Source organism: Ctenopharyngodon idella, chromosome 15, assembly GCF_019924925.1.
Source record: "Ctenopharyngodon idella isolate HZGC_01 chromosome 15, HZGC01, whole genome shotgun sequence".
NCBI classification, from domain to species: domain Eukaryota; kingdom Metazoa; phylum Chordata; class Actinopteri; order Cypriniformes; family Xenocyprididae; genus Ctenopharyngodon; species Ctenopharyngodon idella.
Genome location: NC_067234.1, coordinates 2,891,691 through 3,135,483, shown reverse-complemented (window position 1 = coordinate 3,135,483; position 243,793 = coordinate 2,891,691). Strand labels below are relative to the sequence as shown.

General features: G+C 37.6%; 13 protein-coding genes and 2 long non-coding RNA genes across 31 annotated transcripts in view; 5 read left to right on the top strand and 10 right to left on the bottom strand.

Moving 5' to 3' along the window:
* Positions 1-1,338: 1,338 nt before the first annotated feature.
* On the bottom strand, positions 1,339-13,015 carry lin37 (lin-37 DREAM MuvB core complex component). The gene is made up of 10 exons (XM_051863446.1): positions 12,932-13,015; positions 12,414-12,485; positions 12,249-12,315; positions 10,295-10,345; positions 10,123-10,152; positions 9,779-9,864; positions 6,967-7,124; positions 3,361-3,492; positions 1,737-1,810; positions 1,339-1,628 (listed from the first exon to the last, which is right to left on the bottom strand). The coding sequence occupies exons 2-10, from the start codon at positions 12,445-12,447 to the stop codon at positions 1,550-1,552; spliced, it is 711 nt and encodes a 236-aa protein (XP_051719406.1). The 5' UTR covers positions 12,448-12,485; positions 12,932-13,015; the 3' UTR covers positions 1,339-1,549.
* A 30-nt stretch (positions 13,016-13,045) lies between these two features.
* proser3 (proline and serine rich 3) lies at positions 13,046-31,419 on the top strand. 4 transcript variants are annotated; one of them, XM_051863434.1, is made up of 14 exons: positions 13,112-13,180; positions 13,430-13,521; positions 13,608-13,719; positions 16,251-16,546; positions 22,165-22,319; positions 22,466-22,581; positions 23,894-23,979; positions 25,014-25,147; positions 25,738-25,943; positions 26,787-27,259; positions 27,360-27,546; positions 28,332-28,506; positions 29,331-29,412; positions 31,247-31,419. In XM_051863434.1, exons 2-14 carry the CDS (start codon positions 13,502-13,504, stop codon positions 31,275-31,277), a joined length of 2,073 nt encoding a protein of 690 aa, XP_051719394.1. In that variant the 5' UTR covers positions 13,112-13,180; positions 13,430-13,501; the 3' UTR covers positions 31,278-31,419. The 4 variants fall into 4 exon arrangements, with proteins under 4 accessions (XP_051719396.1, XP_051719394.1, XP_051719397.1 ...); XM_051863437.1 differs by having other exon boundaries at positions 13,118-13,180; positions 13,649-13,719; XM_051863435.1 differs by having other exon boundaries at positions 13,143-13,180; positions 13,491-13,521.
* LOC127495959 (C3a anaphylatoxin chemotactic receptor-like) lies at positions 16,553-22,157 on the bottom strand. Its single transcript, XM_051863445.1, has one exon. The coding sequence runs from the start codon at positions 20,537-20,539 to the stop codon at positions 19,637-19,639; it is 903 nt and encodes a 300-aa protein (XP_051719405.1). The 5' UTR covers positions 20,540-22,157; the 3' UTR covers positions 16,553-19,636.
* hspb6 (heat shock protein, alpha-crystallin-related, b6) lies at positions 31,420-33,174 on the bottom strand. The gene is made up of 3 exons (XM_051863450.1): positions 32,862-33,174; positions 32,265-32,387; positions 31,420-32,096 (listed from the first exon to the last, which is right to left on the bottom strand). The coding sequence occupies exons 1-3, from the start codon at positions 33,018-33,020 to the stop codon at positions 31,929-31,931; spliced, it is 450 nt and encodes a 149-aa protein (XP_051719410.1). The 5' UTR covers positions 33,021-33,174; the 3' UTR covers positions 31,420-31,928.
* A 2,393-nt stretch (positions 33,175-35,567) lies between these two features.
* psenen (presenilin enhancer, gamma-secretase subunit) lies at positions 35,568-40,087 on the bottom strand. Of its 2 annotated transcripts, none has more exons than XM_051863448.1 (4): positions 39,799-40,087; positions 39,412-39,509; positions 39,218-39,322; positions 35,568-36,291 (listed from the first exon to the last, which is right to left on the bottom strand). In XM_051863448.1, exons 2-4 carry the CDS (start codon positions 39,470-39,472, stop codon positions 36,152-36,154), a joined length of 306 nt encoding a protein of 101 aa, XP_051719408.1. In that variant the 5' UTR covers positions 39,473-39,509; positions 39,799-40,087; the 3' UTR covers positions 35,568-36,151. The 2 variants fall into 2 exon arrangements, with proteins under 2 accessions (XP_051719408.1, XP_051719407.1); XM_051863447.1 differs by having other exon boundaries at positions 39,920-40,087.
* An 894-nt stretch (positions 40,088-40,981) lies between these two features.
* kmt2bb (lysine (K)-specific methyltransferase 2Bb) lies at positions 40,982-91,049 on the top strand. 3 transcript variants are annotated; one of them, XM_051863433.1, is made up of 37 exons: positions 40,982-41,420; positions 45,237-45,315; positions 45,649-48,945; positions 49,275-49,474; positions 51,007-51,111; positions 51,510-51,666; positions 53,781-53,991; positions 58,759-58,823; positions 58,925-59,179; positions 59,341-59,447; positions 59,548-59,658; positions 64,262-64,375; positions 64,620-64,769; positions 66,905-66,997; positions 67,376-67,493; positions 69,296-69,409; positions 70,186-70,391; positions 71,441-71,542; positions 74,554-74,664; positions 75,119-75,195; positions 75,295-75,473; positions 75,614-75,717; positions 76,204-76,341; positions 76,543-76,701; positions 76,861-76,978; positions 77,095-77,173; positions 77,288-77,448; positions 77,533-77,703; positions 77,810-80,846; positions 80,943-81,035; positions 81,333-81,442; positions 81,571-81,708; positions 81,850-82,102; positions 82,612-82,719; positions 83,779-83,862; positions 84,464-84,593; positions 88,204-91,049. In XM_051863433.1, the coding sequence occupies exons 1-37, from the start codon at positions 41,112-41,114 to the stop codon at positions 88,477-88,479; spliced, it is 11,319 nt and encodes a 3,772-aa protein (XP_051719393.1). In that variant the 5' UTR covers positions 40,982-41,111; the 3' UTR covers positions 88,480-91,049. The 3 variants fall into 3 exon arrangements, with proteins under 3 accessions (XP_051719393.1, XP_051719391.1, XP_051719392.1); XM_051863431.1 differs by having other exon boundaries at positions 40,983-41,420; positions 75,295-75,509; XM_051863432.1 differs by having other exon boundaries at positions 40,984-41,420; positions 64,620-64,766; positions 75,295-75,509.
* Positions 89,790-100,855, bottom strand: igflr1 (IGF-like family receptor 1). 2 transcript variants are annotated; one of them, XM_051863443.1, is made up of 7 exons: positions 100,625-100,855; positions 100,039-100,225; positions 99,662-99,719; positions 98,801-98,963; positions 98,051-98,146; positions 93,068-93,220; positions 89,790-92,749 (listed from the first exon to the last, which is right to left on the bottom strand). In XM_051863443.1, exons 1-7 carry the CDS (start codon positions 100,713-100,715, stop codon positions 92,427-92,429), a joined length of 1,071 nt encoding a protein of 356 aa, XP_051719403.1. In that variant the 5' UTR covers positions 100,716-100,855; the 3' UTR covers positions 89,790-92,426. The 2 variants fall into 2 exon arrangements, with proteins under 2 accessions (XP_051719403.1, XP_051719404.1); XM_051863444.1 differs by lacking the exon at positions 98,801-98,963 and having other exon boundaries at positions 100,625-100,648.
* Positions 100,856-101,058: 203 nt separating this feature from the next.
* Positions 101,059-107,411, top strand: LOC127495957 (G protein-activated inward rectifier potassium channel 3-like). Of its 4 annotated transcripts, none has more exons than XM_051863438.1 (4): positions 101,059-101,206; positions 102,267-102,484; positions 104,170-105,385; positions 106,237-107,411. In XM_051863438.1, exons 2-4 carry the CDS (start codon positions 102,320-102,322, stop codon positions 106,584-106,586), a joined length of 1,731 nt encoding a protein of 576 aa, XP_051719398.1. In that variant the 5' UTR covers positions 101,059-101,206; positions 102,267-102,319; the 3' UTR covers positions 106,587-107,411. The 4 variants fall into 4 exon arrangements, with proteins under 4 accessions (XP_051719398.1, XP_051719401.1, XP_051719402.1 ...); XM_051863441.1 differs by having other exon boundaries at positions 102,267-102,546; XM_051863442.1 differs by lacking the exon at positions 106,237-107,411 and having other exon boundaries at positions 104,170-106,118.
* A 2,868-nt stretch (positions 107,412-110,279) lies between these two features.
* zbtb32 (zinc finger and BTB domain containing 32) lies at positions 110,280-129,742 on the bottom strand. 3 transcript variants are annotated; one of them, XM_051863541.1, is made up of 6 exons: positions 129,579-129,742; positions 124,472-125,482; positions 120,969-121,015; positions 120,808-120,864; positions 111,353-111,526; positions 110,280-110,908 (listed from the first exon to the last, which is right to left on the bottom strand). In XM_051863541.1, the coding sequence occupies exons 2-6, from the start codon at positions 125,407-125,409 to the stop codon at positions 110,679-110,681; spliced, it is 1,446 nt and encodes a 481-aa protein (XP_051719501.1). In that variant the 5' UTR covers positions 125,410-125,482; positions 129,579-129,742; the 3' UTR covers positions 110,280-110,678. The 3 variants fall into 3 exon arrangements, with proteins under 3 accessions (XP_051719501.1, XP_051719502.1, XP_051719503.1); XM_051863542.1 differs by lacking the exon at positions 129,579-129,742 and adding an exon at positions 129,027-129,294; XM_051863543.1 differs by lacking the exon at positions 120,808-120,864 and having other exon boundaries at positions 120,915-121,015.
* A 63,797-nt stretch (positions 129,743-193,539) lies between these two features.
* zgc:171592 (uncharacterized protein LOC100003031 homolog) lies at positions 193,540-240,657 on the bottom strand. Of its 4 annotated transcripts, none has more exons than XM_051862290.1 (7): positions 238,286-240,657; positions 208,467-208,846; positions 196,815-196,894; positions 196,629-196,710; positions 195,913-196,093; positions 195,703-195,833; positions 193,540-195,607 (listed from the first exon to the last, which is right to left on the bottom strand). In XM_051862290.1, exons 2-7 carry the CDS (start codon positions 208,650-208,652, stop codon positions 195,446-195,448), a joined length of 822 nt encoding a protein of 273 aa, XP_051718250.1. In that variant the 5' UTR covers positions 208,653-208,846; positions 238,286-240,657; the 3' UTR covers positions 193,540-195,445. The 4 variants fall into 4 exon arrangements, with proteins under 4 accessions (XP_051718250.1, XP_051718251.1, XP_051718252.1 ...); XM_051862291.1 differs by lacking the exon at positions 238,286-240,657 and adding an exon at positions 216,338-216,478; XM_051862292.1 differs by lacking the exons at positions 208,467-208,846; positions 238,286-240,657 and adding exons at positions 196,978-197,078; positions 197,202-197,298 and having other exon boundaries at positions 193,541-195,607.
* Positions 203,193-214,498, top strand: LOC127495446 (uncharacterized). Its single transcript, XR_007925127.1, has 3 exons — positions 203,193-203,407; positions 213,629-213,843; positions 214,350-214,498. It is a non-coding gene; the product is annotated as an uncharacterized LOC127495446 (long non-coding RNA).
* Positions 214,338-216,227, bottom strand: LOC127495438 (chymotrypsin-like protease CTRL-1). Of its 2 annotated transcripts, XM_051862288.1 has the most exons (7): positions 216,168-216,227; positions 215,944-216,044; positions 215,772-215,851; positions 215,589-215,670; positions 214,840-215,020; positions 214,629-214,759; positions 214,372-214,533 (listed from the first exon to the last, which is right to left on the bottom strand). In XM_051862288.1, the coding sequence occupies exons 1-7, from the start codon at positions 216,211-216,213 to the stop codon at positions 214,372-214,374; spliced, it is 783 nt and encodes a 260-aa protein (XP_051718248.1). In that variant the 5' UTR covers positions 216,214-216,227. The 2 variants fall into 2 exon arrangements, with proteins under 2 accessions (XP_051718247.1, XP_051718248.1); XM_051862287.1 differs by lacking the exon at positions 216,168-216,227 and having other exon boundaries at positions 214,338-214,533; positions 215,944-216,132.
* Positions 214,944-243,793, top strand: part of LOC127495445 (uncharacterized) — a 69,933-nt gene continuing 41,083 nt past the window's right edge. Inside the window, exons 1-2 of the long non-coding RNA XR_007925126.1 lie at positions 214,944-215,083; positions 215,464-216,402. This is a non-coding gene — a long non-coding RNA (uncharacterized LOC127495445). The remainder of the gene's footprint in view (positions 215,084-215,463; positions 216,403-243,793) is intronic.
* Positions 225,029-243,793, bottom strand: part of LOC127495441 (chymotrypsin-like protease CTRL-1) — a 19,911-nt gene continuing 1,146 nt past the window's right edge. The window contains exons 2-8 of the mRNA XM_051862297.1: positions 227,114-228,577; positions 226,890-226,990; positions 226,718-226,797; positions 226,535-226,616; positions 225,786-225,966; positions 225,577-225,707; positions 225,029-225,485 (exon numbers count right to left, since the gene is read on the bottom strand). Of these exons, the coding sequence (XP_051718257.1) occupies positions 225,324-225,485; positions 225,577-225,707; positions 225,786-225,966; positions 226,535-226,616; positions 226,718-226,797; positions 226,890-226,990; positions 227,114-227,159 (783 nt within the window). The 5' untranslated portion in view covers positions 227,160-228,577 and the 3' untranslated portion in view covers positions 225,029-225,323. The remainder of the gene's footprint in view (positions 225,486-225,576; positions 225,708-225,785; positions 225,967-226,534; positions 226,617-226,717; positions 226,798-226,889; positions 226,991-227,113; positions 228,578-243,793) is intronic.
* LOC127495442 (chymotrypsin-like protease CTRL-1) lies at positions 235,309-238,273 on the bottom strand. The gene is made up of 7 exons (XM_051862298.1): positions 238,116-238,273; positions 237,890-237,990; positions 237,718-237,797; positions 237,535-237,616; positions 236,786-236,966; positions 236,577-236,707; positions 235,309-236,485 (listed from the first exon to the last, which is right to left on the bottom strand). The coding sequence occupies exons 1-7, from the start codon at positions 238,159-238,161 to the stop codon at positions 236,324-236,326; spliced, it is 783 nt and encodes a 260-aa protein (XP_051718258.1). The 5' UTR covers positions 238,162-238,273; the 3' UTR covers positions 235,309-236,323.

Sequence of the window (243,793 nt, the reverse complement as noted above, 5' to 3'; positions counted from 1 at the left end):
CTGGCTGACAGTGTTCCCCAACTGTTTTTTCAAAGATTGTTTTTTCCTGCAGGACAATGCTCCAATCCGCAGCCAGGCCAATAAAGGAGTGGATGGAGGATCATCAGAACAAGACACTGTCATGGCCAGCACAATCTCCAGACCTGAACCCCACTGTGATCAAGACGGTCACCAGCCATCAAACAAAAGCCAAACTGCTTGAATTTTTGTTCCAGGAGTGGCATAAAGTCACCCAACAGTGACTTTATGCCGCAGACTGGCAGAAAGCATGAAAGCTGATTGAAAATCAGGGTTATTCCACCAAATATTGATTTCTGAACTGTTCCCAAGTTAAAACATTAGTATTGAGTTGTTTAAAAAAAAAAAGATTATCATCTTGTTTTCTTTGCATTATTCGAGGTCTGAAAACATGGAACCTATTTCGTTATTTTGACAAGTTGTCATTTTCTGCAAATAACCTGTTTTATTAACAAAGTTCGGATAATTACACACATTGGCATAATTACATAATTAGCACATTCAGATAAATAACCTAATTAACAAGGTGGAGCATATTTAGTTAATCAACTCAGTTAGCATCAGGAGGTATATATACAGCAGACTTACTTCTGTTCTATGGCAGTTTTCCAGCATCCTTCCACAAACCCATCTCCTAACTTCTAACTAAATCTATCCCAGCCTGGGATGGGGAGTACTCTGGGTTTGGGCCAAATTCCGAGCTCGGAGCCCTCCCCCTGAACAGCACGCCAAATATGCATAAACTTTACTTTCTTATCCCCCTTCCTAATTATTGTATCTGTATGTATAGCTATTGCAGTACAAGACAAATGACTCAAAAAGACAAAAAAAACATCTCGGGCATATTTTTGGGTCACAGCTGTGGTCCTGTGGTATGTTGGCTTCCGTCGTATGTTTTTTTACTTTTATATAGTATGTGCAGCTGAAAATATGTGGCTTGAAAGTGTTTCAGGGGTATTTATAATAACTGCAACAATAGTTGAACACATGATTATGTTGAACAGCTGTCTAAAACCCATATATATGTTCATGTATGAGGAATACAAGCAAAAGCTTAAACGGTCTCTGCTGCTGGAGCTTGAGACAGCATTTACTGAAGGGCATCTGAACTTCAGGGTCAAAAAGCAGACAAAATGCACCACCGCATCCACACCTAACAGATGCCAGGAGGACACAAGACTGAGAAAATCACACTCACAATTTGCTTTGCAACATACTCAATATACGCCACTTCTCTGTACCTTTAGCTGTCTTGTTCACTTTATTCTGAATAAAAGCATGTAAATGAATTAATTCAATTTATTCAATAAATGCATCAAATTAAATTTCAGAAATGTATTTTTATTCAAAATCCATGTTTGTTTTTTTGTATTTAAAGAAAAAAAAATTACAAAATCATTTACACATTTTTAAGTTGAGCTCTCAATTCAACATTTTGTTTACAACTCTCTGTTTCAAGGCTTCATGCCTGGACATTTTTGTCTAATTACTTAAACAGATTTTCTGCAGATGTTCTAGGCATGCATGTGAACTAACGTTCATACATTTCCTTAAGGATTTTTATGCTCTCGCTGTATCTCAGCTGGTTCTTACTGGAGGCCTCCTTCCACCTAAAACAGATGCAAAACAAATGATACAGAACATTTGCATGAATTAATTTGTAAATACCCTACCATCCCCCATAAAAGAAGAGGAAGTGAATGAATGATAAGTTTTACTTCTGTCTAATTTTCTTCCAGCGTTTGATGTGACTGAAGATAAGAGGTGAGGTGCCTGCTGCAGTGTCTACAGACTGAAAAAGAAAAAGAAGATCTTGCAAATACCAAAAATCACAAATGGATATGGCCACATGAAGCACACAATTTAGCAATATTTGAGTATTGCAAACTTTAAAGAGGACCTGTTACGCCCTTTTACAAACTCTTGATTTTGTTATTGGGGTCTACTAGGATAGGTTTTCATGCTTGAATGTTCAAAAAACATATTTTTCACAAAAATGACATTGTTGCAGCACCTCTCTTCCCAGTCTGTCAGTAACGCTCTGTTTAGTTCCTGTGTCTATGAAGCCCCTCATTCTTGAAAGCACAGTGTGGTCTGATAGGTCAGCTGGATCTGTGTGTTGTGATTGGTCAACCGCTTCAAGTGGGTTTCAAAAATGTCACACCCCTTACCATAACCAGATTTGGGGTGGAAAAAACAGTGGCTGTGTCCGAAATCGCCCCCTATACCCTTAAATAGGGCACTATTTGTAGTTGTGTTCGAAACCATAGTGGACGATGTTGAGTGCACTCATTCAATCCCACAATGCACCGCAATAATGAGTGTACAACCGATGCACGCTCGGCGGCTAGAGAAATACCAATAATGCACTGTGAGAGGCGCGCGCTGAATGAATTCCCGCATCTCGCCAGGAGATGGCGCCCGCAGCTGAATCAATCATCCATTCATTTTCCAAACCGCATTGGTCCAGCATTATCATACAGGTATAAATTCCTATTTAATTAATCATTAAATCGTTTAAAAGGTTTGAACATGCTAGTCCAACATAAATATTCATTACTACCGGAGCTGCCAGTTTGCTACATTTCAAAAGATTATTAAACAGCAGCACAAACTATGCAGAATCGGCAGCCCTTCCGATGCACTCAGTGTCCGAATTCACGCACTCGTTTCATTCACTCCTTCAAGTGGACTATATTAGTGGAGTAATGTAGGGAATAGTGAATGAGGGTATAGGGGGCGATTTCGAACACAGCAAGTGTCTCTTGAACATGGTGACAACACACTACTAACGTAACTTAACTAGGGCTGCGTTTCCCAAAAGCATCGTGAGCCTAAGTTGATCGTAGAACCATCGCCACCAATGGAGCTACGATCAACTTAGGCTTACGATGCTTTTGGGAAATGCTACCCAGGCCTCACACCATTTATTTTGCATATGCCTTGGGTGGGAATTATTTAAATGAGGAATACTGTGATGTGTACAAAACTCAAGACTACAATTGAGGTGTTTCAGAATATAGAGAATAACTCCCTTTGGAGAGACTTGGTGCTTTATAACTGCAAACCTTTTTCATGCTCAAACAGCAACATTATACACTAAAGAAAGTTGAAAATGTAAAAAAAAGCATAATAGGTCCTCTTTAAATGACAATACCAGTCAATTCTGTATGCAAACAGGTTTACTTATATTCCTGACAAAGATTGGTTAAGAGTTAAGCAGAAGCATTTGACAGCAACTTTATCTTCTGTCATTTAGCAGTTGCTGTCACAAAAGGATCTTCAAAGAAAGATAAGCGTTTCTTGTACACCATGTACAGCACAACAGTTTCCATAGCCCACCTGGCTCTCTGCAGGCTTCTCTACAGGTGGAATTCTGAGATTAACAGGTTCACCAACTGAACCTACTGGACAGGAAACAGGCGGAGGAAGCCTGTACACATTCTGCCCTTTGCCATTCAGCATGTCAGTCATCTGAAAGAATAAGAATCAAAGAGCAGTTTCCCTCAATTGTGAAGCTTGTTGTGGCATAAATTACTTAATTTTTTAAACAAGTGAAGCCAAGGACAATCCTTACTGGTGAAAGAAGCATTCCAGTGAAATTCAAAGGAAAAATATGAATTTCTCTCCAGTGGGTAATTGAATTCAGAAGGGAACGTTTAGACGGATGTTGCAGCATTATTAATAACAACAACAATTTAGCTTTGATGATAACTTTACGGTTAAAAGGTTACTGGACTGTTATATAAGATATTATGCTTGCAGTGGGCCAAGACATGCCTTTTTAATTCTTCTTGCTCCAAGGACAAACTTCAACTAGAGAAGAATGAGGTGAACCAACCGCACTTTTTAATGAAAAAAAAACGAGCCATGTTAAAATACACTTGGCTCATGGGAATTCTGTTGCAAGGAAGTCCATTGCCAGAATTATACAAAGTTTATTTACCAGGAAGGAAAAATAGTTCCCAAGTCAAAAAGATGACTTAGACAACATTAAACTTTTTAAACACACATTTTTAGTGCATAATTTATCTAAGTTCTCTAACAAAAATATAAGCTTTGATTTAATGACTTCCACTGTACATTGCTGTAGTTTGTTTGCTATTTTCAGTGGCAAATAGCAATGTGAGAGAGAGTTTAGCTTGTATTTAACCTGAAACACAACCATCTTTGAAAACCAACACTAGATTTCCAAATGCAGTTATAGACTGAAATGTGTTATTCAGAGAAGTTAAAGGGTTAGTTCACCCAAAAATGACAATAATGTCATTTATTACTCACCCTCATGCCGTTCCACACCTGTAAGACCTTCATTCATCTTCGGAACACAAATTAAGATATTTTTGTTGAAATCCGATGGCTCAGTGAGGCCTATATAGTCAGCAATGACATTTCCTCTCTCAAGATCCATTAATGTACTAAAAACATATTTAAATCAGCTCATGTGAGTACAGTGGTTCAATATTAATATTATAAAGCAACGAGCAGGATTGGGCAAAAATACATCAAAATGTATTTTAAAATAAAATACCAAAAACCTTAATTTTAAGTGTATCAAAATAAACTATAAAATACAGCAGCCACACCATGTATCAAAATAAACTACTGTATTTTTGTATTTTAAAAATACTAAAAAATACTTTTACAAGGGAGCATGAAATTTCTTCACAAACCTTCCATCAATTGGCCTCTCTCATCTATCCCTTCACCATTACACTGACTCAGCTGAATAAGTAAACAATGTTTGATAGCAACAGCTTTTCTCTGCCCTAGTCATGCAATAAATCTGAAATATGAAACCAGTTAAAGGCACAATATGTAGGATTTTTGGATTATAATTATATATTCTGTTGACTTGTGTACTTACATTATCCCAAATGTTTCCAAGAATGTTTAATTCCAGGAGGAATAAGCAATTATTGCTGTGTGTCACCTATCAATGACATCATTACCCTCGATTTCCGGTTTTATTTTGTAGAAACCATGGAAACATCAAAGACGCCTTAGTATATTATGTGTTTTATTAGACAGGTGAGCAACTGTTTGGATACATTCATCGACAGAAAACGAATCATTGTTATGTAGCTCAACACTGTAAGTCTTTTTGTTTGAATCTTGTTTTCTTGATTTACCGCGAGTACCATGTTTTACCATGCCTAATATCGATCTAGTTTACTGCAGCGTACATTAAGTGTCTCATAGTAGCCGCTGAGCAAATGCACAGAGTAGCACTATTACAACTTTAAACACACAAATATGTCTAACATGATAAAACAGTGCTGCTTTACCCCACATACGAATGACCGAAAGAAGCGGAAGCAGCGACTGTGGCATAATAAAAGTTCCGCTGCTGTCGAGACATGTGTCACGCTCGTCTCTCATTAGCAATCGCTCCAGCAGCCTCGTTACGCTCTCACAGCACTCGGCCATGCTCTGCTTCATACTACAGTAACGTTAATAATCTCATCCATGAACATGATTTCTGCCTGAGTCCTGCCCTAGTTCTTTTCCACTGGCTGTAGATGTGAAGACAACACCTTCCATTAATTCCGCGAAATCAAGGTGTCATCAAGCTACGCCTTTGTTTTGAATAAGCGACTTCTAGCAGCAAAAATTTACATATTGTGCCTTTAACAGATCAAATATTCACAAATCCCTGTGATCTCCCAGATGAAAGGTTAAAGTAACCAACAGTTTAATGTCTGCGAATGACTCATAATTGTATTCTAATTTAGTTACTTGGTGTTTGGTAACGAAGGGCCTACTTTGCATCAGCAACACTGACTCAATGACAGACAAGTCATTCATAAGAAGACGACTGATGACACCTGTATTCATGGCAACTAGTTTCTAATTAATCATTTGATTGTTAATCATAAATATAGGGGGCTGCTGCTCAGTATAATAGTTTTCAAGAACATTATGTAAACTGGTAAACTATTTAGCCTATGCTACCAAAATGAACACCAAAACTTAACATGAACTGTTAAAAATTATAGCAATTCTTGCTAAAAATTGATGGAAAGCTGGCAGCCTGCACATTTCTTACCTTTACCACCTTCTTCCATATGGATCAATTTTCTGTTCTGATCTCAAAAAGTCTGGGCAAACTACTGAGTAAGCACCAATCAGAGGCCGCAATTTTATGATGTCATTATGTAGACTTCTTACAAAGTATTTTACAGTATTTTAAAAATACAAAACACTAAAGTATTTTGATACAAAATACAAAGCCATTTTCATCAACCCTATCAAATACAAATTACAAAATACTATTTTGTATTTGAAATACAAAATACTATTTTGTATTTGAAATACATGTATCATAAATACTGCCCATCCCTGGTGACGAGAATATTTTTGGTGCGTTAAAAAAACAAAATAACGACTTATATAGTGATGGCCGATTTCAAAACACTGCTTCCTGAAGCTTCGGAGCGTTATGAATCAGAGTGTCGAATCAGCGGTTCGGAGCGTGTGTCAAACCGCCAAACTGCTGAAATCACGTGACTTTGGCGCTCCGAACCGCTGATTCGACACGCTGATTCATAATGCTCCGAAGCTTCAGGAAGCAGTGTTTTGAAATCGGCCATCACTATATAAGTCGTTATTTTGTTTATTTGGCGCACCAAAAATATTCTTGTCGCTTTATAATATTAATATTGAACCACTGTACTCACATGAACTGATTTAAATATGTTTTTAGTACATTAATGGATCTTGAGAGAGGAAATGTCATTGCTGGCTATGCAGGCCTCACTGAGCCATCGGATTTCAACAAAAATTTCTTAATTTGTGTTCCGAAGATGAATGAAGGACTTACGATTGTGGAACGGCATGAGGGTGAGTAATAAATGACAGAATTTTCATTTTTTGGTGAACTAACCCTCTAATGATCTGAACAGGATGAGTATTTAAAATCATTGTGAAGTGAATGCTGTGTGTGACCTCATCCTCCCCGGAGCTGTGAGGGGGGCTGGGCGCAGTTCTCTCTCGCATAGAGGGGTTGTTTCTCATCCACGCCCGACAAATGGGATAGAGTGGTGTGGTGGTGCTGAACTGAGCCAAGTCCACACTGCGGTCAAATAACTTTATAATATACGCATCTGATGGAAAAGATGAGATGTGAGGCACGTAAGAAAACAGGAAATGGCTCTTATGAGACGAAGACTAAAAAAAAACTCAAATTCCATTTAATTCATTAAAGATAAAAACTCACTCAAGCCACCACAGAATCTTCACTGATGTGAAAACCCAACAGCGTTTCTCAAAAATGCTAAAAAGTGTTACTTGTAAAATACAAAATTGCCAATAAACATTTATGTCGTACACTTAAAATTTACCTGAATTAATCTTATACATCACCATTTGCGCTTTCCCTTGTTTGGTTATTTTCTCTCTCTCTCTCTCTCTCTATATTATATATATATATACACACACACACACACACATTACTATAATATTAAAGGTTCAGAGCCCAAACTATTAGCCTAAGTTCAGTTGCTATTTATTTTTAGATATAATCAACACTCAAATAACAAATTGTATGCAAACTTGTAAACTGCACATAAGGCAGTTTTTGCATTAACTTCTAAATCTAAATTAAAAAACTATGTTTATTTTCGTTGTTGAAATATGTTGAAATTTACACATTTTCATGACAGATTTATTTAAACATACATTAAATAATTAAGACATCACTAACAAGTTAACTAAAATATAGTGAGTATATAGGCTAATATAGTGCATATATTTAGTGAAAGAGTTTATTTCTCTGGCGAACTAACAAGCTGTGGACTCGCCTGAGGTAAATGCTATGTGACAGTGTTTACAAGCTGTTTTATTGATGTCTTTGCAAAGTTTGAACACTGATTGAGCGATTACACAAGATATTATATGTTTCAGTAAGTTGTACTGTATCTTTCAACATACCTTCAGATGTTCATTCATGTTTATTCTGTAACTAGTATTAAAGAGGAAGAGATGATAGCGTTCACTCGCGATCATATATCAAATATAATTAGAATAAATGTAAGTATAATAAAAAAATATAAGTATTCTTTAAAAAATAAGTTGAAATAATGCAAATTGATGACTTTAACAAACGCATAGCCATAGACTATCGATTAACAGCCTCAGATAGTTACAGTAGGTTTACTGTTTTCACTAAAAATATATTTCCCTGTGGAGAAAATGAAATACTATGAAAATAGTTTCAGTTATGACTTTTTTCACTTGATTTAGTCTAGTTAGTTTTGTCTCAAATATAATGTGATTTTCGGTGATCGAGATCTGGCAGCAGCAGCACATTTTTCCTCTTGGGTGAGCAATCCACTCACAGCTTTCCCTGTGCATGAAATCCCCCATATGCCAGCAAACCAATGAGAACGTGGAACAATGATGACAATACATTACAACAGAGTGAAGACGCAAAAGCTGCTGTAGATCCGCTTATCCGGAAGCCTCCGTAACTGGCAGAATTAAAGAAAATTATCGTCGTTTGGCAAATAAATAAATTGCGGACAGTTACACACGCATTACCAGCATTTTATCATCTAGGCCAGGGCTATTCAACTGGTGGCCCATTTGTTCCGGCCCTTCAAGTATCTTAGTGTGAAAAAGACATCTCTAGAATAAATTTAGTTAAGTTGGACAACGGGCCCTACAGTTATGAAGTGACGCACGTCTGTTCCATACAGCACAAGCTACATTCTCAGCGCAGAGCATGAGTCACGTGACGTTAGGCGAGTGGCGCGAGCAGCCTCTCCTGTGAGACGCGATGAGAGAGAGCAAGCGCAAATCCTGGCAGCGGCAGGTCACAGCGCCACTTCCGGTGGCATCCCCATGCCACGGATTTCTCTGGCAACTGCCCGAGTTCGCGACAGCTGCCACGGTCTCGGTTTCGCTGTTTCTGCTGTTTGCTTGGTAAAAACTACACTGTTTTCAGTGGCGTGCGGTTGTGTTTTAAAATAATGAGGCAAAGTTCCCATAGGTGTATTATTATTATTATTATACATTGTTTATGTATCAGCTGCCAGAGTTCGTGCCAGGAGTCACAGGCAGCTGCCACGATCGTTTGTCGCCGCATCTGCTGTAAACTACAATGTTTTTTGTTTTTTAAATAAAAGATTTGATGATGCATATTATATACCAGCAAGCAGATGCGACCAGAATATGAACCCAATAAGCTAAATTGCATAAGCATTTTCCCATAAAGAACATACACACACAAAATGCAACAAAATGCAACAAAATGTTGTTATTTTGAAATACAACATGAGCATGTTTAAATGCAGGAAAAAAGTCTACTTGGGTGTCTTATGGTGCAAAAATACAACATATGGGCTCCTATATTGCTGTTGTGTCATCACTCATATTGCAAGCCGTATCTCTCTGGCCCCTCATTTGGGATGCTTTTCATGAACTGGCCCCCATGACAAACTAGTTGAATAGCCCTGATGTAGGCTTTATGGTATGCCTCAAACTTATAGTAATTTATAATGTTAATGTTAATCAGTGAGTCCACAAATCGCTTGGGTATGCAGAGCATTCGCACCTTATATGGACTGCACACCACCGATATACACACAATTTTAAAATAAAGATAAGTGAGTAGCTGCCTACCACAACAGCTAGTAGATAAGGCAAAATTACTTGCCAGTGTGAAAACAAAATACTCTAGTTCGGCTGTTGCTGGGTGTTAATTTCCCAAAATTGAGAGCAGTAGATAAAGCGTAGATGCTTGTGATCTAGCTCTTACTTTGTTTGTGCTGATTGGTTTCTGCCAGACCATCATCCATTTCTTTACGCTTCTTCCTTCTGTGTTGTGGGAATCGTGATGATGGCCTGTGAAAGGCAAAAAGAGGCTCTTACAGTAACCACTACCAAACCATTAAGGAATAAACATTTGCTATTTTGTACATATTACTATCGTAAATATTTATAAAGCACCCTCAAAGGCTGAAAAGCTTTAAGAGATCTTAAAACAATATTTGATCTTAAAGGGGCAACAGTGTCTGTTTGGTCAAAAATACCATTCCTCTGATTAAAAAGAAAAAAACAAATTTTTTAACCATAAAATAAAGGTCAGAAGATTTTCCTTGCCTTTTCCCTGCAGAAGAAGGTGACAAATCCCTGTAAAAGAGAAAGGAAAGAAGAAAAAGAAAAGAAAAAGAAAAAAAAAGGGGAGGGGGGGGGGAGCATTTCATGTTCATTACATATGATTGTCGGGAAAAGACAGTGTTTTCTGCAGTAACGTAAAAATCCATGTGCATACTTGCTCAATGAGTCTGCCACCATTTTACCAGAATCCTCTTCATTCTGCTCCCTGTGCAGGAAAGGGAGGAAAGGGAGGATTGTACAGATGCTAGTTTTGATTACTCAGACACAATTTCTTATTCCTGATTATTTATCGGAATACTTTGCAAGGTTCTCAGAGAACACATTAAAGCATTACTGCTGGTGGTCACTAAACATTTTAAGAGTATTTCCGGAAATGTAATTACAGCAGTAAATGATCTCAGACCATCAGGGTCAGTAATTATTCATACAGCTGAAATATAAATGGATTGTAACAAAGAAATTAATCAATAGAATACTAAATATTTTTCCAAGTTCAGTGGAAACAAAACCTCTGAGACACCACAAATGGTCATATGTTCAGAGAATCCACACTACCTAATCACTTCCAGTCGCATTTAGAAGATTAGAGCTGGGTGCTTACATTTTGTGATGATATAAAGAGTCAAGCAGTATGACCAGTCACAGGTGAAGCATGATCTCCTAACAAGGCCATATATTAAGGTCTGGATAGATTAGACAGTAAAAAAATAAACAACCAGTTCTCGTAATCAGCTTGTTGGATTCAGGAGAAATGAGCAGGAATAAAGATCTGAGAGACTTTGACATGGGCCAAATTGTTATGGCAAGTGACTGGGTTAGAGTTTCTCTAAAACTGCAAGGCATGCGCGTTGGCATCTGACTTGGGTACCAAGTCGGTACTTAAATTTTTAAAATGTGACGATACCAGCATTTCTCCCTAGCATTTTGAGCACTGTTGAGCAGTTTCTTAGGGTGCTTTCACACTGGGCTCGTTCGCCGCGGTAGAGCCCGGGCGTGATTGTTCCCCGTGCCCCCTGCATTGTTGGTCTGGTTTCACACTTAACTTGATTTTATCGAACCCTGGTGCATTTGCGTTCATCTTACGTCAACACAGATGTGCACGGTGCATGATAGAAAACAGAATGCGGGTCAATAAATTGTGTTTTTATTAATTTGGTGCTATTACGTGCAGCAGAGTAAACGACACTTGTGTTTATTGTATGTGTGCCACATGTAGACGTTTTCCGCTGCTTGCAAGCAGCCTATTTTGAGGAGAAAGTTGATTGCCATTCATCTGCCGCTCTGATTGCATTCGCAAAGCGCGAATACACTGCAGGCTCACTCCTGCTTGAATCCAAGGTAAATCATCAACACATCATCTCTTATATTGTTTTATTTAAGTAAATACATTATAATCGGTGAAAACGCATGCGCAGGTTACTTTACTTCCTGAACAAGTGCACAACCGAGTCCATGTTGCTTTCATATTCACGTGAACCGCGGCACAGTTCGAGTGCAACCGAACTCAGACCACCTCCTTCAAGTAGTCTTGGATTCGGTACCCCGGTGCGCACTCAGTTTCGCATGACAGCTTTCACATTAGCGATTTTTTATGCAAACCGTGCCCTGTTTCGAACCAAACTGCCAGTGTGAAAGCACTCTTAAACACCTCTGATAGACATCTTTGACGCTCTTCACCGAGGGCTTAGGGCAGCCATTTTGAATATAAAAGTTTAGGCACTTACGATACTCACTAACACTAACTGATGTAGGCTATATCATACATCAATCATGCACTTATCAGACAAATTACTTTACAGTACAATATTATGATGTCGCACCTAGTTAGTGGTTAAGACACAGTTACTGTTAAAGGAAGTGCAGTTTCAGCACAGTCAGAACAAACTATGCAGCTGTTCCATTGCTCAAATACAATGCAATCACTAATGGACATAACAGATAATGTTGTGGGAGTACATTGTGTAATATGTTAAATATATGTTACTAAACATTCTGGATAATTGACAATCTATAAAAGTGGACTCATCACTAATGCACTTTAATTGCCTGAGGTCCATTTGCAGCTTCGTTGTTACAGTCTAGCTTTTAAGGCACATTAATGCACTAACCTCTCACTGTCGTTCCTCTCAACCAGACCTTGCAATACAGCATCAAGGCGGTTTCGAGCCCCAGCATCTGAAAAGAACCATTTTTACCACATAAAATCACTTTTTCAAGGACTCTTCACACACTAAAACAGAAATGTAACAAGAAGCTCTCGTTTGCATCCTCACCTGTTTTTTCAGTCTTGATTTTACAGTGAAGCATTGTGCCCTCAGAGTGACAACAGGGATTTTTTTTTTAACCTGTAAAATCATTCAGAGGAGGAGGATTAGTGATTTGCTACTTGTGACTAATATAATGAAATGGGTTAAATAAAATTGTAATGAAATTAATATAAAATTAAGTGGATGTGCTGCAATTTGATATATTTTGAGGGTATATTATATATATATCCTAATTCTAATGTGTGTGTTACAAATTTTCGGTAAATCAAAAGAATTGTTTGAAAAAGGGAAATCACAGTGGTCATGAATAACATGTAAAAACAAGCATAGTATTATTTTGCTAATCAGCTACAATGATATAAACAGCTGTCGTTAGCTAGCTAGGAAAGCACTTAAATCCCTGATTAACGGCATTTAATCAATTCACCGACTTCACAAAGGCATTAACAAAAACATAATACTGTAAATAATATAATTTGGGAACGTAGAAGTACTTTATAAACACAAAACAACACGTTATTCACCTTTCAATCCTTAGCTGAGAGACATGAGCCGCTTCTGTCACAATCCGGCTTTCCTCTTCCGCGCGCAATGAGATTCCTGGCTCGTCATTGGCTGTATGAGATAAGAGTGCATCGCTCTTATTGGTTCAAATGGCTGTCGATCACAAAATACTAAACTTGGTTGGTTGGTCAACTGTCTTCGACAACAATGTAAACAATAGTTTTCTGACTACATATCCCAGGATTCAACACGGTCACACAATTCGAAAAGTAAGCGGAGATACTTTCTTGAGTAATATCAAACCATACAACATATTTGCAATGAGTTTGTGTTTATATTCTGATATGTATTGTTTTTAAGATTATAAATAGCGTATATCTTACTAAATACGGTGCTAAATGACCGTTTAATCCCCTAGTAACGTACTCACGCGACGGTTAAGATACAGTTGACGCTCGTGCAACATAAACACTGTAATTCGGATCATGATGTAGTTTCACCAAACTGTCTTTATTTAGATATTCATGGATCCTACAGTATGATGAAACTCCACTTGCGTTATTTGTTTTTATTGAGCAGAACGGGTTTGCATGAAAACTATGAGATCAAGGTGGGTTGGATGTCAAATGCGGTCAGACTATCAGATTAATCTGGATTATATCAGGTTGATGTAAAACACTTTGTCACTTCTCTTAGCGGTGGAGCTGTTTTCACAAGACAGAATCCATTTCCTCCAGATCCTCCTTTGTCTAGGAGCCACTACAGCCCATCTAGATCCAGAAAAATCCCAAAGCAACAAAGAAGGCTGGTGAGAGAAGTGTATACATTACATTGGATACAGTTTCAATGCTTGTAGATTACAATTGACAAACACATGTGGAATAGCATACTACCATCTGTATAATGTACACAGCATGTGCATTTTGAACTTTAAACAATTCATTTTAAAATACAAAAATGACAATATGGATGAGTATGCTTGAAACATTCACCACTGCATAGTGAATTGTGTTTCACATACTATGTTTTAAATAGTAGGCATTAGGCAGTATGCACTATATACTGTCCACTGTTCAGTACGTAGAAAACTAGATTTCTATTCAAAAGTGTCCTCACCTGAACTGCATTTAAGTCAACATGAAACAGAAGATGCGATAGTCTTTTCTTCCCTATAGACCTTATTCTCAGCAACGCCATCTTTGATTTCTAATGAGAATTAAAGTGAGACTGTGACCTACATCTCTTCAGTGGGTTGTACTGTTATTTAATGTGTTTTTGGATTGTTCTGAGGATGAAACAGTGCAAAATATCTTTCCAAGGAATTTCAGTAGACAAAAACTCCAGACAACATGAGCTGTGGAAAATTAAGTGATCTAGAAGCTTTATACAGCTTTTTACAGTGAGTACCATTGAAAATGTGGTATTCTATCTCTCACAGCCTCGCTTTCATACCTGTCATGGCTTTTGATGTATATCCGAGTGCGACGGCTTCTCATACAAAAAAAAAAATAATAATGTTTTGTCCATTGGGAATTGGTTAGATGATTGGTGGATCTCATGTGAGTGACATGTTGTCCCGCCCTCACACCAGTAAACACATCATCAGCGAAGAGAAGAGATGTTGCTGCAAGAGGGAGGGGAAGTTTTTTTTATATATATATATATATATATATATATATATATAGGTGCATCTCAATAAATTAGAATATCATGAAAATTATTTTTTTCTGCAATTTAATTAAAAAAGTAAAACTTAAATATATTCTAGATTTATTAGGCATAAAGTAAAATATCTCCAGACTTTCTTGTTTTAATTTTGATGATTACAGCTTGCTGCTCATCAAAATCAAAAAATCAGTATCTCAAATTATTAGAATATTTAATTTTAAGTTCTATTAAATTACCATTCTCAGGGTATAAATACTGGGTTTAGGTCAGTAATCCCAGCAGCAGTCATGGGGAAGTCTGCTGACTTGACAGTTGTCCAGAAGACGATCATCAAGACCCTCTACAATGAGGGTAAGCCACAGAGGGTCATTGCTGAAAGAGCTGGCTGTTCGCAGAGTGCTGTGCCAAAGCATATTCATGGAAAGTTGACTGGAAGGAAAAAGTGTGGTAGGAAAAGGTGTACAAGTGAAAGGAATGACCGCAGGCTTGAGAAGATTGTCAGGCGAAGCCGATTTAAGAACTTAGGAGAGCTTCAAAAGGAGTGGATTGAAGCTGGAGTCAGTGCATCAAGAGCCACCGCACACAGACGTCTTCAGGAAATGGGCTACAACTGTCACATTCCACGTACCAAGCCACTTCAGAACCAAAGACAACGTCAGAATCGTCTTACCTGGGCTAAGGAGAAAAAGAACTGGACTGTTGCTCAGTGGTCCAAAGTCCTCTTTTCAGATGAAAGTAAATTTTGCATTTCATTTGGAAATCAAGGTCCCAGAGTCTGGAGGAAGAGTGGAGAGGCACAGAAACCATGTTGCTTGAAGTCCAGTGTGAAGTTTCCACAGTCAGTGATGATTTGGGCTGCCATGTCATCTGCTGGTGTTGGTCCACTGTGTTTTCTGAAGTCCACAGTCAATGCAGCCATCTACCAGGAAATTTTAGAGCACTTCATGCTTCCTTCTGCTGACAAGCTTTATGGAGATGCTGATTTAATTTTCCAGCAGGATTTGGCACCTGCCCACACTGCCAAAGGTACCAAAAGCTGGTTCAGTGACCATGGTGTTACTGTGCTTGATTGGCCAGCAAACTCGCCTGACCTGAACCCCATAGAGAATCTATGGGGTATTGTCAAGAGGAAGATGAGAGACACCAGACCCAACAATGCAGATGACCTGAAGGCCGCTATCAAAGCAACCTGGGCTTCCATTACACCTGAGCAGTGCCACAGGCTGATTGCCTCCATGCCATGCCGCATTGCTGCAGTAATTCATGCAAAAGGAGGCCCAACCAAGTATTGAGTGTATAGAAATGAACATACTTTTCAGAAGCCTGACATTTCTGTTTAAAATATCCTTTTTTTTTTTTTTTTTTTAATCTTATGAAGTATTCTAATATAGTGAATTGGTGGGTTTTTGTTAAATGTGAGCCAAAATCATCACAATTAAAAGAACCAAAGACTTAAAGTACTTCAGTGTGTGTGCAGTTTAATACATGAGTTCCACAATTTGAGTTGAATTACTGAAATAAATGAACTTTTCCACGACATTCTAATTTATTGAGATGCACCTGTGTGTGTGTGTGTGTGTGTGTGTGCATATATATATATTGCCAATATTCAATAGCTTTAACTTACAAAAGCACATGGCGATGTTGTCTTTTTTGCATTGCACATTGCAGGCCTTGAGTCCTGTCCGGTTTGCTGAGCCACCCAGTCCTCCAGATCCTCCTACTCAGACATCGCCATTGAGGACGGAAGACCAGGATATTCATGAAAAATCACGTAGTGTCCTGCTCTGCCCTCCTTTGTCTACTGAACGCCAGCTGAGCTTCTCAGAGTCTTGGCCTTCTACTGATCTGAGCTGCTCCGCAGACAACACCAACGGTTCTCCTTGCTCTGAAGCTCAGATGCAAGCCATGAGAAACATGGTTTCACCAGTGACAACGGGGGCAAAGGAACCCTCAGTTCTTGCAAAGTAAGAGAAATCTCTATTGGCAATATTACATTTGATTATAAATAAACCTTTGATTTGAAGCAAAATAATATTCGAAAATTGGAAAACAAAACTGTATATATTCTTTTATGAGGCTGATCTGAACTACTAATCCCAGGAAGCAACAATAGTGTACAACTAACGACTAAAATTGATTGGAGTATGAAATACTATATATTTATTGCCAAAATTTCCAATATACACACCCGTTCAAAAGTTTGGGGTCAGTAAGAATTTTTTTTCTTTTTTTTTTTTTTTTTTTTTTTTTTACCAGAAATTGTTTTATTTAGCAGGGATACATTAAACTTGAAAGTGACATTAAAGACATTTATAGTGAAAAAATGTATCGAGCGTTCCAAAAAAATATGAAGCAGCACAACAGATTTCAACATTAATAATAATCATAAATGTTTCTTGAGCAGCAAATCAGCATATTAGAATGATTTCTGAAGGATCATGTGACACTGAAGACTGGAGTAATGATGCTGAAAATTCAGCTTTGACATCATAGGAATAAATTGCAATTTAAAATTAAAATATATTACAATAGAAAACAGCTATTTTTGTAATAAATAAATTGTAATAATATTACTGATTTTACTGTATTTTTGATTAAATAAATGCAGCCTTGGTGAGCATAAGAGACTTCTTTCAAAAACATTTTAAAAATCTTGGTCATGTTAAGTCTGTTTAAACATTATTAAAAAACAGTTTCTCTATCAAGAAAATGAACATGTTTTTTACATCTGGAACTGGACTTTGTTGTCAAAAACAAGGTAATTTCACACACCATTTTCTATGCAGTAAACCATTAAAGGAAAGCTGGTGTTGTAGAGTAACATTGCCACATGTGGTGACTGTGAGTCTGGTGACACATTAATTCTCAGATGAGCAGGTCTGGGGAATTTAAAGGTGGACTCAGTATTATTTCAAATACACTGTTTGGAAGTTAGTCGGGCCGATACCAACAACAAACATGTAACCAATCAGCATTAGGGGGTGTACAACGGTCGAGGAGAGAGACCTGAACTTGAGCAAAAGGGAGATTTGAAAATCGAGAACGAGAGATGGGACACAATACAAAAGAGCTAAAAAGAATATCACTGAAAGTTTATGACTGGGCAACCGCTTTAGGACCCGCGCTTATATTAGAAAAGCTTTCCAGCGCTGGAGAGAGCTAAGCAGGAAGGCCTGAAAACAGACGCGGAGGCTGCTTTGATCCCGCTTCTCATTTGAGTAACATTGGGTTTTGATTGCCTGGAGCTGCTGTGCTGTTGACGACTAACAACGAACACTTTTTTTTTTAGTTTTTTATTGTAAAATCTAAAATATCTAAATAGCATTGACCCTTTTCACATTTCTGGGTTTCTCAGAAGTGGAAGTCGTCATATTTGGGTAAACTTCTATAGTGATGAATGAGAGACTTCATTAAATATATTTGTGTTCCCATTTGCTCAAATAGCAAAAGAAAAATGCCACAAGTGTTTTCACAACTTTCAAAAAAAGGGAAAAAAAATATAGAGAAACTGATATCAGAAGAGAAATATGTCGATTTTACCATCACTTCCACAGCCATTGTATTAGAAATATTCTCACTGCAGTATTAGCTATTTAACTATTTTTTTGTAATTTGATGCAAAGGTAATATAATACAAAGTATAGTGTTATACATATACATAATAATAAAAAAAAGAAAATATAAAAAACTTATGATGCTGGTGATGTCATCACAGTCTGTGAAAAGGGTCCATTGTCACAAATTGGTTGCAATGAGGAGAAAAGGATCTACATGCAGCAGTCTATATTTTATTAACAAAAGAAACACAGAATAACAAACTTGAACAAAGTGAAGCAGAACTGACAATGAACTGAAAGAAACAGGGCTTAAATAGACAGAACAAACCAATCAAAGAATCATGAAACACCATGTGACCACTTAATCAAACAGTTTGTAACCTATAAAGACTAACAGAAACTGAGAAACAAGAAAACTGAGGCACAGAACTGAAACATAATACAATCCCATCCAAATTGCTGTTTTTTAAATTGCTGCCCCTATTATGCCTTTTTTAAGGTTCCTAATATTGTTTTGGGAGTCTCCTACAACAGGTCTACATGCATGCAAGGTCAAAAAACACTTTTGTCATAATATACATTTAATTTCACCTGAGTTTTCAATGTTTTGTAAAAGATTTGTTAGAAGCAGTTAAAAGAATCAGTCACTCTAAACCCCTCCTTTCCGTGAGTCTACACTGCTCTGATTGGTCAGATGGCCCAATCCTTTGTAATTGGTCTACTGCGCGCCCATTGCTATAACTGAATGACAGCTATCAATTCGCAAGACATTGTATACAATGTATGGACAGAAAAGATAGCATCGATCAACCAGAAACTGATTCGCAATCACGACTGGAGTAGGACGTTTCTCTATAGTAATGCCAAGTTTACATTACAGGATTTTAAGCCTGATTTGAAAGTTAACGAGCTCGCCGACAGGTCGGGCTGTGATCAGGGGAAAATCACAGCGTGACCGGCGCTCGCCAATCTTAATGTGTGAACATCAAAGAGGCTCACTGACGCGTCGCCGACACCTCACTGACGCCAGACAAATATCTAGCATGCTAAATATCAAGACCAAGCGTTTTGTGAATCCTGCGTTAAACTCCCCAAGGTTTGAGAATCAGTTGTCAGTAAAATGACAGCAACACAACAAAAGATTGTACTGCTGTGGTATTGTTGAAAAAAATAATTTTTTGCCTGTGCACGCAATAAGTGGGCGGACAATATGTTAATGTTTCGTTGTGACGTCATGGGATTCGTTTTACAAATGACTCGTTTAATTGACTCAGAGTCGAATCTTACTTTTGAGAGACAGTAACGGTGCACTTTCAGATTTAAAACTTTGCAGGATGTTTTCATTCACTTAGAGCTATGTTACACACTACATGAAAGGTAATTTTCAAAAATCCATAATAGGGGCACTTTTAAAAGCATTGATACGGACTACAGTGGCTGATGTGATAGTGAGAATCACATAGTTATGGTAGTCACAATCATGTAGAGACTGTTTTTCTACATATCTAACAATTCAAAGGTGTTTTTCTTGTTCTGCTCGTCCTTTTGTATCTGCCTTCCTCTAAAGATCAGATGTTCTTCAGAAAACGCTGTCTCCAGCACCAGCAGCAGAGACTGTTTCAGCTTCTTCTTACACTCATCACACATGAACACAGAGAGAATGGGGTTCAGACAGCTGTTTAGAAAAACCAGATCGGCACTGAATATTAATACTTTTTTATCATTGGCACTCCAGTTTTCCATTTCTGAATTTCCAATCATTGTTGCACAAACAGAGTATGGAAAGCAACATATGAAAAAAGTCAGGATGATAGCGATAATGACCCGGTGCGACCTGTGCTGCTTCCTCATTTTGAGGCGTTTGATTCGCACTCCAACAGCAATGTGTGAAGATGCAATGATCAGGAACGGGATGAGAAAACCCAATAAAAATACATATGTGCCCAGAAATTTAGCAGGAAACACATTCACAGTGAAGAAAGGGATACAATAGCCAATGGATGAAACCCACACAATCATGCAGATGATCCTGGCTCTCAGTACAGTTCGGTTATTTTGAGACCAAACAACCATCCTTGTGCACAGACATCGGTCCAGACTGATGACCACAAGAAAAAAAATGATAGCAAACTGGTTTAGTGTTGTCGTCATGTAGAAAATGTACATTATGTTTGAAAAGTAGCCAATAAAAGTTATTATTAATATTAATATTATTATTGATAATATGAAAATGAAGTCTGCAATCGCCAAGTTGAGAAACCAAATAGAGTTGACTGTCGTCTTCATTCTACAGCCAGTCAGAAATATGACAAGCCCATTTCCAATGAAACCAACTATGAAGGTGGCAGCGAAAATGCATATTAAAAAGATCCTAAATCCTAAGGATCCCATAGGATGCATAGTGGTATAATCTGTTGCGCCTCCGGTAAAGTTTTCAGGTCCAAAACTTGTGGCATCTACTCAAAGAAAAGAGAGAGAAAACAGGTGAGGGCTGCTTTTGGGTCTGTTTTGGATGTATCATCTTAACCTTGTGGTGTTTCATGGGCTACATAATTTTTCCCTGCAGTTTCACACACCAAAATCCCATTTTTCTAAAATTTTGGATATAAAAACCTAAAATATAACTTTTTTTGTTTGTCAGTTTTTCCATAAACTGACAGAAGGATATAAACCATTATATATAAACTACAGGACTTCACATCATTTCTGCTGTTTGATTTCATCTTTGAAGAAATATTTTGTCTTGGCAAAACATTTTTGGCAACTTTTGGCATTGTCCTCACGCTTTATGTGGCCATTACTGTGGCAATCAGTCATTAATGTGGAAATCAGTCACTTCATCACTTGATTTTTAGTGAGAAGATATAACAAATTGTAAAAAATTAGTGAATTGTGAATCAAAGCAATGAGGTCACAAAATTGGCTAACTGATTGAGTTTTGAAAACATGCTAAATATTGAAAAATGCACTTAGCAGTACTAAACTCAAGACTTTTTAAAGGAATAGTTCACCATAAAATGAAAATTTAGTCATTATTTACTCACCCTGGTGTTGTTCTAATGCTGTATGCCCTTTTTCTGATCACAAATGGAGAATTAAAAAAATAATAATAATAATTTATCTTGTGCTCGTCCATATAATGGCAGTAAATAGCGACCAGGATCAAGCTTTTTTAAAAAAGCTTGACTTCAATTCCATTTTAGGGTGGACTATCCCTTTAATGTTCTTACAGTGTAATCATGGAAAAAGACCAATCCACACTGCACTGACAGAAACAGACCAACGGCGACAGTCACCAAATTACAGCACGTCACTTATCAAACATTCTAATACCGATTCAATCTGCAAAAACAAGCTCCGACAGACGCCAACAGACTCTGACAGGGGTAAGACACTGAACCCGACAAAGTGTCTGTTGACGTCTGTTGGTGTTGTGTGAATTGGTCTTTAGATGCAATATAGAATGCAAACATATTTAATAAAGAAGACCAAATGAAATTCAGTATAACATTACAATGCTGTCATAGCAGTTATAGATTAGATTTTTAAATATATTTTGTACATTTACTACACTCTGAGAGGTGTTTAAAAAACATGTCATATAATACACATATTCAGTTCTTACCCATTTTTGAGCTGCTAATGCACTGGGAAAAGCCGAGTCTTGACCTTGTTATGTCTTCTCAGTGTTGCTGACAGATTGTTGGTTTTATACCAGACAGCAAACCCTGCAATACATCCATAGATTGATTTGCCGTTACTGATAAGGACCATCAACAGACTTGATGAAATGATTACAGATGTATATTTCATCACATGGGTAATGGGCATGTACCTACAGCAAAACCTTTCCTGCCACAGAATGTTCCTGTAGCTCAAACATAGAGCATGGTGCTAGAATTCAATTTGAATGCATGAATTGATAAAAATGTATATACCTTAATGCAGCCTTTATGTTTACAATGAAATAATGTATTGTTGCTTGTTCATTATATGACATACTTCTTTCAATTAAATCCTTAAAGGTATATTGAACGCTTCCGTTTTGGAAAGCCACAGAGTCGAGAGGAAAGACAGCTTCAGGCAACTGAGGGAAGAGATGATCAGCCGTTCTGGTGGATGTCCACATCCCCACCATCCACTTCAACACCAACGCTAACATCAGAGAATCATATCAGAGGTGTGTGGATCCAGTTAATTAATTCATGAATGTACTACTTTTAATAATACATCTGTCATTTTTAGTTTGGGTTGATAATATAAAGTATTTCAGACCACACATCACACTTTTCCTTTGTACTTAGTGTGTGTATATCCTGTGTTTAGATCCACTTGATCTCCTAAACGATGACCCTGCCAGCTCCCAGAGCCCAGTCTCAAAGTCACTGCGTGATGAAACCACACTGTCTCCAGCTAGACACATGCTTGACCTCAGTATGCTGGTACGTTTTGCATAAATTTGACCAACTGATTTGCTTGAAAGAGCTGAAGTCATTTTGGCCATATGTTAAAGAGAATGCCAAATAATTTTCAGTTAGTTATATTGATTGTATTTATGTAGGTCTTATATATGATGCAGTTGCAGTTGAATTGTGTTTATGAAGTAAATGAGAAGAATGCTAGATATTTTGTCTCATGTTGCCAGATGTTATGCAGTGTGGTGGAGGATTGTTGCCATCTAGTGGTGGTAGCTGGAAAATCTCCCTCCATGAGGATTCTTTATTTAGACCAGGAGTATATGTGTATAATTTAGTTTTTTTTCCTTCTTATTTTTGAAAGAAATTAATATTTATATTCAGCAAGGATGCATTAAATTGATCAAAAGTGACAGTAAAGACATTTATAATGCTACAAAAGATTTTTATTTCAAATAAATGCTGTTCTTTTGAACAGTTATTTTAAGTAATGATATTTCATACTGTTTTTACTGTATTTTTAATCAAATAAATACAGCCTTGGTGAGCATAAGAGACTTCTTTCAAACACATTAAAAATTCTACCGACCCCAAATATTTAAACGGAACTTTGTGTGTGTGTGTACACAGAATAGGATTGTAATGGTTTGTTGAACTTCCTGTCTTTCATGTTGCATTAATGTAAACGGCTCTAGAATGCCTCAGCATTAAAGGAAGAAGAACTCACTTAGACATAATCAAACCACTTAATATAAAGCAGTGTCTGTTAAGCATCAAACATTATGTATTTATAAATTCCCCACAACAGAGAGTTGTTATGCAACCCTTGGCCCAGATTCCCTGTTTTGAGTTGCAGGACATCACTCATGGTCTTGTCCTCAGCATGCCTGATGGAAAATATCCCAGGCTGTCCCTAAATGTCAGTACCTGGTCATAAAGCACTGACATATAGTGACTGTTATTACTGGTGACAGTATTAGAATTGTTGATAATCTCATGGATTTCCACCACAAATTTCTTTCAAGACATTATCTTAATCCTTCTGGAATGATCTGATTTACGTTTTAAAAAATATTAAAATAGGAAGTTATTTTAAAGTGTAATATTTCACAATATTAAATAATGTTTTACTGTATTTTGGATCAAATAAATGCAGCCTTGGTGAGCATAAGAAACCTCTTTTAAAAATATTACTGATTCCAAACTTTTGAATGGTGGTGTGTGTGTGTGTGTATATATATATATATATATAATATTGTAATATATAATAATATTATAATTTTAATATATTTTAAAATGTAATTTATTCCTGTAATCTCCACTACAAATTTTCTACCAGTCATTATCTGAATCATCGCACTGTGACCAAGAAGAACCCGAAATACTGCAGCTACAGGAGCGGGCCAACTGTTTACTGCAGAGGAGGTGGGCCCCTTACCACACATATTGTAAACACACACTCACTCAAGAGGGGAAATATCATTTCACAAGTGATAAATAACCACCAACATGTTCAGTTTCCTGCCTGAGTGTCAGAACTGAATGTTCAAGTGTAAAAGTATATACAGGAGTTTCACAATCAAGTGAGTTTTATTACCTATATTCAGCGAGCACACATTAAATTGATCAAAAGTCAATTCAAGTCACCTTTATTTATGTAGTGCTTTATACAATACAGATTCTTTCAAAGCAGATTTACAGTGGTAAACAGGAAAATAATGATTCAGTGATGCAAACAGAGTTTAATTCTGCTGTAAAGCAGCTCTGAAAAGCAAAAATAGAGTCGTCATTTAGCTGAGATCTGTTCAGTGTTGTTTTAGTTCTGTTCAATAACTGTGTAAAGTGACAATTAAGACATTTATAATGTTACAAAAGATTTCTATTTCAAATAAATGCTGCTCTTTTGAACTTTCTATGCATCAAAGAATCAGTCATATATCAGTCATGGGTGCCGATCCCGTGGGTCGAGCGCCTACGGAAAAACACGAGATATTCTCCATTAAATTTATCCAATCAAAAAATCGATTGAGATTTGAGAACCTCTCTGATTGGTGGATCTGACATCAGGTCCTGGCAGGTCATAAATACACACAATTCTACCATTATATTTAGTACTACAACAAAAGAACCTGACACAAAAGCTTGTGCTTTCTGTGTTTTGCACAATGGAAAATTGCATTTTACATAAACAATTTACATGGAAGGTAGGCATCTTAAATAATGAATAAACATAACTTGCTGCCTATGATATCAGTGTTTTTAGTAACAGGATGGTCTTTCATGTTGCTTTATTAAAAAGTTAAAACTCTGAAGTCTTAATACTACAAATAATTTTATTCACTCCATATCATGGTTAAATTCCTGATTCTGATTGTTGTTGCATTATTCCTCCTTGGGATTTCACTTCATAGTTATTAGCTTTGAATAGTTTATATGACATTTAATCCATGTGTTTTCAGCCAGCGTTCCCTCAGCAGTGGCTCTGTGCCTATCAGCTCTGAGGGCCTGGGCTGCTCTGATTTCTCCTCTCCCACAAGCACTGATGAGCCAGTCCGAAGACCAGTCGTGTCCACCTTAATGGGCTCAACCAATAGTAAGTGTAACACATAAAAAAACATCAACACGTTTAGTGTATGTTATGTAACATGCCACATCCTATTTATCTTTTTCAGAACATTTGTGTGTTGCTGATTTCAAAAACACATTCTTATCAGATTAAAATGCACTTCTTACCGCAAATGCAGTAAAGAGAAGAAGTGGTTTTGTAAACATGCTCAATTAAAGGGATAGTTCACCCAAAAAAAAATGAAAATTCTGTCATCATTTACTTACCCTCAAGTTATTCCAAACGATATTTGGAAGAAAGTTTGTAACCAGGATGCTTTGGGGCACTATTGACTTCCATAGTAGGAAAAAAATATTATGGAAGTCAGTGGTGCCCCAGAACTATTCAGTTTCCCCTAATCTTCAAAATATCTTCCATTATGTTCATCAGAAGAAAGAAACGTATACAACTCGAGGGTGAGTAAATAATGACAGAATTTTCATTTTTGGGTGAACCATCCCTTTAACTAAAAACAAACAGAAAAAGGGTATAATTGCCATTTTGGCCTGCTAGGTATTTATATTAGTGTAATAAAAGTGCATTAGAGCTTTTTGTTTGTTTGTTTCTGTCTCTTTAAGGGGTTTCAGAGCCCAGTTTGTGTGAGGGAATGTTTTTACCACCAGCAGTGGGTTCTGAGGGGTCAGGTGTCCGTCGCGAAGATGACATCCTGTTTCAGTGGCGTCTGAGGAGGAAGATGGAACAGGCTAGACGATGGGGTCAGGAGGCCCCTTCCCACAATTCTGTTCTCCATATACCTCTATCACACACTGTAGTAACAAACCAGGTGAACCAGTGCCTCAATGCACATTAGAGTTACTTCTTGTGTATGTGTAATATGTAATACTGTATGTACCCAAAAGTCAAATGTTTAAGAACATTTTTCGATATTGCAGTTCTTTGCCAGGTATAATATAATATAATATAATATAATATAATATAATATAATATAATAATTATTGTATAATATAATATAATATAATATATCGTTCAAAAGTTTTGGTTCCAATTTTATATATATATATATATATATATATATATATATGTTTTTATGCTCACCAAGGCTGCATTTATTTGAACAAAAATACAGTAAAAACAGAAATGTGAAATATTACTACAATATAAAGTACATTTTAAAATGTATTTAATCTTTTGTAAAATTATAAATGCTTTTTTGTCACTTTTGATTAATTGAATGAGTCCATGCTGAATAAAAGTATTAACTTCTTAAAAAAATCTTTTGAATATAATATAATATATATAAAAGTGGCATTTTAACATTAATATTTTTGGGAAATATTTGTGTATGAATTGATACATTAATTTATACTGAAAATATTTTTAAACATTTTCTTAAATTACATCCACCAGATAAATTTGTGCCATAGTAACATTTCATTTGATGCACTGCCTTGACGTCAACAATAAAACATGGAAATTGTTTTGAAGTTTGATGACTTATTTTGCTGTCATAAATGCATGATCATATATGGTTAGTTGCATTGTATAAATTGCATTTAACATTGTTTTTCCTTCTAAATTGGACCCACCAGTTTTAGATTTTCACATTTACTTTATGCAGATCTGAAAACTTTTTTAACGAATACATTTTTCTTCTGATTCCTTTCAGAAGGCACAACATAGCACTTTAAACAGCACGCCTCATCAGAGAGCAAATCTCTCATTCACTCCGGTCACCTTCGCTAGCCTCGATCCTCCAGTCCCTGAGTCTTCTCTCCCTATTTCAAGCCCCAGCATCTCCAGACTCCAGCCTGATGTCACCTGGGAGCAACCAGACCCCGATATCCAACCCAAACCCCTTCCCCAGTGCTCCAGGAAGACTGTCAAAAAGAATCTGGAAACCTCTTCTGTCCAACCACAACATCACAAGCAAATCAGAACACAAGTCAGCATCCCAGAAACCACAGAAAAGCACAGCAGAAAGCAGACATCCTCTTCTCCATCTCCACAGACTTCTGATAGCACAGAGGACCGGTGGCCGGCCCTTCGTGAGAAGGAAGTCACCGCAGTTAAAAGACAGACTGAAAACGAGAGACGTGAGAAGAAGATTGCACCTTCAAGCCGAAAGAAGAAATCTGAAAGGTACTTTAGATGTTTTACATAATTGTCCTAAACAGACCCAGTAATTATAATATTAATGTTTAATATTAAACTTGTGCAAATGATTTTCTTGCATTTCTAGACATGAAGGCGAGCGAGGCAGCATTCCAATAAGGGTCAGAAATTCTAGGGGTCATAAAGGAGTCAATTGTAAACCGGAGCCGAGTGTAAAAAGCAGGTGGCAGGAAGAGGGTCAAAGTTCAACACGAGGAGGACGGTCTGGAAATCGAGCACCACCACCTTCACCTATACACAATGCTCTGGGACAGGTTTGTGTGTTTGTTTTTTGATGCATTACAAGTTTTTGAAGATGTTGAGACATGACCTTTTAGTTTGTAAGTGAGTGAGTAAATGCAAAAGGGTTAAATGTTCATTTTGAATTAAAGGGATAGTTCACCCAAAAATGAAAATTATCTCATGATTTACTCACCCTCAAGCCATCCTAGGTGTATATGACTTTCAAATGAACACAATCAGAGTTATATTAAATAATATTCTCACTCTTCCAAGCTTTATAATGGTAGTGAAAAGGAAGTGAGATTTTAAAGCCCAAAAAAGTGAATCCATCCATTATAAATATAATCCATACGGCTCCAGGGGGTTAATAAAGGCCTTCTGAAGCGAAGCGATGGGTTTTGTAAGAAAAATATCCATATTTAAAACTTTATTAACTATAATAACTAGCATTAGGCAGACAGCCATACTCATCGATTTGCGGCGGAAGAGTCGACGCATAACGCAATGACGATTGCGAAAGCACAGAGGATAGAGCAAATCAAAACACCGGTCACGAATTAGAAGTCTAAAATGAGAATTTTAATGTCAGAGGATTTCGATATAAGAGAAGAGGAGCTTGAGTTTGTTGCCCAGCCCTATTTGTGTGAATCATGAGAGGCGTCTAAGCTTACGCTACTCCTACATGCTGTGTCATAAATTGCATCAGAGGTTACGTTTTCGCCATAAATGGATGCTTTCTGGCATAACTGTACATTATCTCTTATTTTCTTGTGAAACAGACTAGCAAATTGTAAAACACTGTCCTTGACATTGACAGGTTGTTTCTGAGGTGCTTTTTGCCGAGACAGATTCCCCAACCCAGAGCAAAACTCCAAGTTCTTCAGATTCCCCAGCATATACCCCACCTCCACCCCCACAATCCCCTATTGCCTCTTGTTCTGGTGCGCAGCAACCTTTGGAGGTCATAGATCAACTCATGCAGGATGCAGAAGGTAGGATGACCTCATGCACTAGCTGTAAAACTGTATGACAACGTGTATCTAACAGGTCAAATAAGGGTCGAGTGTTTTAGCCTGAACCTGTTATAAATAGCATGACTGACCCTTCAGAGTGTGCCTAAAACAAGAGAATGCAGTGTGGATTGAACTCATACGAATGGTAGTACATTGTATATATGTCAGAAAATGACAAAATTTTGCAATTTACAAGGTCTTTTTTCAAATTGTTTAATGTTTTATTTTAAATATGTAAAAAAAAAAATCACTTATTTTACTATAAAACAACCAATTCATATACACTACTATAGATATTTAAATAAGTTTTTTTATGCTCACCAAGGCTGCATTTATTAAAACAAACAAACAAAAAAACAGTAATATTGTAAAATATTATTACAATTTAAAATATCTGTTTTCTATTTTAATATATTTTATAATTTAATTAATTCCTGTGATAGCTAAGCTGAATTAGCATCATCACTCCAGTCTGCAGTGTTGATTTGATGCTCAAGAAACATTTCTTTCTATTATCACTGTTGAAAACAGTTTCTGCTGCTTTATATTTATTATTTATTATATTTACTTATATATGTGGAATGGTGTGATGGTGTGATGGTTTTTTCAGTATTCTTTGATGGATAAAAAGTTTAAAAGAACAGCATTTATTTGTAACAATGTAACAGTCTTTACTGTCTTTTTTTAATCAATTTATGACCAGAAACTTTTGAACGGTAGTGTATATAAATAAAGAAACAAGTTTTTTTTTTGTTTTTTTTTCACTCTTCCCTTATTCTGATATTACATATTTTACATAACAGACTCAGATGGGCATGAGTTTGAAGACGATCCTTTGTTGCAAGTCCTCAGACAGCAGAGGAAATGGGTGAAGGAAAAACTAAGGTGAGAATATCTACGCTTTATCTGTTAGACACAGTGTTGGGGGTAAAGCATTACAAGTAATGCGAGTTACGTAAACAGATTACTTTTTCAAGTAACTAGTAAAGTAATGCATTACTTTTACATTTACAACAAAAGTTTAGTTTTTTAAATAAGTAAGGCAAGTTACTTCATTTTCCCTTGTACTGACTGACAGCTCTCCATATGTTAAATTACACAAATATGTATTTAATCTCACTTTATTAACCAATGTCTTTGTTGCTGACCTTCAATGAACTATTCAACCAAACTAATAAGCAAAAATGAATTTAGGTACACATTTGTGTTTCTTTTACTTTCTTTTCTTCGGTATTCTTCTGCAATTCATAATGGCAGCACAGCTGAAAGGTTTGTTTGAGCTGCGCCCTCTACTGTACAGGCGTGAATTTGCATTTCCTTCAGCCTGAGGCTTATTCATTTCACTTTTGGTGCTCTATCCAGTGTTGCCAAGTCTGTGGTTTTCCCGCAGAATTGGGCTACTTTAACAGTGTTGCCGCGGGTTGTTTTTCATGTCCGCGGGTTGAAGCGGCCCCAACGTGATATTCAGCCCCTGGAATGCTAATTTACCAGGGCAACCCCACCAAAAAATGTGGATTTTATCCCATGGGATGTGATTTTTACCAGGGGACCCCTCCCCTGAAATGCGATTGGGCTAGTTTTGAGTAGCAATTGGGTGGGTTTTGTTGTGAAAACCTGGCAATCCTGGCCCTATCATACACCCGGCGCAATGCAGTGCCAGGTGCAATGCAAGTGTTTTTCGCTAGTTTCAGCCCGGCGCAGTTATCATTTTCACGTCCTGCAGCACGTTGTTTAAATAGCAAATGCATTTGCACCCATTTGTGCACCCATGGGTGTGCTGGTCTGAAAACAAGGTGTGTTCAGGCGCATTGTTGGCGCGTTGCTATTTTGAGGCAGCTGAAATAGACTGCCATTGACCAACTGAAACCTGGTGTAAAGTCAATGGCGCAATATTTTTTTTTGTTATTTAAAGAGGGTGTTATTAATATGCGCCTATAGACAGGTGCACAACGCGTGTGCACTCTCCTTATTACACACACAGGGATGCGCAGCAGCACACAAACATGCCAAATATTAAAAATAAAAGATTACAATGTAAAAGATTATTATTGTGTGCATAAAGATAAAAATGCTTTGGTCGAATCCAGCTTGTCCCATAGATGGTCTGCTTGCGCGCTTAAACCTTGCGTATGAGCAGATCCGTTTCCTCGCTAGAGAAGCGTTCAGTTTTTCTGCTTGCAAATTCCGCCATGTAAATAGAGAATCCACCATGGAGCGAGCGCAACTGGCTGTTAAAGGGAATGGGAGATGAGACTCTGATTGGTTTATTGCACAAAACACACCCATTACTCATTAAGAGAATAGGGACAACCCTTTTAGACCATGCGCCGGGAGCGCCAACCATTTTTCCCGTCGTTAAACTAGCAAAAGAGGATTCGCCCTAAGTGCACTTGTGCTGTGCGCTTTAGACCATGTGCTTAGATCGTTAAAATAGGGCCCTTGGTGTGAAAGGGCCATTACATTTGCCAAAAAATAGATCTTTTTTTTTTTTTAATTAAAAAAACAAACAAGCAAGCCCAGCCCAGCTGAGAAAAAGTAACGCAAAAGTAATGTAACGCATTACTTTCCATACCTAAGAAATGCAACTAGCTACTGTTTTAGAGAATAGTGCGATTATTGTAATGCATTACTTTTAAGAGTAACTTTCCCCAACACTGGTTAGGACACAAATCTGCATTAGTGAATTTCTGACTTGATCAATTTTTGTTTTATTTTCCAGTGAGGTTGACATGAGGCTCCAGCAGCTCTGAGGCACACGTTTAATATGTCAAAGATGCAACATATGTCAAACACATTATCATGGTTATTTTTGCTACTATTTATTCATGCTGTTTTATGGTATGGATTCAAACATATTTGAATGTATTTCTAAATAAAGACCTTTGCAAATAATCAAGCGTATTACATTATATTTATTGATATTCAAACTGTACATCACACAAATATTAGATGAACGAAATTATAACATAATTATTTCAATTTTAAAAATATGTACAATCCCAACATAGCCTATCAACATTAACTGTAATTAATCTGTGCAATTTTGTGAGAGAGGGAGTGTGATGCAACACAAGGTAATGGGTTTGTATGTTTGACTGTGTGTGAGCTTTGGATCAGGGATCCTGTTAACGTTCGGACACTTGCAGGCTGTGTGCTAAACCGACAGCAAGTGCACAGAAAATGAGATACAGTCTTCTTTTTGGCTTGGAATCAAATATTCAGTGTTGTTGATTTGAGTAGTCCACTGCCACAAGGGGGAGTGAGAGGAGTCTGTTTTGGTCTTTACTATTGCTTTATGTGAGAAACTGAAAAGATGAGCGCTTTAAGTGCCTTGCATTAACATGTTAAGAGAGCAAAGAATCCAAACATGAGTGTGGAGGAAACTGTGTGTGTGTGGTCCGTCATGGTTCGGTGTGATTTAACAGTCTGGAATTGTCTCCTTGTGTCAGAGGTGCTGAGATTACTAGCATTCCTTCCGGTGACATGGCTGATTCCAGTGCCATGATGTCCACTCCATTTGGGATCCGGTATCGCCGGTTAAACTGACGTGTCACCAGTCCTGAACCATCCTAGGATTGAACGAACACATATATCATCTTTCATGCTCTTAAAAGTCATGTCTCAAATGTCCTGTACAAAGTGTTTTATTGCTGGGGTAACATCTGATAATCCCTTATGCATGTTAATACGTCAGTGTTATAAAGAAAGAAAAAAAAACAAGTTGCTGGGTAACTTACCTTTTTTTGTTCATGTTTTCCCTCAACCACAACATAATCTCCAACCACTTTAACCAGCAGCTCCTCGGGACTGAAGTGTTTCACATCAACTTGCACAGTAAATCCATTGTGATCACAGGTAACCTGAAGAGAAAGTGAAATTAATTAATTGCTAGTACATTTTTAACATCGCAGAGAAAATTTATTTATTTTTCATCCAAATTTTGGAATTTCTTGTAACATAACATACTTATTTTTATAGACTTTATAGCTTTATATTATTACCACTTCTCCTTCTGTTACTAATTATTTACATTCTTAAAATAAATTATATAAACAGTTAATTTATAGCCTAATTATTTACTTTAAATGCTTATAGAGAGAGCAATTTGTCAACAAGTATATCTGTCAACATAATGTTTGTAGTTTTGTAAATTTATATGAATTTATCTACAGTTACTGTAAAACGCATTTTAATGTATTCATTTTCATTATTAAATAAAATATTAATTTGTGTTTTTATGACAGTTGTGGGTGGCTATAACAAGTCACCACAGATTTAACTATTGCAGAAACGGTAACCGTGGTGAATTTTTATAAGAAACAGGATTACTCTACCTGTGCTGCTCCGGTGTGTTCGGAAACCGGGATTAATAGTTCAGTCGGGGTCCATGTGCAAGGTCCAATCGTCCCGTTCAAACGGGGGAACAACGGCGGGAGAACCCTGTCCCATGGGATACCGCTCACCGGGATAGAAGGAGGCAAGTCGAAGTCCATTCTTTCTAGATGAATGTGGAAAAACAACCACCAAATTGACTAATAATGCTTCAGAAAATTCAGAGTGTATGACTGCTTGGTTATTATAATGAGAGTCTATCTTGTTGCGCAACTCTGGAAAAAGAAAGTAGGAAAACTGTTGCCCCTCATGTTAGAAGGGGGTTTATATAGTCTTAAACACCGCCCCTTCACATGAGCTCTTCCTCTAAACAAATGCCATAAATAAGTGAATTGATGGTGCTGTCAGAGATCTGAGATACCTAATCATGGAGCACGATGCCAAATATGTTTTAAAGCTGCATTTGTTATGCAATGCCAATGACAGGAGTGGGATTTAACCCCTCTCCTTATTCCTATAATGAAAGCACACTGATATCCACCTTATGTAATGATTCGATGGGGAACACGATGGTCTTCATTCAAATGGTTCCCGTCTCTGTCATCACATAAGCTTTTTTATATTAAGCAAAGAGAGACATTCAAAAACTAAATGTGCGACTATTCAATGTCAAATGGTCGTTATGCGTAATGGTGAGGTGTCCATCTATAAATAAAAGAGTACAAACCGCACAGTCATATTTATCCACATGACACAGCACGTGAGGGTCAAAAAGTAAAAAGAGGGGTCTTAAAATTAGGCCTATGTATTATTTTTTTTCCATATTAGTATATATATAGCGCCTACATTTCAGCATAGTTTTCAATCACTTTCAGTAAACACACACACACAAAAAAACGGCGGTTGCTCGAGCTGCTCGATCGATAAAAGATAAGTATTGTCATTATTTTTCACTTTATTGCACATTTATATTTTTAAAGTACATCACAGAAATTGTATTTTTATATTAATGTTTGTGAGGGGCGCCAATTACAATTCGGTCGTGCGGAGACAAATTCGTGACAGAAATTATTTTAAAACGTCGAAAATCAAACAACAAAACACTGCTGTAGATAACACACATTTGTCTAATTATACTTTTGATCAAAAATAACCTTGTGAAAACGGTTTCACCATCGCTTGTTGTTTGTCTACTCGGTGTAGGTAGTTAGGCCTAGTCATTTTCTCCTTAGCTCCCGCACAAGCTTCTGTCAAGAAATTAAACCTGAAATTATAATGTAAATAATGTTACTTTTATTCAAGCAATATTGAAGTAATTTAACTTGAGGCTTTATTCCAGAACCTGAAATTGTAGTTTTCTGCAACACTGAACGGGCACACCCACCCGCTGCCAGTCATGGCATTTTCTATCTTAGTGTTAATGAGAAATGTGGTTGGCAGGGATTCCTAAGAAATGCATGATGCCATATCACTATCAGTTTGTTTATCAAGTAACACATTTAATGGAATTACATAATACAAAACCTAAAACGTAAACACATCTATTAAAAAATTCCTGAGCTAATGATGGAAAGAGATTTGGTCCTGCTGGTGCATTATGGAAGATGTCTTTCAGTAAGAAAGCAGCAAAATCTACACATTTTGACATGTCTGTTCAAAGGTTTTAAATCAGTTAAATGCCCTGTCAAGGAATGGATTCATAAATGTCACACTAAACACATTGTCCTACTGTTGACCTCCAACAACAGAATAATTCACAACTCATTTCTAAGGACATTACTACACATGGATCTTCATCAAATGTCTAATGACCACACGTGGCTTATGACAGGTACTTTCTAGCCTTTGGATTTAACATGACCAATGTACTGGCAGGAGTGCAAGTCATTGGGGTTGAGGATAACATGTCCTTCTGCTGTTGCCATCCGCTGGTAACAGAAGCAGAACTTTCTGTTCGTGCATAGGCTATAGGTGACTAAAAACAGCACCCATGAAGATCCACGAGGGGCTTAGTGTTCGCTCAAAAGTTGGATCGAATTTCATAATAGGCGCCTGTAAGGGGTTACACATGAGACAGAGGCTTCATGCGTCAATATTACGGAGTCTGGTATGCAGTGGGTTTAAAATGATTGCAAGCTGTGTTGATTAGTAAGCAAGAGAACAAGGGAAATCGTTCATCATGTGGATTTTGCTAGAACCCTCTGGGCCATTTAATGCTTTCGTTTTCCACTCACAAGCTCTAAAAATGGCAAATGTGGTTGATAAATATACATGGATTTTTACTTTTAGCTTAAAATATATCCATTTGTATGTTGTAGCTCTTGTGAAGATTTCTTACCATGTGACAAATTTTTTATTTAGTTTCTCAATTTATGAGGTAGCCTACTGAAAAACACATGTACAATTATAATACAATTACAAAAATACTGTTTAAAGTAGTTTTAGATTAAGTTATCATGTCACACACCAGAACATATACAAGGTAAAAGGCTACAAGGTAAATTTGAACTCATTTTGACTTATTTTAACTTGTTTAAAAAAAATAAATAAATAAAAAAACTCCCTTTTCTAGAACACCACTATAAAAAAACTTAAAAAAAAAAAACTTACAAGCTTGAAAAACATATATAATATTTATATTTAAATAGCTGTTATATATTTTCAGATATTTCTGTATTTCATTCACGATAAACACAGTGACACTGCAGGACATTCTCATATTTTATTTCAAATTGTGCAAAACACAGTTTTAATTTATGGACAAAATATGTGGTTCTTACAGTCCATACAAATGATTAGAATATAGCTGAAAAACAAACAAAACAAATGGCCTTTTTCTTTGAGAACAATACAATTACATGTCAAATCAACTGCCAAAATACAGTTCAAAGACTTTATTTTGGATGTATCTGCCTGGTCCAGAGATTATTTTTGTCATACATTCTTTTCAATGTATCGACAGAGGTCAGAGGTGATAATATAAATGTGTTCTCAAATATAACAAAATAAACATCTCAGCTAAAACCAAAAAAAAAAAAAAGAAGGAACAGGTAATAATAGTAGTAGTAGTGCTGGAAATGAACTCTTGCGCTTTAGCATGGTGCATCTGTGTCGGTATTATCTCACTCAATCAACAAACGATTTCATCAGTTCACAAAATACCACAACTCCCAGACAGATCCAGTTTATCTTCTATGCGACGACAGTGGTCAAATTAGCCAAGGAGCATCATGTCGATGGGAGGAGAAAAACAGAATAAAAAACAGAGGTATTGTAAAGCAGTGCCGTCTCATCAGGCTGTGCCGAGTGGAATGGTGAAGGAGAGGTAATCTCCCACCTCACCCCACTGGGCTCTGAAATGCTGGAATATGGTGATCCATGTCGTCAGCACGGCCACCCACAATAAGAGCCCCAGAGCAGACTTCTTTACATCTGTCGAGGGCAGAAAAAGTGGTATACGTTACATCCTAGATGTCAAACACTGAAACGCTTATACACCAGTCACATCAACGACAGCACAGTGAGCTTTGAACTCTATTAGTCATGGATAATTGTTTTTAACCTTATAAAACCTACTATATCATATCTGATATGCCTCTAAATTATGAACTGCTGAAAAAAATACAAAGGCCCGGTTTCACAGACAGGGCTTAGCCTAAGCCAAGATTAGGCAATAGTTCAATTAGGATATTTAAGTAGCTTTTATAAACATACTCTAGAAAAAAAAAACATTACTGGTGTGCATCTTGAGACAAAACAATGGCAGTGACATATTTTAAGATATGTCAGTACAAGTTGCTTTCACTTAAAATAGTTCATTTTAGTCTAGGACTAGCTTAAGCCTTGTCTGTGAAACCGGGGGACAATCTTCTACATGCTTTCTGGCCTGATTGCCGTGATTGACAATTAATACTTTTTTTAGCGCATAAAAGGCCTCTTAATATAATTCTAAAAACCTTCAGGTTGTGGTTCACATGTCTTTTTGCTATTAAATCTTTAACAATTATATTAAAAGTAAACATTTATATTGTAATATTTCAAGATGAACACTGGACTGAAGCAACTTAAGTTTACTTGAATATCCATATATCATCTTCAAATAACATACAGGTTTTTGAGGAGCGTTTATTTGTATATTTCTTAGAGATGCACCGATGTATTGGCCAACAATTGGTATCGGCCGATAAAGGCTATTATTATCACTTTCGACCATTGGCCGATTGTTTAAAAACAGCCGATGATCATGGCCGATTAAATCCTGTCAATCAAATGGGTGCGAAAAATGTGTTCAGACTGCAACTCATACTGTGTGTGAAGAAAATTTCTCGTGTTGAATTTAGTTAACGCGACAATAACGTTTAACTGTTTAAAAAAATAGCAACGTTAAAACAGGCTCTATTTGACCCAATGAATCACCCGTAGTTCAAGCCAGGGTTGCCAGGTCTACTTTTTTTTTTTTTTTTTTTGCTACATCAAACATTTGTAGTGCCTCCCATCCAATGATCACAAAGAGCTTTGTGCTTTGTTGCTTATGATAAGAAAAAGTCTCGGTTTTCAAATATTGTCCATTTTATCATGAAATTCAAACAATAAATGGCGTTTTGACGCTCTTAAATGCGACGTGACAGATTGCTGCAGAGCCTCAGTGGCAGGGTGGAGCGCGAGTCTTTTCTTCCACATTAAATACTATGTATATCTCAAAAAAAAAAAAAAAAAAATATATATATATATATATATATATATATGCATGAACATCAAAAGGTATGTTGAAAGATACAGTACAACTTACTGAAATGTATCATGTCTCATGTAATCACTTAATCTTTGTTTCAACCGCAGAAAGACTTCAATATAAGTTTGTGAACAGTTTGTCACATTTACCTCAGGAATGTTTTCCAGTGTTCACAGTGTATATTATATATATATTTTATTTACTGTTACTTATGTTTGAATAAATTTGCCATGAAGATTTGCTTATGAAAACTACATTGTGCAACTGAGTTTTATACAAACATGTCAGTTTTTATTTTAGTATAATTATTATATAACTGAAAATAAATTAATATAAGACCTCTGATGTTAATTGTAACCTCTAATATTATAGTGTACCAAATGAGAGGGTTCCCTGCATATTTTTTGCCACATTATTTTGAGAGCATTATTATTTTTTTCCTTAAGAAAAATCAAACTAATCGGTATCAGCATTGGCCAATATCATTCTGAATAATCGGCTATCGGTAGAGAAATTTAGTATCGGTGCTTCTCAGTAGTTGTTGTATTGCATTACAATATGTTTTGCACTTCACAATAAAAACTCAAGAGCTTTGATCATAAAACTAAGCATTTAAATATCATCTTACTGAGACATTATTGGGAGATATAGAGTGACAACTATATTTATATGCATTTTATGCAAGTAGTCTGCTATACTGTTATAAAGATCTCATTGATTTACATTACAAGCCATCAGAATCTTACTTTTTGGTCATATAAATATCAACAACTGCATCAAATTGCATATTTTTGCTCAGTTTGGACCTCTGAGGTATTTTTTCCCTCCTATATATCATGCTATATGAGCCATAAAAGCCTAATTTATCAAATATGATAAACACATATGCAAACCCTTTTTAGGTTTGTTTTTATATTTTGCTAAAGGTTCAATAAACGGTTCCATATAAAAATATGCACAAATATTTGCACAGTATTTAATAAAAGCCATTAGGCAAATCACCTATCCACTTGTGTAATACACTGCAAACTGTCCATTAAGGCCAACTCAGCTGGCTTTAAAAATAATGTTTTAATTAAATATTGTGTTATTTACATTTATGCATTTGGCAAATGCTTTTATCCGATTTCCAAGCAACTTGCATTACATTTTATCAGTTAATACGTTCACTATATAGTCGTTCTATAAAAGTAACAATGCTCCCCATAATGCAAAACAATATTCACAATAAATACAACACAACCTTATTGCTTAAATATAGCATTACATTTAATACAAGCGATTGATAAACACAAGTAACTCCTGGACCCAAAATATGCCCTTAAAAGTATCACGATCTTGCATATAAACACACTTGAGTTTACACAAACCCGGCTCAAGAATTCCAGCGAGGGAACAGCATTCATCGCCCTGTTTTTTCTCTGCAATGTGAATATCCTTTTTGCAGATCAGACTCCCTCCTGACTTATACTGACTTAACATCTGAATTTAGATTTTTTTAAAGAGACATTTTAAAACAGGTTGTGGGAAGAGTTGTAAGGAAGAATATCACCCGCAACAGTGTGGTAAAACACAGAGTCTTGTGAAAAAGTGTGACTCATGACATGTATTCTGTCACATACTCACAGGATTTGATCTGTGGTTGTTCTGTATACGCAGGTTTTAAAAAGGCCTCTTTGAAAAACCACATCACATTAACCAGCCAGAGAAAGGGGAGGAATGCGAAACCACCTGAGGAAAAAATTAGCTCATTGAAAACAACAACACTTGTACACAAAACATATCGAAACGTGTCATGATATCTCATTGTCACAACATACCTAGATAGTATCTTCTGCAGAGACTAAGCTTCTCCTCATTGGGAATACGTTCAAGATTCATGGTAGAGTCGGTATTTGTTGTTGTGGTGATGGGTTTTCTGTGAAGAAAAGAGTTCGTTGATAAATCCAGCCACAGATATTCAAGTGAACTGATCAATATCCTGAAACATTGCTGCCATCTGCCTACTCAAGACAGTACTGCCATAACACAGTGATTCACATGATTGCTACAGCTACAGGGAAATTGAGATTACTGTGAAACATCATGCATTAAAGCATCGTCACAGCTTTGTCATATAATCAAATCTTCTAATCAAGAATACAATAAGGACACTGCTTGGAAAACAGTCAAAATAATCACAGCAATAAGATGAAAATCCATCTAACCTACAACTCAGTCAAAACAGCATTACTGGACTGCGAGCAAACAATAACCGATTGTATACGCCAGACTGTCTTCTCTAAATCCTTAAACTGATAGTTTGTTTTAGTAAAGTTAGGTGGATACCTTAACAGCCGCGCTCAGATGAGAAAACGAAGGGTTTAACACAACAAAGGCGCGGGGGGAACAACTTTTATGGTTCCGCTTCCTGATGAAAACTATGACGTGACGTCACTCCACGGCGTTGCATGATGGGTATTGGAGTTGTCTATAACATGCGTGAGGAGCGTGACTGGAATTCATCATGGGTTGTACAGTATTTAACCCTTTGGTCTAATAGCGTAATTGGAGAATGTAACAAAAAAAAAAAAAAAAAAATGTCTAGGTCGCATTTCACCCCAAATTCAAAAGACAAAAAAAAATGACAAAAATAAAAAATAATAATAATGACCAAATAAAAAAATAGGCTACGACAATCCAATCCGCATAAATTAAAGTCAGAAAAGCAATGTAAAGCAATGTAAGCAATGTACTAATGTAAATAATGATGTAAATAAATACCTACTAATAATAATCTTAATCAATACTATATTTAAATATATACTAAATTTAAATATAAGGCTATTTTAGTTATTTTTGCACTACAATAATGCAACTGTACATGAGCAGTGTGCTTATTGTAAAATCCATACTTTTTTTTATTTTACTGGATGTATGGATAGATGTAGGCTATGTATTAGATAAAATGTATGGAATGTATGGAAAATGATTTTAACCTTAATGAATGCTTTTTTGTTCATTTTGTCTATTCAAATATTTTAAATCACTGAAATGTTATAACAAATAAACGGAATCAACTATAACTATATTATTTGCCACACTAAAAACAACGTCTGACCAATAGAAACATAAATATTCCAAATAAGTCCACAATTTTATTTGATTTAAATAATTATTAATTATTAAATAAGAAATAATAATTATAAATATATTATGTAGTTTAATAAAAAATGAATTGATAAATAGAGGTTTGTATGTATCAAACTTACATCTATTTTTGTATTATAAATTTTGACATTATAAAAAAAAATTTATAATACAAATATATATATATTTTAATAAAAACAACGATATATTCAATGTATATATAATGTATATTCAATATTTGTCTTGACAGTTCTGTCCAGATGTTGTGGAAGTACGCTTCATTCCCAGCCTACACGTCCCATAGTGCACCGCGCGTCCACCCCCCCTCCCATCAGCGCTTTCCCTCTTCTCGCAGCCTGAGTTTCTGTCTATCGGTGTTGTTGTTGATGCAATGATGGCGGCAGCGGGATGCGGATCAGCAACCGCGGCTGCCGTTGTGGGCGCAGGCGGTATGGGCGCGGCGCGGGGTCGCTTCCCCGGTCGGCCTTGGTCGTCACGGAGCCGTTTGCGTTCGGAGAAGCGATGGCAGCTCGGCCGCTCTGGGACAGATCTAGACGAGATCTCCTCCAACGGAGGCCCGAGGCCCACCTGCCTGGTGCTCGCGCTGAACGAGGACCAGTCTCACTTGCGCCTTCTCGGGCTTGAGGCGAGCTACAAGAGCCTGGGAGAGGCTGGATACAGCTCGAGTGGAAGCGAGGAGGTGAGTGCATGGTTCAATATGTCGTTTTTCACTGTAGTATTCAAATGCTCCAGTGTGCGCTTGCCTTTACGTGACCGTGTTTCATAGGAAGGAAGAATACAAGTAGCGCGAGCGCATTGACTGTCGTATAGCGTTACATTAAAACATGGAGGGGGAGGGGGGCAATTACTGTAGCATTGTAGCTCACAGCAGAATGAGGGTCAGAGATCATGCAGTTTGATTTTTTTATTTATTTATTTAATTTCATACAGCTTTAGGTGTTGCATATAAACACCACTCTATGCGTTTGCTGATCCTCTTTGCACATGCATATGGTCTTTTTTTTCTTCTATGCATGCACCAGTTGCAACACCCAGTTTGCTGGACTTGATTCTTGTGACAGATTGCTGATAAGAGTTCATTCAGTGCTGGATCACCTGCAGTGAAGAACAATGTTACTTTGATGCTTAGAAGGTCATTCCACTACAGTCAATAAATATATAGGTGGAAACAGTGACTTTATCAATGCAAAGCTGACACAAACTTTTACTTACGCTTTGTGGGATTTGTCTCAACACATCAGACACAATTCAATGAATTTATTTTATTTCTTATTTCATTTGCAATTTATTTTTAAATTATGGTGCATATTAGTCTGTCCTTAGTCAGTGTTTCCATATTCCCATGTGTATTCGCAACAAATGGTGTAAATGCACATTTTGATATTTAAAAAATGTAGATTTTAGTTATAATATTTGTAGATAATTATATTTGTAGATTTTAGGCATAATGTACAGTCAAACCTAAAATTATTCAGGCACTAGATATATATTTTTTTTTACTAGTGGGTGTAGGACACTATAGTTCATTTATGTAAGTGAGGATAGCAAAATAAAGTAAACTGTGACATATTATACCAAAAAATTCTTCATACAGTGGACTACCAGTAAAATTGATAAAAATTTGGGACCAAAAATTATTCAGACACTTTGACCTGACCAAGTTTTGCTTAAGTGTTATCTGAAATAATTAAGATTAATTTTTTCTGACACAGTTTAACTCTGAGATCATATTTTATTAGCATTTTTTTAAACTATAGCGAACTATAAACGAAGCAATGAATGAAATGTTCAAGGTGTCTGAATAAATTTTGGTTTGACTGTATAGGGAGACTGGAAAAGCGTAGCGCCAGATCACAGTCTAAAGGAATACTCGTACACAAAACTTCTGGTGGTGCGTAGATCCAAAAATAACTCCAAGATCAAAAAGCATAAAAGATCCACACACAAGAATTGGGCCAAAAAAGCTCAAAAATATTTATTGTCCAGAGGCCTAATATATGTAAATTTTAGTTATAATATTTGTAGATAAGTGTATTTGTAGATTTTAGGCTTAATATTTTATTAAAAAGACTTCCCTGGTTACGGTATATCTAAAGTATATTGTGTTACCTTTAGTACCAGCATAACCTTAATATTCTATAAATTCTCATAGTGACGTCACCGTCTTGTTCCGATGTGAACTTTATCACACATTCATATATATATTTAGTTAGGTGTGTCAGTAGGTGACGATCTTAAATGTGACTATGGTTTTGCACGGTAGACAACTGATTATTAAAAACTGGACATTTGTAGCAATGTAGGTGTTTTTTTTTTTTTTTTTTTCTGTAGCGTCATGACCTTGTGCACGAGGCTACTAAATGATAAAATTGACAAACCTGTTATGTTTTTAAAGGAATACAGCTATATCATATTAACATAAATGTTGAAAATTTAGCGTGAACTTTTTAAAAATGTTTGTGTGATCTAGTCATGGTTATAGAGAATGTAGTAACTGTTTTAGTTTATCCATTTAATTTGACTGATGTATTTGATGTGGACCGATTGCTCACCATGTGACACTCGTGCTTGTCAGTTTTATGTACGGGGTTTCCATGATAATGGGAAACCTGGACTTATTATGAATTGTAAAACTGATTTGTACACCTGTTAAAGTCATGGAAATGTGTGTCCTAAGTCCTTATCCAGTAATCTTGAGCTGTGTGAAAAAGCATATGAATTCATTGGTCAAAAGGCGTGGGAACCCTGTATGCAGCTTTTTCTTCCTGGTGCACTTGTTTCACCTATGTGTCATGTATCATTGGCATGGAAATGTGCTATGGTTACTTGTGTTGTGTTCTCTGAGCAGAAACATGCAACTGAAAAAAATAAATAAATAAATAAAATGGTCAAAAAGGTCAAAGTTTTGTGGACTTTGAAGGCTTGAAGACGCGCTGACACTTGCCTCATATAAAAATAGATACAGGGCCATTGTCTGTGTATTAGCTTCTGTGAAGTTTACAGTTTCGGTTTTCGGTTAACAGCTTCTGTAAACTTGAAGCTATGTGTGCAAATTTTACAAGTTTGCAGGGTCATGTCTGCCAACATGCTGTCTGTTGTAACATTGTGTATAGAATGTGATATTAGTCAGAATTTGATCATGCATGTAAACTTATAAAAACATTTTGTTAAAATAATGTTAAAATAAGAGATTATGTATAAGTGAACAGTATTTTACCTGAGGGCTTTTTCTTAATACTAAATAATTAATCAGTTATTTTCAAGTTCACTAGGGTGGTTAACAGCGGAGTTGTTCCAGTTGCGTTGTTTCACACAACAGAATAGTGGAGTTGTTTCAGTTCAGTTCTTTCTTTGTTTTTGAGCATGAACAGTGTTCTGTGAAGTGTGAAACAAGAAAGTTATGTCTTCTACAGTTCAGTGTTTTAATGCTTGTAAGGCCTAATTCTAATAAGGCCTTAAATCTTTGTCAAACACAGAAATTGTATTACTTTGTTGTAGTTTTTTTGTTTATAATTCAGTACATTATTGACCAGATAAATCTTAAACAAGACATTAACCTATCATATGATGCTCATTTATGCAAAAAAGTGTCACAAAACTTTTATGAATAATATATTAAAAAAAAATGTATAAGTGTGCAGTGGTCTCTTAAAAATATGTACTAGGCTACCTGTTTTAAAGCCTCGGCAACATTTTGAAAAATATGCAAATCTATACATTTGAATGTCTTGTTTTTTTTTCTTTTTTGTTTAGTTTAGTGGTGTTTTTTTTTAATTTTTTTTTTATTTATTTTTTTTACTGATATTTTCATATATATGAAAATATCACTAAAAAGTTTGGGGTCTGTAAGTTTTTTTTTTTTTTTTTTTTTTTTTTTTTTAATGTTTTTGAAAGAAGTCTCTTATGCTCACCAAAGCTGCATATTTGATCAAAAATACAGTAAAACAATATAACAACAAATTTTACAATTTAAAATAACAATTTTCTATTTTAATATATTTTAAAATGTACTTTATTCTTGTAATGGCAAACCTGAATATTCATCAGCCATTATTTCAGTCTGCAGTGTCCACATGATCCTTCAGAAATAATTTTTAAATAGAAGAAGACAGCTCAAGAAACATTTTTTTAAATTATTATTATCAGTGTTGAACACAGCTGGTTATGTGCAACTTAATATTTTTATGGAAACCATGATACACTTTTTCAGGATTCTTCGATGAATAGAAAGAACAGCATTTATACGTGTCTTTACTGTCAAGTTTGATCAATTTAATGCACCCTTGCTGAATCAAAGAATTAGTTTCTTTTAAAAAATCCCAAACATCTTACTGACCCCAAACTTTAGAACTGTAGTTCATTTATGTAATGTGCACTATATTACAGTAAATGATGATGTAAACCAAAGACAACAAACAAGTAAAAAGTACACTTGAAACAAGTTACACGTTAAATTCAAATGTGTTAAAGTTTGCTTCTATTTTTTGACTTTCAGGGAGTTGAATTCAAAGGGTTTGAAGCTCAAAACGAAAATGTCAGCGCCCCGGTTCGGGCTGGACGAAATCCATGTAAACGTAAGTGTGGATTCAAATGCTAATAATTCAGAAAATCTCCAAAATCTGCGTTTGTATAGCTTTTACCTTAAAATTATCCCATATGTTTTAAGTAAAAAAAAAAAAAAAGTAATTTTTCATCTTGTACAACAGAGCGTCACTTCAAGGACTCCAGAACAAACAGTGTTGGCATAGCTCATTCAAAAGATACATGTCATTATTTCAGTCTCCACTTGATAGTCACTGGAGCTTGTGACTTACATGTTTGAATCACTTGACTGTAATTTACCACTGTGGAATGAATATAATTACATTTTAGTTGAACTTAATTCCATCTTGAATGGTCTGTTTCAGGTGATCGTGCTTCAGCAAAGTCGTCAAGGAGGATACGTCAAAGGCTGGCTCTTCCAGTCTCTCCTTTAGTGGAAAGCACAGGTTCAAAAGATCCTCAAAATGATTCAGGTTCTGTTCAGCAACTACACAGTCAAGAGTCTCTAAAGGACACGTCAGTAGATGATGATGGTGGTGGTGGTGGTGGTGGTGACAGAGGATCAGAGAAGCCCACCAGGAGAAAAAGGGGGTCAACAAAACAGGAGACCCAACCAACTCCAAGGATCACAATCAAGTTGGTGGCCAAAAAGACAGTGGTTACAGCCCAACGTAAATCTGGTAAAAAACAGAAGGAAATCAAATCTGAAGTTACAGAGAGTCAGTGTGCCCAAATCTCAAATGCTCATGTGAAATTAAAGACAAAGGTACCAACCAGTGAATGCAGTGCTGGTGAGGCAAAGCAGGAGGTTTGTACTAGAAGGCGAGGAAGATCTGCTGACAAGAAATTAGAATCCACTCCACAAACAGATCCTAAAAATGAGACCAATGACCAAAAACTGAAGCTAAGGAAATCAACCCGAAGATCTCAAAATCCACCTCCCAGTGAAAGTAAGGAGCCAAAATCCGATGATAAGTCAGCACAAGAGGCATCTGAGGTAAATAAGCTTGTGATTAGGAGACAACACAGAAGGTCATCAAATGTTCCACAGGAATCTGGAAACCAGACTTTAGCAGAGTCGCTGTTGGAGGTCTCAACAATTGATGAATCCAGGTCACCTTCAAAGAAGAAAAAAAAGAAAAAGAAGAAGAAAAATCGTAAAGAATCTGAAAGGAATCAGGAGCCTCATTCACCATCAGCAAAAGATCTTGGCCACTCAGCTGATGATCCTCAGAAACTTGCTTTTGACAATGATTTTGTCGGAATTCCAGGTTTGAAACTGACCAGAATACGAAACCCCAAAGCCCGGTCTCGCAAGAAACGCTGCAAGTTTGTGTGGACTCTTACACTGGTGAAAAGCAAAAGCAAAGATTCCCGCATCCAAGAGAATCCAAGCAAAACCCAAGAAAGCAAAACTTCCCAAGTCCAAGATGACCTCAACAAAATGCAAGAAATCAAACCCCAAGATTCTCAAGCCCAAGAGAGTCCAAGCAAAGCAGACGAAAGCCCCAGCACAGAGGCAGAGCCTCCTTCTAAATGTGATGAGAAAGTAGATGTTTCTACAGAAGCAGAATCCACATCCACTCCTTCTAATACCTTGGAAGCTAGCTCTTCGCAGGAGTCACAAAACATAGAGAACACTGCTAGTGATGTATTTCCCAAAAGCCCAGAGAACCCAGTGGCCATTGAGAAGGGTGAAGAGACCTTAGAAAAGGAAAACGAGGAGGTTCTTGAAAAGTCAGAGTCAATTGCAACTGAAGCACACCCAGATGAGGCCACTCAGACGGACCCTGAAGATCTCATCAGTAACGATACCGTTCCACCACTTCAAATCAAAGTTGTCTCCTCACCAGGTAAAAACAGCAGTCTAAAGCAGTCCTTTTTAATTCAGCAAGTTACAACTTCACCTGAAACAAATGAACCTGCAAAAGTCGAAGACCATCAGCATTCAGAAAAGAGTGAGAACATGTTGGAAATTACTGCTACCACTCCTGACTCCAAAGTAAGGAACAAGCTATGTCAAAACACTGCTCGGAAGAAACGTACAAGACGCAATCACTGGACAATTTACAGACGAAAGTGCAGGCGAAAGAGCAAATTGAGTGCATCTCAAGAAAACCCTGATTCTGAAATTGCAACTGAAACCGAATCTCAGGTGGAGGAATCGCCAGTATCTCCAGAAGCAGTGCCAGCACCTGTAGAATCCAAACCAAAAAAGCATTTAAGTGAAGTTAAGCAGAAAAAAGGTAAAAGGTCCATTCCACCGGCTACAGAACCATTACCTGAAGCAGCCGAATCTCAGGTCATCGAACAAACTGTTGAATCACCTCCAACCAGTCCTCATCTTGGGACAGAACTCCAGCCAGAGATAAAACTTGAGACAGCATCAATCGAACCTGAAGAGGTTCTAGTTTTAGAGCCTTCCGTGAGAGATCACCCACAGGTACCACGTCCCTCACACAGGCAAATAAAACGGGTCAAACGTAGAAGAAAGTCTTTGATTGGACGGCGAATAAGAAATCCAAAATTGCAAAAGAAGAAGTTGGTTGAGGTTAGTGACGACTGCCCACAGATGACAGGGTCTGAAATAGGAGAGTCTAAACTAGTTGGTATATTCTCAACAAAGTACAAGAGGAAACAGATTTCGAGTCTTCAGTCATTAGAGGGTAGACGGAAAAAAGCTAAGCTCTTGTCCAAGCAGGTTGAGAACACCAGCGGAGATCAACTTTCCGATCAGGCAGAAAAGGATTCTGTGAATGTGAAAATGGACCAAGATCAAGACATCCAACGCAGCAAAACGAAATTCGTGAAAACCATCAGACATTTCATAATGCCAGTTGTTAGTGCCCGATCCTCTCGGGTTATCAAAACGCCAAAGAGGTTCATGGATGATCTTGGTATGTCAGATCTTCCTCGCAAGAACTCCCAAAAGAAGCTTGGTCTGCAAACAAAATCAAAGAAACCTGATCCCAATGAAAGCGGTGAACCTGGATCCCTTCAGTCTCAGGATGAAGATGAAGTGAGTGAAACTGATCTTGATTTGTCTTCCACTTGGGAATCAAAACCTAAATCACCTGATGATGCTGAGATCTTCAGTGAGGAGAAGCAGCCTGGGAAAAGGCGATCGCTACTCAGAGATCCGGGTTTCAAATGGGGAGTGCTCGAGCCGGCCAGTGACGATGTGTATACCTTTGATGAAGATCTTGACAAGGAGTTGGAGACCTTGCTATCTGCCAAAGATTTTACAGTGGACCCGTTTATTGATCCCGTCCAAAAGAAGAAAAAATCCACAAAATTCAAAGCGCAGACATCAAAATTTAGGTTATACAAAAAGCTTAAACTCAAACAGAGCCTCTCAAGGCGTAAAAAGACCCCAAAGGACAAAGTAGGCAAAGTTGAATCACCCCCTGCCAAGACACAGAAGAAGGAGTTGGAAGAAGGAGCCAGTCTAATAAAGTCTCTCAGAGACATGAAGAAGGAAAAAGCAAAACTCAAGATTGAGGATCTCAACACCCCTGGGGTTGTTCGCAAAGTCTCCATCTGTGTCCGAGCTCTGAGTGCCAAGTTGCTGGCGCAACACCAGGCAAAAGACATCCAAGAGGATGACCTGCCAGATGAGTTTTCCATTCATACAGACATCTCTCTTCCCAATAAATGCAAAGGTAGGCAAAGATTTTATTTATCTAACACTTTAATTATTAATAAATGTTGACTGCTTTAAAGTACGCTTGAAATCAGAATGGATTCTTGTAATACATGTTCCTGGTCCCGTTATAAATAAATCATCAGTTCTCATTTTCCAAAGAATTTGTCATTCTGAAATGTTCCTATTAGTCAACAGTTGAATTAACGCAGTTTGTGTAATAGCGTTTTCTACAACCATTGAGTAATTTATGTCAAATAATACCATTTCATGTTAACTTCATGGTTTGTTAAAAAGTATTACTAGTATTACTACTATTGCGTGTCCAACCATTTTTTTTATTCTCAGATTTTGATAAGATGCATCTCACAGAATCAGAAGAACTAGTTTCTGAGGACACTCAGAAACATGCCGTTGACACTGAGGAGAAAACTACCACCCAGCGCCCTCGCCTTACAGGAGCCAACAAGCGCATGTTCAACCTCCTCAAGAAAGCCAAGGTTCAGCTCATCAAAATAGATCAGCAGAAACAGCTGAAATCATCTGGGGTAAGTCCATTTATCTGTTTATTGTATTTATCCTGTAATTAATTGCAAAGATATTGACCTGAAATGTTTGTATGATTGATAAATTTATACAAAAATATTTTGGTGTGATCTGGCTTTGTTTGAGAAAAATAGTATTAACATTGAATTACAACTCAAAGTAATCAGTAATTGTTTTTTGATAATGATGATACTGGTGACTTCAAAATTTGGTAGATTTTGAATTTACTCATTATATATGGAAAATTCTTTATCCACACATGTAAATGGGGAGGAAAAAACCTAATTGTACTAATTTTAAAATAGTAATAGGTCACTACTTGTATACATAAAAAAAAAAAAGAAGAAGAAATAACAAAGCAAAAAAAAAAATAAATAAATATATATATATATTACATACACACTACCAGTCAAAAGTTTGGAAACATTACTATATTTAATGTTTTTGAACGAAGTCTCTTATGCTCATTAAGGCTGCATTTATTTAATAATAAATACAGAAAAAACAGTAATATTGTGAAATATTATTACAATTTAAAATTATGGTTTTCTATTTTAATATACTTTTAAAATATAATTTATTTCTGTGATGCAAAGCTGAATTGTCAGCATCATTACTCCAGTCTTCAGTGTCACATGATCCTTCAGAAATCATTGTAATATGTTGATTTATTATCAGTGTTGGAAACAGTTGTGCTGCTTAATATTATTTTATAACCTGTGATAGGATTCTTCGATGAATAAAAAGTTAAAAAATATCAGCATTTATTTAAAATAGAAATCTTTTGTAACAATATACACTACAGTTCAAAAGTTTGGGGTCAGTAATTTTTTTTCTTTCTTTTTTTTGAAAGAAATTAATACTTTTATTCAGCACGGATGTGTTAAATTGATAAAAAGTGACAGTAAAGATTTATATTGTTAGAAAAGATTCATATTTTGAATAAATGCTGTTCTTTTTAACCTTTTATTCATCAATGAATCCTGAAAAAAGTATCACAGGTTCCAAAAAAATATTAAGCAACACAACTGTTTTCAACATTGATAATAACTGAGTATCAAATCAGCATATTAGAATGATTTCTGAAGGATCATGTGACACTGAAGACTGGAGTAGTGATGCATTAAAAATAGTAATTTTTCCAAACTTTTGACTGGTAGTGTGTGTGTGTATGTATGTGTGTGTGTGTATATATATATATATATATATATATATATATATATATATATAATATATATATATATTTTAAAGCCTTAAATCAATTCTTTGAATTATTTGTAACTTTTGTGCTTTTGTACTTCATGTTTATAGACAACAATTTCTTGCTACTTTCTCTTCTTTTCGTTTTTTTTTTCTTTTTTATATTTGTTTATCATAACATTTGTTTTAATGTAATTAATTTAACAGGGTTAGTACCTAGTTATTACCCAGTTATTGTAATTACTGCAATAAGTATATTGTATGTACTTTGGGAACAGGACTGTAAAATAAAGTGATATCAATGTTGTTTTAATCTTTTTTCACACTTTGGTAGCTTTTGCCAGAGGGTAGAATTACTGCAACAAAGAGACAGAGACGAAAACCGAAAGAACGGCTTGAAAATGCCTGTCCCAACAAGACTGATGCTTCTCCAGAGCAGGTATCAGGTTTTTCCTTTCTTTTTCTTTTTTTTTTTTTTATAAAACAAGATCAAAAAAGAATTCTACTGAATAAACAGTTGTTGTTGTTTTTTCTTTAGAATTTCATTAAATGTGATAGAATCTATTTTATTCTTATTTTATCTCATTATACTTTGGTATTGTTACTAAAAATATGATAGAAATTCCATCAGCAATTCTGTTCATGTTCTTTTAAGATTTTACTAGGTCTGTAGGTGACTAGGTTATCACATGTGACTAGGTTATCACAAAGTAAATATGTGCCCACGCTAATTGTAATCGACATCAATTTGGCAAATATGATGCCAGTCAAATCAGTATGATAGAACAGAATTTGTTCAGCACATTTGTTTTTATACATTACAAATCTCTCCATAAGGAACCTGCCAGAGGGGGGCCTCGCATTAAACACGTATGCAGAGCTGCAGCTGTGGTTTTGGGTCAGCCTCGTGCCATGGTCCCCGACGACATCCCTCGACTTAGTGCGCTGCCCCTGCACGAGAGATCGGACATATCCCCTTCACCTGCAGAAAAAGGTACCATCACTTACTCTGCAAACTGCAAAGATTAAGAATAAACCCTAGAACCCTAGAGAGGATCCCATAATATACCTCAGTTAGTGAAAGTTTTGCTAGTAAAATCATTATTTTAGAATTTTCTACCAGTAGGGCTGCATGATAATGGTTAAACTGATAATCACGATTATTTTGCTCAAAATTATAATCACGATTATTCTATCAAAAAGGATAATGTAGTAATGGCCATTTTGCACGTTCTTTACCAACCTACACTTCACCCAAAAGACCTGTAGGTGGCAAACCAACTTCATTTAAGCAACTATGATAACTTCGTTAGATGGTAAATCAATACAAAACACATGGTTTTGGTGAGCGCTTTGTAATCTGTATTCACATTAGATCTTTAAAGCAACACAATTCGTTTGCAAATGAGACAAACCACAGATCCAGATTGCCCTGCAAATTCGTAAAGCAAAGAACAATGCTCTTTGATATATATATATAAAAAAAACTGGCTAGGGACATTCTAAAATGCTTAATGTACTAAGACAGTGATATTAACAGACCAAACTCAGCAAACATAAACCATACTAGCCTATGTATAGAAAAGCAGTTGAGCCAAAATTTGAATGCAACGCATTTAATTTCATGTTAAGCGCTTTCCTCCCATAGAAAACCGTTATAAAGAAAAAGCTTAATGTCGCTTAATGTACTAAGACAGTGATATTAAAAGACCAAACTCAGTAAACATCATACTAATAAACCATACTATGTACATCAAAGCAGATGAGCCCAGAATATGAACGCAATGCGTTTAATTACACGTTAAGTGTTTTCCTCCCATATAAAACCGTTATAAAGAAAAAGCTTAACGTCGCTTAATGTAGCCTAGCTACTAAGTGACATTAAAAGATCAAATTCTGCACAAACTAATTTTTCTGTATAGTATACTTTATTAGTATAGTGTTTACTAAGTTTGGTCTTTTAATGTCACTGTACATTAAGCCACATTAAGCGTTTTCTTTATGGGAGGAAAATGCTTAATTTTACAAGTTGCGTTCATATTCTAGGCTCATCTGCTTTACTGTACATAGTATGGTTTAATCAGTATGGTGTTCACTAAGTTTGGTTTGTTAATAACACAGTCTTAGTAAATTAAGCCACGTTAAGCTTTTTCACATTAAGCGTTTTAGAACGTCCCAGTGGCGATATCATTTTCAACTGATTAACGTTATTAAAACTGGTAACCTTTAGGAACTTCAAAAGATAAAACGGCGAAACTCCTAATATTTTCAATAATTCCAAATTATGTTAGTTTTCCTGATTGAATTGTCACATAAGTTGCAAAAGTGCATTTGTTCTGCAAACAGTAAAATGGAGATCCATGTTGCATTTGTTGAAATTCATCGCTGAAGGTTTGATCATGGCAGATTTAGTCACACAAATAGTACAAGTGGCTTGTGAAGAAACAAAGACTGGCTGTATGACACTTTCATTAAAGCAGAATTTTGCTGTGGAGATGCTAAACTCCAATGCACATGTTTGTTTTCAGATCATCACCGCTTCTTCTGCATTTAGAGGGAGCACGTGCACAGAGTTGCCAGATTGCACAGATTAAGTAAAACACCAGTATATCTTTTTAAGGGAAAAGCCCTATTTGGGATTTAAGCTCTTCGCATCTGGCAACCACAAGCATGACTGTTAGTGGAGGCTTGTTATCAATGCAAGATAACTCAAATCCCAAAGAAAAAAATGTTTTCAGGATAAATAACAAGCGGGCCAATATCGTGACGAATATTTGTAATCAATCGAGAGAAGCAGATATCGTTATCGCGATTAAAATACGATTAATCGTGCAGCCCTATCTACCAGTGTTTTTTACAATATTGATAGTTTGATGCTTGATAATGTGCTGTTTATATATTCAAAGCATATCTTATGTGATTTATGAAACATTTCTTAAACATTTCTGATCTGTTCCAAAGCCTAGTGAGCTACTAGACAGCATTGTATTTGCCTTATAAAGTTAGACAGCATGGCAGTTCACTAGCGCTGTTTTGATAACAGTTTCTGATATCTTTTGTTAATTATGTATCAAGGCTGTATTTTGACATTTTGTGTCTCTGTTGTAGGAGTCGAGTCTCACTCTGACCCTGAAAGCCCTGTATTACAAGAACACAGGACACCAAAGTTTCGCCGTGGTAGATCTCATTTTTTTGGGAACCGGTCCCGACGGTGTGGGGAGTGTAAAGGTTGCCTGCATGAGGAGGACTGTGGCAGGTGCATCAACTGCTTGGACAAACCCAAGTTTGGTGGCCCCAACACAAAACGCCAGTGCTGTGTGTAAGTATGCTAGTTCATGTTATTTTACCCAGACTACTTGACATTCAGTTCATAGTATAGTACTTTAAGGCACTGTAGTTCATTGGAGAAAACAGCTTTTTTTCCCCTCACTTCTCATTTTACATTAAAGGATTAGTTCACTTTCAAATCAAAATTACCCCAAGATTTACTCACCTTCAAGCCGTCTTAGGTGTATATGACTTTATTCTTTCTGATGAACACAGTCTGAGAAATATTAATAAATATCCTGACGCATCCAAGCTTTATAATGGCAGTGAGCGAGGATCAACAAGTATGAGCTGAAGAAAGTTTCTCCATCCACATCCATCCATCATAAACATATTCCACATGGCTGTGAGGGGTTAATAGAGGCCTTCTGAAGCGAAGCTATGGTTTGTGTAAAAAAAAATCCATATTTAACAAGTTATGAATTAAATTAACTAGCTTCCACCAGACCACCTTCCATATTCAACGTACGAAGAAAGTGTAAAACTTGCAGTTCAAAAAACTTACGCTACGTCCTACGCCTTCCCTATTCAGCTTAAGGAAAAAGCTTAACTGACATGACACCAGTTCTGTTTTTTTATATAAGTTGAACACAGAAGGCGTTCTGGCGGAAGCTAGATATTTTACTTCATAACTTGTTACATATGGATATTTGGATATGGATATGAAAGTGAACTAATCCTTTAAAAGTACTGTATGCAGACCTGCCAACATGTACGCATTTTGCGTAGTGGGTACGCATTTTGACCTCAAAGTACGCTGGTACTATTTGTCACTCTATACTACGCATAAACCTGGCTCTGTGCACGCGAAGTACTCAAATCAAGCAAAAGAAAGAGTTTGGCCAATCATAGTGCTGGGTTCATTTCCCCAAATAGCAAGAGGGGATGACTGACAAATGCGTACGGCCTATCATTAAAAAGAGAGCAAATCGACAGCAACACAAAATTCCGCTCGATCTCCCTCCTTACGCTCCCACCGTCTGATAGTGACTGAATTCTCAAGCGAGGACAGTACAGTAGTCACGGTACTTCTAACTTAAGGTAAAGGGGTATAAAATGCTCAAGTAATGTTAAACAACAAATCTAAATAAAATTGAAATTGCTATATGGCTTAGTGATTATGATAGTGCTGTGATTTGTGAAGCACGAGTCTGTAGAAACAGGCGTTTATTTATTTATTATCAGTGTTCAGAAACGTAGCCTACATGTGTTGCGTTATTGTGTTAATACTAACTAAAGTACCTAATTATGTTACATAGGCTACTTATTTTGTATGAAAAGTAGCACATTAGTTACTTATGCATTTTGAGCAGGTGTAGTGAAATTTTTGAATTGGGTCAAATTAAAAACTTTAACAGCCAAAATTAGATTTACAAAGATAGGTGTCACGTCACGTCACGTCACACTGGTACTCAATTTTTTTCCAAGGTTGGCAGGTCTGCTGTATGTAATTTTTTTTGGCTGTACTAAAGCATAAAAATACTATAATATGTTTATTTATATATGTATATATGTTTATGTATATTTAGGAAAGATTCTAAGTTCACATACTTGTTTCTCTGAAAAACAATGCTACAGCTAGTTTAAAATGTGCTTTCTGTGTCTGAATGACTGTTTGTTTTGGTAAGTGTTATCCCGCCCACTGCCAATTCACCCAATGTTATTTCTACACCCCGGGTTGCCATTTGGTGGAAAAAACTGTGTATTGCTGCCATGGAAGCCAGTAAACGAACTTGTCAGAGATTGCAGATTCTACCTGACCTAAAAAGCCATCTAAAAAACTGACCAAATTTAATATGATTAGAGGCATATTAAAATGCATATCCATTAGCTGATCAACTTACAGTTTAAGGCTGGTCACCTTCCAACTTGTCAGTTGCACTCGTTCCTGTAGTGTGTCCTCAATCTGGCAACCTGTGGGAGAACCAGGTCACCATGATTTTGCCAAGTAAGACATGTTCCTGGATTAACATCTTTGTTGATCCTGGAACAACATTCCAATCAACCAATCAGATTTGAGGGACAAGTTTACCGTTTATGTCAAGTTTAGGCTTGCAACCAGGGTTAGGTGCTTCTACATCAATGTTATTCAGTTATGGGTAGGATTAGGTTTAGGGGTAGGAATAGGGTGAAGACTAAATTTTCAAACTGGAATGTTGTTCCAGGATCAACAAAATATGTTAATCCAGGAACATGTCTTACTTGGCAAAATCACGGTGACTGGGAGAACAAACACTCTTTTGAATGTATTTTGAATTTGGACTGCAGTACCCATTTCAAACACTAGCTGTCAATATTACATACTTCATCTTTAAAGTAGGACCCTTTAAATTTTGTAACAATTAATATTTATATATATATATAAAAAAAAAACAAATTACAGTTTTAAAAGTAAAAATAATTACCTTTTACAACAATCAGTTTTATTTCAGAATTTATTATATAATATTATAGTATAAATATTTACAATGAGCTTTATATATATACAGGTGCTGGTCATATAATTAGAATATATATAATTAGAATACATTTATTTCACTAATTCCATTCAAAAAGTGAAACTTGTATATTATATTCATTCATTACACACAGACTGATATATTTCAAATGTTTATTTCTTTTAATTTTGATGATTATAACTGACAACTAAGGAAAATCCCAAATTCAGTATCTCAGAAAATTAGAATATTACTTAAGACCAATACAAAGAAAGGATTTTTAGAAATCTTGGCCAACTGAAAAGTATGAACATGAAAAGTATGAGCATGTACAGCACTCAATACTTAGTTGGGGCTCCTTTTTCCTGAACTACTGCAGCAATGCGGCGTGGCGTGGAGTCGATCAGTCTGTGGCACTGCTCAGGTGTTATAAGAGCCCAGGTTGCTCTGATAGTGGCCTTCAGCTCTTCTGCATTGTTGGGTCTGGCATATCGCATCTTCCTCTTCACAATACCCCATAGATTTTCTATGGGGTTAAGGTCAGGCGAGTTTGCTGGCCAATTAAGAACAGGGATACCATGGTCCTTAAACCAGGTACTGGTAGCTTTGGCACTGTGTGTAGGTGTCAAGTCCTGTTGGAAAATGAAATCTGCATCTCCATAAAGTTGGTCAGCAGCAGGAAGCATGAAGTGCTCTAAAACTTCCTGGTATACGGCTGCGTTGACCTTGGACCTCAGAAAACACAGTGGACCAACACCAGCAGATGACATGGCACCCCAAACCATCACTGACTGTGGAAACTTTACACTGGACCTCAAGCAACGTGGATTGTGTGCCTCTCCTCTCTTCCTCCAGACTCTGGGACCCTGATTTCCAAAGGAAATGCAAAATTTACTTTCATCAGAGAACATAACTTTGGACCACTCAGCAGCAGTCCAGTCCTTTTTGTCTTTAGCCCAGGCGAGACGCTTCTGACGCTGTCTGTTGTTCAAGAGTGGCTTGACACAATGAATGCGACAGCTGAAACCCATGTCTTGCATACGTCTGTGCGTAGTGGTTCTTGAAGCACTGACTCCAGCTGCAGTCCACTCTTTGTGAATCTCCCCCACATTTTTGAATGGGTTTTGTTTCACAATCCTCTCCAGGGTGCGGTTATCCCTATTGCTTGTACACTTTTTTTTACCACATCTTTTCCTTCCCTTCGCCTCTCTATTAATGTGCTTGGACACAGAGCTCTGTGAACAGCCAGCCTCTTTTGCAATGACCTTTTGTGTCTTGCCCTCCTTGTGCAAGGTGTCAGTAGTCGTCTTTTGGACAACTGTCAAGTCAGCAGTCTTCCCCATGATTGTGTAGCCTACAGAACTAGACTGAGAGACCATTTAAAGGCCTTTGCAGGTGTTTTGAGTTAATTAGCTGATTAGAGTGTGGCACCAGGTGTCTTCAACATTGAACCTTTTCACAATATTCTAATTTTCTGAGATACTGAATTTGGGATTTTCCTTAGTTGTCAGTTATAATCATCAAAATTAAAAGAAATAAACATTTGAAATATATCAGTCTGTGTGTAATAAATGAATATAATATGTAAGTTTCACTTTTTGAATGGAATTAGTGAAATAAATCAACTTTTTGATGATATTCTAATTATATGACCAGCACCTGTATGTGTATGTGTATATATATATATATATATATATATATATATATATATATATATATATAATTTAGTTTTCATTTTAGTTGAAAATGTGCTTTTTTTTATGTCTGTTTAGCTTTAACTTATTTTCATTTCAGTTTTAGTACATAAAGTTCATTTACTATTCAAGGCAACATTTATCATTTTCATTTAGGTTGCTTTGGCAAGGTTTAAGTTTTTCATCTAATATTTATATTTTATTTTATTTTAGCTTAATTTCAATTCACAAAAAACTCTTTGTAATAGTTTTAGTTTTAGTTTAAATATAACAACATTGTCAACAACCTCCATGCATACAGGTGAAAATGTGTTCAAAGGAAATACCAAATTACTTGACAAAAAAATGCAGTTATTAATCGTTGCAGTAATCAAGGTGTTTAAAAATTAAACCATTCTAATTAATGCACAAAATACATTTCCATTAAGTGTTCCATTTTGTTAGTTTTTGACCTGTACAAAATGTTATGCCCCTGTTTTAATTAAATTTTCTGCAACAATTTTCTTGCTTTTGTCTGATTCAAGGTCCTCATATTTTTCGAACTTGGAATCAACGCAGTCCTGTCCAAATTAAATCACTCTTTCTTATTATTATTATTATTATTATTATTTTATTTATTTTTTTAAGATACAAGAGATGTGATCAGGTTGAAGAAAGGAAGGCCTTGAGGCTAAGTGGCAAGCTTCAAAAGGGTAAGAACATGTTTTAGAGTGAAAGCCAGCATACAAAATGAAGTGCTTTGTGTATTTTCTCTGTATGCCTGTTATAAATGTCTGGTAAAAATCATTTTCAGGGCATGGCAAGAAGCGGCGCCCCTCAATAAGTGCGGGTTACTCAAGTAATGAGGAATGTGAGGGCGGCGATGGAATCAGCCGGATGTTTCCACCCTCTCTAGGCGACAGTCCATCTGTGCGGAAACAGCCGCGGCGACACGTAAAACCACGTTCCTACTGCGACCTGTTGGATTATGACTCCGATTTTGACTGGATAGGAGCTTCAAATTCCACCTCCCCAGCCCGCAGGAGAACTCCTGGTCCTCGCAACTCAGGTTAGATCTTAGTAATCAGGAATCTACAAAAGATTTTATTCATAACTGGTTCCGTTTATTTGAAAAATGGAACTGAATCCAGAATCTCATTTGTTTCACAATTATTTACTTGCATTATTACTCTGAAAGTCACAGTTCTGTTTGTATGAAATGCACCACAGATTATGTGTCATTTGACGACTTCATTGGTGACACTTTTGACGAGGGAGTGCGCCATCGTCGACCTGGCTTCCACAAGGTTCCTCCCATCAAACGGAAAGTTGAGAAGGTATTCATATTGTTGATATCGGTGAACTCTCTCAAAGGGTCCTGTCCTCATTCAGCCAAAATGTCATCAAAAGCAACTTCCATTGTTCCTTTGTTTGCAGAGCCCTCAGGAACAGACGCCGCCCAGCGTCCTTGCAGCCCTCGCCAATGGTTTCGCAGAGAGGGAACAGGAGCCTGCAGAACCCACACATAAGATCCGTGTTGATTTTAAGGTAGATATCTATCCACCTTATTCCTGATGAGCCTACTGTGTTTTGAATTGTGGGTGGCACTTCCAGTTTGGGGAACTTCCAATTCAAAAAGACTGAAACGAATCATTTCAAATCATAAGGTTGACCTACAAATAAAGCTTATCCATCAGTTTGACTGAACGAGCTGTCAATTTTCCTTCGTTTTATTTTCAGACATCATGATTTGTATTTTAATGTGACATTTTAACAAGAATATCTATGGCAAGAGCTCTTTTTAGTCACTGCATTCTTTTCCTCATGATTACTTTAATTTTTCCATTTGCATTCTGCTATAATAATATGAAAAAGGACAACATATACTGCACATTTGTGGTCTGCTCTCCCGATTTGATTTACCATGTATCCCATTAATAATTCACTGGAATGCACAAAGAATCACAATGCACAAAGAATCACAATGCTGAAGTTAATGAACATTTTTGATTAAGGCAACGTATGTTACATAATACAGATATATATTACTACAGTCATATTTAACCCGTCTGTTATTGCTGTGGAAAGAATCGCGCTTTTGAGGTTATTCATGGTCTGTTGAAAGTACCTTGTTGATGCTTTTACACTTTTAAATGTACTTTTAATGTTCGATGGTTGAAGGGTGAGTAGAATAATGTCATCTCATTGTACCCAGTTTAAAAAAAAAAAAAAAAACTGTTACGTTATTAAAGGGTTAGTTCATAGAGCGAGGCTTTCACTGATTGTTTACAGCTTAAAGGGTGAAAATTATATCATTAATTACTCCCCCTAATGTCGTTCAACACCTGTAAGACCTTCGTTCATCTTCAGAACACAAATTAAAATATTTTTGATGAAATATGTTGGTTCAGTGTGGCCTCTATTGCCAGCGAGATAATTAACACTTTTAGATGCCCAAAAAAGCTACTAAATACATATTTAAAACAGTTCATGTGACTACAGTGGTTCAACCTTAATATTATAAAGTGACAAGAATACTTTTATGTGCGCCAAAAAAACCCAAAATAACGACTTCAACAATATTTAGTGATGGGCGATTTCAAAACACTGCTTTGAAGCTTTACGAATCTTTTGTTTCGAATCAGTGGTTCGGAGCGCCAAAGTCATGTGATTTCTGTAAACAAGGTTTTGTTACGTCATAAGTGTTTCGAAATTTCAATAGTTCACGTGACTTTGGCAGTTTGATACGCGCTCCGAACCACTGATTCGAAACAAAAGATTCGTAAAGCTTCGAAGCTTCATGAAACAGTGTTTTGAAATCGCTCATCACTAGATATTGTTGAATAAGGTCGTTATTTTGTTTTTGTTTTTTTTGGCGCACAAAAAGTATTCTCGTTGCTTTATAATATTATGGTTGAACCACTGTAGTCACATGAACTGTTTTAAATATGTCTGTAGTAGCTTTCTGGGCATCTGAAAGTGTTAATTATCTTGCTGGCAATGCAGGCCTCACTGAGCCATCGGATTTCATCAAAAATATCTTAATTTGTGTTCTGAAGATGAATGAAGGACTTATGGGTATAGAACGACATGAGGGTGAGTAATTAAAAGGGATGCACCGATACCATTGTTTAAGGACCGAGTACGGATCATTTTTTTTCTGGTAGTCGCCGATACTGATGCCTATACATTTATTTATTTATTTATTTATTTATTTATTTATTTGGTGATGTTGCAGTTTTTTTTTATCTTTTGTTGTTTTATTAACATTAATGACAAATATTTAATTAGGCTACAGTCCCTTTAAGACCGAATCCATGGATACTAACACACATCCTGTTTTCACCCAAATGTTTACGTCCACTTAAGCCATAACCGACTGTATTTACGTGAGATACTCCACACGATGGACATTTTGACAACTATGTGTGCATTTGACCATTCAGGCGCAAGGAGAACTGATTGCGCGCTGTCTGAGAGAACTGGGATCGCGCACAAGAAAGAGAGAGCGCGCACGCGAGAGAGGGCGCTTCTGGTCTGTGTCATTCAGTGCGATTCCGCCTATCCCGCCTTCACTAATCAATAACGAATTGTGATTGAAAGCATGCAGTTCGCAATGTGTGGGTTGTCATCATTAATTTTGAAGTATTTCCACACCTCTGAGGCTGACATTGTTTCTGCTGCTGCTACCGGTGTCTCTGTGCACGGAAAATTCTGTCAGTAACATCACGTGAGGTATCGGTCTTTGGTATCGGGGGTATTTTTTGGAGTACGAGTACAAGTACATGAGCTTGGTATTGGGCCCGATACTGATACTGGTATCGGTATCGGTGCATCCCTAGTAATTAATGACAGAATTTTCATTTTTGGGTGAACTAACCCTTTAAGGCACAATATGTACAATTTTTGGATTAAAATATCCAAAAACCACTAGAACAGTGCAGTGCTTCCCACACATAGACTTTACTTGGGCGGCTGCCCAAGTATATTTGGAGACACATTTTTGCTTTTATTATTTTTATCATCTTATACTTTTTTTTTTATCCGCCCGAGTTAATGAAACCATCCGCGATCGATTAACTAGTGAAAAATCTCCCCTCGCCCTACGTGTTTCTTACCTGCTGGTTCTGTGTGCGGCTGTGCGCGAGAACTGTTTACTCCCTCTGACATTCCCACGTGCGCTGCAGAGACGCGGTGGATATTTCACAAAGGCTCGTGCAACAGTGTTTCAGACTGCTTCAAAGTGATTCCCAATCAATGAATAGCGCACCATTATGCCAAGCGATTGCTAATATACTCGAGTTTTATGAATTATGACAGTGTCTACTGTATGACTTTTATATAATATGTTTTAGAGACGGTCTCTCATCTGAAGAATCAGCCCGCAATAGTGTAAACATTTCAAAATAAGAGTCCCGGTGTATTTCGAGATTGTTTATAATTAAAAGTCACACTCTAAGTTTTTTCTTCTTCTGGGCATTATTGGTATTTTGGTTACACAATAAATTGTATATATTTTGATATCCATTTAATTCATAGTAAACTGTTGTATTCTCTTGCTGGGATGCTCCCCCACAGGAAGAAAAGCCTAAGAACATTATTTGACACATCATTCAATAATATTAGTATTTAATTAAATGTAATAGTATCCTATGTAATTAAAATGAATTTCAATAAATAAAATTATTGTTAAAAATCACAAATTATTTGTTTGTCACATGTAGTAGACCATTTTTGTGCCATGGGTAATAGGAGGATTTTTCACCTGGTTACCACCGCAAGTATATTTCAAACCTGTGGGAAGCACTGCAGCGTTATATATTTTGTTGACTTGTGTACTCACATTATCCCAAATGTTTCCAAGAATGTTTAAATCCAGAGAAATAAGCAATTTTAATCAGGACACAGACTGTGTCTGTGTGCTTTCAGCCACACCCTGCTTCATACTATAGTAATGTTAATAAATCTTAAATACATTAGCTCATCCATGAATATGATTTCTGCCCAAGTCTCATCGGATTCTTTTCCACCGGCTGTAGACGTAGACGGATTCCGATTCCGGTTCTGCTTATCGAATCCGGTTCTTATCGATTCTCGATTTCGATTCCAATATTTTTTTTTATAGAGAGAAAAAAGAGCAAATACTTCAAGAATAATGTTTTTACCTTTTATTCTTGCCACATTTAGGCTATAACCAGTAGGCTGTAACTGTTTTTGTACCTGAGTGTGAGACGCTGCTATTGCTAAGCTGTATCTGGTGCTTTAGGACTCGCGGCTGGGTTAGAGTTCACAGTTTGTTATTTCAAACGTAGGCGCATTATTTCAAATGTTTCCAGGTGCGCCTATATTCTTTTCAGAATGCCTCAAGCGCACCGCAGGTCATGTGACAAGAACCAACCGATCAGCTTCGGCCTTTCCGTAACAACATCAAAAGCTCAGCCGGGTTTTATTTCACATCTCCATAAATATATCTAGTAAAGCTAATGCAAGGGCTAGAAATCAATTAATCCTTTGCTGATACTTCCTCGTCATCTTGCAGAGCGCAATTCATGGTTGCATAGCAACGACAGACGCCACAGGAGCGAAAGCGTTTTGGAAAGGAGGAGAAAGTGGCGCGGCCGCGCTTTCCGACATGTGAACGTTCCCAAACACGGTGCATTTCCTTCAGATTAATGCCGTGTTGAAGCAAAAGTCAGTGCCGATTGTAATGAACTGCGTGATGAGATAAGGTCCTTGTCGCAGGTCCTAGCAGATAGATACAACTGTAAAATGCTCACTCCTGTTCACCGTGCAAGAATGACTGAAAAAAAAAAGTCAGGAATCGATAAAACAGAATCGAAATGCACGCATAGTATCGAATACCCGGTTCTTTGAAATTTGGAACTGGTTCTAAAATGGAACCGGTTCTCGATACCCAAACCTACATGGGGGTAGGAATAAGGTGGATATTACCTTTACAAAACCTGAGTATAAAAATCAAGTGCTGTTTTATTTGTAATCTACACAGATGTTCTGATGTCAGTACTGCAGTATTTTGCCACATGATGGCAGCACCTGATTCTGTTATGTAAGAATCAGGGCATGATCAAAGCATGCAGCAGAACTATGTGGTGCTAAAATGTAACTTAGACTTCTCTGTTTCTCTCCACAGGAGGACTGTAGTGTGCAGAGTGTGTGGGCGACCGGAGGTCTGAGCATCCTCTCATCTGTGCCCCTCGTGCCCCAGTACGTCTGCCTGCTGTGCGCCAGTAAAGGCCAACATGAGGTAAGTCCTGACTGATCTTCATTTCAGCAAAACATTAACAATGTTTGTTTTAAACTTTTAAACTACTCACATTTTTGTTTATCTTACCACATTGTTAAATGTTTGAATACTTGAAACTGATGAAACATGAAAAACATCTTTAGTTGGAAAAACCAAGTGAGGTTCACTGGTATTGTGAAAACCTGGAAAGAAAATCCTATGTATTTATTTTTTTTTGTCATCATGACAACCTTATGTTGTGCAGATGCTGTACTGTCAAGTCTGCTGTGAGCCTTTCCATCGCTTCTGCTTGGACCCTTCAGAGCGTCCACTGGAGGAGAACAAGGAGAACTGGTGCTGTCGTCGCTGCAAGTTCTGCCGCGTTTGTGGCTGCAAGAATAAAGAATCCAAGGTAGTTTGTGACGCTCCGAAACATGATCTTGACACAAGAGGACGATAATATTGTTTTTGTTCTAAGCGCGCACTGCAGCTTTGTCTTGTCACTTTAAAGGATTAGTTCGCTTTCAAATGAAAATTACCCCAAGCCTTACTCACCCTCAAGCCATCCTAGGTGTATATGACTTTCTTCTTTCAGATGAACACAATCGGAGAAATATTAATAATTATCCTGACACATCCGAGCTTTATAATTGCAGTAAGCATTAGTATTACAATGAGTATGAGCTGAAGAAAGTGTCTCCATCCACATCAATCCTTCATAAACATACTCCACATGGCTCCGGGGGGTTAATAAAGGCCTTCTAAAGCGAATCGATGTGTTTGTGTAAAAAAAAAAAAAAAAAAAAAAAAACCCATATTTAACGAGTTATGAAGTAAAATATCTAGATTCCACCAGACCACCTTCCGTTTTCAAGTTACGAAGAAAGTGTAAACTGGCATTGCGTCACTTTTTCCGTAAGTTGAATAGGGAAGGCGCAGGAAGTAGTGTAAGCGTTTTGAAATATGGATATTTTTTTTTACACAAACGCATTGCTTTGCGTTGCCCCGCTTTTGCTTTGCGTTGTGGTGCAAACTCTTATATATTTAGAACTATATCTTTATCGTTATAGTTATTACCCTAGGTGTGAACAGACCTTAACCCTAATTTAAAGGTCATAACTCAAGAATAAGAATCTGAAAGTATCTTAACTGAGTTTCTTCTGGGGTGTAGAGCAGATTTGTTGTGAACATTTTGTGACATACACTACTGTTCAAAAGTCTGGGGTTGATAATTTTTTTTATTTGGTTTTGAAAGTCTCCTATGCTCACCAAGGCTGCATTTATTTGATCAAAAATACAGTAAAAGCAGTAATATTGTGAAATATTATTACAATTTAAAAGAACTGTTGCAGCTATTACTTCAGTCTTTAGTGTGTCACATGATCCTTCAGAAATCTTAATATGATGATTTGATGCTTAAGAAACATTTCTTGTTATTATCAATGTTGAAAACAGTGCTGCTTAATATTTTTGTGCAGATTGTGACACTTTTTCAGGATTGTTTGATGAATAGAAAGTTAAAAAGAACAGCATTTATATTTTTATAACCTTATAAATGTCTTTATATGTGATTACGATTACGGATGCCAAGGTTCAAAGGCACGAATCACGATTACAAAAAAAATCTACTTGCGTTGTTCTGCGTGCTTAAGAGGTGTGTTTAGAGCATGTTACGTGTGAGAGGCGAATCACGGCTACTTTCGGGTGCGCACCTGCGAACCGTACCCGAGTCCGCTTAAAAAGGGTGGTCTGGGGTGCGGTTCAAGTGAACTCCGGTACAGTTCGCTTCTGATATGAACGCAAACGTACCAAATTGTGGAAGTGAACCACTATTAATGCCATATTATTTGATAAAATTGTGTGTGTTTCACTCACTTTCCCGATGAGCGTGATTGACGTGCTGCCAGCAGAGAGCTGTAGTGTAGATGTCATTTCCGCTCGCCTTCAGCGTTCTACATTCGCAGCAGATAGACGCAAGTGCCGTTATGAACAAAACCAACGGTTCAAAAACAAAAATATAAAAATGAGGAGAGCAACATTATTCATTTTTGGTCCAGGCAATCGAACCAAGTGTGAAAGCACCCTTAGAGTGTAAAAGTGTAGAGTGTAAAAGGTCTAACCCAGCACAAAAGGAACTACCGGTGACGTAAGTATACGCAAATTGGTCGAACTCACGCGAAACACCAGCGCCCGCCATTTTTAAAAAGCTGTGTACTCATCCTATATATTTACTCCACGAACTAACTCTACAAACATGGAAAATAGTGATAGATGGACTTCTCAACCTTATGCTAAGGAGAAAATTGAAAAATAAAAATTCAGGAAGAGAGTTTTCAGCTTGTTTTTTTTTTGTTTGTTTTTTATATAAAATATGGCATGCAGATGCTTCAAACAATGGTATAATGCATCATTCCTGAATAAATAATCATTTCTTTCGGGGAAAAAAAAAATTTTGAGTCCAAAATTTTGAACAGTAGTGTACACATGTCTTGTTGCATTAGTCATTTTGGATGGAAACAGATTTGATGTCTCTGGTCAATGTTTTTGCAGCCTCTGCTAGAGTGTGAAAGATGTCAAAATTGTTATCATCCTGCCTGTCTGGGTCCCAACTACCCCAAACCCAACAAACGTAAGAAGCCTTGGGTAAGTTGTCCACAGAGGGACTTTCCTCGACGTGCAAGACCTACAGGTTTCAGTATGCTTTGAAGTCTTCCATGACATTGCTTTTTCATCAGAATGTCAGACCAAGCCACAAAAAAATGTGTAGCATAACATAGAACTTCCGTTAGGATCAGCTAAATTAACAAATGCAAGACTTTGAAGTACACATTCATGTTTATATTGTATAATTCAGTTCACCCACAAATGATCATTCTGTCATCATGTAGATTATTTATATAAAATATTTATAATGGTGTGTGTGTGTGTAATGACAGATCTTTTCATTTTTGATCAAACTTTCCCATTACAGTTTCAGGATGATGTTTGAGTTTATGGAGGAAATGTTGATTGTTTTTTTAGGTGTGTATGACATGCATCCGGTGCAAGAGTTGTGGTGTGACGCCAGGAAAGAGCTGGGACACTGAGTGGAATCATGATAAGGGTCTGTGTCCTGACTGCACTAGGCTGTTTGATCAAGGTGAGATTTGTAGGGTCTGAACAAAAATGCAATTTCAGCTATTCCAGGATCTTTTGGCTTCTGTTAGATTTGTCATCACCCATCCAGTCAGATTAGCTCAAACTACAAAGTAATGCACTATGTATAAATACAAGCTCTTGAGTATTTTTTGTTCTTGGCGTAACATGCTGACATCATTTGGCATTTGCCTATGCTCTGCAGCTGTTTCAACAGCTAAGTTTCCTGAATTTAGTTTTTGTCATTTGTATTTTCTTGTTTTTCATATGCTGGTTTAAAATGTTGAAATTTTAGAATGTGACAGGGTTTGTCAACAGTTTGTCAATAGTGAAGTTAGTTGTATATATGCAGTCAAACCAAACATTATTCAGACATTTTTGATATTTTTTATATATTTTTACTGGTGGGTGCAGGATACTATAGTTCGTTTATGTAAGTGAGGATAGCAAAATAAAGTAAACTGTCACACATTATACCCAAAAATTCGTCATACAGTGGACTACCAGTAAAATTTATAAAAATTTGGAACCAAAAATTATTCAGACACTTTGACCTGACCATGTTTTGCTTAAACGGTTAGTTCACCCAAAAATGAAAATTATTACTCACCCTCATGCCGTTCCACACCCGTAAGACCTTTGTTAATCTCCGGAACACAAATTAAGATATTTTTGTTGAAATCCAATGGCTCAGTGAGGACTGCATAGCCAGCAATGACATTTCCTCTCTCTAGATCCATTACTGTACTAAAAACATATTTAAATCAGTTCATGTGAGTACAGTGGTTCAATATTAATATTATAAAGCGACTAGAATATTTTTGGTGCGTTAAAAAAACTAAATAACGACTTGTATAGTGATGGCCAATTTCAAAACACTGCTTTCTGAAGCTTCGGAGCGTTATGAATCAGCGTGTCGAATCAGCGGTTCGGGGCGCCAAAGTCACGTGATTTCAGCAGTTTGGTGGTTTGACATGCGATCCGAATCATAAAACTTTTTGCCACACCTGCCAATGGCCGGTGACTTCAGGACATTTACGGCCATAAATATTTTTCACCTGTCATGACACTGTTTTTGCAAAAACAGGCAATTCATTAATATCATAATAAAGTTACAAAATAATTTTATTAATAATCATTAATAAAGTTACAAGAGTCAAGAGCAGTTAGTGATTTTCTCTGTCCTTTGTTGTTTGATTAACATTAATGACACAGATAGCAGCAGGTTTATTAGGCTGCTGCACGGAAATGATGCACGGATCCAATATACTGATACTTTACACACTTGTACGTTGTTTCTTGACTGTTTACATTCATTTAAGTCATAACCTACTGTGTTTACTAGGATACGCCAAGACGTTTTCAGAAAACATCCCACACTGCGCGAGCAACGAATTGAGTTCCCTTTCGCGTCTTTATGTGGTTGAATATTTAAATTGGCAAGGCTCAAACTTTCGTGACGATGCAGTGCCATTCGAGTGCCATTCACGTTTATTCACATTCATGTTCTCACAACACTGCGTTATGATAAAAATGTTACCGGCCAACTGTCGATTGACTCTTTCATGTACTTGTCAACACCAATTTTTATTCGCATTTGGCACTTGACGAGTGTTAATTTTAGGCCCTGGCTGTAAAGATAATCTGAACTGGGTGGCATGATCTCATGAAACGTATTTACAAACGGACTTTAATTTTTTCTTTTTTTTTTTTTCGCCACACTGACCTTTTAATATTTATTCTTAATGTGAAAAACATCACGTGGGACAAACCCATCTGCACAAAGTTAATTTTCTGTGTGTGTAGGTAACTACTGCACCATGTGCTTCAAGTGTTATGAAGATAATGACTACGATAGCCAGATGATGCAGTGTTCCACATGTAACCACTGGGTCCATGCTAAATGTGAAGGTCTGACAGGTGAGTGACCTCTTCAGACCTACCTTCTGCTAAAGGCTGGGCAGAGTGGGATGGTCAGATGGATTATTTTATTTTATGTATATCTTTTTTACATTTTATTTTAGTTATTTATTAATATTATTTCATGTAATCTTATTTTATCTAATTTTATTTGATCTTAATTTGTTTTATTTTATCTGTCTAATGTAATACATTTTAACATGCAATCCAAATTTATCATTATCTCTTTATTTATTTATTTATTTATTTATATTTCAATGATACCTTTAGCCAAATTCACAAAACAGAAAGCTCCGGATACCATCGGTTTTTAAATGTGTTTTGTGCTTATTTATTGTGCATTATAGGATAATTGATCATTTTTGTTTGTGGCTGGAATGAAAACATTCCTTTGTATTCACAGAGAAATTACCTTCTTTTCCTTCCACCATTTCAGTCATTGAACTGTTGTGTTCACAGGCTAAGCATAAAAATTTACCATCCTCTCATTTCTCAATGTTTACAAGAGAAATACATCGGAAATTTCACATTTGTCATGCTATGATAAGCAGACTCTTGCATTATTACTCAAACCTGTATGTTTAGCAATCATTACCATTTGTTTTTATTGAATGATGCAATTTCTTTAGAGAGTTGCTGAGAAAAAATATAGTCACAGATGGCTCTGTCAATATTATTCAGAAATGTTGAGATATTTTTTTTGTTCTGAGAAAGCTGAATCAGCGATTGGAAATCTGCTTGCATCTGTGGCTGACTCTTCAATTTTTTTCTCACAGATGACTTGTATGAAATCTTGTCGAGTCTACCTGAGAGTGTGGTGTACTCCTGTCAGCCGTGCTTACAAGAGCTGCCTGATGGAGAGGATGTTAATGGAGCGGGGTGGAGGGAACTGCTCGACCAGGAGCTGAGGACTGGCTTAGAGAGGGTGCTGTCTTGCCTGCTGAGCTCCACCCTCACCAAGCACCTGGTCACCTGCAAGGAGGTGGGCATCCGATCTCTCCTAAACCTAGTGTGCTGTACTTTTAAAGCTGCAGCATCCGGATACTGTTGTTTGTTCAAAAAGCAACTTGATTCTCTCTACAACCTCATCTTTAATACTCACAGGACTGTGGGTGATCTTTTTAGTGGTCCTAAAATCCACAATAATTTCTTTGGTCTTTTTAATGTTTAAGACCAGGTTGTTGATGTCACACCACGCTGTCAGGTTCTGAACCTCCTCCCTATATGCAACTTCATTATTGTTTGATATAAGCCCAATGACAGTCGTATCATCTGCAAATTTAACTAGAATGTTCGATTCGTGTTTGGGGTTTTTATCATGTTGGAATACTGCCCTGTGGCCCAGTCTCCAAAGCGAGGGGATCATTTGGTCGACCATAGCGAGGCCTCACTACTTTACATTGTAGGAAAGTGTAATTTCTTCAGTGTTGTCACATGAAAAGATAAAATAAAATATTTACAAAATGTGAGGGGTGTACTCACTTCTGTGGGATACTGTATATGGTTTTGTCAAAGCATCTGTAAATCGAATTTAAATTAAAAACCATGAAGTGGCGTAATGCTCCTATTAAATTGCAAAGGGGCATGATTTAATTATAGTCTGTTTTGCTTGTGTCATCAGACAGAGAGATCTCCAGTTTTGGGAAAGCACTGGGAGCCAGTTGTGCATTATTTTCACATAACGTTTTTGTGGACAGATAATTACAGCGTTTCATTAGATTTTTACGAAACCTATCTGTTTTTACAGAAACTGATGCATTTCAGAACTAAACAAAAGTTTAGTTACAACTAAAGTTTTAGATGCTTTCACTTTGCATTTAACATTCCAGCCCTGCCTTATAAAGCCCAATGAAGAGGAAATGTCAGTATATTGTTGTACTTTGTACGTCAACTTTCAAATGTTTATTATACAAAGAGTTTACTCAAGGGAAAATTTAGAGGAAATGAGCAGGATACATATAAAAAGGAACATTAATCATTGCTTGATTATTTAACGATTCCAAGTGCTTTGTCTTCTTTCTTTTTTTTCAGTGTGCTGCACTGGGTTCCCCGAACACTGGAGTTGAAGATTTGCCTGTTTGCGACTTCCGTGCTATTGGAAAGAAGTTTGATGATGGCCTGTACACATCCTTGGTCAGTTTCTTGAAAATGTGCTTGTTTTAGGTCTGAGATCAACAAGGGGAAAACACTGTTTGCTTTCTGAGACCCAAAACCAAATGGGGATTGTAAGATTCTCTCTTACTCTGCTCTACACTGTAGTGATTTTCCCAAATAATTAGTCCACATTGTATTTGTATTGTATTGTATTGTATTGTATTGTATTTATTTATTTATTTATAGAGCACTTTCCAGGCTACTCTGTAGCTCTAAAGTGCTGTACATTGTAAGCAAATTCAATGATTAAAATACAATAAATCAAACAACACAACAAAACACATCATCATCAATAATAGTCATCATCAATAATAAATACTCCTGTGTGAAGTTAAAACGCCAGAGAAAGCAGATGTAATTTTAAACGGCTCTTGAAGATACCTAGTGTAGGGGAAGATCTAACCTCGAAGGGAAGCTTATTCCATAGTCTTGGACCAGTGACAGCAAAAGTGTGGTCTCCCTTAGATTTAAGACGTACTCTTGGGATCACTAACAAAAGTTTATTTGAGGATCTCAATAGGGCTGGGTGATATGACGATATTATCGTATATATCAACGATGTCTTGCAAGTATCACGATGACGATATTAAAAGTCAGTTACAGACGATAATCGCTAATATCGAGAAAAAAAAAAATATTTAACATAGTCCCGTAGTTACCATTCACATATTTATTCACATAGCATAAATGAAATATTTTGTAGCCTATAGTAGCTAGCTAATTAATTAGGAATAAAAAATCTATTCTGGAATCACATTTACTTAAGGCCAGGAATCGAATAGGCCTAGGCTACTCTTTATAAAAGTAACATTTTGATTTTGCTTATTAACAATGTATTTTTATTTTTAAAACATTTAAGCATTCCCGTAAACACAGTTTTGTCACGCATGTGTGTGTAACAGACTATATTGGATTTGTGTATTGACATCAACCTCCTATACCCGCGGCGCTAATAATGTACATTTCTGTTTAAACCGCCAAGATTGTTAAATTAGAATTAAAAGGCTAAATTAAATTAGAATGGATAGCCTAAATGTCTATGACTCGTTAAAAATAACCACATTTGTTTTCCAGTGGTTTCGTTTTTCACGCGCAAACAACAGAAAAGGAGGATTCACATCTGCAGCGCAAAATAAACTCATATAGCCTAAATAAAATGAATAAATACTCAAAATATATTCACTTAAACAATTAACAGATTAACAAAACGAAAGAAAAAAAACTGAAGCCATATGCTGTTTTAATTTATTTTTTTGCGACTCTCTCCACGCAAACACGTTCAAAAGGAAACTAAGACGGAAGAAAGTGGTAGGCTACCTGTTTTCTTTATTTTACAAAAACAAAATGTTTTGTTTTTGTTGTGAGTGTACACAGATATGATTAAACTCTTTACAGTTTATGTATGACCAAAAATGAGTAGCCTATTTTAAGTTGTTTTCACTGGTGGAAGGAAGCAGTTCAAGTGATCACGCCGGCGCCTCGCGCGCACACGTCAATAGCACTGCTTGACATCGCAGCCTGTTCATTATCAAAATAAATGAAAAATAAAATTCACAAACAACATTTGTAATTACTTATTTTCCAAATAAATAATGATTTTTTTTATTACTATTATTTTGTTATAAGAGGCCTGTAAGGACACATTGGAGCTTTAAAACATTTTTTGGTCGTTTTTGGTCATGCAGAACGAATCAAATTGTTTTTAATCGCTTTTAGACAAATAACAAATACATGATAGCTACAAGTTTAAAAAACAATGCGAAGCATTTAAAATTAAATAAATTAAATGTGTGTCCAAAAATGAAAGAGAAACATCGGACCATGAGAAAAAATAGGCAAGACACATTTGACATCAACATGCATCATTCTTACAATCACCACCAGAATGTCCATCTTCACAATGAACTCCGTTAAACTCTGATCAGTTCAACAGTTCTCTTCACGAAACGAAATTCATTTCAAACACTTGATCAGTGTGGAAATGATTAACATAACAACAAAGCTAATGTTTTATAAACTAATAAAAGAAAAACAAACCTTTAACCTTTAATTAAATTAAGTTTATGCCTACTGATTTGCAGGCTATTGTCAGATAAAGTGCAACCAAACTGATGTGTGTTTACAGTGCTTGTCGGCTATGTTGTCTCCGACGGGGGCGGGGCGGATGGGGCGGGGCTCGGGTAGGCGATATTATCGGATATCGCGATATTTTTTAAGGCGATTATCGATAAAATATTTTTTACATATCGCCCAGCCCTAGATCTCAACATTAAATTTGATTAATGCGGCCTAATGAGCTCCACCAAATACATTCCTGCCTCCTACTGTCGGTAATTTTAAAAGTATCTGTCCTTTTTTACTAATTCAATATTGTAATTATTTTTAAAACATTAAACTTGTAGCATTATTTATGCAATTGTGATATCTTCTTTGTTTGTTATATAATAATTCATTAAATTATTACTTATGATTGTTTGGTTCATTTTTATTTTAGAAATATAATATAAATATACATTATAACATAATTCAGGATATAAAAAAAAAAGAACCAAAAAAAGAACGAAGTACGACTGAATACCGTCAATAATATATAGTATATTATAACAAAATTAAAACAAACTATACGTTTTTAAAGACTTTTGGAATATATTACTTTAGGCTGTGAATCTATGATCCTATAGTCTTTTATTCCCGTCATAATGAAATTTGAAATGTTTTGAAAAAGTCCTGGAAAAACACCTCCGAAAAAGAGTGGGAACCCTGTAGATGTACATGCAATTTTAAGACGACAACATTTAAAAAACAAACAAATAAATAAATGTTCATTCCTTTCTCTTGCCTGTTAATTGCTAGTATCTCTGTTGGCACACGTTAGCTAGTCGACCTCAAACTTAATCCTCAAATTACCAGGATCGTTTTGGGTTTTGGTTTCAGAATGAACAGGCTATCGAAAAGAAATATTAAATTTAATTTGTGGTTTTCTTAAGCAGAAGTCCTTCCATGAGGATGTGGTGAAGGTAATTCACAGTAACTTGGAAGAAGAGGAAATTTTACAAGAGGACCAAAGACCCACTGCCCTCGCCCGCTCGTACTATCTCACGGTCAGATTCTTGTTATTTATTTTTAATATGACACCAAAGTTATTTTCACCCAACCAGTCAGAATAGCTAAGGTCATTTGTTGACTAATGATGGACTGTTTAAATATTACTCATTTATTTATAATCAAGATTTGACTGCAAGGATATGACTGTTAGTTTTGCTTTCAAGAAGATAAAACTATCTTTTTACATTTTAAGTTTGTGTACTTTTTTTATTTTATTTATTTATTTATTTATTTTTATAACTTTTGGCAGTTTGTCAAGTGGCTTTATATTTGTACGCATGTATATCATTGCATGAATATTTTTCATTATGACATTATTTTAAAACAATGAGACAAAAAAGTAGCATGCTATTCTAAATATCAGCCTAGAAATATAAGATGCTTATTTTTTGTGGTTCTTCATCTTGTCTTTATATTTAAATGTATTTATATAATTTCAATCCTTTTCAGCTCTTAGAGGAAGTTTATGGTTGGTTCAACAGTCAGGACCCCAAAGTATGGGATCCACGCTCTAAACATCTACCAGCGTATGTGTCATCAAATTTATTCCAGTCTCATTCTTTCCAAAAACATCATTGTATCTTTTGATAATCGCACATGCCGTTAATTGCATTCCTGTGCCGCAGTGGGATGCTTTCACATGCTGTAATGCCGCCAAATTATGAACATGTTTATGCTCAATGGCGTGAGAGAGATGGCTGTAGCAAGGCTTTGGACGGCATCCCAAAGACAACTGGAAGACATGTGGATGTTAAAATGGGAGAAGAGGAGGATCTGTCCACACCTTTGGCCCATAACCCTAAAGGTCAGGACATAAGGGCATTACGAATGAGTATGAAAGGTAAATAAACACAGTATAAAATGACAATTGCAACCATTGTTTCTGAACATATGGAAAGCTGTGCTAAAATCATCCTAACTTGGGATTTTGATGCTTTCTCCAAGGGAAAAAGGGTCGACCAGCTAAAACTGAGTTGGACACAGGTTGGTCAAAAGACGACGAGAGACAGTGCGCTCTGTGCCAAAAATTTGGTGATGCAAAGGCCAGTGTAAGTACTTTTAAGACAGTCATTCACAGTAAACTCGCCACGGTGTTCTACCTCATAATAGCTTGTTACTACAATATGGTCTTAATATGGATTTTAGGGATGGTACCATGGTAATACCATGTTTTTTTAAGACACAAAGCATGGGAATATTACAGTGTTCTTTGTAGTACCATGAAGTACCATGTAATTACTATGGTATATGCATATAGTCATATACCATAGTAATTATTTCATTATCATTATAGCTATCAATATGGTATGCATACACGGCATAAATGTAAGTATCATGGCATTACCATCTGAGATCCTGACCATGGTACTGTCGCAGTACTTTTTGTACGGGTGCTTACTAAGTTTTTAAGTAAATTTTCAGATGCCATGTCATAAAATTACAGTATACAAGTCTTACTCTGATCTGTGAAAGATATTATTAGTGTCACCAAAATTGAAGTTGCAACCCTTTGTATTATACATTTCTCTTCCCAGGATGCAGGGAGGTTGCTCTATCTTGGGCAAAATGAATGGGCTCATGTGAACTGTACCATGTGGTCTGCAGAGGTGTTCGAGGAGGATAATGGCTCACTTCTGCATGTTCACAGTGCTGTAGCACGAGGTCGTCTAATGGTATGTTATTAATCTCATATGATTCTAGTTCAACAGATCCATTGGTGACACTTTACACTGCCTTGAATTAATAATTAGCAAACATGCCGCTTAATGGATTGTTACTGGATAGAAATTTAGTATGTTAGTATTTAAACACGAACCGTTTACTTGCATGTGTTTGTATGTGGCTTTGCTAATGTTCCAACTTTCCTTCCACAGCGCTGTGAAAGGTGTAACCGAACAGGGGCAACGGTAGGTTGCTGCCTTACTTCGTGCCAGAGCAACTACCACTTCATGTGTGCCCGCTTTCGCAACTGTGTCTTCCAGGATGATAAAAGAGTCTTCTGTTACAAGCACCGTGACCTCATAAGTGGAAAAGTAAGCTTTCGGTTGAATTGCATTTAATTTAGCTACATAGCTGCTTATTTAGCTGTGGAATGTTAGTTACTTAAAATTTAGTCAAATTAGAGGCCTTATTTGTGCAGCTGAGGTAAGAGAATTTTTTTTTTTTTTTTTTTTTTTCCTGTTCTTTGACAGATCATCACTGGTCAAGGGTTTGAAGTACTTCGGAGAGTTTATGTGGATTTTGAAGGGATAAGTCTTCGCAGAAAGTTTTTGACTGGATTAGAGCCGGAGTCAATTCATTTAATGATAGGTTGGTGTTTTTATCCTTGAAGGTGACATAAATAAAATTCTGTAATGAGTAAATATAATGCATAATTATACAAGGAGGTTTGTACAATGTTTTAAACATCATTTTTCAACTGTTAGGTTCTTTGCTAGTAGAAAAGCTTGGAAAGCTGAGTGAATTATCTGCCTGTCATGGAAAACTTTTCCCTGTGGGTTATGAGTAAGTAGATTTCGATTTCTTGAATAGTTTGCTTCTGACATAATGCCAAGTCTGGTGAATACATTTCCTCTTGCTTGCACATCAACAGAGTTTTTGTTTCTTCTACTATTTAAGATGCTCTCGCTGGTATTGGAGTACTGTAAACCCCCTTCGTCGCTGCAAATACACATTTCGTGTTACGGAGGTCCGGCCACCTGTTCAGGAAAAACCAGTGGAAGAGTCGCCCGATCAGGGAGAAAATTGCACAATTGCCCACAGTCCATGCCCGCAGTCAGGTAAGAATTATATAATGTTGGTTCCTGCAAAGTGATGTCTTGTATGTTTTTGATTATTGAAACTTCAATATATATTTCCATTAGAATCTGAAGCCCTCGAAGTGGATTTGTCCTCAACAAATCTTTCCAGTGAAACAAATTCCACCTCGGGATCTGTCTTTGCCAAACCAGACCTTGGTGCCCGCCCCAAAATCCCTTCATACCCACAGAACAGAAGACCTGCCGGAGGACTATCCAGACCTCTGCCTTCTCCCGGTAATCAAAATCAATTTAACAAAGTAGCGTTGCACACTTCAATTGTCTTCACAATATCCATATGAAGCATTTTGATCATTGATTATTTTCTTATTTTTTTAACCAGGAGCTGCCCCATCCAAACCTCACCACATCTTGACTATCAGTGATTTGGATGACACTCGAAGGCCACGACGGCATAGCCCACACACCCAGAATAGCGGGACCCGCAGTCACATGACCTCCCCTACTCTTGGATCCCATGCAGGCCCAATTGCATCTAGAGCAGGTGGTTCCCACCACCCTAAAACCTCCCAGCCTACCTCCCCAGTTTTCCCCCTTGGTGCTACTGAAAACCTGCTGACCTCTTCCTCAGCTCGTCCTGTCGGTCGAAGTGCTTCCTCAGTCCGGGGTTCTGGAATATTGACACCCCATTCTACCTCAGGACTATTTTCACAGTCCACAAGGCAAGGTGGCATGGGCAGCACCCCTTGCACCAACCGATCCCTCACATCTCCCACCCTTTTCTCCACAAGACCACGACCTTTTGATTTTAACCAGATAGACTCTGCAGAACTTCCACACAAATTTATAGCCTCACCACAGGAGCATCCAGCAGAAAATGGTGCCTTGCCATCAGGAGACCCTTTGGGTACACAAAAAGGTAATCATCTAGACAGTGAGAGAGATTTCCCTTACACATCCTTCCACTTAGAGGCAGACCTGACTGTAGCGCCTGAGCTGAGAACTGAGCTTGAAATTGAAGAAACAGTGCTGAACGAAGGCGTAGCTATGAACTGCAGTGCACAAATTGTAGTTGAAGGTGAAGACAACCAGGAGGACTTCTGGGAGACAAATGAAGAGAAGTCTAAAATGTCTACACCGAGATTGTCTTGTAGGGAAGACTGGGGTAATAGTTCTTCGGATGAGGACATGGAGAACTACTTCAACTTCACTCGCACAGTGGTTACTTGCAAGGCTCAAAGGGATGCCTCTCAGACACCTACATCTCCATCTTTGAGACATATTTCCCAACTTGATGGTGTGGATGATGGGGCAGAGAGTGATACAAGTTTGGCTAATAATGAAAACCAGGGTGTGAAGTTGTCAAATCAAGCCCAAAAGTCACACAAATCACTCAACATTGTACCTCATGAACAGACAGCAAGTAATGGACTGTGTTTGACTTTTTCAAGTCCTGTATCTGATATTTCATCAATTAGTTGTCGGTTAGAACCAGGGTCCAACTCAGAATCTGTTGCTGATCAAGATTCCTTTGGTCTAACGCAAACATTGCAGTCATTGCAATCTGGGGTGGTTTTAAACCCGCAAGTCCCTATGACTAATTTTGTTGCTACAAAGTCTTTAAACCCTGCATTTTCTACATATAGTAATGATTTCCAATCCCCTCATTTAATTGTTGAGCCAGAGATGCCTTTAATTCTCGAGAGGTGTGGTCCTCTATCACCCAATGCACATTTTACAGAGCTGGTCCCAGTCCAGGATTCTCCAGGCGACCCACAAGAATCTAAAGAATTGTACTTGGATCCTAGTAGTGGCCACTTTGTGTCCTCTATGGATGACTCTACAGTTTATCCAAACAACCACTTGCAAGAAGGTTCTCCTGACCTAAGCCACGTTAATGGAATTCAAACTCCACTGCAACAAAATCCTGTTCCTTTCACAGAGTTGCCCAAATCTGCATCCACTTCTGAACTTTTATCCTCTGATTCCTCTGTGCAAGTTCCTTTTGCAGCATTCCCAAATCAGGCAACTTCTGCAAATGTTTCCTTGTACCCTGTCCAAACTCCTGAGGGTAAGACGGTCTTGCCGCCCATGGAGAGTTTCAGAACCAAATTACACCCACCTGTTGAACCAAGGCATCCTGCCCCTTCAGTTCCTGGAGGGGCAATGCCATGTGTACCCACAAATGTACCACAGAAACCTGAGTCGATGCTGTCTGTGCCGTCAGCCACTGGTGTACCCCTCGGGACTTATGGGCCAGTTTCGGGTACAGTGTCTGTCCCGTTGCATCCCACTTACCCACAGCCTATCTGCTCTACAGCAGTTGGTGTAGTCTCCTCATCCTCTTCCATAACTTCCCAACCTACAGCTCAGTGCCAAGCAATGCCTACTGCCATTCAGACAGCCACTGCTCCAGGTGTCATCAATGGGTACAACACCATGCCTATGCAAAGAGAAACCGCTCCAGGACGAACAATTTCCATCAATTTTTCAACCCCCAGATCAACAATTGAACCCCAACAACAGTTGGTTACTCAAGCATTACCAGGTCATGCTATTCTTACTGTAAAGGAAGTTGGTGGACCTAATGTAGATCCAACACCCCATGTTTTACTTGTTAATCGTCTTGGTCAAATTTTTGTCAAAAACCCAGAAAGCAACACCTTCCAGCTGCCGACTCCACATTCCCCTTCATTCAACTGCGTTACCCAAATCGCCAGCCTCTTGCAAAGCAATGCCTTGTCTGCAACACTTGCAGCAGCTGGGAACTTGCCCACAGTTGCGGGTGCCACCGTTCCAACCCAAGTCCACCAAATTGTGACCCCATTGGTACAGACCTCCAATACCATTACCCAGCTACTTACCACCAGTAGTAACGGAGCAGCTTCACTACCACCAGATGTTAAGAAACCACGTAGGACTGCCAAAGCTTCTGGAGATGGAGTGAAAAAAACACGGACTAAGAAGGAGTCTTCCACGCCTAGAAGGACAAAGTCTGCTAGCACACCTGGCCCCTCTAGCAAACAACCTATGAGTCAAGTAACAACCTCCTCAGATACATCTAATCAAGCAGACAGTGCCCAAGCTATCATCAACCAAGCCATGGCTGGCTATTATGATCCCAACAAAACTGTTTCCCATATTCTTACTCCCTCATCACCTCGTAACACTACCGTTGTTGGGCGAACTCCAAAAACAAGTTCAGTTGTTTTGCCTGAAGGTCTCCTTGTTGAACCAGAGACAAAGGCTTCCCCACCAGCCACACCAGAAGCAGCACCTCGACCAAAGCAGGTTCGAATGAAAAGAGTGTCCTCTCTATCTGACCGTATTGCCACCAAGAAATCAAAATCAGACTTTCTGGACCTGGGCCGCCCTAGTGGATTGGAAGAACCACGCAAGTCAAACTCGGTATCAGCCAGGTAAATGGAATCAGTAAGAATTTACTTAAGTTTAAAGATATTTTCTGTCATTTCAAACTCTGCATGGAATATTCATTTGTCTTTTTTCCTCTGCAGGTATGGAGTTCGCATAAAAACCCCAACTGTCAAGGGAATTCTAGACTTGGACAAGCTGAATGAAGAGCGAAGTAGTGACTCTGAGAGTGCAAGGTGAGCCACTGAATGGAAATTTTTGCTTTTCAAACACTAAATCCATTGCATACATACATGACATCACACCACACCGCATGTCTGTTTAAAATTCTAAAGTAAGAATACTGAATACTTTCATAGTAATAACACATACCACAGTATTTTTAATGTGGTCCGTTTGTTCCACCGTTTCCACTAATGTATGTCATTTGATTGAGTGCTAACGTTAAATGATTGCAATGGAAAGAACATGTCAGACACTCACATGGCCTGACTAATCCACTATAATGTGACCTATGATTGATTTTATTTTAGGCCTGGACCCTGGGATCGCCTTTCATTGCCTCGAGGTGGAGACAGCAACAAGCCAGCAACTTGGGATCCTCCTAACCGTAGTGCACTATCTGACTGGAACAAATACTCAGGTATATTTTAATTTAAGTTAAATGTAATTTTTTTTTTTTTTTTTTTTTTTTTTAATTCAGTTTTGCTCACTTTAAGGTCTTTCAATGGATCAAAGAATGAGATGTTAAAAGATATTCTTTCTTTTTAGGGATGCTGTCCTGTTCAGATGACGAGATGCCTCCCTCAGACGGTGAAGAGCACATTCCTCCCAGCCGAGACCATCCCCACCTACGCTTTGAGATCGCTAGTGATGACGGCTTCAGTGTAGAAGCAGACAGCATTGAGGGTAGGAGGTCATGTCTTAGCCTGTGGTTGGAAAAAAAAATGTAAATGTGCATGTAAATGTATTTTTTTTTTTTTTTTTTATGTATTTCTGAACCAAAAAATTACTAACTTCACATTTCTTTTCTCCCAAAATTATCAACAGTGGCTTGGACCACTGTTATCGAGGGGGTCCAGGAAGCCCGTGCTGTTGCTGGACTGAGGCAGCTCACTTTTTCAGGATTGAGCGGGGCTCGTATGATGGGAATGCTACATGATGCCGTAGTCTACCTGGTGGAACAGCTCCAGGGGGCCAAATGCTGCCAACGCCACACCTTCCGCTTCCACAAGCAGGCCAGTCAGGAGGAAGATCTGCCCGTTAACCCAAGTGGCTGTGCCCGCTCTGAAGTCTACCTAAGGTCAATTCACTGGTTTAACTGTTTATTTATGAAGTGGTAGTAACATAGTAATTAATAATTAATTATTTTAAAAAAAAAATTGATTATTATTATAATTTTACAAGGCAACAAACAATTTACCAACTTCTAAAGCCACTTTTATCAATTTATTTGAAGCGACTTTTATAGACTTTTTTAGAATCCAGTTACTGGGATGAACGTCGTGCCTTAAATAAGGAACTTAAGTGTGAGTCGCTATAGGGGGACTGTCCCTATATCATTAGCTTTTATATAAGAAGGCGTTTGCTAAATGACTAATAACTAGCAACAAGGGAGGAGTAGGTGTTTTACGTTGGGCTTCTTGGTTACCATACCACAGTAGGGAAGGGGTATAGACATAGATTTGTCTTGGAGAGTAAGAAGTGATGTTATCTAGAAGTATAAGTTCTGTGACGTACATTTGCGTGCCTAAAAAAAGGGATCTTTTTTGAGTGAAACTGCTCACACCTACTCTTATTCCTGTTTCACAGGAAGTCTACCTTTGACATGTTTAACTTCCTGGCGTCACAGCACAGACAGCTTCCTGACACCGACCTGTACGATGAGGAAGAAGATGAAGTTCTTCTTAAATCCACCAGGTCAGAATTTGTTAGAATTTTACTGAATGAAAGTTTTGTTTCTCTGATATGACGCACAAGAGTTATGAGAAAATCCTGATAGAGGTTCACAATATAACATCAATATGTTTTCAGAACTACGGCACTATATGCATGATGTAGCACTTTGCTGATTTACTTTCAAATAGTATTTTTATAAAACATTTTTTTTTTTTTTAGTGCCCCTATTATGCTATTTTAATGGTTCCTAATTGTGTTTTGTCATAGACACTTTAATTTTCTCATAATATACATTTGCAGCATCACCTCATTTCTCACAGTGTCTGAAGCGAGTTCGCTAAAGGATCCAGTATCTCTTAACCCCTCCTTTCTGAGAGCCTGCTCTGCTCTGATTGGTCAGATGGGCCAGTCTGTTGTGATTGGTCGACCACTTATAGCATGTGTCGAAAACGAAAACACCCATTACCATATCTGAATTTCGGCTCCAGAGGCTTCCTCGGCACTTGTATACAAAGTAATACAAATACATAGTGGATTTGCTTTTTACAGTGCCGAAAACAGCGTCTTCTCGACATGTCGACAACACGAACCAAACTCTTCCAGGCTTCAGCTACAGTTAGTGTTTGAGGGTTTGAGTAGATGTTGTTCACGGGCAGCCAGTGAAGACCATATGCAAATTTGCTACAACCATACGTACATTCATGCAGAAAAGAATTGAATTTCTAACAACTCGTTTCAGGCAGTTTGGTTCTTTCTTTTGGGAGACAATAATGACATTTATCATGCACTTTATCTTTGAAACTTTGCACACCAAATGTAACATCCGAAAAAGCATCAAAAGTATTATAATGGGGTTACCGTGAGCACTAAAGTTCAAATGCTTTTTGCTTTTTTTTTCTTTTTTTTTTTTTTGTCATGACAATGTGCCCTTTATATTCCTTTCCCCTTTTTTATTTTTATTTTTCGCTGATGGTATTTCCTCTTTCTTGGATAATTCTGCCAGTATTGTCCTTTTGGGATGATATATTATGAAACTGTGGCTTGGTTCACGTGACGAATAAAATCAATTGCTCTTTACAGACGTGCAACAAGTTTGGAGCTTCCTATGGCGATGCGCTTTAGACATTTGGAGAGGACATCCAAGGAAGCGGTTGGTGTCTACAGGTGGGTTAACGGTTTTAACCCTCAATTGAGGAACTGAGTCATAGTTTCTGTTCTTCTCCAAATTTGAGCAGCATCAGTAGAAAAGATTAACATGTCTTTACATTTTGCAGAAGTCAAAATTGCATTAGCATACCATATATGATGAGATGATTTAACCAGTCACAAGAAGGAAATGTTTAGCTAATGTTTCCAGGTGATCTCCCAATAATGAACCTGTGGGAAAAAAAAAAAAAAAAAAACCCTGATGGCGTGGCAATATATAAATATGCTATTAATTTTAAGAAATACACACCATAGGATCTGCTGGAAATATGTCCTTTTTATCCCTGTAATGATGTACTGAGGTCTGGAGTTCAGATGTGGCTTACAATATAAATGGGGAATGTGTTTTTGCCACAGAAATTTTCTTATAATCTTTGGAATCATTCTGCAACCCTTTGCCTTAGTCTTTTTTTGCTCTGTTGTATTTGTAAAAATTGAATGTGAATGAACTTTTGGCATCTAAAGTTTAAAATATTTTTCTTCCCAGTTCCTTGGTTGTGTTGCCAGTATTTTTATTCAAAACAGTTCACATTTCCTGTAACCGTAATTGTCATCATAGGTCTGCGATTCACGGAAGAGGGCTTTTCTGCAAGCGGAACATCGAAGCAGGGGAGATGGTCATTGAGTATTCAGGCATTGTTATTCGTTCTGTTCTGACGGACAAGCGTGAGAAGTATTACGATGGCAAGGTAAGTTAAAAGGTGGCAAGGTACCCACTGATAGGGCTGTGCCAGTATTTACTTGAATATGACACGAGTGAAGCACAAAGCTTTGTTTACAAAAGAAATAATAGGTTAGCAATTAAATGTGACATCGCAGCCGTGGAAACATTTTGGTTCATGCCGAATGAGAGAGGTAGGTGAGTCCATAAATTTAAGCTTTGTATTCTGTTTTGCGAATCGCGATCTGGTCACCCGATTAGCATAGAATTTAACAATATTCCATTAGTTACTCCACTGAACATGGAATCTCTGTTTCTTTTCCCAAATCTTCACTCACGCAGGGGATTATAAACGTTTCTTCCTTTCGTTCGCTTTTAGGCCTACTATAGGCTATTCGCAATCTTTACTGTGGTAAAGTAGAAAAAACACCGTAGGACAGAAACCTTTTTGCTTGCACATCAGTTTCTATTTAACACAGTTTGTGCTTGTTATTAGACTTGATAAGGCGCGTCAAGTTTATTTGTATAGCGCTTTTTACACACGCTGGTAATTTTTACTTTTGCTTTCCTTGGAAGCGCTAAATCAAATATAGCCTGAATGTGTGAAGATAAAACTCGCTCTTCAGACCTTTTACAACAAGTGTCAGTTCCTTGTAACATCAGGAGATAACATGAAGATATTATTAAAGCGAAATGGTCTCTTTCCTGCTCGTGTCCCACATCCCTCTCAAAGAGCAGAGCAGTAGGCTATATGACGCATCTTTGTGGGTTTTTTTTTTTTTTTTTTTTTTTTAAATAATATTTAACTTTCTTATTATTTAGATTACCATTATTTACCAATATTTATTTATAGTTTTACAGGCTGTAGTGTGTCGTTTCATTGAAGGAATAGCTAAAATAAACACGCACGTCTGTTACAAAATGGACGTTTGAGCATTTTTTTTATTATTTTTTTTTATATTTCAAAATTTAATTCATTGAGGTATATATACACACAAACATACACACACGCTCCAAATATTTATATGTATGATTACCATATTTAATGTTTTTAAAATAGGCTATATAAAATAGTAAAATAGTTCCAACAGATTTTGCTGTGGTACCGAAATTGGTACAGAGAACCGTAAAATTTGTATGGTATTGGTACGGACTACTAGAATTTTGGTACCGTGACAACACTAGCCACTATTGTAATCGTTAGTTTTATTATTATTATTTTTCCTCAATGGGAGTCTATGGCAGCCCTATCAACGGAACATGAGAAAATGATGAAATTTGGCACATTTGTAGAGATGCTCATGAAATGTCATTGAACCAAATTTGGAGTCTCTATGACCAACTCTATAGTGCCACCACCAGTTCAAAATTTCACTATTCTAAAGGTTATAACTTTTGAACCATTTGATCTAGAAAAATGAAACTTAGTACATCTGATTCGTCTCTTCATGCTGATTCCATGCAACATCTTACATTAAGTCTCAGCCCATTACAGTAACAGCCATTTTGAAAAGTACAGTATGCAGTTTTATCGCTACTCCTCCTTCAAAATTTGTCCAATTTTGTCCAAACTTTGATCAGATGATCTTTGGACTGAGCCACACAGAAATGACTAACAGAATTTTTTTTTTTCTATGGGTAAAAAAAAAAGTTATGATGTCATGAAGTTAACGAGGTTGACCCAAAATTGGTTTAGAGGCTGTATCTTGGCCAAACTTTGAGCAATCGAAACCAAAATTGGTGCGCTTCATCGGAACCATGATCTGAGGTAACACACCAAATTTGGGAACAGTGCCACCTACAGTTCATGAGATCTGGAAAATTCTATTTTGGCTAATGACTTTTGAACACTTTGTTAGAAAATCATGATCTTATTGTCTATGGATTCCTTGGATCATGCTGATTCCGACTATACTGATTTTGTCAATATCGGATGAGCCACGTGTCCGCCATTTTGAATTTTGTCATAAATTGCAATAACTTTTAAACAATTTGACACATCTTCACAAAAATTGGTACGTATCATCATCAGAATATCCTGAAGGGACCTGAGAAGGTTAAACACAGCACCACCTAGTGTTCCGCAGATATAACGATTTTTTCAAAACGCTTATAACTTTTGAAAACATTATCCAAAATGTGTATGCTTTATGTCATTTTATTCCCTGGCTTATGCCGATTCTGACGATGTGTCATTTGTCATTTTCTTTAAAATGTACCTGTCCGCCATATTGAAGTAAATGGAAAAAAAGTTTTTTCGCTACTACTCCTACAAATTTTGTTCAATTCTGTCCAAAATCAGCTCATGTGATCTTTGGGCCGAGCTGCACAGAAATGACTGAATGTATTTTTGATATTCGCTACCGTTCCCGAGATATTTGTCTCTGAATGTGACCTTGCCTCTGTTTGTTGTCTTATGCTAGTTAGCTTAGCATTCTAATTGGTTGTTTTGTAAAAAGTTCTTCTGTTCCAGATATTGAGTGTTTCCTAGAATGATCTAAACTAAAATTAATAAATATAACATGTGGTGCATTTTTTTATAAAAAACATCTTCATTGTGAGATCATTCTCACATGAACTACTGAAGTTTGGCAGGTGTGTGTAAGTGTCTGGCCAGTGGTGCAATGAGTTGACTGTCAGTCACCAGATCCATAGACTGTGGATTCGAGTCCCATGTGGGGCGACTTTTAAATTGTTTGTAATGTGTCATTTCAATTCCTTTATTATCCCAATAAGTATTGTACTAGTCTTTCTTCTTCTGATTAAAATTAAACCTAAACTTTTTTTTTAATTTATTTTTTTTTTTATACACGATTCCACAATTGTTTGATTAACATTATTGAATCAGGCAGCCTGTATATTAAGACCTACTACCACACGGCTCTAATTCTAACATAATGTTACACATCAGATGTTTTTCCCCAACTGTTAACCAAACGTTCACTTAAGACATAACAGATAATGTCTGCGTGAATACTCACCAAGACCGATATTTTGAGATACTGTAATTCATATGTGTATATCAGGATCGTGCGCTGTCTGAGGCGTCTTTGTGCAAGCGCTTCGGATGCGTCAGTCAGCGTGAGGAAGATCGTTTTGTTTACATCAGCATAAGTTTGAAAATCACATTTCATTGGTTCAGACTCGTGCCATCGAGAATTCACTATGAATATTAACAAAGTTGAAATGCTGCGTTTTACAACGATACCAAACTTTTGCTGAGGGGAAGCGCCAGTTGTCGAGAAGCGAGCAAAGAAAAACTGCACTTTTCATGGACAAAGGAAAGGTACTCCTCTCAAAAAACGTACAAATAAAGATACTTTTAGATGTTTAATTGCTATTTGGATCATTGGGATCGCTAGACGAGTGCTTAATGAACTCTTTTTTGTGTGATCCTCAATTTCAACCAAAATTGACATTTTTCACTTGTTTTGCCTGTAGCTCGAAATTAGCCCATGTGCATTCCAACTCATTTTGCCAGCACAGGTCACAATTTTATTTGTTTATGTCTTATATTTATATTGTTTATTTTTATTTATCATTACATAAATACATCTTTTGGGTTCACCCTGTACTAGATTTGTGTCAGAGTCTTACACAGAATATCTTACCCAACTCTTTCCTCCTCTTCTTACCAGGGCATTGGATGCTATATGTTCCGCATTGACGACTTTGACGTTGTAGATGCCACGATGCACGGAAATGCAGCGCGGTTCATCAACCACTCCTGTGAACCAAACTGCTACTCTCGAGTCATCAACGTTGAGGGTCAGAAACACATAGTCATTTTCGCCTTGCGCAAGATCTACCGTGGAGAAGAGCTGACCTACGACTACAAGTTCCCCATTGAAGATGCCAGCAACAAGCTCGGCTGCAACTGTGGTGCCAAGCGCTGTCGACGCTTCTTAAACTGAGGATGAGTGATGGAAAATTTGCTGTGGCAATGGAGCTAGACGGGTAAAAACACTGGGCCGAGGCTTGATAGGTAAAGGGTGTCCAAGGAGAGGGTTTCAAAGCTTAACAGAGTCACCTCTTCAATTTGAAAGTCCTTTATTTAAAAGGGCCTTTAACTTTTAAACAGCTGTTGTGGAGCCATTGTCCTTGAATCATAATTTCTGCTGACCCATAGACCATTCAGTCTAGTAAAGCAGATGACGCATGATTTGATGATGTGTGGAAACATTATGGCCTTTCAAGAACATTGTGCTGTATTCTTTGTGGTTCACTAAATGTTTTATCAGGTTTTGAAAATAATCCCGGTCTCAGTCATAGCAGTTTTTTTTTTTTTTTTTTTTTTAACCAGCTCATAAGCAGCAAAAAAAAAAAAAAAAAAAAAAAAGCGGCACAAAAGAGTCGTATATTTTGCAGCAAAATTGTGACTACTTTTAAATTATTCCTGTAGGTGTTTTATGCTTTTTAAAAGCTGAATAGAAATGGCCGCTGCCAAGATTTCAGGGCGTTCTGTTCCTGTAACTGAGCTTTTAAATCTCAAACATCATCCCTTTTTCTTTATCTTTGAGCCAAACCTAAAGTGCTGGATTCTCAAGATCTGAACAGAATCGTCTCTGTGCTTGAGAAAGATTTCAGTGCGGACCACGTAGTTTGTGAAAGCTTAGCAGCAGTGAAGATACTCTGTAAAAACATGCACATTTCCAATGAAATTATGTGAACGTATTAATTCAGATCTGCATCTGTCGATTTTATTTTAACTGAGAAAGACTCGCACTGCTCAGGACAACATTGTAAACCCCTCAGTATAACACATGGATCCACTCCTTGCGCATGGCAGACGATAACAGACACGTTCTGTTGCGTTTCACTGATACGTTGTTGAAGTGTCTAGTGGTCTTCTCATCCGTGACAGATTTTTCGCTTGAAAACCCCTATAATCTTTTCAAAGGCTTTTATTTTTAACATTTTCTTTTTGGTAATTTATTTTTCATTGCATTTTTATAGGCATCTCTAAACACTTTGTTTTTGGTCTAAAACTGTATAGGTGGTTTTTAAACTTGATGATCTCCATGGTGCTAAGTTAAACATAAGTCCTAAAGGGGAAACTACATGCTTCCTGTTTCATGTCTCATTAGAAAACCGATGCAAGCTGTAATTGCCGCAACCGGTACTAAAATAACGAAACCAGACATGCTTTCTAACAATATGCCCACATGTCTATGGTGTGTTCAAATCCCATTCCTAATACTCAGAGCATTTTTTTTTTAGCATGTTTGTGCTTTTTTTTTTTTTTTTTATACCTCTTGAGAGCCTTGTGTCGAAACAAAATCATGCCTGGAGAACATAGAAGTATATTGGTGTTTCTTTTCATCGTGTAGTAGAGGACACTACTTAAGCTAATCGTGACTAACCGCATCCTCATTGCGTCACAGCTTTTAAAGGTGTGATGACATCGTGGATTTTTCCTGCAATAAAATCATTTTTTGCCACAATTGCACATACAATTGGAGCTCTACATTTACTTGCTTAAAGTGTCCTATAGATGTAGGACCGATGTATACTGTTGACTTACAGAATCTATATATATTTATAGAAGAGTTATTGAAAGTTTTTCAGCAGATGGTGGCACTCGGCACCTTAATTTTCCCTGAAAGATTTGGAGTTGTTTATCATCTTCATGTAGGTAAAATCAAGCTGGTGCCATCGTTCATCGTATAAAAGATTGTTCGGACTGTAGGAGCGTTCTATTTATTCCTGTTTGTCTTTATGGCAGTTTATACCCATAGGTCTGTGCTTTTTGTATGTGACCAAGGTCTTATCAGAGTTTTCTTCAGGGTTTTCTTTTTGTTCTTTTAAACCTTTTCTCCATTTTCTTTCCTTTTTTAACTTGAACATTGAGGATGAGTTCTTGCAACGTGGCCTTTTATACAAGGTGATGTTTTGAGCCAGCTGTTTGTTTTATGTGTCTGCTTTTATTTGGCTTCCTCAAAGGAGCAGTTCTCTTCTCCTAAATCATGTTATCGTCTCCTTCTTTTTCTTCGTTTCGTGCGTTTTGTGTGAGGTGGACATCTCCATCAAGAACCTGAAATTTAGTGGATCTCAGATTTTAATCAAACCACCCCAGACTTGCAAGGATTCTACCTCAAGCTGTTCAGACAACGTCAAGTAATACTAATGCAAAACTAGATTTGCTTGGTCTGTTCTGTCATGCAGAGTTGGCTTGTGTGCAATGAAGGATGCAAAGCACTAGTCAGGACCTCCTGTGATGATGTGTATCCCAGAGCTTTTTGGGAAAAGAAAAATCTGTCTGTGTTGGTTATTTTAAAAAACAACAACAACAACGTTGTGTTGAAAGACTTAAAAATTAAAAAATGAATAAAAAAAATAAAAAAAGTCTTTGCTACCTTGTACAAACGACCCCTAAGTTTGTAAATAGTTGTATACATATTTCTAAACCTGTTTAATTTTTCTATGCACTTTTTTTTTATTTATAATGTTTTTGCTTAATAAAGATGTAAAATGTTTGAACAAAGTTCAAGATTTATTGTGGTCTTTACAAAAGCATCAATTGTGCACCACTAATAACTAAATATATTGCTTGTGGCCAAATCCTGTCAAGAAATGAACAATGTCAAAACTTGAAATATTTGTTTGCCAACAATTCGATCACATTCACTATATCTATAATGCTTTTTAAAGGACTCTATTTTAGGAATTGGAATAGTAATTTAATAAAAAGCCAAAATGTGAAATATTAATTGGCATGATAAATTGGAGTGAAACGGAGATTTCTAGAGTGAATATTTCGGAAACTAGAAGGGGATAGGGAGGGGGAGGGGTGGGGGATTTCCTTTCTTGTTTGATTGTAAAAGCTTCCATATGAACCCTTGGTTACACATCTGTTACTCATTATACTATGTACGTCATTTTCAGTCAAAACTACTGTTCACATACAATGCATCACGTACAAACATTGTATGTCTTTGAATACTGGAGTTAAATGTGCAAAAAATATAACAATCTATATACACTGGAGAGAAAAAAAACTTTTTCACATTTTAAGTAAATTTTACTGCTACTGCTTGGTACAACGTAACTGTTATTATCAAGTAAAATCTACTTACTGTTGAACTTAACATTCATAAAGGAATTAAGTAAATATTTATTAGTGAAATTAAATTAGTAAATTTAACAAAATTAACTTTTTACTCAAATAATATAACATTGAATTAAACCATGCTTTTGAGGTATATGCTTTAAATATGCTGATTATTATGCTATCAGAGACTTCAATACTTGCGGTAACATTCGATAGATTATTTTTGAGCATGAATGTGTCATTGTGAGTAGAAAACGAACTCCAGATCTCACAAAATCGCAAGTTACTAAACCTAACAAAAGCAGTGATAAAACAATGTAAATACAGCTGGAAAACAGCAAAAAAAAAATTAACCTTATTAATTATTCATGACAACTATGACAATTATGCTGGGAACACCAGCATAAGAAAAGTTAAGTAGGTTTTATATCATTGATATTTAAGCTTTAATTTCTCCCATCTTGAATTGAGTACTAATATATAGCATTTAATTTGTTTTCTTGCCTGAACTAACTTTTTCATGTAGAAATTACATTAGTTTTTTCTGTAGTATTTTACTTCACCACAGAATCATTATCAGTAAAACTGTTTTATGATTTCATCAAAGTGTGAAATAATTACAAATTGCACTGAGAGTGTGTTAAAGGTGGGGTAAGCCATTTCAAACCACTGCGCACTGACGACCGATGGAGAATGTGGTGTTTAGCGTCATTGTTAGAGGTGTACTTGGCCAGCAGTGTTTTTGAAATATAGCTTATCCCACCTTTAAACAATACAATACTGTTTTGTTTTCTTAAAATACCACATTAATTATTCTTCAACACCAGCAGGGAGCTTTGCCAAAATCTCCACGGCATCGTTGCGACCGATAGTTGTTAACAGCTCAGCGAGGTGTCCGACGGTCCAGTCTGGGTTCTTGGTGACGACACCCTCCAAAACAGCGACAAGGGGACTTTTGTGATCCTTCATGGAATATGCATAATTGATCCAGGCAAAGGAAAAAGAGCACTGAGCAGCAAGGTGACGTGTATTCTTAGCGCCAGAGATGTCCGGGTCTAATACCAGCACGAGATCCTCAAGAACATCCAGGTTGTTCAGCACGGTTTTCAAAGGCTTACCCTGGACCTCAGGAGCTATGAATAGAAATAAAATTAGGGGTTACACTTTATTTTGATAGTTCACTTTAGACATTCTACTAACTACTTTGCAACTACATGTCAACTAACCCATTAATTTACTGTACCATTGTTAGGTTAGAGTTAGGGTTAGTAGAATAAGTTGAAATGTATTTGCAAAGTTACTATTTATATTAGTAGAATGTGAACTAATCGAAAGAGAGTTACCAAATGAGGTGTTTATGGAAAATCACCTGTGTATTTACTGTGTAAACACCTGAAAGGAGTGGTTTCATCTAGGGTCAAATCAAAGTTAGTTTGTTTTCATATACCCACCTAACAGATACGATCCAGATCCTGATCCAGTCATATGATCATTATTGTCGCTTTCTTTGATTATGTTGTATGAGACTGAGGTCGGTTCATATCTGTCAATTCCCTTTTTGGACAGGCTTTCCTGATCAGCTCCATTACAACATTTTTGAAATTCTGTTAAACATGAGAAATTCTTGTTATTTCCTTCCTTTAATCTTGTGAAACACATTATTTCAAAGTAGCACTCAAGACTTTGCACTCTTAGAAGATGAGGTTCTATAATATATATATATAATCTGTCAGGCGCTTCATATGTAGAAACTTTTAGGGGTTCCCATTATGGGATCATTTTATGGATTTAGTTGTAGTTCATTTGTTTTAATTCACTTTTAATTTGAATTACATTTTATGAATTAAACAGCTTATATACATACTTTATAAGTAAAAAACGAAGTAACCCTTAAACATGAAAGTATTATAATGTATCTTTATATAGAACTTTTTTGGGTTCTTTAAAGGGTTAGTTCAGCCAAAAATGGGAATTCTGTCGTTAATTACTCACCCTCATGTCGTTCCAAACCCACAAGACTTTCAGAACAAAAATTAAGATCTTTTTGATGAAATCTGAGAGCTTTTGGGACACCTGCCTTTACGTGCACATGAACTTTAACCCTTTAACTGATTTCTCAACCGTACGGTAGACCTTACTTTGAGTGTGAAAAAAATCAGTCAAAAGAAGAAGAGACAAAAATCTTCCACAGCTCTATTGTCCCACCCCACTGTTTGCTTTTGTCATGGAGGGATGGGACTTTTCAATTTTCAGGTGACAGCATCAGTTCGCACACTTCAGTTGGTCACACGAAAGAATGAAGTTGCTGATCGGTCATCAAATAATAGGGTCAAACAGGGTATCAGTTAAGGAGGGAATCAAACCACAATGTTGTAGTTAGTAGAGTAGAGTCTAAACCAGTGGTTCTCAACCACATTCCTGGAGGCCCACCAACACTGCACATTTTGCATGTCTCCTTTGTCTGACACACCCATTTTAGATCTTTGAGTCACTACTAATGAGCTGATAACCCTAATCAGGTGTGTTTAATTAAGGAGACACGCAAAATGTGCATTGCAATGCCAAAAATGGCAGATATAGCATGTCTGGATTGCATTCATATAGAACAGGGGTGGGCAAACTCGGTGCTGGAGGGCCACTGTCCTGCAGAGTTTAGCGCCAACCCTAATCAAATACACCTGAACCAGCTAATCAATGCCTTCAGGATTACTAGAAAACTACAAACAGGTGAGTTTTTATCAGGGTTGAAGTTAAACTATGCAGGGTATAAAGGACATATACTTTTTTTATATTAGTGGCGAACTAAATTCTTCTTCAAATGTAGTACTTTGACAGTGATTTTGCAAGTTTTTAGAGAAAACTGATGAAGAAGAAGACTATTATGGCAACAGCAATAGTGTCCATTTTGCAAATATTGGTAATTCATTTCACAATGTGTGAAATCAAGCAAATGTAGCTAGTATTTGCATTCGTTTCACACCGCAAGCTTCAGCAGAACATAAGAGAGTGCTTATAAAGTAACACATGTATAAAAGCACTCTGAAATGGTTGGTTGTACCTGTCAGCCAAACCAAAAAATTAGAAAAACTCTGATTTGAACATTCAGGAGCTCAAGTAAAATGACTAAAAAAAAATGTATGGACGATAAATAGACTTAGATATTTTACAAAACTTGCAGTATTCCTGTTGTGAAAAATGCTTTAAATTGCCATAATACCTGAATTTACTGAAATTTGCTGAATTTATTGAAATGGTTATGAATTAAAATCACTGAAAATGGCCTGGATATTATATTGACCACCACAACACAATATGTAATGTATTATTTATTTCTAAACCCCTTTTTTTTTTTCTTTTTTTTTTAAATAAACTTAATTTCATGTGGACCCTGATAATTACGGAAGGTATCTAAGACATACTAACACTGTTACAGTTATGTTTATTATTCAGAAAAGCCCATAAAATAGTACCGCAAATGTAAAAAAAAATGTAAAAAAGATTTACCATAAACTGACATCTCAATCGTACGGTAGAGTTTTATATCTTTTAGATAAAAACATAAATTTTGACAAAAAACAGCTTGAGGTCATTTTTTATATGTTCAATAATAAGAATTTTAAGAAAAATAATTTTTTCATTGGCTCCATCTAGGGGTGAAAGTTAAAGGGTTAATGACATCCCATTCTTAATCCATAGGGTTTATTATGGAGTTGACCCACCCTTTGCAGCTATAACAGCCTCAACTCTTCTAGGAAGGCTTTCCACAAGGTTTAGGAATGTGTTTATGGGAATTTTTGACCACATTTGTGAGGTCAGGCAGTGATGTTGGCTAGAAGGCCTGGCTCACAGTTTCTGGTCTAATTCATCCCAAAGGCGTCTATTGGGTTGAGGTCAGGCCTCCACACCAAACTCGCTCATTCCTGTCTTTATAGACTTTGCTTTGTGCACTGGTGCACAGTCATGTTGGAACAGGAAGGGGCCATCCCCAAACTGTTCCCACAAAGTTAGAAGCATGAAATTGTCCAAAATGTCTTGGTATGCTGAAGCATTAAGAGTTCCTTTCACTGGAACTAAGGGGCCAAGCCCAACCCCTGAAAAACAACCTCACACTATAACACTTGGCAAGTACCGTTCTCCTGGCAACCGCCAAACCCAGACTCATCCATCGGATTGCCAGACAGAGAAGCATGATTCGTCACTCCAGAGAACACGTCTCCATGAGGCTCTCTACGCACTGTTCTTGAGCTAATCTGAAGGCCACATGAAGTCTGGCGGTCTGTAGCTATTGACTCTGCAGGAAGTTGGCAACTTCTGCGCACTGTGCATCTCAGCATGCTCTGACCCCCCTCTGTGATTTTACGTGGCCTACCACTTCGTGGCTGAGTTGCTGTTGTTCCCAATTGCTTCCACTTTGTTACGATACCACTAACAGTTGACCGTGGAATATTTAATAGTGAGGAAATTTCACGAATGGACTTAGGTTGCCACATGTGCAATATCACGGTACCACGCTTGAATTCCCTGAGCTCCTGAGAGCGACCCATTCTTTCACAAATGTTTGTAGAAGCAGTCTGCATGCCTAGGTGCTTGATTTTATACACCTGTGGCCATGGAAGTGATTGGAACACCTGAATTCAATGATTTGGAGGGGTGTCCCAATACTTTTGGCAATTAATGCTGCGTTCACGGCACCTTGTATTTACCGGAATCTTGAGATGATAACAAGTGACGTTATATTCGGAGATGTTCAAGTCCTTGGACCGGGAATAATGCGTTTCTATGGCACCACTATCAACGCCTAAATGAATCTACAGAGGTCAGGTGGTATAGCGGCCATGTGGTACACCTTGACTCGTGCGAGAACCAATGAGGTTCATTCTTGTGTGTTACGGAGCATGTTTGAGCTTCCGGAAGAGGTTTGTTCTCATGCGTCAAGCAGGTTCGGTTGAGCTTCTGTTTATGTTCACTGATCAATGTTTATATGTAAATAAAAGCCTAAATTCAATCTGTTCATTATATAAAGTGATCAAGTCTCTTCAGACTAAATCACTCAATTCATATGGATTAGTTTTCTGCCCTACAAAGGCAAAAGACCTTAACTCGCTAGAATGTGGGAACTGAGAAAAAATTATTTTAAAGATTTTTTTTTTTTTTTTTTTTATAGGTAGGACACTTTAAATCTGGCAATTTGATGTTTTAGTAATGAAAATTACTAAGTTTCAAAGCCATCTCAACCATCATTTTCCTTCGAGAGCAATGGGCCATTTGTTTTACCTACAGTTTTATTCCGGTATTGTTTGTGTAAGAAGTGCTTCAGTGACGTATGACACAGGCTGCACCGTAGTTTAAACGCAGCAAATTATAACGGACAGTAAAACAAAGGCAGGATACCATACTTCCAGGCCACACAGTAACTTTTAAACAATGGCTAAACAATAGCAGAGTACCCTAACTCAATTTGAGCGTTCCAAAACAAAGGCAAAGAGCGATAACTGGTGTTACAGTGTTCTGCCTTGGTTTCTGCTGAACTTTTGGAAGTTACTCTTAGTAACAACCCATTATTAATTTCTTGAAAAAAAAAAAACAATGGAATTGACTCAAGATACTTATCCACATGATAAAGGAGGTCTTGAATGTCCCAAAAATATCAATAACTCATTTTCGACCAAAATTAAGTTACTGCCGTTTGCCTATATAGGGCACTTTTACGATCTCTTTATGAACTTTTTGAAGCATCAAAGTGGTAGTTGTGTAGCTGTCAATGGAGAAAGCTCTCAGATTTCATCAAAAAGATTTGTGTTCTGAAGATGAATGAAGGTCTTACGGGTTTAGAACTACATGAGGGTGAGTAATTAATGACTGAATTTTCATTTTTGGATGAACTAACCCTTTAAAATTGAGTCAATAGCATTCTATTGAACCCTATTGAACCTTCTTTTTTCCTAAAACTGAAGTGTGTAATTGCTGTACTACCACTGCAATCACCAATAGGTTTATTCCCACCAATAGGGATTGTTGTTTCATACAAGTTTCCAAAACACTCGCCCATTATACATAATTATGTAAAAAAAAAAAAAACAGTCATGCCCAAAACAAACAAAACAGAGTGAATGTTTTGAGAGAACACAGGTCTTACAGGAAGCAGTTTATGAATGGCTTACTTGTATTTGGCTCTGTATGTCAGCATCTAAAACTACACACTTTTCAGCTTTGAAGGGGGGATTTAAAGTTGAGTTTTAACATCATATTACGTAGATCATTTACTTGTTTATTTATTTTCTTGTTCTTTGAATACTGATTTCGCATTTAGCAATGCGTTGGAAGTCTTAATGTTGCTAATTTAAATTTATCTTTGATCAGCCTCAGCCAGACGTAACAGGAAACACTGATTTTCATTTCAGGATATCATCCAAATGTTTATTCCAGCGACTGACCTTCATTCAAATTTTTAGTCGTCCTCCTCCTCTTGATAACCAAGAACAGACATAGCAGAGTGAGAGTGGATAAAATCCCTAAAAATACATAGATCCCTGCAAAGATTGCACAAGAAAAAACAAACAAACATCAAATTTGCTTTTGTTTAACATTGAATCCATCATATTCTATTTTTCTTTCTCTCATGGTGTGTGTTTGTATTGAAAAGGCTACATGTAAACTAGACACAGATACAGATCAACACCAAGCACTGAATACTGATATACTGTAAATATGTACTCTATAGTTCAAAAGTTTGGGTTCAGTAAGTATTCATTTTTTTAAGAAATTAAAACTTTAATTCAGCAAGCATGCATTGAAGTGACCAAAAGTGACAGCAAAGAATTGTACATTGTTACAAAAAAGTTCTATTTCAAATAAATGCTGTTCTTTAGAACTTTCTATTCATTAAATAATCCTGGGAAAAAAAAAAAACATGTATCAGGGTTTCCACAAAAAGATCAAGCAACTGTTTTCAACACTCATAAGAAATGTTTCTTGAGTTCCAAATCATTGTTAGAATTTCTCAAAGGTCATGTGACACTGAAGACTACAGTGAAAATAATAATAATAATAATAATTCTGTATTTTTGATCACATAAATGCAGTCTCGATGAGTATTTTTCTTTCAAAAACATTTTTAAAAAAATCTCACAAACTGTAGTATGATAAACTGTTGTAGAAATAAAGACAGAAATGCAAAACATTACCTGTCAAATCTATGGCAGAAGGGTTTTGAGTGGGGGTTTGAGAGGGGTTTTGAGAGGGTTTTTGAGAGGGGGTTTGAGGCAAACTTTGATGGGGTGTTGGAGAGGTAGGCCTACTTAAGCTGCCAACAGAGGTAGTTATTAAGGAAGTACTACTCATCACAGTCTAAAAAAAGAAAAACAATTTACACTATGAAAATGGCATGTATCAGGCTTTAATTTTAGCTCATTTAGGCCCCGTCCTCACGGAAACGCGTTTCTGTGTATACGGACAAATTTTGTATCGGATAGGCGTTTTCAGAAGGTGCAGAAGGTTTTCAGAAGGTTTCAGATAAATCTGAAAACGGCGCCCTTTGCGTTTTGGTGTGTACAGCCAATCCGTATATTTTGTGAAACGATTATGTCATCACCCCACGTGTCGACACTAGTCAGACACCGCTAACAGCACAAAACAGCAACAACAATAACACATTCTAGATGCTTGTGTTCGTGCTGCAGAAGCTACTGAGCCAAAATAAAGTGTTATTTCTAAGCTTTACTAAAGTTTGTATACAGCGTGCAAGTTTTATGCGCATGCTCCAAGTCTTATTCCCTGTTTTAAGTGTATATCTGTGGCAGAATTACAGCGCCACATACTGGTCTGGCATGTATACTACATCGTTTTGAGTCGTTTCAGTGGTTTCGTGTGTACGCAGATATTTCTTGAGACGAGGGAAAAAAAAAAAAAAAAAGATCGGATAGGGAAAGATCTGGCTTCGTGTGGACGGGGCCTTAATATCTCTCTGCTTCAGATGAGAAAGCACTGTTGGACAAAGGGAGAGCTAACTCGAAGAAAAGTTAATATAACAATCTTAAATAGCCTACTGTTATTACTGTGGTCGGCAACGGCTGAGGGATGCATTTTCCATTGAAAACCTGTTCACTGCAAAAAAGATCAGGAACATATAGGCTATGTCAATAATTATAGGAATAAAAGAGACACGCAGAATTAAAGCTCACTTTTATACTGTATATTAATGATGTTTGGTATACACAGGCTACTTAATGGGTAATCAAAACGATACCGTAGCACTTGCTTTCGATTTTCAATACTTTAATTAGCAATAGTCTTCTCCGTAAGATAAATTAAGTCTATCTTAGTGTAGGTAAAAACAACAACAAAACAATAGGCTACAGACAAAACTAGCAGTAGGAACATAATAAAAAATAAAAAAACATTAAAAAATCTAAGCAAAATGTACCTTTGTTTACAGCAGATGGTGTCAAATTCGGTGCTGCATGCTATAAACTGTGTCGTCATGCAAGGGTGACAGTTTTGGCACTTAATGTGATGTCCGTCGTTAAATGTTCCATCCCTGCAAGCTCTGTGAGATAAGCCGACTTGGTGTTGCTCGTCGGACCACCCGCAGTTTTCAGTAAATTCGTAACCTGCCGTCAAAACAGAACTATGAGTAAAATGTATTATTATTTTTCAAACAAGTATGCTTCAGTGGTTTTCCAAAGTTTAAAACGATTATAATTGGGCGCATTTTCGTCGGTCACTACTTTTACAGACGACGAGTTATCTTTATGAACGTAACATAGCGATCAGTTTTGTAGATAGTAGGCTATACCACTTTATTAGCCTATACATTTGTAGGCTATAGCACAAATATATCATAAAAAAACTCGAATATTTTATTTGAAAGTCTTTTAGATAATTGACTAATGACTAGAAAATATTTGCTTTGAGCGATATTAACAATCTGCGCCACGAAAATTAGAAAATTATTCATTCTCATCCTGTTTACATGTAAATAGCCTAATGGACTAAGAGACGAAACTTACCTGCTTGGATGTTATATTTAGTCTTACATGGCTGACATTGATGCAGAGCAGAATTCCAGAATTTCCCATCTGTACACTTTTTTGAAGTCATTTACGCTGATAGTGTGTAGTGATAGTGTACGTTTCCTTTACGTGGTGTCTGCACTAGACTATTCTGAGTGACTGTTTAACGATAACCAGCTGTGAGTTGAAAGGGAGGAGTTGAGTGGGTTGTGTGAACTTACAAAGCAATGGAAAAAGCACCTCCTTGTCTAAAAATGTCTTATATTTATACATTCATACATTTTCTCTTAACATATTAACATCAAATGCTTTTGCTTTTATTTTCATATTTTCATCTTGTTTTTCAGTTTAATCTGATAGAGAGCTAATCATGTTCATGATATGGATTCCAAGGGCGATATGACATTACTGATCTGTCCTTTCTGCTGTAGGCCTAGTCTGTTGAGACACCTGGATTAAGATAAGCTGATCACGATTAACTTTGATGTCCACAGTCGAGACATCCAGGATGTTCAGTTCTTGCTTGTGAGACCAGCTGCCCAATGTCCAGTGCTGTTGCTGGAATAACACTAGACTTAGGTAAGAAAAAAAACTTCTTTCTTTATGTATTTTTATTTGATAAGAAAAAAACAGTTAGCCTACATAAAATTCTCTATTTTATTTTAGCCGTGTTCTAACCAAACTTGCGATGCAATAAGATTATAGCGACAGGCAGTTTGTCTGTCCACACGAGACGCGACAAAATCAATGAAAAACCACAGCCAACCAGAAGAGCGTGAGGCGGCCTCTTTTGGGAAGCGCACAGCAGTCACAATAAAATGGATCAGTACATAATAAAATATATAAATATTACACAGGTTAAGCATTAAAGTACATCCTGAGTGACTGAAACGATCTTTGTCATACAATACACTTGTTTGTTCACAATGAGTTGACGGTTTGAACGTTCTTGTGCCCATTTATTTATTTTCACGATCTGAGGTGAATTATCCATCGTTACATTACTTTCAGATACCTTTTATCGTGTATCGCGGCGTCGCGTTAGGGCACGGTGTTGCATTTTATTTTTCAGAACAAGACATTTGTTCAAACTATATTTTTTTTGCTTTTTTTGATGCCAATGAGCACAACATATGTTTTTGATTGATCACAGTGCAAAAAAAGTATTGCTTTGTCTTGCTTTTTAAATCTTAAATCAAGATAGGCTACACTTGTCTTGATTTAGCCACGGCAGCATTTATCAGTCCAGTAACCCCCAAAACTACTAAAAAAATGCAAGCAATGACAAGTTAAACCTTTGGTATGCCTTTGTCATCTGGGTAAAGGTTATTGGAGGCTCATGTAAACATATTAATGTCTGTTTCCTGATAGGAAATGATAAGATCCTGCTGAGCAAGCAGATAAAGAAGCTTAGAGCCGTCTGACTGCTTCCTATAAGCCCATCCTTCTTTGTTCACGTCCAGTGCATATATTTTCCTTTATAAATCATTTGACAAACATTTATTTAAAAAAAATATATATATTGTAAAATGGAAGTGTTTCTCTAGCAATTAATTGCACTTAAGCAGTGAAATTGTACGTACATTAATATTATTTCATACAATAGAGAAACATATGACAATCTCTTCTTTTTGGCTAGGTTTTGGAGCCAGATTCACCTCCATAGCATAAAGCAGTGCCATATTCAGAATCATGCTGAGTGGACAGGACAGAAGCGCTCCTGTCACAGATGGCAGAGGGACCTCAGGTGATGCCAGGACCAGACCAGCAACAATCAACAATCTGAAGCCCAAATCCAGCCTTGTTGTGTTGAGCAAACCTGGAGATGGAATACGCAACCAGATGTACATTTCCACAGTGGGTCAACACACCCTCATGATGAAACAGTCAGCTGTCATCGTTTACTCATTCGTAAAGAGGTAGTTCACATCAAAATGAAAATTCTGTCATCATTTACTCACTCTCACGTCGTTCCAAACCTGTATGACGTCCTTCTGTGGAAAGAAAGAACTAAGATATTTCTCAGTAAAAATGTCTCTTTTTTCATAAAATAAAAGTCAATGGGGTCCAATTTTGTTTTCAAACTATTTGCCTTTGTGAAAAATATAGAAAGGAAGATTATTATTATTATTATTATTACTATTATTTATTATTAGAATTTTCATTTTTGAGTGAACTATCCCTTTAAGTCATTCAAAATCTTTTTTCAGTCTTTTGTGGAGCACTAAGTGAAACATAGGCTCTGTTTAAACCTGGTATTAAGATGCGTTTTGGTCGATCGGATCACAAGTAAACGAGGGAAACACATACCACATGGTATTTTACTCCGTCTCTTTTGTCCACTTTTCAACCACTTCTGTCCTGAATTCTTCAAAGGGAGGTTCTATGGGCGGGTTCAATTTACATATGAACTCGCCCGGAGACGATGTAAAAACATACAGAGAGCAGCAGCTTTCGTTTCCACTCTGATAGCCACAAAACCATGCCAAACATTGTGAGTGCGTGTTAAATATCAGGAATGGTGAAAGAACATTGTGCTTGGTACGTTTTTTCAGCTTCAGATCAAACTTGGATCTTCAGCTGACAAAGCTTAAATCACATCCGGCTAGCGCACTTTCCATGATGTTTACGCATTAAAGAGATAGTTCACCCAAAAATGAAAATTCTGTCATTAATTACTCACACTCATGTTGTTCCAAATCCACAAGATCTTCGTTCATCTTTGGAAAACAAATTAAGATATTTTTGATGTAATCTGAGAGGTATATGACTCGTCCATAGACACCAGGTTCTACATCAGAATACTGGCTCAGTATTGGCCGAGGCTGTGTTCATGAGCAGCACGACGCATGTGTGTGATGCTGACGCACGAGCCGGCCAATAATGAGTCGGTGTTCTGTTTTTAGTACCTTTCTGGACCTTGAAAGTGGTGGTTAAATTGCAAAAATATCTTAATTTGTGTTCTGAAGATGAACAAGGATCTTATCGGTGTGGAACGACATGTGGGTGAGTAATCAATGACATCATTTTCATTTTTGGGTGAACTGAAGTCCATAGATGGAGAGTAAAATATATGAGATGACTGCAGAGATGGACTCTACATTGTGAGATGGACATAGCTACTCTCATTATTTTCAGAGAAAAGGACAAGAACGTTGTAGTCAAGTGTAATATTGCAATCTATGTGCAGCACTGGGGAACTTTCTAGAAATAGCACTTGAAAAAACACCTGGACTGGCGCCACGCTAAGACTAAGATAACCGAGAGAGCTTCAGGTCGGAGAGCCTGTAATGCGTTGCTCCCAACACTAACAATCGGCCATGAGATCCAAGAGAATAAATAGCCTTTGGTGTCAATGAACACATCATGGTTAAAGCCTCTTCATGCTTTGCATCATTCAAACTTTGTATAATATTAAAAAAAAAAAAAAAAAAAAGATTTCTGAGGCTTGACCGAATCCTCCAAAACTCCAGTGCAATGATAAAAGTTGCTACAGATTTTCCACTAAAAATGTTTGTTATCATCTCCATGTTCTTTTCCAGATACTCCCACAGAGCAATAATCAACCGTATTCAACGGGTGGAAATCCCCTTCCTTTGCCAGACATCATGCCAAGCCAGGCTTCCAAACCGTGTGTGTCCATGCGCCGCCACAAGAGCACCACAGATTTGCCATACAGCCCACAGCGTGGGTACGTCCGCGCCCAGAGAACCTCTATCTGCGCCCCCACCGAGGCTGAGCTGGAGATGATGAGGCGTTGCTCCTTGCGTGAGGCGAACGTTCGTCCATGCTGCCGCCATGCTCTTAGCGTTCCCAACATGGCAAGCCAATGCACTAGCCCTCTGTGCAGCACCCCATCCCGCAGTGCCCTCGGCACTCCTGTACGGGATGTGGAGTGCAGTTCTAAAGCACGCAACAAGCTAATCGAGAACGAGAGCGCGCAGACTCCTACTTACCCCCCGGAGCTTCGCGAGCAGTGCCGCTACGTCTCCAAAGATGGGAAGTGTCGTGTAGACTTGGCATACATGGCTGAGAGAGAACGATTCCTGGCTGACATCTTCACTTCATTTGTGGACCTTCAGTATCGATGGTTTCTCTTTGTGTTCATGATGTGCTATGCAGTCACCTGGTTTATATTTGCAGGGCTTTATTCGCTAAATGCATTCCTGCGTGGAGATCTTGAAGTTCCTGCTGACACTGATGTGTGCTACCCCAACGTAGATGGATTTGTGTCAGCGCTGCTCTTCTCTGTGGAAACACAGAGGACTATTGGTTATGGCGCGCGCACGGTCTCGCCACGCTGCTACGAAGGTGTGTTTTTGGTCATGGCGCAGTGCATTGTGGGATCCATGATCGATGCCCTCATGGTGGGCTGCATGTTCGTCAAAATTTCACGCCCCAAGAAACGAGCCGAAACGCTTCTTTTCAGTCGGACTTGTGTTGTGGCCAACCGTGATGACCGTCTCTGCCTTATGTTCCGACTCGGCGACCTGCGTGAGAGCCACATGGTGGATGCCAAAGTGCGAGCTAAACTCATCAAGTCTCGGCAGACGTCGGAGGGAGAATTCCTACCGCTGGAGCAGTCTGAGATCGACCTGGGCTACGAGAGCGGCTCTGACCGCCTGTTCCTGGTGGAGCCACAGGTCATTCAACACACTATCGATTCCAGCAGTCCTTTCTGGGAACTTGGGCCGGAGCAGCTACGGAAGCAACAGTTTGAGATTATTGTCATCTTGGAGGGCATTGTGGAAGCCACAGGTGTCTTTACAAACAGAAGTTGAGAAGTGGGGAGTTTGAAACCAAGCAAAGTATTAAAGTGCTATAGTATAGGAACAACAAATTAAATGTTACAAAAATGAAACATTGCCAATTGCCACATTTGTGAATCTTACAGAAACCTGGAAAGAACATATTTGGGTAGTGGTAAAGTAGTACATATTTGTTGTACTATAAATAGTAGTCTGTGTTTTAGTATTTATTTACTATTAGAGTATGTATTACCATTTTAAATTAACATTTTTTTTTATTATTATTTCTCAGTTTTCATTTATTAGTTTTTAAAAAATATTTCTTTATAACTTTAATTTATTTTTATTTCAGTTTTAGTTTTATTAATTTTAGTACTTCAACTTCAACTTATTTCAGTTTATTTCTAATTTTCAATTGTTTTTTACGCGTTGTCATCTAATCTTGATATTTTATTTCAGCTTTATTTCAGTCGTTTTAGTCAACAATATGGTGAATTCAGGTTGATTGGGACACATTTTCCAAGTCATCCCAATGGAAAAAAGTGTCCCAATCAACCTGAATTCCCCACTGGTTACAGCAAATGAGAATTACCATTAAATAGATAAAGGTAATGAGAATTTGGCTGGATGGATGTGAGATTAATTATTATGTTATGTTACAATTTAATGATTTCAAATAAATAAATTATGAGATTCTCAAACATATATTCTTACACAAATAAAAACGAATCTACTGAAGTGGAGACTCAGCTCCAGTGGTGTGATTTATTACGGTATAGTGCCATCTTGTGGTTAAACTTAACGTTATTATAATAAGACCTAATGCTTTCTCAGATCGTTTGACAACTTTTTTCTTGACAGGAATGATGTGCCAAGCAAAGACGTCCTACATCGAGACTGAGATCGAATGGGGAGCCCGCTTTGAGCCGTGCATGACATTGGAGAAGGGGGCGTTCCGAGTCGACCTGAGACGGTTCCACAGTACATATCCGGTGCCTCTTCCGCCGTGCAGCGCGCAAGATGCGCACCACCTACAGACTTTGCAAGTGGGACTAGAACTCCAGGAATCTCTCAAAGAGAGTGTTAACTGGAAATTGGGTGGGGACGATCAAGAAGACGACACCGTGAAACCAACAGGAGCATGTATTTTCCCTATCCACAACATCCAGGAGGAGCGAGTGTCAGAAGTCAACGAATGCGATTCTTTGTAGTTGTTATGAGTGCGATAGTAACGCTCCACTTTAGGTGCGTTCACGCCATGTCGAAATTACCGTAATTACCAAATTCTGAACAGTATAAAGTGTTGACGTCCTCTTGGAACTCGCAATTACAATTTGTATTCTCCGAATTTTCCGAGAGAGCTCCAAAACGTTACCATTAAGTTATGAAAACGTTATTTCGGAATGTACTCACAACGTTTTTCTTGGTTATGAAAACCTGAGCCTATTATAATTCCCAAGTATTATGGAAATGTTACTTTTGAATGTTTTCTGAACCATCTGAAAAAGTTGTAGGCTTAAGTAACGTTTAAAATCATTAGACAAACGTCTAACTAAAATGTTTCAGAAAAAGGTTCCATTAATGAATCATGATGTACATATTTTGTGCTAATGATTTGATGTTTTAAAAGACCAGATAACTTTGAAAGAAAATTTGTTCATAATTTTGAGAGAACTTTGACAGAATATTAGCCAAAGTTCTAAGAATTCTAATGGATTCTTCTGAAGCTAAAAAAATCACTAATGATGAAGGAGTCTGTGCCATTATACACGATTTTCGTGAAACTCTAGAACTAGGACTAGAAACTCTGCCCACAATCTGCAGACTGTAATAATTGGTAACAATCCTTCTCATGACTACAGTGACCTAAATTAAGTTTCTAAATTATACATTTATAAAAAAGAATAAATATGATAATAGTGTGGAGGAGACCAATAGTTTCCACAAAGAAGTATGCAATATTTTTCTAGAAATTCTTGTCTATGCTGTTTTAAACAAAATAAATAAATGTATTTTACACACACACACACACAAAACATTGTTCCAGTACATTTTATAACACTCGAAAAATATTTCCATATTGTTGGGGAAACGTTTGGTTATTTTTTGATGTACAGAGTTGCAGTAAGATATGATAATCATCAAGGTGGCATTCTAATGGTAAAGGATATTGTCGCCAACAAAGAGGTCACATTCCACCCGCCGTTGCCACCACACAGCAATGTTTTGCCAGTTGAGAGACTAACTTTTCTCTGTGCAACATTGACCTGCTTGACAGCCCCTGCTGGTTGATGCCGCAACTACACCATTAAGCATCTTTCACCATTAATGGCCATTAAAAATTTCTGCTCTTACGGCAGTTTTATTGATAATTTACAACAAATAAGCTTTTTACTTTAAAACCTGTCATAATTGTTCCAAATGAGAACTTTTTTATTTGAATTCCAGCAAGGATAGAAATATTTGTGTTAGTTCATCTTTACAATAATTGTTATAAGTGCAGAAAACAAAAACTATTCATTTATTTCAATCATGACAACTCTCGGAATAGATATAAACAGAATTTATTGATAAGAATGGAATGTACATTTTGTTTACTTGTTGAATGTACAAGTTTACTATTGGTGGACTAGATCTGCTACACTGCTGCTGGCATGAGTTAAAGAGTTCACCCAAAAATGAAAATTATGTCATTTATTACTTCGCATTACTCATGTCGTTTCACACCTGTAAGACCTTCATTCATCTTCAGAACACAAATTAAGATATTTTTCTTGAAATCCAATGGCTCAGTGAGGCCTCTATTGCCAGCAAGATAATTAACACTTTCAGATGCCCAGAAAGCTACTAAAGACATATTTAAAACAGCTCATGTGACTACAGTGGTTCAACCTTAATATTAGGGTACAACAGGGCTAAAGGCACACCTTAAGAAAAAGATGCTTTTCATTACTCCCAAAGAGTATGATTGCAGAAAAAAAAATATAGGTTTGTATTGAACATTTATGGAGTAACAGATTTTGTGTGAAAATAAATCATAAAAGTGGTTTGTTTAAAAATCTTATAAATGTATAAGGTGGCGAGGGGGGCCTTTTACCCCACACACGGGGTAAAAGGCACACAATATTGTGACAAATATTTTAGCTAAAATATGTTTTTAATAATGTTAATATTTGTTCAAAGCAATCACTTTATCAAAGTTTGTACTATTTTCTATTTATTTTGATAAATAAAAATTAATTTTTGTTCAATGAATATGCTGTCATTAAAATATGCTAATATAGAAATATATTTTAAAAATATATAAACAAAATCATTTTAAAAAAATAGCAAAGATTCTGAAAGCATCGAATGAGATCCCATAATAATTTAATATAGATTTACAGTAGTAACAATACATGATATTTTATTATATGATATGATTAATATAATATTTTTTAAATATAATTGTTTCATTATAAATATGGTGACTATCTCTAAGGTGGATATCCAGTTTGATATATATTTACCATCTGAATTTATCCATGTCATGTCAACAAATGGAAAAGTCAGCTAACTATTTATTATCATGTTAATTATGGTGCCTTTTACCCCAAATACCATACTTTTACATATTCTTACGTTACTGAAAAACTGTTGCTTTAATTACCTTGAACAAAACTGAAAATCATTAAGAAGACCTTTGTCTCAAAATATATTCAGTAATTGTAGCAATTCTTATTTGCTACCTAAATCTACAATATTTTAAAACACATAAAATATTAAAGTAGTGCAGAATCAACGTTGCACTGTTGCCCACGATCGCATCAAGGATCAGACAAATTTCTACATGCATCTTGAAAATTGGATGTTTTAGAAAGTGCTGTGGCAAGTTTTTGTGCCATCTAGAGGTTTAGAGGAAAATAAAATCAAAGGAGCCTTTTACCCCGTGGAGCCTTTAGCCCCGTTGTACCCTATAAAGCGACAAGAATACTTTTCGTGCACCAAAAAAACAAAAATAACGACTTTCAACAATATCTAGTGATGGCTGATTTTAAAACACTGCTTCGAAGCTTTACGAATCTTTTGTTTCGAATCAGTGGTTCAGAGCGCCAAAGTCATGTGATTTCAGTAAACAAGGCTTTGTTACGTCATAAGTGTTTCGAAATTTCAATAGTTCACGTGACTGGCAGTTTGATACGCGATCCGAACCACTGATTCAAAACAAAAGATTCGTAAAGCTCCGAAGCAGTGTTTTGAAATCGGCCATCACTAGATATTGTTGAAAAGTCGTTATTTTGTTTTTTTGGTGCACAAAAAGTATTCTCGTTGCTTCATAACATTAAGGTTGAACCACTGTAGTCACATGAACTGTTTTAAATACGTTTTTAGTAGCTTTCTGGGCATTTGAAAGTGTTAATTATCTTGCTGGCAATGGAGGCCTCACTGAGCCATCGGATTTTATGAAAAATATCTTAATTTGTGTTCTGAAGATGAACGAAGGTCTTACGGGTGTAGAACGACATGAGGGTGAGTAATTAATGACAGAATTTTAATTTTTTGGGTGAACTAACCCTTTAAGGATTCTACCGAAACATGCACATAAATACAGTGAATAGAATGTGAGCTGCTGCGAGGAAAGTAGAGAGAATCCCTTAGCAGATTTAGACAAGTGGTGCTGGGGAAGGAGGAGGGCTAGGAAAAGTCCCATGGCACACTGCACTGAGTTGAGCTGGTTCATAACGGAAATAAAAACCCAAAGTGGTTGGCTTTAAGAGATCCAATCAGCTGCTCAGAAAAGTTTATTCAGAATATAGGCCTACTGTCTACTCTTCATATGCTTCCATGTAGGTTATTTTGCATACTTCCAGACATGGAAGCATTAAAAAAAAAAAAAAAAAAACCACAAACTCAACAAATTCTTTCTGTTTTAATCATAATGCTTTTATTAAAAGATTGTATACAGTGTGTAACTAGATCACATAGTGAGTGCTTACATAAATGTTCAGATTTCACCAGCTCAATAAATAAACATGTATTTTGTATGCTATTGTGATACTTCACAGCGAAAATAAGCATTGGCAAATTACACTCTACTTTATCTTAATTGGTGGGTGCAATGTTCACCTAACTAGAAGTCTTCAAAGAAAACATCCATCATTGGCATAAATGTCCCTTTTATGTAAATTAAATATATATTATAATATTTGTAAAATGACTTTAAAATAGATTCATAAAAGTAATAAAAATAACAAAACTGCATTTAAATGTTCCATATCTACACATTTTATCCCCCTGGACTCAAATGTCCAGTATTTGCATGGTCAAGTGTGGCAGATGTACAGGTATGTGCTGTTCAGGCTCCAGTCCGGAGGGAAGTCCTGCGTGGGGTGATTCTTCAGGTGTTTCTGCATGGCTGCCAGGCTGCTACAAAACTCCAGACACAGGGTGCACTGGTAAGGTGTGGCGCCGCCATGAGTGCGCAGGTGCTTGATCATAGCCGAATAGTCACGAGAACGTTGGCCGCACAGCCGACACTCAAAAGGTTTTTCACCTGGAGGAGAGACGAGGAGAGAGAACTGAGCTGAAGGTTTCATTTTAACATGATGTTCAAAAATCCCTAACCTGAAATCAATTAAATATAAACTGTTATTGTTAATTAAAACTAAAAGTATTAAAATGAAAATGAAGACAGAAAATATAAAAATAAAACCCAAAAGCTATCATCTCGATGCTACTAAAATAACACTAATTCAGATTACAGATCTAATCTTGATACAGTGAAACACAATGTTCGATTTCTCAGAAAGTGAAATCTTTATCTAAATGAGGTTTGCCCAATCCTGCTTCTATAGTGCCACCTCCCATCAGTGAACAGCTCCAGCCCTAATTAAACACACCTGAACCAGCCAGTCTTCAAGTGTTTAGGATCACTAGAAACCTCCAGGCTGGAGCTCAAACTCTGCAGCTCTGCTCATGGGTATAGGGTTGGATGTACCTGTGTGGACCCGGAGATGTGTGTCCAGCTGGTGTTTAAGGCTGAACCTCTTGCTACACTGTTTGCACTGGTAAGGTTTCTCTCCCCCGACGCCCCTCCTGAGTGAGCGCAGAGATCGCCTGTCCCGTCCACCTCGGCCACAGAACTTACACCTGAACGCCATATCCCCTGAACCTGCCAACGGGTGATGACAGAACAACAGTAAGTGAATAACTGGTGAACAAGAGAACTAAAAAAAAATAGAACACTTCTCTGTAATCAGTGACAATCTTTTTAAATGCAGTTTCATTTCAGAAGAAAACCACAGGCAAAGAGGTTTGAACAGTCATATATGGCTCAGTTTACATATAATCTTCAAAGTCCATTTACCATTTTTTTTTTTTTTTTAGCACTTAATCAAAACCTACGCTACCATTCAAAAGTCTGGGGTCGGTAAGATGTTTTTAAATGTTTTTGAGTGAAGTCTCTTCTGCTCGCCATGGCTGCATTTATATGATAAAAATAAGGTAAAAACAGTAATATTATGAAATATTATTACAATATATTCCTGTGATGACAGCTGAATTTTCAGCATCATTCAGTCTTAAGTGTCACATGATCCTTCAGAAATCATTCTAATATGCTGATTTGCTGCTCGAGAAAGTTCAAAAGAACAGCATTTGTTTGAAAAAGAAATCTTTTGTAACATTATAAATGTCTTTACTGTTGCTTTTGAACAATTTAAGCCACCCATCCTGAATAAAAGTATTAATTTCTTTCAAAACAAACAAACAAAAATCGGTTACACTTTATTTTAAAGTGTCAGTATTACAGTGTAATTTATGTATTTATAATTAACTTCATGTACTTACTATAGGTTTAGGGTTAGGGTTTGGTTTAGGGTTAGTAACATGTAATTATGCATAATTTATAGTTATTACTAAAGTAACTACATGTAACATGTGTAACAAAGACAATGTAAAATAAAGTGTTACCCAAAAATCTTACTGACCCCAAACTTGAATGGTAGTGCAAGTTCTTTAGTTCAAAGATATGCTTGTTGTCTATGCATGTTCTTATAGGACAGAAATGGCGACCTATTGACTAAACCTCTCAACACATCATGATCACTGAGGCAAAAACAGTTTCAGACGCGAAAGCAGGGTTAATTTTGGTCTGAAGGTGGTCAGCTCTTTGGCCCCTCATATCTGCTCAAATGTGTTTAAATTTGTCCAAGTGTTGTCTAATGCGCTGCTTGCGATGATTGTTCCATCCTGTTAAAAACACCAGTTAACCACGTGTGAAAGTGAAAGAAGACTTAATAATAAAAAATAATGGTAACACATTTAAATAAGGCTCCATTCGTTAAAATTACACTACATTAGTTAAAATGAACAAACAATGAAAAAGCAATTGATAATCTCAACATGTACTAATGCATTATTAAAATCAAAAGTTGTATCTGTTAATATTATTTAATGGATCTGAGGAGCTAATATGAACTACCGTAACAATGAATAATTGTATATTTTATTAACTAACGTTAACAAATTTTAATAAACACTGTAATAATGTATTTGTCATTGTTAATGTATTAACAAACATTAACAAATGGGACCTTATTGTAAAGTGTTACCAAAATAATTTAGCTGGTTTATTACAGAAAACAACTATTTATAATAATAAAAAATATATACTAATAGATTGCATTTTCTATTTTAATATAAACATGACCATTTAGACATTTCTTAGTAGGCTATTTGGTTGGTCCCTCTGATGTTGCATGAACGTTTGCAGGTTGAGCATCTTGTGTGTTTCAGTGAACGCAAGGAAATCTGACTTTACATATAACTTGAGAAGAAGACCACAGCTTTATCAGCGTTGTTAAGAAACTATAGTGATTCTGAACATGCGGTCAATCTCATTTCAAGCCAACTTGAGATGTCTGCACGATGTTTGAAAGAAACTGATTAAATGGTTTGCAGCTGGCCAGAGAAATATGCTGCACAACTTTCTTAGAAGAATAACGTACGGCCTTTCAGGGCTTCTGTACATTTCAGAAGTATTTCTTAATCATTTTCATCTCGAAATTCTGTTTAAAATGCATTTTGTTTAAGAAGCCTGCGAATGTTCAAGCAGCTCGAGATCTGTTTAGTTTAAATGCTGTGATGACAATGTCATGTATTAAATTAGAAGATGCAAAATATATGTGTTTTCATTGGTACTACTATCAGACTTTGGTTTTTATTATAAATGTTTTAGGTGCATTTTTGTTTTCTGTTCTCTAATGTTTAAATGAAGGGAGGAAAAAACGATGAGGACCTCACTATATATAATTGCTGTTCCTAATATCCTTACACGGTTAAACAAAATAGAAATCAATGGTATTAACTGTATGAATGATGATTGAGAGAAATATCTTGACATTGTAATGTCTGATTTGAGGAGACTAGTTGAAAATACACAAACACACACACAAAACATGACACGTTTTCTAAAAAATGGCTTAAGGAATCTTCATCGGAAAAAAAATCAAAACATGAATTTAAATTCTGATAAATAACCAGTTCTGTTCAAATAAGAATCCAATTTTATGTTTATTTTATATCAAGAATAAAAAGAGCAAGATTAAAAGTGATTTATGGTCAAAAATAAAGTCACATCTGAGCTTTGGTAGTGCGCAGCCGAGGGGCCCAATTTTAGATAAACACATCCTGTGGCAACTTGGTGTGCGGCCTAGTTTATTGCTCTCCCTGTCCACACACACACACACACTCATATATACATACACACACCACATCCTCCTCTGTACAGCTCAAAGTGTGAAAAAAAGCATGGTTAACACTTTCTGTCTTTATATTCACGAAGAATGTGTTTGTGATAATCATATGGACACTTGCAAGGTTGTGTAAGCTTATAGTTCAAAACATGCTGAAAAAAAATCAAACACAAGAGTCATGTGGGAAACAAAAGCAAACATACATGCACATGACAGACATTGTATTCACACATATAAACACCCACGCATTCCCACATACCCCAGGATGCAGCACAGTAACATAAAACTGCTGCAGAAACTTGTGCCTTTACAGCACAAGTTTGCTGTTTGAATAGGTGACATCATATGACAATTCTTAGAACTGACAGCTAAAATTATTGGATGTATTTTAATAAAAACAAATCCCATCTGGACAATTTGAAAACTGTGCAGCTGGTACCCTAAAATGACTTTAAAATGATTTGAGTTGGTGTAACCTAATGTTGTCAAGTTGAATGAGTCATATTTTTAGGTTATGTGACACATAATTTAATGGAAGTTCTTATAAAAATCTTAAAATCTTATATTTCAGAATTTAATATTGACATGCCTTTTCTTCTAAAACTACTTTAAACTACAATAATTAATAATTATTAGACAAGCAATTGCTAATAAATAAGAGACTACATTAGAATGTGATAAAAAAAATAAAAAAAAACAGGACAATTTTACAAGGTGTGGAAAAGCTGCATTACCTAAATATCCACTTCACCTTTTAATTCATAGAAATATACATTTATATATTATAAACAAAAACTACCCACATGTTGGTGATATACTAAATACAGTCGAAATTACATAGTTTACAATTACATAGTTTCTAGTTTCTCATATAAAAATGTGTTACTATCATTCTCACCCCAAAAAGCTCCGACGTGCACACATGCTCGCACACATAAAAAGCGCTCTAACCCCAATTTGGATGAAAAAAGAACAAGTCAACACTTCTCTTTGGTACTGTATATAAACCACCATGGAGCACAGAGCCAACCAACCACAGGACTGTGCTGATGCACCACGATTCAGAAGCCACAGTTTTCTCTCGCACACAGCTTTACACCCCAGTTTAGCGGGTAAGGGGTCATTTGGTTCTGTTTTTGTACAATGAGAACTCTATGTGAACTAGGACAAAGCACAGCCACTATTTTGACTACACAGTGACTCCTAAAAAGTATTTGGATGCTTTAGTCACTTACAATGCATGAATGTCATTGCATTAGTTGCCAAGCTGCATCTGAAAACAAATGATGCAAGAGTGTTTCTCAGAACTCACTTTACTTTCAACTTTACTTTCAAATAACATTTAACTGGTGTCAATGCGATTTTTTTTTTTCAACAGATGTATGAAGTAATTTCCCTCCAAGTTCACACATTTGTCCTAGCAGATTAACCACAGGAGTAGCTCATTGCATTAATGTCTGATAAGTAGAAAAAATTTGACTTAATTCTGTATACTTTATCAAGTTGAAAAACTGTATACATAAATGCATTATAAAAGTGTATTAATTGCAGTGTTGGGAAAAGTCACTTTTAAAAGTAATGTTACAATATTGAGTTACTCCCTAAAAAAGTAACTGTGTTACTTTTTATTGAAAGTAATGCATTACATTACTTTTGCTTTATTTTTTTCTCACCTGGGCTGGGCCAAAAGAATAGAACACAGTTGAAGAAAGTCAAACTCTCTTTAGCAATTCAAAAATATATATGCATATTGAATAATATAAAAAAAGAAACAAATGTGATGTTTAACTAAAGTAATTTTTGCTTATTAGTATGGCTGAACTGGATCATCAAAGGTGAGCAGCAAAGATGTTGGTTAAAGGGTAAGTTCACCCAAAAATTAAAATTCTGACATTAATTACTCACCCTCATGTCGTTCCACACCTGTAAGACCTTCGTTCATCTTTGGAACACAAATTAAGATATTTTTATGAAATCTGATAGGCTTTTTTATCCTCCATTGAAAGCAATGAAATTACCACATTCAGTGTCCATAAAAGCGGTAAAAACATCGTTAAAATAGTCCACGTGACTACAGTGGTCCAACCTTAATGTTATGAAGCGACGAGGATACTTTTTGTGCGCAAAAACAAAACAAAAATAATGACTTTATTCAGCAATTTTTCCTCTTCCCTGTCAGCCTGTAAAGCAGTTGGCGCAGTGCTGCGTTTCCGCATTTACGTCCAAACGGCGGCTCATTATTGGCCGGCTCATGCGTCAGCATCACGCGCATGCGTCGTGCTGCTCACGTGAACAGCGTCGGCCAATTCCGAGCCGGCGTTTGGACGTAGAACCTGGAAGCTGCAATAAAAATAGCGTAGCAGAGGAGAGACAGGGAGAGATGAATTTGTTGAATAAAGTTGTTATTTTTGTTTTGTTTTGCACAAGTATTCGCATCGCTTCGTAACATTAAAGTTAAACCACTGCAGTCACATGGACTATGTTAATGATGTCTTTAGTACTTTTCTGGGCCTTGAAAGTGGTTATGATGTAGCTGTCTATAGGGAGATCAGAAAACTCTCAGATTTCATCAAAAAATATCTTAATTTGTGTTCTGAAGATGGTCTTTCGGGTTTGGAATGACATGAGGGTGAGTACTTTTTGGGTGAAAAAATGTATAAAGTTTTAATAAAGTGAGATTAAATACATAAAGTATATTTGTAATTTTGGTGTAATTTAATATTTAATTATTGCAGGTTTACATAATATTCTGAATTTGCATTTCACTGTTTTTATTCATTTTGATGAATACTGAACCTGTTTTTGTGCAAGTGAAATATTTATATTATATGTTACATTTATATTATCTTTATATTTGACAAAAAAAAAAAAAAAAGAATTTGTGACTTATTTACTTAAATAAATAGAGCTGATGGGTAACAAGTTACTTTTCAGATTAATCAGATTACTTTTTATCAAGTAACTAGTAAAGTAACACATTACTTTTAAATTTACAGCTAAATATCTGATTTACTTCTCCAAATAAGTAACACAAGTTACTTTGTTTTCCCATTGACTGACAGCTCTCCTGTCCTCATGTTGAGAGAGATCAGGAGTAAGTGCAGAGGCGTCATGTGTGAACTAGACTAAATATGAGCAGGCATTTACTCATCTCACAAAAACACATTCAGTATTCCTCAAAATGAATAACAGTCAAATGCAAACTCAGAACATTATGCAAACCTGAAATGTCAAATAACACAACTATACTTTATGTATTTAATCTCACTTCATTAACCAATGTCTTTGCTGCTGACCTTCGATGATCCAATTCAACCATACTAATAAGCAAAAATGACTTTAGATAAACATTTAGATCACATTTGTTTCACTTTTTTTTATTGCTTAAGTAAGAGAGCTAAAATTTCTTCTCCTGTGTCCTATTCTTCTGTAGTCCAGAATGGCAGCACAGCTGAAAGGTCTGTTTGAGCTGCGCCCTCTACTGTAAAGGCATGAATTTACATTTCCTTCAGGCTGAGAATTATTTAACTTTTGTTGGAAAAGGGTCTTCACATTTGCCAAAATGTATGTTTTATTATTAAAAACAAACAAGCAAGCTCAGCCCAGATGAGAAAAAGTAATGTAATGCACTATTTTCTATAAAAAAGTAACTAAGCAAAGCAATTAGTGACTTTTTTATGGAGTAATGCAATATTGTAGTGCATTACTTTCAAAAGTTACCTTCCCCAACATTGCACATAAAACATTTGCGAATAAAGCATTGTTTCCATCCCATTTGTTCAATAGAACAAAATCGTCACTTCCTGGGAAATTGGCACAATGTACTGTAGCTGTAATGTAAATGGAAGTTGCCGTAATTGGGCAAACCATTGTGGCTCTTTTTAACTACATCATAAATTACTTGCATCTCAGAGCTCAGATGAAATGCAATAAAAGCCGTTGTGTTATCTTGCGTTCGGATGCCTGGTGTTTGGGAATGCTATCGTGTGAGACACTCCTGGGAGGCCACTATACCAAATCATTCTGATGACAGACTTTGGCTTAGGCATTTCAGAATGATCAAGCCAACATTTGAGACGCTGCAATGAAAATGGTCCGCTGGTTAGTCCAGTTATCCAATCACATCCACTGTTAAGGCAAAGTCTCATGAGTTTTTTTGTTGCGCATCGAGGGATTTATTCGGTAAATCCATCATAGTTTACGCACACGTCTTCTTATTGGATTAAAAATTAATTTACCGCAAACGCATACGTTTTTATGTGCACCTTGGTGTTTTTTATAAAGGCCCGCTGAAGTGTCTTGGAATGCGCAGCATTGTTCAATTTACTCACGTAATTTCAACTGAAACAGGAAGACAGGGCAATATATCGAACAGCCCCGCCCATTTTTTAAAATAGCCAATAGCGTTTCGTTTATATCACAGCTCGGCCAAAGCCGTTAAACTCAGTAAAACTTCTGTTTCCTTTTAATATCTAACCGTTTATCCTCCTAATCTCCTCTATATCACTTTAAAATATAGCATTCTGTGCAGAATTTAAATGGGTCCGATACCTTTCGTGGTCTGAGCCGACTTGCGGATGATCCGCTCTGTGCTCTCGTGTCCCTGGGCCAGAGCAGACTGTGCTTGTGCTGCGGCGGTTCACGTTATACTAACGTGAAAACGGACTTCATTCGCGTCAATGGAAAGCATATTTACATTGTCTGAATCGTTCCCTATCCCCTATATAGTGCACTATGTGCACTTTACCATGTAGAAACTAGTAAATGTGTGAACAAATGACCGATTTCAGCCGCAGCTTCAGTGTCTGTTGATAGTATAGGAGGGGGCGGGACTTCAGATTCTAGAGAGCATTTGATTGGACAGAAGATTTGATGAGAAGCTGAAGTGCGATGTGATGTCATGAAAATCCATGATCCATTTTAGCGGAAGTGAGAGACTAAGTTTTGAATGCGTATATCTCCTAAATGCGAATTTTGTCATTGTTTTGGAACACACCAGTTTATTTATAACATTAAGGCTAACATTTTCATTCTAAAAGCTAAAAAACTTAAATTTTGATTTCAGGGGGACTTTAAATGCGATATTCCATAAAAATGGGTTGATGGAAACATAGCTATTGTCCTTTGCCTGTAATTTCTTTTTGAATTCCTGTGCTCGGGATGTTTCTGGGCTGCAACCTTTGGACATGCAGCAAGTGTGTCGCCCTAACCAATCACAATGCTATCTGCAACTCAATTCAGATTATTATGCATTGTTATTACGTTTTTATGATGACACGTAATTATTATTAGCAAGCTAGACTGAAGATGGCTAGACTGAAGATGTTACAGCCTAGTGTAACTGTTCTTTCATATACACAAAAATGCTATTTATGCATGATAAAACACAATATTTGCAAAATAGCTCATCACTGATCTTCCCACAGGTAGTATCAGGTCAGGGGAGAGGGCTTGCGCTTCTGCCAGTGTTCCTCCTATGAGGAGGGGTCAAATTTAAATGTTGTGTTCACAAACAGATCGATTTCTAATCGCTCAGAACTGTGATTAGAGAGCAAATGGCTCTGTATGCTTTCGAATCACTCTTGAGGTGCTTGGATGTCATACACCACTTGGTCTGCACAGTCGAACCCACCTATTAGCAAACCACAACCATCCAATCAATTCCCCATGGACAAAATCAAGTCCCACCCTACATTTTTCTTGTTCAAAAAGTTATTTCACTTGGATATACAGCACAATAGGGAAAAATAGACTATCACAACTTCTGTTTCATGCTGATTTTATGTGCCCAAATAATTTCTAAGGCCACTGTATGTGATCTACAAAGTCACTGTAGCATTTTAACTCATTTGTAAAGCTAGATGCTAGCATTTATTTACATTTTTGCATCTGGGAGACACTTTTGTCCAAAAAAGTGACTTACATCACGTTTTATAAGTCACGCATTCCCTGGAAGTTGAACCTATGACTTTGGCTGTGCTGTTTGAGATATAGAAATGATATATGATATATTTCATAGTATGCTTTATGCCAAAGAGGTTCTAATGTTTTAAATTATTGTATAATACTTGTTTTACAATCATATTGTATAATACCTGTTAAACAGGTTATTTCAATTTTTGTCTAGTGAAAAGGTATGATCTGTTTAATTCATAAAGTTTAAAACTAAAATAATACATTAAAACTAAACCAATAAAATAATCCCATGATGGAAACCTTTTATAAAAAGCTTCTATATATGAAGCACCTGACAGAACCCTTTAAGGTTCTATTTAGAACATTTCCTTCTAAGAGTGAATAAACCTTGCATTCACTACAAATATGAATATTGTTGGCCTTGTGATGAATTGCTTTCGTTCCTCTATCGTAGTCGCTTTGGATAAAAGCATCTGCTAAATGCATAAATGTACACGTAAATGTAAAATAAAATTAAATAAACATTTTATGCGAAATTCTGGCTGAAAGATTTTACAGGAATCAAGTGACTGAATTTTGCATTTCAAAAGATGCTTTTTTTCCACCGTCTACTATCCTTTCTTTTACTGCTGTCAGAGGAAGGGAGGCAACGGCCACCATCTCTACTTTAGATTGCTTTTAGCTCTTTGAGAGATACACAACATTTACATCCTGTTGCGGGCATCCATTCCTCTGAACTACGTAAAATGTCAATGCATCCAAGGCAAAATCTGCAACTTACTGCCACCCAGTTGGTGTTTCTGCAAGCTTCTGCACGAGCATATGCCTTCTTTATTCTCTGCAGATAAGAGTGTATAAAATTATTTTAGATTCATTTGTGCATATTACCTGAGGTTGATGACCCAGTGGTTGGCCTCCAGGGGTTTTCCAGGGCCGGCTTACCGCAGTGTCTGCAGCATATCTCCCTGTCCTCTTGAACCTTTGGCTTCCTGTGGAAAATGTTGTCATGTTAATGCTTATTCAAATATGTCCACATTTTCCATGCATAACTAATATAGACTTTAGCTTTTAGGACTTTATTCATCATCAACAAATAACTTCAAACTGAGTCACTGCATTTTCCGCTGGTGTTTTTTGAACCACTTGTCGATCTGGTCAGCTAACACCTGCCGATTCAGTTGCACTTCTACAGCTATTTCCACACACTGTGGTGTTTTGGCAAGACCACGGCTAATTCTGACCAGCAGGTAAAGGTCAGTGAGAAACCCACACGCTTTCAAGGTGTTACCCTCTGGTTTAGTATGCTATCACATGTGTGACATAGGAGAAAATGCACTACCAGTTAAAAGTGTTAAAAGACGTGACTAAATTTGTTCCTCATGATCTTAAAAACCTTTTGATCTAAATGCTTAATGCTTAAATATTTGAAAGTAGTTCCTTAGATAAATATAAATATGCCCAGACTTTCTTTACTACTTCTTTATTTTGCTAAAACTAACTTTTTAATGTACTACATCGTGAAGGAAAAGTGTCAGCTTACATGTGTACTCCTTTAACACTTTATGCACCTGATGAAGTGTAAATATAATAAGAAATAAGTAGGTGTAAAGAATACGAAGAGGAAATTTATGAACAAAACTTGATATACAGCGCAGGCGTTCTGTAGCCCCACACATGTAGACAGAAGATGGCAAAATGCCATTCAAACACATTTCAAACCTGTATTATCAAGCGATTAAGAAGATCAATTACATTACCTCCTGTCTAAAACACACAAAGATTTTGTGCTCAGGTAGCAGGAAACAAAGCAAGCCGACAATGGTTTCCTCTGCTAGAGTAAAGCAACCTGCAGCACATCTACAGTGCGATGAAAAGATCATCCAATGTTATATCCAATTCAAATATTGAGAGCCCAAATAATAATAATATGCTCTCCAAAATACATGAAGTGACTCTATTACCTTATATATCAAGGCCGTCAGAAATTTATATTATTCTAGATGTTTAATCATGAAACTTGATTAACTGAGTGGGTGGTTTGTACTGTTTCTCTGTATGTGCATGCATAGAGAAAGAAAGAAAGAAAGAAAGAAAGAAAGAAAGAAAGAAAGAAAGAAAAAAGAAAGAAAGAGTTTCAATTTTACACTCACAATGAGCAAAACAGGCATAAAGATCTCTGTCTGAATGGGGCACCTGTTTGTGTGTGTGGCAAATTAGGGACTGGAACAGACTTTGGCTAAAAATGAGCCTGAAATAGAACATCCTGCTCTGAGGGTGGAGATAGCCGACTTTCATATTTGCTGTTTGTAAAGTCGGGGACAACTGGGGGGCTCCCCTCAATTTCAGCCTTGATAGTAAGTATTGTTTTCCAAAACACTCCACCGACATATCCAGTATTTAGTGCACATGGTTCTGTGCTTTTAAACTGGCTCAAACACTTAAAATAGAGAATGACAGATCTTTACGACCACAAGCGCACCTATATACATCATATAATTCAAATTAGGGATAAAGGCAATCATAAAAATATTTTTCTTCGTACTCTTAAAATGTTTCATTATAATAATATATCTCAATTGCCTTTATTGAACTGTAATTCCACTGCCACTAAACCACAGGCTGTTATTAGTTCCCCTCATTTTAATGGAGCCTGTAGACAATTTCATGTAGGTGGAACAGGGGGCTGGTTGGGGAAAATGTGTCTGTTGGAAAGTACAGATACACTACCCGTGAAAAGTTTGACATGCTTGATTGAATTAGTTTCTCAACTTCAAAATGTTTTGATCGAAAGAAATGTTAGAATAGAATACTATTGTAGATATATACAATGCAAATAAATATAATATTTTTGAACAAAAACTATTTTTGATGATGGATGAGCAGATGTTGAAGGAAAAAGCAGTCAACAAGTGAACTCAGTATGGTTTAAAAAGCATTTCAGGATATTTTGAGTTGAATCAAAATATTTTATAAACATAATTTTGAATTTTATATTTAAAAATCAGGATAAAAGTACATTTTAAGCAATCGTGATCATCTTCAATGACTGTGACCAGTTCCAAAATTAGTATAGTATTGCTTAGTAGCAAAAAGTTTTACAGTGCCGTAGTTACATGTTACTACAATGTACTTACTATAGTAATAACAGTAAATTATGCATAATTACAAGTAACTAACTCTAAACCAAACCCTAACCCTAACGGTAACTCTATAGTAAGTACACATAGTTAATTAATAGTACTAAGTACTTATTTGAGTAACTACGGCACTGTACAATAAAGTGTAACCAACCATTCCTTTTTTTGAAGTTAAAGTAAAGCAAGGTCAGATTTTGTGGTGTTTGCTTTGGTTATGACTGTAAATGTGTTGATGCTTTGGTGAAAAATATGTTTACCAGGCTAATGGTGTTCCGCTGAAGTTAGCTGACTATAATGTGGCTTCCTGCTGAAAATATCGTTATATAAAAAAAAAAAAAAAAAAGGAGAGAACTTTGATGCCATGCTGAACCATGCTGAAAATACCTAGATGTCTTATAACCCTGGACTTCTCTTTGAAAAAAACTATGGACACTGGACTACTGAAGGTCAAAATTTAAAATATATATAGTTTCTTAATGTTTAAATGTTAGTGAATGTTTAATGTTCAGATATAAAGACAACCCAAAATGATTTGAATACTTAAATGAGAAAGGTCACCCAAAAATGAATTTTCTTTTATTTACTCGCCTTCATGTCATTACAAAACTGTATAACTTTCTTCTACGGAATATATTTGGAAGGATGTTGGTATCCAAACGGTTTCTATTGTACGGACAAATAAATATGATCAAAATATATATGAGATGTTCCACGGGGGGGAAAAAAGAAAGTCATACAGGTTTACAATGACATGAGAGTGAGTAAATGATGACAGAAGTTTCATTTTTGGGTGAACTTTCCCTTTAAGCCACCCATTAAACGTATGAATATCATTGTATTAGATAGCAAGCATCTTAATGTGAACAATATATAGTGATTTACCATTTAAAACCAAAAGGTTTTGCAAAATGTTTTGCTTGAAAAGTGTGTACATTGATATTTATTGATAATTAAGTTCAAATGATAAGTTCAAATAGTAATATATATATATATATATATATATATATATATATATATATATATATATTTAAACCATCACTGATTAATTTAAAATATGCTAAACAAACTCAGTTTATTTATTGGCTTTTAGTTATTTATCTATTTATTCTTTGATTTATTGATTCATCAATTGTATATATATATATATTTTATATATATATATATATATATATATATATATATATATTTTATATATATATATATATATATATCATTAATAGTCCAAATCAAGCCATTTTTTTAAATCTGGTTGGTTGGATATTTTATCAAATCAATAACATTTTTAAGCGTCAACTACGTGTTTCTTACCTCTCTTGAATTTCTGACACGGACTCTGTTAAAGCTGTACTGATAGAGGCGTTCTTTCCTTTTAGACCCGAAACGAAGGGACTGTCTTGAGTCAGCGGAGGAGAGTGCATGAGCGGGTGATAGGGGTGAAGCAACCCCGTGTAACCCATAAGTGAGGAGGAGACCTGTGGCTGGAGGGAGCGGTGCAGGATGGGGTACATGGGTGTGGGGTACGGGTACGCTCGGAGGGAGTGGATGGTCATAATTTCTCTACAGTTTAACACCATGCTACGAGACGGGCTGACCGGGGGCCAACAGAAGCGAGGGGATGGAGATGGGGTGCTGGGGGAGATGATGGATTCTCTGGAGAAGATGGGAGGCTGAGGAGACACGGGAGAACAGCTTTTCTTTTGTGGATCATGGACCGACCTCTTGTGGTGTTTATCGGTGGAAGAACGTTCTTCTTCTAAAGAATAATTGAGGTTGTCTTTATCCGTAGGGTGGCTTCTTTTGGACAACAACTCAGTGTGCTTGTATGTTTTGTCATCTTGGATTGACTTTACCTCTTTTGTGTCCGTCTTAGTAGGGGAATCTGGACTACTAAGTTGTGCTTGACACTGTTCCACCAAAGACTCCACTTCCAGGTACTCAGCACCCCTCAGCAGCTCTTCCAGGTCATCTTTGGGCACCTCCACCGATTCGCTGTACACATAGTCTAAGATTTGCTTGAGGGTGTGGGGAGAGATGCTATCTATAGCGCAGCAGTACCCTGGACCTGGACCGTGCTGGTTTGTTAACTGACGCTTGAGTCGCTTGCTCGCCAGCGCTAGGATCAGAGCGTGGGCTTTAAATGAAAGGCCCTCCACGGTGAGAAGCGTGTCACAAAGAGTCCCTGCCTGGCGGAGCTGCTCTGTCTGATGCAGAAACGGCACGTGGTGAGGGTTATGAATGCGGATCATCTTCAAAGAGTGAAAGGTGAGGCTGAAGTGAGATGATCGGGTTTGATGTCGTGCTGTGAAATCTCATGTCAGCCTTTGGAAGGGGGAAAAAAACAGAGGTTAAGTTTGTCAAGGGAAACTTGTTTAGATTTGTCAAGGAATCTTAGTCGATGTGAAAGAGAATGGAAAGTGAGAAAAAGTTCTCAGATAAAAATCTTAAAATATTCTCTCATTAAAAATATCAGAAATCAGTGGACTATATAAATTATTACATAATTGTTATTACATAATGCTAATGTTATAAAACTACATATCACAAATAATAATAATTTAAAAATGCTGAAGAAATATTAAAAAAAATAGATTGTTTATTGATAATTAAGTACAACTGATCATGAGTGCAATTAATAAATGAAAAATATAAAAAAAATAGATTTTTTATTGATACTTAGGTACAATTAATCATGAGTGCAATTAATAAATGAAAAAATATTTAAAAAATTAGATTGTTTATTGATAATTAAGTACAACTGATCGTGAGTGAGATTAATAAATGAAAAAAATATTTTAAAAATTAGATTGTTTATTATTAATGAAGTACAACTGATCATGAGCACAATTAATAAATGATTTTTTAAAATTAGATTGTTTATTGATAATTAAGTTCAACTGATCATGAGTGCAATTAATAAATGAAAAAATATTTAAAAAATTAGATTAAGTACAACTGATCATGAGTGCAATTAATAAATGATTTTTTAAAATTAGATTGTTTATTGATAATTAAGTACAACTGATCGTGAGTGCGATTAATAAATGAAAAAATATTTTAAAAATTAGATTGTTTATTATTAATGAAGTACAACTGATCATGAGCACAATTAATAAATGATTTTTTTAAAATTAGATTGTTTATTGATAATTAAGTACAACTGATCATGAGTGCAACTGATAATGAGTATTTATTTTTTATTTTTTAGACCCATCTCTCTCTCTCTTATACAAACTCAATTTATTTACTGGCTTTCAGTAATTTATATATTTATTTATTGACTTGTCAGGTTGACCCGGTTATTATATATTCATTCATCAGTTTATTTATGTATCCGGCTTTAATATGTATTGTTTGGATATGTGAAAAAATAGATCATTAATAGTCCAAATCAAGCCCAAAAAGACCACCAATTAGGTTTAAAAAAAAATAAAAATCTAGTTTGCTAAAATCAAATTAACTGTTTTGTCGCCTATTCTTGTCCATTCATTTGTGGGCACATGGTAGAGTATACAAATCATATCAATCTTTCGACATTCAACTGTCATGTAGAGGACAAGAAGATAGTTTAGTCCTAACCAGTATCATTGCCATTTTACAAGCGCCAAAGGATTAAAAGGTTAAAATGTTTTCATACAAAAAAGAAAGCACATGGTTTTTAGACAGATGAACATACCGAAAGAAAGAGTGAAACATAGATAAGCCAGAAGAGGAAAATAAAACTTAATTTCAGAGACTGTGAAAGACATATTCAGGAGAATCAAGTTTTTTTTTTTCCTGAACTCATCAGCGTCACAACACCTCTAATCTACTTTCAGCCATCAGTCAGACAAACTAATTCACAAAATGAAACTCTAGAAATGTTTAATCATTTCTATCTCACAATACATTCACCCATGAACTAGAATTGCATTGTCTGGGTATGGCACAGAGCGGAGGCGGACATGTCTGGTCATGTAAAGCGCAAGGGCCTTTCGAATTTTGCATCACCTTTGAAATTCTGTTATGAAGCTTTGCGATGAAGCCACAGACCTCTTCAGAATGTGAAACTCTGACTAATGCCGGTACGCTGAGACTCGTAAGAGTTCAAGTTTGTTTGATCAACAACAACAGTATCAAAGCCATACAGTAGGTCGGTTTAGATACGCATCTACTGTAGTAGCAGTGTGATGTGGTGTCTGGTGGAGCGTTTGATTACAGTAGGCCTACATCGCAGCTGTGTGCTAATTCCTCACAATTGCGCAGAAAGTGATGCGGACATGGTGAAAAAGATTTCAAAACTCAATCCTGTAGTGCATGCAAAGAAAGACACTGCAAATAACATGACATTCTGGAATAAAATGGACAGTTTTGGATATTATCATTGAGACGTACAAGGTTCGAGATGCAAGTATCTCAATCGGCGATATTCACATGACCGCTTGTCTGTTTTTGTCATCGATCTCACAATTGCGCACAATAGAAAGTCAAAGATTATCGAATACCCGCAAAAACTTGCTGATACGATCACTCCCCCTCAGAGCAGACGCAACGGTGACGGATTGTGTGGAACATATTGTACTGAGATGACGATGCTCAATGCTCTAATTACTAGAATTGATGCTAAACTGGCTAAAAGTGAGACACACCACACACACTCTGCAAAGCATGAAAAAACAACCGAAAAAACTCAACATTAATATTGTAAAACATTTACCAAACAGGTGTTTGCAGATACTACTTTTTCATAACTGTCCAAATTAACTGATGGGAGTTTACGTGCTCAAAATACGCAGCTTACAAAGCTCATTAACAAAAACGAGGTGTTCTTGAACAAAGTTCGCCTACTTAAAGGGATAGTTCACCCAAAAAATGAAAATTGTCATCATTTACTTAACTTTCACGTCGTTCCAAACCTGTATGACTTATTTCCTTCGGCAAAACACAAAAGACGATCGTTAAAGAACATTGGTGTCCAAACACACTGAATTTTCAAATCACAGAGACATTTTTCAAAAGTCATACAAAGGTGTGAGTAAATGACTACAGACATTTCGTTTTTGGATGAACGGTACGTTTAACGGAGAATACGTTTGGCTAAAAAACAGAAATGACTTCTTTTGTGATCCTTTATTTGTAGCATTAGCTTGTGTGTGTACCATTTGTGTGAGTCATATATTATGCTACAATATTAATAGTCTAGTGTGTTGTAATATAAGTGAGTCATATTACTGTAAAGCTACACTACACGGCGTACAGTATCTCAGTTAGTGTTTAGACATGCAAAAATGAATATGAAATTGCCAAAACTACCAGTCTTGCTTAAAGCTTTTGCTTTTCATAAATCACTAAAACAGTTTTAATCCAAGCTGATTTGGCAAAAAAATTATATAGGTATGTACTGTACTGTATGTATAGCATATGGAATAAATTTTAAATCTAAAATAGTCAACAAAAAAAAAAAAAAAAAAAATTAACTGTTTCATGCATTACCGCATTTACGATCGTGATCACTCTAGCAGCTACCAAGAAACCGGCCACAGGTTTAGACGGTTGTTGCTATGTTTATGACTATAAAACAATTAGCAACGCTAAATGAAATGCATATGGAAACACCAAGAACTTATTGTGCTTTTGTTAAATTATTTCTAAGACCAATTTGCTTTACATTTTATGCTCAGCTATAGTACACTAAACAAAGAGTGTCACAGCAAAAGATACCTCAGCAGTTCCTATTCTTTCTTCGCCCACTTCTAAAGCCTCAGCGCAGTTGAATTCTCATTTGAGCGTGAGAATAAGAAGAATGAAACTGAGGAAAATTCTGCGTAATTGCGATTGCAATTTTGCCTTAAATGACTGCAAATTCTGCAATGAGCAATTGACTTACCTGCCGTACAGGCCTGTGAATGTCTGAATGTGACACGCAAATTACACTCTGTCCCATCACTAAACCGAACCCTTCCCTTCAATGTACGAAACTACAGTACATCAGATGTCTCAACTATTGTCCAACAACAGACATTAGCCCAGACCACAACAAACTATGAGCGCTATCAACGTAAAAGTCAGCCACCAGTGAAGAAGGCACCTATTGAATGTACAACAGACACTCAAATGCGGGTGATAACTGCAAAAGTGCATCGGTCAGACCAACATAAAGAGACACAGCGAGAGAAAGAGGCCCATGAGTAACAGGGGAAAACCTGTCTGCAGTGACACATCCTCTCCGGGCCTGCAGTCAGAAAAGACCTCAACACACAATCAGACACTTGCACGGATGCTTTTGTAATCAAAAGATGTTTTTCCAGATATAGAAAGCACAGCACTTGGTGATGGGGGAGGGGAAGACGTAGAGAGACAGCAGGCAAGATGAAACACAGCTACACTAGATGATGGAAAAGAAGAAGAGCCTGACTCACAGAAACTTTCAAAGACGTACCTATGCGCACAAGGTGGAGGCTGCGTCCTGCCGTGAGCAAGTCAACAGAGACACATTAACAAGCATTGCGACCTCAACCAGAGATGTCATCGACCAGTGGAAGCCTACATGTGGGTGAGATATAGCAAGGCCACCTCTAAACTCTAGCCAGCCCCTCCCCTTACACCTCAGACATCTGTGATTGGTCTTTAGCCTGTTTTTTCTTCCTTTCTTTCACCATTTTTTTTTCTAGAAATCAAGTGCATCTGTGCTGTTGACTTATTTGTCCATCAAAACCTTTCCTGTTAGCTGCAGAAATATGACCTGGTCAAGCTCAGAAAGTTAATTAATTTTAATATTTCAAGGGAAATAAAAACATTTTGATAAGTTTTCATGTTTGATAAGTTTTCATGTCAATAGCACCCAGAAATATCTGCTCAAACCTGTTCACTTAATAGTGATACTGTCATAGAACAAAGCTAATATGATTTCCATATTTCTAAATTGTGAGCTTAATATTTTATCTGATACATTAATACATATATGATGGGGACGTGAAACTGTACTGAAACTGATACCTAACTCACTGTAAAAATAAATAAATAAAAAGTTGCAGATAAAACAAAGATTATTGAAGTATGTTTTACAAGAAAATACCATTTCAGTCTTTCTACTTCAAAATTTAAGATTTTATATTAATATTATTCATGTAATTATTTATTGAATAATTAAGAATTTTCTAGCAGTTTCTGAGTGAAAATTGTTTCAAAGCAAGTTCTATTCTATTTTTTTCGCAGTCTAATGAGACTGGACTAGATTAATAAGCGTAATAAAAGTGAATAGAACTGAATAGTGCAAACGTTATTTACTTACTAATTACTAACTGGTTTGTCTTAATTTCACACACTTTTTGTGGCTTAGTTTTTTGGTGCAACTGCCCACTCTTTCCCATGTTCCATACCATAATCACAAAATATCATGTTATGGAAAACAGCCACTTTAACACGAAAGGAAAGGTGAGATGCAGAGGTAGCTGTCACTCTGGCCACAAGTGAAACTCACAAAAAAACTATTGAAGATTTACCTCTACTATCGTTTCAGCCCTCTGAACATGCATCAGTGCACACATGCATCTTCCAGTACCCACAATGATGATATAATCATATTTTTCAAAATAAATGCCATAGGTTCAAAAGCAACTCAACCCACAAGATAAGAACAATTCCATGGAGAAAAAAAAAAAGTGAAGGTGTGCAAATTAAGTGAAATCATCTTATCAGTCACTGCAGTGGAGGCTGCAGATCTTTATCAACTTATGTGCAATACTTCAAATTATACCGGAAACTACAATTAAAATGTGGTATTTCCTTCCTTACATAGTCGTGGAGCTTCTCTGTCTTTCCGATGGTGTTATGGGGCCCCCGGAGGTCACTGTCAGAATTATAATCTCTGTAGAACCTGAAAGTGCCAATACATAATTAATCGATTATATAAATAAATAAAACCACAACCACAATTGTTTATGTTTGAGTCATCATTGAATGATAATCTTTCTGTCTGACTTTTCTCTCAAAAATAATTTGCAGTCACGTTTTTAAAAAGTCGGTCACGTCACCAATTGTATGTGGGGTCAATGCTAAGCGTGTCCTAGGGCACGTTCAACCTCAAACCGGTGCGCAATGTTTTGCTACGGTTTCTGAGTTGAACGACATGTTTCCTGGAAACGGTGTGCAATGGGGTTTGAGATATGTTTTCTCTTGTTTGGTGGGTGTGTCGAAAATCTCAGCCCAATCAGCATCAACATGTATATAAACCACGCGGTATTAAAGGAACACTCCACTTTTTTTGAAAATAGGCATTTTCAAAATTTCACATTTTCCAACTCCCCTACAGTTAAACAGTTGAGTTTTACCGTTTTCGAATCCATTCAGCCGATCTCCGGGTCTGGCGGTACCACTTTTAGCATAGCTTAGCATAGTTCATTGAATCTGATTAGACCGTTAGCATCTCGTTAAAAAATGACCAAAGAGTTTCAATATTTTTCCTATTTAAAACTTGACTCTTCTGTAGTTACATCGTGTACTAAGACCGAAGGAAAATTAAAAGTTGCGATTTTCTAGGCCGATATGACTAGGAACTATACTGTCATTCCGGCGTAATAATCAAGGAACTTTGCTGCCGTACCATGGGTGCAGCAGGCGCAATGATATTACACAGCGTCTGTGACCCCCTGCTTGCACAGGGAGCGTGCCTTGCAACCATGGAGACATTTGTGAGAGACGCTGCGTAATATCATTGCGCCTGCTGAAGCCATGGTACGGCAGCAAAGTTCCTTGATTATTACGCCGGAATGACAGTAAAAGGTTTTAAATAGGAAAAATATTGAAACTCTTAGGTCATTTTTAACGAGATGCTAACGGTCTAATCAGATTCAATGAACTATGCTAAGCTATGCTAAAAGTGGTACCGGCAGATCCGGAGATCGGCTGAATGGATTCGAAAACGGTAAAACTCAACTGTTTAACTCTAGGGGAGCTGGAAAATGAGCCTATTTTTAAAAAAAGTGGAGTGTTCCTTTAAAGAGACAGCTCGCTCAATGGGTCCAAGTACAGTCGTTTACAAATGTGTTCTCTTTTATTCTGGATGGCAAGGGCAGTGACTGTAACATTGAGCGTATTTTGCAGTATTAAACACATATTTATACCAACTTCATCAGGCTCCGAAAATTCTTCAAAAAGAACACAAAGAATGGCCTTCTCAGCTGCCATAGTTGCAACTCTTGTGTCATCAGAACAGGGTGTTCAACACACCACCGTTTATGCTTAAAAAACGTTTCGCAACGTTTTGTCAGGGCTGAACGCAGCCCATGCGTGCTATTTTGAAAGAACGGCAACCGCGAATGAAATGTAAGAAAAAAAGGCTTGTTGTTTGAGATACATTGACTCTGCGCAGACCAAACGGCGTATGCCATCAAAGTACCGCGAGAGCGATTGGAGAGCATACGACTCGCTCTCGCGGTACTTCGATGTCATACGCCGATTGGTCTGCGCAACGCCGATGCATCTTGAACAAGCCTAAAGACTCTCGCTGACGCTGAATAATAACTTAGTTTCTTAAAAATTGCCATATGGCCGCAGAAGACGTGAATATTTAACTCACACGTCATACGGACTTCTTTTATGTTTTATTTTTTCTGAGGCTTGTATTAAGGTGACACAGTAAGTCAGAATTTTCATTTTTTTTTTTGTGAACTATCCCTTTAGAACAGTGGTTCTCAAACTGGAGTAGCCTATGTGAGGTGACTAGAGGGGGTACACAAACAAAATGCAAAGTTTTGTCATTAATTTAATTCTACCCAACCTTAAAATAGTGATGGGTGATTTTTGATGTCTTATTACCCTCGACTGAAATTCTGAAATTTTGTTCAATGAATGTCTGTTTTTACTAAATTTTGGGGAAGATTTGATTGATCTATGTGTGCTTGTTTAGCATCCCCTTAGCACCTGTGTTCAAAATTTTCTGGCGACACCCCTGCTGTCAGTACATCACAAGTTAAAGAACACATAAGTCATAAGGACAACATTGGCAACATGATGGCGTAGCAGGTGGCACATAGTACCTGCATACCTAATGCAGTGCTTAAACATAAGGCCCTCGTTTAAATTCAGTACATACTTTGAAAACAAAGGAATTGACAGTCCTGATCACTCTTTCAGTGTTTGATTGCTTGAAGGACACCAAGGACAACTATAATGATAAAGTTTTAATAATTGTTCTAATTTTGTGAGAAAAGGGAAGTCCACATCACATAATGATACAGAATAAAAATATTTTTGGGATCACTTCCAGAACAAATGTGTTTTTGTTTTTTTCTTCTGATGAACAATAAAAACATTGACAGCCAGTCAGGAACCACTGACTTTTAAGAGCTTGTGGATTGCTGCAGTGCGTTTGCAATGCTATTGTCCATTGGGGTACGGATGCTAATATTGTTACTGTATATAGTTATAGTTTACTTCTTGGTATTGTTCTTGATGTGAATGGGGAATTTATTCTTCTCCCACTCATTGTACACCAATAACAGCGCCTTCGTACTGATTGTTCACAGCTGCATTGGTGCAGAGGAGGTTTTAAAGCTCTTGTTGTAGATATGCTTTTTGGGTTCACTGTATAGGCTATTCAATTCTGAGCAAATGGACATTAGATTCGCTCAGTTATGTTAATAATGAACATATACTGAAATGAAGATTTGACAGCCCACTTTCAGTTTATATCTGGTTTCTCTCGGGTTACTCTCAGGTTCTGGAAACACTTACTTGATGAAACCACAACTGAGAGAAGTAGCTTGTATGCCAACAACAGGTTTATAACTTTTCACAAACAATTTATACTTTTAAAAGGCTAGGTTTTCTGAGTGAAATAACTGTAATTTTTAAGTGCTAGATGCCAACAGTTTGGGGTGTACTGTATGTGTTGGGGGCTGTGCTGGTAGCTCGTTTAGCAGTTGCAGATTTAATGGTCCAGTAATTTCCAGACTGACTCCCCCCACCCTTTGAAAGAAATGTCAAGTTTTGCATACTGTATGCAACGGTTCTCACAGCCACATGAACATGGTGATGCACAATGAAACTACAATGACTGAAACCCCTCAGGGAACCTAAATCACCTCTAAGACACCCTCTACTCCTCTCCTTCTCTGATGTGTTTTTGAAAGAAGGGTATCCCCACCGCTAAGGTTACTTATTTTAGATGTGTTTGCACTGGGGGTCTGCCTCTGTCTCTGTCTCTCGGAATATTAGATTTATTCATCATGCTCAATTTGTGTTAATTTACAATGAACTGTTCGAGGTGAAACAATTGAAAATCCATCATCATTTACTAGCTAGCATTAAAGACCCTTTTGTCACTGCTTGTGAAGCAACACTTTGCTGGTATAATTCCTATTGAAACAGGAATTTGAAAAAAAAATACATTTACCCCTGGTTTCACAGACGAAGCTTAAGCATAGTCCTAGACTAAAATGAATGTTTGAGCTGTTTTAACTGAAAGCTACTTGCACTGGCATATCTTAAAATATGTCAGTGCCATTGTTTTGACTCAAGATGAACACCACTAATGTTTTTAAGGCAAGTTTATAAAAGCTACTTAAATGTCCTAATTAAACTAAGGCCTAATCCTGGCTTAATATAAGCCCTGTCTGTGAAACCAGGCCATAGAAAGTCCCCTTCCATCGGTTGTGGCTAGAAGGGATAAAGCTACGGCCGGAAGTGACGCAAAGTATCCGTCCGTCCATCCATCCATCCATCCATCCATCCATCCATCCATCCATCAACCGCTACTTGCTATAACTAGTTGGTGACAGCAGACAGGGTCAATGTTGGTCTGGTTAGTCCCTGCTGGTGGATGCTGTAACTACACCATTCTGGGACAATATCAAAGTCCCTTTCAAGGAAAGTATGTTCACTCGGTGGCCATATTTGCAACGCCTCCGGGCAGGTATTTCGGGTATCTAAGACCAAGTCCTGTCTATTTGAATGGGGGTATCCTGAAATCTCAAAAACTGCTTGGCAAACTCGAAATTAAATAACATATTTCAAATCAGCAACAACATCTGACATGAACTGCCCCTTAAATGTTGTTTCTTATGCTCATATAGTGTTAAAAAAGCTTATTTTTCAGGCTAGATGAGCCAATGCGTATGTGCAGTCCTAAGCGCGAGTGTCAGGTTTCTATGACTTAATCAATCAACGATTGGCTCTTTTACTTAAAAGGTGGGACGTATTCTGCCATATTGCGCGTTGCAGTTTTTCCCATTCATAATAGGAGTTAACAGTCTTTGTGTGTCTATAGTCTTTGACAATATTTATCCATTGATGGTAGAGCTGCACAAGTTTTTTTTTTTTTAGTTTAAAATAGAGATCACCATTCTCTGTCAATTCTGAATAGACAATTGAACAAAATCACATGTAATTTACTACAGATTCTGACAAAATGCAAATTGCTGCAGTCTATTTAAAATATTTAATTAATATGAATATTTTTTTTTTAAATCGGTTTGAATGAATGATTCAATGACTCACTCATAATGACTTCACTTGTTTCATTACTAGATGAATTGGCGTTTTTGAACGAATCTCTTGAATGAATGATTCAATGACTGATGCATTTTTTAATTCACTTGTCGCCACCTGCTGGTGTAATGATGTAATTGATGAATTCGTTATTTTAAGTGGCAAGTTACTTGCAAAAGGTGATTTACTCTATTAAGATCGATACTGTAGACATCAGTGATTATATTCGAACTATAAACATGTATCCCATTAGTTCTGTGATATTTTGAATTATTGTAATATTGATACTGTGTGGTTGAAAAAACTTGTTTGTGAAGTTGTTTTATACCTATACATGTCAGCTGCTCTCTCTGGATCTGCGGCAGCGCCGACACAGATTTATATGTTTGTTAAAATCGTACTTGTCAAAGGTTTAATAGACATCTTTTAACAATTGGTCGTGCAGCTCTACTGTGTATTCTAACTTTTTTTTTGTCAAACAACATTTAAATTGCAAATATATTTCCTTATTTTATAGTAGAAGATTGGCAAGTGAGCTTTCCCTGAGTGCTTTTAAAAGTGTGACATTTTATATTTTTCCCAGTCTGCTTTCTTTGACAGAATAGGTACAGGTAGCCTCAAAGCTGAAAGATGGACTAAAAGCCACAAATCTCTAATAGGTCAATAAAGATGTCAGTTGAGATTATTTTAAGGAAAATGTCCTTTTAACAGGAAATGAGGCCAACTAATGTCATTCACTATCTATGCTGTGCCCACAAAGATGATGTAATGGAAGCTTTAACCAGTACAGTTACTACAAAAATATGACAAAGAGGGCACAAATATATTTCATAGGTTTTTGATTTTGCACTTGATGTAAAATCATACATTAATTATTATTATTATTTATTTATTATTTTTTTGCAAAGAGGATTCATTTTTTAAAATGTATATAAAAGGTAAACTTTTTTTTTTTTTTTTTTTGGCATGTTTGTTTTTAAGTAAATGTTTTTGAAAGAATTACCCAACAGATATATGATTACACCAGTTAAAGAGGTTTATGCATTTCCGTGCATACTAAATGACCTAGTTAACTTACCTGAGGTAATGAGGAAAAACTGCATGAGGGTGGTCTGATTAATGCAGTGGAACACTTCAACCTACTATATGTATATTGGGCTGGCTGAGTAGCCTAATTTAGATCCAAAATTGAGTTAAAATGACAAAATATTAAAACTAAATTTTCTAAAGAAAATATGAATGATAATTGCTTGTGCAAAGCTCTTTGGTATGCAGTTGGAAAGGTATTCTGGGTTATTTTAGTTTGTTGCTATGTGGTTGCCATAAAAAGCCCAACCACTAAGTCATATGTTAATCTTGTTCCTAGGTATGGTTCCTCTTTTAATGTTCAGTAAATTTTATGATAAGATCTGATCACTTATAAATGTAATAGCAACCTACACAATTTGAGGTATCATTGTTTGTACAGTAGGGTTGTTAATAAATAATGACAACGTGTTTGTAACTTTAAGCATGACAAATTTAAACATGGTGATACACAACCAGAAAAACTAACTGTTCTGAGACTAGCCTTACCAAAACCACTGCCAGCACATAACTTGATTAGCAAACGTTTATGGTTTAAACAAGAGGGTAGTGTGCGTTTAAATGTCATTGTATTTACAATCAGAGAGCAGACACCACCTATTAAAGTAAGTTAAGGGGTTTGACATTAATATCAAAAGCCACAGTTTACAGATCTCACAAGGGCATCAACATATGTATTGATGCCTACACACATATTGATACCTACACACTTGTGATTTTGACCACGACCCCGTATGCAGCTGAGTCACTTTGAAATAGACTGCATCATCTGTGAACGTGTATGTGTGATTACATTTGTGGTTTAGTGTGTGTGCATGCAAAATTAAAGTGAGAACAAACAGGCAAAGTGAGCAAAGTCCTCTAGAGATAGGGTTAGCAGTTGTCTAAACAATGAAAAATGAATTAAATGTACAATGTATATTTAAACCCAGAGTGGTCCAGTAAGGTTCCTATTTTTAGTTTACTTAATACTTGATATTAAAAATGTCAGCAAGATGATTGCTAATGAAGGCTAATAAATGACAAGAGCTCACCATGACTTAAGGAAACTGCGCAGACATCATGCACATCCGTATTATTTGCTGAGCTACTTGTGCACAAGTCAAGCGAACATTTGAATTAGTTTTTTTATTTTTTATTTTAATGTATATCTGCAAATATAAATATTGAGTGAACCTAAAAAAGATGTTTAATCTCTAAAATGATTCTCAAAGCTCATAGCTGATTAACCAGGTGCATAACTCATTGCATCTGTACTTTTCTCACAGATATTAACTTACTCTCCAGAGAAAAGCCTTTTTACTTTTGGTGTTTTCCTTTTTTTCTTTTGTAGAACCTTTTAGTCTGACACTTAACTCCTGGTTTTGAGCTCCTTGCTTCCTGACTTGTTTGTTTCTGCCTGGATGCTTTGAAAGGATTGAAATGGTTACTAGTATTTGGTATTGCTTATATCTTTTTTTTTCCTTTTTCTAAATAAATGAAAGGATGATAGATTCAAGTTTTGACAAATCTCCAAGCTAATCCATTCATTAGCGGTGCTTGCTAAGGCTTAAATAGTTTTTCTTTACCTGGTCAACAAAACTGAAATCCCTTAGACATATTAATGGTCAACATGAAATTAAAATTCACTGTCTATTTTGCAAATGCATGTTATAGGCCTTAATGTGAATGATCATCAATGTACAAACCCGATTCCAAAAAAGTTGGGACACTGTACAAATTGTGAATAAAAAAGGAATGCAATGATGTGGAAGTTTCAAATTTCAATATTTTATTCAGAATACAACATAGATGACATATCAAAGGTTTAAACTGAGAAAATGTTTCATTTTAAGGGAAAAATAAGTTGATTTTAAATGTCATGGCATCAACACATCTCAAAAAAGTTGGGACAAGGCCATGTTTACCACTGTGTGGCATCCCCTCTTCTTTTTATAACAGTCTGCAAACGTCTGGGGACTGAGGAGACAAGTTGCTCAAGTTTAGGAATAGGAATGTTGTCCCATTCTTGTCTAATACAGGCTTCTAGTTGCTCAACTGTCTTAGGTCTTCTTTGTCGCATCTTTCTCTTTATGATGCGCCAAATGTTTTCTATGGGTGAAAGATCTGGACTGCAGGCTGGCCATTTCAGTACCCGGATCCTTCTTCTACGCAGCCATGATGATGTTGTAATTGATGCAGTATGTGGTCTGGCATTGTCATGTTGGAAAATGCAAGATCTTCCCTGAAAGAGACGACGTCTGGATGGGAGCATATGTTGTTCTAGAATTTGGATATACCTTTCAGCATTGATGGTGCCTTTCCAGATGTGTAAGCTGCCCATGCCACACGCACTCATGCAACCCCATACCATCAGAGATGCAAGCTTCTGAACTGAGCGCTGATAACAACTTGGGTTGTCCTTGTCCTCTTTAGTCCGGATGACATGGCATCCCAGTTTTCCAAAAAGAACTTCAAATTTTGATTCGTCTGACCACAGAACAGTTTTCCACTTTGCCACAGTCCATTTTAAATGAGCCTTGGCCCAGAGAAAACGCCTGCACTTCTGGATCATGTTTAGATATGGCTTCTTTTTTGACCTATAGAGTTTTAGCCGGCAACGGCGAATGGCACGGTGGATTGTGTTCACCGACAATGTTTTCTGGAAGTATTCCTGAGCCCATGTTGTGATTTCCATTACAGTAGCATTCCTGTATGTGATGCAGTGCCGTCTAAGGGCCCGAAGATCACGGGCATCCAGTATGGTTTTCCGGCCCTGACCCTTATGCACAGAGATTGTTCCAGATTCTCTGAATCTTTGGATGATATTATGCACTGTAGATGATTATTACTTCAAACTCTCTCTATTTTTCTCTGAGAAACTCCTTTCTGATATTGCTCCACTATTTTTCGCCACAGCATTGGGGGAATTGGTGATCCTCTGCCCATCTTGACTTCTGAGAGACACTGCCACTCTGAGAGGCTCTTTTTATACCCAATCATGTTGCCAATTGACCTAATAAGTTGCAAATTGGTCCTCCAGCTGGTCCTTATATGTACATTTAACTTTTCCGGCCTCTTATTGCTACCTGTCCCAACTTTTTTGGAATGTGTAGCTCTCATGAAATCCAAAATGAGCCAATATTTGGCATGACATTTCAAAATGTCTCATTTTCAACATTTGATATGTTATCTGTATTCTATTGTGAATAAAATATAAGTTTATGAGATTTGTAAAATATTGCATTCCTTTTTTATTCACAATTTGTACAGTGTCCCAACTTTTTTGGAATCGGGTTTGTAGGTTTCGTTTTCTAAAATTTGCTTTGACCTTGTAATTTGTAATATCTCAATTTTGTGGTGAAACATCAGACTTTCTCTCTGGTGACATACATTCAAGTAAGTAAAATACCTAAAATATTTTTTTATATGATTAGTAATATTTCTAGATCATGCAGATATTAAGGTAGTATTGAATGCTTTACTCATATTAGATTTTGAGCTTGTAATGTCAATTTTACAACATTGGGTGAAAGGGGAAGCAAAATTTGCCTACATGGATAAATTTTACTCATGTGAAAAAAATACTAATAGAAACATAATGTTTTCTTTTCTAGGCTTTACTTGTTTGCCCAAGGGTTTGAAGGGGAATGCTGGTGCGTTTTGGCTGCCGCTCCTTTCTCCCGCTTTGTTTGTTTGTTTTAATTATCAATGCTACTGTGTGACAATGGTTTTGGAGCATTTGAAGTTTGAAGAATCTTTCGTTTTATTTTATTGCGATGTGGGATTATGTTTCACCTGTTGGTTTACTGTTCCTAATTCTGAGTGTCTGCTGCTGGAACCAACTCTCCCGTTGCCCTGCTCAGTACTTAAACTAATGTGAGGCTGCTACTAGTGTGGATTCCTCCTGTATACGGCTCTTATGCTGCGTTCCAGGCAGTTTTCTGAGTCCGTAAGTCAGGACTTCAAACCACGACTCATGACTTTGTAGCGTTCCAGGCAAGTCGACGACAAACTGCCTGAGTGTAAACAAACCAGCATGGCGGACCGTACGGGGCTTATGCTCATTTACAATCATTTCTATCGCCAAAGGTGCTTACTCCTTGCTTATTTGAGGGAAACAGAGGAGGAAAAATGGTGCACAAGGCAAGAGAAGCTGTTGTTGTTTCGCGGGCTATGTGACATCAGAGCGTGGAACTGGGAGTACATCGATCTAGTACAAGTTCACGGGTGGGAAGTCACGGGTTTGACTGCCGTTCCAGTGCACTTTCACGGGTAGAAGGTTGGAAAAACACGGGTGGAACGTGGCATAAGGTACACGGCTTGCCAACTGTTGAAATTAAAACGGAACTATTATTTGGCACATGATACCTATGCTAACTGTGGAGATGTTGGTATACTCTGGCGTAAGCGCTACTTACATCGCTCCTCAAGGCGCAGTTTTATATATTCGTCATCTGATGTTGTTTCCTATCCTGCATTTCTTCGTAATGCTCGGTCTGTCAACAACAAAGCTGTGACTTTATCTGACATAATTTTGGAAGAAAAACTCAACCTTTTAAGTTTAGTCGAAACATGGCACAAACAATCAGACGGTCTTCTTTTTAGCGAACTACTCCTGCTGGCTACGGATTATTTGATTATTTGATCCCGCGATCCACTGTAGAGGTGGTGGCATTATTGTATTGTACAACCAGCAATACAATCTTAAGGCCTGTACACACCGGGATGAATATCGCGCGCGATTATCGACGTTTAACGCCTCGTGACTAAACAAAGGGCGCCAATGTGTGTGTGCACACTGATGTGAAAAACGTCAGGCGTAAAAGCGTCATTTTTTAAAAAACGCCTCAGGTTTGTTTTTTTTTGGTTTGACGCGCCACGTTAAAAACTGGCCGACCAACTGCCTGGAGCTGTTGAAGTTACAGTAAAACGCGACTTGGTGGCGCCCAAGCACAAAACGGACTTGCCGAGCACACACTGGCTACGTTTACATGCACCAATTTTCGTCAATCTGAATGAATTGAATCCGATTGCAGATCTGTTTACATGTACTGTAAACATTGTAATCTGATTCAAATATCCGTTTATATGTGTTTCATATACATTCCGATCAAAACTTTTGCGCATGCGCTCTGCGTGTGTGACGTCATATCAATCACACTTGCGGTAACCCGGGTTGCGTGAAAAGACGATGATCTATCGACGATAGCCAGAGATATTGTCAAAAGCATCAAATCTTGGCAATATTAAGAGGATTTGGTATTTCCAATTAATGTAGGCCTGTTACATTCTTCTAGTCTATTATTATAACTATTAGGTTCGGCTTCTTTTATTATTAAATTAATATTATACGGTGCTGTGAGGATAATAAAAGATTAGGCTATTAGCTATCTTTGAAAATGTTTTAAACATTTTTTTTAGGTCTATTATACAATGAATTATAGGCCTATAATTAAAATTATTAAGAGTGTAGGCTTTAATATTTCCTAACTCCGCAGTCATCAATGAAAATTAAGCGCAGCTTTACTTCAAGCACAGACTTTAAGAAAACAACCTGTTTAACACAAAATACTATTATTCTCATTTGTTTCACTAGCCTACACGGCCACAAGAGAAATAACGGAATAAATTAAGAGAGTTATATGCGTTATCAGCATATTATGTTAAAATTCGTCTCTGAGAGAATATGCTCCGTTAATGCAGCGTCAGACAGCTCCGTCACTTTTTACTTTCAATTTCTGTAGGCTATTGAATACTGACCGAGGTTGAGACTTTTTCACCGGCATAACTCTTGCGCAAAGTTTGCACGTTGCTTCTTGTGTGATATCCATTGGCTCCCCTTCTTGTTTTAAAACGGAAAGATTTCCATATTATGACGAAGGGATACAACGCCACTGCCTGTTGGCATACATCTTTACAACTAAAGACGTGAACGTGAACTTGCGCACTGCGTAATGCGTGTCAACATTGCACTGCGCATGTGCCCCAGAGACCTTTGAATACGATTGAGAATGTAGTCGGATTCAAGCGTTTACATGGTAATTTTTTGCTGTTGGATCAGATTAGAAAAGGAATAAACCACCCCTTCCAATCCGATCGAAATTTCATTCGGATCGAGCTCAATCGAATCGATTAAGGTGTTTACATGAACGTTTTTCAATCCGATTGAGCCGTCAATCCCATTACAAATGGATTATTTGGGTGCATGTAAACGTAGCCATTGATACCAAGACAACAAAGAGAAAGTAAGTAGACGAGGAAGACCCCTACAAACTATGGGTGTTCTGCCAGTTCTTGGCCACACCAATAGATGTGTATTATATGCCATTTTATTTCTGTAGTTTTACTGTTTTTTTCTCTTAAGCATTCAAGAATTATAGTTGAGAATGTCTATTTCACTACTGCCATTGTGACTTATTTGCACTACCGTTTCTGACTACCATATCCTTATGTCATGTATATGCCACATATGTATTGTACTGTATTGTTATCTTCATTATTTTTATTAGTATCATAAATATGTTTATTTGCACTACCATTCAGCACAAGTGCCATATACTGTCAGGGAGTGAATTTGTACGTTCACTCGGCGCATCGCCAGTGAAAATCGCTTGGGTATGAACACGAAAATCGTCTCGAAAAACGCTGGCGATAAGTGCGTTGCGATAATTGTCCTGGTGTGTACAGGCCTTAAGACCCGTAGCTGTTCCTCTGTTTTTTTCATTTGAATGTCTAGTTTTGACGGTTTCTGAGTGTCACTCAACTGCCATAGCTACAGTCTACCGGCCTCCTAAAGCAAATAAAGACTTTTTATTTAAAGACTTGTTTGCCGATCTGCTGACATATCTGTGCCTCAAATTTGATAGATCTCTTTTTTGGGGGGGATTTTAACATCCAGATGGACAAAAAAGATTCTGCATTAACAAAGGACTTCTTGTCTTTGCTGGAGTACTTTGATTTGAATCTGTCTGTTGACTGTACTACACATAACAAAGGACATATTTTAGACCTTGTGATATCTAATGGATCTTTTGTGTCTCAGTTGTCTACTATTAACTTAGGGTTGTCTGATCATCTGGCAATCTTTTTTGATATGCACATAGGCTACTTGTTGCCAACACTGCCTCCTCTCGTATTTTGACATACCAGAAATGGAGATCAGTTGACCCTTCTGACTTTTCTGTTTTTATTGACTCTTCATTAAGTAGTTTCTCTCCATCCGATCCTCTAGAGGCAAAGGTTTCTATGTTAAATTCTGATCTCTTATCTGGCCTGGACCTATTTGCACCTCAAAAGTCACGTTCTGTTTCATTTGTACGTTCTGCTCCTTGGTATTAATAGGATTTGTGTACGATGAAGACATCTTGCCATAAAATGGAGCGTAGGTGGTGTCTCTCAGGTCTGACTGTTCATCACTAAGCATGGAAAGACTGCTTACAAGATTATAAGGCTGGAATTGTTTCTGCCAGATCTGATTATTTTTCTAAAATAATTAATGACAATCAAGGAAATTCAAGACAACTTTTTAATTCTATTAACAATTTGCTGAATCGTAAAACTGTCTCTCATGCTTCTGATCATCTCTGTAAGTTCCTGGATTTCTTTGGCACCAAGCTTGAAAATGTACGTAGAGGTTTTTGTGCTTCTACTTCATTATCTTCTTCTGCTGTTTATATTCCTTTTTATTCTGGTACTATTTGTTCCAAATTCTGTACACTTGATGCATATTTTCTTTTAGCGGATGTCTCTGAAATGAAACTGCCACTTCTTTTCTAGATCCCATACCGACTGGTCTGTTTCAGTCATATTTTGCTTCTCCTTGTTTTGGGCATTATAAATGACTCTCTGTGTACTGGGGTTGTCCCAACAGCTTTTAAAATGGCTGTGATTACCCTGGTACCTAAAAAGACAAATATTGACTATAAGAACCTTACTAATTTCCGTCCCATAATCTCTCCTTTCTTGCTAAAATTTTGGAGCGAGTTGTTGCTTCTCAGTTAATTTCTCATTTAACTGAGAACAATCTCTTTGAGTCATTGCAATCTGGCTTTGAGATGTACATTCAAAGGTGCAATAGAAAATAAAGGTTATTATTATTATTATTATTATTACTAAAATGTCAAAAATGTAAAACCCCATTTATTTCTGCATTACAGGTCTCCTACAACAACATGTAAAAAGTGATGATATAACTGAATATGAATCTTTATTTTCAAGCGTGAAAGTGTCACACTTTTTTGGTAGTTGATGTACAAAATTTCATAGTGCAAGTAGTTAGCTAATTAGTACATTTACCATTTTGGCATTTGCTGTTAGCTGTAAGACCTTAAGAGGAGACCACATAAGCAGGTCAACTATACCTCAAAAGTTAAACTAAGTGGGCCACTGTTTAAAATGCTCGGAAGCTGTTGGGTGAGAACAGAGTCCAGTTTGACTCAACAGATCGCAACATTCTAAAACACTGCAGTTTGCAAGAACTGTATAAGAGACTGAAAGGAACCAATCAAATTGTCATCTTCTAAATCTTAGTCATATGCATGCATATATGTTAAACATGTGAAGACTACCCTTCCAAGGGTCCTAATGAAACCTAACTTCAACAAGTCTGCCGTGGGTCATCAGTTCTCAGAAACCTTTATGTACACCCCCTTTCAGCATGACAAGCTTCCTGAGCATATATAAGAAGAAATGCAGCTTCCAGCCACAGTAAATGGTCTTAAAGCTAAATTTATATTTATATGACAAGCCTGATCACAGTGCATGTGATTAGTTTAATGCTCTTTAATTACATGTTTTATTTGCACAATATATAAAAAATTGAATCCTAATCAGGCAGGTTAGTATAACTGGAACAAAATTGAATAAAAGTCTATGGTAGTTTACTTTGAACAAGAACAGCTATCAAGATGACTAGGACTTACACAAAATGCATGAATGACAAGCAGTTTGTATTTACCACAACTTGACACCAGACTGATCTCCGTAAACACAGGCTAGTCAGAAGAGCAACGAATGTCAAGAGTTGTGGTTGAGAGAAACGTAGAGTGAGAACGAGAGAGAGACAGAGAAGGAGAAAATAAGCGAGCACTGAATGTGTCATGAATGAATCTTGAACGGGGAACTCTCCAGTCGTGGTTTATCATGAAATTCTCTGTAATTTGTGGGTTTGCAACAGCGAGATGTATGTAGAGGCCAATGGAGATCAACTTGGTTACTTGTCAGCAATAGTGGTGTACGGGAACTGTGACGAATAAAATGCGATTTTTCCGTTTCATGCTGAATTGATCCTTTCTTTTTACACACTGTATTTTGAGGTTGTCTATGGCGTGGCCTCATCTTTAGGTCAAAGGATGTGTTGAACAGTGCATGCAGTTCCTGTTTAGTTTTGAAAGTGAAATGCCTACATCTGAAACCTGGACTGCGCTATTAATGAAGCATAAATATCTAGGGTCTTTTGTGTGGTGTGTGTGTGGTACTATAATGTAAAACATGACTGAATGACTTTTTTTTTTTTTTTGTCTTCGAGGCATATATGATACCTGTGAAACAGTTGTCTCTGATGTTAGCTGACATGTTGAAATTAGTTTTAAACAGGGTTGTGTGTTCAACAGCTAGGAATAAAAAAAAGTGAATTATTGAAACAGTCTGTCTCAACCCCACACACCACATGCTTTATTTAATGGGATGGCTGTAGGTTAATATAAAATGAAACAGCTTTCACTATATTGTTGTCCTAGACCTTATTACATTAACGATAACCAATATAAAATTACTGCATTAACTACTGGCAAGATATTAAAAGACAATTTTTTCCCCCTTTTCGAATAATATGCTCTGTTAAATCAATTACAGTAAAACAAGGAATGTTTAAAGGGTCAATTGGGACGTCATGTTGACCCTAGGATTCTAGAAACCATGGAAGTAATGGCTCTTTGAGGAACACTTTCCTGTCTTATTCTTGATTCATATATATATATATATATATATTGATAACTCTTTATATTTGGAAGCCGATATCCGATTTATTGGCCGATAAATATAAATCTTGATATAAGCCTGATTACAAACAAACAGGGAAACAAATACATTGAACAACTGCTTTTATTTAAAAAACTTAACTGCAGAAACCAAGGAAACTGCAAGGAAACATCTAGATCTTTCTTTTCCCAAAATCATTTACTAAATGTAGCCAACTTTGAACAGATTTCTTAATTTTTAACGAAGAGAAGCATTCCGGCTTTCTCACACATAAGTTTCTCTTTTCATCAATCACATTTGATGCCGCTGAGAAGAGACGTTCACTGTCTACACTTGTACAGGGAGCCGACAGGTATTTGCGTGCAGCTTGGGCCAGGGCTGGAAAACGAGACATATTGCTTTTCCAAAACTGCAGTGGGCTTATGTTCCTTGGTCATGTTTTCTTGAAGAATTTCACCATACATGTCAAGCAGGGATGTTGCGCCTCCGTCGCTCTCTCTTTTTTAAAGGGGACTCTGTCTCGCTTCTCTCTTTCTCTGCGTTATTTTCTGGTGCTGTCATCTTGTTCAGTTGTCTCAGCAGCATTTCTGTTGCTCGTTGTTTAGTGGCTTGATCAAAAAAGCGATCTTTATACCTTGGGTCCAAGATTATTGCCAAGACTTACAAAGGCTCGGTATATATGTTGTTAAACCGCTGCTTCACAGCCTCCAGCAGAGCAGTTTTTGTTGTCTTCACTCCGCTATCTTTACTAAGACTTTTGTTCAGTAAACGTTTCAGAGCCTCAACAGAGGGAATCGCGTCTGAAGTCGTTGCCATCTGTGAACTTATTTCTCTCGTCAATTCTTCGAAAGGTGCAAGGTACTGCATTTTCAGTAAGGCCCCACTGGTACGCGCTGAATAATGCGGGGAGCTCATATTCTGCCCCATAGGCACCAAGTGCCCGCTTCTGTGCTAACAAACTGGACATCGTATAAAATGTCCTGTTCCATCGTGTCGGAGTGTCTTGTTGGAGCATCTTTTTTGACAATCCTAGCGCTGTCTGTATCTCTCAGATTCAGGACATAGCGAGCTGAGAATGTTTGAAGTGTCCAACTATCTTTCTCCCTATCACCATACAGTCGGAAATGCTGCACTGGCTCAGAACTTCTTTGTGTATGGCTATCTGAAGAGTGTGAGTCATGCGGCCAAGACTGTTCAAACCACAATCTTCCATGGCTTTTGCCACTGGTGACAGGCTGGATCCTCTCCGTACCAAAGATGTAGGTTTGTTGTAGAGGGCAGCACATCATATGTGGCCCTGACGATGAAAATTAACCTGTTTGTTTCCATGTTCCACAGATCGCTCCACGTGATTTTACATTGCTCTAGGCCATCCCACCTCATCCAGCTGCCTTGCTGGGCTTGTGACACAGCTCTGGCACATCTGGCTGATTCATCCTGGAGGTGCACCTCCTCCACCACCAGGTGTCGTGTTCACATGGTGTACCTTTTTGCCATTTGGGCGGTGTTGTTCCCAAACCAAGTCCCCCCTGCCATGTTGGACTTGCCCCACAATGTCCCAGTGTCTGAGGGCCGCCTTTGCTTCTACTGCTGCCGAAGCTGGATCCCATTTCCTTCCAGTTGCTATGGTTGGTGCAGCGGCTCTTATAAAAGGGTCACAAGACTCTTTAAGTGTCATCTCCAGTGCAGCTTTGGTGCATTTATACTCCTCCACAAGGCTTGATAAAGGCAGAGAGAGGGCTCCGTTCCCATACAGGCCTATGCTGCTAATGAATCTTGGTAGCCTGAGCCACTATCTCTCTCTCTCTCTCTCTCTCTCTATATATATATATATATATATGTGTGTGTGTGTGTGTGTTAAATTTATATTTATTTATTTATTCATGCATCTATCCATCCATCCCAATGAGTACCTTGCAAAACATAATATGTATAAATGGATAGTTCATCCAAAACTGAAAATTCTGACATCATTTACTCACCCTCAAGTTGTTTCAAACCTGTATGAATTTATTTCTTCTGCTGAACACAAAAGAGGATATTTTGAAGAATAAACAGTTGAGGGTAACCATTGACTGCCATAGTATTTTGTTCCATACTATGGAAGTAAATGGCAGAATTTTCATTTTTGGGTGAACTATCCCTTTAATATTAGTATGTTTCTATTAGGGATGGACAATATATATCTGTAACAGTTATTGGCAAATATTAGAGGTTTTTTATTTTTATTTTTTTTAATTGGTGTCGGCCAATATTGAATATTTAATACTGTAATGTAAATTAATTTGTGCCATTAAAACAATTGACAGTTTTATTTTTAAAATTATTTAGACAAAATAAATGAAAACACTGGTTAACCAATATTAACCAATATATAATATAGTAGTAATAATACTACTAATAAAATATAATATTAGTTATCGGCCACACTATGTTAATTATTAGCTTATCAGAATCAGACAGCATTTTCTTTTTTTTTCTTTTTTCTTTTTTTTTAGTTTTATCATATTTATTTATTTATTTATTTATTTTTTATTATGCAAACAGACAATTACAATATTTACAGAAAAGAAATTAAATGCAAAATACAAATACAAAGACCAACAAAACATACATAACAGCCAGTATGATTTGGGTATGTGTGTGTGTGGGGGGGGGGGATATATGAATAAAGGAGCATGTAGGAAAGTACAGACAGACATAACCAGAGTTAAGAAAAAATATATATCAAAGAGGAAAAATTGATACAGCTATTAATAAGAAGATATTATAAAGCTGCCTCTATTCCCCTCATGGCCATGGCACAGGCTAGACCCCCGTCAGTGTCATGTTGCAACGAGCTATCAAGGTGCGGTGCTGCAGGGCCGAGGGTCCCAAAATCCATACCCATCCCCAGCCGTCCCACACATGCCACACTTACCCTGTCTGTGTTTTTTTTTTTTTTTTTTATAAATATGGCTGCTTTCATTGTTATACTCATGATATGTTTATGTCAACTAGTGTATAATGCCTTAAAAAAGCATGGCGTGTAGCATGGAACAAGCCCAGTGCAAAGCCCAGGCCGCCACGCCCACGCCACACTTACCCTATGTGTGTGCATTTTTTTTTTCTCTCTTTTTTTTTTTTCCTTTTCCCTTTCCTGCTTTAAACTTATTTTATGCACCAAATGAATGTGTGTGTGCACCTCATCTAATATGTGAAGCATTAAAACAGTGAGACAAGTGCTGAGCCAGCCAGAGACAAGAAATCCCAGGTGAAAGTACAAAGCTGGAGGGCGAAAGCCCAAGGCCCCCGGCCCCACATCATACCCACCCACAACTAATCAAAACCGCACATGTCAGGGACTAGTATGCCACAGCCAACCAGAGTCCAGAAACAGCAAAAAAAAAAAAAAAAAAAAAAGAGAGAGAGAGATTTAAATATAATCTTATAAGTATTTTATTTATATTTGATATTAGTCGTGTTGCTACCTCTTCCTGACCCCCCTCCCCCCAATCATGTGTGAATATTGAAGGTGTACCATTGAGGATGAAGAAGGTCAGTGGATTCATGACTGTAGGAAGTTAAAGAGAGATGACCAAGAAGGGTGTAATTCTGATGTATTATTTTGAGTGGAGGTAGACAAGTTTTCCATGGAGATGTACTCTATCTAGACAGCATTTTCTAAATGTACAGGTCATTCACCCCATGACTAATTCTACAGCCCAGACACTTAAACAATAGTCTACTGCAATCCCATAGTGGGCTATCAGTGTCAGCATAGTGGGCTATCAGTGTCAGTATGGTTTTAGGGGGGCTGCCCCAGTATGTACAAGTGGAAAGAGTAGCCCCTGGGGTGAGTAATGCTGTCCACTGACACATCTTTGTCACTGGTCGCATCTACGTCAAACCTTTTGTAAGATGAAAATCACATCTCAAAAAGGATTCCATTGTGTCATTTTCTGTCATTCTTTGAGGTCGGACTCTAAATTGTGAGAAAGATTGTCTGTACAACTTTGAAATGTGGCTGTGATTTTACCAAGCTAAGCTGAGAGGTGAACGTGGATTTTTCTGTAGAAAATAGTTTTGAAATAACTCTTTTTTTGCATGAAACGCCCCCAACCCACCCACTCCGTGGCTGTAATGTTAAGTTTCGTGTTCCTTAGAAACGCCAGCACTCACCACACCTAACCTGCTTCAGATGCGCTCACTGAATGTACAGTAGTGTCTCCCAGAGTTGTGGTTTGACTGGAGGTATTTCCCTGCACGTTCACCCAAAATTTACATCATACACACAAGCACCACATTTACCACAGTTGTTTTTGACATATGAACATAGATGACTAGGTTTACATGCTCTCACAAATCTATGTGGAAATATAAAAAATGATTACCCTTTTTTTTTTTTGACTTTTCTGCCTATTATCACGTAACAGATGTATATAACTGAGATGGACAGCCACATTTTATGTATTACTTTAGAACCTTTTTTGGCCAAAGCCAATATTTCATTTTTTGTTAATGCATTTTTCCAAAACAGCCAAAGTAAAATAATATAGTATTATTATATTATATTATATATATTAAAAAAAAAAAAAAAAAACTTTTTTCAATAATGCTTTAATAATAGTAAATTTATTAGGTCCATATACAACACAAATATGCAACAAACAATAAATAACAAGTTGTAATATAGAATTAATAATGCTTGTCCATGTTCCAGTCAGAGCACAAGCACAGAAACATCCCATCAGTATTCAGTTCTCTTCTTTTTAATATCAAGCACGTCCCACTCTTTACTTTCTCATTCATTCGTGTTTCTTTTTTAATAACGGCAACAGTCCCGCCCACTAAAAATCTGCGCGAATTATCATACAGATATAAATACAACACATTTATAGGACATAAAGTATATATAGTAACCGGCTGAATGTTTCGAAATGTCTCTTGGCACAGCAAAGCACCAGTTTCAATAAAAGGATATGTTTCAGTCCAGTCACAAATCTTTCCTGTCACCGTTACCACAAACAAGCTGCATAGCCGCTTGAATCAGAAGTGCAGGAGCTCTATGTTACCAAAGAAACATAAGTGGTTTGCCGTTAATTGATGTCGTGAAACGCATTTTGGCCAGTACAACTTGAAATATATTATTACTCTAAACTTTTCATCAACTTCGGTAGGCTCTACAACAAAGGAATTGCTGATCTCTAGTGATGTCGGATTTTTTATTGATCATTTGTTGTTAAAGGTTGAGAGACCTGGCGAGCCACATGATTTTTGTCAAAGAGCCAGTTGTGGCTCGCGAGCCATAGGTTCCTGACCACTGCTTTAGATGGATGGACAGTCTTACACTTTTAAAAAGGGCTGGGACAATAAATCGATGCATCACGATTCAAGAAATGATTCTGGATTGATTCCAGAGAGAATCGTGATGCATTCGGAAAATCTCAGAATTGATCCACGAATCGTGATGCATCAATTTATTGTCCCAGCCCTACTTATAAAAGTGGTGACACCCTTTGAGTATACAGGTGCTGGTCATATAATTAGAATATCATCAAAAAGTTGATTTATTTCACTAATTCCTTTCAAAAAGTGAAACTTGTATATTATATTTATTCATTACACACAGACTGATATATTTCAAATGTTTATTTCTTTTAATTTTGATGATTATAACTGACAACTAAGGAAAATCCCAAATTCAGTATCTCAGAAAATTAGAATATTGTGAAAACGTTCAATATTGAAGACACCTGGTGCCACACTCTAATCAGCTAATTAACTCAAAACACCTGCAAAGGCCTTTAAATGGTCTCTCAGTCTAGTTCTGTAGGCTACACAATCATGGGGAAGACTGCTGACTTGACAGTTGTCCAAAAGACGACCATTGACACCTTGCACAAGGAGGGCAAGACACAAAAGGTCATTGCAAAAGAGGCTGGCTGTTCACAGAGCTCTGTGTCCAAGCACATTAATAGAGAGGCGAAGGGAAGGAAAAGATGTGGTAAAAAAAAGTGTACAAGCAATAGGGATAACCGCACCCTGGAGAGGATTGTGAAACAAAACCCATTCAAAAATGTGGGGGAGATTCACAAAGAGTGGACTGCAGCTGGAGTCAGTGCTTCAAGAACCACTACGCACAGACGTATGCAAGACATGGGTTTCAGCTGTCGCATTCCTTGTGTCAAGCCACTCTTGAACAACAGACAGCGTCAGAAGCATCTCGCCTGGGCTAAAGACAAAAAGGACTGGACTGCTGCTGAGTGGTCCAAAGTTATGTTCTCTGATGAAAGTAAACTTTGCATTTCCTTTGGAAATCAGGGTCCCAGAGTCTGGAGGAAGAGAGGAACACAGTGGAAACACAAGACAAAGGTTGAAATGAAATCCACGTTGCTTGAGGTCCAGTGTAAAGTTTCCACAGTCAGTGATGGTTTGGGGTGCCATGTCATCTGCTGGTGTTGATCCACTGTGTTTTCTGAGGTTCAAGGTCAACACAGTCATATACCAGGAAGTTTTAGAGCACTTCATGCTTCCTGCTGCTGACCAACTTTATGGAGATGCAGATTTCATTTTCCAACAGGATTTGGCACCTGCACACAGTGCCAAAGCTACCAGTACCTGGTATAAGGACCATGGTATCCCTGTTCTTAATTGGCCAGCAAACTCACCTGACCTTAACCCCATAGAAAATCTATGGGGTATTGTGAAGAGGAAGATGCGATATGCCAGACCCAACAATGCAGAAGAGCTGAAGGCCACTATCAGAGCAACCTGGGCTCTTATAACACCTGAGCAGTGCCACAGACTGATCGACTCCATGCCACGCCACATTGCTGCAGTAATTCAGGCAAAAGGAGCCCCAACTAAGTATTGAGTGCTGTACATGCTCATACTTTTCATGTTCATACTTTTCAGTTGGCCAAGATTTCTAAAAATCCTTTCTTTGTATTGGTCTTAAGTAATATTCTAATTTTCTGAGATACTGAATTTGGGATTTACTGTCAAGCTGTTATATTCTGTTATATATTTATTGTCCAGCATTCCCAATTTTTCTGATGCATGTCCTTCATTTAATTTCATATGTTGGTATCAATTCAGTGTTTATAATGCTAATACCTACTTGAACTTCAAAGAATTTGAACCCACTGACTGGGTTTCTAGAGAGCAAAGGTTTTGTGAAAAAAGTGGAAGACTTAAACACAAAGTCTGTAAAATAAACTGTTAAAAGGATTTGATGATCACCAGCGATAGTATTTTATTCCGTTTTGTCATTATTCAGATTGGATTTTAGCTTTAATGTAAACAAAGCAGCTGATATTGCCATAGAAACTAGTGGACTGCCAAGTTGCTTTCACCCCAAAATGGCGGAAGCGCAGGGCTGCTGCTGGGCGCTGGTGTTGCAATGGAACATTCTATTGAGCTTTGCTTCTTGTCAGTGTATATTCTTTGTCTCACCTTAGTAGGTCGCTAGTCAGGCCATGGAACGAGCAGAGGCAGATGGGGAAGAAGTGGTGACGGGTGGTTGGTTGCTAACTACCTACCTCAGAGATACTTACCTGTTCGATCCTCTTTTCAACTTGTCAGGCTTCAGCCTTCTTCTGTCATCTGCTGCCTGCTTCCGTCATCCAGTCATCCAATCATCCTATTATCCAATCTTCAGCCTTCTCCATCTGCAACAGATGGAGTCATTCACAGCCAGCATCACTGCACTTATCCTTCTACTCAGTTACTCACCTGCTCACTTTGCTTGTTTATGGCATATATGCTAATAAACTCTTGTTTGGATTTTACCAATGTGTTGCATTCTTCTGTTCCGTGACACACACAGGGTTCAATAAAAGTTAGTTGATCTTCTCTTCGGCATTTTATGACATTGTACCTGTGATTGAATTATGTTTGTAAAAGAATACAGGTGCTGGTCATATAATTAGAATATCATCAAAAAGTTGATTTATTTCACTAATTCCATTCAAAAAGTGAAACTTGTATATTATATTCATTCATTACACACAGACTGATATATTTCAAATGTTTATTTCTTTTAATTTTGATGATTATAACTGACAACTAAGGAAAACTGTTTTTGCAGTGTTGTCTTATATTAATGTCTGTTAAAGCAAGACTATGTAAACAAAAAAAAAACACAGCCACTGTGTCCAAAAGTGGCAATTATGGGATAACAGACACAGCAATGCATCATGTTCTATAAGATCATTATGTTTAGCGTGATCCAGTGGATTAAAACGTATTTCAGACCTAGTGGAGTAATTTACTATTACTATATTATTCCACTAGGTCTGCCTATATACGTTTTAATCCCCTGGATCATGCTACAAACATGATGATCTTTTAAAACATGATGAACTTTATTAATTATTAATTTACTATTAATAGTATTAATATTATTAATAGTAATGTAAAGTTGCATAAAATGGAAATACTCAATAAAGTAGGCTAACTATGTTAACGTTACCTCAGAAGTGTAATGGTTGGATTCCACAACTGATCACATAAAACATAAATAGCTTAAGACAATACAACATTTACTGTAGTTGTCATAAAATTTACTGAATTAGAGAGATTTTCTATCACGTTTCTGATTTGGCTGTGAGATTCGCCTATTTTGGGTGCGTAAGATGCGATGGATTCTATTGTCCAGTTGGCATTTTCACCCCAAAATGGCTGCCGCGCTACCGAAGCGCCACCTTGTGGCTGTTACCCAAAAGGGGGGAATGCAGCAAGTTCATGTTACAATGCTCTCTATTCTTTGAAATGCAGCCGCAGCTGTTCCACAATGATCGAGTGACGTTCGCAACATCATCTCGCCGCTGACAGGTCGTGCATTGCAGTGGGTGTGATCTACAAACCTGATTCCAAAAAAGTTGGGACACTGTACAATTTGTGAATAAAAAAGGAATGCAATAATTTACAAATCTCATAAACTTATATTTTATTCACAATAGAATATAGAAACATTTCAAATGTTGAAAGTGAGACATTTTGAAATGTCATGCCAAATATTTTGGATTTCATGAGAGCTACACATTCCAAAAAAGTTGGGACAGGTAGCAATAAGAGGCCAGAAAAGTTAAATGTACATAGCTGGAGGACCAATTTGCAACTTATTAGGTCAATTGGCAACATGATTGGGTATAAAAAGAGCCTCTCAGAGTGGCAGTGTCTCTCAGAAGTCAAGATGGGCAGAGGATCACCAATTCCCCCAATGCTGCGGCGAAAAATAGTGGAGCAATATCAGAGAGTTTCTCAGAGAAAAATTGCAAATTTGCAGTTGCAAGTTTGAAGTAATCATCATCTACAGTGCATAATATCATCCACAGATTCAGAGAATCTCTGTGCGTAAGGGTCAAGGCCAGAAAACCATACTGGATGCCCGTGATCTTCGGGCCCTTAGACGGCACTGCATCACATACAGGAATGCTACTGTAATGGAAATCACAACATGGGCTCAGGAATACTTCCAGAAAACATTGTCGGTGAACACAATCCACCGTGCCATTCGCCGTTGCTGGCTAAAGCTCTATAGATCAAAAAAGAAGCCATATCTAAACATGATCCAGAAGTGCAGGCGTTTTCTCTGGGCCAAGGCTAATTTAAAATGGACTGTGGCAAAGTGGAAAACTGTTCTGTGGTCAGACGAATCAAAATTTGAAGTTCTTTTTGGAAAACTGGGACGCTATGTCATCCGGACTAAAGAGGACAAGGACAACCCAAGTTGTTATCAGCGCTCAGTTCAGAAGCCTGCATCTCTGATGGTATGGGGTTGCATGAGTGCGTGTGGCATGGGCAGCTTACACATCTGGAAAGGCACCATCAATGCTGAAAGGTATATCCAAGTTCTAGAACAACATATGCTCCCATCCAGACGTCGTCTCTTTCAGGGAAGACCTTGCATTTTCCAACATGACAATGCCAGACCACATACTGCATCAATTACAACATCATGGAAACATTTGCCGCATCATAAAGAGGAAGATGCGACAAAGAAGACCTAAGACAGTTGAGCAACTAGAAGCCTGTATTAGACAAGAATGGGACAACATTCCTATTCCTAAACTTGAGTAACTTGTCTCCTCAGTCCCCAGACGTTTGCAGACTGTTATGAAAAGAAGAGGGGTTGCCACACAGTGGTAAACATGGCCTTGTCCCAACTTTTTTGAGATGTGTTGATGCCATGAAATTTAAAATCAACTTATTTTTCCCTTAAAATGAAACATTTTCTCAGAAATTTGAAACTTCCACATCATTGCATTCCTTTTTTATTCACAATTTGTACAGTGTCCCAACTTTTTTGGAATCGGGTTTGTATGTGGGATGAGAAACGGCCTGATCAACAACTCTCTGACGGCATTCATCATGCATCATGACCGTCTTAGGTCAAACTGCCAGTTCAATCTCTGTACATGACCAACTCTACCGGCTTCGTCAAGGGAGATCCACAGTTAATGATTGTGCTCTCCAGTTCCACACTTTGGCTCACATACGAAGAATCGAATCCACAATTGTTTGTGCCTTTACTGTGGTGCAGAGGGACAACTTCTTCTGCCTGTCCAGTCAGACCACCATGCCCAGTGGTGAGTACCATCCATATGCCTCCTTCCGTCTCCTCTCTTGCACATATTGATGTCATAGTAAATTCTTTCAGACGAATACAATCGGAGATATATTAATAATCACCCTGATGCTCCAAAGCTTTATAATGGCAGTGCACGGAAACCACCTGTTTGAAGCTCGAAAAAAAAAAAGTGCATCCATCCATCATAAGCGTACACCACATGGCTCTGTGGGGTAATAAAGAACTTCTGAAGCGAAGCGATGCATTTGTGTAAGAAAAATGTCCATATTTAACACGTTATAAAGCAAAATAACTAGCTTCTGCCAGACCCCCTTCCATATTCAACTTGCGAAGAAATCATAATGCCTCTCGCAGTTCAAAACGCTTACACTACATCCTACGCCTTCTGTATTCAACTTACGAAACAAGCGTAACTGAAGCAACGTCAGTTATGCTTTTTTCGTAAGTTATTACAAAGTCTGTAAAATAAACTGTTGAAAGGATTTGATGGTCACTAGTCTAATGATTGTACGTTATTCTCTGTTGTCATCTTTCAGGTTGGATTTCAGCTTTAATTTTTTAAACAAAACAGCAGATATTGCCATAGTGACAGCAAGAAGCTAGTGGACTGCCGAGTCGCTTTCACTCTAAAATGGCGGAAGCATAGGGCTGCTGCTGGGTGCTGGTGTTGCAGTGGAATGTTCTATTGGCTTTCACTTCTTGTCAAGTTCTTTGGTTCCACCACTATTGGAAGTCCAATGACTTAACTTTATTAAAGAATTCATCTGTTTATCCTCTTCCCCTGCCGCTTCGATTTTCTTCTTCATTGGCAAAAAGGACGGAGGCTTGCGTACCTGCATCGATTACCGTGCTCTCTCAAACAGTTAAGTTCTGGTACCCTCTTTCTCTGGTCCCAGCAGCGCTGGAGCAGTTACATGGAGCTCGCATCTTTACCAAGTTGGACCTGTGGATTGCCTATAACTTTGTCCGGATACGTTAGGGTGATGAATGGAAAATGGCGTTCATCACATCGTCAGGCCACTACGAGTATGCCGTACAGTCTGTCCAACTCACCCTCCGTATTCCAGGGATTCATGAAATAGGTGTTCTGGGGGTTCCTCCATTGTTTAGTCAATGTCTTGACAAGCTTGAAAAGTGCGAGTTCCACCATGACACCGTTCACTTCCTTGGTTACATCCAACATAGCATCCAGATGGACCAGAGGATGGTAAAGGCGGTTGAGAGCTGGCCACAGCCATCATCCATCAAGCCCTTCTTTGGGTTTACCAGCTTCTACAGGACATTCATCAATAACTTCAGCAAGATCAGTTCGCCACTCACCTCCTTGCTGTGCAGTGGGCCCAAGTCTGTGTCCTGGAACACCAAAGCCACCGCAGCCTTCAAACAGCTAAAGAAAGCCTTCTGTACAGCTCCTACCCTCGCACATCCTAATTCTGAACTCCCCTTCATCATCGAAGTTGACGCTTCCATCACCGGGGTAGGAGCTGTCCTATCTCAGCGGCAAGGTGAACCTGCCAACTCCATCCATGCGCCTTCTATTTAAAAAAACTGTCCCCGGTGGAGCTCAACTACGACATAGGCAACCACGAACTGCTGGCCATCAAACTGGCGTTAGAGGAGTGGCGACACTGGCTGGAGGGAACCAAACACCCATTTGAAGTGATCATGGACCACCGTAATCTAGAGTACCTCCAAAAAGCCAAGAGACTGAACACTCATCAAGCTCGCTGGGCCCTATTCTTCACTTGATTCAACATCACCGTAACTTACCGACCTGGTGACAAGAGCCAGAAGGCTGACGCTCTATCCCATATATACAATCCAGTGACCACTACTACTCCTCTGGAACCCCTTCTCCCTCCAGCCATCATTGTCAGTCCCATCCAGTGGTCCTTTGATGACCAAATTGTGGAAACCACGCGGTCTGAGCCTGCTCCGCCAGGAGGTCCAGACGGACGGACCTATGTACCAACTTGCTTTCGTCTGTCACTTATGGGCTCAGTACACACATCAACGGGCTCTGAATACCCAGGCAGCCAGCTGACCCTCTTGCTCATCAACAACCACTACTGGTGGCCCAATATGGCCCGTGAAGTCTCCTGATATGTCCAAGGATGCTCAGTCTGTGTCATATCAAAAGCCCTGCGCCATCTTCCTGAGGGTAAATTGGTACCTGTCCCGAGTCGACCCTGGTCTCACATAGGAATTGACTTCCTCATTGATCTACCACCCTCTGACTTCCACACCTGTGTCCTCATCATTGTAGGCTGCTTCATAAAGGCTTGTAAATAAATTTCACAGAGAGGGCTACTTACTGCCCTAGAAATGGCCAAAACCCTCTTCCAGCAACTCTTCCGTCACTTTGGGATACCCGAAGATATCATCTCTGACTGTGGTCCCCAATTTGAACCGTATCATAACAGGGGAATGAAGCAATGGAAAGAGTAAATTAACAATTGCTGGACGAACCATCAGTTTCAATACTGTAAAGCACCTTTCTTAACAAAAAGGGTTTACAATCTTAATACTGAATCGCCATTTAGTGTTCAAACGATACTTGCAAATGCCTTAGCTGTCCGGATCTGCAGTCTCAAGAGAAATCCTTGATGGTTTGGTCCGCTGGCGTGGAAGTTGTAATCAATATCTTCTGCGTTGAATGAAGAAAATGAAGACAAACTTTGCGCTGTTAATTTGACTCTTTGTGGTCACTGCAGTTGTGCATGGCTTGATGTGAATGGAGGCCTACCAGCACGGCTCGGGCCGGGTGGCCCTCACGTAGTATCAACAGGAACAAAAAAAAAAAAAAAGGACCAGAAGCGGGAACAAGCAGAGAGAGAATCTTGTGTATGGGGGCCTTTTGAACTCTCCAGAAGGTCGCCACCTTCAAGTCTTGGCTTGACCAATGAGAAAGGTGCAATTCTCTGGCCGGTGATTTCCTTTGTTTGAAAGTGAGTTCACTTGCATGGGGGGAGTTAACTAGAAAGTTTGTGTCCATGTATACTCTGATAAATATAACAAACATACAATGCATTCTATGGTATTGTGATGTCCATCAAAATGTGATTCATTAAACAAGGAGTAATTTGATAGTAAACATCACCTAGATGAAATACATTATCTGGTAATTCCAACTTTCAGGCATGCATAACACTATACAACATACAAAAGAACAATATAAAAACAGTAATAATACACAAAATGTACTGGGTAAATGCATGTTCATTCATTTAGACAAAGTTGTCAATGAATTAGTGACAAAGATTCCATTTTTATAGACCAAATGATTGTGGTGACCTGTGTTTTCCTGATAAAACACTGTCTTTGAAGTGTAGGTGAAGAGCAAATGGTGATAGTGCTCAGTGCGGAAGCCAGACCTTACGGGGCCTGCATGGGTGATTGACTTTTACAATTGTGTTTGAACAGAATTCTCTGTGTCAAGACACCACAGGACTAACACCTTTCCAGTGTATACTCAGCTACCAACCGCCCCTGTTTCTCTGGTCAGGTGAGCCTTCCAACATTCCAGCTGTCCATCATTGGTTCCAAGAGATCGAGAGAGTCTGGGACTCAGGTCACATCCATCTACAGAGGACAGTTCACAGACAAAAGAGGGTGGAGGCTTCACTCAACACCCACACACTATTGGTGGGTGCTGAGGGTGTAGCTGACTCTGTGACAGTGTGAAGGTGAGGTGTCAAGTGAGACCCCCTTTTCAACCCACATACCTCTGCTAACACAATACCATACAATCTTTCAGTTTTATTTTCTATAAAAGGTGGATATTGTAGTGTTCTGATGTTTAGGCAAAAGCCAATCACATGTCTGAATCAATATATGCCTTATTCCTATTGGTTGCTCTATCTGCCAGTTAGATCTAGGTGTTTTGACTATGCGCATGTTACTGATGAGCTAGTGCTCATGGTCTGTGCCTAAGAAAGTGAGTGTAAAGTTTCCTGTTAATATAAATAATGTGTGTGTCCTGAGCCTTTATCTGCACCTTACTCATACAGAGCAAAACAACAGATAGTAACCACATAAATAAAAAAAAAAAAATACTAGCTACCATTAGGTGGAAATTTACATTCCATGAAGCAATGTGCAAGAGTCCCTCAAATTATTCGAGTTGATTTTTTTTTTTAAGTTGTGTACATTTTGGGGCTTTTTTTTTTAAAAAAAAAAACAAAAAGGTTCTATCTTTAAAGGACTATGGAATGCAAAAAACTTTGAAGCTCAATATCTCAAAACTGCTCAGAATGCAGATAGAACCTTATAATTATATAATACAAAATTTGAGAAGTGACTTTAGAGAATAGGTGTATTATTACAAAAGAAGTATATTTGTCAAGAAAATTCCTTATGTTTTGGTCCCCTTGAGGAAAACAGCTTATAAATCTTACTAAATTATGTTTCGTTTTTTTTTTTTTTTTTTTTTTTTTTTGAAAACGTGTGTGTGTGTGTGTGTCTTCTTGTATATATGGTTTATGAGGACACAAATGTGTATAATAACATGGGTATTACAATGTAAACATGGTTTACGAGGACACTTCCTGTGTCCTCATAAACCAAATGGCTTAAAAACAAACTAAACAGTGTTTTTTTTTTTTTTGAAATTAAAAAAATGCAGACGGTTTCCTGTGATGGGTAGGTTTAGGGGTAGGGGTAGGGGTAGTGTAGGGGGATAGAATGTACAATTTGTACAGTATAAAAACCATTACGTCTATGGAGAGTCCCCATAAACCATATATACAAGTGTGTGTGTGTGTGTGTGTGTGTATGTATGTATATATATATATATATATATATATATGTATATGGTGATGTTTAATCTTATAATGCATTATAAAATGAAGTGAAGGCAAACATTTGTTATATTGTTATATGTTAAAAATATATATTTAATTTGTTATTTATACTAAATAATCATGGTAAACAGTATTAATATTTATTGCTATTTTTTGCTACTGTATTGTTACTTTTGAAGAAAATTTTGCCCTCACACCTGCCAAACTCAAGGTCTCTTAATAGATTGTTACTGACCTCTAGTGGATGATCAGGAGCAGAGAGAAAATGCAAGTTATAACTACAAGTCAGGAAGAACTTTATTGCCAAGAGTGCTTGCACACACAACGCATTTTTTTTTTCTTGGTACTGAAGCTTCCAGTGCACAAATACAACAACAAGAAATATAGTAATACATTTAAGAATAAAAAGTAGAAAAGTATAGGTTTAGTCATAATAAACATATTTATATTATGAACATTTACACTATTATGAATAATATAAACTAAATTTACATAGATATTGCACTAAGCAGTGAGGTATTGCATTTACAGGCATATGCCCTGGGAGGCATTTAACAGTTTAAGATGGGAAATGGCCTGTAGGAAGAAGCTGTTCCTGTGCCTAGATGTTCTAGTGCCTAGTTATCTGAAGTGCCGTCCAGATGCAACAGTTCCAAGAGGTTGTGGCCGGGATGAGTGGAGTCTGTAATGGTTTTACCTGCCCTTTTCCTCACTTTGGAAGAGTACAGGTCCTGGAGGGTGAGCAGGGGGCACCAATAATCCTCTCTGCAGTGGTGTTGTCTGCAAACATCAGGAGCTTGACAGATGGGTCTTTTGAAGTGCAGTCATTTGTGTAGAGGGAGAAGAGCAGTAGCGAGAGAACGCAACCCTGAGTGAGGCACAACAGTGCTGGTAGTGAGGGTCCTGGATGTGAATTTTCCCAGCCTCACTAGCTGCTGCTTATCTTTCAGAAAGCCACAAGTATATTTCATTTCACTTCAGTGTACTCTAGTGACATTGTTCTTGTAGTCTTGTCAGTTTGTGTGTGTGTGTGTGTGTGTAGATTCACTATTTGTGCAACTGAAACTGGTAATGTCATAAAATCATAGCCAGGTCATGAATCACCAAAACATGCATCACCAAAATTGACAAAGGTCTACGTAACTGGCCAAGAACCGAATCTGCCAGACTGTTTCGTTGTAAGTAAATCTTAACCCTGAATACCAGGATTGGCACCAGTTAATTGTTCTCAGACTGAGTGTGTTTCACGGTTGAGATTTCTCTCAAACAGTTAAGTTCTGGTACCCTCTTTCTCTGGTCCCAGCAGCGCTGGAGCAGTTACATGGAGCTCGCATCTTTACCAAGTTGGACCTGTGGATTGCCTATAACTTTGTCCGGATACGTTAGGGTGATGAATGGAAAATGGCGTTCATCACACCGTCAGGCCACTACGAGTATGCCGTACAGTCTGTCCAACTCACCCTCCGTATTCCAGGGATTCATGAAATAGGTGTTCTGGGGGTTCCTCCATTGTTTCGTCAATGTCTTGACAAGCTTGAAAAGTGCAAGTTCCACCATGACACCGTTCACTTCCTTGGTTACATCCAACATAGCATCCAGATGGACCAGAGGATGGTAACGGCGGTTGAGAGCTGGCCACAGCCATCATCCATCAAGCCCTTCTTTGGGTTTACCAGCTTCTACAGGACATTCATCAATAACTTCAGCAAGATCAGTTCGCCACTCACCTCCTTGCTGTGCAGTGGGCCCAAGTCTGTGTCCTGGAACACCAAAGCCGACAAGGCGACACTGGCTGGAGGGAACCAAACACTCATTTGAAGTGATCATGGACCACCGTAATCTAGAGTACCTCCAAAAAGCCAAGAGACTGAACACTCATCAAGCTCGCTGGGCCCTATTCTTCACTTGATTTAACATCACCGTAACTTACCGACCTGGTGACAAGAGCCAGAAGTCTGACGCTCTATCCCATATATACAATCCAGTGACCACTACTACTCCTCTGGAACCCCTTCTCCCTCCAGCCATCATTGTCAGTCCCATCTAGTGGTCCTTCGATGACCAAATTGCGGAAACCACGCGGTCTGAGCCTGCTCCACCAGGAGATCCAGAGGGACGGACCTATGTACCAACTTGCTTTCGTCTGTCACTTATGGGCTCAGTACACACATCAACGGGCTCTGGACACCCAGGCAGCCAGCTGACCCTCTTGCTCATCAACAACCACTACTGGTGGCCCAATATGGCCCGTGAAGTCTCCTGATATGTCCAAGGATGCTCAGTCTGTGTCATATCAAAAGCCCTGCGCCATCTTCCTGAGGGTAAATTGGTACCTGTCCCGAGTCGACCCTGGTCTCACATAGGAATTGACTTCCTCATTGATCTACCACCCTCTGACTTCCACACCTGTGTCCTCATCATTGTAGGCTGCTTCATAAAGGCTTGTAAATAAATTTCACAGAGAGGGCTACTTACTGCCCTAGAAATGGCCAAAACCCTCTTCCAGCAACTCTTCCGTCACTTTGGGATACCCGAAGATATCATCTCTGACTGTGGTCCCCAATTTGAACCGTATCATAACAGGGGAATGAAGCAATGGAAAGAGTAAATTAACAATTGCTGGACGAACCATCAGTTTCAATACTGTAAAGCACCTTTCTTAACAAAAAGGGTTTACAATCTTAATACTGAATCGCCATTTAGTGTTCAAACGATACTTGCAAATGCCTTAGCTGTCCGGATCTGCAGTCTCAAGAGAAATCCTTGATGGTTTGGTCCGCTGGCGTGGAAGTTGTAATCAATATCTTCTGCGTTGAATGAAGAAAATGAAGACAAACTTTGCGCTGTTAATTTGACTCTTTGTGGTCACTGCAGTTGTGCATGGCTTGATGTGAATGGAGGCCTACCAGCACGGCTCGGGCCAGGTGGCCCTCACATAGTATCAACAGGAACAACAAAAAAAAAAAGGACCAGAAGCGGGAACAAGCAGAGAGAGAATCTTGTGTGTGGGGGCCTTTTGAACTCTCCAGAAGGTCGCCACCTTCAAGTCTTGGCTTGACCAATGAGAAAGGTGCAATTCTCTGGCCGGTGATTTCCTTTGTTTGAAAGTGAGTTCACTTGCATGGGGGGAGTTAACTAGAAAGTTTGTGTCCATGTATACTCTGATAAATATAACAAACATACAATGCATTCTATGGTATTGTGATGTCCATCAAAATGTGAGTCATTAAACAAGGAGTAATTTGATAGTAAACATCACCTAGATGAAATACATTATCTGGTAATTCCAACTTTCAGGCATGCATAACACTATACAACATACAAAAGAACAATATAAAAATAGTAATAATACACAAAATGTACTGGGTAAATGCATGTTCATTCATTTAGACAAAGTTGTCAATGAATTAGTGACAAAGATTCCATTTTTATAGACCAAATGATTGTGGTGACCTGTGTTTTCCTGATAAAACACTGTCTTTGAAGTGTAGGTGAAGAGCAAATGGTGATAGTGCTCAGTGCGGAAGCCAGACCTTACGGGGCCTGCATGGGTGATTGACTTTTACAATTGTGTTTGAACAGAATTCTCTGTGTCAAGACACCACAGGACTAACACCTTTCCAGTGTATACTCAGCTACCAACCGCCCCTGTTTCTCTGGTCAGGTGAGCCTTCCAACATTCCAGCTGTCCATCATTGGTTCCAAGAGATCGAGAGAGTCTGGGACTCAGGTCACATCCATCTACAGAGGACAGTTCACAGACAAAAGAGGGTGGAGGCTTCACTCAACACCCACACACTATTGGTGGGTGCTGAGGGTGTAGCTGACTCTGTGACAGTGTGAAGGTGAGGTGTCAAGTGAGACCCCCTTTTCAACCCACATACCTCTGCTAACACAATACCATACAATCTTTCAGTTTTATTTTCTATAAAAGGTGGATATTGTAGTGTTCTGATGTTTAGGCAAAAGCCAATCACATGTCTGAATCAATATATGCCTTATTCCTATTGGTTGCTCTATCTGCCAGTTAGATCTAGGTGTTTTGACTATGCGCATGTTACTGATGAGCTAGTGCTCATGGTCTGTGCCTAAGAAAGTGAGTGTAAAGTTTCCTGTTAATATAAATAATGTGTGTGTCCTGAGCCTTTATCTGCACCTTACTCATACAGAGCAAAACAACAGATAGTAACCACATAAATAAAAAAAAAAAAATACTAGCTACCATTAGGTGGAAATTTACATTCCATGAAGCAATGTGCAAGAGTCCCTCAAATTATTCGAGTTGATTTTTTTTTTTAAGTTGTGTACATTTTGGGGCTTTTTTTTTTAAAAAAAAAAACAAAAAGGTTCTATCTTTAAAGGACTATGGAATGCAAAAAACTTTGAAGCTCAATATCTCAAAACTGCTCAGAATGCAGATAGAACCTTATAATTATATAATACAAAATTTGAGAAGTGACTTTAGAGAATAGGTGTATTATTACAAAAGAAGTATATTTGTCAAGAAAATTCCTTATGTTTTGGTCCCCTTGAGGAAAACAGCTTATAAATCTTACTAAATTATGTTTCGTTTTTTTTTTTTTTTTTTTTTTTTTTTTGAAAACGTGTGTGTGTGTGTGTGTCTTCTTGTATATATGGTTTATGAGGACACAAATGTGTATAATAACATGGGTATTACAATGTAAACATGGTTTACGAGGACACTTCCTGTGTCCTCATAAACCAAATGGCTTAAAAACAAACTAAACAGTGTTTTTTTTTTTTTTGAAATTAAAAAAATGCAGACGGTTTCCTGTGATGGGTAGGTTTAGGGGTAGGGGTAGGGGTAGTGTAGGGGGATAGAATGTACAATTTGTACAGTATAAAAACCATTACGTCTATGGAGAGTCCCCATAAACCATATATACAAGTGTGTGTGTGTGTGTGTGTGTGTATGTATGTATATATATATATATATATATATATATATATGTATATGGTGATGTTTAATCTTATAATGCATTATAAAATGAAGTGAAGGCAAACATTTGTTATATTGTTATATGTTAAAAATATATATTTAATTTGTTATTTATACTAAATAATCATGGTAAACAGTATTAATATTTATTGCTATTTTTTGCTACTGTATTGTTACTTTTGAAGAAAATTTTGCCCTCACACCTGCCAAACTCAAGGTCTCTTAATAGATTGTTACTGACCTCTAGTGGATGATCAGGAGCAGAGAGAAAATGCAAGTTATAACTACAAGTCAGGAAGAACTTTATTGCCAAGAGTGCTTGCACACACAACGCATTTTTTTTTTCTTGGTACTGAAGCTTCCAGTGCACAAATACAACAACAAGAAATATAGTAATACATTTAAGAATAAAAAGTAGAAAAGTATAGGTTTAGTCATAATAAACATATTTATATTATGAACATTTACACTATTATGAATAATATAAACTAAATTTACATAGATATTGCACTAAGCAGTGAGGTATTGCATTTACAGGCATATGCCCTGGGAGGCATTTAACAGTTTAAGATGGGAAATGGCCTGTAGGAAGAAGCTGTTCCTGTGCCTAGATGTTCTAGTGCCTAGTTATCTGAAGTGCCGTCCAGATGCAACAGTTCCAAGAGGTTGTGGCCGGGATGAGTGGAGTCTGTAATGGTTTTACCTGCCCTTTTCCTCACTTTGGAAGAGTACAGGTCCTGGAGGGTGAGCAGGGGGCACCAATAATCCTCTCTGCAGTGGTGTTGTCTGCAAACATCAGGAGCTTGACAGATGGGTCTTTTGAAGTGCAGTCATTTGTGTAGAGGGAGAAGAGCAGTAGCGAGAGAACGCAACCCTGAGTGAGGCACAACAGTGCTGGTAGTGAGGGTCCTGGATGTGAATTTTCCCAGCCTCACTAGCTGCTGCTTATCTTTCAGAAAGCCACAAGTATATTTCATTTCACTTCAGTGTACTCTAGTGACATTGTTCTTGTAGTCTTGTCAGTTTGTGTGTGTGTGTGTGTGTGTAGATTCACTATTTGTGCAACTGAAACTGGTAATGTCATAAAATCATAGCCAGGTCATGAATCACCAAAACATGCATCACCAAAATTGACAAAGGTCTACGTAACTGGCCAAGAACCGAATCTGCCAGACTGTTTCGTTGTAAGTAAATCTTAACCCTGAATACCAGGATTGGCACCAGTTAATTGTTCTCAGACTGAGTGTGTTTCACGGTTGAGATTTCTCTCAAACAGTTAAGTTCTGGTACCCTCTTTCTCTGGTCCCAGCAGCGCTGGAGCAGTTACATGGAGCTCGCATCTTTACCAAGTTGGACCTGTGGATTGCCTATAACTTTGTCCGGATACGTTAGGGTGATGAATGGAAAATGGCGTTCATCACACCGTCAGGCCACTACGAGTATGCCGTACAGTCTGTCCAACTCACCCTCCGTATTCCAGGGATTCATGAAATAGGTGTTCTGGGGGTTCCTCCATTGTTTCGTCAATGTCTTGACAAGCTTGAAAAGTGCAAGTTCCACCATGACACCGTTCACTTCCTTGGTTACATCCAACATAGCATCCAGATGGACCAGAGGATGGTAACGGCGGTTGAGAGCTGGCCACAGCCATCATCCATCAAGCCCTTCTTTGGGTTTACCAGCTTCTACAGGACATTCATCAATAACTTCAGCAAGATCAGTTCGCCACTCACCTCCTTGCTGTGCAGTGGGCCCAAGTCTGTGTCCTGGAACACCAAAGCCGACAAGGCGACACTGGCTGGAGGGAACCAAACACTCATTTGAAGTGATCATGGACCACCGTAATCTAGAGTACCTCCAAAAAGCCAAGAGACTGAACACTCATCAAGCTCGCTGGGCCCTATTCTTCACTTGATTTAACATCACCGTAACTTACCGACCTGGTGACAAGAGCCAGAAGTCTGACGCTCTATCCCATATATACAATCCAGTGACCACTACTACTCCTCTGGAACCCCTTCTCCCTCCAGCCATCATTGTCAGTCCCATCTAGTGGTCCTTCGATGACCAAATTGCGGAAACCACGCGGTCTGAGCCTGCTCCACCAGGAGATCCAGAGGGACGGACCTATGTACCAACTTGCTTTCGTCTGTCACTTATGGGCTCAGTACACACATCAACGGGCTCTGGACACCCAGGCAGCCAGCTGACCCTCTTGCTCATCAACAACCACTACTGGTGGCCCAATATGGCCCGTGAAGTCTCCTGATATGTCCAAGGATGCTCAGTCTGTGTCATATCAAAAGCCCTGCGCCATCTTCCTGAGGGTAAATTGGTACCTGTCCCGAGTCGACCCTGGTCTCACATAGGAATTGACTTCCTCATTGATCTACCACCCTCTGACTTCCACACCTGTGTCCTCATCATTGTAGGCTGCTTCATAAAGGCTTGTAAATAAATTTCACAGAGAGGGCTACTTACTGCCCTAGAAATGGCCAAAACCCTCTTCCAGCAACTCTTCCGTCACTTTGGGATACCCGAAGATATCATCTCTGACTGTGGTCCCCAATTTGAACCGTATCATAACAGGGGAATGAAGCAATGGAAAGAGTAAATTAACAATTGCTGGACGAACCATCAGTTTCAATACTGTAAAGCACCTTTCTTAACAAAAAGGGTTTACAATCTTAATACTGAATCGCCATTTAGTGTTCAAACGATACTTGCAAATGCCTTAGCTGTCCGGATCTGCAGTCTCAAGAGAAATCCTTGATGGTTTGGTCCGCTGGCGTGGAAGTTGTAATCAATATCTTCTGCGTTGAATGAAGAAAATGAAGACAAACTTTGCGCTGTTAATTTGACTCTTTGTGGTCACTGCAGTTGTGCATGGCTTGATGTGAATGGAGGCCTACCAGCACGGCTCGGGCCAGGTGGCCCTCACATAGTATCAACAGGAACAACAAAAAAAAAAAGGACCAGAAGCGGGAACAAGCAGAGAGAGAATCTTGTGTGTGGGGGCCTTTTGAACTCTCCAGAAGGTCGCCACCTTCAAGTCTTGGCTTGACCAATGAGAAAGGTGCAATTCTCTGGCCGGTGATTTCCTTTGTTTGAAAGTGAGTTCACTTGCATGGGGGGAGTTAACTAGAAAGTTTGTGTCCATGTATACTCTGATAAATATAACAAACATACAATGCATTCTATGGTATTGTGATGTCCATCAAAATGTGAGTCATTAAACAAGGAGTAATTTGATAGTAAACATCACCTAGATGAAATACATTATCTGGTAATTCCAACTTTCAGGCATGCATAACACTATACAACATACAAAAGAACAATATAAAAATAGTAATAATACACAAAATGTACTGGGTAAATGCATGTTCATTCATTTAGACAAAGTTGTCAATGAATTAGTGACAAAGATTCCATTTTTATAGACCAAATGATTGTGGTGACCTGTGTTTTCCTGATAAAACACTGTCTTTGAAGTGTAGGTGAAGAGCAAATGGTGATAGTGCTCAGTGCGGAAGCCAGACCTTACGGGGCCTGCATGGGTGATTGACTTTTACAATTGTGTTTGAACAGAATTCTCTGTGTCAAGACACCACAGGACTAACACCTTTCCAGTGTATACTCAGCTACCAACCGCCCCTGTTTCTCTGGTCAGGTGAGCCTTCCAACATTCCAGCTGTCCATCATTGGTTCCAAGAGATCGAGAGAGTCTGGGACTCAGGTCACATCCATCTACAGAGGACAGTTCACAGACAAAAGAGGGTGGAGGCTTCACTCAACACCCACACACTATTGGTGGGTGCTGAGGGTGTAGCTGACTCTGTGACAGTGTGAAGGTGAGGTGTCAAGTGAGACCCCCTTTTCAACCCACATACCTCTGCTAACACAATACCATACAATCTTTCAGTTTTATTTTCTATAAAAGGTGGATATTGTAGTGTTCTGATGTTTAGGCAAAAGCCAATCACATGTCTGAATCAATATATGCCTTATTCCTATTGGTTGCTCTATCTGCCAGTTAGATCTAGGTGTTTTGACTATGCGCATGTTACTGATGAGCTAGTGCTCATGGTCTGTGCCTAAGAAAGTGAGTGTAAAGTTTCCTGTTAATATAAATAATGTGTGTGTCCTGAGCCTTTATCTGCACCTTACTCATACAGAGCAAAACAACAGATAGTAACCACATAAATAAAAAAAAAAAAATACTAGCTACCATTAGGTGGAAATTTACATTCCATGAAGCAATGTGCAAGAGTCCCTCAAATTATTCGAGTTGATTTTTTTTTTTAAGTTGTGTACATTTTGGGGCTTTTTTTTTTAAAAAAAAAAACAAAAAGGTTCTATCTTTAAAGGACTATGGAATGCAAAAAACTTTGAAGCTCAATATCTCAAAACTGCTCAGAATGCAGATAGAACCTTATAATTATATAATACAAAATTTGAGAAGTGACTTTAGAGAATAGGTGTATTATTACAAAAGAAGTATATTTGTCAAGAAAATTCCTTATGTTTTGGTCCCCTTGAGGAAAACAGCTTATAAATCTTACTAAATTATGTTTCGTTTTTTTTTTTTTTTTTTTTTTTTTTTGAAAACGTGTGTGTGTGTGTGTGTCTTCTTGTATATATGGTTTATGAGGACACAAATGTGTATAATAACATGGGTATTACAATGTAAACATGGTTTACGAGGACACTTCCTGTGTCCTCATAAACCAAATGGCTTAAAAACAAACTAAACAGTGTTTTTTTTTTTTTTGAAATTAAAAAAATGCAGACGGTTTCCTGTGATGGGTAGGTTTAGGGGTAGGGGTAGGGGTAGTGTAGGGGGATAGAATGTACAATTTGTACAGTATAAAAACCATTACGTCTATGGAGAGTCCCCATAAACCATATATACAAGTGTGTGTGTGTGTGTGTGTGTGTATGTATGTATATATATATATATATATATATATATATATGTATATGGTGATGTTTAATCTTATAATGCATTATAAAATGAAGTGAAGGCAAACATTTGTTATATTGTTATATGTTAAAAATATATATTTAATTTGTTATTTATACTAAATAATCATGGTAAACAGTATTAATATTTATTGCTATTTTTTGCTACTGTATTGTTACTTTTGAAGAAAATTTTGCCCTCACACCTGCCAAACTCAAGGTCTCTTAATAGATTGTTACTGACCTCTAGTGGATGATCAGGAGCAGAGAGAAAATGCAAGTTATAACTACAAGTCAGGAAGAACTTTATTGCCAAGAGTGCTTGCACACACAACGCATTTTTTTTTTCTTGGTACTGAAGCTTCCAGTGCACAAATACAACAACAAGAAATATAGTAATACATTTAAGAATAAAAAGTAGAAAAGTATAGGTTTAGTCATAATAAACATATTTATATTATGAACATTTACACTATTATGAATAATATAAACTAAATTTACATAGATATTGCACTAAGCAGTGAGGTATTGCATTTACAGGCATATGCCCTGGGAGGCATTTAACAGTTTAAGATGGGAAATGGCCTGTAGGAAGAAGCTGTTCCTGTGCCTAGATGTTCTAGTGCCTAGTTATCTGAAGTGCCGTCCAGATGCAACAGTTCCAAGAGGTTGTGGCCGGGATGAGTGGAGTCTGTAATGGTTTTACCTGCCCTTTTCCTCACTTTGGAAGAGTACAGGTCCTGGAGGGTGAGCAGGGGGCACCAATAATCCTCTCTGCAGTGGTGTTGTCTGCAAACATCAGGAGCTTGACAGATGGGTCTTTTGAAGTGCAGTCATTTGTGTAGAGGGAGAAGAGCAGTAGCGAGAGAACGCAACCCTGAGTGAGGCACAACAGTGCTGGTAGTGAGGGTCCTGGATGTGAATTTTCCCAGCCTCACTAGCTGCTGCTTATCTTTCAGAAAGCCACAAGTATATTTCATTTCACTTCAGTGTACTCTAGTGACATTGTTCTTGTAGTCTTGTCAGTTTGTGTGTGTGTGTGTGTGTGTAGATTCACTATTTGTGCAACTGAAACTGGTAATGTCATAAAATCATAGCCAGGTCATGAATCACCAAAACATGCATCACCAAAATTGACAAAGGTCTACGTAACTGGCCAAGAACCGAATCTGCCAGACTGTTTCGTTGTAAGTAAATCTTAACCCTGAATACCAGGATTGGCACCAGTTAATTGTTCTCAGACTGAGTGTGTTTCACGGTTGAGATTTCTCTCAAACAGTTAAGTTCTGGTACCCTCTTTCTCTGGTCCCAGCAGCGCTGGAGCAGTTACATGGAGCTCGCATCTTTACCAAGTTGGACCTGTGGATTGCCTATAACTTTGTCCGGATACGTTAGGGTGATGAATGGAAAATGGCGTTCATCACACCGTCAGGCCACTACGAGTATGCCGTACAGTCTGTCCAACTCACCCTCCGTATTCCAGGGATTCATGAAATAGGTGTTCTGGGGGTTCCTCCATTGTTTCGTCAATGTCTTGACAAGCTTGAAAAGTGCAAGTTCCACCATGACACCGTTCACTTCCTTGGTTACATCCAACATAGCATCCAGATGGACCAGAGGATGGTAACGGCGGTTGAGAGCTGGCCACAGCCATCATCCATCAAGCCCTTCTTTGGGTTTACCAGCTTCTACAGGACATTCATCAATAACTTCAGCAAGATCAGTTCGCCACTCACCTCCTTGCTGTGCAGTGGGCCCAAGTCTGTGTCCTGGAACACCAAAGCCGACAAGGCGACACTGGCTGGAGGGAACCAAACACTCATTTGAAGTGATCATGGACCACCGTAATCTAGAGTACCTCCAAAAAGCCAAGAGACTGAACACTCATCAAGCTCGCTGGGCCCTATTCTTCACTTGATTTAACATCACCGTAACTTACCGACCTGGTGACAAGAGCCAGAAGTCTGACGCTCTATCCCATATATACAATCCAGTGACCACTACTACTCCTCTGGAACCCCTTCTCCCTCCAGCCATCATTGTCAGTCCCATCTAGTGGTCCTTCGATGACCAAATTGCGGAAACCACGCGGTCTGAGCCTGCTCCACCAGGAGATCCAGAGGGACGGACCTATGTACCAACTTGCTTTCGTCTGTCACTTATGGGCTCAGTACACACATCAACGGGCTCTGGACACCCAGGCAGCCAGCTGACCCTCTTGCTCATCAACAACCACTACTGGTGGCCCAATATGGCCCGTGAAGTCTCCTGATATGTCCAAGGATGCTCAGTCTGTGTCATATCAAAAGCCCTGCGCCATCTTCCTGAGGGTAAATTGGTACCTGTCCCGAGTCGACCCTGGTCTCACATAGGAATTGACTTCCTCATTGATCTACCACCCTCTGACTTCCACACCTGTGTCCTCATCATTGTAGGCTGCTTCATAAAGGCTTGTAAATAAATTTCACAGAGAGGGCTACTTACTGCCCTAGAAATGGCCAAAACCCTCTTCCAGCAACTCTTCCGTCACTTTGGGATACCCGAAGATATCATCTCTGACTGTGGTCCCCAATTTGAACCGTATCATAACAGGGGAATGAAGCAATGGAAAGAGTAAATTAACAATTGCTGGACGAACCATCAGTTTCAATACTGTAAAGCACCTTTCTTAACAAAAAGGGTTTACAATCTTAATACTGAATCGCCATTTAGTGTTCAAACGATACTTGCAAATGCCTTAGCTGTCCGGATCTGCAGTCTCAAGAGAAATCCTTGATGGTTTGGTCCGCTGGCGTGGAAGTTGTAATCAATATCTTCTGCGTTGAATGAAGAAAATGAAGACAAACTTTGCGCTGTTAATTTGACTCTTTGTGGTCACTGCAGTTGTGCATGGCTTGATGTGAATGGAGGCCTACCAGCACGGCTCGGGCCAGGTGGCCCTCACATAGTATCAACAGGAACAACAAAAAAAAAAAGGACCAGAAGCGGGAACAAGCAGAGAGAGAATCTTGTGTGTGGGGGCCTTTTGAACTCTCCAGAAGGTCGCCACCTTCAAGTCTTGGCTTGACCAATGAGAAAGGTGCAATTCTCTGGCCGGTGATTTCCTTTGTTTGAAAGTGAGTTCACTTGCATGGGGGGAGTTAACTAGAAAGTTTGTGTCCATGTATACTCTGATAAATATAACAAACATACAATGCATTCTATGGTATTGTGATGTCCATCAAAATGTGAGTCATTAAACAAGGAGTAATTTGATAGTAAACATCACCTAGATGAAATACATTATCTGGTAATTCCAACTTTCAGGCATGCATAACACTATACAACATACAAAAGAACAATATAAAAATAGTAATAATACACAAAATGTACTGGGTAAATGCATGTTCATTCATTTAGACAAAGTTGTCAATGAATTAGTGACAAAGATTCCATTTTTATAGACCAAATGATTGTGGTGACCTGTGTTTTCCTGATAAAACACTGTCTTTGAAGTGTAGGTGAAGAGCAAATGGTGATAGTGCTCAGTGCGGAAGCCAGACCTTACGGGGCCTGCATGGGTGATTGACTTTTACAATTGTGTTTGAACAGAATTCTCTGTGTCAAGACACCACAGGACTAACACCTTTCCAGTGTATACTCAGCTACCAACCGCCCCTGTTTCTCTGGTCAGGTGAGCCTTCCAACATTCCAGCTGTCCATCATTGGTTCCAAGAGATCGAGAGAGTCTGGGACTCAGGTCACATCCATCTACAGAGGACAGTTCACAGACAAAAGAGGGTGGAGGCTTCACTCAACACCCACACACTATTGGTGGGTGCTGAGGGTGTAGCTGACTCTGTGACAGTGTGAAGGTGAGGTGTCAAGTGAGACCCCCTTTTCAACCCACATACCTCTGCTAACACAATACCATACAATCTTTCAGTTTTATTTTCTATAAAAGGTGGATATTGTAGTGTTCTGATGTTTAGGCAAAAGCCAATCACATGTCTGAATCAATATATGCCTTATTCCTATTGGTTGCTCTATCTGCCAGTTAGATCTAGGTGTTTTGACTATGCGCATGTTACTGATGAGCTAGTGCTCATGGTCTGTGCCTAAGAAAGTGAGTGTAAAGTTTCCTGTTAATATAAATAATGTGTGTGTCCTGAGCCTTTATCTGCACCTTACTCATACAGAGCAAAACAACAGATAGTAACCACATAAATAAAAAAAAAAAAATACTAGCTACCATTAGGTGGAAATTTACATTCCATGAAGCAATGTGCAAGAGTCCCTCAAATTATTCGAGTTGATTTTTTTTTTTAAGTTGTGTACATTTTGGGGCTTTTTTTTTTAAAAAAAAAAACAAAAAGGTTCTATCTTTAAAGGACTATGGAATGCAAAAAACTTTGAAGCTCAATATCTCAAAACTGCTCAGAATGCAGATAGAACCTTATAATTATATAATACAAAATTTGAGAAGTGACTTTAGAGAATAGGTGTATTATTACAAAAGAAGTATATTTGTCAAGAAAATTCCTTATGTTTTGGTCCCCTTGAGGAAAACAGCTTATAAATCTTACTAAATTATGTTTCGTTTTTTTTTTTTTTTTTTTTTTTTTTTGAAAACGTGTGTGTGTGTGTGTGTCTTCTTGTATATATGGTTTATGAGGACACAAATGTGTATAATAACATGGGTATTACAATGTAAACATGGTTTACGAGGACACTTCCTGTGTCCTCATAAACCAAATGGCTTAAAAACAAACTAAACAGTGTTTTTTTTTTTTTTGAAATTAAAAAAATGCAGACGGTTTCCTGTGATGGGTAGGTTTAGGGGTAGGGGTAGGGGTAGTGTAGGGGGATAGAATGTACAATTTGTACAGTATAAAAACCATTACGTCTATGGAGAGTCCCCATAAACCATATATACAAGTGTGTGTGTGTGTGTGTGTGTGTATGTATGTATATATATATATATATATATATATATATGTATATGGTGATGTTTAATCTTATAATGCATTATAAAATGAAGTGAAGGCAAACATTTGTTATATTGTTATATGTTAAAAATATATATTTAATTTGTTATTTATACTAAATAATCATGGTAAACAGTATTAATATTTATTGCTATTTTTTGCTACTGTATTGTTACTTTTGAAGAAAATTTTGCCCTCACACCTGCCAAACTCAAGGTCTCTTAATAGATTGTTACTGACCTCTAGTGGATGATCAGGAGCAGAGAGAAAATGCAAGTTATAACTACAAGTCAGGAAGAACTTTATTGCCAAGAGTGCTTGCACACACAACGCATTTTTTTTTTCTTGGTACTGAAGCTTCCAGTGCACAAATACAACAACAAGAAATATAGTAATACATTTAAGAATAAAAAGTAGAAAAGTATAGGTTTAGTCATAATAAACATATTTATATTATGAACATTTACACTATTATGAATAATATAAACTAAATTTACATAGATATTGCACTAAGCAGTGAGGTATTGCATTTACAGGCATATGCCCTGGGAGGCATTTAACAGTTTAAGATGGGAAATGGCCTGTAGGAAGAAGCTGTTCCTGTGCCTAGATGTTCTAGTGCCTAGTTATCTGAAGTGCCGTCCAGATGCAACAGTTCCAAGAGGTTGTGGCCGGGATGAGTGGAGTCTGTAATGGTTTTACCTGCCCTTTTCCTCACTTTGGAAGAGTACAGGTCCTGGAGGGTGAGCAGGGGGCACCAATAATCCTCTCTGCAGTGGTGTTGTCTGCAAACATCAGGAGCTTGACAGATGGGTCTTTTGAAGTGCAGTCATTTGTGTAGAGGGAGAAGAGCAGTAGCGAGAGAACGCAACCCTGAGTGAGGCACAACAGTGCTGGTAGTGAGGGTCCTGGATGTGAATTTTCCCAGCCTCACTAGCTGCTGCTTATCTTTCAGAAAGCCACAAGTATATTTCATTTCACTTCAGTGTACTCTAGTGACATTGTTCTTGTAGTCTTGTCAGTTTGTGTGTGTGTGTGTGTGTGTAGATTCACTATTTGTGCAACTGAAACTGGTAATGTCATAAAATCATAGCCAGGTCATGAATCACCAAAACATGCATCACCAAAATTGACAAAGGTCTACGTAACTGGCCAAGAACCGAATCTGCCAGACTGTTTCGTTGTAAGTAAATCTTAACCCTGAATACCAGGATTGGCACCAGTTAATTGTTCTCAGACTGAGTGTGTTTCACGGTTGAGATTTCTCTCAAACAGTTAAGTTCTGGTACCCTCTTTCTCTGGTCCCAGCAGCGCTGGAGCAGTTACATGGAGCTCGCATCTTTACCAAGTTGGACCTGTGGATTGCCTATAACTTTGTCCGGATACGTTAGGGTGATGAATGGAAAATGGCGTTCATCACACCGTCAGGCCACTACGAGTATGCCGTACAGTCTGTCCAACTCACCCTCCGTATTCCAGGGATTCATGAAATAGGTGTTCTGGGGGTTCCTCCATTGTTTCGTCAATGTCTTGACAAGCTTGAAAAGTGCAAGTTCCACCATGACACCGTTCACTTCCTTGGTTACATCCAACATAGCATCCAGATGGACCAGAGGATGGTAACGGCGGTTGAGAGCTGGCCACAGCCATCATCCATCAAGCCCTTCTTTGGGTTTACCAGCTTCTACAGGACATTCATCAATAACTTCAGCAAGATCAGTTCGCCACTCACCTCCTTGCTGTGCAGTGGGCCCAAGTCTGTGTCCTGGAACACCAAAGCCGACAAGGCGACACTGGCTGGAGGGAACCAAACACTCATTTGAAGTGATCATGGACCACCGTAATCTAGAGTACCTCCAAAAAGCCAAGAGACTGAACACTCATCAAGCTCGCTGGGCCCTATTCTTCACTTGATTTAACATCACCGTAACTTACCGACCTGGTGACAAGAGCCAGAAGTCTGACGCTCTATCCCATATATACAATCCAGTGACCACTACTACTCCTCTGGAACCCCTTCTCCCTCCAGCCATCATTGTCAGTCCCATCTAGTGGTCCTTCGATGACCAAATTGCGGAAACCACGCGGTCTGAGCCTGCTCCACCAGGAGATCCAGAGGGACGGACCTATGTACCAACTTGCTTTCGTCTGTCACTTATGGGCTCAGTACACACATCAACGGGCTCTGGACACCCAGGCAGCCAGCTGACCCTCTTGCTCATCAACAACCACTACTGGTGGCCCAATATGGCCCGTGAAGTCTCCTGATATGTCCAAGGATGCTCAGTCTGTGTCATATCAAAAGCCCTGCGCCATCTTCCTGAGGGTAAATTGGTACCTGTCCCGAGTCGACCCTGGTCTCACATAGGAATTGACTTCCTCATTGATCTACCACCCTCTGACTTCCACACCTGTGTCCTCATCATTGTAGGCTGCTTCATAAAGGCTTGTAAATAAATTTCACAGAGAGGGCTACTTACTGCCCTAGAAATGGCCAAAACCCTCTTCCAGCAACTCTTCCGTCACTTTGGGATACCCGAAGATATCATCTCTGACTGTGGTCCCCAATTTGAACCGTATCATAACAGGGGAATGAAGCAATGGAAAGAGTAAATTAACAATTGCTGGACGAACCATCAGTTTCAATACTGTAAAGCACCTTTCTTAACAAAAAGGGTTTACAATCTTAATACTGAATCGCCATTTAGTGTTCAAACGATACTTGCAAATGCCTTAGCTGTCCGGATCTGCAGTCTCAAGAGAAATCCTTGATGGTTTGGTCCGCTGGCGTGGAAGTTGTAATCAATATCTTCTGCGTTGAATGAAGAAAATGAAGACAAACTTTGCGCTGTTAATTTGACTCTTTGTGGTCACTGCAGTTGTGCATGGCTTGATGTGAATGGAGGCCTACCAGCACGGCTCGGGCCAGGTGGCCCTCACATAGTATCAACAGGAACAACAAAAAAAAAAAGGACCAGAAGCGGGAACAAGCAGAGAGAGAATCTTGTGTGTGGGGGCCTTTTGAACTCTCCAGAAGGTCGCCACCTTCAAGTCTTGGCTTGACCAATGAGAAAGGTGCAATTCTCTGGCCGGTGATTTCCTTTGTTTGAAAGTGAGTTCACTTGCATGGGGGGAGTTAACTAGAAAGTTTGTGTCCATGTATACTCTGATAAATATAACAAACATACAATGCATTCTATGGTATTGTGATGTCCATCAAAATGTGAGTCATTAAACAAGGAGTAATTTGATAGTAAACATCACCTAGATGAAATACATTATCTGGTAATTCCAACTTTCAGGCATGCATAACACTATACAACATACAAAAGAACAATATAAAAATAGTAATAATACACAAAATGTACTGGGTAAATGCATGTTCATTCATTTAGACAAAGTTGTCAATGAATTAGTGACAAAGATTCCATTTTTATAGACCAAATGATTGTGGTGACCTGTGTTTTCCTGATAAAACACTGTCTTTGAAGTGTAGGTGAAGAGCAAATGGTGATAGTGCTCAGTGCGGAAGCCAGACCTTACGGGGCCTGCATGGGTGATTGACTTTTACAATTGTGTTTGAACAGAATTCTCTGTGTCAAGACACCACAGGACTAACACCTTTCCAGTGTATACTCAGCTACCAACCGCCCCTGTTTCTCTGGTCAGGTGAGCCTTCCAACATTCCAGCTGTCCATCATTGGTTCCAAGAGATCGAGAGAGTCTGGGACTCAGGTCACATCCATCTACAGAGGACAGTTCACAGACAAAAGAGGGTGGAGGCTTCACTCAACACCCACACACTATTGGTGGGTGCTGAGGGTGTAGCTGACTCTGTGACAGTGTGAAGGTGAGGTGTCAAGTGAGACCCCCTTTTCAACCCACATACCTCTGCTAACACAATACCATACAATCTTTCAGTTTTATTTTCTATAAAAGGTGGATATTGTAGTGTTCTGATGTTTAGGCAAAAGCCAATCACATGTCTGAATCAATATATGCCTTATTCCTATTGGTTGCTCTATCTGCCAGTTAGATCTAGGTGTTTTGACTATGCGCATGTTACTGATGAGCTAGTGCTCATGGTCTGTGCCTAAGAAAGTGAGTGTAAAATTTCCTGTTAATATAAATAATGTGTGTGTCCTGAGCCTTTATCTGCACCTTACTCATACAGAGCAAAACAACAGATAGTAACCACATAAATAAAAAAAAAAAAATACTAGCTACCATTAGGTGGAAATTTACATTCCATGAAGCAATGTGCAAGAGTCCCTCAAATTATTCGAGTTGATTTTTTTTTTTAAGTTGTGTACATTTTGGGGCTTTTTTTTTTAAAAAAAAAAACAAAAAGGTTCTATCTTTAAAGGACTATGGAATGCAAAAAACTTTGAAGCTCAATATCTCAAAACTGCTCAGAATGCAGATAGAACCTTATAATTATATAATACAAAATTTGAGAAGTGACTTTAGAGAATAGGTGTATTATTACAAAAGAAGTATATTTGTCAAGAAAATTCCTTATGTTTTGGTCCCCTTGAGGAAAACAGCTTATAAATCTTACTAAATTATGTTTCGTTTTTTTTTTTTTTTTTTTTTTTTTTTTGAAAACGTGTGTGTGTGTGTGTGTCTTCTTGTATATATGGTTTATGAGGACACAAATGTGTATAATAACATGGGTATTACAATGTAAACATGGTTTACGAGGACACTTCCTGTGTCCTCATAAACCAAATGGCTTAAAAACAAACTAAACAGTGTTTTTTTTTTTTTTGAAATTAAAAAAATGCAGACGGTTTCCTGTGATGGGTAGGTTTAGGGGTAGGGGTAGGGGTAGTGTAGGGGGATAGAATGTACAATTTGTACAGTATAAAAACCATTACGTCTATGGAGAGTCCCCATAAACCATATATACAAGTGTGTGTGTGTGTGTGTGTGTGTATGTATGTATATATATATATATATATATATATATATATATATGTATATGGTGATGTTTAATCTTATAATGCATTATAAAATGAAGTGAAGGCAAACATTTGTTATATTGTTATATGTTAAAAATATATATTTAATTTGTTATTTATACTAAATAATCATGGTAAACAGTATTAATATTTATTGCTATTTTTTGCTACTGTATTGTTACTTTTGAAGAAAATTTTGCCCTCACACCTGCCAAACTCAAGGTCTCTTAATAGATTGTTACTGACCTCTAGTGGATGATCAGGAGCAGAGAGAAAATGCAAGTTATAACTACAAGTCAGGAAGAACTTTATTGCCAAGAGTGCTTGCACACACAACGCATTTTTTTTTTCTTGGTACTGAAGCTTCCAGTGCACAAATACAACAACAAGAAATATAGTAATACATTTAAGAATAAAAAGTAGAAAAGTATAGGTTTAGTCATAATAAACATATTTATATTATGAACATTTACACTATTATGAATAATATAAACTAAATTTACATAGATATTGCACTAAGCAGTGAGGTATTGCATTTACAGGCATATGCCCTGGGAGGCATTTAACAGTTTAAGATGGGAAATGGCCTGTAGGAAGAAGCTGTTCCTGTGCCTAGATGTTCTAGTGCCTAGTTATCTGAAGTGCCGTCCAGATGCAACAGTTCCAAGAGGTTGTGGCCGGGATGAGTGGAGTCTGTAATGGTTTTACCTGCCCTTTTCCTCACTTTGGAAGAGTACAGGTCCTGGAGGGTGAGCAGGGGGCACCAATAATCCTCTCTGCAGTGGTGTTGTCTGCAAACATCAGGAGCTTGACAGATGGGTCTTTTGAAGTGCAGTCATTTGTGTAGAGGGAGAAGAGCAGTAGCGAGAGAACGCAACCCTGAGTGAGGCACAACAGTGCTGGTAGTGAGGGTCCTGGATGTGAATTTTCCCAGCCTCACTAGCTGCTGCTTATCTTTCAGAAAGCCACAAGTATATTTCATTTCACTTCAGTGTACTCTAGTGACATTGTTCTTGTAGTCTTGTCAGTTTGTGTGTGTGTGTGTGTGTGTAGATTCACTATTTGTGCAACTGAAACTGGTAATGTCATAAAATCATAGCCAGGTCATGAATCACCAAAACATGCATCACCAAAATTGACAAAGGTCTACGTAACTGGCCAAGAACCGAATCTGCCAGACTGTTTCGTTGTAAGTAAATCTTAACCCTGAATACCAGGATTGGCACCAGTTAATTGTTCTCAGACTGAGTGTGTTTCACGGTTGAGATTTCTCTCAAACAGTTAAGTTCTGGTACCCTCTTTCTCTGGTCCCAGCAGCGCTGGAGCAGTTACATGGAGCTCGCATCTTTACCAAGTTGGACCTGTGGATTGCCTATAACTTTGTCCGGATACGTTAGGGTGATGAATGGAAAATGGCGTTCATCACACCGTCAGGCCACTACGAGTATGCCGTACAGTCTGTCCAACTCACCCTCCGTATTCCAGGGATTCATGAAATAGGTGTTCTGGGGGTTCCTCCATTGTTTCGTCAATGTCTTGACAAGCTTGAAAAGTGCAAGTTCCACCATGACACCGTTCACTTCCTTGGTTACATCCAACATAGCATCCAGATGGACCAGAGGATGGTAACGGCGGTTGAGAGCTGGCCACAGCCATCATCCATCAAGCCCTTCTTTGGGTTTACCAGCTTCTACAGGACATTCATCAATAACTTCAGCAAGATCAGTTCGCCACTCACCTCCTTGCTGTGCAGTGGGCCCAAGTCTGTGTCCTGGAACACCAAAGCCGACAAGGCGACACTGGCTGGAGGGAACCAAACACTCATTTGAAGTGATCATGGACCACCGTAATCTAGAGTACCTCCAAAAAGCCAAGAGACTGAACACTCATCAAGCTCGCTGGGCCCTATTCTTCACTTGATTTAACATCACCGTAACTTACCGACCTGGTGACAAGAGCCAGAAGTCTGACGCTCTATCCCATATATACAATCCAGTGACCACTACTACTCCTCTGGAACCCCTTCTCCCTCCAGCCATCATTGTCAGTCCCATCTAGTGGTCCTTCGATGACCAAATTGCGGAAACCACGCGGTCTGAGCCTGCTCCACCAGGAGATCCAGAGGGACGGACCTATGTACCAACTTGCTTTCGTCTGTCACTTATGGGCTCAGTACACACATCAACGGGCTCTGGACACCCAGGCAGCCAGCTGACCCTCTTGCTCATCAACAACCACTACTGGTGGCCCAATATGGCCCGTGAAGTCTCCTGATATGTCCAAGGATGCTCAGTCTGTGTCATATCAAAAGCCCTGCGCCATCTTCCTGAGGGTAAATTGGTACCTGTCCCGAGTCGACCCTGGTCTCACATAGGAATTGACTTCCTCATTGATCTACCACCCTCTGACTTCCACACCTGTGTCCTCATCATTGTAGGCTGCTTCATAAAGGCTTGTAAATAAATTTCACAGAGAGGGCTACTTACTGCCCTAGAAATGGCCAAAACCCTCTTCCAGCAACTCTTCCGTCACTTTGGGATACCCGAAGATATCATCTCTGACTGTGGTCCCCAATTTGAACCGTATCATAACAGGGGAATGAAGCAATGGAAAGAGTAAATTAACAATTGCTGGACGAACCATCAGTTTCAATACTGTAAAGCACCTTTCTTAACAAAAAGGGTTTACAATCTTAATACTGAATCGCCATTTAGTGTTCAAACGATACTTGCAAATGCCTTAGCTGTCCGGATCTGCAGTCTCAAGAGAAATCCTTGATGGTTTGGTCCGCTGGCGTGGAAGTTGTAATCAATATCTTCTGCGTTGAATGAAGAAAATGAAGACAAACTTTGCGCTGTTAATTTGACTCTTTGTGGTCACTGCAGTTGTGCATGGCTTGATGTGAATGGAGGCCTACCAGCACGGCTCGGGCCAGGTGGCCCTCACATAGTATCAACAGGAACAACAAAAAAAAAAAGGACCAGAAGCGGGAACAAGCAGAGAGAGAATCTTGTGTGTGGGGGCCTTTTGAACTCTCCAGAAGGTCGCCACCTTCAAGTCTTGGCTTGACCAATGAGAAAGGTGCAATTCTCTGGCCGGTGATTTCCTTTGTTTGAAAGTGAGTTCACTTGCATGGGGGGAGTTAACTAGAAAGTTTGTGTCCATGTATACTCTGATAAATATAACAAACATACAATGCATTCTATGGTATTGTGATGTCCATCAAAATGTGAGTCATTAAACAAGGAGTAATTTGATAGTAAACATCACCTAGATGAAATACATTATCTGGTAATTCCAACTTTCAGGCATGCATAACACTATACAACATACAAAAGAACAATATAAAAATAGTAATAATACACAAAATGTACTGGGTAAATGCATGTTCATTCATTTAGACAAAGTTGTCAATGAATTAGTGACAAAGATTCCATTTTTATAGACCAAATGATTGTGGTGACCTGTGTTTTCCTGATAAAACACTGTCTTTGAAGTGTAGGTGAAGAGCAAATGGTGATAGTGCTCAGTGCGGAAGCCAGACCTTACGGGGCCTGCATGGGTGATTGACTTTTACAATTGTGTTTGAACAGAATTCTCTGTGTCAAGACACCACAGGACTAACACCTTTCCAGTGTATACTCAGCTACCAACCGCCCCTGTTTCTCTGGTCAGGTGAGCCTTCCAACATTCCAGCTGTCCATCATTGGTTCCAAGAGATCGAGAGAGTCTGGGACTCAGGTCACATCCATCTACAGAGGACAGTTCACAGACAAAAGAGGGTGGAGGCTTCACTCAACACCCACACACTATTGGTGGGTGCTGAGGGTGTAGCTGACTCTGTGACAGTGTGAAGGTGAGGTGTCAAGTGAGACCCCCTTTTCAACCCACATACCTCTGCTAACACAATACCATACAATCTTTCAGTTTTATTTTCTATAAAAGGTGGATATTGTAGTGTTCTGATGTTTAGGCAAAAGCCAATCACATGTCTGAATCAATATATGCCTTATTCCTATTGGTTGCTCTATCTGCCAGTTAGATCTAGGTGTTTTGACTATGCGCATGTTACTGATGAGCTAGTGCTCATGGTCTGTGCCTAAGAAAGTGAGTGTAAAATTTCCTGTTAATATAAATAATGTGTGTGTCCTGAGCCTTTATCTGCACCTTACTCATACAGAGCAAAACAACAGATAGTAACCACATAAATAAAAAAAAAAAAATACTAGCTACCATTAGGTGGAAATTTACATTCCATGAAGCAATGTGCAAGAGTCCCTCAAATTATTCGAGTTGATTTTTTTTTTTAAGTTGTGTACATTTTGGGGCTTTTTTTTTTAAAAAAAAAACAAAAAGGTTCTATCTTTAAAGGACTATGGAATGCAAAAAACTTTGAAGCTCAATATCTCAAAACTGCTCAGAATGCAGATAGAACCTTATAATTATATAATACAAAATTTGAGAAGTGACTTTAGAGAATAGGTGTATTATTACAAAAGAAGTATATTTGTCAAGAAAATTCCTTATGTTTTGGTCCCCTTGAGGAAAACAGCTTATAAATCTTACTAAATTATGTTTCGTTTTTTTTTTTTTTTTTTTTTTTTTTTGAAAACGTGTGTGTGTGTGTGTGTCTTCTTGTATATATGGTTTATGAGGACACAAATGTGTATAATAACATGGGTATTACAATGTAAACATGGTTTACGAGGACACTTCCTGTGTCCTCATAAACCAAATGGCTTAAAAACAAACTAAACAGTGTTTTTTTTTTTTTTGAAATTAAAAAAATGCAGACGGTTTCCTGTGATGGGTAGGTTTAGGGGTAGGGGTAGGGGTAGTGTAGGGGGATAGAATGTACAATTTGTACAGTATAAAAACCATTACGTCTATGGAGAGTCCCCATAAACCATATATACAAGTGTGTGTGTGTGTGTGTGTGTATGTATGTATATATATATATATATATATATATATATATGTATATGGTGATGTTTAATCTTATAATGCATTATAAAATGAAGTGAAGGCAAACATTTGTTATATTGTTATATGTTAAAAATATATATTTAATTTGTTATTTATACTAAATAATCATGGTAAACAGTATTAATATTTATTGCTATTTTTTGCTACTGTATTGTTACTTTTGAAGAAAATTTTGCCCTCACACCTGCCAAACTCAAGGTCTCTTAATAGATTGTTACTGACCTCTAGTGGATGATCAGGAGCAGAGAGAAAATGCAAGTTATAACTACAAGTCAGGAAGAACTTTATTGCCAAGAGTGCTTGCACACACAACGCATTTTTTTTTTCTTGGTACTGAAGCTTCCAGTGCACAAATACAACAACAAGAAATATAGTAATACATTTAAGAATAAAAAGTAGAAAAGTATAGGTTTAGTCATAATAAACATATTTATATTATGAACATTTACACTATTATGAATAATATAAACTAAATTTACATAGATATTGCACTAAGCAGTGAGGTATTGCATTTACAGGCATATGCCCTGGGAGGCATTTAACAGTTTAAGATGGGAAATGGCCTGTAGGAAGAAGCTGTTCCTGTGCCTAGATGTTCTAGTGCCTAGTTATCTGAAGTGCCGTCCAGATGCAACAGTTCCAAGAGGTTGTGGCCGGGATGAGTGGAGTCTGTAATGGTTTTACCTGCCCTTTTCCTCACTTTGGAAGAGTACAGGTCCTGGAGGGTGAGCAGGGGGCACCAATAATCCTCTCTGCAGTGGTGTTGTCTGCAAACATCAGGAGCTTGACAGATGGGTCTTTTGAAGTGCAGTCATTTGTGTAGAGGGAGAAGAGCAGTAGCGAGAGAACGCAACCCTGAGTGAGGCACAACAGTGCTGGTAGTGAGGGTCCTGGATGTGAATTTTCCCAGCCTCACTAGCTGCTGCTTATCTTTCAGAAAGCCACAAGTATATTTCATTTCACTTCAGTGTACTCTAGTGACATTGTTCTTGTAGTCTTGTCAGTTTGTGTGTGTGTGTGTGTGTGTAGATTCACTATTTGTGCAACTGAAACTGGTAATGTCATAAAATCATAGCCAGGTCATGAATCACCAAAACATGCATCACCAAAATTGACAAAGGTCTACGTAACTGGCCAAGAACCGAATCTGCCAGACTGTTTCGTTGTAAGTAAATCTTAACCCTGAATACCAGGATTGGCACCAGTTAATTGTTCTCAGACTGAGTGTGTTTCACGGTTGAGATTTCCTTCTTGTCAGCACCATTGTTTTTGGGCAGAAGGATTTTTTCCATTAGTCAGTTCCAGTTTGTGGACTAATACATACAGTGGCACATAATATGAAGTTATTGCCTCTTTCTGGATATAACAAAGAATATATGGCTGCTGGAAAAAACTACAAAGTTTAAAGTAGTAATATTTATATACTTTTATGAAGTTTATTAATATTTTAAATTAGCATTTGCATTTATATTTATGTTTAATTTTAATTTTAGTTAAAAAAATACTAAAAACTAACATTTTAGTTTTAGTAATTTAGTTAAGTTTAGTAATTTTGTTGTTTTTGTTATTTTATTATTATTATTTTTTTAATGTTACTGTTTAACTTTAATTTTCATACCAGTTTTAGTTTTTAGTACTTTTAGTACTTCAACTACAACCTATTTCATTTAGTTGCCAAAGCAACATTTTTAATTTAAGCTTTTCATCTAATATTTATATTTTATTTTATTTTAGGTTTATTTTAATTACCAAATTTTAACGATTTTTAATAGTTTTAATATTAGTTAACAAAAAATACATTATCACTCAATATTTTTGGTGGGCCTGACAGATATATTTTATTATTTTCATTATAAATAGTTTTTTATTATTTTATTTCATTTTTCAATTTAATTTTGTCAAATTATACGTGTTGGGGGTAATGCATTACAAGTAATGCGAGTTACATAATCAGATTACTTTTTTCGAGTAACTAGTAGAGAAAAAAATTACTTTTAAATTTACAACAAAATATCTGAGTTACTTTTTCAAATAAGTAACCCAAGTTACTTTGTTTTCCCATGTATTGACCGACACCTCTCCGGTGCCCATGTTGAGAGAAACCTGGGAGTAAGTGCAGAGGTGTTGTGTGCGCTGTGAGAACATAATGAGTATTGTAGTTCTAGACTAAATGTGAACATGCATTTACTCATCTCACTTGCACAAAACAGATTCAGTATTCCTCAAGATGAATAAAAAAAGTGAAATGCAAACTCAGAATATTACACAAACATGCAATAATTAAATAGACCTAATTAAATAGAAATTACACAAATATACTGTATTCTTACTTTTTTTAAACCAGTGTATTTGCTGCTGATCTTTGATGATCCAATTGAGCCATACTAATAAGCAAAAATGACTTTTGTTTTTATTGCTGAAGAGTGTTGAACTTTCCTTTCTTGCATCCTATTCTTCATCCAGAATGGCAGCACAGCTGAAAATTTGCTTGAGTTGCGCACTCTACTGTACAGGCATGAATTTGCATTTACTTTAGCCTGAGGCTTATTCATTTCACTTTTGGTGTAGGCCTTTATATTTGACCAAAATTTAACATTTGTATTTTTGTTTTTAAAAAAACTTACAAGCAAGCCTAGCCCAGTAACTAAGTAACACAATTAGTTATGTTGTAACGCATTATTTTTAAAAGTAACTTTCCCCAACGCTGCATATGGTCAGAAAAATTCCAAAATACTTTTCCTAAACTTTTAAGTAAAAAAAATCTTTTCTTACAATCTTTTGTAAATTCTTGTATATCTAAAAAATTACAGTTTTAGTTCCCAAGTCATTTCTCATTTAAAGTAGACTAATTGACATTCATCAGAAGTAAAATTAATTAAACAAGTGGAGCTCATCTGTTATCCATTAGCAATCAGAATTATTCAGCACTACATAAGTTTTGTACTGTGGCTTTAGCAAACATTTACTGACTAAACAGATTGAGCAGCCATCTTTACTGCATTCTAAAGCTGGGTGCACATTGTGCGATTTACAATAGTCCTTTACGATTGTTGCTTGTCAGACTGTACGAACACGATCCTCATGTCACACATCTCAGCTGTTCTATATGTCAGACTGTACGACAGTCAAGACACGTTAAAAACGGACGTGCGCTTGAAAACTTGTCTGGAGTTTTACATCATCAACCCACACACATTTGGTGACAGTGAGCTGCATTACATGCGGGACTGAAATGGTGGTTAACAAAGAAATCTCTAGCGTTAATTTTGATCACGGCTTATCTTGAAAAATTAAGACAATTTGATGTTTGTCGTAGGAGAAGTCACACTGCAGGACTGTGCGCCGAATCTTCTGACACTGCCAGAATTTCGTCGAAGGTGAAATTTGATCGCAACGGTCATTAATCGGCTGTCGGTGAACATGTCAAACTAGCGATCAAAGACTACAGATTTTTGCCTAGGATTGTCTTGACGTTGATACATCCCCGTAGATCCTCTGCTCCAATCCTGATCATCTGGCTGCTTCCCATCCATCTCTACAAAGAAACAGAGAATGTTGAGGCCCCGATATACTTCAAGCGAAGATCTTTTTCGTTCTTCGTTTAGGGGTAAAACGAAGTTCTAAATACTTGAGCAGCGATATACTGTAATCAAACATCTGACGCCGCCCACACTGCTGAGGCGGTTCGATGAATATGTAAAAATGTTGCACGCTTTCTTCTCAGTAACAAAATAAACAAAAAAGCAAGGATTTTTAAATAAAGCATAAGAAAAGCATCTGATCATGGCAATGTGGATATGTTTGTTTGCACGAGCTCTGTAATTCGGCACTCCAGTAAAGTCACGTTGTGTTTATATTTTGGATATATGAATATGCTAATTAACCCCGCCTCCACTTACTCGCACGAGCTCCAAAGATCCATTCGGTGAACTTACTGAGGTAAACGCTGCACAATGGTATCGCTTTTTACAACGCCAGACACATAACGGTAATTGATATGATTAGCTTTTTGCTTGACTACATTATCAAACAGCTAATGATGTGTTGCTAATGTTACAAACCATGTTCCCGTTCGCAAGTCAGACAGCTGTCTTTTAACAATCATGAGACGCTTTGAACACCGTCACTGGAAAAAGGCATATAGTTCATCATAACATACATAATAAATCTGCTGTATTGCCAAATCTACTTGATTTTTTGTATCAACAGAAAAATATATCGGGATATATTCTCTAGAGACTCCTGCTTCAGAGCTGTCATGGTTAATAATATGCTAAAGCCCGCCGGCACGTTGACAAGGTTATAGTGGCGGGCTGTCTTATTCATAACATTATAATTGTATACACTATTGCAATAAAGCGTTGTGAATTCTTTGGGCTTAGTTGCTGTGTTTCGGAGTGTTGTTACGGGAAGAACGTATCCACAACAGCTACATTATTCTGAATACGTTACTTAGTTCAAGTTCATCTGTGCGTGATTTTGTGCAAATAGTTGTATTATTTTTATTTTGTATAAATATCTGAATTATCTTATATAGGATGTGTTCCGTTGAGTTAATTAACCTCCTAGCTTCAGATTATGGGTATTCATTCTCTTCAGCTTCAGCGCGCATGCAGCTCTAACAGCAATGATGATATTTCAAACAGTCATTAAAGATGTTTACTATTACTGTAATATTAAAAATGTTTCATATTTTTTTCAAAAACATTAATGCATTATTTTTAATAACTAGCACTTGTATTGTTCTCGTATTATTTTCATCAACATATGGTTTGATTAAAATAATTTCCTTATTTCCAGTTAGGCCTATTTATTCCAACATGGCACATGCATTTTGTTTCTTTATTGTCTAAATAATGTTGTCAAATGACTTGTTTGCATTTTTCCCAAATAGTCTCATTTAGATAACATCATTGCTGTTTGAGCTGCTCGCGCTGAAGCTGAAGAGAACACCAATAAACTGAAACGCTTTGCTAGAAGGTTAATTAACTCAACAGAACACATTCTATATAGGATAATTCAGATATATTTATACAAGATAAACATATTACAACTTAAATTTGCACAAAATCATGCACGCATGAACTTGAACTAAGAAACGTGACTGTAGCTCCTGTTGTGGATGCGTTCTTCCTGTAACAACACGGCGAAACACAGCAACTAAGCCCAAATAATTCACAACATTTTATTACAATAGTGTATACAATTATAATGTTATTAATATGACAGCAACAATCATAGTTATTAATGATTTGTGTTGCTGTTTGAGTGCTCCCTAGAAGCTAAAGATGATCATCACTACAATGAAGCGCTGCTGTGTTAGTTACTGTGTCGGACACAAAAATGGCGGCGGGCATAGCGGAAGTGACGTCTTTGAAACCCATGGATAGGTAAGCATGAGATTTTTTAAAATCAACACGAAACAGGGAGCCAGTGTAAGGTCTCCAAAATAGGAGTTATAGTGTCCTGTTCCTAGTCAGGATTCTACCAACAGAATTTTGCACAAACTAATTTATTCAGGATAGCTTTTGAAACCCCAGCCAGCATAGCAATAATCAATGCAGGGAAATATAAAAATGATAATCAACTTTTCAGCCACAGGGAAAGACAAGAGTGGCAATATTTCTAAGATGAAAAAAGATGTTTTGACAGTATTCTAACCTCAGGATCAAATGTTAAATTAGCATCAAATATCACCCCCAAATTTCAGCTTGGTGCTGAAGAACTCAAACTTATTACAAAGGTGAGATGAAGCAGGGACATTAGAGAATTTGTTAATGGAATGAAACGGTTGTCTAGAATTTCTTTGATTATTGACAATTATCTTTAAAAAATAATCAGACCTGGCTGATACAATTTCAGCCTTATATTTATGTAAGTGGTCTTTCCAGGCCTGGTGATTAAATCAAGCCACCATGCTCCATTTCATGACAGGATGCCTTTATTGCAGGCAGATCATCATTGTACTAGGGAGCAGCATGTACAAAGGATACAGATTATGAATTTAAAGGTGCAAATTAAAGGGGTCATATCATGAAAATCGGACTTTTCCCATGTTTAAGAGCTATAATCGTGTCTCTGGTGCATCTACCAGCACAGAAAATGTGAAAAAGGACAACTCAATAACTTTGTTTTGGTAAGCCTTCCTCTACAAGCATGTGAAAAATCTAGCCGTTCTGATTTCGCTCCCCTTGTGACGTAGGAAGGGGATCTTATTATAATATTACTGCCCGTTGAATCTGTATGTTTCCACCCACTGTGCCGCCATTGTTTTCACAACCGATGAGTAACACTGGTCCTAGAATGCAGCAGCAGCTGCTGTCCTGCAGTTTAGCTACAACCCTGATCAAAAACACTTGAATGTCTTCAGGATTACTAAAGCTACGTGAAGGAAGGTGAGTTGTGTCAGAGCAAAACTCTGAAGGACAGCAGTACTCAAGAACGACCGTCCCTGAGCTCGTGATATGTCTCAGTTATGTAAACATTATCACTGATCTGTTAATGGCTATAATAGCAAAACATACGAGTCTCCATAAACTCCTGGCATCTGAGCCACTAAGGACGCAGTGGTGTAATTTTATTTATGAAGGGAATGTGGCTAGATAAATTCATATACCAGTATGTGTAAGTCATTAACACTAGAATGCTACACACGAGGTTCAGTAAAACACAGGATTTGCACAGAAGTTGATTCTCAAAGATGGATCGATACCAACTGATCCAATTTCATATATATTGATTTCGTGATGTTTGCAAATTGTCTTCCTGAATGTGTTTAGTTAGCACGTTGCTAATGTACTGTTAAATGTGGCTAAAGTTACCATTGTTTCTTACTGTATTGTGCACATCATAAAAGCAGTTTCTCATTCTTTTGAACAAATTGCTAATGCTTTAGTACATTCAGGCAATTGATTATGTACAACTGTCTGCTATTTCCTACATTATCAATTGCTAATATCATGTTGCTCAAAATGTATTATATGGTTCTCTGTTGAACAGTCTTACCCTTCAAAACATCTAGTCATTAGTTCATTGCACAAGTCATTAAATGCAAAATGGTTGACCTAGTAATCACAATGTGTATATACAAGTATATTATCTATACATTTCTATTAAACTTTTGTAAATGTGTCCTGAATTGATGAATTTTGCAGGTGAATCCTGAATTTCACTAATGTATTCAGGGGAATGTAAAGCATTAGATCAACCAATGACCCAAACAGTTCTCTAAAACAGCTCAAAGATGCATGTCATGAATTTTCAACTGGAAAGCATATATAGACAGAGTACAACACAAGAGTTACAATTTCTGATAATGGAAGAACATCATGGAAACAAACAGGGTCAACAGCTGGAAAGAAGAAGAGGAGTAAGGATGTGTGGTAGAAGGGTAGGGAGGCAAAACAGATGAAGAGGTAGGTAAAGCAAAGGGGGTGTAGGCACGTTTCTGGTGAAATAAGGACCACTAGTAAACAATGTTCTCAATCATGACCTTACAATGGCTTATGTGGGTCTAAAGGTGCAGCTGAATGTTTGGAGAAAAACCTTTTCCTCAATCATTCAAGTATTTCATAGACATAACAGGTATGTATTCAGCAATGTGCACTGCACTCTAATATGGTATGCATGCTATAATCTTAATATTACAATAGCATTTTTACACTTACAGTAGCATATTACACATGCTTTACACTTACAGTATAGTAGGCTAAATGAACTGTATACAGATACATGCTATATCACACACATACACATGAATACATATATACAGTGTATGTATATAGTCTTGTCTTTTTCATTTATCACAAGGACATTTTACAGTAATTTGTTGACAGACCAACAGTAAATACAAAACTGTGAATCCTGTCCAGTCTTTTGCAATCAATCTCCCATATACAGTAATGTGTCCATTTGTACTGTTAAAATTGATATATGCCATACAAAGTGCAGTCTTGTGCAGTTTCAATCAATGTCATAAAAACTGTAGCCATAGTTTACATCTGAAATATTCATCACTGTTATATTGAGAACATGGCTAAGCATTTTGACTATCTTGTTCGAGAACAATGACACAAGGACTTGTCATTTTGATGGCACTGATATGTTCATTGACATAAATACTTGTTTTTGAGAGATGAACTAAGGATTTTGAGCAGGTTACAGGCTTTTGCAGTTTTGCAATTTTGTACAAATTGTTTCAAGAAATGAACATACTGTTTTGCAAATTTTAAGGATGATTCGAGAAATGTACCAAAGCAACTGAGAAAAACTGTAAAGGAGTATATTATTTTGTCATTTTGCTGAATTACTTTATGTGGATCATGGCAACATATTCCTATAACATTTTAAGTTCAGATCATTAATTACACTTTGCAACACTCTTCATTAAATGTAACGAAGAGTGTTGCAAAGTTTTTTATTCTATTTTATTCATCTCATTTATTGACACATTTTCATTATTTGTACATCTGAAATGGGAAAACAGTATGAAGTCACAGACAGGCAACCAGAAGTCCAGACTTAGAAATATTCAAGAAATATTCAGACTGGCACTCTAGTTGGAAGCGATAGTCCTGTCGATCCAGGAGCGCAGTTGGGAGATGCGGGCGTAGACTCCAGGGAAGCTGGTGTCACAAGTCCTGGTGCCCCAGGACACAGACCCCACCAGAGTCCAGACCCCTGATCTCTCACACACCAGAGGACCACCAGAATCACCCTGTGGGAAACACATAGACACAAACACACATTTGAGATTGAAACAACAGCAACATTGATATGGGAATGTGTTTGTCTTGATCTGTCTTCATATACCTGGCAAGATGAGGATCCAGAGGCTCCAGCACAGATCATGGCATCAGTGATTATGCTCTGACCCCAGATCTGCCTGCACACAGCAGGACTTGTGATGGGCAGACCTGTCTGCTGCAGGATCAGAGGACTCGCTGACAAAAGAGAGGCAGACATCAGAAAGGACAGATCCGTAATTTTTTACAATTCGTCTGTGTCTAACCGGTGACTCACATGTGGTGGCAGTTCTGCCCCATCCAGTGGTGAAGCAGCGGGTTCCAGGCAGGATGTTGATGGTTGATGGAGCCAGACATACAGGAGAGATACGGGGAGTGAAGACAACTGGAGACGCAAGTTTCAGCAACGCAATGTCATTGTTGAATGTCGTGCTGCTGTAGAGCGGATGGGTGATGACCTGACCATACAGATAAGGATGAATGGTTAATAGTGAAAGCTGACTTTATAAAAAGTAAACTAAGATGTAAGACTTTTCTTATACCCTATATCAGAATATAGTTTTTATGTTTTCTTTCCTGTGCTGAATTGTGTTGTACAATAGCATACAGTACAGATGACAAAAAATCTTTGATTAGAAAGAGACATGTTGACCTACATTGTTTTTACCAATTTTTCACTTTTCAACTTAATTGAGATTTTTCATTTTTTAAAAAAATATTAGGTCACCAATTAAAAAAAACACCACCGTTTAACTTTTTAAATAAAAATAATTAAATTACAAATGAAAAATATGTAAGTTAACAGTTAGATAATGTCCAAACCAAAGAACAGAGTAAAACAACAATTTAAAATGGCTTATCAATTGGATGCTTAGAAATAGCATAAATAGTCTATTCTTTATGTTATCGGCATTGGTCATAAAAAAGCAAACTCAACTGGTCTCTTTTTTTCAGTGTCATCTCTGCTCCAGTAAGTTCATTAAATATTGTTACCTTGGAAACTAGTTTGACCTGGATGGGTTCAACATTGGAGCTACGATTATGTTCTCCAAGAATGACACGATGATAGCCGACCCTAAAAAGAGAGAGATAAAGACAAAACTAACTGTAAAAAGACAAGATCTACAGCTTCTATTAAGCGCTATTGTATGTGACGTTTGTCAGATTGAAGACTCTTACACGACACGGCAGTGAGCAGCAGTGAGAACCCAATTCTGGTTGATCAGGGATCCACCGCAGAAGTGGAATCCGTTGGGTAGCTGTTTCAGAGGTAAAAGCATTGAAAACATGACATATACTCTTTGAACAAATCAGGAAAAAAAGCCGGCCAATACACAGTTACCTGGAGAGAGACCTGCCAGGGCCAAGAACCAGAGATGGCATTCTGTCCGTTCACAATCCTGCTGCCAATCGTCTGTGGCTTAATCTGTGGCACTCCACAACCTGTTGATAAAGAACGGAAGTTCATGACACAAGAATGAAGCTCTTTATTTAGGTTTTGCATTTTGTAAATATATATATATTCACCCATCACTTTTCTTGCAAACTTCTAAAGAAGACACCTACCCAGAGCAGAGGCCACCAGGGCAAGGCAGGTAATGGTGAAGATCATGATGTCTCACTGTTGTATCTGTAGGTGCTCTCTCTTGCTTTTATATCATTTACAGCAGCTGCTAAATCTGGGAAGTGATCAAGGTCCATCCCAGCAGCTCAAATAACCTGAGAGCTGAGGAGTGTTAAGATCTGTTATCTCTGAATTGTTTAAACTGTCGTACGTGCAAAGAAGATGAATTCTCTATTGTTTGAAGGGGTTTATGACTTCTGTCTATTTCCTTGACAGGCATTATGACTTCAACTCTGTCATTATCAAATCTTTTGAGTGGGAAGGTTTTGTTGTTGTTGTTGTGAAATTTCATTCATTTTCATGCAAAGTGCTTCCTTAATGAAGTTCTTCCTAAAAGTGTTTCAGCAAACTTGCAGTAAATGAGCTACTTTCCCGTTAAATCTGTGATGTTAACTAATCCCATATTCAAACTTGCATGCCACTCAAGATAGTGATACTGAAGAGGGAGTGAAATTATGGGATTATGTTACACTATGATTATATCAGTTATGAGAGCTGTGAAACGTGAAGTGAAATATCAATTTCTATAACACCACAAGCAGTTTAGATAACAAAATTAAGGACAGTAAACTGTGGAAATTTTTTTTTTAAGACATGCTATTTTGTGTATTGGTTTGGTTTATTTATTGTTTATTTATTATTTTTTTTTTCTTTGTTTATTGGTAATCTACATGTCATATTTATGAGTGGAAGATAAGTTTGATGCAACTTTGCAAAAGTTTGATGGGTCTTGGTCAGTTTTATAAGATTTCAAATGTTTAAATATCAGATAACACTTTATTTCGATAGTCTGCTTAGGCATTAGGCACTTAGGCATTCAAGTAACTTTGCAACTACATGTCAACTACCAGTCATTAGAGTACTAGTAGACTGCTCAAAAGGGATAGTTAACCCAAAAATGAAAATTCTGTCATCATTTACTCACTCTCATGTTGTTCAAAAGCTGGATGAGTTTCTTTGCTCTGTTGAATACAAAATAAGATATTTTAAAGAATATTGTTAACCATATAGTTGACGGTAGCAATTGACTTCCTACCGTCAACTGTTTGGTTACCAACATACTTTAAAATATCTTTTTTTTGTGTGTTTAACAGAACAACAACAAAAACGTCAGGTTTGGAACAACTTTAGGGTGAGTAAGTTTTTACTCACCCAATTTTCATTTTTGGGTGAACTATCCCTTTAATATCTGCTAACACTTTATTTTGATGGTCCCCAGACATCAGACTGACTATAACAGACTGACTATAAGTAACTTTGCAACTTGCAAGTACATGTAACTTATTCTACTTGCCCAAACCCTAACGTCTAACCCTAACCTAACATTCTACTAATACTCTGAGAGTTAGTTGACATGTACTTGCAAAGTTACTTAAGTCTAAAGTGGACTATCGAAATAAAATGTAACCAAAATCTTTGTGATTCAAGCTGAATTAAATGCTAGCTGTTTTGGCTTTATTTTGATATTAAAGTTGTTAACATTATAATGTGTACAATATATTTGGTTCAGTTTGTTCACAATGCAGGGAAAGACAATAAAGGCTTTTTAAACTTCCTCACAATACACAATACAATACATGACGTACTTAACCACTGAAAAACCTGTGAAAACCCCTACTTCATTGTTTCATTCAATGACACATCTGAGCAGGTAAGAGGAAAACTTTCTGCTTGGAGATGTGGAAGAAAATTTCTGCCAATGAATTTATATATTTATCACATCTCTCTTAGTTCTTTCTTCAAACCATCAAAAACAGCAAAATGATGTGGCTCATTTTTTGATAACATATTTTGATTTGATTTTGATACAGCTTGATTTGTTGCCAACATAACTCAACATTATTTAGTTGAGTTATCAATACTGACAGCCTGTTTTTTTTTTATTATTATTATGCAACTGGTTAGAAGATGCTGATCAATAGTAGTGTAGTCTGCTCTGAGAGGCACCTTGTTAACAATCTAAATTTGCAGCTCTAAATGAGCAAGAAAATATTGCATAGGGCTTTAATTCTAGTAATAATTTACTGAATAACTTTGTGACAGCAGGGCGGGGCGAGAGACCAAGTTTTTTTTTTTTTTTTTCTCCCTTGCCTCTCTTGTCTCTGTCACTCCTTGTGCTTCTGTCTCCTTTTCTCTCGTTTCGTCTGTCCTTACCCCCAGGTGCTGCGGCCGCCAAGACTGGCCCCCGGGGGGAGTAGAGCGCAGTCTCGTGGGTACCCCACGGTCTGCGAGGGTCGATGGGGGTATGTGACAAGCAGGGCGGGGCGAAAGCCGCAAGGGAATGGCGCGAGGCTGGTGGCGTGATTGCTAAAAAGTGTCACCTGTGCTTGGCACCGGCCTCATATCTCTCATGGAGGAGCTCCGGAAGCATAAAAGGAGGAGTGACGACAGTAATGGATGAGAGAGGACCAGGCCTGGACTTTACGTTATTAGGGGTTCAAGCATGTAGTGCTGAAACCCTATTGTAATTGTTAGGATTCTTATTATTCTTTTTCTTCTGCCGTAAAACTGATCGTGCAGCCCAAACCGTAAGGCCTAGAGACTTGAAACTTTGTCAGGTGATAGTACAAAAATCGAGGAGAGGTTGACAAAAGTATGACCCAAATCGGCCAACAGGTGGCGCTACAGCGATCAAAAGCGCGAAATGGCTCATAACTCCTAAAACGTTTGTCACGGACTCAAGTGTCTTATATCATTGGAAAGCAAAACGTATATCTCCGATTTCATTTCCAGTATGCAAATTTTACCGCCATTTTGAATTTTGTCAAAAACCTACTTTTTTGAACTAGTCCTAGGTTTTTCGCCAGATCGGAACCAAACCAGTGCAGAAATGTTCTCTGGAGTCTGAATATCATTAATTATCAAAAAAAAGTTGAAATTTTGATTCACGGTCACTAGGGGGCATAAAAATCTCTGTAATGGGAGGAGCCACTTTTACTAAAATGGCTATAACTCGAGAACAAAATGAGATATTTGCACCAAACTTGGTACACATGTGTATGGGCTCAATCTTTGGTCACGATAAAAAAAATCGCATCAATTGGACACTAGGTGGCACAATCCGGTTGACTTGAAATTTGGCATTTATCTTTATTTAACAATTAGCGTATCTCAAAAAAAATGGCCACCATCGGCCAATGAAGTTTGAGCACCTATTAGACAAGGTTAACGGAGGCCGATTGGAACGAAACTCGATGAGCATGTTCGACTCATGGTCCTAGAGGTCTGTAAGAATTTTGAAAGAAACCGGCCACAAGTTGGCGCTAACGAGTTGTACGCCTCAGTAATCACGTGGTGTTTCACAAAACCACACAATATGCATATCATTTGATAGATCTCCTCATGCTGAACAACTTTGCCTCAAGAACCAATGCTGTCCATCAAATCGTTCATTAATTATTCGCAAATATGTGAAAAACCTACTTTTGCGAACTAGTCCTAGGATTTTCACCCGATCGGAACGAAACCAGTGTAGGAAAATTCTATGGACTTATCAAAAAAAGGCTGAACTTTACCCTTTGGGTCACTATAACTGGGTCATTTAGATAATGGATGTGGTTAAATATACCCAAAAGCCTATAAAACCTAAACAAAAACTCAGAACTTCACGAAAATAGGTGAGCACATGCAGCATATGACTCTAAAGAAGCACGGCAATTTTTGTGTAGATCGGACCATAGGTGGCGCTATAATTGTGAAAAAACTTTAAAAAAACATATGTTTTTAATGGTTTTTGATGAAATATATATAACTTTGGATGTGGTTGATTTATTTTCACGGGAGTCACGTCTTTAGACTCTTGAATCCTTGCCGAGTCCAACAATACCAAACACGGTAGGTTTCACTTTATGGTTTGTGCTACGTTGTGATTTAGCGCTTAAAAAACTTTTGCGAATATCTTCGAAACCGTTAGTCCGATCGAGACAAAACCACCGTAGGAAACACGAAACCTAAGTTGGTTTACTAAATGTTATAGCCCAAATGTCAAAATTTTGATAGGAAGTGGCAAAAAAATCCAATCAAAGTCTTTCATGGGTCATTTTTTATGCTCTCTTATATATAAGTGTCTATAACTTCAAAACGAAATGATAAATTTTCACCAAAATTGGCACACATATGTATGGACACACTCTGAGGACACCCAAAAAAAAATGGTGGAGATCGGGCAATAGATGGTGCTATAACTGTCAAAAAACCTTTAAAAACCATGTTTTTCCTTAGTGAATTAGCTGTAAATGGTCTTTTTCATCTATGATCTAAGTGTTTACATGCTTGCTGAATAAAATATAATAACTTTTTATATGCCTAAAGGCCTTAAATGCTTGAACCCTGGTAAATGCTGCTTGCAGCTTTAATGTTTTATTATGTTTGTGTTGCCGACAGTCGGCCGTGAGGGACTGCCAGCATTTTACTTTCATTTTGTTGTGTTTTTATTTTGTATATTAAAGTGTTGAACGTCCGCCGGTTCCCGCCTCCTTCTTCCTGTATATACGAATTGCGTTACAAACTTAATTATATGGATCATGTGTCTTTGCCATATTCTAATAGAACAATGTAAAAAAGCCATGTGACTGCATCCAGAAATTTTTCAAGTGATGGCACCAGTTTATATACAGTATATATAAAGTTTATAAGTACAGAAATGCATGCAGTAAGTTTCTTCGGCTGCTGATGATTTACAAATTTGTAAAGAGGCCACAAGGTTTATCGATCTTCATGCTTTTGTGTTTGGTGGTACGGGAATATCATGTGTATAATAAAACATGTTATGTAAAATGATAAACATTATACCAGATCTGTATTTAACAGGCATTTTTATCTGAAGTGACAAATGGGGTGAAACAAAAGTATCATAAAGGATCCAGTAGTAGTAAACCAGAATGGTATACATTTTACTTTTTTTTTTTTTTTTGTATAATTGCTGTACAATCTACAGTCTAGTTGTGCTTATCTTGTTCGTTTATCCTCTTGAGAAACTTTTTTTTTTTTTTTATGTCATTGCATTGTTTGGAGCACAATGAAAAAATGAATAAAGACATTTTTGAAAAAAGATATTTTATTCCTATGTTATGCTATGTCCTCTGTAGAGGACACCAGGGCCCATTTATTAAGAAAATTAAAAGACATGGAAAGACATGAATAGGCAAAAACAATGGGTTTTTTTCATTCACCAATCAATTTTTTGGGGTTTCAAGCTTTTTTTTTAATCCAAACTTTGTATAAAGATGATTCTCAACTATGTTATTAAAGATATATAACAGAGTGATTTGATATACTATTTTACTTTATGCAATATGCGTGTAAACGTGGCCATAAATGCAGTTCCCATTCTATGCAATGCATCTACACACTGTATCAAATTTGCATATTAATGTGTTCTTTGGGTGACTGTAACAGATTATCAGTTATGTGTGTCATTTAGTTTTGTTTTCATAGACTTTTAGTTTGTATTCATTAGTTCCTGTTTTCCTTTGTTCAGTTTACCCACCACCCTTTAGTTGTGATGGTTACAAATATGATAAGTTGTTTCAGTTCAGCTGTGTATCATTAATTATCCTTGTTTGCATTAGTTTTTAAGTTCCTGTGTTTTCAGTGTTCATTGTCTGGCCTTGTCTGTGTAAGTTGCGTTATCTCTGATGCCTTTGGCTCATTTACCTTGTGGATTATTATTAAAAGGGTCATGAATTGAGAAATCAACTTTTCCTTGAGCTTTTGATATATAAGAGGTCATCGTACTATAAGAATATCCTGTAAGTTTCAGAACTGAAATCTTCCTTGTTAGTCCAATAAAAGCTTTTATTGACACCAGGCCCTTTGAACGACTGATCCTGGAATGTGCCTATCTGTAGATAGGTGAAAGAGAGCAGAAGAAGAAATCAACGCCTACTTCATCATTGCAACATTAGCCCCGCCCACTGGCGTGTTAGTGAGATGAGGAGGAGAGATACAGGACAAAAAATAACATTACCTTTCAAAGGATCCTAATGCTAGGAATATGGTTATTTATTTTCAACAATGTGAATGTCTCAGTTGAGCTTTATTTATTTGTATTCAGTACATGTGGATTCTTTGGTAAATTAATAGCATTTCGGTGCAGGCTTTGCAAACAAACTTTTACGATATGGACTCAGCAGTAATTCAACAACATGTAAGTAACTGTTTTAATTCTAATACCTTATCTGATATGTAATGATTCATGTACAGTCAGATGTTGTTTGTCTATGTATCAGTAAATCAAACCAGTGACTAAAAGGTCAACTTTACGTTGTTTCTCTTAGGATGAAAATGATCTGTTATTTAAACTGTGATTAAAATTACATAAAGAAAGCGATCAAAAAACGCTCCCTTTGCAATCGCTGGAGCTGTCAATCAAACAGCGCACACTGGAGCTGTCAATCAAACGGCGTGAGTTTATCAGTGACTGAGATATGGACACGTGCCAAACTCCCGTTTTATTCAATGAATCTCTTAGTTACAATGCATTTGCACTGTTACGCATTCGTTAGTGTGCAGAAATTGAGTTGCAATGATGAGATTTCTGCTTTCATGCGCTCAACAACATGTCTGTGATCGGTTACTTGCTCATCACTGCAACCTTTCATGCCACTATCTAAATATAATGCCATAGATCTAAATGTAATGCAACACTTTTCACAATTAGTTAACCTTGAGAGCTGTAATTGTAAAAATGTGCTAAAAGTTTTTGAGAGAGTAATACTTAGCTATTTCAAATGAAAAGATGCTGGCCAATCACAGCAGTGGGCATTTACACTGAAGTCTCACAGCAGACATGCCCCTTAAAACAGAGGGTTCAAATAGGAGGGCTAAAATCAGGGTAGGAAAAATGCCTTTTATTTCTAATTTATGACAATTTTTGATGTTAAAAGCATATTAACATTATAAGTGCATCCTAGGAAACATTATAAAACAATAAAACAATGCAGTTCATGACCCTTTTAAAGACTGTGTTTATACCTTATCTGTCACATGTTTAGTTTCTTTGTTCATGTTTATAGTTTGTTTTTGACCAGTTTTCATATCCTTTCTCTCTTCAGTTTCTTAGTCAGCTTTCTTGTCTGTTAATTAGTTGAGTTCTCCTCATTTGCCTGTCTGTCTCCTAGGTTGCAGATTTGATTGGAGTCCTTGTTTCAGGTGTGTCTTGTTAATTATCTTGTTAAGTTCCTTCATTTGCCTTGTATTTAAGTTGCAGCCTTTTCAGTGTTCAGTTGTCCGTTTTCGTTAATGTTAGTGTGGTTATATATGTGTAATACTCCTGAATTTAGCCTGTTTCCTGAGTATTTGTTATTAAAGCCTGTCTCCTTAAAGTCTTCCTCGTCATGAGAGTTTTATACACGTCACTTAACAGAAGAATGGACCCAAAATAAAAATGATCCTAGCTAAGGACCTCCTATGGAGCCTGCGGCAGAATGGTCGGCCTTTGGAGAGGTATGTGGAGGAGTTTCTCGAGCTTTCCCATCAGGTGAGCTGGCCTGACGCCTCCCTCAGTACGTGTTTTCTGATGGAACTGAATGGGGATAAAATACGTTATAAAGAAACTGCTTGTTATTTCTCTCTAGTCGAGTCGATAAATCTTGTTCTTTATTTAAACGGTTCAAATTTTGAAGTAGAAGAAGTTAAAGAAAAGGAGCGTTTTCCTCATCCAGCCCCCTCTGAAACACACTTGGCCTCGCCAGCTCACCCCACGCTGGTTCCCTCCACATACCGTTCCAATGGATCCGTCCGTTTCCGCCCTCCTGCGTTTCCCCGTGTCCGAAGATGGGGTTCCAACAGCGCTGACCAAGGGGCCAAAGTTACAGACCCAGCATTTACATTGGTCAGGTCAGCATTGAAATCTGTCTTCCTTCCTCCATCTGCAGCTCCTAAGGCCATCCCAGTCCTCAGTCTAGTAAAGATACAGACTGCATCGCACACTAGCCTGCAGTCCACATCACACGCTAGCCCACAAGCCAACATTTCAAAGCCGCATCCCAAGATGGCTGCCATTGCTCTCTACAGGACATCCAGACTTAAAACTGTAACATGTATGTTGTCAGAGAAATTTGCTAAAATACACTGCTCAAAAAATTTAAAGGAACACTTTGAAAACACATCAGATCTCAATGGGGAAAAATATCATGCTGGATATCTATACTGATATGGACTGGGTAATGTGTTAGGAATGAAATGATGCCACATTGTTTGATGGAAATGAAAATTACAGAGGACTGAATTTAAAGACACTCTGGAAATCAAAGTGAAAAAATGATGCAGCAGGCTAGTCCATTTTGCTAAAATTTCATTGCAGCAACTCAGGCCCTTCCTCGGAGAGATTGGCCAGGGAGGGGCTGTCGCGAGTAGTACAAGTTCGGAGAACCAGGTCTGGCCAGGCCAATAAGGCACAACCATGAGGACCTGCTCCTCGTCCTCCTTGATCTTGCACAGCGTCCGTGCGAGAAGGATCACTGGAGGAAACGCATACTTGTGTAGGCCCTGCGGCCAGCTGTGTGCCAGCGCGTCCGTGCCGAGAGTGCCCTCGGTCAGGGAGTAAAACAACTGGCAGTGGGAATTGTCTGGAGAGGCAAACAGGTCTACCTGAGCATCTCCAGAGTGTTCCCAAATCAGCTGAACCGACTGGGGATGGAGTCTCCATTCTCGGGGGCGAGACTGCTGTCGTTAGAGCTCGTCCGCTGCATGATTGAGCCTGCCTGGGAAATGAATGGCACGAAGCGACCTCAGATGCTTCTGACTCCATAAGAGGAGATGGCGAGCGAGTTGCGACATGCGACGGGAGCGTAGACCACCCTGATGGTTGATGTACGCTACAGCCCTTTGCCAGCAGGGCAGACACCCTGGAACGTGGGGGGATGCTGGGTGAACTGAACCACATAGCCGAGCCTGATTGTTTGGATGAACCAGCCAAACAGACTGGGGAGCTCTGGCCAGGCTCCCAGAAACCAAGCCAGTGGGGTCAAAGGAACTACAAGTCACCTACTGTCATCCGCGGCCTCTTGTGACCCTGAGGTAGAGGAAACAGCTTTTTTAATGAAGGTTTGGGTACCACTGGCCATGGGGCTAGTGGCGGAACAGAAAGAAAATGAGAACAAAAGATTCTCCTCAGCCCTCCTCCGGGAAAAAGAGTGGCCCTGCTACCATCTCCTGTAGAACTGACATCTCCACCTCCGGGTCGCCCATCTCAGGAACGCCGCTTGGCCTGACGCTTGGCAGGTTTAGGGGCAGAGACATGCCTTCCTGTGGCCATCTCCTCGCCTTGGCTTGGATGGAGGCTGCTGCTGTGGCCAAGCGGGAAAAAAATTGTATAAAAAAAAATAGTATTCCTGAAATGCTCGCAGTAAATTAGTGGCTTTACCATGAAGTTTTTGACCAGTGGAGGAGACTGCAAGGAGGTGCCCTTGGCGACGAGCAGGCTGAGGTGGCTGAGGCGGCTCAACCGGCGGCGGTGTGGAGGCAGCAGCAGGCCGCCGGAGCAGAATGTGTTTGATTGCCTCAGACTGCTTCTGGGCGGCAGAGAATTGCTGAGCAAAACTCTCGACTGCGTCGCTGAAGTGGCCAGCCTGAGAGACCGGGGAGTTGAGGAGCTGAGTCCGATCAGACTCCCTCATGTCTGACAGATTTAGCCACAGGTGGCGATCCTGGACCACCAAAGTGGACATCACCTGACCCAAGGACCGCGCAGTGACCTTTGTCGCCTGGAGGGTGAGGTCGGTAGCAGTGCGCGCCTCCTGCATAAGTCCTGGGTCAGCACTGCCCTCGTGCAGCTCTGGTAGACACCTTGGCCTGGTAGACCTGCAGAGTGGCCATGGTGTGCAGAGCGGAAGCGGCCTGACCCGCAGCTCTGTAAGCCTTGCCCACAAGCGTGGACGAGAGCTTACAGGCTTTGGGTGCTTGGGACCTTTACAGGATGGGTGCTTGGGATCACCACGCCAGGTGGAGGCACTCTGAGGACATAACTGCATCGCAACAGAGCGCTCCATTGGGGGCATCCCCGCATACCCTTTGGCCTCCCCACCATCGAGGGTAGTGAAGGCGGAGATAGAACCAGAACGGTTTCGGGCAGTTAAAGGTGCCTTCCACGAACTGGTAACTTCCTGATGCACCTCCAGGAAGAAAGGAACCGGTGGGGGGCGCTGGCGATCAGCACGTGCAGCCCCCAGGAATCAATCATCCAGCCTCGAGTGCTTGGGACACGGTGGAGGGTTCCACTCGAGCCCAATGCTCTCAGCTGCCAGGGAAAGCATGGCCGTCAGCTCGGGATCAGACTCGGGCAATACTGGCATCCCAGAGGGAGGCAACGCAGCCGAATCCTCATCTCCCAAGGACTCAAGCCCGCCTTGTGACACTTGGTCATCCGCCGGAGCCCCGAATGAGATGCTGGGACCCTGGCCACCAGCCAGAGTAGCCCTCTCACAAGGAGAAGAACTAGATTGGGGTGTGGCAGAGGGGACTCTATACCATTTAAGGTAGTCGAGTCTCGATCTCAACACAGAGATGGTCATGTTCCTGTAGTGAGAACATGAACCATCCGCAAACGCAGCCTCAGCGTGCTGATAGCCCAGATAGGTGACACAGCGATCATGGCTGTCAGACGGAGCCATATACCGACCACACCCAGAAATGCACAGGCGGAATGACATCTTTAAAAAGATGCAGTATCACACCCGTGGTAGCTCTTTTGTGAGAGAAAAAGCTCTTTCAGAAGTGTTGAAGTACCCAGGGGAGACGCAGAGACTGGAACAGCAGGAAGCTCGAGACGATCTCTGCTGGAACGCGCCGTCACACCAACGCGAAACTGAAGGCTTGTGATGCACACTCCGGTGAAAGCGCAGCAACAATGAAGTGCTCGGCTCTGAAGTGAAAGCTAGAATGCGAGTATGCTTGCGCTGCTCCTTATATACCCACAGAACAGGGCGGAGCTCGCGATGCAAATTCTGCAGACCAAGGTACTCAGCGTACCATTGGCTTATTATGTTACCATTCGAAGGTGATTGGGCTCTCAGGTGAAACCCCATTCGTCAGTTCGTCTAACATGACCGACTGAAAGGGAACCCAGTTCTGGTTGATCAGAGATCCACCTCAGAATTGGAATCTTTTGGGTAGCTGTTTCAGAGGTAAAAGCATTGGAAACATGACATATACTCTTTGATCAAATCAGGCAAATGCGTGATGAAAGCCGGCCAATACACAGTTACCTGGAGAGAGACCTGCCAGGGCCAAGAACCAGAGATGGCATTCTGTCCGTTCACAATCCTGCTCCCAATCGTCTGTGGCTTAATCACCGGCACTTCACAACCTGTTGATAAAGAACAGAAGTTCATGACACAAGAATGAAGCTCTTTATTTAGTTTTTTGCATTTTGTAAATATATATTCACCCATCAAATTTCTAAAGAAGACACTTACCTAGTGCAGAGGCCACCAGGGCAAGGCAGGTGATGGTGAAGATCATGATGTTGATGAGCTTGTGATGTCTCACTGTTGTATCTGTAGGTGCTCTCTCTTGTTTTTATATCATTTACAGGAGCTGCTAAATCTGGGAAGTGATGGAGGTCCATCCCAGCAGCTCAAATGACCTGAGAGATGAGGAATGTTGAGATCTGATATCGCTGGAGACAGTCTGCATCTGCACCTTCTGAAGGTGTTTATGACGACTTTCTGTTTCTCTGAAAAGCATCATACTTCCTCTGTCATTGTTATGAAATTTTTCCGATGGGAAAGAGTTTTTGTGGTTGTTTGTTGTGAGGTTGTCTTTATGGTATGTAAAGTGTCTCTGTAAGTGAAGTGAATAATAAAAATAGTATTCCTGAAATGATCGCAGTAAATTAGTGGCTTTACCATGAAGTTTTTGACCTTCTGCAAATTCCTTAATAAACCTGGCAAGTCATTTAAGCCGGTGATGCTGAAGGGAAAAAGAGTGGAATTGTGTGATTACGTCACACTGTGATTAGATAAGCTATTAGAGCTGAGAGGAAGTAAAACTAAAAATTCTTAATGTTAATCAACCGGTTGAATAAGTTGATTTAATTCATCACAGTTACCGGAGAGAGTGTTATGCAACTGTGTGTTTTTCTGCAACTTCACTTACATTTACTTTTTGGAAAGCATTATATTAAACTCTCTACTAATACAAAATAAAAATAGTTATATACTTTTAATACAGTAATGGCAATTTTTATTTATTCACGTTTTTTTTTTTTTTCTTTTTAAATTTCATTTCTTTGTTTATTGGTATGTTTGTTTATTCATTTGTTTTGTTTAAAGAAAAAAAAAGAAAAAATAGAATTATTGTGTGCAAGTTGCATTTATAGGTCATTTTGTACTGATCACTTATATATACACTACATCTATTATCTCTCAGTCCACTGGTTATACTTATGTCATACTTATTTTTTTTTATACTTCGCTATTGTTACGTGTTGGTTTTGTAGAGACGAGGCAAATACGGAAATCCACAATAACAAGGGTATTTAATCAACAAAGGAGCAGAGACACAACACATACACGGTTAACTAACAATAGAACTGACAAAGGAGTGCAGGGAGTGAGTCCAACTTAAAGGGAGTGCTGACGAAGACAACAGGTGCAGGGAATCCAGGGAAATGGCGGGAAGGCTGATGAGGGAAGTGAAACCAGGAGTGGAGCAAGGAGGATCCTGGGAAACGGAGTCCGGGAAGGCGTGGATGTGACATTACCTCCCCCTCCCCGGAAGGCGTGTCCTCACGCCTCAGATGAAACAACGGGGAGGGGGGGCGCCCTGGAGACCTACAGGCAGGTGCGGGGGGTGCAGGCGGGTGCTGAGGTCTCCAGGGTGGTACCAGGTCCTTGGCCGTCATGGGGTCTGAAACCGTGGGCGGCCACGGCGGGTCCGGAGCCTTGGCAGGCCACGGCGGGTCCGGAGCCTTGGCAGGCCACGGCGGGTCCGGAGCCTTGGCAGGCCACGGCGGGTCCGGAGCCTTGGCAGGCCACGGCGGGTCCGGAGCCTTGGCAGGCCACGGCGGGTCCGGAGCCTTGGCAGGCCACGGCGGGTCTCCGAGCCCACCCCCATCTTTCCCACCCACGGATACCCTTCCCCCCCAAAAAAAAAATATTTTGGGAGACTCAGGGGTTCAAAGGGCTCGTGGGCTACTGGAGTGGGCTCGGCGGCGGTGGCAGGAGCCGGGGCGGGCTCGTGACAGGCTGGAGCGGGCTCTGGGGCTGCTGGAGCGGGCTCTGGGGCTGCTGGAGCGGGCTCTGGGGCTGCTGGAGCGGGCTCGGGAGCACGTGGAGCGGACTCGTTGGCAGCCGGGGCGGACTCGGCGGCGGCGGCAGGAGCCGGGGCGGGCTCGGCGGCGGCGGCAGGAGCGGCTGGCTCGGCGGCGGCTGGAGCAGAGGGCTCGTGACAAGCTGGAGCGGGCTCGGCGGAGCATGGAGCCAGGTCGAAGGGACTGGGAGCTGGTTCAACCCAAAAGTCTAAAACTGGAGTTTTGGGCTGATTTGCAGCAGAAAACTCTGGAAACAGGGACTGCACGGAGGCAGAAATCTCAGGAAACTGGGACTGCACGGAGGCAGAAAACTCAGGAAACTGGGGATGCACGGAGGCAGAAAATTCAGGAAACTGGGGATGCACGGAGGCAGAAAATTCAGGAAACTGGGGATGCACGGAGGCAGAAAATTCAGGAAACTGGGGATGCACGGAGGCAGAAATCTCAGGAAACTGGGGCTGCTTGGCCTTCTTCCTCTTCCTCCTCATGGACCGCTTGGACTTAGAGAGTTGTGAACCCGGCAGAACACAGGGAAACAGTTCACCGGAGGGGTATGTGGAGGAAGATGGAGACTGACGAACTGGCCAGGCCACCCGTGTTTCTGGAGGAACTGGACGAGAAAGGCACGGAATATCCGGAACCTCTTCAACAACGAACTCAGAACCATTTAAATACAAAATCAGATTAATAGTATCATTTAAGGAAACATAATTGTCAGGTTCATCAAAACGGATTGTGCTCTCGTCCAGTAAAAGGGTGTTTAACCAAGCGTCTGACCAATTCGTCAAAAAGGCTAACTCGACAAACTCCTCCACATACCTCTCCAGCGAACGTCCGTCCTGCAGGAGTCCAATGAGGCGGTCTGCAGCCGACATAGGTGTGGGAGGCACGGGAGGAGCTGGAGCCTGGGAGACAGAGAAAAGGCTCATCTTGTTTTGGTGGATCTCCAGCGGTTTGTTCAGTTCTTCTGTTACATGTTGGTATTGTAGAGACGAGACAAATACGGAAATCCACAATAACAAGGGCATTTAATCAACAAAGGAGCAGAGACACAACATATACACGGTTAACTAACAATAGAACTGACAAAGGAGTGCAGGGAGTGAGTCCAACTTAAAGGGAGTGCTGACGAAGTCAACAGGTGCAGGGAATCCAGGGAAATGGCGGGAAGGCTGATGAGGGAAGTGAAACCAGGAGTGGAGCAAGGAGGATCCTGGGAAACGGAGTCCGGGAAGGCGTGGATGTCACAGCTATACAGTATTTATGACTGCTGATGATAATGGAATTTATCACTAATTGCTAAATGCATTTTAAGTGTTTAATGAAAGTTCAGATTTGTGAGACTCATTGTAATTCAAGCTGAATCAAAATCCAAATAAAGCCTAAACAGCTAACATTTTATGTTGTCAACATTATTATGTATAAAATATAAAGTATTGGCATCAGTTTGTACACAGTGGTGGGAAAGACAATGAATCTTCCTCATGAACAACATAGAATATGTGAGATATTTTACATAACCACTGAGAAACATGTGAAAAAGCCTCTATCATTGTTTCATTCAATCACACTTCTGAGAAAGTGAAAGAAAATGTCTGCTTACAAAAAGGAAAACTGTTTTTAAAACATTAATACAATTACCATAACTCTGTGAACCGTGAAGAAAAAAAAAAAAAAAAAAAAAAACAGCACAATAATCTGGCTCATCTTGTTTTAAACGCATTCTGATTCTGGTTTTGATTTGTTGCTAAGATTTGTAAACTTGATCATTATGTAAAAGTTTATAATAAATGTTAATAATTTGTATAATTACTGCACAGTCTAGTTGTGCATGATATCTTGCTCACTTTATGCCTCTTTTGATTTTATTAAAAAAAATTGATCACACTTTATATTTGGTGTCTTTAACTACTATATACTTACATCAAAAATAAGTACAATGTACTTGTTGTGTTCATGTTGTATTGCAAAACACTTTTTCTTCTACTGAGGTTGGATACGGGTAAGGTTAGGGACTGGTTTGGTGGTATGGGTAGGTTTAAGGGTGAGTTAAGAGGTAGGGGAAGGGTCAACGGTGTATTTATAGATGTAATTACATTGCAGGTATTTTTCAAAATATAAGTATAATGTAAAAACGTGTTTATACAATAAGTGCATTGTGTCAAATGATTAATTTAAATATTAGTACATAGTAGTTAAAGACACATAATATAACGTGCTCTCAAGTAACAATATTATGTTAAACCTGATGGAGTCAGTGATCAGTGTGTTTGTGTCTGTCTTCATGTATAATTTCAACTGCTGACATCAATGACAGTGAAGAACAGTTTGCAAGTCTACATAAAACTATTGTTGGATTTCACATGGCACAAAATATAATAGTCTAATTATTTTGCAGTCCTCTCAGATTCATTCATTTTAAAATACAAGTGCAGCTAAAAGTGGTTTTAGTCATGAGTTTCTTTTCAAATATTCACGGATGTTCTGTGAGAACAATGCAAGACAACAATGTTACACATGTCTTTACACGTTTAGCTTTGAGAAGGAGGATATAGTTTTGTAGGTATGAGGAAGATTCTCATGGAAGAAACTTAATTAAAAACACTGTAGATTGCTGGACATCATTGAGTTTCTGTCACCAGTGGAGGTGCCAAACTTTACATATCTTTACTTAATGTCATAATGTTCCAGCTACTGCTCATTCTGTACATCAAAATGAACAGTTTGACTTCAAACAAATTTAATCAAAATATATTCCCCCCCTCAAAGTAATTTTATACTATTGACAATGGTCGCTTTTCTGTAAAATTGCAAAATCCTTTTGTCCCCCTTATTTTTTTGTTTGTTTGTTTTTTTACATCTTTCATAAGTTGTTCATAAGCTAATTTTATAAATCTGAAAAACAACAGAGTATTACTAAGTCATCCACTTACAGTAGACTAACAAACAGTCATAAAAGTAGAGCTCATAAAAGAGCAGCTAAATCTGTTAACAATCAGAATCATTTAGCATTACATAAGAGAACATGACTTGTGCTGTGACTGAAATTTTAGTGATTGAATAAGAATATGGAACATCAGAGTTTGTCACATTCTAATGGAACCTTTCCAACAGGTTTCTCTCCAGTTTGTATCTGGATCTCTTTGGCTTCTGATAGAAGACATCATACAGGTTTCAGCACCATGGATAGAGAAATTAAACAGATTGATCTGTATCATCTTGGCATGTCTACAAAAGTGAATACCAAAGAAGATTTTCAACATGATCATGTGATCAGAAGGAATTTTTGTGGCTTTATCAATCTTCATGCCTGTACTTTATGTTTGGTGGTAAGAGAACATCATCTGCATTTCATAACTTTGGCAAATAATTTGTCTGTACAGATGAGAACATCTGATAACCCAAATATTGCAACACTATTGTATGTCATTTGTTCCTGTGAAAGTGGAACACTTTTTTTTTTTTTTTTTTTTTTTTAAATAGCAATTTAAATATATATTTTAAAACTACTTATTTTAAAGGAAAACATTTTATTTTGTTTGCAGTACTGTATGTGGATTATGGTAACTTATGTTTTAAGTTCAGACAAATGATTACACTCCTCATTACAATTTATTGTATTCATTTCATTTTATTGAAAATTTGTCATTATTTGTATAAAACTGTAACATGTAACATGAAGCTAAAAAAAATAAAATAAAAAACAGTAACATAACAGGCAGGTCACTGGAGCCCAGACTGACACAAGACCAAAAGTCATAAACAAAAAGACCATCAACAAGGACCAACTGCAATACAGATTAATGAGTAAAATCTGCTTTTGCCTCCTTTGAAGGGTAAATGCTCAGACTGGCGCTCTAGTTGGAAGCGATAGTCTTATCGATCCAGGAGCGCAGTTGGGAGATGCGAGCGTATACTACTGGGTAAAGAGTGTTACAAGTGCTGGTGCCCCAGGACACAGACCCCACCAGAGACCAGACCCCTTTACTCTCACACACCAGAGGACCACCAGAATCACCCTGTGGGAAACACACAGACACAAACACACATTTGAGATTGAAACAACAGCAACATTGATGTGGGAATGTGTTTGTCTTGATCTGTCTTCATATACCTGGCAAGATGAGGATCCAGAGGCTCCAGCACAGATCATGGCATCAGTGATTCTGCTCTGACCCCAGATCTGCCTGCACACAGCAGGACTCGTGATGGGCAGACCTGTCTGCTGCAGGATCAGAGGACTCGCTGACAAAAGAGAAGAAAACATTAGAAAGGACAGATAAGTAAGTTTTTTCCAATTTGTCTTTGTCTAACAGGCGACTCACATGTGGTGGCAGTTCTGCCCCATCCAGTGGTGAAGCAGCGGGTTCCAGGCAGGATGTTGATGGTTGTTGGAGCCAGACATACAGGAGAGATACGGGGAGTGAAGACAACTGGAGACGCAAGTTTCAGCAACGCAATGTCATTGTTGAATGTCGTGCTGCTGTAGAGCGGATGGGTGATGACCTGACCATACAGAAAGGGCAGAAAAAGATGGACGGTTACTAGTGGAAGCTGACTTTATAGAAGGTAATCTAATATATAAGCATGTTTTATTTCTTCTCATTGTCTTAACCCTTTCATAACTTTTTTCCTTTGTACCTTCAGCATGAATGGTCATTTGAGAATATGGTACAGATATTTTCTTTCTTATGCTCAACTTTAAATGCTTAAGTCTATTTGGGCAAGTTTTAGGAGTAAACTAGCATGTAGATGACTTCAGTGCTGACAGACATGAACAAAAAGCTGAACTAGATATAATTTGACTAATACCTATTTCCCCACTTAATTCAATTTAACAGCTAAAGAAACTTCTTGTTTAGATAAACTTTCAAACAACAAGTTATTTAAAATGATAATAATGGATTCATAATGCATATTATTTGTATTGTTCTTTTGTTCTTGTCTAGTGATCAGTTGTGTGAAAAAGCAGAAATGAAGCAACAATTAAAAAGCATTCAGTCATTGAACACTTAAATATATGAGCTGATCTGTCATTTTGATATTCATCTCTGAAATCATTCAACATTTTTACCTTGGAAACGAGTTTGACCTGGATGGGTTCAACACTGGAGCCACGATCATGTTCTCCAAGAATGACACGATGATAGCCGACCCTTAAAAGAGAGAGATAAAGACAAAACTAACTGTTAAAAGACAAGAACAGCTTCTATTAAGTACTATTGTATGTGACATTTGTCAGATTGAAGACTCTTACACGACACCACAGTGAGCAGCAGTGAGAACCCAGTTCTGGTTGATCAGGGATCCACCGCAGAAGTGGAATCCGTTGGGTAGCTGTTTCAGAAGTAAAAGCATTGAAAACATGACATATACTCTTTGAACAAATCAGGCAAATGCATGATAAAAGCCGGCCAATACACAGTTACCTGGAGAGAGACCTGCCAGGGCCAAGAACCAGAGATGGCATTCTGTCCGTTCACAATCCTGCTGCCAATCGTCTGTGGCTTAATCTGTGGCACTCCACAACCTGTTGATAAAGAACAGAAGTTCATGACACAAGAATGAAGCTCTTTATTTGAGTTTTGCATTTTGTAAATATATATATATTCACCCATCACTTTTCTTGCAAACTTCTAAAGAAGACACTTACCCAGAGCAGAGGCCACAAGGGCAAGGCAGGTGATGGTGAAGATCATGATGTTGATGAGCTTGTGATGTCTCACTGTTGTATCTGTAGGTGCTCTCTCTTGCTTTTATATCATTTACAGCAGCTGCTAAATCTGGGAAGTGATGGAGGTCCATCCCAGCAGCTCAAATAACCTGAGAGCTGAGGAATGTTGAGATCTGTGATCGCTGGAGACAATCTGCATCTGCACCTTCTGAAGGTGTTTATGAATTCTTTCTGTTTCTCTGAAAAGCATCATACTTCCTCTGTCATTGTTATGAAATTTTTCTGATGGGAAAGAGTTTTTGTGGTTGTTTGTTGTGAGGTTTTCTTTATTGTATGTAAAGTGTTTCCGTAAGTGAAGTGAATGATTAAAATTGCATTTCTGAAATGCTCACAGTAAATTAGTGGCTTTACAATGAAGTTTTTGACCTGCTGCAAATTCCTTAATCAACCTGGCAAGTCATTTAAGCCAGTGATGCTGAAGAGAAAGAGAGTGAAATTGTGTGATTACGTCACACTGTGATTAGATCAGCTATTAGAGCTGAGAGGAAGTAAAACTAAAAATTCCTAATGTTAATCAACCGGTCGAATAAGTTGTTTCAAGTCATCACAGTTACCGGAGAGAGTGTTATGCAACTGTGTGTTTTTCTGCAACTTCACTTTCATTTACGCTTTGGAAAACATTATATTAAACTTTCTACTGATACAAAATAAAAATAAAAATAAAATTTGTCACATACTTTTAATACAATAATGGCAATTTTTATTTATTCATCTATTTTTTTTTTTTTTTTTTTCATTTTCATTTCTTTGTTTATTGGTATGTTTATTTATTTATGTATTTATTTATTTATTTGTTTGTTTGTTTTTAAGAACAGAATTATTGTTGGCAGGTTGCATTTATAGGTCATTTTGTACTGATCACTTTTATATACCACATCTATCGGCTCTCTGTCCGCTGGTTATACTTATATCATGCTTATTTTGGTTATATTTAGCTATACAGTATTTATGACAGGAAGATAAAGCCAGTTTGCTTTATTTAGTCAGTCAGACTCACAGTATGTGGACTGCTGATGGTAATGGAATTTATCACTAATTGCTAAATGCATTTTAAGTGTTTTATTATAAGAGTTCAGATTTGTCAAACTCTAAATGATTTAATTCAAGCTAAATCCAAATCCAAATAAAGCCTAAACAGCTAGCATTTAATGTTGTCAACATAATTATGTATACAATATAAAGTATTGCCATCAGTTTGTACACAGGGGTGGGAAAGAGCAACACAATAGAATATGTGAGATATTTTACATAACCACTGAGAAACATGTGAAAAAGCCTCCTTCATTGTTTCATTCAATCACACTTCTGAGAAAGTGAAAGAAAATATGTTAAACTGCTTTTAAAATATTTATACAATTACCATAACTCTGTGAACGGTGAAAAAAAAAAAAATCTGGCTCATCTTGTTCCAAACACATTCTGATTCTGCTCTTGATTTGTTGCTAAGATTTGTAAACTTCCTTTTTTAAAGTTCATGAGTTGCCAGAAGTGCCAGGCTTTTTTTTTTTTTTTTTTTGAACTTGATCATTATGTCAAAGTTTATAATAAATGTTGATAATCTGTATAATTACTGTACAGTCTAGTTGTGCATGATATCTTGCTCACTTTATGGCTGATTTTGTATTCCTTATGCCTCTTTTGATTGTATTAAACATTTGATCACACTTTATATTAGGTGTCTTTAACTACTATGTACTTACATCAAAAATAAGTACAATATATACTTATTGTGTTCATGTTGTATTGAAAACACTTTTTCTTCTACTGAGGTTGGATACGGGTAAGGTTAGGGACCGGTTTGGTTGTATGGGTAGGTTTAAGGGTGAGTTAAGAGGTAGGGAAAGGATCAACAGTGTAATTATAGATGTAATTAAAGCTGCAAGCAGCGATTAAAGGGCCCTCGCACCCGAGCTCACTGCCACCCGTTGGCCTTAGGAAAACAGTGAACAGTGGGCAACATGCATGTAAGCGAGTAAATACAGGAGAATTGTGGCAAAGTCATTTCAAAGTGCCACACTTCCTGCTGCCAACAGGTGGCACTTTGACTGTAACTGAATATTGCCATGTAGATGTCTTCAGGCCAAGACTATTATCAAACATGTGAGGTTTGGAGCAGATCAGACATTGTATGCCTGAGTTACAACAATTCCCTGTTTCATGGCATTAATAACATAATTTAGCACTTAGCCGAGTGTTGCATGATTTAACATGTTTCTAGCATGTTTGGTACTTCATGGCCTATACAAATGTGTTTCTGGGAGTGAATTATAGTGCAAAGCATGCCATTTCCTGTTGTCAGCAGGTGGCGCTATGACTAGCTGAATATTGGCATATAGATGTCTTTAGGCCAGGACTCTTATCACACATGTGAAGTTTGGGACAGAGCGGACACTGTATGCCTGACTTACAACAGCTTCCTCTTTCATGGCAAAACATCAGACTTTGTCAGGCCGCCACGGACACGCCGTTCAACAAAAACTAAAGATCTTCGCAATTTAACATCACTAAGGTCTTAAGATTAGACTGACCAAATATAATGTTGTTCTGGTTAAATCTCAATGAGGAGTTAATCGCAATGTAAAACATGACATTTCCTGTTGCCCACAGGTGGCGCTATGACTGTAACTGAATATTGGCATGTAGATGTCTTCAGGCCAGGACTATTATCAAACCTGTGGAGTTTGGAGCAGATCGAACATTGTAATGCCGAGTTACAACAACTTCCTGTTTCAAGGCGAAATATCGAAATTTGTCAGGCAGCCACAGACACATCCTTCAGCGAAAACTCTGGATCTTCACAATTTAACGTCACAAAGGCCTGTAGATTAGGCTGACTAAATATGATGTTTATCTGATAAAATCTCTAGGAGGAGTTCGTTAAAGTACAACGTCTGGAAATGAGAAAAACTGCAAAAATTTTGCAAAGAAAATTCTACATTTTTTGTAGGTATTGGGCTGTTACATGAGTCTACCGAATTTCATACCAGTACATGATACGTAGTGCGAAAGGTGCTTAATTTAAATTTTGTAGGTGGCGCTATCGAGCCATTTTGCCACACCTAATTCTGAAACCCATATCAGACGTAAATTTTCACCACTTCTGACGCGTGTGCAAAGTTTCATGAGTTTTCGGCATGTTTAGGCCCTCAAAAATGCAATTCATTTCGGAGAAGAAGAATAATTGACTGAGCAATTACAATAGGGTCCTCACACCATCGGTGCTCGGGCCCTAATTATAGAAATTAATTACAGATGTAACTACATGCTGGATTTTTTTATTTTTTTTTTAATGTAAGTATAATGTAAAAACGTGTATGTGCACAATAAGTGTCACGTTTTCTAGTTTGTTAATTAGTTTAGTTTTCCTTGTTTGCCTGCCTGTTTGCCTCCTTGGTTACTGATTAATTAGTGTCCTCAGTTCAGGTGTGTCTTGTTAATCAACTCCTTAGTTTGGGTATATAAGCCCTCAGTTTGATTAGTTCTTTGTCCTGTGTTAATTTGTGTTACGTGGATGTGGATGTGTCATCTTCTGGATTTTCTCCTGTTCCTTGTGTTTTTTTGTTAGTAATAAAGACTATTTTCACTTGACTACTTTGTTGTGCACTCATCTACCACCACAGATCACCACAATAAATGCATTGTATCAAATGATTAATTTAAATATTAGTACATAGTAGTTAAAGACACCTAATATAAAGTGTTCTCAAGTAACAATATTATTCTAAACCTGATGGAGTCAGTGATCAGTGTGTTTGTGTCTGTCTTCATGTATAATTTCAACTGCTGACATCAATGACAGTGAAGAACAGTTTGCAAGTCTACATAAAACTATTGTTGGATTTCACATGGCACAAAATATAGTACTAATTATTGTGCAGTCCTCTCAGATTCATTCATTTTAAAATACAAGTGCAGCTAAAAGTGGTTTTAGTTTCAGTTTTAGTCATCACCAAGGAAGAAACTCAATTAAAAACACTGTAGATTGCTGGACATCATTGAGTTTCTGTCACCAGTGGAGGTGCCAAACTTTACATTTCTTTATTTAATGTCATAATGTTCCAGCTACTGCTCATTCTGTACATCAAAATGAACAGTTTGAATTTAAACAAAGCTAAAAATGTAATTTTCCCCCTCAAAGTCAGTGCAACTTTGCTGCCTGGAAAATAGTGAAACCATGTCTTAGTGTAAAAAAAAAAAAAGAAAATAAAAACAATCTTTAACATTTTTTCTTTCTTGTCCAAATCAATGATTGTAACACAAGTGAAAATCAACAAGACTCTTCTTTTTCAGTGTAGCCCACACTTTGCACATGTAGCTCAATTTTGTCCTGTTTAGTCATCATTTTAGGAGCATTTGTTTGTCAGTGCAGTGAGGCCATCTTTCCTGACCTCTGGTTGTAGTATGGATCACATCTTCCAAACTGGCATAGGAAAATGTACCAAAATGCTTGACTTTCACAATAATCTATGGCTTGACTTTCACAATAATCTATGAAAAAATCTGTCCCCTAAAAGGACTTTGTCATTTATGCATAAATCCAGTGGTCTCAAACTCAGTTCCTCGAGGGCCACAGCCCTGTAGAGTTTAGCTCCAACCAGCTCCAAGTCACACTGTGATTAAATAAGCTATTATAGCTGAGAGGAAGTACAACTAAAAATTCCTAATGTTAATCAACCGGTCGAATAAGTTGTTTCAAGTCATCACAGTTACCGGAGAGAGTGTTATGCAACTGTGTGTTTCTCTGCAACTTCACTTACATTTACGCTTTGGAAAGCATTATATTAAACTCTCTACTGATACAAAATAAAAAATAAAATTTATCACATACTTTAAAACAGTAATGGCAATTTTTATCTATTCAATAATTTTATTATTCTTTTGTTTGTTTGTTTATTTATTTGTTTTGTTTTAAGAACAGAATAATTGTTGGCAAGTTGCATTTATAGGTCATTTTGTACTGATCACTTAAGTTATATATACCACATCTGTCAGCTCTCTGGTTATAATTATATCATGCTTATTTTGGTTATATTTAGCTATACAGTATTTATGACTGGAAGATAAAGCCAGTTTGCTTTATTTAGTCATTCAGACTCACAGTATGTGGACTGCTGATGGTAATGGAATGTATCACTAATTGCTAAAAGCAATTGAAGTGTTTTATTATAAGAGTTCAGATTTGTGAAACTCATTATGATTTTAAGCTAAATTAAAATCCAAATACAGCCTAAACATATAGAATATGTAAGATATTTTACATAACCACTGAGAAACATGTGAAAAAGCATCCTTCATTTTTTCATTGAATCACACTTCTGAGAAAGTGAAAGAAAATATGTCTGCTTAGACAATTACCATGATAATAATAATAATAATAATAATAATACATTTTATTTATATAGCGCCTTTCAAGAATCCAAGGACGCTTTACGTAAAGTTGATAGATAACATGAACACAAATGTATACAAGTATACAGTCAGTATACAACACATGATCAACCAGATGGAGCAGACAGAGATAGTAAAATATACAAGAGAAGTTACAAGATACATAAGTCTGTGAACCATGAAAAAAAAACAGCAAGATAATCTGGCTCATCTTGTTCCAAACACATTCTGATTCTGCTCTTGATTTGTTGCTAAGATTTGTAAACTTCCTTTTTTAAAGTTCATGAGTTGCCAGAAGTGCCAGGCTATTTTTTTTTTTTTTTTTTTTTTTTAACTTGATCATTATGTAAAAGTTTATAATAAATGTTGATAATTTGTATAATTACTGTACAGTCTAGTTGTGCATGATATCCTGATTTTGTATTCCTTATGCCTCTTTTGATTTTATTAAAAATTTCATCACATATTAGGTGTCTTCAACTACTATGTACTTACATCAAAAATAAGTACAATGTATTTATTGTGTTCATGTTGTATTGCAAAACACTTTTTCTTCTACTGAGGTTGGATACGGGTAAGGTTAGGGACCGGTTTGGTGGTATGGGTAGGTTTAAGGGTGAGTTAAGAGGTAGGGGAAGGGTCAACGGTGTAATTAGATGTAATTACATGCACAATTTTTTTTTTTTTTTTTTTTTTTAAATATAAGTGTAATTTAAAAACATGTATGTACACAATAAGTGCATTGAATCAAATGATTAATTTAAATATTAGTACGGTAAAGACACCTAATATAAAGTGTTCTCAAGTAACAATATTATTCTAAACCTGATGGAGTCAGTGATCAGTGTGTTTGTGTCTCTCTTCATGTATAATTTCAACTGCTGACATCAATGACAGTGAAGAACAGTTTGCAAGTCTACATAAAACTATTGCTGGATTTCACATGGCACAAAATATAATAGCCTAATTATTTTGCAGTCCTCTCAGATTCATTCATTTTAAAATACAAGTGCAGCTAAAAGTGGTTTTAGTTTCAGTTTTAGTCATCAGTTCCTTCTCAAAAATTCACGGATGTTCTGTGAGAACAATGCAAGACAACAATGATGTCCTCACATTTTTACACATGTCTTTACATGTTTAGCTTTGGGAAGGAGGATATGGTTTTGTAGGTATGAGGAAGATTCTCAAGGAAGAAACTTAATTAAAAACACTGCAGCTTGCTGGACATCATTGAGTTTGTGTCACCAGTGGAGGTGCCAAAATCTTTTACTGTCATAATGTTCCAACTTCTGCTAATTCTGTACATCAAAATGAACAGTTTGACTTTAAACAAAGCTAATCAAAATGTAACTTTTCCCCCTCAAAGTCATTTTATACTATTGACAATGGTCACTTATCTGTAAAATTGCAAAATCCTTTTGTCCCCCCTCAAAATCTTTTTGAATCTAACCCGCCATGGGACTAATTTTGAAAGCACAGTTAGAAAAAAATCAATGACTTTATAATTTACATATATTTAAGGCTAAAATCATTTTCCAAAATTAGTTTTCTACATCTGACCTTTGACCTTTTTTTAAGATTTCGTCATTTATAACTGACATTATCCTATTAGGGTAAATTATTTTTGGCAAATTGTCTGAAACTTCCCACTCATTCAAATGCATTTCACTATCTGAAAAGTAGTGAAAAGGTCTTAGTGTTTCAAAAAAACATTAAAAAGCTTTAATAATGTTCCATTTCATCTTGTGCTATCATATTTCATTTAGAACTTGTATGTGAAAATGTCAAAAACTTGACACAAATTCAGATGCAACTTCACTGCCTGGAAAATAGTGAAACCTTGTCTTAGTGTTTCAAAAAAAAAAACATTTTTTCTTTCTTGTCCAAATCAATGATTGTAACACAAGTGAAAATCAACAAGACTCTTCTTTTTCAGTGTAGCCCACACTTTCCACATGTAGCTCAATTTTGTCCTGTTTAGTCATCATTTTAGGAGCATTTGTTTGTCAGTGCAGTGAGGCCATCTTTCCTGACCTCTGGTTGTAGTATGGATCACATCTTCCAAACTGGCATAGGAAAATGTACCAAAATGCTTGACTTTCACAACAATCTATGGCTTATATTCTACATCTCTGCCATCACCCTCACTGTTTCTATCCTCCTCCATCTTCAGTTTCTTCCTTTCTTACTACGACCTTATTTTCTGATGCACTGCCATCACTATCATCAATACTTTCTGGAAAGGGTACAGCTTTTCCTCTCTGTCTTCTATAAAACTTACTAACATCAACCTAAAACACAAGCAAAAAGACTATTATACTGACTGCCAGTAATGAACAATAGAGCAGCTATATAGAAAAAATCTGTCCCCTAAAAGGACTTTGTCATTTATGCATAACACACAGATTTTTTGGAATTTGAGCTATTGAATTTACAAAATGTGCATTAAAAATGATCAAAAACTTTAGAAAACACATTTGGATGAACAATTGAATTTATATGTATTTCCTAGTCTAAAATGAACTCACAATGAAGCTTTGGCAGCATGTGACCTACGGTAACATGTGCTCATGTCTCTTTCACGTTCTTGTTGTCGAAAATGTGAAGCACATGACACATAGATTTTAATTTTATTGGGATGTCATATGATAATACTAAAATGTTTTTTTTTTTTTTTTTGGTAGAATATTATTATTGTATTTGAAATGCAGTTTTATCTTTGTCATTTATAAATGACGATACACTATGTCATAAGCTAATTTTATAAATCTGAAAAACAGAGTATTACAAAGTCATCCACTTACAGTAGATTAACAGACAGTCATAAAAGTAGAGCTCATAAAAGAGCAGCTAAATCTGTTAGCAATCAGAATTATTTATCATTACATAAGAGAACATGACTTGTGCTGTGACTGAAATTTTAGTGATTGTCTGAATAAGAATATGGAACATCAGAGTTTGTCACATTCTAATGGAACCTTTTCAACAGGTTTCTCTCCAGTTTGTATCTGGACCTCTTTGGCTTCTGAAAGAAGACATCACACAGGTTTCAGCACCATGGATAGAGAAATTAAACAGATTGATCTGTATCATCTTGGCATGTCTACAAAAGTGAATACCAAAGAAATTTTCAACATGTGATCAGATGGAATTTTTGTGGCTTTATCAGTCCTCATGCCTGTATGTTTGGTGGTGAGAGAACATCATCTGCATTTCATAACCTTTGGCAAATCATTTGTCTGTAAAGGTGAGAACATCTGATAACACAAATATTGCAACACTGTTGTCTGTCATTTGTTCCTGTGAAAGTGGAACACTGTTTAAAAATTTAAATATATATTTTAAAACTACTTCTTTTAAAGGAAAACATTTTATTTTGTTTGCAGTACTGTATGTGGATTATGGTAACTTATGTTTTAAGTTCAGACAAATGATTACACTCCTCATTACAATTTATTGTATTCATTTCATTTTATTGAAAATTTGTCATTATTTGTATAAAACTGTAACATGTAACATGAAGCAAAAACAAAACAGTAACATAACAGACAGGTCACTGGAGCCCAGACTGACACAAGACCAAAAGTCAGAAACAAAAAGACCATCAACAAGGACCAACTGCAATACAGATTAATGAGTAAAATCTGCTTTTGCCTCCTTTGAAGGGTAAATGCTCAGACTGGCGCACTAGTTGGAAGCGATAGTCTTGTCGACCCAGGAGCGCAGTTGGGAGATGCGAGCGTATACTACTGGGTAAAGAGTGTTACAAGTGCTGGTGCCCCAGGACACAGACCCCACCAGAGACCAGACCCCTTTACTCTCACACACCAGAGGACCACCAGAATCACCCTGTGGGAAACACACAGACACAAACACACATTTGAGATTGAAACAACAGCAACATTGATGTGGGAATGTGTCTTGATCTGTCTTCATATACCTGGCAAGATGAGGATCCAGAGGCTCCAGCACAGATCATGGCATCAGTGATTCTGCTCTGACCCCAGATCTGCCTGCACACAGCAGGACTCGTGATGGGCAGACCTGTCTGCTGCAGGATCAGAGGACTCGCTGACAAAAGAGAAGAAAACATCAGAAAGGACAGATAAGTAATTTTTACAATTTGTCTTTGTCAAACAGGTGACTCACATGTGGTGGCAGTTTTGCCCCATCCAGTGGTGAAGCAGCGGGTTCCAGGCAGGATGTTGATGGTTGATGGAGCCAGACATACAGGAGAGATACGGGGAGTGAAGACAACTGGAGACGCAAGTTTCAGCAACGCAATGTCATTGTTGAATGTCGTGCTGCTGTAGAGCGGATGGGTGATGACCTGACCATACAGAAAGGGCAGAAAAAGATGAACGGTTACTAGTGGAAGCTGACTTTATAGAAGGTAATCTAATATATAAGTATGTTTTATTTCTTCTCATTGTCTTAACCCTTTCATAACTTTTTTCCTTCTTCCCATCAGCATGAATGGTCATTTGAGAATATGGTACAGATATTTTCTTTCTTATGCTCAACTTTAAATGATTAAATCTATTTGGGCAAGTTTTAGGAGTAAACTAGCATGTAGATGACTTCAATGCTGACAGACATGAACCAAAAGCTGAACTAGATGTAATTTGACTAATACCTATTTCCCCACTTAATTCAATTTAACAGCTAAAGAAACTTCTTGTTTAGATAAACTTTCAAACAACAAGTTATTTAAAATGATAATAATGGATTCATAATGCATATTATTTGTATTGTTCTTTTGTTCTTGTCTAGTGATCAGTTGTGTGAAAAAGCAGAAATGAAGCAACAATTAAAAAGCATTCAGTCATTGAACACTTAAATATATGAGCTGATCTGTCATTTTGATATTCATCTCTGAAATCATTCAACATTTTTACCTTGGAAACGAGTTTGACCTGGATGGGTTCAACATTGGAGCCACGATCATGTTCTCCAAGAATGACACGATGATAGCCGACCCTTAAAAGAGAGAGATAAAGACAAAACTAACTGTTAAAAGACAAGAACAGCTTTTATTAAGCACTATTGTATGTGACATTTGTCAGATTGAAGTCTCTTACACGACACCACAGTGAGCAGCAGTGAGAACCCAGTTCTGGTTGATCAGGGATCCACCGCAGAAGTGGAATCCGTTGGGCAGCTGTTTCAGAAGTAAAAGCATTGAAAACATGACATATACTCTTTGAACAAATCAGGCAAATGCATGATAAAAGCCGGCCAATACACAGTTACCTGGAGAGAGACCTGCCAGGGCCAAGAACCAGAGATGGCATTCTGTCCGTTCACAATCCTGCTGCCAATCGTCTGTGGCTTAATCTGTGGCACTCCACAACCTGTTGATAAAGAAAAGAAGTTCATGACACAAGAATGAAGCTCTTTATTTGAGTTTTGCATTTTGTAAATATATATATATTCACCCATCACTTTTCTTGCAAACCTCTAAAGAAGACACTTACCCAGAGCAGAGGCCACCAGGGCAAGGCAGGTGATGGTGAAGATCATGATGTAGATGAGCTTGTGATGTCTCACTGTTGTATCTGTAGGTGCTCTCTCTTGCTTTTATATCATTTACAGCAGCTGCTAAATCTGGGAAGTGATGGAGGTCCATCCCAGCAGCTCAAATAACCTGAGAGCTGAGGAATGTTGAGATCTGTGATCGCTGGAGACAATCTGCATCTGCACCTTCTGAAGGTGTTTATGAATTCTTTCTGTTTCTCTGAAAAGCATCATACTTCCTCTGTCATTGTTATGAAATTTTTCTGATGGGAAAGAGTTTTTGTGGTTGTTTGTTGTGAGGTTTTCTTTATTGTATGTAAAGTGTTTCCGTAAGTGAAGTGAATGATTAAAATTGCATTTCTGAAATGCTCGCAGTAAATTAGTGGCTTTACAATGAAGTTTTTGACCTGCTGCAAATTCCTTAATCAACCTGGCAAGTCATTTAAGCCAGTGATGCTGAAGAGAAAGAGAGTGAAATTGTGTGATTACGTCACACTGTGATTAGATCAGCTATTAGAGCTGAGAGGAAGTAAAACTAAAAATTCTTAATGTTAATCAACCGGTCGAATAAGTTGTTTCAAGTCATCACAGTTACCGGAGAGAGTGTTATGCAACTGTGTGTTTTTCTGCAACTTCACTTTCATTTACGCTTTGGAAAACATTATATTAAACTCTCTACTGATACAAAATAAAAATAAAAATAACATTTGTCACATACTTTTAATACAATAATGGCAATTTTTATTTATTCATCTATTTTTTTTTTTTTTTTTTTCATTTCTTTGTTTATTGGTATGTTTATTTATTTATGTATTTATTTATTTATTTGTTTGTTTTTAAGAACAGAATTATTGTTGGCAGGTTGCATTTATAGGTCATTTTGTACTGATCACTTTTATATACCACATCTATCGGCTCTCTGTCCGCTGGTTATACTTATATCATGCTTATTTTGGTCATACTTAGCTGTACAGTATTTATGACTGGAAGATAAAGCCAGTTTGCTTTATTTAGTCAGTCAGACTCACAGTATGTGGACTGCTGATGGTAATGGAATTTATCACTAATTGCTAAATGCATTTTAAGTGTTTTATTATAAGAGTTCAGATTTGTGAAACTCTAAATGATTTAATTCAAGTTAAATCTAAATCCAAATAAAGCCTAAACAGCTAGCATTTAATGTTGTCAACATAATTATGTATACAATATAAAGTATTGCCATCAGTTTGTACACAGGGGTGGGAAAGAGCAACACAATAGAATATGTGAGATATTTTTCATAACCACTGAGAAACATGTGAAAAAGCCTCCTTCATTGTTTCATTCAATCACACTTCTGAGAAAGTGAAAGAAAATATGTTAAACTGCTTTTAAAATATTTATACAATTACCATAACTCTGTGAACCGTGAAAAAAAAAAAAATCTGGCTCATCTTGTTCCAAACACACTCTGATTCTGCTCTTGATTTGTTGCTAAGATTTGTAAACTTCCTTTTTTAAAGTTCATGAGTTGCCAGAAGTGCCAGGCTTTTTTTTTTTTTTTTTTTGAACTTGATCATTATGTCAAAGTTTATAATAAATGTTGATAATCTGTATAATTACTGTACAGTCTAGTTGTGCATGATATCTTGTTCACTTTATGGCTGATTTTGTATTCCTTATGCCTCTTTTGATTGTATTAAACATTTGATCACACTTTATATTAGGTGTCTTTAACTACTATGTACTTACATCAAAAATAAGTACAATATATACTTATTGTGTTCATGTTGTATTGAAAACACTTTTTCTTCTACTGAGGTTGGATACGGGTAAGGTTAGGGACCGGTTTGGTTGTATGGGTAGGTTTAAGGGTGAGTTAAGAGGTAGGGAAAGGATCAACAGTGTAATTATAGATGTAATTAAAGCTGCAAGCAGCGATTAAAGGGCCCTCGCACCCGAGCTCACTGCCACCCATTGGCCTTAGGAAAACAGTGAACAGTGGGCAACATGCATGTAAGCGAGTAAATACAGGAGAATTGTGGCAAAGTCATTTCAAAGTGCCACACTTCCTGCTGCCAACAGGTGGCACTTTGACTGTAACTGAATATTGCCATGTAGATGTCTTCAGGCCAGGACTATTATCAAACATGTGAGGTTTGGAGCAGATCAGACATTGTATGCCTGAGTTACAACAATTCCCTGTTTCATGGCATTAATCACATAATTTAGCACTTAGCCGAGTGTTACATGATTTAACATGTTTCTAGCATGTTTGGTACTTCATGGCCTATACAAATGTGTTTCTGGGAGTGAATTATAGTGCAAAGCATGCCATTTCCTGTTGTCAGCAGGTGGCGCTATGACTAGCTGAATATTGGCATATAGATGTCTTTAGGCCAGGACTCTTATCACACATGTGAAGTTTGGGACAGAGCGGACACTGTATGCCTGACTTACAACAGCTTCCTCTTTCATGGCAAAACATCAGACTTTGTCAGGCCGCCACGGACACGCCGTTCAACAAAAACTAAAGATCTTCGCAATTTAACATCACTAAGGTCTTAAGATTAGACTGACCAAATATAATGTTGTTCTGGTTAAATCTCAATGAGGAGTTAATCGCAATGTAAAACATGACATTTCCTGTTGCCCACAGGTGGCGCTATGACTGTAACTGAATATTGGCATGTAGATGTCTTCAGGCCAGGACTATTATCAAACCTGTGGAGTTTGGAGCAGATCGAACATTGTAATGCCGAGTTACAACAACTTCCTGTTTCAAGGCGAAATATCGAAATTTGTCAGGCAGCCACAGACACATCCTTCAGCGAAAACTCTGGATCTTCACAATTTAACGTCACAAAGGCCTGTAGATTAGGCTGACTAAATATGATGTTTATCTGATAAAATCTCTAGGAGGAGTTCGTTAAAGTACAACGTCTGGAAATGAGAAAAACTGCAAAAATTTTGCAAAGAAAATTCTACATTTTTTGTAGGTATTGGGCTGTTACATGAGTCTACCGAATTTCATACCAGTACATGATACGTAGTGCGAAAGGTGCTTAATTTAAATTTTGTAGGTGGCGCTATCGAGCCATTTTGCCACACCTAATTCTGAAACCCATATCAGACGTAAATTTTCACCACTTCTGACGCGTGTGCAAAGTTTCATGAGTTTTCGGCATGTTTAGGCCCTCAAAAATGCAATTCATTTCGGAGAAGAAGAATAATTGACTGAGCAATTACAATAGGGTCCTCACACCATCGGTGCTCGGGCCCTAATTATAGAAATTAATTACAGATGTAACTACATGCTGGATTTTTTTTTTTTTTTTTTATGTAAGTATAATGTAAAAACGTGTATGTGCACAATAAGTGTCACGTTTTCTAGTTTGTTAATTAGTTTAGTTTTCCTTGTTTGCCTGCCTGTTTGCCTTCTTGGTTACTGATTAATTAGTGTCCTCAGTTCAGGTGTGTCTTGTTAATCAACTCCTTAGTTTGGGTATATAAGCCCTCAGTTTGATTAGTTCTTTGTCCTGTGTTAATTTGTGTTACGTGGATGTGGATGTGGATGTGGATGTGGATGTGGATGTGGATGTGGATGTGGATGTGGCATCTTCTGGATTTTCTCCTGTTCCTTGTGTTTTTTTGTTAGTAATAAAGACTATTTTCACTTGACTACTTTGTTGTGCACTCATCTACCACCACAGATCGCGACAATAAATGCATTGTATCAAATGATTAATTTAAATATTAGTACATAGTAGTTAAAGACACCTAATATAAAGTGTTCTCAAGTAACAATATTATTCTAAACCTGATGGAGTCAGTGATCAGTGTGTTTGTGTCTGTCTTCATGTATAATTTCAACTGTTGACATCAATGACAGTGAAGAACAGTTTGCAAGTCTACATAAAACTATTGTTGGATTTCACATGGCACAAAATATAGTACTAATTATTGTGCAGTCCTCTCAGATTCATTCATTTTAAAATACAAGTGCAGCTAAAAGTGGTTTTAGTTTCAGTTTTAGTCATCACCAAGGAAGAAACTCAATTAAAAACACTGTAGATTGCTGGACATCATTGAGTTTCTGTCACCAGTGGAGGTGCCAAACTTTACATTTCTTTATTTAATGTCATAATGTTCCAGCTACTGCTCATTCTGTACATCAAAATGAACAGTTTGAATTTAAACAAAGCTAAAAATTTAATTTTCCCCCTCAAAGTCAGTGCAACTTTGCTGCCTGGAAAATAGTGAAACCATGTCTTAGTGTAAAAAAAAAAAAAAAATTAAAACAATCTTTAACATTTTTTCTTTCTTGTCCAAATCAATGATTGTAACAGAAGTGAAAATCAACAAGACTCTTCTTTTTCAGTGTAGCCCACACTTTGCACATGTAGCTCAATTTTGTCCAGTTTAGTCATCATTTTAGGAGCATTTGTTTGTCAGTGCAGTGAGGCCATCTTTCCTGACCTCTGGTTATAGTATGGATCACATCTTCCAAACTGGCATAGGAAAATGTACCAAAATGCTTGACTTTCACAATAATCTATGGCTTGACTTTCACAATAATCTATGAAAAAATCTGTCCCCTAAAAGGACTTTGTCATTTATGCATAAATCCAGTGGTCTCAAACTCAGTTCCTCGAGGGCCACAGCCCTGCAGAGTTTAGCTCCAACCAGCTCCAAGTCATACTGTGATTAAATAAGCTATTATAGCTGAGAGGAAGTACAACTAAAAATTCCTAATGTTAATCAACCGGTCGAATAAGTTGTTTCAAGTCATCACAGTTACCGGAGAGAGTGTTATGCAACTGTGTGTTTCTCTGCAACTTCACTTACATTTATGCTTTGGAAAGCATTATATTAAACTCTCTACTGATACAAAATAAAAAATAAAATTTATCACATACTTTAAAACAGTAATGGCAATTTTTATCTATTCAATAATTTTATTATTCTTTTGTTTGTTTGTTTATTTATTTGTTTTGTTTTAAGAACAGAATAATTGTTGGCAAGTTGCATTTATAGGTCATTTTGTACTGATCACTTAAGTTATATATACCACATCTGTCAGCTCTCTGGTTATACTTATATCATGCTTATTTTGGTTATATTTAGCTATACAGTATTTATGACTGGAAGATAAAGCCAGTTTGCTTTATTTAGTCAGTCAGACTCACAGTATGTGGACTGCTGATGGTAATGGAATTCATCACTAATTGCTAAAAGCAATTGAAGTGTTTTTTTATAAGAGTTCAGATTTGTGAAACTCATTATAATTTTAAGCAAAATTAAAATCCAAATACAGCCTAAACATATAGAATATGTAAGATATTTTACATAACCACTGAGAAACATGTGAAAAAGCATCCTTCATTTTTTCATTCAATCACACTTCTGTGAAAGAAAGTGAAAGAAAATATGTCTGCTTAGACAATTACCATGATAATGATAATAATAATAATAATAATAATAATAATAATAATAATAATAATAATACATTTTATTTATATAGCGCCTTTCAAGAATCCAAGGACGCTTTACGTAAAGTTGATAGATAACATGAACACAAATGTATACAAGTATACAGTCAGTATACAACACATGATCAACCAGATGGAGCAGACAGAGATAGTAAAATATACAAGAGAAGTTACAAGATACATAAGTCTGTGAACCATGAAAAAAAAACAGCAAGATAATCTGGCTCATCTTGTTCCAAACACATTCTGATTCTGCTCTTGATTTGTTGCTAAGATTTGTAAACTTCCTTTTTTAAAGTTCATGAGTTGCCAGAAGTGCCAGGCTATTTTTTTTTTTTTTTTTTTTTTTTTTTAACTTGATCATTATGTAAAAGTTTATAATAAATGTTGATAATTTGTATAATTACTGTACAGTCTAGTTGTGCATGATATCCTGATTTTGTATTCCTTATGCCTCTTTTGATTTTATTAAAAATTTCATCACATATTAGGTGTCTTCAACTACTATGTACTTACATCAAAAATAAGTACAATGTATTTATTGTGTTCATGTTGTATTGCAAAACACTTTTTCTTCTACTGAGGTTGGATACGGGTAAGGTTAGGGACCGGTTTGGTGGTATGGGTAGGTTTAAGGGTGAGTTAAGAGGTAGGGGAAGGGTCAACGGTGTAATTAGATGTAATTACATGCACAATTTTTTTTTTTTTTTTTTTTTTTTTTTAAATATAAGTGTAAGTTAAAAACATGTATGTACACAATAAGTGCATTGAATCAAATGATTAATTTAAATATTTGTACGGTAAAGACACCTAATATAAAGTGTTCTCAAGTAACAATATTATTCTAAACCTGATGGAGTCAGTGATCAGTGTGTTTGTGTCTCTCTTCATGTATAATTTCAACTGCTGACATCAATGACAGTGAAGAACAGTTTGCAAGTCTACATAAAACTATTGTTGGATTTCACATGGCACAAAATATAATAGCCTAATTATTTTGCAGTCCTCTCAGATTCATTCATTTTAAAATACAAGTGCAGCTAAAAGTGGTTTTAGTTTCAGTTTTAGTCATCAGTTCCTTCTCAAAAATTCACGGATGTTCTGTGAGAACAATGCAAGACAACAATGATGTCCTCACATTTTTACACATGTCTTTACATGTTTAGCTTTGGGAAGGAGGATATGGTTTTGTAGGTATGAGGAAGATTCTCAAGGAAGAAACTTAATTAAAAACACTGCAGCTTGCTGGACATCATTGAGTTTGTGTCACCAGTGGAGGTGCCAAAATCTTTTACTGTCATAATGTTCCAACTTCTGCTAATTCTGTACATCAAAATGAACAGTTTGACTTTAAACAAAGCTAATCAAAATGTAACTTTTCCCCCTCAAAGTCATTTTATACTATTGACAATGGTCACTTATCTGTAAAATTGCAAAATCCTTTTGTCCCCCCTCAAAATCTTTTTGAATCTAACCCGCCATGGGACTAATTTTGAAAGCACAGTTAGAAAAAAATCAATGACTTTATAATTTACATATATTTAAGGCTAAAATCATTTTCCAAAATTAGTTTTCTACATCTGACCTTTGACCTTTTTTTAAGATTTCGTCATTTATAACTGACATTATCCTATTAGGGTAAATTATTTTTGGCAAATTGTCTGAAACTTCCCACTCATTCAAATGCATTTCACTATCTGAAAAGTAGTGAAAAGGTCTTAGTGTTTAAAAAAAACATTAAAAAGCTTTAATAATGTTCCATTTCATCTTGTGCTACCATATTTCATTTAGAACTTGTATGTGAAAATGTCAAAAACTTTACACAAATTCAGATGCAACTTCACTGCCTGGAAAATAGTGAAACCTTGTCTTAGTGTTTCAAAAAAACAACATTTTTTCTTTCTTGTCCAAATCAATGATTGTAACACAAGTGAAAATCAACAAGACTCTTCTTTTTCAGTGTAGCCCACACTTTGCACATGTAGCTCAATTTTGTCCAGTTTAGTCATCATTTTAGGAGCATTTGTTTGTCAGTGCAGTGAGGCCATCTTTCCTGACCTCTGGTTGTAGTATGGATCACATCTTCCAAACTGGCATAGGAAAATGTACCAAAATGCTTGACTTTCACAACAATCTATGGCTTATATTCTTCATCTCTGCCATCACCCTCACTGTTTCTATCCTCCTCCATCTTCAGTTTCTTCCTTTCTTACTACGACCTTATTTTCTGATGCACTGCCATCACTATCATCAATACTTTCTGGAAAGGGTACAGCTTTTCCTCTCTGTCTTCTATAAAACTTACTAACATCAACCTAAAACACAAGCAAAAAGACTATTATACTGACTGTCAGGAATAAACAATAGAGCAGCTATATAGAAAAAATCTGTCCCCTAAAAGGACTTTGTCATTTATGCATAACACACAGATTTTTTGGAATTTGAGCTATTGAATTTACAAAATGTGCATTAAAAATGATCAAAAACTTTAGAAAACACATTTGGATGAACAATTGAATTTATATGTATTTCCTAGTCTAAAATGAACTCACAATGAAGCTTTGGCAGCATGTGACCTACGGTAACATGTGCTCATGTCTCTTTCACGTCCTTGTTGTCGAAAATGTGAAGCACATGACACATAGATTTTAATTTTATTGGGATGTCATATGATAATACTAAAATGTTTTTTTTTTTTTTTTTGGTAGAATATTATTATTGTATTTGAAATGCAGTTTTATCTTTGTCATTTATAAATGACGATACACTATGTCATAAGCTAATTTTATAAATCTGAAAAACAGAGTATTACAAAGTCATCCACTTACAGTAGATTAACAGACAGTCATAAAAGTAGAGCTCATAAAAGTGCAGCTAAATCTGTTAGCAATCAGAATTATTTAGCATTACATAAGAGAACATGACTTGTGCTGTGACTGAAATTTTAGTGATTGAATAAGAATATGGAACATCAGAGTTTGTCACATTCTAATGGAACCTTTTCAACAGGTTTCTCTCCAGTTTGTATCTGGACCTCTTTGGCTTCTGAAAGAAGACATCACACAGGTTTCAGCACCATGGATAGAGAAATTAAACAGATTGATCTGTATCATCTTGGCATGTCTACAAAAGTGAATACCAAAGAAATTTTCAACATGTGATCAGATGGAATTTTTGTGGCTTTATCAGTCCTCATGCCTGTATGTTTGGTGGTGAGAGAACATCATCTGCATTTCATAACCTTTGGCAAATAATTTGTCTGTAAAGGTGAGAACATCTGATAACCCAAATATTGCAACACTGTTGTCTGTCATTTGTTCCTGTGAAAGTGGAACACTGTTTAAAAATTTAAATATATATTTTAAAACTACTTCTTTTAAAGGCAAACATTTCATTTTGTTTGCAGTACTGTATGTGGATTATGGTAACTTATGTTTTAAGTTCAGACACACTCCTCATTACAATTTATTGTATTCATTTCATTTTATTGAAAATTTGTCATTATTTGTATAAAACTGTAACATGTAACATGAAGCAAAAACAAAACAGTAACATAACAGACAGGTCACTGGAGCCCAGACTGACACAAGACCAAAAGTCAGAAACAAAAAGACCATCAACAAGGACCAACTGCAATACAGATTAATGAGTAAAATCTGCTTTTGCCTCCTATGAAGGGTAAATGCTCAGACTGGCGCACTAGTTGGAAGCGATAGTCTTGTCGATCCAGGAGCGCAGTTGGGAGATGCGAGCGTATACTACTGGGTAAAGAGTGTTACAAGTGCTGGTGCCCCAGGACACAGACCCCACCAGAGACCAGACCCCTTTACTCTCACACACCAGAGGACCACCAGAATCACCCTGTGGGAAACACACAGACACAAACACACATTTGAGATTGAAACAACAGCAACATTGATTTGGGAATGTGTCTTGATCTGTCTTCATATACCTGGCAAGATGAGGATCCAGAGGCTCCAGCACAGATCATGGCATCAGTGATTCTGCTCTGACCCCAGATCTGCCTGCACACAGCAGGACTCGTGATGGGCAGACCTGTTTGCTGCAGGATCAGAGGACTCGCTGACAAAAGAGAAGAAAACATCAGAAAGGACAGATAAGTAATTTTTACAATTTGTCTTTGTCAAACAGGTGACTCACATGTGGTGGCAGTTTTGCCCCATCCAGTGGTGAAGCAGCGGGTTCCAGGCAGGATGTTGATGGTTGATGGAGCCAGACATACAGGAGAGATACGGGGAGTGAAGACAACTGGAGACGCAAGTTTCAGCAACGCAATGTCATTGTTGAATGTCGTGCTGCTGTAGAGCGGATGGGTGATGACCTGACCATACAGAAAGGGCAGAAAAAGATGGACGGTTACTAGTGGAAGCTGACTTTATAGAAGGTAATCTAATATATAAGCATGTTTTATTTCTTCTCATTGTCTTAACCCTTTCATAACTTTTTTCCTTCTTCCCATCAGCATGAATGGTCATTTGAGAATATGGTACAGATATTTTCTTTCTTATGCTCAACTTTAAATGATTAAATCTATTTGGGCAAGTTTTAGGAGTAAACTAGCATGTAGATGACTTCAGTGCTGACAGACATGAACCAAAAGCTGAACTAGATGTAATTTGACTAATACCTATTTCCCCACTTAATTCAATTTAACAGCTAAAGAAACTTCTTGTTTAGATAAACTTTCAAACAACAAGTTATTTAAAATGATAATAATGGATTCATAATGCATATTATTTGTATTGTTCTTTTGTTCTTGTCTAGTGATCAGTTGTGTGAAAAAGCAGAAATGAAGCAACAATTAAAAAGCATTCAGTCATTGAACACTTAAATATATGAGCTGATCTGTCATTTTGATATTCATATCTGAAATCATTCAACATTTTTACCTTGGAAACGAGTTTGACCTGGATGGGTTCAACACTGGAGCCACGATCATGTTCTCCAAGAATGACACGATGATAGCCGACCCTTAAAAGAGAGAGATAAAGACAAAACTAACTGTTAAAAGACAAGAACAGCTTCTATTAAGCACTATTGTATGTGACATTTGTCAGATTGAAGACTCTTACACGACACCACAGTGAGCAGCAGTGAGAACCCAGTTCTGGTTGATCAGGGATCCACCGCAGAAGTGGAATCCGTTGGGCAGCTGTTTCAGAAGTAAAAGCATTGAAAACATGACATATACTCTTTGAACAAATCAGGCAAATGCATGATAAAAGCCGGCCAATACACAGTTACCTGGAGAGAGACCTGCCAGGGCCAAGAACCAGAGATGGCATTCTGTCCGTTCACAATCCTGCTGCCAATCGTCTGTGGCTTAATCTGTGGCACTCCACAACCTGTTGATAAAGAACAGAAGTTCATGACACAAGAATGAAGCTCTTTATTTGAGTTTTGCATTTTGTAAATATATATATATATTCACCCATCACTTTTCTTGCAAACTTCTAAAGAAGACACTTACCCAGAGCAGAGGCCACCAGGGCAAGGCAGGTGATGGTGAAGATCATGATGTAGATGAGCTTGTGATGTCTCACTGTTGTATCTGTAGGTGCTCTCTCTTGCTTTTATATCATTTACAGCAGCTGCTAAATCTGGGAAGTGATGGAGGTCCATCCCAGCAGCTCAAATAACCTGAGAGCTGAGGAATGTTGAGATCTGTGATCGCTGGAGACAATCTGCATCTGCACCTTCTGAAGGTGTTTATGAATTCTTTCTGTTTCTCTGAAAAGCATCATACTTCCTCTGTCATTGTTATGAAATTTTTCTGATGGGAAAGAGTTTTTGTGGTTGTTTGTTGTGAGGTTTTCTTTATTGTATGTAAAGTGTTTCCGTAAGTGAAGTGAATGATTAAAATTGCATTTCTGAAATGCTCGCAGTAAATTAGTGGCTTTACAATGAAGTTTTTGACCTGCTGCAAATTCCTTAATCAACCTGGCAAGTCATTTAAGCCAGTGATGCTGAAGAGAAAGAGAGTGAAATTGTGTGATTACGTCACACTGTGATTAGATCAGCTATTAGAGCTGAGAGGAAGTAAAACTAAAAATTCTTAATGTTAATCAACCGGTCGAATAAGTTGTTTCAAGTCATCACAGTTACCGGAGAGAGTGTTATGCAACTGTGTGTTTCTCTGCAACTTCACTTTCATTTACGCTTTGGAAAACATTATATTAAACTCTCTACTGATACAAAATAAAAATAAAAATAACATTTGTCACATACTTTTAATACAATAATGGCAATTTTTATTTATTCATCTATTTTTTTTTTTTTTTTTTTCATTTCTTTGTTTATTGGTATGTTTATTTATTTATGTATTTATTTATTTATTTGTTTGTTTTTAAGAACAGAATTATTGTTGGCAGGTTGCATTTATAGGTCATTTTGTACTGATCACTTTTATATACCACATCTATTGGCTCTCTGTCCGCTGGTTATACTTATATCATGCTTATTTTGGTCATACTTAGCTGTACAGTATTTATGACTGGATATTAAACTCTCTACTGATACAAAATAAAAAATAAAATTTATCACATACTTTAAAACAGTAATGGCAATTTTTATCTATTCAATAATTGTATTATTCTTTTGTTTATTTGTATGTTTGTTTGTTTATTTATTTGTTTTGTTTTAAGAACAGAATAATTGTTGGCAAGTTGCATTTATAGGTCATTTTGTACTGATCACTTAAGTTATATATACCACATCTGTCAGCTCTCTGGTTATACTTATATCATGCTTATTTTGGTTATATTTAGCTATACAGTATTTATGACTGGAAGATAAAGCCAGTTTGCTTTATTTAGTCAGTCAGACTCACAGTATGTGGACTGCTGATGGTAATGGAATTTATCACTAATTGCTAAATGCATTTTAAGTGTTTTATTATAAGAGTTCAGATTTGTCAAACTCTAAATGATTTAATTCAAGTTAAATCCAAATCCAAATAAAGCCTAAACAGCTAGCATTTAGTGTTGTCAACATAATTATGTATACAATATAAAGTATTGCCATCAGTTTGTACACAGGGGTGGGAAAGAGCAACACAATAGAATATGTGAGATATTTTTCATAACCACTGAGAAACATGTGAAAAAGCCTCCTTCATTGTTTCATTCAATCACACTTCTGAGAAAGTGAAAGAAAATATGTTAAACTGCTTTTAAAATATTTATACAATTACCATAACTCTGTGAACCGTGAAAAAAAAAACAGTAAGATAATCTGGCTCATCTTGTTCCAAACACATTCTGATTCTGCTCTTGATTTGTTGCTAAGATTTGTAAACTTCCTTTTTTAAAGTTCATGAGTTGCCAGAAGTGCCAGGCTTTTTTTTTTTTTTTTTTTTGAACTTGATCATTATGTCAAAGTTTATAATAAATGTTGATAATCTGTATAATTACTGTACAGTCTAGTTGTGCATGTTATCTTGCTCACTTTATGGCTGATTTTGTATTCCTTATGCCTCTTTTGATATTATTAAACATTTGATCACACTTTATATTAGGTGTCTTTAACTACTATGTACTTACATCAAAAATAAGTACAATATATACATATTGTGTTCATGTTGTATTGAAAACACTTTTTCTTCTACTGAGGTTGGATACGGGTAAGGTTAGGGACCGGTTTGGTTGTATGGGTAGGTTTAAGGGTGAGTTAAGAGGTAGGGAAAGGATCAACAGTGTAATTATAGATGTAATTAAAGCTGCAAGCAGCGATTAAAGGGCCCTCACACCCGAGCTCACTGCCACCCGTTGGCCTTAGGAAAACAGTGAACAGTGGGCAACATGCATGTAAGCGAGTAAATACAGGAGAATTGTGGCAAAGTCATTTCAAAGTGCCACACTTCCTGCTGCCAACAGGTGGCACTTTGACTGTAACTGAATATTGCCATGTAGATGTCTTCAGGCCAAGACTATTATCAAACATGTGAGGTTTGGAGCAGATCAGACATTGTATGCCTGAGTTACAACAATTCCCTGTTTCGTGGCATTAATCACATAATTTAGCACTTAGCCGAGTGTTACATGATTTAACATGTTTCTAACATGTTTGGTACTTCATGGCATATACAAATGTGTTTCTGGGAGTGAATTATAGTGCAAAGCATGCCATTTCCTGTTGTCAGCAGGTGGCGCTATGACTAGCTGAATATTGGCATATAGATGTCTTTAGGCCTGGACTCTTATCACACATGTGAAGTATGGGGCAGAGCGGACGCTGTATGCCCGACTTACAATAGCTTCCTCTTTCATGGCAAAACATCAGACTTTGTCAGGCCGCCACGGACACGCCGTTCAACGAAAACTCAAGATCTTCGCAATTTAACATCACTAAGGTCTTAAGATTAGACTGACCAAATATAATGTTGTTCTGGTTAAATCTCAATGAGGAGTTAATCGCAATGTAAAACATGACATTTCCTGTTGCCCACTGGTGGCGCTATGACTGTAACTGAATATTGGCATGTAGATGTCTTCAGGCCAGGACTATTATCAAACCTGTGGAGTTTGGAGCAGATCGGACATTGTAATGCCGAGTTACAACAACTTCCTGTTTCAAGGCGAAATATCGAAATTTGTCAGGCAGCCACAGACACATCCTTCAGCGAAAACTCTGGATCTTCACAATTTAAAGTCACCAAGGCCTGTAGATTAGGCTGACTAAATATGATGTTTATCTGATAAAATCTCTAGGAGGAGTTCGTTAAAGTACAACGTCTAGAAATGAGAAAAAACTGGAAAAATTTTGCAAAGAAAATTCTAAATATCTCACTTCCTGTTGGGTTTTCAGATTTTACACCCAGGGACCTTTTTGTAGGTATTGGGCTGTTACATGAGTCTACCGAATTTCATACCAGTACATGATACGTAGTGCGAAAGGCGCTTCACTTCAATTTAAAAAAATTTTTGTAGGTGGCGTTATCGAGCCATTTTGCCACACGTAATTCTGAAACCCATATCAGACGTACATTTTCACCACTTCTGACGCGTGTGCAAAGTTTCATGAGTTTTCGGCATGTTTAGGCCCTCAAAAATGCAATTCATTTCGGAGAAGAAGAATAATTGACTGAGCAATTACAATAGGGTCCTCACACCATCGGTGCTCGGGCCCTAATTATAGAAATTAATTACAGATGTAACTACATGCTGGATTTTTTTTTTTTTTTTTTTTAATGTAAGTATAATGTAAAAACATGTATGTGCACAATAAGTGTCACGTTTTCTAGTTTGTTAATTAGTTTAGTTTTCCTTGTTTGCCTGCCTGTTTGCCTCCTTGGTTACTGATTAATTAGTGTCCTCAGTTCAGGTGTGTCTTGTTAATCAACTCCTTAGTTTGGGTATATAAGCCCTCAGTTTGATTAGTTCTTTGTCCTGTGTTAATTTGTGTTACGTGGATGTGGATGTGGATGTGTCATCTTCTGGATTTTCTCCTGTTCCTTGTGTTTTTTGTTAGTAATAAAGACTATTTTCACTTGACTACTTTGTTGTGCACTCATCTACCACCACAGATCGCGACAATAAATGCATTGTATCAAATGATTAATTTAAATATTAGTACATAGTAGTTAAAGACACCTAATATAAAGTGTTCTCAAGTAACAATATTATTCTAAACCTGATGGAGTCAGTGATCAGTGTGTTTGTGTCTGTCTTCATGTATAATTTCAACTGCTGACATCAATGACAGTGAAGAACAGTTTGCAAGTCTACATAAAACTATTGTTGGATTTCACATGGCACAAAATATAGTACTAATTATTGTGCAGTCCTCTCAGATTCATTCATTTTAAAATACAAGTGCAGCTAAAAGTGGTTTTAGTTTCAGTTTTAGTCATCACCAAGGAAGAAACTCAATTAAAAACACTGTAGATTGCTGGACATCATTGAGTTTCTGTCACCAGTGGAGGTGCCAAACTTTACATATCTTTATTTAATGTCATAATGTTCCAGCTACTGCTCATTCTGTACATCAAAATGAACAGTTTGAATTTAAACAAAGCTAAAAATGTAATTTCCCCCCTCAAAGTCAGTGCAACTTTGCTGCCTGGAAAATAGTGAAACCATGTCTTAGTGTAAAAAAAAAATAATAATAATAATAAAAAAAAATAAAACAATCTTTAACATTTTTTCTTTCTTGTCCAAATCAATGATTGTAACACAAGTGAAAATCAACAAGACTCTTCTTTTTCAGTGTAGCCCACACTTTCCACATGTAGCTCAATTTTGTCCTGTTTAGTTATCATTTTAGGAGCATTTGTTTGTCAGTGCAGTGAGGCCATCTTTCCTGACCTCTGGTTGTAGTATGGATCACATCTTCCAAACTGGCATAGGAAAATGTACCAAAATGCTTGACTTTCACAATAATCTATGGCTTGACTTTCACAATAATCTATGAAAAAATCTGTCCCCTAAAAGGACTTTGTCATTTATGCATAAATCCAGTGGTCTCAAACTCAGTTCCTCGAGGGCCACAGCCCTGTAGAGTTTAGCTCCAACCAGCTCCAAGTCACACTGTGATTAAATAAGCTATTATAGCTGAGAGGAAGTACAACTAAAAATTCCTAATGTTAATCAACCGGTCAAATAAGTTGTTTCAAGTCATCACAGTTACCGGAGAGAGTGTTATGCAACTGTGTGTTTCTCTGCAACTTCACTTACATTTACGCTTTGGAAAGCATTATATTAAACTCTCTACTGATACAAAATAAAAAATAAAATTTATCACATACTTTAAAACAGTAATGGCAATTTTTATCTATTCAATAATTTTATTATTCTTTTGTTTGTTTGTTTATTTATTTGTTTTGTTTTAAGAACAGAATAATTGTTGGCAAGTTGCATTTATAGGTCATTTTGTACTGATCACTTAAGTTATATATACCACATCTGTCAGCTCTCTGGTTATACTTATATCATGCTTATTTTGGTTATATTTAGCTATACAGTATTTATGACTGGAAGATAAAGCCAGTTTGCTTTATTTAGTCAGTCAGACTCACAGTATGTGGACTGCTGATGGTAATGGAATTTATCACTAATTGCTAAAAGCAATTGAAGTGTTTTATTATAAGAGTTCAGATTTGTGAAACTCATTATAATTTTAAGCTAAATTAAAATCCAAATACAGCCTAAA

Coding starts and splice junctions, on each gene's coding strand:
- psenen (XM_051863448.1), bottom strand. CDS start 39,472: ATGAATCTTGAACGTATTCCCAATGAGGAGAAGCTTAGTCTCTGCAGA. Junction 39,323..39,411: donor CTGCAGAAGATACTATCTAG/GTATGTTGTGAC, acceptor TTTTTTCCTCAG/GTGGTTTCGCATTCCTCCCC. Junction 36,292..39,217: donor ACAACCACAGATCAAATCCT/GTGAGTATGTGA, acceptor TGCCCTCGACAG/ATGTAAAGAAGTCTGCTCTG.
- LOC127495442 (XM_051862298.1), bottom strand. CDS start 238,161: ATGATCTTCACCATCACCTGCCTTGCCCTGGTGGCCTCTGCTCTGG. Junction 237,991..238,115: donor CCTGGTGGCCTCTGCTCTGG/GTAAGTGTCTTC, acceptor CTTTATCAACAG/GTTGTGGAGTGCCACAGATT. Junction 236,486..236,576: donor CTGGATCCTCATCTTGCCAG/GTATATGAAGAC, acceptor TGTTTCCCACAG/GGTGATTCTGGTGGTCCTCT.
- LOC127495438 (XM_051862287.1), bottom strand. CDS start 216,132: ATGGGTGAATATATATATATTTACAAAATGCAAAACTCAAATAAAGAG. Junction 215,671..215,771: donor GCTGCTCACTGTGGTGTCGT/GTAAGAGTCTTC, acceptor CTCTCTTTTAAG/GGTCGGCTATCATCGTGTCA. Junction 215,021..215,588: donor AGGTCAAACTCGTTTCCAAG/GTAAAAATGTTG, acceptor CTGTATGGTCAG/GTCATCACCCATCCGCTCTA.
- zgc:171592 (XM_051862290.1), bottom strand. CDS start 208,652: ATGGGTGAATATATATTTACAAAATGCAAAAAACTAAATAAAGAGCTT. Junction 196,895..208,466: donor CCTGGCAGGTCTCTCTCCAG/GTAACTGTGTAT, acceptor CCTCTGAAACAG/CTACCCAACGGATTCCACTT. Junction 195,608..195,702: donor CTGGATCCTCATCTTGCCAG/GTATATGAAGAC, acceptor TGTTTCCCACAG/GGTGATTCTGGTGGTCCTCT.
- zbtb32 (XM_051863541.1), bottom strand. CDS start 125,409: ATGATCCGCATTCATAACCCTCACCACGTGCCGTTTCTGCATCAGACA. Junction 121,016..124,471: donor GTGTCAGAAATTCAAGAGAG/GTAAGAAACACG, acceptor CATTTTCCACAG/GAAGCCAAAGGTTCAAGAGG. Junction 111,527..120,807: donor GAAACACCAACTGGGTGGCA/GTAAGTTGCAGA, acceptor ACCCGTTGGCAG/GTTCAGGGGATATGGCGTTC.
- igflr1 (XM_051863443.1), bottom strand. CDS start 100,715: ATGACTTCAAAAAAGTGTACAGATGGGAAATTCTGGAATTCTGCTCTG. Junction 100,226..100,624: donor TAAATATAACATCCAAGCAG/GTAAGTTTCGTC, acceptor TTTTGACGGCAG/GTTACGAATTTACTGAAAAC. Junction 98,964..99,661: donor TGCCGACCACAGTAATAACA/GTAGGCTATTTA, acceptor TTCTTTTTTTAG/ACTGTGATGAGTAGTACTTC.
- lin37 (XM_051863446.1), bottom strand. CDS start 12,447: ATGCTTCACTGTAAAATCAAGACTGAAAAAACAG. Junction 10,153..10,294: donor GTGGCAGACTCATTGAGCAA/GTATGCACATGG, acceptor TCTCTTTTACAG/GGATTTGTCACCTTCTTCTG. Junction 1,811..3,360: donor AGAAGCCTGCAGAGAGCCAG/GTGGGCTATGGA, acceptor TTTCTTTTTCAG/TCTGTAGACACTGCAGCAGG.
- proser3 (XM_051863434.1), top strand. CDS start 13,502: ATGAAAACTATGAGATCAAG. Junction 25,944..26,786: donor ACACTGTAGTAACAAACCAG/GTGAACCAGTGC, acceptor GATTCCTTTCAG/AAGGCACAACATAGCACTTT. Junction 27,260..27,359: donor CGAAAGAAGAAATCTGAAAG/GTACTTTAGATG, acceptor TTGCATTTCTAG/ACATGAAGGCGAGCGAGGCA.
- LOC127495957 (XM_051863438.1), top strand. CDS start 102,320: ATGCTGAGTGGACAGGACAGAAGCGCTCCTGTCACAGATGGCAGAGGG. Junction 102,485..104,169: donor ACCAGATGTACATTTCCACA/GTGGGTCAACAC, acceptor GTTCTTTTCCAG/ATACTCCCACAGAGCAATAA. Junction 105,386..106,236: donor GGGCATTGTGGAAGCCACAG/GTGTCTTTACAA, acceptor TTTTCTTGACAG/GAATGATGTGCCAAGCAAAG.
- hspb6 (XM_051863450.1), bottom strand. CDS start 33,020: ATGGACTTCGACTTGCCTCCTTCTATCCCGGTGAGCGGTATCCCATGG. Junction 32,388..32,861: donor AACACACCGGAGCAGCACAG/GTAGAGTAATCC, acceptor CTTTCTCTTCAG/GTTACCTGTGATCACAATGG. Junction 32,097..32,264: donor GAAAACATGAACAAAAAAAG/GTAAGTTACCCA, acceptor GTTCAATCCTAG/GATGGTTCAGGACTGGTGAC.
- kmt2bb (XM_051863431.1), top strand. CDS start 41,112: ATGATGGCGGCAGCGGGATGCGGATCAGCAACCGCGGCTGCCGTTGTG. Junction 59,180..59,340: donor TCCTGGTCCTCGCAACTCAG/GTTAGATCTTAG, acceptor AATGCACCACAG/ATTATGTGTCATTTGACGAC. Junction 81,709..81,849: donor AGAAGCAGACAGCATTGAGG/GTAGGAGGTCAT, acceptor AATTATCAACAG/TGGCTTGGACCACTGTTATC.
- LOC127495959 (XM_051863445.1), bottom strand. CDS start 20,539: ATGCATCCTATGGGATCCTTAGGATTTAGGATCTTTTTAATATGCATT.